This window comes from Tyto alba, unplaced genomic scaffold (genome assembly GCF_018691265.1).
Source record: "Tyto alba isolate M040663 unplaced genomic scaffold, T.alba_DEE_v4.0 Super-Scaffold_17, whole genome shotgun sequence".
Lineage (NCBI taxonomy): Eukaryota > Metazoa > Chordata > Aves > Strigiformes > Tytonidae > Tyto > Tyto alba.
Window position 1 is genome coordinate 1,848,829 of NW_024881279.1, and position 283,683 is coordinate 2,132,511.

Consider the following 283,683-nt stretch of genomic DNA (forward strand, 5'->3'; position numbering starts at 1 on the left):
CTAAAAGCCACAGGTTTATCGTGGAGAGGCTCTTCTTCAACACAGAAAAGCCAGTTCATGTTTTAAAACATTTACACTGCAGGACCACAGAGGGATGCGAAGGAGATGACAGTACAAATACCGTGATTAAATATACGAGCAAGTTCCTTCCTCCTTTCCCCTAATTCCTCAAGACTGCAGTGAAGAAAGGAAAAATTCCCATCCTTGTAAAATTTCTATTCTGCTTTCAGAAAAAAACCCAAACTTATCACAGCACACTAACAATACAGGTAAGAAAAGGGAATGCGAGAAAAAAGGCTTTTAAAAAACTTGGATAACAAACCAACATTCACATTCATGAAAACACCACGGGAAAGAGAAGGGAATAATGGAAACTAGTGAAAAAAGCAAAAACCAAGAATAAAGTTAATAACACAATAAATTAGTTTCACACCAAATTGCAAAGGGGTTAGAATTGGAATGTAAATAATTTCATGTTTTGCACACATTATTTTCAATAACCTAGCAATATGGCAAATCTGTAAAAGAGACCATGGAACCCCCTCACACATCCCCCCCCCCATCCCCCCCCCGTGGTCTATAAAATATTTTTAATTTTCTCTGAAGCTTTGAAACCATCCCCAAAATGTAAAATCGATTTTACTGGAATCCCCCCCACCCCCTCAATTTAGCTGTTTTAGTTAGTACTGTTTCAGAGCACTGATAAACTTGAAGGGTTTTCTCCTATAAAGTAAAACAAACCTGCACACACATTCCATACAAATAAATACCCACTTCACACGTGTACTTCCCCCCCAAATAAGTGATAACGCTCTTTTTGTGATAGTTGTAATTTTTTTTTGAATGGTTCTGCTGTCCAATTTATTTAAGTTAGAATTTTCTTTGTATTTTCTAAATCTTGAACCATTCCATAGTATATCTTTATTGCAAAAGAGTCAACATGCATCTTAGAAATTCAGATTGTAATCAATAAAACAAACATTACATATATGAATTTAAATGTATAAACAATTAGAAATTCAACAATATCTCCTATTATACTATTACACAAGTTCACAATTTGTAAAAACTATGGTACAAGTTTACTATACACCAAGAGGAACTTTATTCCTTTTCACATGATTTTGTTAAAAAAAACATGTTGTTTTTGCAATGAGCAGGCAACTGTTTTCAGATTTAGTCTTTTCAAGACTTGAGTGTGTTTTGTTCTTTTTGCTTAGGTTAATTCAACAATGAAAGGGAGATAATTCTTCCTGACAGTTACTTTCTTTGCTCATCACGTGCTCTTCCAGTGTTTATACCCTAAGTTCAGACTGGAAACATCTAATTACACATTGCCTGTAAATACACTGGCTGGTGTACACAAGTTACCTTGTTAATTACAAATTTTGTCTAAGATACACTCTGAAAGTACAAGTGAATTTCACAAGTGTTGCCATAAAGTAAGCTGTACTGTCATGTTACCTACTACACCAAACAAACAAAAAACCCAAACCAACCCCCCCTCCCCCCCAAGCAGTTTAATAAAGCCTCAAATACCCTAAAATGCAGGGAGACCCCTGAACTCTGGCAAAAGGAAGGTCACTCCCAAGCCGCCGAGTCCCCAACACCACGACAGCGCTCTCGGCACACAGGCTGAGCGCGGAGGCACGGCTCGCCTTTGGAACTCATGTTTGGGATTCACTTGGGGATTTACGTAAGCCTGCCAGCGTGTACTGTAAAGGGGAGGGGGAAAAAAAATAAAAGAGAAATCCTATGATGCTCTCAAACACTCATTAAGGAAAGGTACCGCGCCCACTTCCCTCCCGCTCGCCCAGCGCCAACAGCCAGCGGGTCCGCGCCAGGGCACGCGTCCCCGAACGTGGGTGTCACTTCAGAGCTAAAACCATATGAAAAGGAATCCCATTCTACATGTGGCAAAGGCTACTGCAATTTTTCTTACAGCTTCATTCATTCACTGTAATTTTAATTTTCCAAATACAAAAATACAACAATTCTTATTGAAATCTATACGCTGGTAGTTTTAGTACACAAAAAAAGCAGAATATTTACAAAATTATACAGTTTAAGAAAAAACTCTGTACAAAAAAAATATATAAATCCTTTTGTTCCCTCTATCATTTTTTTTTTTAAACTGTCACGACTCAAATATGTTTGCTGCAATGGATTTTTCAAAATATACACTGACTGAGCCACAGACCTTAAAAAAACCCACTAGAGATGATGGGAGAAAAGCAAGACATCCTTCTAAGTATGTAGGGTTGGTTTCCCCTCGTTTCTTCATGCCTGTAATTTAGCCTCAGTATTAGCAGAGAAGTCCTGATTATATAAAGAGGTTTCAGTGCGAAGTGACAGAACGCTGAAAGACATACTCCCTTCAACGGACAAGGAAGTAGAAAAATCACACTGTAGAAAAATGACTTTAGATGCATCACCACGGCAGAAGGATAAAAGTCGGGGGAGCTGTAAGCCCAGAGGCACGCTCAGCTACAGGCCACTAGCCACGTTCAGAGCCACGGTGTTTAAAGGTTTTGATGTGTTTTCCTCTTCAGTCGGGAACTTGCCGGTAAAACTAATTATTCAAAAGGAGGAGAGCATTTTTGCACCGACATTCTGTTTATTTTGTAGAGAAACGTACATGAAATGTACTGAAAAGTGTACGGTACAAAGGGACAGAGTCAAGGAAAATGCTTCCTAGGTAACGCGTTCATGAACCGCAAGAGCCGTGTAGCGGTTAAGGTACATGGCTCAAGTATGTGAACTTGTCATCCCCATTTCTACCATCATACACACCATTTTGTGGGTGGGGGGGGGTTGTGTGTTTTTTTTTTTTTAAATGGTACAATAAGGCAACGGAGAATGTAATGGTGCTCATCTTAAATGTGTCTGAACAAAACTATACTTGGAGATAAATGAATAACCTTCCAACACCAGCTCTGAACACTCCTCTGGAGGCTTATCACTTAAAGCCCTGGTTTAAGGTCAGTCTTTGAGCAGGACATGGACATTCTGTTGGCTAAAAAGCATTTTGCTCTGAACGCTTCATGGATTTGGTTTGAACATCAACAGCTGATAACAGGGAGAGAAGGAGGAAGAGATTCTGCTGGCTGGTAGGCGGTTGCCAGTTTAGTAGTTTTTCTTTTTGAGGAAGTACGAAACTCATTACACTCATGTTCACAAATACTAAAATGCAATAAACAAAGATTCTAACTTAAAATTGAACCTTATACTGAAACTACAGAAGAAAATCGACAGCGAGTGAAAATTCACTCAAATATGTGTCATTGCTGATGTTTTCTGTGAAGCAGAATTTGAAGAAACAGAGTGAACTGGACAATATTAGAATAATACCCTGTTTCTCCTCTCACATCCATTTCCACACCTTTCCATCTCCTCTCACAAAAAGCAGTAGAACATAGAAACCGCGTGGCTTTCTAACATATTGAACTAAGTGATTTATGAATCTAGCCACAAATAATTCCTGCAATAAGTGATTCCATATGAAATAGAAAGCTACTACTCTTTTTCAATTAGCAAATGAGGCAATTTTTTCTTTCATAACATTTAATGAAAGTTTGCGTCTTTCCCCTAACTCCATAATATTGCTAAATAAAACCTGTAATATCTTTTCAATTATAAACTAAACAAATCAATCACATTATAAAAAACCCAAAACAAAGTAATACAGGTGACACAAAAAGAGGACAAGAAAATACTAATATTTTTTCCCCCTCTCTCTTTTTATCCTTCTTAAATAGAAAAAATCACCAGCCTGGTGAGCTTGATAATTATGTAAAAAGTTACTGGGCCTTTGGCTAGCGTAATATCACAGCTCTATATCCGAAATGTTCTTATAACAAACTTTGCTCACTTTAAATCTTGTGGTTTGAAAAGAAAGTAAAGCTTTTTTTGGCTCATCAACTTTGTTAAATAAATGTTTAAAAGATGTAGCTCGAACTATATTCCTAAAATGATACATTCCCAACATCAAGTTTCATCTTCTCCAAGAACGGGATTCATCCTCATCTTCATCATCATCATCATCATCTTCGTGCAAAAATAAATCTGAGGTTTCAGTCTCCTAGATGAAGAAAAAACGTACTTGTAATGAAAGAAGTTCCATGCTGAATCCTAGGAAACACGTCACGCAACACAGCATCAGTTGGACTCTACATCAGGTTATGTCCCACTGAAATGCACACAATTATTTTCAACAAGTTTTATGGAAAGAACAGTAGCCTCACATCAAGAAAGGAAAAGAAAGCCAAAGTTCAAAGGAAGAAGGAATACACAGCCAACCACACTCTCTGAAACAAGAGTTTTCTGTTAAAGGTTTTTCTGTATAGGTGTTTAAAAGCTTGATGTGTTCATAATTACAGGAAAGAATACACATAGCTTATCCTACAGTGGAGCATTAATACTGTGAAGTAAAAAGATTAGCAGCCTGCGTATAGAGAACGTGAGGTTTATTTTCATAGTTGACAAATCAACATCCCATGCAGAAAGTGTGTTTTTTTCCCTTTTTTAAAATGTGAAAAATGTACCTGACTATTCAAGAACAGTTAAGTTTCTGGTTTGCAAAAGCATCTTTTGTGTAATTTCTTCAGTAAACAGAAAACTGTATCCTAAAAGTGCTTTTAGCTATTAGATTCCTCGAAGAGTGATTAGGTTATTAACATGTTTTCATACCTCTTCCTTAGACTCCTCTTCCTCTATTTCTGTGGACACAGAAGGTACCTTAGGTTTGTACCACGAGATCTGTAGCCTCCGGTCTTTGAACCGTGATCCTTGGTTAGCAGCCTAGGTTGTATTTCAAATGAACATATTTTCAAAAAGAGGATCAAGTAAAGAACTTTCAAGATTGCCAACAACAACCTAGACCCAGCGAGTATCACACAGATGCACATTGGAAGATCTCAGACATGTAAGTCACAATCAGCCACTTCAGTCTTCCAAGAGCAACTTCACTCAAACCTGAATCTGCTAAATAATGCTCATCAGCAATCTGAAAAGATTAACAGAGCTCTGAATTGATCGTGACATGGAACCTTTATCAGCAAAAGACTGATGTTACTATTAATGTAAACAGGAGGTATTCCCCTCTTTAGCGACACTATATGTAGTAGCAAGAAATACCCACGCTATCTAGCTGAAACTAGTGGGATCAAAGCCCACTGAATTTTAAAATATGAAAGCAGACACAAGAAGTTAAAAATTCTTATTTTAGAACAGTGAAAAAAATATATCCGTTATTCTACTTACATTCTCAGCTTCTGAGCGAGATTTAAAAGTTAGAACAACACTTAATGGGGAATCCTCTTCTTGAAGGTCTTCAATATCTCCAAATTTCTGTGAGAGAAAAATCGATTAGGAACAGTAGTAATATTCTTCTCCAAAACCATGATCATCATGTGCTACAATTGCAGCGTACTGAAGTGCCACTGAGACATTATTTTTTGGACAAAAAAAAGTGAGCCAGAGAAGTTTCAGCTGCATCATCCAGCAACATTGCAGCATTTGTACCTGTACTTTTGGGTAAAAGCTCAGATTTATTGTTATTTTAATAAGTGGAGCTTGATTTTGCGGGAGGAAAGGAAATACATGTATTAATTTACAGCTCAGAAGTGAATTCAAAGAATTCACCATTTCCTTTATTCTCTTCTGCCCTTCACTGTTATACTACTTTAGACCTGTTAAGCAAGTGCTTTAGAGATTATTAATTTGCAAAAGATATTTCAGTAGTAGGCATCAAACTCTGCTACAGAGCTCCTGAATACGTTCTGTAAGTATGTTACTGTGAGGAGGAAAAAATATAATCTAGTATGCTTAGATTAACTTCTTGTTTGCCTGATTAGAATTTATATACTGCCTAATGGTAAAAATCGGAATGATCACAGCAATGATAATTAAATAGTAAGAAAAAAACCAAATCAAAACAACTAACCCCAAAATAAACAATAAAAAGGATTTATAGATGGAGTACAAGCAGCACAAAAGAAACTGTAGTCAACTTCAGATTTAATATGAAGAACAGAGGAAAAAGTAGTTTAAAAGCCACTAAGATAACGGCTCGAGTAACAGTACTAGTTGTTTGTAAAAACTTCAACTGGTCTTAGCAGCTAAGGGCAGCAAAAGCTTTCAAAAATATGAAGTCTCTCAGAAACAGAATTAAAGCAAAGATCTTTCTAAAAAAGGCGCTCTGGTGCCCTCATAGGACTTTTCCCAGGGTTCATGGCACTTACCATACCATAAAGCTGGTTGTTTTTTCTGATCAAACCGCACAACACTGCTCCCTAAATTGACCTAATCAAAGCAGTAGTAGTGGCCTTTTGATAAGCAAGGAGGCCAAAGCAGAGAGTAACAGCTCCCCAAGGCGCAAAGCTTACCCCCACTGTACGATGAACTCTAAAGTTCTCTATTCCCACTCAAACCAGAGACAATCAAGCTTTCAGATTACCAGTTCTCTTGAGAACTCTACTGCTTTTCTGTACTGAGGACTAAAGGGTACAATCCTACAAAGTGAGTTCTCCGTATCAGTCACCTGCTTTGCAAAGAGCATCCAGAAATACCAAACTGACTTGATCAAGCTTAGATTTCCTGCTGGGTCTATTTATGAAGTATTACATGATCTCTCTGAGAAGTCTACTAGCTTTGCACATGAAAACACTGAATTCTGGAAAGAGTAACTGAGGGAAATGTACAATCAGTTTTCCTTTACTATGTTAACTTAGTTATGATGCTAACACATCTGGTAACTTAGCTTGTAAACTAGCAAGCTACTTGCCCTACTATGAGTTTGTAAACAAATTTTACTACTTTGAAACTGATGTCCTGTTTAACAAAACAGTGCTTTGCTTCTTGAGCTACAAAGAAACAAAAGTAAATGGTATAGTTTGCTAATCTGAAAAATAATTTGTGAACAGAGAGAGGCTAATTTTTATTTTTCAGCCTTCTAATGTCCGTTTTGAACTATTTTAAAGCAGAATTAATGAGAGTAAGCTATTTAGCTTTGCCCATTAAAAGAATGCATTGGGCAGCTATAAGACATTACATTTACACCCTTGAAAACTCTTGAATCTGCTTATCCATAGCCTGTTCCATGAATTCAGGATGAAGACTTTGATTTGTTTGCACTAACAGAAACAGGAAGACTTGCATCTTCAAGAATTCAGAAAAGAAACAGTTATTCAGAGAGTTCTTAGCATGCCTCTCTCTGCAAGCAAGCACACATCAGGGTATTGGTTACCTACTTAATCTTAGATTTATAGTTCGGCCACAATTCTCCTCTTCAGGTTTTTCTTTTTTTAATGTGACCTCATACTTACAGAGAAGTGCTGTAACAATTCATCTTTTTCCTCTTCAATGAAGCCTCCAACTGTTAGTGCTTTGGGACGATGATCCACCACCATATGATTCAACATGCCCCTTCCTCTCCCACCACGACCCCGTCCTCGCCCTCGTCCCTGGGATGGCACTGTCTTTCCTCGACCAGCAGGCAAAATGCCTAAACGGGCAGCCTGTTTAAAGAAAGCAAATAATGTACAAAGCCATCCTCAGTTTGAAAGGATTTAAAACATTTATTATCATAAATACATTAAAAGCAAACTCACCTCTACTTGTAACTGATTTAGCTTTTTTCGTAATTCAGTTGTGTCTTCTCCAGATGAAAGTCTCTTATGGAAGTCCAGCTCTGCATCTAACAGTTCCTTTTGTGCCTTAGAGAAGAAGTAGCAGAAAGAGAAAATGGTAGGGAGAAGCAGAACTGTAATAAGTGCTTTTAATGTTCTATTCCACTTCTTCAGCAATACGTTTTTGTAAATGATATAGACAGATCAGTATACAATATCCATGCTTTCCTCTAAATTCAGTTTGTTTTAATCACCTCCATGCTGCTCCCCTCACCCCCTTTTTTGGAGGACCCAGAATTCTCTGCTTCAGAATTGGAACAAGCTTGAGTGAGCTACATGCAAAACTAGGTCATCCAAGCTCCTTAAAACCATAGCTTGTTTGTCCATGGTTATCTCTCTCAAATTCAAAATACTGCTTGGAAGCGTTTTGATCTAATGTTACTGCATTTTTAGGACGTAGTATTAGAAACAGTAACAAAAGACAGGTGAGCAAGGGTCTTGCACAATAAATACCTCTGTCTTGGACTTTAATTTTGATGGTGTGGAGGTTGTAGATGAAGTTTTTAATTCATCCTTTAACTGAGATATTTTTCCTGCTAGTTCTTTTAAGGTCTTCATTATTTCTGCTCTCTCTTCTGGTTTCATGGCCTTATTTTTCTCCAGTTTGGATATCAACATCTAGGTATTAATAAAAGAGCAGGAATATAAAATTCCAAGAAAATCAACACTGGACAGGTACCTACAAAATCAGTATGTATTTACTAGAAGATATTCCAGACTTACCTTCTGGCATTCTATTTGTTTTTCTAACATCTCCTGCTTCTTTTTCCTCATGTCCTGTTGGAGTTTCATTGCCTCCTGTACGAGCACAAAATTATTCCATCAGTAAAAAGCAGTCTAGCATTGTATGTATTCATATATACCATATTTTCTTTTTCAAGCTATAGAAGTGAAGGCCAATAATGAAAACTGCTAGTCTGCAAAATGCACAAGTGTATCTGCTCTGGAAAAAAAAACCAATAAGAAGTTGCTAACTTCCTGCTGTGAAGCACGCTACTGAATTACTCCCTTCAGACAGCTCTTAAATGACAATGTAGGATATGTTTCTTCAGTGTCTCATACCTGCAGAGCTTAAAAATCAAAGAAATGCCTCAAGAAAACCCAGAAAAACCACACACGAGCAAGTGTGTCAAGTCAGACACCCCAGAAGGAATATTCCCTTACCCGTGATTAAAGTGAATGTGCATTTGCAAGACAGTCTGATAACGATGACAAAAGCTACGCTAATGTAGAAAGCCACACAGCAATATTTGAAGTTTAAGTTGTCTACCAAACCTTTCTTCATAAACTACTTTGATTGTTATACTGTCAGTCTCCCAATGAATAGTGAAGTACCTGTTTTTTTTTAAGGGCTTCTTGCACATCGTGAGGTTTAGACCCTGCACCAGGCTTCATAGATGTCTTTAAGTTTGAAGAACTGTAAACCATTTTTGAGTGGCTTGTAGAAGTAGGAAATGTCTGAAATAGTAAACATACACACACAAAAATAGGTAATAGCTCAAAATGAATGTGATATACCATCAATGAATTTTAGAGGAATGTATTCTGTGAAACACGAAGATAAACTTCCAGGTTTGTGCAATGAGACAAAAAGACAAAGGCAGTTAAAACACTCGCATAAAGGCATTGGTCCGAGCAATCAACCTCAATGACTGTTAAGTGTTTCTGCAAAAGATACTTTCTTTCCTTTTTCATCCAAAACTCCCTCTGTATCTGGATATCCACTAGAAAGACCACTGAAGCCGATCTGCATTATATTCAGCTTTGCCATCAGTCTAACATCGCACTTTCAGATGAAATAAAGCAGCAAAAGTCACCTGCGTACTTCCTTTCTTAAAAGGATGACTTCTCTGTGGTGAACAACATATGCTGCACTATGGTATCAGTGCGAATTAAACTCTATCAGCCTGAACTCTGTGTAAAAGTATTCTATAAGCTTCTAGCACTAGTATTAAAACACAGCATAAGCTCAAAAATCACTGGGAAAGCAATTAGATTTGCCAACAAAATCCTGACTTCAGATACAGGCTGTCAAATTTGTTTGCTATGAAGCACTGCCAAAAGCATTTTATGCTACTTAAAATACCGTTATTTTGTTTCTGAAGTCATTGTCTCTATTTTACATAAACAGCTAATGAAACTGGGAAGAAGTGACTGACCCTGGCTGCACTGGACATCAGTGAAAAGAAACAGGAACAACTCGCAAGTTCTATTTGCTAGTTCCTTCGTAACCAAGGTTTAAACTGGAAGTATGAAGAGGGTCAGCCGTCACAGACATACCTGAGGATCCTCTACCGCAGCCCCAGGCTGGCTTAAATCAGGCTGGTTTCCACCTGCTGCTCCAAGGCGACGTTTCACTGGGACTTTATTAAAGACATATGTACCAGATGCCAGTGGTTTATTCATCACCTGTGTATCAATAGATATTAAAAAAAGAAAGATTATGTACTCTGCCTTTTTGAAGTAGCAGTCGTTTAGGAAGGCTGATAACCTTCGCCGCTCGATCACCAGTTTATGATAGCACAATACCTTTGACAGATTGCTGTGCATTGTTACAGCTGGAGCTGTGGCCAGGGCTTGCTGCTGAAGGTGAAGTTGGTGATGAAGAGACTGCGTGGGTGTCTGCTGCTGTTGTTGCTGCAGCAGTGGAGGCTGCTGTTCACTTTCTCTGTGCCACAGCACCCTTATAAAGCGATTGTTCAGAACTGCCTCTGTGCTGGAGATCGCCTTCCTAGCCTCGTCGTTAGTTAAGTATTGAATTAGAGCAGCTTCAGGATCATTCTGGAAAGCAACCTACGTTGAAAGTTCATTAGAATGCATTATTTCTCAAGGAAGGAAACATCTCAACCACTATGAAACCAATCTACAAATAATCTGCAATTATGAGTGGGATAGTATCCAGTGATATTAGCAGCTCAAAATACAGGTAAAACATTCAAACCACACCAGTAATTAAAGCCAAGTACCTTTTGGCAAATATTACATGTACTTGCAGCAAAGCCTATGTACAGTAAAATAAAGTAACATCAGAAAAACAAGATTCCTCCACCAAATAGAATCATACACTCGCAACACTGTGAACTGCCACTGGGGTATGACTGAAGAGACCCTAGTGCTGACTCAAAAGCTCTTTATTCTAACCTCCTGAAAGAAGACTGCTGTCCGAGGATGGACAATGCAAAAGTTCACCACATTCCCCAAGCAGCATTATCTAAGTCTTGAAGATGACAATTTTTCCCTAAAAATTAATCACAGGAATAAAAATGTATATTGGACGTTCTAGTATAATGATTGAGATAGCATGTTTTAAATGAATGATTTCATTATTGAAGTGCAGAAAGCACCACAGTATCTTTTGAGCAAAAACATAAAATTATCAACTCAAGAAATACGAAGCCTTCCCAGGTATCTGTCTTTTATTTAGACCTCTGAGGATTTAAGAGGCAACTGATCTATCTAGAAAAATAAATGGAAATTAAATGCTATTTTAACCTGTGTGTTGCTTATACAGTGCTTTTCCCCTTCTTACAGTGCAAGGAACACCACTGAACTGGAGCCAGTTTTAGGGTGGAAAGTGGTAATAAATTGATGCATGTGAACTCTCCTGTAGCATCTTTGTTAAAATCCTGGCTATGAAACAGGACTATCATACAAGACAAAAAATGTTAGAAGATCTCTTTAAAAAATTATACACAAGCTGTTCAAAAACCTGATCTTGTTTAGATACTGTTAAACCTGCAAGCCTTTCAAATTTTGTAAGGCCTCACGAAGGCAGAAGCCAACATACTTCTACAGAATTAACATAATAGTACAGGGTAGACCAAGAGAAGGTTTATTTGAATTTGATTACCTACTCTCCCAGTTAGCCTCCATTAAGATTTCTCAAGGAATGTAGTTCAGCTGCAATATTCAAGAAAGTTTCAGGGAAAATAAAATACCTACATACAGGTATAAATCTGAAAACTGTTTTTTACCTGAATGTTTACAATAGTTCCAAATTTGCTGAAATGCTCATTGAGCTGTGTAATATTGTTCAATTCTGGTGGAATTCTTTGAAGTTCTAATTTTGTATTAGTATACTGACTCTTCTTCAAAAATCCTGGTTTATTCTGGTTGTTATTTGCTTGCCTAGATAAAATGAGAACAAGATAGTAATTTAGATAGGCATACATATACTTAAGTAAGGCAGCAAACGTTAACACACATTTATCTTCAATTTTTCTCATAAAAAGTATACACTCTAGACATTAACAAGTAAGAGCTCCTCCCACCACCAAATACATCATCTCCATATTACATGGTCACAGATTTTTTGACCCAACCAGCTCAAATTACAGGGACTAGTGAAAAGGGACATTCACAGCACCGATAGCAATAAAGTACATTCCAATTAGGCAATTGCAGTTGTTAATTCTTACTTTCCCAGCCACGGTTTCTTTAATGGTGGACATTCCATGGTACTTGGAGATCTCTTCCTGCTGTCTGGTTCAAGAACAACTCTAGTTACATTGCTGCTATTATTTGTAATGGGAATGGGAGGTTCAGTCTGGATGATAATATTGGCAGCTGGAGGAAAAGGAAAAGGCCTGTGTTATTCACCATATATCAACAGAGACATTGGGAAAAGCTTTCACTTAAATAGCAAAACAGGATTGTGTTTAAAAACGTAAAACTTGGGAAGACTTTGTCAAGTTGGTCAGTTTTGTTTGAGGTTACTTCAGCAATCATGTGCTAACCGAACTAAATCTGAGGAAAACATTTAGTCCAGCCAGCAGGGATGAGACTTAAACCTTTAAGATTAGTATTAGCTTGAAGAAACACAGCTAAAACTCCATCTTTCAGGTACTGAAAATTTGGATTCTGCAGAGGGAAAAAGAAAAAAAAAAAAAAAGGGGGGGGAAGAAAAGAAACAAGGCTAGGTTCCCAGACTTCAGCTCAGAGTTCTGCAATGTGGCATGGGCTGAATAAACAACCAACTTTCTTTGTATTAACCCCTGACAGTGAAAAAGCAACCAAGAACCCATTCCTCCCACTGCTAACCCCTTGTCATCCCTCCATCCAGTTTTCAGCAACAAACTGTTAACTAAGCATAAATATGGCATTAAGTTATACTCTTGGAGACATGAATTTAAAGTTTGAAGCAACTTCTACAAATACAACGCTAAAGTGCTAGGTCACAGTTTGCCAAGTATTTATTTTACAACATTTTTAAGATTATGCTATTGCTGTTAGTCTCCTGCATATGCCAAATATTCAACTCCTAAAAAGAAGTCTGAGTTGTAAGTCAACTTTCTACGGCTTTTATATATGCCGGAGCTCTGCTGATTACACTGCTGAGAACAAAGACTGGGCATTTTTGGCCATAGTTTCAGTCTTACTTTGGAGGATGATTTTAGAGCAAACCTTTCACACACGTGACAAAGACAGTAAAACAAGTGGTCTGAAGCACCACTGCTGAACACTCACCCATGCCTTACAACTGAAATGGGTTCTCAGAGAGAATCTGAGGGCCAGCAATAACGCCCCAACCCTGCCTTTATGATGCTCATTAAGATGAAACCAGCAATTTCTGCAGTAATATTTAACTGTATTCTTTATAGGATGAGTCACTGGAATGAAATACTGAAAAAAATATCTTTCTTATCGACTGAATAAGAAACACTGAAGGGTAACAGTAAACAGTGAAATTTAACACCTTTTCTTTTAAGGATCGGGATGGGGAAAACAGGAGGGAAAAAGAAAGTTATGCTAACAGAACAAAAATTTCTTTAAAGAGCCTTAACTTGTTCTCTCGCCTAAAAGATCTATTGTACACATCACCACTAAGAAACTACATCCACATCTATCCCGTTAAGGATTCAGAATTACTTAAATGCAGACTGGGATTTCCACATGCTACGAGAATTAGAACGCTACCTGCAATCTTCATTTTAGAGAGAACATCTATCTGGCTGACAGAGTCAGCCCATCGAGTGCAAAAACATGCCACGGCAGTTCCCCTCTTCACTACCATCACAACCACTGAGGCAAGTATTGTAGTTTGTCACCTCTGTGCCCCAGGTCCTAAACATACCCTTGGTAAACCAAAAGCAGTCTTCAGACTGCACTGCTTAAAGCCATCTTTCTGCACCATTTATCTTTCTAGAAGCACCCAGCACCCAAAAGTGCCTTCACAGGCTAAAGAGGAATGAAAACCCAACCAACCAACCAGCCCCCCAAAATTTTGTAATATTCCCAAGCAAATGGTTATTTTTAATCAAAAAGGCTGCTTTGACTTTAACATGGTCATGTTAGCATTTTAAAAAAGGTAGAGATGTCTGAAAATTGGTCTGAAATACGAGATCAGTGAGAAAAACTATTGCTTTCAGACAGAAAAAAGGGGAAAATAAGTGTTGATGGTCTTGGACAAAAATAGCAACAGCAATGACTAGAAACCCTTCCTACCTCTTGGATTTGTATCCATCTCCCCAGATGTTAGGCCAATTAGATTTGGACGCTGCGTTTGTGCTCTTGTAAAGAACTGTCGATATTGAGATCTACCAGCACTGGTAATACTAGGAGCTTCAGGGTTATAGCCATCTGGCTCATATGTATCTATAAAAAAAAGGAGAGAAATGAAAGAATTTTTCATATGAGTTTAAGACTCAGGGTTAATTTTCCTTTAAGGAAATGCATGGATGTCCAAGAATCAGAAGTTGTTTTGGATGAAGAAAAGAGAGAAAAGAGGTTGTACAGACAATGTGTGTAGCCATTTAAAACCCTCAACTGAACTTTACGGCCAAGGCTATTTGGGCGTATTCTCTTTTGCTTTTCAATCTGACTGCTACACTTTGTCAAAAGCACATAGGTCACAAAAATTGAGTATTGCTGATGAGCTGCCTGAAAAAGGAACAAGGTGCCTACATGACAGCCTTCACAACGCCTGACAGTGTTTCAAGGGGAGCAACCAAAGATTTAGTTTGGGCGTTTATTCTGTAAGGCCTAAAACACAAAGAGATTTTCAGTCTTTGCTGCCCGACAATCTAGTTTACTTCAGAAAAAGATTTTTGGGGAAGAATGTACTGAAATTATTCCAATCAAAGAAAGCTGAGAAATCAGGTAATCTGGCCAATACTTACCTATTAAAGTTTCTTAATTTATCTTCGAGTGAGATCATCTGCCTAGCTCCAGTAAGGTACTAATGATTATTTTAATTACAAGGGGTAACCATGAGAACACAAGATGACAGAATTGACTCATATTGTTCTTCCAGCCCAGAGTCCCCATCAAAGATGATGTGTTTTTCCAACCATAAAAAGGAAAAGCTATACAAGAACCAGAATGAAGAAAGTCTATGAAAAGCCTCCACAGAAACACAATACACCCTGGAACAGAAATGAATGCCTATACAAAGGGACTTGACAGACTTGAAGCGATCTAAATTTCAGGTCCTTATTCCACAGCAACAGTGGAGACTGTCCAGTTTAGAACAGATGCCCCAGAATTTGAATACTGATGTTTCACGGCATAGTTTCAGACTCAGGCAAGAACTTTCATTAACTTTGCACTGGCTGAACCACAAGTTTCTCCTCCACGATTTGCTCCAGGATTGATTGCAAGAGGGCAACCACCAGTTGTTACCGTAACAGTTCAAGAACAGGACATGAAAATCTCCACAGATGTTCTGGAGAACAGAATTATGTAGTGCAATTATGTAGTCAGTGATGCCCTGCGAGCTAGGACAGACATAATAATCCCTTAGAAGAAGTTTTGAAGAGGAAAGAATCAGATGGTAACATCTAAATGCCTGGCAGTGTTTGCAGATAATTGAACAGATTATCTAACAAGATATCTGAGTGACTGAAGTTCTGAAAAGCATGGAAGTCACAAAGGAATGACATCGATCATGAACTAGAGCCCTCCTTTGAATAAAATTCAGAATATTTATGGAAAAAAACTCCAGATGGAAATATAAACCATTGAGATTTAATTATCTTATTTTGCTCATGTAAAACACGGGAATGCTATTACTCCTTTCATTTATCAAAAAAATTGTAAGCTTTGTTGGATTTAAATTCAGCAATTTAGGACTCTCCAGGCATTTTGCTATTTCCCCTCATAAAAACCCACTTTTTAAAAATCTGAGCTCTGTTAAGGAAGATAGACATGTCCATTGAAAGCCATTTTTTTTAAAAAAAAAAAGTTAGAAAGCTAGAGTTAAGTTGATTCTGGGGAAAAAAAAAAAAGACAGAAAGCAAGCACTAATGTATATGAAGACTGTAGAGACTATTGTGATACACAGCTGAAAAATAAAAAAAAAAAACCAAACCAAACCAAAAAAATCTCTCATCTGTAGTAGCCAAAGCCAGATAGGAACGAAGACAAAGTTCAACACTAACTACAGGTTTGCAGAGCCATCTTTTGCCTACTAGCGTTCTACTAAACAGCTTGAAGATGAAGGGACCCATTTCTTATGCAGCAGTCTTATTGCTTTGAGCATATGAAATCCAAACGAAGCTCCCCACAACCGGTATTTCCCCAGACAGTGACAGAACACTACTGCTATTTCACACAGTAACAGCAAACGATGGAGTGACCACAAAGAAAGCCATCAGACTTCTTTTTGGATTTGTACGTACTGAAGGAAGACAGAGGTAATAATTTCTAATCATGCATCAACAGAGGAATATTAGAATTTTTATCTCAAATAGATTTTTAAAGAAAGGTATTTGCTTACGTTCTGATACTGTATACAGTAGGTTCTGGGGTAAAGGAGGAGGTAGTCTTGCTCCTACGGGTGCAAGACTGGGCACTGCACTTGTCCCAGGCTGGTCACGATTATTTATCAAACTTGACTGTGTTAAAGGTGGTCCTACAATGACACCAGAGAATAGATCACTAAGACTTCTCCACAGATAAAATGTGCAAACAATTCAATGCAGTTTGTTTATGCCTTGCTTTGAGCAAGGTCAAGATTGTAAATATTTACCATCCTATTACAGTAAAAGTAAATTGAGAAGCCCTGTACAGGTAAGTTACTCTAATTCTAACATCTTTACTCTTTCTCGGAAAGGACAAATCTTTAAGAAAAAAAGAAAAAAAGTGTCTATTCCTCAGAGGTTTATTACTGTTAGAGCTTGCATTGATGAAAGCAGCTCCTCCCTCAGCTCTGCCATGGAGAATCAAGGCTTGCTCAGAACAAGAGATCATATCAGCAACATTTAGATTACACTTCTAAAACAAGAACTACAGGACAAAAGGCATTCACAGACAAGGAATTTATCTAGCTATTTTTGCTTTGTTTGTACCATATATAATACATACATTCCTACTAAGTATATGCCCAAGAAAGGGCAATGAGTTACACTACACAACCTATCAAGACACGACTACAGAGAGCACTGTCAGTTCACTGAGTAGCCAATTCCATCCACTAAAAGGCTCATGCAAAGTTTAGAGGTAATCCTATATAAAATTATTTCTCATTCCACAGCTGCTGCTATTTGATACACCTGTTACAGCACTTACTTTGTTACTGGAGTGTACTGAAACAGAGTAACCACATATCTGATATTCTATTTCTTCATAGAATTTACATTACAAGATGCAGTAGGGTAACAAAAAAGGCTAAACATCTCAGAGATCACTGTTGAGCTAGAACAGATTTTAGATGTAGCAGTTACTTATTGCTTTTTAGTAGCAGATAATATAGCACACAGAAATTTATTAGAGCTTTTAGGAGATTAAATCTCAACATCTTTGCATTAGGTAAAAGAAAAAGGTAGTAATCCAATTGTCAGTGATCAGTCCAAACAACACCAGGGCTATGAGATAATCTGAAAGATACTCCCCTCCACTTCCCCGCCTAATTCAATTTGGAGTGCTAGGAACATTACATTTTACAAGCAGATTTTTCAGAATTATTTTGGCAATATTTTGAATAGCACATGGCTAGCAAAGAAACTTGAACTCAATACTTTGGATACACATAGACCTTCCAGAAAGAGCCATCATTTTAACTTGGTGACAAACACACACAGAACACTGTTTTGACTTACTTGGTACGGGAAGCACAACAGGGGGTGTTGCCTGTGGATGAGCTTGTGGAACTGGCAGTCTCATGTTACGAGCTGGACCTGGCAAAGGGGGCAGAAGCATACCAGGAGGAGGAGGAAGTCCCGGAGGAGGTGGAGGAAAAGGAATCATACTTGGCAAGGAAACTTCATCTACTACTAAGGGATCATTTCCATGGTCAAACTGGCAAAGATCGCCTAGTACACAAAATCCTCGCTCTGCAAAACAGGAAATGTAATAATCTTTTTAGAGAAAAAAAAAAAAAAAAAAAAAAAATCAGCCATCAGCGATTTGTAGAATCTCAGTTTTTGCTGGAATTTCTTACTAAAGAAAACATGCAATCACTGATCCAACATTACATTATCAGATGAGGTTTCAAAATAATTCATATCAGAATAATCTTCCATAAAAGCATACAAATATACATGCATCCATCGTAAAAGCTGTGGGGAAAAAAGTCAGAAGTACCACCTGATTTATATCAGACACATATGCTGCAATCTTTATCAGAACTGTCAGTGGTTGAAATAGGTGTCAAGCATATACAGAATTGTGAACAAACTCCACACGATCTTATCCAGCAACTGCCAGATTATAAAGTAAACCGATTCCAGTAAGACTAGTTATTGTCCCAGTGAAATACAGGTCATATCTATCTATCTATCTATCACATACAAGGTGCATTCCACAGGCTACTGCATTTTGATTTGCTGCCTACATTTAGTGAAAAGCTAGAAAAAAAGTCACAGAATGACTGAAACAAGGTATGAAACTGAAAACTAAGAAACAGTTTACCATCATAATCTCGACATCTTCTTTTAGGAGGAGGGTTTCTGCCAAATGAACTGGGATTGCTGTGATTGTTATAGTAATTTGACCAGCTCTCTGTTGTGTTTTCAAGATGGTGCGCAGGTGCAATTACAGTAACAGCACTGGGAATAGATTGTGCAGAGGAATACTGTTCAGAAGATTTACTGGGAGACACAGAAACTGGATTATATGAGCCTTCAACATCATTTCTTTCACTCTTGAATTTTGATCTCTCTCGGTGCTCTGTTGAAAAAAAAAGAAAAAAAGTAGTAAGTTAGGTAAAGTCTTCACGCTTTATTTTGCATATCAGAGCCTTGAGAAAAAGATAATACACAGCAGTATAAACGTTTCCTTAAATATTCAGTATTCTGCATGTTAAACTGTTCTTGAAGGAGATTAATCTTACCAATGTTATAAGAACTAAATACAATGTAAACAGAATTTTAACTTCAGAAATAGAAACATTTTCTTTGCAAAATGCACATTCATTCCTCTACTCCTTATTCCATTTTAAATTACAGCTTTCTCCTTTAAAATAGAAAGAGGGGGGAAAGCAGACTGAAACAAGAAACCTATGCCCCGCCCTTAACCAAGGTGGTCTCAACATGCAATGAAATATGTTGTAATCTGTGCTTCTCATTTTTCCAACAGACCTCAATTAGAAAGATCAATGGATCACATAGTAACCACCTCCAATAATAAAGAAACCTTCTCTAAAAAATACACGATAACAAAGTGAAAAAACGGGTAACACTATTTTGCAAAAGAGATCTCTGGAGAGGAAAAAAAAAAAAGAAACAAACTAACAGCCTTGTCAACACACACAGCACAAAAATACCAGCTACTGATAGTCACTGGTATACACCTGTGGATAAATTAAGAAGTTAACAAAGAAGAAACAATCCCTTTAATTGTTCTACTCTGAAGAACAGCATCTTAATGATTTCAGGAACACAAAGCCCTCAAAATTTGCTCCAATGACTCAAAGACATCTACAGCCTGCTGGACCATACAGCGTGTAGGAGTCAGTGCACATCACACACATCTGATGTTCTCCTAATGCAGCGCCTTAGGTACTCACCAACACTTCTGCTTGTATCACGGTCTTTGCTTCTGCCCCTACTGCGGCTACGACTTCGACTTAATCCTCTGCTTTTACTACGACTTTTACTTCTGCCACGTCGCCAGCTAGACTTCTCTCTGTACAAGTCACTCCTGTCGTAGTATCTGTCATAGTCCCTCCATTTTCCATCATCTCTCTTTTTCTCTCTGGTTCTAGAAAAGACACATGTAGACCATGATTATGAAAAGAAACCAAATTAAAAAACAAGCCTGCAACAAGTTAAGATACTGTTCATCCTTCCCATCTAATTTGGACAGCAAAACACTCAAGTCAGAATTTCCCAAATTACACAGGAAAGTACAGAATCTCAAAGCCGAGTCACTAATTTGTAGAGATCAGCAAGGGGAGGACTAGGAAGAACCAGAAAGGTGTAAAAGCTAGATGACCAAAACAGGACACATTTTAAAAGTGATGCTGACAGTGTGTGAACAACCCCGCCCCAAACCCCTAAAGATGCCCCCCAACAATGCTTTTCATTTCTATCACGAGGGAAAGAATGGAATCAATGATGTTTCTAGGTATTCAAATTTGAAAAATACTGTTATTTTTTGGAAGAGATCAACTTCTACTGAAGGGTTATCATGCATGTTATTGGCATGCAGATAATACATTGCAGATAAGAGAGAAGTAGGGAGAAAAATCACCATTTTTATGAAAAATCACTACCTACAAGGTAAAAATCCATAGTTAAAAATTGCCAGCAAATACAGAAGAGTATATTAATATCTTGGTACAAAACTAACCTTTGTTCACTGGAATCTGCACGGCTTCTCTGTGGACTGGAATACTTCTTTTTCCTGCTATCCCGCTCTTCTTCAACTGACTCTTGAAAATTCTGTTTAAGAGACAACTACCAATCAAGAATAAGTATCACTATTTTAAAAATGAAGAAAATGAGACCAAGATTTAGTTCGACTTACAGTTAGCATCTTCTATAAAAACAATATTTAAGCACTACAAGTAATCAATCACTAAAGGTTGTTGGGCTTTTTGTTTCAAATCTTTCAGGTTTTTCTGCATAGGAGATGCCCCAAATTAAAACTACTTTGATATTTTGTTTTTAAACAGGATTCATGAAAGACAAGTTCTCCATCCACTCTCTATCTCATCAGTTAGAGCAAGCAATTCTACAACTGAGGTATTTTCTGAAGCTCGTAACTGGAACACAACTTAGGAAAGTTACTTCTCCAGGTAGATACATCACTAGTTTACACTTTGAAATAAATGCTTTAAATGAAAAAACTGTTCACATGGTTGAACTAGTCACATTTCTTGCTGGCCTCAACAAAATTAGCTTTAGAAGTCTCACAGCTATACTACTACTGTAAATCACTGTGAACCCATTTTGTACTTTTGCTGCTTTGGATAGCATTTTACACTGCTTAGAAGCTACTGTAAATTTTGGTGGCAAAAGTTTATATGCAATAATCTTTAACAGATTTTTTCCAATTAAAACAAAACAAAAAGGCAGGCTTCCTGCATCCTTGTTTAGGATTATCTGGGGAGAATTGGTAGAAATATTCAGGACTTGGCTTGACAGGGCTATGGATAGCCTATCCTAAGGCTCTGCTTTCAAGAACAGTTGTAGCACCTGGTATCTGGGGTCCCTTCCAACCTAGACTTGGTCATGATTCTACACTTGTTTTATTGTGTGTCCTTCATTTGCAGGAATCACGTAATACACTGAACTATATGACAAATCATCAAGGCCTTACTCATGAACCAATTAATGTCCTAATCCTGTAAAGTTGTCCCATAAAGCTGTCCTAGATACCTTCTTTTGCCTTATCCCTGCCCCCACCCCCCCAAATCTCCCCCTTGCCCCCCACCAGAGCACTGGTTAAGTCAACTGAAGGTAGTTCTAAAACACTTTTCATAATTTATGACAGTACTTTGAGTAATGATTGGAAAACTATTAAAGTGAAAATCTTGTATAGCTGCAAATGATCAACCTCCATCACCAAAGCTACTTCCATATGGTCATAATTTGGGGTCTCATGCTCAGATGAAAAAAGGACATCAGAAAAGAGAGAAAAAACCCTAAAGAGCAACTGATGAATCACATTCTGTCAAATAAGGACCTGCACTCCACAATATAATACAGCTTTGTTTTGGTTGGCTGACAGATTTCAATCTGCAATTATTTGCCACCTTCATGACCACCAGCCAGTTTTAACTCTGAAGACAGAACAAATAACTCCAGCAAGGTCTTTCCTTCATCTTATTTTAGGCTCACAGACAAAAGCACAAATCTAAATACCCATTTAGAGTACTTGTCAGAAACAACCACTCCCCATTATTCATTTAGAAAGCGAGCAACAGTTTTTGCTCTTAACACTGCATGACACAAGCATCCCTGGAGCGAGGAAAAAGGACTAGAATTTCATATATACTCTCTGACTTTATTTACATCTCTCCTGTAGTTAAAACACATATTCAGCCTAAAGTATCTTTGCAAACTGTGATCAGAGTGTACAGAAGTAAAGAACATTTACTTCTATAGCAATTTTTTTCCCAACTCTTTCTCAAAGCTGGTACATTAGGATGCTACAAAAAAAGAGAAGAGGTCTCTTCCCTTGAAAATCACCAACTTAGAAGAAAAAACCCATCTCTCGTAGGCAAGTTATAGTAGAGGATTATACAATATACAAAGAGATTTAGATGACTATGAAAATATTACTTTGCTTTTCTCAAAAACTTGTTTTCAATTTTGTCAAGAAAACTTAAAAACAAGATAAAAGAAAGAACTGTTGGCAAATGAACACTACTTCACTTTTAAATGTAATTATCTCTCAATATAAAGGCCAATGTATTTCGTTGATTTTAAGTATCAGAAAACATTTAAAATAATTTATATTCCTCACAGGATATACAAAATTGGAAAAGGAAATGTTTTGGAATGTTTTTGCTTCTTCCCTCTCCCTTAAACCCTTTGAAATCATTATCAGCTTGTATTGCCAGGGATGTCTGAATAGGACATCTGAATGCTATTAATCTAGATCAAAGGTAGATTCTACAAAGGGGTTTTAACATGTTCTTGTCTGAATGGACAGAAAAAGTAATGTTACCTCCTCCTTGACTTCTTCTTTTTCTTGAACTGCAGGCTTTGCTTCTACTTTCGTGGTTTCAAGAGAAGGAAGATAACTCTTTGTGTACAGACTTTCAAAAAGTTTATCTACAAAACCTGAAGTTTCTGAGGATACAGAACACAAGAAATATTGTTACATCTTGACTTAAGGGCACTGTTAGATTACCAGAGAAGTCCCTGACAAAAACAGTCATCCAGGTGGACTGCTCATGGCAGCGGTATCATCTTAGATTAATGAACATTAGTTCCGTTCAAGGAGCTGAAATTACATTTGTGGAACTTGAGGCTGTTTATTTAGACAAAGAAATCCATCAGGTATATCAAAGACAGAAACAGTGACTTTTTCTTCAATCACATTTACACCTTTGAAATGTTCTGAGAGGCAAGCGTGATCGAAACTTATGATCAAGGAATAAGTCCATAGTTACTCCATTAGCTACAGTTAGCAGCCTCTTTACGGCAATTTTTATGAGTGTAAATCATTCACAGAAGACTAATCATCAGTTTAACATCAGAGCACCAAAAATATGTATAATAACTTCCCCAGTGAATGACAGAACTTCAAGTGTTTAAAACCTTGAATTTGAACCAAATTGCTATGAGAAGCTCACCAGAAGCCCAAAAGATTAATATGAACCAGGTTTTCAGAAGTTATCAAACATCTGTCAGAGCAACTTCTGGCAACATGGCTGATATTTTATAATGAAATTGCTAGCTTTTATTTCAGAGGATTTCCTCCCACCCACCATGAGCAAGACCAAGCTACACAACTTCATCTTAAGATTTTAACTTATTTTTTTCTAAAATCACAAGATCTTTATTCCTTCATGCTCTGTAAGAAATATTCAATTCAAGGACATCAAGAAGGATTTTGATGGCAACAGTGGTGCCTCATCCTTCTTCTTCCCTCCTCCTCTCAGTGAAATGGAAACCACAAAACAGATAAAATAGTAGAGAGCACAGTACCTTTCTGCAGAAAGACATCCAGCTGATCAGCACAGAAAGCTTTCAGCTCTTTCTCTGGTTTGTCTTTCTTGACTAATGCCACAACATAGTTGGCTAAGGCTGAGGGGTCTGCGTCACATCTATTGAGAGAAAGAACCATTCTTGATTCTGCTGAAGTATGCCAAACCCCCAGTGCTAGACAATCACTGTCACAGAAGAGCCACCGAAAAAACCTGGCAACACACGTCGGATGCTTTTCTGACATCTGTACCAACACAGCTGCATTGGGATGACTTAGACAGCAAAGTTGTGGTTTTTTTTTTTTTTTTTTATTTCTTTTTTGTTTGTTTGTTTTTCTTTTTTTCTTTTTTTTTTTTTTAATTACAGCACAACATTTTAGTTGCCTTGTGACCACTCCCACCACCCTCACACACCTGACAGCATTCACACTCTTTTGCTCCTTCTTGAGCTTTGCTTAGGAAAAACTGCCTTTGCTCTTTTTTATAGAAAGATCTAATTCTGGGGTAAGTGAGCAGATGCCATTGTTGCTTAACTTTCTCGAAGCACAGCAACCATTGCCAAGTATGACTCTACAAGAAGAGCAGAGCAAGTACCAAGAAAGTCACTGCGAAACTACTGTAAAGTATTAAAGTGGTTTATAAAGTATTAAAACATGATTACCATGAAAAGTAGTTCAGAAATATATTGCAGAAGCACATTTTAAATATGCATGCAGATACATTCTGTACAGTTTAAGTTACTGTGCCTAACATAGTGGGGTTTTCCTTCCCCAAGGACTATTTCCATGCCTACAAATTTTATAATAATCCTTTAACACTGGTACAATGTCTAAAAGGGTGCAATTATCAATACAGATTCACTGTCCGCAGTACCTAAGCCCCTATCTAGTTCACGAAGGCCAAAGATAGCCAACTTTGTACAGCAATACTCTGCCACTAATCTTTAAATTGGTTATTGCTTTAGATTCCATTATTCAGCTACTAAAAAACCACTCAAAGTATGAACTGGATTAACAGTGCGAAACGATCAAGCAATAGCTCCTCATTTTGCCTTTCTCAAAAGACACAGATGCAAGCTATCAGATGGTAGGTAGGTACCTAAGACAGCTTGATGATTTAAAGATTTCTTAAGATTAACATTTAGAGAGAGGATTGTGTATTTTCTAAGAGCATTAACTATGGAAATAGAAATAAATAATATAAAGTATATAGACCTCAAAATAATCTCAAGGGAAAAAAAATAACCCAGAAAACAAACAAGCAAAATGCAAAAAGCCATGCAGATGACAACTGGTTAGAGAAAACAAAATCCTCAATGAGCAGCCAATCAAGCAGCTCTACTCCAAATTAGTTTGCTCACTGTTTCCAACATCTGATGAGAGTCATGTTAAATGTAACAATTAGCAACAAAGAAACCACAGATTTACAGATTTTGCAATTTTTACATACACACACTCACAAAATGAAATAACGTAATGTATTTGGTGCTAGTGTTCACATGCAACTGGATATAAACCTTCAATGTAAAATAAAGGAGACACACATTATAACCATTCCCATTCCTTTCTCCATATATTAGTTTCTCCTGGGCATTATATGACATTACACGTTACAGGAGCACACACGTAAGGAGTGTACACTTCCCCAGGTTGTATTTTCACTCCTGAACCCTCGGCTGTCAGGACCCACTAACAAATTCTACGATTCTCTGCCATGAACCCCTGTCTCTAACTCCTGTCCCCACAGTGCAGCTCAGGTATCAAAGGAATGACAAGCAGCAACACAGAAGGTCGACTGGAATTGGCAGTGAAGCGGTGGGAGCAAGAGTTATGCTACAGTCTAAACGGACTTTCAGGATTTGTCCAAGTATCAGAGAGAACCATTATCTTAAAAAAGAAAAAAGGAAAGTCATGAAGAATTTTCAAAGGCCTGCTACTTGATGACTACAACTGAATAGCTCTAAGGCTTATTTAAAATATAAAAATATGTGTAGAAACATCAGTTAAGTACACACTGCGAATGTACGTCCTGCAACTTTAAAGAGGTCTCAGTTTTACTTTGTGGAAGCCCTAACGCTGGCTTGCCACTGCCAAGTTTGGTTCCTTGAGCAGACCCTTCCTACAGACGGATCTCCCTCAACACACTGCTGTGTCAGACGCGGTCTGTCAGGTGCCAGGTGCTGGTCAAACACTGCACTTCTCGTTCCCAACGCAACCCCCCCTGCAAGCACAATCCTCTCCCACCACGTACAACACCAGACACCAAACCGCCCTCCCCAAAGCTGAGCAAAGCTCTTGCGCGTCCCCAGTCGTCGCTCTCGACCGCCTACTCGCTTGCTCCAGTGACTCTTACTAACTGGCTCCCAGTTCTGTCCTACAAACCGGCGTCACGCAGCTGGAGACCGAGCTCCGGCCCCGGGCCCGGCGGACGGGCTCCGCGGAGCTCCTGCCCGGGAGGCCAAGGCCAGCACGCCGATTTTCGGGGACAAAAGGCCGCGCTCAGCGCACCGGCCCTCAGTAAAGCCCTCCCCCCAGCCCTTCACTCCGCAGCCTCCCGCAAGACGAGCGTGTGCTCGGGAGCGCCGGGCGCGGCTGCGGGCCGGGCCCCGCCACCCCCCGGGGCCCCGCGGCGGGGCGAGGGCGCAGGGCAGCGGGGCCCGAGGGAAGCGTTACCCCCCCCCCCCCCCCGCCTGGACTCACATCGGCTCCAGCAGCTTAGCCAGCCAGGACTTGAGCGCGTCCACGTTGTCTATGATCATGGTGGCTGCACCCGGCCCCGCTCCGCCCTACACCGCCGCCATGGCGCGGCCCGGCCCGCCGCCTTCCCCCCGCCGCGGCCTACCACAGGAACAAGCCGCCAGCGCGCAACGCTACCTGCTGGGCGCTCCCGGGGTGGGGCCAGGCCGCTACGAGCCAATCAGACGGCGGCGCTCGCACGCCGCGAGCCAATAGCAAGCCGCGGAGCGCCCGTCCCGAAGGTCAGGGGGAGAACCAGCAAGTTAGGGCGAGCGAGCACATGAACGCCGGCGCGACATCTTTAGGGGTGCTCTTAAAGGGGCAGCGCGGCCCCGCACCGGGGCAGCCTGCCGCGTGGCGCCCCTAGCTGCCCGGCAGGAGCTCCGCGGCGCGGACCGGATTTATTTTATTTTGGCTTATTTTATTTTTTCCCCTTTTTCGAGGTTTCCGCACGGGGCGGGGGGCGGCCTTCGCGGCCGCAGCCTCCCAGCCGTGGGTCCCGGCCTCTGCTGCGGCGGGGGACCAGCGGCCCCGCCGCTCGCCGGGCTGTGCCGCTGCGATCACCGCTGAGCAGACCCCGCTGCCCTACCAGGAGCCCCACGGGGCCCCGCCGCGCCCCGCCCGCTCACGAACCGCCCACCGCAGAGCGCTCCCGAGGGACCCCCCCCGCGCCCTTCCGCCTTGGTACAACCCAGCCCCGCCCCTCCCTTCTCCGCCGCCTTGGTACGGCCCAGCGCGGCGCGGCAGCATGGCGGTGAGTGCGGGCGCGGCGGGCCCGGTGCGGGGGGTCCCCGCGGGGTGTTTCCCCCCCGGGGGTGCGGGATGTCCGCGCCGGGTGCCGCCGGCGCCGGGATCCCTTCAGTCCCTCCCGACCGCCCCGTTTCGGAGCGCGGTTGGGCGGTACGTGCAGCCGCGGGGGCTCGGCCCGGGGCCGGGCCCGTCCCGGGGCGGCCTATCCTGCGGTCCCGGCGTGTCCCGGGCCGGTTCCGGGACAGCGCGCAGGCTGTGGGAGCTCGGGCTCCGCTCTGCAGCTGGGCTCACGGCTGTGCACCTGACAGCGGTTGCTGAAAGGGCGGAGCCGCGCTGAGGGGAAGGGCTCGGCACCACGGGGGAGTGAGACGCTGGTGATTAAACGTCTTGGCATGATTTAGAACCTTCCATTAAGTTATCGTAGTATCTTTGCTTTCCTTGTAAAGCTATTCAGAGTGTTGCTTTAGTACTTTCGCTGTAAATCAGATTCCTCTTTGCTGATACCACTAAAGGTAGGCAAAACTTCTGCCCCAAATCTCTCAGTAGAGTCTTGGTCTTGGGGAAAAAAGCCCACCAAGCCTGCAGTCTGTGTGTGCCAGGCGTTACGGCTGCAGTGTCTGTAGCGCATGTATCTCTTAACACTTGCCATACGTTGTATGATAAAAGAATAAAGAGAAAGAGTATTTAACACTTAATAATGGTGTTTAAACAGTGGTAGAAATTAAACTACTTTACCTGAAGAACTCTCTTTGTGAACTACAATTAGAGTAGACTTGTCTGCCAGACTCTTCTCCTGCCATAGAAAATACTATTCCTGCTTAATGTATAGCAAGATGAAGAAACACTACACGGGGTTTACAAAGAGTCTGGAACAAACCCAGAATTCTGTGTCTTTTTTTCCACTTACCATTTCTATCCATTCCTATCTCCTTAATTCAGGCACCTCTGAGTTGGTAACTTATCAGTAAGGTGATCAGTTTGTTAGTGCAGTGTGTTGTGTTGGCTACTGCAGAGTCCTTTGCCGTGGAAAAAGGTTGCTAACCCTTTCCTTACAGGTTGTTGATCTTGTTTCAGAAGGCTGAATCTCAAGGATACAGATTTACATGGTTTGATCATGTTAATGATTCTCTGCTGTGAGATTATGCTGCAGTGTTACGGTGTCCGGTGAAATGCTTGCCTGTAATGAAAGGAGTTCAGGAGTGGTCTGTAATATAATACAATTCTGTATTTGTTAACCTATTCAGCCAGACTTTTCTTCCCCTTTCTATTTAACAGGAACGTAAAGGGACAGCAAAGGTCGATTTCCTGAAGAAAATTGAAAAAGAGATCCAGCAAAAGTGGGATGATGAGCGAGTCTTTGAGATTGATGCTTTGGATAGACAGAACCAAAAGAGGTATCATTACATTTTTTTATAGTTTTTTATCTTTAACTGCTTGAAATGTCTTTTCAAGGGAACTTTTTGCCTTTAAAACATAGAGGGGGGAAAAGTGGCCTCTTTTGAATAAATAATGTTCTTGGATCATATGGAGGTGCTTACTTGTGCATTAAGTTGGCATTGTCATACCTGACAACATAAAGCAGTGGTGTACGTGCATTGGCCAAGTTCCAGTAGGATGAAAAAAGCCATCTCCTCATTCATTGGTAGTACTGGTGGCCTCTGAGATTTAAAATTGATTCTCTTTGACTTCTGCTTTTGACATGGAAGAGGCTTCTCAGTGTGATGCCTGAGCCCTTATTAGTGGGCTAGCGTTCCTGATATGTTTTTTTAGTATTATCTAAAGTTTTTTATTAACTATGAAGTTCTCTAACTTCAGTTCCTGTCACTGCATTTGTTGTATTTCTGCTTCTTTGCTTGAAGCTTCCTCTGCTAACGTAATTTCATGGTGCTTCTAGGGGGACTGTGTCTGAACCATCTCTTGTTTTCTGCTGTTTCTGTGTAATAATGCCAGTGGTAGGACTACCTTTGTTCTTTTATTTTGTTAAAATAAAAGAAGGAACACTCTTGTTCCATCATCTCTGTGTGTCAATTTGTACTGAGGTTTATCTGGGTTTTTCCTTTCCTCTTTGCTATTTGGCTCCTCTAATTAATTTGAACTGCTGTGAATTTGACTTTGTTTTTCTTATTTGTTAGTTAAGGAATTTTTTTTTTTTTTGATAGGGCGTTCTGCTTTTAATCTATACTGGTTTTGATCAACATAACGTTTTGCTTTGATAACAGCTTTCTGGTCTTGTGGTAAAATATTCTGGAGCTGCTGTCTGTTGATTGTAGAAGGTGCTTATTTCTTTGCTTAAATTTTCTCGCACCTTCATAATTGTTCTCAGCTTTCAGAAGTGGGTTCTTCGGAAGTAGCTGGCAGGTGCGGCGCTGGTTTGGACTCTGCTTTCTGGGTGGCAGGTACAGCCTGCTGCAGTGCCTGAGCTGCTACCGGGCTTGGGTGTTGGGTTCCCTTCCTCCAACTGGGGCGAGGGGCTCCCCGGCGCAGCCCCGAGGAGCTGTGGGGGGGGCTGCTCTGAAGCTGCCTCGGTCCACCCGCTCAGGACCTTCAGGATGGCAGCTGAGGAGGGGCTGGAGAGGGGCTGGGGGGAACGGAGCGAGGTTCCCAGGCCCCCGAGGAGGGGCTGGAGAGGGGCTGGGGGGAACAGAGCGAGGTTCCCAGGCAGCCAGGGAGGGGCTGGAGAGGGGCTGGGGGGAACAGAGCGAGGTTCCCAGGCCCCCAAGGAGGGGCTGGAGAGGGGCTGGGGGGAACAGAGCGAGGTTCCCAGGCAGCCAGGGAGGGGATAGAGAGGGGCTGGGGGGAACGGAGCGAGGTTCCCAGGCAGCCAAGGAGGGGCTGGAGAGGGGCTGGGGGGAACAGAGCGAGGTTCCCGGGCAGCTGAGGAGCGGATGGAGAGGGGCTGGGGGGAACGGAGCGAGGTTCCTGGGCCTCCGAGGAGGGGATGGAGAGGGTCTGGGGGGAACAGAGCGAGATTCCTGGCCAAAGGGAGAGTCCTGCCACCTTCAGAAAGGGCGTTTAACCCCTGGTTGTATTTCTGCCCCAGAGTAACCCTGAGAAACTTGTTTAAGATGGGACCTCTGGAAATGCTCAGCATGCGTGGGAGCACAATCCCTCTTGGATCAGTGGGATCGATGCTCTTCACAGTGTAGAGAGGGGCTTCCTTGTGCAACAGCTTTAGGCCTTTGGGGAGCTCTCTGACTGAAAAAGCAGTGATCTCTGCAATGGGAGGTTGGTTATTTGTTGTGTGGGAAAGTCTAACTAAACCAAGATAATAACTAAAGTGGTGTAACAGGTGGCAGCTTCTTAAATTGTAGTATTTTGTAAGCAAACACATGACTGCCTTCATTTATATGTGCTTACACATCAGTGGTAGTGTCTGAAGGGAAAAAACAAGGTGCCAAGTAGAGTGCAGAGGTGGAGGTAGAAAATTACAGTGTCTTAAAGATCTAGAAATTTTCTTAGTTGCTTTGAGAGGTCAGGTTGCAACGATACAATACATATTCAGAGGGCTGTGCCACAATATATCACTGTGAAATGAGTAATTATTTAGTGTGCTACTAAAAAAACTGAACTCAATTTAAATAAATGACTTTAAGCCTTTGCATTAATTAATTTATAGAAGCAGAATTAGAATTTATTACCTTTAGGAAGATGTTATATCTATTTCAAAGTTTCTTTGTGAAGTCAGCCCTATGTGGACTTTTTCTTCTTTTGTACATTTGGTTTCTTTTTTTTTTTTTTTTTTCCAAAGACGATAAATCCTGTTAGTATATCAGTTCTTTAAAATCAAAGACTCATATTACTGGCAGGGAAAATATTTTTTAATGTCACAGTGGGCTGATAATAGCTGAACATGTTAGTTAACTCTTTAACTTGTGCATCATCTGATGGTCATTTTAAAAGCTAATTACATGTTTTAATTATTTGAATTTTTTCTCAGCAAAGGAAAGTACTTTGTTACCTTTCCTTATCCCTACATGAATGGCCGCCTTCACCTGGGACACACGTTTTCTTTATCAAAATGTGAGGTAAAAGTTTTCCTTTGTTAATATCTTTAAATATTGCTCTAGAACAAGTGCTAGTTTTGTAGTTAAATTTTGAGTTAGCAGAATGCCTTGTTAATTATTTATAGGTTTTATTGAATAATGACTTATTCAAACTTTCCCTTTTTCTCATATTTTCAGTGGAAATATTGCTGGTTGAAGAGAAATGTCACTCATGACTTTTTAATTCTAGGAGACTAGACTACTGGTGTTTATTCATTTTTTTTCAGATTTGCTGAGATTTTTAGGAGATGCTGCTAAATGGCACAAACTTCACAAGAAATCTTATTGCCTGTTTTGTTCATGGATACTGTGCTCTATTAGTTGTGTGTTAACAGGTGTTGTAGGTACTAGTGGGTAGGATTTCACAAAATTGATCTTTTCTTTGCACCCATTCTTCTCTCGTCAAAAACAGCCCCCTGAAAATTAAGAAATCTTGTAGTTATGCAGCCAGGCAGTGGCAGTCCTGATAACAAAGTCTAGTTTCACCTTCTTTCCCGTTAATTAGCTTTCTAGATGCTGTTGACTCCACTCACCTGTCTCTTAGTAGTTTCCTGTTAAAAAAGGAATTACACTTATTTTTTGAGAAGGGTGCTAATTTAGCCTTACGCCATTCTTGTTTCAATGGTTTCATTTTTCCACTTCATACAGTTTGCAATTGGGTACCAGAGGCTAAAGGGAAAGAACTGCTTGTTTCCATTTGGTCTACATTGCACTGGGATGCCTATAAAGGTAAAACGAGGGCTGTTTCTAATGTTTTTTATACTTAAGACTACTCAGAGCATTGTTTACTGTCCATCCTGAACATCATGTTAATTTATTAAAAAAATTGATCGAGACAGTGTGATTTGGAACCTGAATTTATGGTGAAGATGTATTGTGCTTGAACTAGCTATGTATTCTCACTTTTTAGAAAATAAAGTGCTTTAGAACTAAGTTTACCTATTGTATTTTCTCCGTTGGAAGAAAATCCTCAGTGTAAACCTCTTGTGCCATGGCAGGCATTCTTGAAGTTGAAAGATCTCATAGAAGTTAATACAATGTTCAGGAAAAGTTTGAAGTGCTGTAGTGAAATGTGAAGTGTTATCAATAAAAAGCATTCCTTAGCTATGATTGAAGCAATTGCCTCAGAGAAGTGCTGATAGACTACCAATAACTCTATTTAGGCCTGTGCAGATAAGCTAAAAAGAGAAATGGAGTTATATGGCTGTCCACCTGAATTTCCTGATGAGGAAGAAGAGGAGGAAGAAAATTCTGCTAAAAAAGAGGAAGAAATTATCATCAAAGACAAAGCAAAAGGCAAAAAGGTAAACTTAAAGTCTTTCTGGATTGACAGCTGTGGTCTCAAAGCTTTAAAGTGGGTGTGATGGGTTTTTCTTCCTTTGCACTTGGAGAAACCTGCAATACAAATATTTTGATAGTTTTTTTCCAAGATAGCTGGGTACTTTTAAGGTAGACTTGAAAAAAATGCATCAACTGCCTAGTTCCAGAGATACCATTGTAATGCATGAAATCTTAATGGTGAGCTGGTGCAGTTTTAATTGTCCGAGAAAAATAAGATCATGCAGAGTAATACTCCTTTTTTTTTTTTTTTACAAACAAGTTGTAGAAAATAACCCTGCTTTCTCAGAGGTAGGGAATATATACACCTACTGTTCTGATTATTCTCTTTTAAGTTGGTATCTAGCCTATTCTGGCTAGATATGCTAAGTAAATTCTTCCAAACTATTTTGGCTTACCAGGTATTTAAATGAGATTTATGATTTTGGGGAGTATCACAAAGCAAGGAAAATAATCAAGTCTAGGAAAAATTTGGACATGTTATGTATATTGTTTATGTATGCTAAAGAGATTGTCACGCTGGAAGCATTAGATTTGGGATTCTGGCTGCTCTACATCAACAGAAGATGGGATCTTGCCTACTCCTGCAGGTAATAAGTTGCTGCTGAGATATAAGATACTGGAAGGACCATAGCTGGAAAAACTAATATGAGTGAAGTATCAGCAGAAAAGGGTTTTGATGTGAGGATATAGTGCAGGACTGCTGCACCTTTTCATGGTGGAAACACCCACTTGCTTGACTAGGACCACAGTGAACTGGTCATCTCTCAGCAGTTTGTCACGGCACAACCTTTCTGCAGGTGTGCTGGGTAGATCTAAGCATGTAGCAGTTGAAAAGAGGGGGGTTAATGTATGTACAGTTGAATACGACCTAAGAAATAGTGTAGATCAGAAACGCTAATCATTAATCTTAACTACTAGAGAAAAGATGCTAGAATATTTATATTAACTTCTATATCTGGCAATAGAAACAGTAACACTAATAGAGAAAAATGCTATCATGAGTACAAGAGCATGCGCTTTTTCCTAATCACAGTTGTCCTTTCAGAGTAAGGCTGCTGCCAAGACTGGCTCTTCCAAATACCAGTGGGGAATCATGAAGTCTTTGGGTCTTTCTGATGAAGAAGTAGTCAGTTTTTCTGAAGCTGAGCATTGGCTGGATTATTTCCCTCCCCTTGCTGTCCAGGATCTGAAAAGCATGGGATTGAAGGTAACTGTATGAAATCTAAAACTCAGTTATGCAAGCAGCCATACTTGTATTGTTTTTATGTTTATGAATATGCTGCCGTTTCTTGGAGAAGATTTTCTGCATTATACCACCATTATTCTAGAAATGTTTCTGGTATTTATGGAGCTATTCATTTAACCTTTTAATAGTCTTGGGTGATAATTAAGTGCTTTCTTATTTCATGCTTACACCCTATGCAGTGATCACAACTGGAAACAAGAATCGAATAAAGGAATTATGAATTTCACTTCTTGTTTCCATATGAGATAACTGTTCTGTAGTCAGTACTGACGGTAGTTTTAGGAAGAGTAATGATGTGATATTAAAGATACTTGTCCTATGGACAATAGACTTTTAAAAATAAAGACAGGTAGAGATTATGAAACAAGGTGCTGAAATTCAGCTTGAGTGGTTGGTTAAAACTACTACAAAAGCTCTAAAATTCACAGTCAGCAGATGGGGCCTTGTGTCTTTGACATCTCGTCTCTACAAGACCATGCACATACAGACTGCACCGAATCACAGAACGATTTGGGTTGGAAGGGACCATAAAGATCATCTAGTCCCACTCCCCCTGCCACAAGCAGGGATACCTCCCACCAGACCAGGTTGCCCAAAGCTCTGTCCAACCTGGCCTTGAACCCTTCCAGGGAGAGGGCAGTTGTGTTTTATGCATAGTTATATTTTTAAGTATGCACCCTTCGTGTGATATATACTTGCATTATCTTTTTGGAGAGAAACTTCTTTTTATTTCTAAACTAACAGTTTTGCCATTGTGAGGTTTCTTGAAATTCTCTATTGTATTTACTTACTAAAGACTCTTACACATTTGCAGGTGGACTGGAGGCGTTCTTTTGTTACTACAGATGTTAATCCTTATTATGATTCCTTTGTACGATGGCAATTTCTTACATTAAAGGAAAGAAATAAGATTAAGTTTGGGAAACGGTAAGCCTACCACTCCACTCTGAGTTTATTTTGAATATGGATAAGCTCAGCTTTACCAAAGGCAGAACCCTATGACAGGTCTCTAGAATGTGCTTATAACTCATATTAAACTAGAATCCTTTCATTTCGGTGATCTACTAGACAGGGTATAGTAGTGTATTTATTGTGCTTGCAAAGTGTATGAGACTTGTATTCCTGGTTTAGTTTTTCCATGGATACCAACTCAGTGCAAAATAGGGCCAGTGCTGAAAGCTCTTGTGAAAACTGAACATTGACATCAGTGGAAACAGGTTTATGTAAAATTTGAAAATACCATTAAGAGATCTCTTTTTCATAAAGATACGGGTTTTTCCTCTGGTCTACAAATCGTTGTATTTGCTACTAAATGAAAACATACCTTTTTCTAGATACACAATTTATTCTCCAAAAGATGGTCAGCCTTGCATGGATCATGACAGGCAAACAGGAGAGGTAACATTTTTCGTTGACACTTTTATGTATTGCTTGTGATCTTAAATACTGAATGGAAAAAGAAATTGTATCTTGGAGCAAAATGTGTTTGTACATAGTCATTGGTTCTCAGTTGTCAATACATGTGAAAGTTGAATGAACTCCTCTGTTGAGAATATTTGTCTTGAACTATGGATAGTGTTTTCCATTGTAGCTGTTTTCTGAGATTATTTGGCCGTTTGTGCCAGCAGCATCTCTACATAATATCATTATCTGTTGAAACAAAACAAATAAGCTGTTATTAATTTACATGCTGTTGAGAGAGTGGTTGTGATGAGTAAATTTTTGGACATAGGAATAAAGTATAACCTCTCCAGTCTGCATTTTAGTAAACAGCCATTTGTATCAATGGAAATAGGATTTACTTTGAAGAAAGCATCAGTACCTAAAACAGTATTTGGGTTAGGTTACTACAGAATGGGATTTATTTTCTTTACTGCTTGAGTCAATGTCATGTATTGATTGCTGCATTGTTTATGTGAATTGCAGGGTGTTGGGCCTCAAGAATATACGCTAATAAAAATGAAGGTGTTAGATCCTTATCCCACAAAATTAAGGTAGGTCTTTAATTCGTAATGGCAAATAGATTCTGTTTTATGGCCAGAAGTGACCGTTAAATTAGACAGTCTCTTTTGCCTAATGCAGAATTGTAATTTCACCCTGTTACTTCTGTCACTTCAAAGACTTGGTCTCTGTTTTGAGCTGCTACATTCACTAGGCTGTGTGGAACTCAAATTGGAGTTTTTAAAAAAAAAAAAAAGAAAATGAAAAACCCACAAAGAACTTAATGACCCACTTTAATCCCTTAGGAAATGTTACTTAAAAGTTCATATTAGCTTAAAAGCATGTTGTGTATTACCCTGAATGTTTTTATTTTGGTGACTTATAAAATACTTTTTTCCCCCCAGTGGCCTAAGAGGAAAAAATATCTTCTTGGTAGCTGCTACGCTCAGACCAGAGACCATGTTTGGACAGACTAACTGCTGGGTTCGCCCAGATATGAAGTACATCGGCTTTGAAACTGTGAATGGAGATATTTTTATCTGTACCCAAAGAGCTGCCAGGAATATGTCCTACCAGGGCTTTACAAAAGATAATGGAGTCGTACCTGTTGTCAAGGAGCTGATGGGAGAAGTAAGCATCTTGCAGCTTGTTGGTCAGGCTTATCTGTTCCTGTGAAGCTTACGCTTACAAAGGTGATGGTAGAATTCTACTTATAAAGAAATTGTAGGAACTATTACAAAAATTTTGGAGTGTTTATTGAATAAAAAAGTAATCAGAAGACAGCTTCCTTGGCAGCTGAGCTCCTACTTCTGGGAGATTAACCTGATGCACTTACCTGTGGACAAATGCATTACTATTGCTTTAGCATTACTTGATGAATTAATAGATTTAAGTAACATTTTTCTGCACGCTGGGAAGAGTAATGACTCCTCTGCAGGAAGTGGAAAAGGACAGAAAAAAGTAATAGCTGGAAAGGGTAATGTGAAGAAGGCTTTTTGTTGATGCTGACATTTCCAGTACATCTCTCTGAATGAAGCTTTCTTAGCTTAGTAGTTGAATGTTAGTGGTTTTGATATTTACTATCCTTAACTTATGTGCTTTGAGTAAGTGTAGTTAGTGGCATTTGTTCATCCTAATACAAGGCATCTTCACGCTATTTACATCACTCCATCTCCATTCACTCAAGCTTGTCACCATCTTTCTTGATACTGCTTTGAAGGATGAAGTAGAAAATACAGTTTTTCTTTGCTAGTAGATGAGATGAATTAAAGCAAATTAGAGAGGTAGAAGACAACTGCAACTTTTAGACTACCTCCTGTCAGCGTGGTCTTGATGACATGTTTTTCTTGCCTTGGTTTAATGTGGCTTTTGACACCAGCTTCCTAATTCATTCCTGTCTTGATGCTGATGTGCTTCAGATATTTGGAGGCAAACTGTTCTCCTGCTTATGATCTTTTTCCAGCTCTACACTTGAGTAGGTTTACTTTCTCTGAATTGCTTTGTCTATATTATCTGGCATTTCACTTTTCTACCAGTAAGTAGTCCATATACTGTCTCAAATGACACCGTTTGCTTTTCATATGTACTTCTTCCTTGTCTGACTATTTATATGTATATTTCAATGTATTTGTTTGTGATGTGTAAGGAATGCCAGCAAACCTAAAGAATATCAGCGAGGAGAGCTTACTCAGATAGGCTGAAAAAGTGCTATTTATTGTAATGATATTCCTTTGTCCTGCGTAGGAGATTCTTGGCGCTGCACTTTCGGCACCTCTCACCACCTACAAAGTTATATATGCTCTTCCCATGCTCACAATCAAGGAAGATAAAGGTAACTTTACAGCAGGGTCTTCCCAAGGCCTGTTTGATGTGCACTGTGCATTCAATACATGCTGACTAATCTTTTTATCTGTTGTATGTTCTTCTTTGTCAAGGAACTGGAGTGGTAACAAGTGTTCCTTCTGATTCTCCAGATGACATTGCAGCCTTGAGAGATTTGAAAAAAAAACAGGTTGGTCTGTTAACTGAATTGTTTCTGTTTCCTTTCTATGGTGTGGGGGGGCAAAAGTGGATATCCAGTGGGCAAAGTGAAACCCCCTTTAGTTGGAGCTTTGCCATTTCTAACTTGAAATCAAAGTAGTTAAAAATGAATGAAGTTAAAACCAGCTGGGCTGAGACAGATGTATATTCTCAGACTTCAAGATGAGTTTTGGATGAGAATCATGTAACTTCTCCTATACGTTAAGGTAGAGAAGAGTACTAGTGAAATAAAAATAAATTTCTGTTGTGGAAATGACTTCCAGAGATGAGATTAAGAGCTCTGTATGAATTTCAAATGAGGCTTAAAGTAGCTGTTGCTGTTACAGCTTCAAGTGTATATCAGCATATGAAAAGCTATTCCTAGCTATTGAATTTTTGTCCCACTTTTTTCAGGGTTGAGCAACATGAGTTCTTCCCCTCTTAATAACGTAGATATAATTATGACAAAGAATCACCTGGAAATGAGATGGGGGTTAAACTCTGGTGTGAGAAATGGTCTTAAGGCAGGGAAATGGTTTTGTCTGCTTCATAATAAATTATTATGTACAAAAAAGACCCTATGAATGGATAAAAACCTTTACATTGAGAAGATTTTTCTTTGATCCATATTGTATTTTTTTTTCTTCTAACTTTCCAAGGCTTTGAGGGTGAAGTACGGCATCAAAGATGAAATGGTCCTGCCATTTGAACCGGTAAATACACCCAAATGTGTCCATCTGCAGCACACATGACTTTGTATTCACTGTTGAGAAATGCATCAAGAACTGTGCCTGCCTTTTCCAGAATTTCTCTTTGAAGTCCTCAGCTGAAAGAGCTGAAAAATTTAGAGTAAAGTTTTTATGGTTTACTATAGTTGCAATATTTGGTCTGTTAGGGGTTGCAACCAAGACTTGTTACTCCATGCTATACTTCAGAGGTAAAGGAAAGTATTAGTTTTTGTGGGAACTCCTATTTTGGAGAATGGATTGCATTGTACTGATAACCTTTTAAAATTTACAGCCTTAATGGCCAGATTATTATTGTATCTGCTCTATGCAAAGAGCTCAAGTCCCTCACTGTTAATACAGTCTCACGGCTGAATCACGTTTCATTAGGCAGCACAGGTTACAGGTGAGGCCATCCCAATGTTCTGCATCGCCCTCGCTTCCACACACTAGTGTCAGTACTGGTACAGCTCGGTGCTGCTGCCATCTCTGGAGATAAAACTGGATTAGTGCTTGTGGGAGGGCAGATCAAGATCATGCTGGGGACTGCCAGGAATTTTTTGATTTGATGAGTGGAATTGCACTATTACTTTAAGTCCTGTGTAACTTGATTAGTATTAGATGCTGCAAATTTTCAGAGAGTAGCAGAATACAGAAGTTTGACATAGCCCTATCACCTGCTTCTGCTGCCTTTAGAGTTCCTTGGTTAATATTGCTTTTGGCCAAGGTACCATGCAGCACAAACACTTTCAGGTAACTAGTAATAACTGCCTTTTTTACCCTTCATAATCTCTGGTTCAGACTTCCATGTCAGTTTAGAGATTGCAAACCAAGCAAAATGTACTTGTCTCTGTTTTGTTCAGTGCATCCCTTCTAGTGAGGCTTGTGAAATCCAGGAAACAAGTCTTTGTGTAGATTTTATGACATTGAGATAATTTGAACTGAATATCTGACACTGTTTTGTTAATCCTCAGGTGCCCATCATTGAAATCCCAGGCTATGGCAACCTTTGTGCTCCACTAGTCTGTGATGAGCTCAAAATCCAGAGCCAGAATGACAGAGAGAAGCTTGCTGAGGCCAAGGAGAGAGTGTACCTGAAAGGATTTTATGAGGGAGTAAGTAATAAAAGGTTTCAGTAAGTGTTTTCTTGCCAAGTTTGATTAGGAGAAAAAAAAAGTGGGTAAAGGTAAAGTATTAAAAAAACACCCACAACCAACCAGAACCCAACCCACCAAAAAAAAACCTGCAAGGAAGAGGGAAATTTTTTTCTCCCAGACCACTTTTTGTTTAGGCTTCTCCTGCAGTCAGGTTCTGCAGTTGGAAGAGTTACTACAGAATTGAAGAAAGAGAATGGAGAAATATATGACTACAAACTGAGATTTATAATCTGATTTCCTAGCAAGTGATCACCTTCTGGGGAGTTGATCAATTTTGTTACAAGTATTGATTTGGAAACTGATACGAAAAGAGCAATGTGTTGGTGTGGTGTTGTGTCTTTCGTATTTTTGGTGTTTGCTTGTTTGTGTTTTTTTTGTTGCTGTTGTTTTGTTGTTGTTTGTTTTGTTTGTTTTTTCCCTCCTGTCGCATGTAGTGGCTTACTACAATATATTCCTCATCTGTTTTCTTGTAAGCTGGCAACAATTTTTATTTCTGACTTTCTATGTTCGATTGTCTGTGTGCATGCTGACAAATATACAAACTCATTTTGGGTAAAGATGACCATATTTAATGAAAAAAAACTTCATTCCTATTTTTTGCATGTCAAAGATTGGAATAACTGCTGTGACCCATCTTTTACAGGTAATGTTGGTGGATGGATTCAAAGGACAAAAAGTTCAAGATGTCAAGAAACTTATTCAGAAGACGATGGTGGATAATGTATGTGGTAGTATGCACACAGCTGCTTCTAAATGATCCATTTTGTCCTTTCCACAGTAGCAGAGTAGCTAAAGAAGCCTCTCTTTTGGTTCTGCAGTCCTCTTAGTGGTGCTTTGGATTGCTATGGAGCATGAAATACTGCTAACAAAAGGACCTTGTGTTCTGGGGCTAAGTGGGATGAGAGACCTCTTATTCCTTGCTTCATCCCCTCACCTTGTCTAGGAAATATTTTGGTGGTCTGATTTAATCTATGATATAGCTGGGAAGATACTCAGAGTGAGTGTGAGATCCCAATTGTGAGTTTTTTCCAAGCCTGCCCATAAATATCTGTGATGTACAAACATCACATTTCTGGGGTTCATCAGGCAGAGAAGGAAGAGTAGTGAATGAACAATGACCATGTCACCTCTCTGATAAGATTTTCCTGATGGGGACTGGAAGTGGGAGAGGCTTCAGTTATTTAGTCAATATTCCCTTGTTGCAGCATTGCTATGTTCAGGTTATATTATAACATTTCATTCTGCATCAGAATACGTGGTTTGTGAAGGCAGAATGAAAGCTCACCATTCTATTTTTCTTTACCTTCCTCCCTTCCTCTGTCACCCAGGACTTTCTAGTAGTTGTTAGAATCAGTAGGAGTATAGTTGAGGAGTAATATTCTGTGATTCTGTCCTTCTTTTCGTCATGCACGGAGACATTTTTTACAAAATTATGTGAACTCATACCTCAGATGTACATAGTCAAGTGTTGCCCTCCTATTACTAAAGTAAATACTGAGGCAGAGAGCCTGTGCAGTGATTAAGGCCATGCGATAAATGCTGTAAAAGAGATTAGAATGGAGAGGATGCTTTTTAGTAAGATGTGAGGATTTTCAAGACTTTAAATACTTAAATCTTAAGCTTTTATTGCCCTTTGAACTCTTAGGATGAAGCCATGATTTATATGGAGCCTGAGAGACAAGTTATGTCGAGGTCTGCTGATGAGTGCGTTGTGGCCCTTTGTGATCAGTGGTAAGTGAAGTAAAGCTGTAGTTACAAAGTTACTGACAATTATATCCTCCTTGTGGATTGCATTATTACAATAAACTTTTCCTGACTGTAGGTATTTAGATTATGGTGAAGTGAACTGGAAGAAACAGGCATCAGAGTGCTTGAAACATCTAGAGACGTAAGTTATAAAAGCGGTTGTAGAGGGGAGTGATCGTTTGCTGCTGGTGGTCTAAGAGGGCTGAGAGGAGTAATAGCTTGTTTCTTACAGGTTTTGTGAAGAGACTAGGAGAAATTTTGAAGCTACTTTAGGTTGGCTACAGGAGCATGCATGTTCCAGAACATATGGCTTAGGTAGGCAAAACAGTCCTTTTCTCACTCAGTGCTTCATGAGGATGGTACGCATCGCTTCATTTGGAAGGCTTAAATGCCATCTAGAATGCAGAATGGTATTGGTAAGTGTAGAACAGGTTTATCCAACTTACATCTTGACCCAGCATCCCAGAGAAGGCACGCTTTCTTGAAAATGCATGTGGCCAGGGTAATTTACTTTTGCATTACTACAGTGATCCCATGAAGCATCTCTGTGTTTTTTTGCCTTGGCCATTGTTTTGGAAGGGACCTCAGAAGAAGGAACGAATACCATTTCTTGGGTGTTCTTAAATTCTGACTGGTCTTCATCTTGTGTAGCCTTATGACATGGGACAGCTGTTATAACTGCATTATAATACACAGCAAATTATCATGAGCTGAAAGTTGTTTTGACAGTTGTGTTAAGAAGCTGACTACAAAAATAGCAAGTATTTTCTCTTTAATAAAATTGTCAAATAAATAAGTTGAATTTTTATGAAAAGGTTTTTTAAAAGCATAAGCACGAGTACTTGCATGTATATATGTGTATATATATGTTCCACTGAAAGTCATAAATTGCTTGTATATGCTTGAGTGTCATGCTTTTTAGTAGGGACGACACTGACTGTATCTGACCTGGCTTCCACCTCTTCTAGGTACCCGGTTACCTTGGGATGAGCAGTGGCTGATAGAGTCTCTCTCCGACTCAACCATCTACATGGCCTATTACACAGTGGCTCATCTGTTACAGGGGGGTAACCTGAGGGGCCAAGGAGACTCTCCTCTAGGCATCAGGTAAGGAGGGAGAATTACTTAAATTCAGTGCTCATCTCCTGAATTGTTCTTGACAAAGACTTGCCAAGGAGGCTGATTCTTTGCTTTTGTGTTTAAAAATCATTGTTATTAAAACTTAACCTGCTGTTAGCTAAGTTACAGCAACTCTGCAGAAGGGAATTAAGAGAAGGGAGTAAGGTGACCAGAGAGAGGGAGGAAGAATGTCCCTGGAAACAGAACTATGTGCAGAGTAAATCACTTTTTTTTTTTTTTTTTTTTTTTTTTTTTTTTAATTTGTTTGACTTGCTTTGAAATAGTCCTTGCCAGGTGTTTTTGAGTGATTGGCTTCAGTGGCTGTTGAAGTGAATGCTTATTGAGACTTCTTTGCAACTATTAACAACTGTATGCTTCTGTGTACCAAGTGAACAAGATGAGCACTTAGTTTTTGTCACTGTATTAAAAGTTGGTAACTCTCTTAGAAGCTTAGAACCATCTTTTATCCACAGCTCATATGTGGAAGCCTTCAAAGTGAGAGGGAGAAGGCATTTCTACCAAAATACCTCCTAAGACTGCTCTGTGACCTCTTGGTTGGAGTGGTTGTGAATTTCCAGTGACAGATCAGGGAGATGAGATGGTACAACTAGTCTAGAGTTGAAACTAAACCACTTCCAAACTTGCTTTGATTCTTATGCCCTATTTCTGCATGTTTTATGAACTATATTCTGGAGTAGTTTACACATGGGAACTGGATCTTACTTTGTTTGGTGGTGTAACTAATCTGAAAAACATTTGGATTCTTACAAACAGAAATAGTTCTGAAAGACTTGGCAAGGCTTTCATTTTGGCTCAAACCTCTCTAATTATAGAGAGGCTACTTAACATACTAATCATGTCTGGAAACAAACTTTGAAGTAAACATCCTGAGCACTGAATTACAGATTTGATGTAATTAAGTGTATACAATTAGAGTGTACTCTCACGCAAGTAGATAGCATCTTTCTTATACTGTTAGCAAACACTTTTTACTAAGATTTACTCTGTGGGGTAAAGCAAAAGGGGATTTATGGCACATCATGTGAGTCACCATTTGGTTGCAACGGTCTTTGGCACCAAACATAGAAGCTAAGTTACAGCACACCACAGTAATTTAAAGAATGGAACAATAACTACCAGAACTAAACCAGTAAGCTGCTGCATGTAAGACTTTGTTCTAGACTGGTAGTATTGACTGTCATTTGAACTGATGGTTTAATATGTCCTGAAGGTACTTTGGATCCAGAATGCTTTTCCTCTCCATAATACAGGCCAAGGCACCTTAGTGGATGTTAACAACTAGTGAACTTTGATTTGAAATGGTGTAATTTGAGATGTGTGCAGGTAGTATCTAGTGGACTCCAGAGAAATTGTTAGGATCTAGGAATAAAAATCTTTGTGGAAACAAGAATATTTTTTAATGCAATTGAGTGGCGGTAGAACTGTGGGTCGAAGTTGCATCTCATCAGTGTTTTCACTGAAAATTGTGGATCATACATCTAGTAGTTGGTAAAACGTGTCTTATAATAAATGTTAATTTGGAATGGATTAATTCCATTCAGAGTGGGAAAAGACCACTAATTTTTCCGTGTAGCACATGACCTTGCATTGTAGAGTAATTCTCTTGTACTCCTGCTCTTTTGCTTTCATGGAAGCCAGTAGGAATGGCGATATGACCAGTGCAAGGGAGGGCAGGGAAATTTAGCTACTAGTAATAGGTTTTTAGTATTGTTAAGGTCACAAGTGGTGCTGGGAGGGGGGTAACATTTGGAAAAGAAATGATCAGGTTTCCAGGACATTCGAGATTATGCTTTCATTATTAATTTTTCTTTACATGAGTCTTCATACTTTATTGGGAAATATCAGAGGGCAGTTTAAGCAGGGCATGGGTTGAGCAGTTTTGACTTTTGATTTTGTTTCTGATACTGGACTCACTCATCTGATCTTAGACAAAGTACCTGTACACTCTTTGTCCGTGTTTGCTCTGCTTATTAAATGGAGTATGTTGTGAGAATGCATCAACAGCTTTATGCTGTCTTATACAAAGTGCTGTGGAGCATAAGAGGAACTTTTACTGACATCTCAATATGGGACTAATTCTGTGCAGGGCACATCAAATGAACAAAGAAGTTTGGGATTACATCTTCTTCAAGGCAGCTCCATTTCCTAAAACTGAGATTCCGAAAGAAAAGTTGGACAAGCTAAAGGAGGAATTTGAATTTTGGTATCCTGTGGATCTGAGAGTTTCTGGCAAAGATCTTGTTCCAAATCATCTGTCGTACTACCTGTATAATCATGTGGCCATGTGGTCAGATCAAAGGTAAGTTTGGAGATAATGCAAAACTGGTGTGCAGGAGATAAAGCTGGAGAGTTTGAAGTTCTGGTACATTCGCTGATGGGTTTTTTGGACTGTGCAACATTCAGAATTGGGTAGAAAAATGTATTCTTTCCCATTGCAGCTGTTGGCTATAGTAGAAGTTATTGAAATTGAAGGCTTTTTACCATTATTTCCCCTGTTTTTTTCTAGAATCCTTTAAAGATTTTGAGATGTGAGATCCTTACATACAAATTCTAAAACATTATTTAAAGCAAAACTGAAATCTAACTGCATAATATGACTTCAGTTGACTTGCTGAAATCCTGTCTATTCTAAACACTGGAATTCCAGCATGTAGCATAATTGACTTGGCAATTTGTATTGGCTCTAGAGCAAAGCTAAAGGCTTGTATGTCCTGACTAAACAGTATCTTGGCTTGGTGCTTCTTTAGAGGATGTGTTAAAACATACACCAACGCTGTTTCAGTTTCTTTAGGGTTTTTTCCTCCTTTGGGAGTGGAGATAATACTAAGTAGGAGCATCTAGAACTAAATCCAAATGCAGCTGGTGTTGGAGTTGTGGTGTTTGATGCTATTTTTCATGTTTTAGCTGTCTACAGCAGTGTGAAATACTCAGGTAAACACACAAAAAAGCAAATGTGTAAAAGTGGAGGAAAAAATTGTAACTTCAGCTTTCTTTGGCCTGTTTTATAAAAGACAAATCTGTAAATATCTCCTATGGATTTTCCAGTGTTGAATTGTATTCCTGCACTGCAATTTTAAGTATCTTAATGATAATAAAGTTTTCTTAATTACTTCTCAAGGATGGCTAAAACAGCACATATCTATTCCCATGAACTATTCAGTACAGATTGAGAATCTTTGCTGATCACATGGTGCTTTTAGAAGGATGTAGTTTGGAGCATGCAGATACTATGTTTGCATATCCTTGAACCTCTACTTAAGAGTTGTATAAAACTATACATAGACAAAGCTGTTTTCTGATGTGTAGTAAAGATGATCGTGGGGCGTTCAATATCTGGTTCCTCCATTGGTAGAGACATATGGGACCTGACTCTGTCAAGTGCTGTTGGGCAGTGCCAATCACTAGCCTTTAAATTAAATGTAGCTGATTAGAGGGATGTGGGATGAAGGACGTATAATTGTAGGTGCAGTGCTCCATGTGCTGCATTTCAGCAATGATAATCCCTAGCCCTTATATTGTAGTTCTTTTCGTCTTCAAAGACACTCCTTAATTCATTTAAGATACCCCTTTGTTATTTTTTGAAGATTCGACTTAGGATGTTCATCCCAAACTTGAACATAAAATGTTTGCTCTTTTTTCAAAAGAGAAAATTTATTTACTTTACCAAATGCTTTGTATCTTGTCTTCAGAGAAAAATGGCCAGTCGCTGTGAGAGCAAATGGACATCTCCTTCTCAATTCTGAAAAGGTACAGTGAGATTTCATGTATGAGATGGCTTTTACGGTTGTCAAAATAGGCACTTGTCAGCCAGACTGGAGAAATCCTTCTTGGAATTTAAGAGGAGAAAATAGTGAAAATTCTAATTTCTTCATCGATGCCCTTCAGTTTTTCATTCATCAGAGGCAAAGACCTGCCTTTCTTCCAATTCTATCTAACAATTCAGTTAGCTCTTGTATAGATTCACCAGTTTAGTAAAGATTTCAGTGCATTTCTATTAGGGTAATATAGAATATAGGATGATTTTTTTCTTGTTTTTGACTAAATTTTAGCTTTGTTAAGCATTGGGTTAGGTGAACTGAGAGGAAAAGTTTTGTGCCAATAGCTTGCTAATGTATGCAAGTTCTGAAATTGAATTTAATTAAAAGTGCCTGAACCTAGGAATTAGGCCTTGGAGACTGTCTAATATGAAGCAAAAAAACCCCCACCAGGGTCCTTCTGTAAAAATAAATGCAGGATGAGCTGAAATTGCCAATTTTGAAGTAGCATTTAAGTTTAATTCCAGAAATTACCTAAATTAAGTTTTGGTACCAGTTGTCCCATTTTTCAAAGCCTGACAGAGTCTGGGGTGGAACCCAAATGCTGCAGGAGGCAGCTGCCGCTTCCCTGGGGCTGTGCTGTCCCTGGACCTCAGGAGTGACAGCCTGGGCAAGCCTCGAGACGAGTTCAGCATTCAGGAGTTAGATGAGCACTTGCACAGTTGAATCTGTTTTTGCTGTGAGACCTAATTCAGATTTCTCAAATTGCTTTTGCTTGTGATTCATGAGAAAATACTTTCTCAGTGATTTGCCCAAACCCTTGTTGCCTCTGTCTTGCTTATCCAACAATGAAATGGACGTGTGACAAAACACTCTTCTATTTCTTTCAGATGTCTAAATCTACAGGCAACTTTCTAACCCTAACACAAGCTGTTGACAAGTTTTCTGCAGATGGTAATTATGTTCTGACCTGCATCTGGTTTTTCATTTATGCCAAAATGACTAAAATTAGATTTTTGCTCTCAAAGGAGCAGTGGGTTTATTGGAGTATTGAATTGCAATAAATTTACCACTTACTGCCTGTTGTTGTTCAAAAAGCTGAACCCTATTTAGAAAATAGGGGTGCATGTTAGCACAGTACCTGTTTCAGCCAAGAACTGCTGCTGGTGTTGAGACCTCCTAGAGGGTGCCTGTGTCATTCTTCCACATTCACTTAAGAGATCAAAACATAGGACACATACTGTTGATGCGTGTGGCGTGTATGCAGATTCCGCCTTGCACGCTCTGTTTTTTTGGGCAGTGATTGTGCTAGTCTCCTGGTTCTTGGCGTCTGACTGGTTTCCTTCCTAAGGAGGGCAGTGTACCTCTCCTGGGTAAAGTGCATCCTTTGAGACACCTCTCTCTAGTTGGCCAGGAAGTTCATAAAGTCACTTTTCATTACGAGTTAATAAAATACAAAGTTAGTTGTAACTCTGTTTGAGTCCTGTGCCTCCTGCATCCATATCTACCAGCTAATGGCATGCCAGCTGTGTTAGCTGATCCACTTTGTTTCAGGCATGCGTTTAGCCTTGGCTGATGCTGGAGACACTGTTGAAGATGCCAACTTTGTGGAAGCCATGGCAGATGCTGGTATTCTTCGTCTCTACACATGGGTGGAGTGGGTAAAGGAGATGATTGCAAACAGAGACAGTCTAAGAAGTGGTTCTGCCAACACCTTCAATGACAGAGTCTTTGCCAGGTACTGTACAAAGGCCAATGATACAGTTTGGTCTGTTTTTTTTCTTGCAAGCAGTATCTCTGTTAGGTTTGGGTTTTTGTTTGTTTTTTTTTTTTTTTTTTTTTTAACAAATTAGTGAATTCCATAAAACAAAACACATTACAGAATAGGTTATGGGATTGTGTTGCACTGGTGACTTCAAGTGTTGTTTTACACAGTGTTGCCATTATGTAGGGTAGACTATGCAATATTGATGTTTTCACTTCCCTTCCCTCCCCTCCCTAGTGAAATGAATGCAGGCATAATGAAGACGGACCAAAATTACGAGAAGATGATGTTTAAGGAAGCTCTGAAAACTGGCTTCTTTGAATTTCAGGTAGGAGGTCTATTTTTAAGTGAGAAATACGAAGAAGCTAACACTTGGTATTTGTTGCTTTGTAGATTTCTTTTGATCCTGATGTCTCTGATCCTTAATTATACAGCTGCGTTGGAGTTAGAGTTGTGCCAAGAAACAAGAATACTTTAATGGAATAAGTCTGAAATCATAAAGGTTTGCTTGTGTCATTTTACAAAGGTCCAGAGGAAGACAGCTGTGATGCTGCAAATAGTCCTGATATCTAGTGTGAGCAAAAAGCTGCTTAAAAAAAGACACTATTAAAAAGAGTGTTCCCTTTCTTTAGCTCCTTTGTAATTTCTTAATAAGAAATCCAGTTAATACGTCAGCAAAATTGTTTGGGAGCAGAGTGCTTTTTGTTATACTCCAGAAACCGTGTCTCCAGAGTGTCTGCTGAACCATGCCACTTCACTTAATGAATTACAGAGACTCCTTTATGTGGCTCCTTTACGATATTCAGCAATATGATTAGGTAGGCTGAATTATATGTGTAATGATAGATCACATTCATTGTCTTTTTCTTAGTACTTATTAGTATCTTTATGCAAGGTCTTCGGGACGATAGTACTTCATACACAGTTGTGGATATTTTTGTCTGTTCTGTCTGTGCCAAGAAACACTTTGTAAAAAGTACCATATTAATGCAAAAATCAAATGGCCAGCCGACAGGTTCACTTGGGTGCTTCAGGAATAATACAGTTCTTGTAATAATCCATGAGTGGGTTCTAAGCTGCCTACCTTCTAAAGGCCTAGAATTGTCTGTGTTTTTTTCTAACTGTTTCCCCATGGCATTTGGAGAGTGTTAATGATGGTTGTGTTGGCTCTGTTTCAGGCAGCAAAAGATAAATACCGTGAGCTGGCGATAGAAGGAGTGCACAGAGAGTTGGTGTTTCAGTTTATTGAAGTTCAGACTCTGCTCTTAGCTCCTATCTGTCCCCATTTATGTGAGCACATCTGGTCACTGCTGGGAAAGGTACTTGTGTTTCAGTTTTGCCATTTGATTCGGATCTAAGCTTTTACTGATTTTTAGTAAGGCTTGTATCGGGCTTCTGGATGTCTTTCATATGCAAGTAGAAGAAACGTGTCTTATAACATGAAGAGCCGTAATAGCTTATTGTCCGTAGGACAGTGAACATAAAGAGTTAGCCTGTTACTGTGAGGATATATGCAACTTTAATACAAGTAATTTTGGTTGTATACTCAGAAGCGGGTGATCTAAAGTTAAACCAAGGAATGCAATATTCCTACACTTACTTGAGAAGCTTAGTTTTTTTTTATTTTTAAGTGCCTTGTGCTTGTAGTTGAAACTATGTAGCTATATGGCAGGTATAATTGTGTGTATAGTCCATAACACACAAATAAATGCTTGTTGGCTGTATACTTAGTCCTTTACAACCTAGTTAGAGATGGATGCTCACTGAGGTTCAAACTGTCTAAACTCCAGTTTCCAGTTAAGCTACAATGGGTCGAAAACCCACCAGATACGAATGTGTTTTCGTCTCAGCGTGTGTCATTTCTTCCTTTCTTCAAAGCCTGATTCCATCATGAGAGCCTCGTGGCCGACAGCGGGTCCTGTGGATGAGGTATTAATTCGCTCTTCTCAGTACCTCATGGAAGCAGCTCACGACCTCCGACTCCGTCTCAAGAATTACATGGTACCTGTGAAAGGAAAGGTAAATTGTACTAGGTCATCTTTTTAAGTGTGTGTACTTGATAATTCTCTGATGTCTCAGGACTCCTTCCTAATTTTTTTCTTTGTTTCCTTAGAAAAGTACTAAAGAACCTTCCCAGAAGCCTTCTCACTGTACCATCTACGTGGCAAAGAACTACCCACCTTGGCAGCATACCACCTTATCAGTTCTGCGCAAGCACTATCAGGTGGTTTCTCTGGGGTATTTGTGGGCTCTTTTTTTCTACCTGTGAAAAGCTTATAAGCTGTAATTTGTTGCCAAATTCCTTAAATATAAAGCAAGATAGTCCTAATTTTCTTTATGCTTTTATAACTGTCCAATAAATTTTGGTGCCTAATGAAGATGTCCCAAGGAATGTCATCGATATGACAGTATGATTTTATTGTGTTTTGACAATCTCAGTAAAAAGTGGCCCACGTTCTGTTAATTTGTTTTTATTTTTAGGCTATTAAAATATTACTCTTCCCCAGTATATTTCTGAGGAAACATTATCAACTGACAGATAAATGCTGCCTTACTATACAAGTGGGCTTAGAAGCATTGTTTTAGTCCTTGAATAGGTGTATACCTTTCAGTGATGTTACAAGAAATATGTTGAAATGAAATACATCAGTCATAAGTAGAAGAAATAAGCTTTTCTGAAAGCAGAAGGATCTGTGCTTGTGACATGAGGAATTGATGAGAATGGCTTTTGGCATCTTGGTGAACCATCCTTCTCAGCTTAAACAAATCAGTATTGCAGCTGATAGAGGGTTATGACTATTCTGGCTTGTGGTATTGAGATAAACCAATATTCCCCATGTGAAATTTGTTTTGGGGGCATTAAACTTTGGGCGTTCTATAGACTTTCTGCATCAGTGTTAAAATCTGCAGTTTGGTCCGATACAATAGATAGGATTGTTGCAAGTACCTAAATTTTGAATGTAAACCCCATACAATTTCCGAAACTGGTGCTTAAAATGTGCTTGTGATAAAGCTTAAATCATACAATCACAGAATGGTTTGGGCTGGAAGGGGCCTTGAAGCCCATCCAGCTCCAACCCCCTGCCCTGGGCAGGGCCCCCTTCCCCCAGCCCAGGGGGCTCCCAGCCCCATCCAACCTGGCCTTGAACCCTTCCAGGGAGGGGGCAGCCACAGCTGCTCTGGGCACCCTGGGCCAGCGCCTCACCCCCTGCACAGGGGAGAATTTCTGCCTTAGATATAACCTAAATCTGCCCTCTTTCAGTTTAAAATGGTTGCCTCTAGTCCTATTCCCACCCCCTGATCCAGAGTCCCTCCCCACCTTTCCTGTCCCCCCTTTAAGCCCTGGGAGGTCGCTCGAAGGTCTCCCCGGAGCCTTCTCTTCTCCAGGCTGAACCCCCCCAACTCTCCCAGCCCGGCCTCCCAGGGGAGCTGCTCCAGCCCCCCCAGCATCTTCGTGGCCTCCTCTGGCCCCACTTGAGCAGCTCCGTGTCCTTCTGCTGTTGGGGGCCCCCGAGCTGGCCCCAGCACTGCAGGGGGGTCTCACGATGCACCCCCCAACGCCCCAAATCCCTCTCCTTGGGGCTGCTCTCCAGCCGCTCCTCGCCCAGCCTGGGCCTGTGCTTGGGATTTCATCGACGTTCTAGTTGAAAACTTAAGTATATTAATAATGTAGTTACTGGAAAGAATAAAGAAAATGCAGAATAATACTGAGTTGCCTGAATGTCAGTAGTTATCTGGTTTTTTTTGGTCAAAATTTTAAAATTGTACTTTCAAAATGTTTCAAAGGGGTGAGGAAATTCTTATACGTGGCATCAATTATGATGACAAACCTTGCTGGTATTTATGGGAAAGCACAGAGGTTATGTGATATTAAAGGGCAAGATTTTTTTTTAATGATACCTATACTTTTTAATGGATGTTCTTCAATGTTTAGGTCAGTGGAGGTCACCTGCCAGATAATAAAGTAATTGCCAGTGAGCTTAACACCTTGCCAGAGCTGAAGAAGTATATGAAGAAAGTTATGCCCTTTGTTGCCATGATTAAGGTAAGTGTCAGAGGGATGGTTGTTGTTTAGAAAAAGCTTTTGTGAATGAAACGTGTTGGACAAAGGCAACGATAATCTGTAATTTAGTGCATGGGTATTGTTGTTAACTTTATTTCATTCCTGGATCTCCTGCTACCATTTGACTTCAGTCATTATCCTGCTTCTTGCTTATTTGGCATGTTCGTGGTTTTATTTTTAAACTACTTTGATGTTTCTGGAAGAAAGGTAAAATAAAAATATCTGTACATGAATTAGCCCAAGTGAACTAATGGTCTAGTTGAGGCTTGTGTATTTTACAGGTTATATAATCTGTGCTTTAAATACGCATGGATTCCTCTGCATTTGAAATGCATCATATTTGACTTTTCAGGTTTTTCAAGCTGAAATGAGAATAAGGTGTTGTGCTGGAGACATAAAAATGCTTAACATTCGAAAGTTAAGAACAAGGCTAGAGATAATTGATTGTACTATGTTTGAAGGAGGAAAAAAATGACTGTTGTGAGCCCTGAGTGGAATTAGGAACTTTGTGTATCATTCTTCTATTTTTATCACTAATATTCTGATATTTCATTATTATTTTCCCAGAGTCGTGCAAGCCTATGAAAATCTTGGCTTGCATTTTTTTAAAGAAGCTTTTTTGTGCTTGCTGTTGCAAATAAAAATACAGTACAGCAGCTAGGAAGGTCCAAGACACAAAGAATAAGCAAAATTTTAAATAAAAAAAAAAAGGGGTGGGGGGAAGAGTAGTATTTAAAACCTTTTTGACTTCTGCTCCTGATGTGTAGAAGTCGAGAGGGATGAGTAATAGAAAAATTTTAGTAAGTGTAAAAATATTATTTTTTTTCTCCCTAAGCTTTAGCTAAATCTCTAAAATGCATGTAATAATGTCTTCTATTTGTAAGCTTTGTCATATTTTATAAATGGAGGTGCTCTTTTGCCCTCTTTCCAGGGTTGCTATTCTAATTATTCCTTTTCATGGCAGCTCAGAAGCCTTCAGAGGAACAGAGAGCACAAAGCAGTTATGAAGCTTCCTGTATAAGTTTGTAGAGAGATGTAGTGATGTGTTAGATCAACTGATACAGGTGGGAAAGGTCAGGCAAGCTTTCAATCCTACAGTGCGTTAGGTCTGAAACATGTCCTTAGTGTGGCAGTAGTTAGCGATCCTGGTGCACACAGGGAATGGGTTGGCATGCTGAGGCTTACCTGCTAATCGATCCTTTCATTTTTAAAGAGTAGTAAGCAATTCCATATAAAGACGTAGAAGCGTCTGAGCTCAGACTCCCTAGATCAGTATGGTTTTCTTTGAAAAAAATTATTCAGCAATTCCAGTGCATAAGGAGCATTTCTCTTGTGCTTCCTATTCACGAAAGGAGGGCTGCAATGTAGGAGAAACTTTGTGATTTACAAAGGGAAGCAATTCGGTGTTAATGTAGGGAATCTTTCACATTAAACTGACAAGGAAACAAGGAAACCACAATCGTGCTGAGTCTGACAAAGCAGAGCTTCAAAGGAGACAGCTGGCTCAGCATATGAAAGCAAGAAAGGGACAGATTAAATTCCGAAGAGGAAGTTCTGTTTTAACAAAAAAAAAAAAAAAAAAATCACGTGGTTTTTATATTGCCTTTAATACTTTGTCTCTTGTGACTGTTGCGGTTGGCTTTCTGGACTAATTAAGTTACTTTTATGTTAACATATAAAGTAGTTGTTATTTCCCTGCAGAGAACTTGTTTTACGACTGCTGTGAACATGTCCAGTAGTTGTATGCTTGTCCTTTATTTTAAACTAGGTCATAAGACTGAATTTCCTGCTGTGAAATACCACTGAAATGCTGACTTATTTTGTGAATTCTCAACCAGCACATTAAGTAGGGATTATAAATATCTGTGAATGTCAAACACCTTTTCAATTTTATATTAAAAATGTGTTCTAATTGCTCTTACTCCTCCCATCAGTGTCACTAGCTCCCTGTAGAAGAAACTCTGTTACAAGAAAATTATTGTTCCTGTGTTAGCATGTTGTGCCAGCAGGGAGCTCTCATATTTAAAAGCCTATTCTTTTCATGACTAGTGTAGATAGTTTGCCATTTTGAAGCATCATTTTACCTACAGCGTTTAGAGGGTTTTAATTTTTTTTTTTTATCCTCTGACAGGAAAATCTGGAGAAGAATGGTTCACGTGTTCTTGATCTGGAACTGGAATTTGATGAACGTGCAGTGCTCATGGAGAATATTGTCTATTTGACAAATTCCCTGGAGGTTGATACATACTTGGCATATTGTTACTTGTTTTTTATTGGGATAACTGGAGGACTGGCCTTTCCTGAGGCTCTAAGCCTGTTTACATGAACTTCTGGGTGTATATTGCTCAAGTAATAGTTATTTTTTTATCAACTTTCTGTATTTTGATCTTGCTGTTTAAATTTGTCAAATATAGGTGTATAAATCTGTTAAATAGAGGCATGACACACAGTGGTAGGTGTATAATGCATAAACATGTTCCCACAAAACACAGGTAGTTTTTACTATCACAGATACAACCTGTGCTGCAGTAAAGTCCAGTGATGCTTCTGAAGAGACATTTTTCTCTGAGCCGACCAGTATCTTAGATTTTTATCAGCTGAAGAAATGAGATGGAGATATTTCAAGGCATTACTAGCAAGAACGATCAGAGTCCTTAGCCTTCTGTCCATGGACTCTTACAATGGCATGTTAACTGTAGCAGATGACCTTGCCCTCTTCCAGGAGCAGGTTCTGGGCAGGGCTTTTAAAACTATGGTGTGCAGTAAAATGGATGCCAATCTAGTAGCAGTTATGCTGCTTCATATAATAACCAGAATTTAGTTCAATAGGCAATATGTTAATGAGGGGACAGGCCAGGCAGGTTGTGTTTTAAAAGCAAGCAAAAAAACCAAAACCAAACCCCCCAAAAAACAAAAGCAACTGTTTGAAGAACTAGAAAAAAGACATATTTATTGCAAAACTTCATTTTGTAACCTGTACAGTATGAAACAAATGTGGCTTTATTGGACATAACCCATATCAGAGTGAAGTCAAGAGGAAGCAACAAGTTTTACTTTAAAATACGTATAAATCTGCAGACCCCACTGAACTGAGGGAAGGAGAAATGGATCTGTTAAAGCAGCGGATTCTGCGTGTGGGAGAATCTAGAGGAACTTGAGAACTGGGCTGTCAAATCTCCTGAAGTTTCACAGGAGTTGTCAAGTTCTGTACCAGGGCGGAATTACCCCGTATTTCTCTCTGAGTTGGTGCTGGCTGGCCGGCCATCAGCTCTGCTGGAGAGGACTTTGGGGTTGCTCTGGGGTTGTCAAGATGAATGGAAATTTAATGCAGGTGTGCTGTCGCTGCAAACGAGCTGCCTGCGCGCTGACCTGTGTTGGGAGTTACCTACAGGGGACGTGATCTGGCAAGTCAAGGGGAGTCATCCCTCCCCACGAGGCTCTGCCGAGCCTGAATTCGGCCGGGTCGGTGTTGCGCCCCTCTCTGCACCCCCAATTTAAAGGGCTTTGGGGACCTGGGGCTGTTGGCCAGAGGACCATCAGGATGGCTGGGGGGGAGCCCGGAGTGGGTGACCTGCAGCGGGAGGCTGAAGGCGGTGGGCTTGCTGAGGGGAAGATCTTGGAGAAATCTCCCGCTGCTTAGGGAGTTAAGGGTGATAAAGCCAAGCTCTTTCTTGGTAGTGGCTGAGAAGTCAAACCAGGGATGGTAACGGGGAGCCGCTGCTGGGGTTGCAGGTGGTGGGGCATGAGGAGGGGGCAGCAGAGCAGCCCAGGATCAGGAACCCGGGGGGCTGGGGGATGGCTGTCCTTGGGGGGTGGCTGGAGGGCACCAGTCCTCTTTGAGCAGGGAGTAGGTGACCCTCAGAGGCCCCTTCCAAATGATATTGTGTGATTTTTAGGTGTGCTATTGTTGCCTTGTGTCAATGCACATTTGCTTTCTGCTGTACTACGCAAACAATTGTTCTATAGGACTGATAACTCCTTTTGTTCCTTCCAAAATGATTAAACTCCTGTTTATTCCCTCCTCTACCTTTTTTACAGCTGGATCACATTGAAGTGAAGTTTGCTTCTGAAGCAGAAGATAAAATAAAAGAAGACTGCTGTCCTGGAAAACCATTTTCCATATTCAGAACTGAGGTAAATCAGAAATTCAGATACTGAAAGTCTGAAAACTTAATTTATTAAAACCCAGGCAAAAGCAAATATGACAGTTAAAAACTTTATTCAGACATAAGTGTTGGATTTATTTTGCCTTTGACCCAACACCCCTTCAAAACAAGAAACATTTCCTGAAGCAATTATGATTTTTTTTTTTTCTTCCTCTGTATAGAGCCCTAAAAGTGACTGTGAATGGTGCCTTAGCTTTAAGGTTCTTCCAGTCAACACATTTTAATGATTTGACCTGAGTACTGTTGAAAACAAGTGACCTGAGCTTTTGCATACTCTTCTATTTGTTGCTTTCAGCCATATGCCTCAACTGCTGCTGCTTAGATAAGGTAGTTTGTATTCTGCTTAAAACACAGGCCAAAGAGAGAGAATTGAGGTGGTCTTGTGCAAGTGTGGCTAAATCTCACTTCACCACTGTTACTTAGAAATTATGGTGTTGCTTATTATATGTGTTTTGAAGTATTATAAAATTACATGTGAAAATTTGTATTGCTTGTTTGCTGAATCCCAAAGTGTTTTTTAATACTTTCTGTGTTTATCTGTTAGTTTATAATGGGCTAATAAATTCCGTTCAGTTGCATAAAAATAAAACCTTTCAAGAGTATTCCTACAGCTGTGTTGTAGTGTCTTGGAAGAATTGGTGAGTAATATGTAAGACTAGTGAAACTCTACAGCAGTGGTATCATATATGAGTATTTCTAGCTCTAACACTTTTCAAGAGTAAAAATGTCATTGATTCCCCAAAATATGTCCTAAAAATTTCTACATGCTCTGGCTTATATTTTAAAGAGTTGGGGGAGTGCTTGCATTCTGCCACTGGCAGTCTGTTTCTAAACAAAGTTTATCCATCCAGAGTATTTGTTGACAGAAGACGTTTATTTGTTTTAGTTTCATGTTTCTTCCGAGGCTCTGATCACAAATACAGATTCTCCCTTAATGTTTGTATTAACTTTCTTGCAGCCCAGCGTGTCTGTATTTTTGGTGAACCCTCAACCGTCAAACGGCCACTTCTCTACAAAAATTGAAATCAGGCAAGGAGACAACAGAGAGACAGTGATCAGGCGCTTAATGAAGATGGACAGAGGAATCAAAGGTAAAATACTAGCACAGATGTACAGCTGTCACATGCTGATTGGATGAACATTCCCAGGAGAGGAGTGGAAATGGAAAGCTGCCAAAGTTTGTGCTGCTGTAATAGATGGTTAAAAAGGAGCGAGAAGTTTTGTGTTTGAGTGAACAGGAAGAGATAACATGCAAATGAATAGGTTTTTCTGTGAATTTTCCATATTAGCATTTTGTTCTGCCACTGGTACACTGAAACCTGGTTCCACACAGAGATGAATATGGATGACGTTTCCCCTTGTCCTTTGAATTTCTAAGAAAAAGAGTTAGTCTCATAACTGGTTATAGGCAGCTTCTGCCACTTCAGTTTCAGAGCCTAGGGCTGAAAAAAAAATTTGCTGGACTTATTTTTCTATTTAGCTGGAGGTGAATTAATTTAACAGCTGCTCTGTTGGTTTCTCATAATTTCTGTCCCAGTTCATAGTGGAAAACTGTCCACTTATAATTGGGATTACTGAAGAATTGCTCAGTTGAATATCAATTACCATTGTTTATGCCAAACTCGAACTAGCAACCTCTGTGGGAAATAGTTTAATACTGCTTTTGAATCCCCTGAGCTATTTTCTTCCCTGTCTGCTCTTGTATTCTTTATGCACTAATACTTTATTTCAGCTGTTAAACATTGAACTCTGCGGTCACAGGAGACGCAGTAAGCACTGGAAGGGTTTCTCAGTCGGTGGGCAGCAGCGTGAAGGCGAAGGTGTTTGCCCTCCTCTGCCTTCCTGCCGCTGCAACGCTGCGGCTCGGTCCCGGGGGCACAGGGGAGAGCATTCGGGGTGCCAGAACCCCCAGCTGCCCACCCGGGTGCCCCCGCTCGCCCCCCGGGGCCGCTGCCTCGGCCGTGCTGCAGCGCCGGGAAACCTGCCCGGGCAGAGCCGCCACTGCGGCACCTTCGCCGGAGCACGTCGAGTGCTCCGCGGTGCCTGCTGTGCTGGGGCTTAGGAACCCAGATGCCATCGTAGGAAAAACATCCAACTCTGGTGGTGCCTTTTTTTTTGGTAAAAATCTTGATGGCTGCCAGTAATTACTTTACTTCCTCTTGCTGCTTTACTGTCTAAACAGTTTTCTGTCTAGTAGCCTCGTGCAGGGCTTCTCTGCTGCCACGTAAGTTCTTGAGGTGATGTGCACTGACAAGGCAGGAGAGGAGAGATGCTGTTTCCATCTTTGTCTCACTCTGTGGCACTGAGAAGACCTTGACCTCTTTCCTGGTTTTTGCCTTGTTGCAGTTGGAATAAAAGGTGCCTTTTAGGAGTGCTGCTGTGGTCAGTTTAAATGTTGATGGTATCTTGACAGTCTGAAGGTGGTCTTTGTAAGTAGGAGTATTTCAGGGTGGATGCTTTTCCTTGATTTTTCTTGGAAACAATGTTTTTTTTTTTTTTCTAGCCTTCTTGTTGATAATTTTAGTCTTCCTCACTTATCCACCTGCTTGGAAAGATATTTTAGAACAGAGAATGACATGGTAAAGTTTCAACAATGTCTCACATGAAATAAGCATTAAGTTTCTGGCTGGTGTAATGAATGAAAACAGCTTTCTTAAAGGAACAGCAGCTGTGTTTTTGTTGAAGAATGCAGGAATTAAGAATCAAACAAATCTGAAGCACTGTGAGCTGCGAATGAAAGGAAAACTGGACCTCATCCAAAAGTTTGTGACAGCAGAGTAATTTCTTTCTTTCTGCATCTTTCAACAGCTTGTATTTATATTAATGTTTATCTGTAGAACAAAGACAACTACACACTGACGATGGTGCACACACCATACATGACCGAGTGCGTAGCAAAGTACAGGCAGGGGGAAATGCCCTGTATCCATAGTAGGTGTGTATCATACCTACTAGCCTTCTGCTAGGTGGATGTTTTGAAATGATTGAAACCAGATGAAATTAAACACTTCCTCCCTCTCTGTCTTTTCCAGAAGGTGTCACTGTTCTGTTGGTGCGCCAGGGCTAGAAGGTTGTACTTGGAGGAAGGCTTGGCTGAAAGATCCCAGATTTTTCTTGGTCTGCTTAGCAGTCTTTTACTGGTGTGCATTTTAGTAGGGAACTGTAAGACAACTCTCGCCTTCCCCTTTCTCCCAGTCTCTGAAATTAATTCCTCAGAAGACAATGCTGTAGCTGTTCCATTACTCATAGCTGTCCCAAAGCCAGAGAAGGCAAATTTAGTGCTTAGAGTGTGGTACTGGAAGTTGGTTTTGTGCTGGTACTTGCTGTGTAACCACTGAATGACATCTTTGTAGTGGGTGTAAATCTTAACATGAATGATATTCCCGAGAGAATGCACTTGCTGGGAGCAGATACAGAAGTCCCAAGTATTGCTTTGCTTGAATCTGTTGATACCCCAGCTTGCGTGTGGATCCCGCAGCCTAACCAGCCAGTCTCTTTACTGCAGATCTCTCCAAAGTGAAGCTGATGAGGTTTGAGGATCCTGTGCTTGGGCCCCGCCGTGTCCCCGTCCTTGGCAGGGAGGAAGCAGAGAAAACACCTATTCCGGAGCAAGCAGTCTTCCACATTGACCTGGACGAGAAGCGTGTTCGTGTTACTGAGAATGGCCTGACAAAGGACATTGGTGACACAATTGTTTATCTAGTTCATTAAACTGGCGCGTACCTGGCTTGATCCCTGGCAGTGAGAAAGTTCATAGAGTGACTTTGAAAGCATCTGTAGTGAACAAAGATGAGAATTTGTTCTATTAAAAAAAAAAAAAAAAAAAGCCCACCCAAGGCAACCTAATTTTGCATGCAAGTTCACCCCTACTCTTTTAAATGTGGATATAATAAAATTATTTTCCTCTGGCCCTTTGCCTTTTCTTGAAGAGAAACAGTTAACCTGAATATTAACATGGTGAATCTTGCTTTTCAGCTGCGACCGATGTTTCAGAAGCAAACTAGAGTACCACACTCAGAATTCCTCTCCCTCCTAAATAGGCTGAGATCTCGGTAAAGTTGGTTGTAAATCTCCTGTAATAGAGGGGAAAAAGTTGCTTGCACACTTTTGTATTTTACTTTTCAGTGACCCAGGTGACTGAACACCGTTAGGGCACTTTTACACAGGCTAGCAGTTCAGGAGTCGTTCGATGCTGAAGAGCTCTTACTCAAGAGTTAAATGTGAAAGTCTCCATGCTTCTCAGCTCTTAAAATGGGAGTGCCAGTAGGAAAAGTCAGTCTTTAGAAGTGTTTGCTTTCTTATTCTTTCGTAAAACTATTCATAAATCTATTTTAAGTAGAAAGGTTAAATGTTCTTTTCATAGCTTTTAAATGGATGGGGTTTGGTAATTTCAGGGCTATCACAGGCTGCTTTTTCCCTTTTTTGAGTTGTGAATCATCACCTACAGCTTCAGGGCTTCTGTCTGCCGATTCATGAAGGTGACAGACAGGGGACTTTGTTCTGCACCAGTGCAACTCTTGATGCTCCATAGGGCTTAACACTTGAACTTCCTCTAATGCTACCTTACGGTGTGGGAGGAAAGAGCAGTGCAGGAGCACAGGGCTGCCGTGCGAGTGGGCCGTTTGCTGCCCCTCCCTTTACTCTCCCTTTGAAAAGGCAGGTCTTGTTTGTGGTTACACAGACACCATTCGAGCTTTCCTTTGCTACTGCATCTCTCCTGTCCCGCTAAGCAAATACTCGTGCGGTTCTTCTGACAGGTAAACCTTTTGTCCTGGGTTGAGTGAGTGGTGGAGTGTTTTGGTGGCAGGGGAGGGGGCTATAGGGGCGGCCCCCTGTGAGAAGCTTCTCAAAGCTCCCCCAGCTCCACGTCAGCTTCACTTCTGTTTGGAAAATTGAGCCCATCAGCTGCGCCTCTGCGATAACGTATTTAAGAAGGGACGTGGTGACGGGCAGTGGGACTTGTGAGGAGGAGTTGCTGCATCTGCATGAACACCAAGGTCAGTGGAGGAACGGAGGAAGAAAGGAGAGGGGAGGTGTGCCAGAGCAGAGACCCCCCCCTGTATCCTGTGGTGAGACGGCAGGGCGGCCCCCCCCTGCCACCCATGAAGATCTACGGTGGAGCAGACATTGATTTGTGGCCTGTTGTTCCTGCTCAGATGATCAAGGGTCTGTGCCCGAAGAAGGCCAGGGTCTCGTGGGAAAAGGCAGCCCCGCTGCTGTAATTCAGCGCTGGGAGGATTGCAGCATGTGGGGGAGTCCCACGCCGGAGCAGCTCGGGAAGGGCTGCAGCCTTGGGAGGGAATCCAGTCGGAGGAAGTTAGTGACCCATGACGGAGCAGTGTGGGGAACGCTGCAGCCCATGGGGGGAACTCATGTTGGAGAAAGTTTGTGGAGGACTGTCTGCTGTGAGAGGGGGACCACGATGGAGCAGGGGGAACAAGTTCCGGACACTCCCCTCACCGAACATGAAGGAAGTGGCAGCGCTGACTGCACCCCCCATTCCCTGCCCCTGCGCCACTGGGGGAGGAGGTAGAGATATCGGGAGCAGAGCTGAGCCCGGGAAGAAGGGAGGGGTGGGGGGAAGGTGTTCTCAAGATATGGCAATGCTTCTCACTGTCCTACTCTGTTATGTGTTGTTAGTGTCTGTAATAATTGTATGTTCTTTTTTAATTCCCCTAACGAGTCTGCCTTTTGCTCATGATCATAAAGGGGGATTTTTCCCCATCCCAGTCCTATCTCGAACCCCAAGCCTGGCTCTCTGTCCCTTCTCATTGCTGGAGGGGAAGGGAGAGAGAGCTGCTGCATTGTGGTTGGCTGCCAACCAGGCCTAAACCACGACAGTTGGCTTCCAGGAGATGTCACTGCTATGCTGGTTCTTGTGTGTTTTTTCCCCAATAAAAGCTAGTGACAGGATAAAGAGGCTTTCTTGGTATTAGATTTCCCACATTATTAACAAAATTCTGGCCTTACTTAGTAGTCTTCATGCTCTGATATTGCTTAGAGAAATCTAGAAATGGAACCTTTTTTCTTTTTAACTGAGCCAGTGTTTGAAGCAGATAAATTCACAGACATGAAGAACAGTTATTGCTTTTATTTCCTGGCTCTTCCGATTTCCTGCTGTAGCACCATGGGATATTTCCTTGGCTTTCTGTGTCCTTCGGTTTTCTTCTCTTCAGGAGAACACATGGATACTTTTCTCTAAAATGTTGCGAGGCATAAATAACGTTTCTTACAGAAGGAAGTTCAAGTCATTTGGAAAATTTCCGAGGAACAGCAGGTGCCACCAGCTGCGTCGCCCGATGCCGCGCGGGGCGATGTCAGCAGGGCAGCAGGCGGGCTTGCTGCTCTCTGCAGATGTTTTCTGGAGCGGGGGGAGCGCGTCCCCGCGATGCTGCTCTGCCTCCCGTCGCAGCAGGCGCAAGGGGAGCAGCAACTTTGGGCCGAGTTCCCTCCTCTATGCGTCCAGCCCGAGAGTCCTGCGCCTCGAGGGGGGTCAATGACCGAGGCACCGTGAAACTTCTTCCTTCTCCATGCCACTTCTGCAGGTACTTGATAAATTTGTCTCGTTTTGAACCAGAACCCCGAACCCCAGGTGAGTTACGTCTGCCCCGGCAGCAGCAGCGCGCTGGGCCCCCTCCTCGCCCGCCGGGGTTGGGGCTGTTTCAGCAGGGAAAGCTCTGCGGGAGGAACGTGCGAAGGCTGCGCTTAACTTCTCCTCGGCCGGATTGGGCTCCGTCCTTCAAACCCAGATTCAATTAAATGCTTTAATTTGAGAGCCTCCTGCTGCCTGGGTGGTGGGGAGGAGAGGGGGCGAGGGGTGGTCTGGGCAGTTGGGAGCTGGTATGACATCAGGGCGCGGAGTGTGACGTCATCACCTGCTCCCAGGCATCACTTTCCAGGCCCGCCTGGAAGTCGTTGCTTCGCCGATGGGATGGATGTCTCTGATGTCCAGTCACCATTTATTCTTTCCTGGGTCACGCCTGAGGACGGGACTTCTTGTCTTTCTGGTTTCAAGTAAGGAGTAAAGTTAGAAGCCCGATCCTAAATAATCTGTTATATAAAAAAAATAAATCTATATAGAAACCATATAGCTGTTGAGAAATGAATGCTCACTGTTGCATATTACACTGTAAAATATCTCTGCAGCGAGACTTGGGTAGGGCTCCTCTTACTCAGGAATTCAGTTCAAAGCAGTTTATTAATCCCTCCAGGCTTTGCAGACAGAAGAGAGAATTATTGACTCTGTGGCACCAGCAAAGTATCCAGAATCTATATTTTGTTTAAAGCAGAAACAGTTATTCTTCAGCAGTGCCTTGTTGCATCAGAAGGATTGTGTGACCTTTGGTGAAGTATTTTCCGCTGAAGTGGGGAGCGGCACAAATCCTCACGCGAGAGCTGGAGACACCCATCGGCTGCTGGGCCGGGGAGAGCGGCCCGGGAGCAGCCACTGGGGATGCTGGTTTGGAATGGTCTGTTTCTGATATTTGCACTGTACTTCGGAGGATCGCCGCTCGTATCGATGGGTCCCTGGACTGTCTGGGTGGCCGTGGTGAACCTTCGTGCTGTGGCAGAGCTGTCGGCTCCACCTGGTTAATGTGGAGGGACGGGAGGTGTCCTCAGCCCCATCCTCCCTCCCTGTCCTGCCCCCCCGGGCAGTGCACTGGGCTGGGGCTCGGGACCCCGCTGAGAGTGATGCCACAAGCACCCAACCAAGACCTTCCACCCAGGAAAATCGATATCGGCCCCTGAAGCCCCTTCCAGTGAGGTTGTGACTGGTGTGTTACCCTACCAGGACCGGAGAGCCAGAGGTCAGGTCACAGCACGACTTTTAGCATCCCGGAGGTAATTGGTGGTGACATGGCTCTGGGATGCTGAAGTCCTTATGGATCTTGTCATTTGCTCCGGAGGCAGTCGTGCCTTGCCAGACCCGGGGGGTGGTGGGGATCGGTGGTGGAGCTGAATGTGGAGCTCAGCAGCCAGGAGACGCGGGAGCAAGCAAATCCTTGAACGGGAACTGGTGTAAAGCAAAGCAAAATAGCAGCACTAATCCCATTCATCATTGTTCTTCCTTCACAAGGCCACTCCAAATATGTAGTGCATGCGTGATTAAAAATGGACAGGATCTTTTAATTTTGTATGTTCTCGTGCCTTTCTCCAGTGCACAGCACAGTGCCAGGGGAGCCCGTGACGGCCGTCACCGCCGATGCGGGGCTGGACCACCAGCCTCTTCGCTGTCCGCTGCAGCAAGGCAACTTGCACGAGTTTGCGTGGCTGCTTCTTGCTCCCCAAACACCTCTGTGGTTCCTGCAGCGAGAAACACGGAGGTAATGGCGATCTCGAACCCGCCCGTGGTGCCCAGTGACCGGCCGCTGTGTGGGGTGACCCCGGAGGGGCCGGGCAGGGTCCCCCACAGCCTCCCCACGAGCCTCCAGCGCGGCCCCGGGTGCTTTGGGGGTGTGTGGCTCCCACGGCGGGAGCTCTGGGGCACAGCACCCACGATGTGGGTGCCCCGGCCAGGGACCTGGGCAGGGCTGGGAGCTGCATGGATGTACACCTGTGCCGTGGAGGGGATGCAGTTATTCCTCCTCTGATATTTAAGTGTGGCTCTTAGAGTAATTTCTGATCTATTAAGCAGAGATATGTGTCTAATAGGAAGAATTCTTATTTCTTTTGACGTTTTATTTCTTTAATAGCTGGGTTTCCACACCCCTTTTTCCTCTTTATTTGGGCGGGGGTCACATTACTTTCCTCCAGGTTTCTTCTACATCCTTCATAATGTGTGAGGAGGAGAAAATCATCACCACTAACGTGCATTAAGGACGTGAGTTAGATTCGAAGGCATGGAGCACTTCAGCAGTGCTTTCTGAAAATAGTTCTTCAGGATTTGTTCTGATGCTGCTCTAAAAGCCGGGCTGCTCATTTGGTGGAGGGAGGTTCCTTGTGCTCCTTGGCTGAACTGATGGGATCCGGGTTCTGCGGACGTCTGTCGGACCCAGAACACCCGAGGGGGCGAAGCAGCCGGGGCTGGGGGGGCTCTGGGGGAGCCCAGTGGTGCCGGAGACCTCAGGCCCTGCTCCGGGCAGCAGCTCTGCCACGCACCTTTCCCAGCTCCAGAGAGGGCAAACCCAGGCTTCTCATCCCTTCTTCCAGCTGATGCTTTTTTGGGTTCTGTTTTGGCTGGATCAGTTGGGTCATGAGAACGTGCTGCAAGTGCTAATTCCTTAAACTGGGGGCACAGCAGGGACCTCCAAACCTCCACCCCGTGCAGCCCCGGTGTCCTTGTACAGCTCAAAAACCCTCCTCCGGGGGTTTGGTGCCGCTGCGCCGGCTGCTCTCGTGGGCACAAATCCAGGCTGTCTCCCCGGCACAGGGGTGGGAGGGCTGAGTGCCTTTTAGTTCCCAGATTTTGGCATTTTTAAAGAACTTGCATAAACACTGCCAGGGTTTATAAACAGGGACTTACCCTTGAGTTTAACAGAACAGGAAGCACTGTTATAACAGTACCTTGTTTAAAGTACTGTTACTGTAGTTATAAAACAGATATAAGGAATGTGGTTCCACAGCAAAGGCCTGGGGGTTTGGTTCTGCTGGAGATGGTGTGTTGGGCCGGGTGTATTTGCTCCTGGGCTGCAAATAAAGAGCAACGTGAGTGAATTGCAAGAGGCTGCGATAGCAAAGCACGACTGAATTTACTTCAGCAGGATGCCCGAGCGAGAGGCAGCGCTGCCCTCCTGGGTGCCCTGGGGGTGGTGCAGTTCGTACCCGTTTCTCCTCTGTTTCTGCTGGAACAGTGTTTCCTAGGCTTTGAGGTCTGTCTCTGCTGCTGCCGGGGATACAGCTGACAAAAGGTTTCATTCTTCCAGTGAGCAGCACCAGCTCAGCTGGCGGAGGAGGTGACACCTGGACCCCACGTGTGGTGGGACTTAGTCCAGTGGTGGAGATAATATTTGCCATAAATACAGGGAATTTGTTGGAGTTGAAGTAAGGTTTTGAAGCACGCATAGAGCATTTAGAAAACATCGCTCTTTTCCTCTGATGTAAACCTGTTGGGGATCTGAGAACTTCAGCTGAGCTCTTTCTTGTCTCTCAGCCTTAGGGACTTTGGGTCGGGCAGCTGTGCTGATGTATTGCCCAGCTGTGCTGATGTATTGCCCAGCTGTGCTGATGTATTGCACAGCTGTGCTCACCCCACTGCTGGATCTGGGGGTGCCGGGGTGCAGCGATGCCAGTGCCTCCCCTCTAGGCTGGGGGGCCAAGAGAGAGGTGCCAAGTGTGGGCCAGTTTGGCCAGGCACCCGCTGCTGCCAGGAGCCCCCTTCCCCAGTGCCTGCAGCCAGGACCAACACCCCTGCACATGGCATCGAGTATTCACCTCCTTAAAATCATGCAAACCCAAAAAGTGCATGAAGGGCTCAGGCCTGGAGAAGGTGGATCCTACCCACTGCCCCCCACACGCTGTTTGCACCAGCGTGTGCAGGATCCTGCAGCCAAATTCCTTTTCGATCTGGAAATCTGTTCTGTTACCTTGATGCATTTTTAAAGCAGAACTAATGCATTAAATCTAAGGAATTGCCTTGTCTCCTGTGCGGAGGCATAGGCAGCGTTTGCTTTATAATTGAATGGCAACTTCAAGCAACTACTCATGTTTTTAAAGTACTTTGTAAGAGCAGGACCGTGTGTGTCTGCAGCTGCTGTAGAATTGCACAGCCTGGAGCAGATGCTCTGCAAGACACATCGCCGTGTAATCAGGTGTCAGGGAACGAGGAGCCCTTTCAAGTCAAGGGGGAGACGCAGCCAAGGGCTTGCTCACACTGAGCATCCTCAGGTCCTTCTTTTAGTGAAACTTGTGGGTGTCCAGCACCCCTCAGAATCAGTCTTCCCTGTGTTGAAGGTGTACCGGGCAGAGGAGTCTGGGTCACGGGCTGAAATGAGCAGCCCCAGCACCCAGACAATTCCCTGGATCTGGCCCGTGAGCTCGCTCCTGCTGTGGAGGGATCTCGGCAGGACGTGCAGGATGAGGTGGGGAAGCTGGTCCTTGGTTGTGCCCCTTGTGCAAACCCCACTGGCTCCTTCCAGGGGACCCTGGCTGGAGGCCGGGCTGCAGTGGCCCCAGAGCCAAAGCCGTGGGCAACCACGGGGCCAGCAGGAAGGCTGCTGCCTCGCCGAGGGTGTCCTAGTTAAAAAACCTCCCAGCAAGGGAGCCTGAGTCATGATTCTTTCTATCCATCCAGTCCTTCTCCCTCACCACCCACCATGCAAAATGCCTTGTTTTTAAAAATAAAATGCATGAATGTTTTACAGCAATCTCTATCTCTCCCTCTGCTGCTTCTCGTCCCCTTTGGTAAGTTAAACCTGGGTGTAATGCCCAATAACCCCGGTGAGTTAAACCTGGGTGCAATGCCCAATAACCTGCTCCTTCTGCCAGGTGGTTGTATCACAGCAGTTCCCTGAGCCAGTGGTGGCTTTGTGAGTGTGAACCTAAATTGCTGCCATCGGCTGGGACTTGTGATCTGACATTTAGTGCAGGTTTATTTGCTGCTCTTGGGAGAGCAGCAGTGACCCGTCGTTGTGGAGCTGATGAGTTTCTTGTGAAGGGGTAGTGCCACAGAGCATCGGCAAGGGGCGGGATGGGAAGCAGGACCAGGGCCCTGTCCTTGCCTCCAGGGATTCTCTTCTAACCACGTAAAATGGAGAGAAGCGCTGCTCCCCTCGGGGCCAGAGATTTCAAAGCAATTTAACAAGGAAAAAAAAAAAGTCAAGCAATGCTAAATATTATTATGTTTGCTTGCAGGTTCCTGCTGGGGACAAAGAGCATCAAAAATAGAAAGCAGGAGCTCGAGCTCAGAGGAGCTGGACCCTGGCTGGTGAGCCGCAGAGCAAAGCCCTTGTTCCCACCTCGGCACCAGCCCCCATCCTCTTCCTCGCCCTGTGCCCCCGACTGGTGAAACCGCAACCCAGAATAAGCGAAAATAAACATCCCTGTTTTTTTTCATGCAAAAAGTTTTAATGGTAACACAGCAGCTCCCAGGGGATGGCATGCTGCCCACGCCCAAAGCTTTCCCAAGGCCGGTGTTTGCCCCCACCCCGCCAGCCCCGAACTGGTGCACCGTGCCGCAGCTCCGCTCCGCCGCTCTCGCTGCCGTAATCCACTCGGCTCCGATTAATTTAATTAACCTACAGGCTACAGATCTAAACATTAGTGCTATAAACTTAGATGAATAAACCTCTGAAAACTGAAAATGTTTTTAAACCATTCTTTTTCAGTTACAGAAATACAAAATAAATATCTTAAAGGTTAATACAAAACAGAAAGCTAATATATTTTTGTTTATTGACTTTTCTCTTCTCCCTGATAGTATGTTAAATTGAAAAAACCTTCCTAAAAAATGAACTTCACATCATGGAAAAAATATTGAGCATCACTGAATTTGTACAAGTGTCTCTGAACAACAAGCTAAATGTATGTATTTTATTTATTCCTCCTACCCATCACCAAATAAGAGAAGATTATATATTCTACTGTTTCTAAGCATATACATGTAAAAATAGTCATTTCTGTTTTCTCATTTATAGTAACATGGCTGTAACATTTCATTATAGTGTTTCCTGGGCTCAGTGCAGAAAGACAACAAAATTTGCTGGTCTGTTAACACAGGAGATCAAGGTGAACTACCTTTCCTCGATCCCTACTGCCTTTAAAATTTATTTTGGTTGGAACTTTGGTATAAATAGATCTTTTTTCCCCTTTTAGTACACGTCTAGCCTTCACCAGCCTGACCACGGTCAGGTACCCCGTGTGCCAGCCCCCAGCATGGTTCCTGCTCCCTGCACAGCTGTGAAACGGGCACGGGGTGATCAGCTCGTGCGAGCCCCTGCCGACCTCGCTGGTAAGTCCCCGTCGCTTCACCTGGGTGGTTTTGGGTTCTAAACACCGATTTTATGAATATTATGAAATGCTACTTTTTAAACAGGGGAGATACTGAGACTCAAGGCAAAAAAATCCTGAAAAACTTAAAGTCTACGGCTATTATTACACTTAAAAACATGTAGTTGCACAAATGGTCTGCAATAACTATTGGGCAATGAATAAACCTCCTAAAATAATGATAAATGTACACATGAACTTACACATTCCTGGGCTGCTCTGGTGTTTCCAACTTAAATATTTTGGGCCAGTGTTTGCATTCCTCCTGCCTAGAGTGAGGGATGGGGCGAGGGCCCCCCCCTCCTGCAGCCGAGGCTGGGGGCTCTTAGGTAAAGGCTGCCTATTCTCTCAGGTTTTTCTTCTCAAGCAAATTTCTTGGGTTTTCTGAATCCAGAGGAGATGCTTGGTGTTTCAACAGTTCTTGTTTTGCTTTGGCTTACGAAAAATTAAACAGGATGAAGTCAGGAAATAGAACGTTTGGAAGTAAGTGTTCATTAAAACACCTGGTGACTAAGAATATGACGTGGGTGAGAAGTCTGAATGCACTACAACCTTAACAGTGTTTTTCTAATGTTAGTTTTAGAAAATGGACCTTTGCTGAGGGGAGAGCAGGGCTGCTGGGAGAGCGAAAGAAGCAAATGCCTGGTGTCCTGCACACTGTGGCTTTTCACTAGTGTATTGGGATTAGGATGCTTTTCTTTCTAAAGCCCCAGGCTCTTGGAACCATGAGGTTATGTTAAAAGATAGAAAAAGAAAAAAAAAAAAAAAAAAAAATCCCCTTGACTTCCATGCAAGAAGAGGAGCCCTCGTGGCTGCAGGAAACGCTCCTGGAATGACTGTCGAAGGCTCAGCGACTGGAAGAGGAACGGCAGTCGCAGGCGGGCAGGGTGATGCTCGCGGTGCCTCGGCACCCCTGGCTCCCTGCTCCCTGGGGTGCTGGAGCTGCCCGAGCCCGAGCCCGGCCGTCCCCCGCCACGGGCAACGCGGCTTCCGCGGGCCCCGACGCTGCCCGGCCGCAGCACCCCCTCGTAGGACTCACGTTTTCCAACCAAGGGATCACTGGATCCTCTTTCCCACAGAGCAGGGACTGATCCCGGGGGACTTTCTACGGACCCGGCCTGCCTTCGGTTCCCGGGCTCCTAGCAGAGCAGCCATGCAGCACCAGTGCCAGCTGAAAGAGCTTTGCAGAATTCCCATCACTTCGACCTTCCTCCGTGGCCAGTGGTGGGAGAGCCCCCCCCTGGCCTCGAGGTTCCTCGCCGCTGCTGGTGGGGACAGGGGGGTGTTCTTTGGGAAGGGATGTGGAGAGATTTCACTGGTGGTTTGTGTTCTTACTTCTGCTGCTTCTGCCTGTAATTTCTCAGGAAGCGTGACTGCAGCCCGAGCTAGGGGGTAGGTTACTCACTGAAGCTCTCCAAGGTTTCTGCCAGGGTAGGCAGGCAGTTAAAGCTGAGCTGATGAATGATCCGATTCGGGCTCCAAATCATTAACTGATCATAAGGAATGAGAAGATAGAAAATAAGCCCAATTCAGGAACTTGCAAGAGGTTCGTTAACGGTCCCTCTGTCCCCTGTGCTGCTTTATGCCCTTTTCCAGAGCTCCTCTCAAGCGCGATGCTCCGGGTGCTCCCAGCCTGGATCGCCTGCCTACCCCTCCAGCCGGGCAGGCAGAGAACAGGGTCTTTTCATTATAGAAATACATTATGCTACAGTACGCCTGCAACTGTATTTTGCCTTTCCTAATGTTTTCTTTGCATTCTGTGCTTCATGGGATGGTTTGTGGTCAAGGAGAAGACTGCAGACTTGGTGGTTTGGCCAGTCCTCCTCTGTGCCATTGACCATGCAGAGGGGAGACATCCCTGGGGGGAAATGGGTGGCCTTCCCACGTAGGCCCTCCTGGCCAACTCAGGAATGACAAAACAGTGGCTCAATGCTGATGTCTAACCTCTCTTTACTGGGAAAATGGGCTGAAGAGAGTCTGGAGGGTGGGAAGACAGGAGGGAAGTTCTGTTCTTTTTATATATATACTTAAACCTTTGAAGAACTCGCCTACCTCCATGTAAAGCTACCACCCTCCTGCCAACATGTGATGCCTCCCTTTTCATTGCTACCCAACTTAAAAAAAAAAAAAAAAAAAAATTGGATGACAGTAGCCAGAGAAGGACAGGGGTTTGGAGCGGATCCTCTTGGAAGACGCAGTGCGCTTCAAGTCAGCAGCACAGAGCTGAAACAATAAATGTGAAGTTTGCTCATGCTCCAAGAAGTCGGTGTGGTGATTCTGCTTGTGAAGTAAAAGTGGTTGGACTAATTGTTCTGGAACAGAAGTTTTTAGTCTGGTGCACTTAGAGAATCACTCCCTGACAGACCCAGTCCATGTCTTCCTCAGCATGATCAGCTTCTCCGTGTAGAACAGGGCTACTTGTTGGGCACTGACTTGCTCGGGGCTCGTGACAAAGCTCCAGCTGAGCTCCACGAGGTTCTGCTTTAGCCTGGGCTTTTGGAAGAAAAAGCTCTGAGTTCTAGTCCCTCTTCCTTGGGATGTTCCGTTGTGAAGTAACGTAGTCCAGGTGCTTCCTCCAAGGTGTTGCCAGGGGAGGAGTGGGGAAGGTGAGGAGGATTTAGCAATTTTGCTCGGTGGGCTGCAGTATGAAACCAGTGGGCAGGTATGTCTATGGGAGCAAGATGCTTATTAGGGCTGTTGCTTTAAAATATGTCTTGTTTTCAGTTCTCTCTCCCTACATATTTTGAATATATTTAGGGCACTTATCACCATAGCATCAAAGCACTGAAATATCCTGTGCAAGAATCTGAGACATCTGTCCCAAAATAGCTGCCTGCTCTTTTACCAAAGCACCAATTTTGCTGCCAGTGCTTCCCTTCCCTGTCACTGCCTGTGGCTGCGCGTGTGTGCACGAGTGTCAGAGCTTTCTCTGTCCCTGCCACCCCACTGCTGTCCCTTGCTGTCCTAAAGCAGCGGGCTAAGGGCCAAGGCCAGGAGAGACCTGTGGTGCTTTTTGGTTGTATTTGTCTCAAGACTTCAGCATCGTGTAATGGGCTGAACAGTTTTGCTGGCTTCCCTGGGTGCGTGGATGCTGTGAAAACTTATTGCTGTTTATCTTGATATGGGAGGGTAAGAGGGTGGTTTTGTTCCATGAAAGGCAATATTCTGAACTGAGAATGTGGGCGGTATCCGGCTGCTGTGAGCCCAGATGTGCGGAAAGACTTCACGGCTTGTTAAGTCTCAAGGCATGCTGAGCACCTTTGGCTTTTCCTGATGTTCTTGGTGTCCCCTGAAGCTTAGTGCATCTGATAAATCGGGCCAAAGGAGGTGCTTCCTTTCCTTGTACCTGGGTTTTGGTGGCAGGAGAAGTGGAGCTGCAGTCACATCTGTCTGTTGCTGTCTGAGATTTTCATTTTCCAGCCCCAAATTGAACTTGAAGCTTTTCCTTGCTGCCTGGCCTTGCACGCTTGCCTCTGGGAAAACGTAGGCTACATTCCCAAGGTGACTGGCTTCGGCGTACATCTGTCCAAACCCCGCCCTGACCTCTGCTTTGGTGCTTTCTGTCTGCCCCTCGCCTCCAAATCTCTAGATGTCGTGGGGCTCCCCCGAGCGCCAGCGGTTACCGACGTGGTCCCCGGCCCGGAGGAGCGCTCCCTCCGAGCTCCTGCTGAGACAGGCGCTGGGGTCCCGCAGGGTTAATTGCTGGTAACGAGGGGAGGTCTTTGATGGGAGCTGGCTGGTCATCCCGCGCCGGGCTCACCGCTGCCGGGGACACCGGGGGCTCACAGCTCCTCTCGCAGCTGAGCGTCCAACCTCAGGGCCGGCACCAGCCGCGGTGTGTGCGTGGGGACGGCCCGTCCCCCTCCCCAGCCTGCTCCCACCCGCGTCACCCCACTCCCCAGACAGCTCGGCCACGGCACTCCAGCTAAACCAGGGCTCTGTTGTACTGGCATGAGATGAGGACACTGGTTTCGGGGGCAGTAACCTGCAGAAGTTCCCCCCCCTTCCCTACACACGCCACGGATTCAGCTGGGCTTCGCGTTCCCCACTGCTCCTTCTTTCCCAGCATTTCCACCTGCATGATTAATTCTGGTGTAGCTCCGGCCACCCATGCCACCGTCTCCTGTGAGCCTTGGGGGGAGGTCAGCTGCTGAGTGTGTTAATTAGCTGCTTCGTCAGCAGATTACAGCTTGGCTCTATCTTCTCGTTAGCATGCCACAAGTGGTCGCAGCTGGAGCCAGGCGTGAGCCCGCAGCCCCTCCTTCCCTCCAAACCAGGGCTGTGAAGTACTGCCCAAGCTGGTCCGGGACGTACCTAATGCAATTCTCATTTTTTCTGAACGTGCTTGAGAGAAGCGGATGTGTCCTTGGTTACAGAGCCAGCTTATGAGGTTTTCTGGTTTAGTTTTAAAGGGATGAGAGGAGTCTTCAGCAAAGAACCGGCATGTCTTCTCTGAGGTGTTCGTCTGTCTTTGAGGTGGTGTTGCTGAGAGTCAGGCTTACCCTCTTATTTGCAGCCTGTGCCACCTTTCATACCCGGGCAAACTGCACATTTTCAGTTTGTCAGGATTTTTTCTGCCGGAGCCTAAATAGTGACAGAGAGCACAAGGTGAAGAATTTAGCTGTGCCATTGGTGATTTCTGTGTTACTGAAAATCCCTGCGGGCAGATGCCAGCTTCCCGCTCCACAAACAGAAAGTCTGAAAAAGAACAGGGACTGCAGACTAGTAAATGATTTTATCCGTTCCCTTTTCTTTGTTCCAGAAGAAAACATCCTTCTCTCAGGTGGTGACAGTGCCCTGGAGAGTTTTTGTTGACCAATGGAGTTAATTTTCACAGGTTTTGTACACAGTTAACCAAGGATGTGATTTTACAGCAGTTTTGGATGAAGCACAGCTACCACCGTTGGGAGATCTAGCGGTCGGTGGTTGTGGCTAGGATGGGAATTGCTGGTCTATAAACCGGCAGTAAAACCGAAGTGTGAAAACCCAAAGCTGTTGTGCAGGGGTTTGTGGAGAGCAGTCCCAGCTGACGAGCTGGGCACAGCTCCCTGCCTCTGCCTGCTTCCCCGTGGATTCGCAGGAGGATGCTGGAAATGGGGTCAGCTCAAAACTGGAGCTGGTGTTGCCACGGCAGAGGGGTGAATGCTGAATTCTGCTTTCTGTCACGTAGATAATGTTTCATGCATTTTAATGTAGACTTAAACATCTGAATTCCACTTTGAATATTTACAAAGCCAATATCTGAATGGGTGGGCGGTGGGAAGGAGTTGGATTGAGCTCCTGGATGGCTGGGAGGTAGCTGACAGGGAATCAGAGGAAACCAAGCAATGAGGAGAAGCAAGATTCAGTGCCCCTGTCTGCAGAGTCTGAGTGACTGCGGTAACGGCACGTCCCTTCCCATTGTCTCTTTCCAAATCACCTTTTAAACTGTATTCTGTGTTAAGACTCCTGAACTAAAACCAAGCAGAAAAGCAAGCGAGAAACAACCCTAAAAAAAAAAAAAACGGAGTAAACCCCCCCATCAAAAGGCAACGTGAACTGTCAGCTAGGGACTGACTGATTTTGATTTACGGTTTCTTTATCCTGCAGAAGCAGGAAGGTAACGAACCAGTGTTTTGATCTCCGTGGGCTTTCCTGCAGCAGTGAGGAGATCAAAACAAGCTCAACTGTTTCTGATACCTGCACGCCTTCTTCCCCCTCTGTTCCTCCTCTGGTACCTTACGGGCAGCCTTATGCGACACCAAAGAGCATCAGTTTTGCGGGTGTCCCGTCCCGCTCCCCCAGGAGCTCCCCCAGGAGGCCTGCGCGGCCCGAGGGTGCCAGCGGCGTGGAGGGGGGGACGCGGGGAACACCTGCCCCCCGCCATGGGAGGGGAGCGGTGGAGGCGGCGGGCGGGAGAGCGAGCGAGCGGAGGAGTTTACCCCGTCAGTTTGCGGAAACGCTGCTGTAGTTCTTCTTGGCGGGGAAGGTGAGCTGCCCGGAGAGGTCCAGCGACAGCGCCTTGGGGTGCAGCGCCCGCCGCTGGTGCAGGGGGCTGGAGCTGGTCCTGGGCGAGTAGAGCACGGCCAGCTCGGGGCCCGGCAGGCCGGCTTCGGGCAGCAGAACCTCAGCCGGGGCCAGCGGCTCCGTCCGGCCGCGCGGCAGGCTCGGGGAGGGCTGCAGGCTGTGCCGCTTGGGTGGCGGGGGGCTGTGGTTCTGGAACCTCACCGTCTTCACTTGCTGCAACGAGAAGGGGGGGGGCTGGAGTCAGGGTGGGAAAAGCAGCCACCCGCCCTCCTTGCTGCGATGTACCTTGCAGAGCTGGGGGGGGGATGAGCTGGGGGGGCGGCTGGCCCCTGCCTAGGGGCAGAGGATGCTGGTGGAGAGGCCCAGGGGATGCTGGTGGTGGAATGGCACGGCACGGTGCAGCTGTCGGCTGCTGCAGGGACCTCCTGAGCCGCCCTGGGGAACCCCCTGAGCCGCCCTGGAACCCCCTGAGCTGCCCTTGGACCCATCACCCCAATCAGCGGGACAGGGTGGGGAGGAGAGACCCCCCCCATAGCTGCCCTGGGGACCCCCCTGAGCCACCCTGGACAAGCAGGCTGTGCCGCTTGGGCAGCAGGGGGCTGTGGTTCTGGAACCTCACCGTCTTCACTTGCTGCAACGAGAAGGGGGGGGGCTGGAGTCAGGGTGGGAAAAGCAGCCACCCGCCCTCCTTGCTGCGATGTACCTTGCAGAGCTGGGGGGGGGGATGAGCTGGGGGGGTGGCTGGCCCCTGCCTAGGGGCAGAGGATGCTGGTGGAGAGGCCCAGGGGATGCTGGTGGTGGAATGGCATGGCACGGTGCAGCTGTCGGCTGCTGCAGGGACCCCCTGAGCCGCCCTAGAACCCCCTGAGCTGCCCTTGGACCCATCACCCCAATCAGCGGGACAGGGTGGGGAGGAGAGACCCCCCCTGAGCTGCCTCGGGGACCCCCCTGAGCCGCCCTGGACCCCCCCAAGCTGCCCTTGGACCCATCACCCCAATCAGCGGGACAGGGTGGGGAGGAGAGGAGCAGGGCAGTGCAATACGAGGGGGGTGTCCTGTCCCGTGTCCCCACGGAGAGCCTGTGGTTTCTCTCCAGCTGATGATGATCTTGCTGGGAGTTCTGAGGTCAGTTGGGCTTTCAGGGACTTGTGGGGTGATTTACCCTTTGGGTGCCACGGGAAGGGAAAGCTGTCACTAGGGCAATCTGCAGAACCACTTTATCATTACGAAATTTCCCCCTGGCTGTCAGAGGGGAAAGAAATTTCCATTCCAAAGGGCTCAGCCAGAGTGATGCGAGGGAGATGAGGGAGCTCTGCGGAGATGACCCCGATGTAATATCTAACACCTAGGTCTGTGGAGTTTGCTCATTCGCTCCCAAACTTTCAGGGGTCTCAGTGGGATTCTTGCCTGATTGAAGGCCTCAGAAAAGTCTTAAGATTTGATCATGACTGAACATCGGCTTACATGGAATGAGACCCAGAAGCATCTTGCCTTTCTAAAGGGCTTAATCTGAACAGCAGAGTCAGCAACATGAATATCTGATTTCTTAATGCAGGTACCAATCCCAGTGATTTCTATCAGAAGAAAACTGGTGAGAATGGAGTGAAGCCCTCAAGGGCTTCGTCGCTGGTCAGTATTGGGCTGACATCAAATTCCACCCTGTGAAGAGAACTTTGGGGCCCCTCGGAACCCCTGGCCGTACCTTCTCGGCGCTGTTGCGGGACGTGTCTGGTTTCACCAGGATGGATGGCGGGGCTGACGCCGGCGGCTTTGGCGCTGCCTCACTCTTTGCTGGAGGGTCTTTGGCATCCAGGATCACCGAGCTGCACACAGAGGGAGACCTGCTTTCCCCTCCTCTGACCACAAGCGCCGGTGAAGCATCGTGGGAGAAGCTGAGCCTCGTTCCTGCCTCGGCCATGCCAGCCCCGGGGGGGATGCTGTGCGGCTGGGGGCTGACGTGCTGGTAAAGCTGAAATTGCTGGGGCCGCCCCGCAGCCGTGGGGGGACGCCTGAGGGAGCCAGCAACCTGCACGGGGGTCCCTGCCTGCCCCGGCCTCTGCAGGGATCCATCTGGGGAGCGAGAGTTGGAAGGAGGTAAGTCAGCAGGAAGCCAAACCCGTATAAAGCAAAGAGGCAGAAGTGAGCAGCGGCTGCAGCCCTGCCCTGACAGCCCCAGGGGTGCTGGGGGGTTGCCATGCACTGACCCCCCCCATGCCGGGACCCTGTTTGCTCCACAGCCTCGCTGGGCACTGGCAAGGCTGCCAGAACACAGCCCACCACCCCTGTGTTTGCACAACAGCTCCTGCCAGGGAAATTCTGCTGTTCTGCATAGGACCGGGCTGGTTTTGCAGAGCTCGCCCTGCCTTGTCCGGGACTGCAAATACTCCCTGTGCACACAGTGGGTGCCTCTGCTTGCACACCCCCCAGCTCGGCCCCCCCGCCGGGCACCCCCAAGCTCAGCACCCCGGGATCTCCCTGCCCCGCTACAGGGGGAAGCGTGGGGATGAGTGGGCAGGACCAGACACAGCCCCACGGGGAACTGGGTGCCCGTCTCGCATGGTGTGGGGCATTTGCCACCAGCATGGAGCCCCTGGGGACCCCCTCCTGTGCGGGGTCCCCGCGGGGGGGCCCGAGCTGCCGGCAGATCCCCTGCTCCCAGCCCTCCACGCTCGTTGTTCCCATTTGGCTGCTCTGTCCTGGAGCTGCTTCCCCATCTGCAGCGCGGGAAGTCACACACTTTATTTATTCTGCAGTTTCTTGCTGTGCACAAGATTGAGATTTTTTTTTTTTTTTTTTTTTTTTTTTTTTTAAACAGAGCGACCACAGGGGAATGAGTCCTTTACAGTAAAACAACTCTTCAGATAAATCCAATCTGGAGTCTAAAACCGCTGGCAATGGCCCTTGCAAACATGCCCCCCCCTGCCAGGGCACCGCCTGCCTCCCTTGAGCCTTGGCCAACGCGCCTCTTAGTTGCTCAAATACACCTGGAAATGTATTCCAAAACAGCAGGTATGGGCTGCAGAGAAACCTTGCCAGCCTCGCTGGAAAGAACATAACCAGCTGAGCTCTGCATAAACCTTCGCAAAGAGTTTTTCTGTGCCGAGTCAAAAAAAGCTAGAATCACAGAAATAACCCTGGCAGGGGAGCAGCCCGCGGCCCCTGCCAGGCTGGCGGGGGCTCACCAAGGCTCCCGCCTTGCAGGGGCATTTCCCACAGCCCCAGCCACAGGCAAATGATAAGTTTTGGATCTTTGTGGAGGAGAAGAAAAATAGAGCTGATATAGAGGTTTTTTCCCCTCTAGCTCTCTGCTATATCAAGGCTCTTGACTTCACAGTTTCACTGGGTAACTCCTGCTTGCTTTTTTTTTTTTTTTTGTCTGTTTGTTTGGTTTTGGTGAAGTATCCTTTCTCACCTTCAGGCTATTCATGATTTTATGCATCTTGGATATTTCCAAGCTGAATATTTTTTCTCTTGAAATAGAAGTTGTTCTAGTCTCTTGATCATCCTTCTGCATACTTTCCCTGATGTTATTATAATCTTTTTGAGTTGCCAGAAATATGTGAAGTATTCAGGTTGAGTTTGCCAGAACCCCCCCTATAGCAGAGCTGAGTTTACTCTCTTGTTCTGAGTTGCTTTCTTAATAATTCCTAATAATACTCTAAATTAACCTTTTTTAAAATTGCCTCTGAGCATGGAGTTGGAGCTCTCAAAGAGCTGTCTGTGACAATCCCAAAACGTCTCTCCAGAGTGACAAAAGCTAATTTAGGGCCCAAGGTTATGTGTGTATAATTAGGGCTTATTTCTCCCTGTATCTATGTATTGACGTTTCAACTACCGTTTAGTGCCCTGTTGCTGGGTGTTGTGGATTTCGAAGGTTGGATTTGCTGATTTGCATTTTCCAAGATCACAGCAGAAGTCCCTGTTAGAGTCTGATAATACTTAGTACCGATCACGTTTAACTTGATGGAGTTTGTATTTAATTTTCTTTGTTTGACACTTTTATGTCTAATGGCCTCCTTCATTCTGTTGTTTAAACACTTTTGGCTAACCAGCATGTTTTGAGCTGCGTTCCTGCGCCTGTTGAGGACAGGGCTCCCCCGAAGCGAGCGGTGCCAGGCTCCAGCACGGTGTGGTACCGGTCAGTACGGCCCCTGGCATCACCCCCAGCTTGTCCCTTCTGCCTTTGCAGGGGATTAACCCCCACGGGCATCCCCCCACCCCGTCCCCTGCCAACCTGGAGCGTTAATCCACAGAGGTGGTGGCAGGCTTTGCTGTGCTCAGCCTACTAACTCGCGTGGGCAGCCCCTTGCCCAGCGGTGGGATAAGGCGACCTGCCCTCGGCGCTGCCGCCCGGCTGCAGCGAGACCCCTCGGGGAGACCCTTCCCCAGGGGGACGCAGCGGGGTGACAGCGCGGTCACTCCGTGTCCGCACAGCCGGGGCCGCCCGACCCCCAGCTCGCGGAGGTCCCCGGGGTGCCCCGGGGAGCACCCACCGCTCTGCGCTCGCAGCGTGCTCAGCCTGACGCAGGAGCCCGGCCCTGGCAGGGACCTTTTGGGAGCTGACCTTCTCCCGGCAGCGCTCGCTTCCTTTCTTTATGACTCCAGTGCTAATTACAGATACTATGGTTTTGGGGGGGGGGGGGGGGGGGATGCGCCTGGTTTCTGCCCCCACGGAGACTCCCCCTGGCAGCACTTACTCTTCCTCGTGCTGCCGCGTCCGCGCCGCAGCGATGCCTGTCCCGCGGCCACCGCGCTCCTCCCGGGCGAGGGGACGGGCACGGGCAGCAGCGCCGGGTTCAAGGGTCTGCTCTGTCTCGGGCCGTTTTCTGAGATGCTCCCTTGAGAGGAGAGCGAGGAGGTCGACAGCGTCCATGAGGCGTACAGGGAAGGCATCTTCGAGTCAGAGAGATTAGTTTTCCTGTTTGAAACAAAAGAAAATAAGCCGGGGCTAGGCTTGCGGTTTTGTAAGGGAAGCAGGAGTTTGCCCGAAGGGGAACTCAATGGTTTTAATGTGCCCGCACTGCTCCCAGGTCAGGGCTTTGGTGGGAGGCGCCATGGACAGTGCAGATAGTTCAGGTTTCTGATTCCATTTCATCTTTCTGCACGTGGTTTGTAAGAAACCATTCTATTTAGGGTTAGAATTCCTTACAGTGACCCCGTGGCGTTTCCCCAGGGACCCCTGGACACCAGCCCTCCCTCTGCAATCCCCCCGGAGCTGCTCCCACCCCGTGCCGAGCCGGGCTCGCCCCGCTCCCCGCGCTGGGTAACGTCGGGGCTGCTTGTGCTCCTCCCGCTCCGCTCTCCGCCTGCAGCTCCCGGTGTTGGTGTCGGGGGCTCAGGGGCCACCGCGGTGCTGTTGGGAGCATGTGCTGCTCACGGGGCGAGTGGCTCCTCTCCCCCCTCGTCTCGGGGTGATCCAAGGATCCCGCGTGATGCGACCGGGCTGGGTTTGTTTGGAAGCCAAAGCGAGCCCGCGTAATCTCCAACTTCCCTGCGTGGTGCTGGGTGGCACCTTGAGCCGGAGCCGTGCGAGGCTCTGCTCGGTGCAGGGGCAGGGCAGGACCCTAAGGACCGGGCAGAGGCTGTACGGGTGCTCCTGGCTCTTCCCCTCCGCCCTTTGGGCAGCTCTCGGGTGCACAGCAGCTACTGCAGAACATCCTCCTCCCCTGCCTGCCCTAGAGATGACATCTTCAGCCTTTCACCTGAAGCCACTGAACTGCCAAAAAACCCGTCAGCCGTCCCCACCAGCACACCGGCCAAACATCGCTCCAAACTCCTTGAGAGAGTGGGCCACCAAGTCCCTTTGCTAACTCCTCAGAGGAGTAAAAAAACCCCATTCCTCTGATTCTTCTTTACCTTTTTTTGGGGGGGTGGAGGAATGATTTATGGTTTAATAACTGAGCAGTGATTCATCGAATAACTCAGGCATCAATTTGTTACGAAGAAATTTCCTGAGGAGGATAGAATAGCAGCTCCAAAGGCAGTGCTTATGGTTGAAGCACTTTATGAGGCTATTTAGGGTGACTGGACTGCACTCTTGGTTATTTGTTTGTTCTGTTTATCGGTGAGGTGGGGCCGCAGTGTTATTGGAGGCTACGCGGTGAAGAGATAATCTGGAGAGATGAAGACTAATCACCAGAGCTTCTGTATGCAGGGAGGGGGCAAGGGAGGGCAAAGTTGGGCTTAAAGCATCACTGGGACCTCTGGCCTGAACGGAGCGATCTGGCAGAGTGAAATATAAGCAGGGAAGGAAAAGCAGGGTGGGGAGAAACCAAATGGTGGCGGGAGGAGAAACCAAATATCGTTGGGAGGATCTGGGAGTGTAAGGTGAATTTTTGGTGTGTCGGTAGAAGGCTTTCAGGGAGATAGAGGCTGAGGTGGCCCCGGGTGCAGCCGTTGCTGTCCCGCCGAGCAGAGCTCCCTGCACCCGCCCGGCCCCGCTCCTGCAGACGGGGCTGGACCATTGCGGCGAGTTTCCAGGGCTGGAGACCCGGCTCCAGGTGTCACAGTCCTGGGAGAGGTGTCCTGACTTATCCCCACTTCCTATTTGCAGAAACAGAGCACTACATGTTGAAGCTGTTCTTCGTTTCTTTGCCTGACCTGAGCATATATCAGGGCAACTAAGGGCACAGGCATTTTTTTTTCTTTCCTAAATTGTATTTTTTTAATTATTGCTCTTTCTAATGCATGTTTGTTTAGTTAGATCAATGGCGTCCAGTGCTTAAATGCCTTCTCTAAAGACAGTATTTTGACTCTAAAAGAGCCTTCAGCTTGTGGTTTCCCTTCTGGCATGGAAAAAAACCAAAACAAAACAAAACAAAAAAAATAAACCCAGAGTCATCCAAAAGGGATAGAGGCGAGCCCAAGCACAGACACGCTGCTGTTCACCCTGGCTCCCAGACTAACTCCCCAAAATGTGCTGGTTGTGTCACCTACGGGTCTCTGCCAAAGCTCCTGGGCTGAATTAAACAGGTATGGGAGAAGCTGCTGGTGCCTCTGCTGACACGCCAGGTTTAAAACACGCGGACGGAGGCTGACGTTGCGCTGTTGGCTCGTCCGACCGTGTGCCCCCTCCGAGGGGACGCTGCCGGCCCCCCCGCTCCTGGCTGCTCCCTGCTGCTGGGACGCAGCCGCGTCCGTACGTGAGAAATAAATGAGTGAGAGCTGCCAGGTGCCATCCTGCCCAGGGACGAGAAGACCCCAAAATCCTACGCGCTACCCGCTCCTCTCTCTGCATGCTTTTGTTTCACGTAAGAAAAATCAAACCTGAAGAGGGGAGCGACGTAGTTGCTGGGGAAGATCCCCACTCTCCCCGTGACGAGGGACATGCCCCGCAGCCAGCCGTCGTGGTCTTTCCCAAAGACGCGGACCCCTTCTCCCTTCTGCAGCTCCAGCTCCTCCGGTCCGTGAGCCACGTAGGAATGGAGAGCCACGCACCTGGGGAGAAGGGGGGGTGAGGCAGAACCTGCCCTGCGTGGGCTGGCCGCAGCGCACCCCGGACCTCCTGGCTGTGGCCGTGCTGCAGAACTGATGCTGCCGGCGGTGGGTGAGCCGTGGCTGTTCGCCTGAAGCCTCTTCAGCCAGCACTCCCATCAAATATTTGGGTGCTGCCGTTAGCGTGGCCAGAACTCCCAGGGGAGATGCTGCCTGTGGCTTCAGGACGGAGGGGGTGTGCATAAAAGCAGAGCCAACAGGAATGGGGGCACAAAGCCTATCCCGTCCACGGTTTCTGTCCCAGAAGAGCCAGCCAAGGGCACCGGGAGTCAGGGAGGAGAAAGCTGCTGCTCCCCACCTCACGCAGTGAGGGCTCCCGAAATAACCGAGGAAGGGCTAAGGGGTACCTGTCCTAGGGCAAAGCAGCACGAAAGGGAGCAGGGACGCTGCTCGGTGCGAGCGGTAGCATCAAGAACACATCCCAACTTTGAAGCACGGGTGGGTCGGGGGCCTTGCCCCGAGCATCGCCTGGAGGTGTGCAGGGGGGAGCACTGCTCCTCCAGCAACGCGCCCCAGCCCCCCTTCCCCCCCCCTTCCCTCGCCCTCCGGCACCCTGACCCCCGGAGACATTCAGCCGCTGCCACTGCGCGCATCGAGAATGTCCTGGGCAAAGGAGGAGGTGCACGGCTCTGCCCCGGGCCAGCGAGGAAACCCGACTAGGAGGTAATTTGCAATCCCCTCTAGACCGCTCTGTTGTGATTCTGGGACTACGAGCAGGTGGTGAAGCTTTGTTCTCCAGAGCGAGCCACGGGGGGTGACCACGCAGAAAAGCAGGAGCAAAAGAAAATGGCATATATTTCAAAACTTTCCCCTATTTGTTCTTTAAAGAACTTTCAGTTGTCTCCAGTGTAACACATTTAATTTAATTGTACTGCTGTTTTTTTCCAAGGGGAATGTGGTCTGCTCCCAAATATTAATGAGCTACAGACCAATACAGCAATTATCAGATATTATTTAAAAACCAGAAACAACAGACTGGTTGTCTAGATAGTTAAGGACTATCCCATAATTTTTAGAAAGGTTTCTCTCTCTCTGTTGTTCAGAACAGTCACTTGAAAGTTTGACTTGAAACACCCGTCTTTACAAAGTGACTTCTCCTTCTGTTACTTGCCCAGACCGGGCAGGGCTCAGCGAAAGGCTGTTCTAATTCTGCAGTGGTTAATCACTTTATACGGGCTTCATCTTGGAGAACAGGACATGCGGATACTGGTTTGATATTGCTGGGTTGAAAAAAGGAGCTGTGCAAACCAGGCAGCTGATTAATACAATCATCATTCTGCAAATCATTTTAAGGTTTTAGGGGTTTTTCTCGTGCTCAGGATTAAGTGTGTGCAATAGTCTTGGATGGCCTATGCTAATGCATGGAAGTAGCAAACATCATGAGCGCAGCACAAATTTATAGATAGTGCTCATGTGTCCCAATGTTCCCACAGGGCTGGCTCGGTACTGTGGAGGTGCTAATGACCATGTAGGGAGCTTGTTGCTAGCCTGTTGTTATTAGGTAGCTTACTGCAGTGCCAGGCTGATGAATCTTATCTGGAGGAAAACAAATCATCACAATGTATTATCTGCAAATTTTAACTCTGGGAAAGTTTTAAAAGATTGGATCAGTCAAAACACCAATGACCTTTACTGTTTTAAAATAGAGACAACTAAGGAGTAATTAGTTTCTTTATATTGAAAAAATTTAAAATGTATTGTTGACAAATAGGCAGAACTATATATCTGTAAATACTGAAGTAAGGTAGTAAGGTGCAAGGACAGTTCACCTGCTGGGAATATAATAATTCAACAGTAACACTAAGTCTCTGTGACCTCTTGCTTAGACCAGCCAAGTACATTCCTACGTGGATCTGCACTTGGACCCGAGCACAGGGGAGCTGCACACTGGTCAGCCTTTACCTCCCAGCTCTCCAGAACCTTTGGCTGGATAAGCCTCAGGTGAAGGTACAGAAAATTACACAACAGAAAATTACACAACAACCCCCCCTTTCCCGCAATGCATTTCAGTTTCCATACGTACATATAAGCCGATATGTGGTGCTGCAGATGGGGAAGAGTGACAATGGCTGCTGAGTGCCCCAGCGATCCTGGCACAGGATAGTAAGAGGCACTGACCTACAGGGAGAAAGAAAGCAGAGAACAAAACATTAATCTGGATATAGGCTTATTTTAGCCACTGGAAGAGCAGCTAGAAACATTTGACAGGCTTCACCCACCCTTCAAAAAAACCCCAAATCCAAAGATGTTTCAGGAGAAAGAAGAGTTTGGAGTGTTTGACCAAAAAAAAGACCAGGCAGCAAGAGGAAGACTCGTGGCCCCTTCACTTCAACACTGGGACGCTTCCCAGGGTATGGCTCGGTTGGACTGATGGTGCTTCTCTCCTGTAACTAAGGAACTTGTTGGGACAGCTAACCGGGAGTGCGAGGGGGCTCCCAGAGCAGCGATGAAACGGACTAAACCTCACCTAACAGCCGTGACCTCTGAGAGTTAATTCTGAGCCCCGAACTTGCAATTGTTGCTGATCTCGTGTACGAGATCCACTCGCGCGGGCAGACGCTCCTTCGCCCCGCTCCCTGCTCTCAGTGTTTTCTCACCCCTTTTCAGTTGGCTCCGAACAGGGCGACTACTTTTGTTTTTCTCTGTCTCTGTGCCTGCTTCAGGAAGGAAAAAAAGGAGTTTGGGAAAACAGCATTTCAAGCCCAGACTTTGCTAACCAGGAGGAGACCGTCGCGTCTGCCAGGTGAGGACTCGTGTAATCATTGCTGTTTCACTTGTTATTTATTTAGCTCCAGCTGGGAGTATTGGCATTGTCTAAACCCTAAATAATACAGTCCTTGCCCCACTGATCTTTTAATAACTATTATTAAAGGTGTTTACCGCCTCTGCGGCATCCCGAGGAGCTCCAGAGGCCCGTGCGTACACGCAGCGCAGAGCGGGCGTCAGCCGCAGCTCCTCGCTCGGGTCTGCGTTTGGTTCGGGGTGGCCCGTTCCTCACCGGCACTTGTCATTGACAGAGAGGCACCAGCCACCCTCCCGCCCCCTCCGTCCTCTCGCAGGGGTCTCCTCGTGTTCCAGGGAGGAACCTCAGCCCCGTCGCTGCTGTCAAGGGAGTTGCGCGCCCTGAACGCGCCGTGCCAGACCCGCCGCTGCCGTGGGCGAGCGCCCGTCCCTGCTGCGCCTGCCGAAGGGGAGGAGATGACTCCTGGGACCCCCGCTGTGGGGACACGGGCAGCGTGCTGGGCTGCCCCCCTTCCCCTGTCCCCCCCCGCGTCCCGGCGCCCGCCCGCTCGGGGGGGGTGGTTCTGAGGCGAGGCGTGCGGCGCTGGGTGTCCTCTGCCTGGTGTCCCGCTGAGCATCTGGACGTTGCCCCAGGACCTGCCTGCGGGGTGTTTCAGTTCTTCTTCGGAGTTTGGCTTCAGTTATGTGTCCTCTGTGCTCGCTGGGCTCCAGCGCCGTCCCACCACGGGCAGCCGTGCCCCCCTGCACGGCACTGATCTCTGCAGGGGCTTCACCTCTGTGAGGGGACTGAGAGGAGATGCGGCTCGATGGCCATCCAGTAGAAAGAACAGAAGAAACTTCTACAATTGCCAGCTTCTCAAGTAAGAGCAGTCCTGCTCACATCCCCTGCAGATGGGGGGGTAAATAGGGTGACCTCTCTGAGGCTGATAAACTCTGCACCTCCATCTCCAGTGTACTCTGCAGGTTGGAGGAAGCTTCCAGATGCCAAGAACAAGATGTGGAGATGTTTCACTTGGTTGCTGGTGCAAGGTGGGTTAGCATTTCATAGCTGGCTGATTGAATGAATGGTAAAAAGTCACTGCTAAAGCTCTTAGATATGGGAGGTGTTAATCCTTTTCTGAAAACATCTGAAGAACCTGCAGATAACACCCTCTAAAGTATATTGGTCAACTATACAAAGTGCTTCCTCTAAGAAATGATACTGAAGTGCTTGGCAGAGGTGTAGGTCGAAGTGTCTCCTCTGCTCCTCTCCCTTCTGCTGGGGCCACGTCTCCTGCGCCACGTGTTGGCATCTCTCCCCGGCCAGGAGACCTGCGATGCGGGAGGGTTATCTGAGCAGGAGCCGGGCTGGATGCTGCTGGAATATTGTCCTTGCTGGTTGCAAACTTGTGTAGCAGTCTGAGTGCAAGGTCTTTCAATGAAAACTGAGAATTTTCTAGGCAAGGTAGACCCGGTCCCTTTCACGTGAAAGCCCAGCTATTTTTCAAATAGCAGAATCACAACAATTGAAGCTGAACTTTTTTTTTGCCCGGTCCCAGCTGGCTGCCTTGTTTACGTGGAGCCATGGCTGGAGCACCCTGCGCTTCTGCACCGCCGCGCTTCGGAGGCTCGCCACGGCCTTCGCCAGCGTGAGCAGATTGCCAAGGTCCCTCCGGCCCCGGGGAGGCTGGGGGGGGGGGGTTTGTTATCTCTGCATCACAGCTGGGAGGGCCGGGGTCTATCGCAGGGCTCGGAGGGAGCCGCGCTGCCTGGATGGTGTCCTCGGGGTGTCCCTCTGCCACCTTCTCACCGCTCTGAAAAGGGTGAGGACAAGCGGTGGTGCTGAGCCCGGCTCAGGAAGGCACGAGTTACCGACCCGTGCTCGCTCCTCCTCGCCCGTTTGGTTTCTACCTTTGCTTTTCAGCTTGTTGGCAGCACGGTGGGCCCCGGGGCCGAGGTGCTGAGGGAAGGGGTGTGCTCAGCAGCCCGCCGGCCCGCTCGCACAGGGGTTTGGAGGAAAGGATGGCAGCGTGCAGCCCAGCATCCTCAGGACACGCTCTTCCCCTGAGCTGTCCCTTCGAAAGCACAAAGGGCAAGCAGTCCCTCCCCATCGGAAACTCGGTGCCGGCACGCGGGAAGGCGTTCGCCGTGTTGTGCCGTGGCAGGAGGGCAGCTGCTGGTGGGGGCAAAAACCAAGTTCCCAGCAAGGTGGGGAGGCTGCAGCGTCCCCGGGGAGGGTCAGGCCAGCGGAAAGTGGGGCTGGGCTGTGGCTGGCAGTCGTGCTCCCCAGCAAAGGCCACGGGACCTTTAGTGATGCAAGTTGTCACGGCTTTAAACTCTTATTCCTTTCAAATCTAATTTCTAGTGGTCGTCTCTGTAACGTGGTGCTGGGGCAATGGCTTAGCAAGGACCTAGGGAAAAAAAAAAAAGTGACTCACCAGGTCTGTTGCTCTCTAGTAAATTAAGTTAATTAAAAAACCCCAGCAACTTTAGTTTCTGTCTCTAGACCTGGAGTGGCAGGTCAGCTTCAAACCCTCTGTGCATTCCTCATTTTCTAGTCCAGGTAGGGTCAGACCAGGATCTCATATAAATAAACTTGATTGGAAATTATAGTTCTGTTTTAACAATTTTCATAATCCAAACCTTTGAAATTTGGGGATTTGGAGTTTCTTTTTTCTGCATTGGAGCAAAATGACAATCTTTTGCCGGTTTTCCTGATGGAACTGTGTTGAAATGTCCATTTCTAGATGGAAAGCTTAATGTTTTTCATCTCTCTCTATTCCTGCTCTGCATGGAAGCAGCGATCCTTTCAGAGCCTGCATCAGAGCTGGTTTTGTATTTTCAACAGAGAGGAAAAAAGATTGAATTAACTATTTTCCAGCCACATATAATTGATTTCAGCATTCGTTTTTGCCGATCTTCTGTGAGTACTTTTCAAGCCCTTGTAAGTACAGAGTTTCATTTCCTTCCTCTCCTTAAATCCCTCTCTTGTTCCATCTCCCTCTCGCTCGTTGCCAGCGTGCTGCACAGGGGAGAGGGCTTGGGTGCTGCCTTCGGGGCAGGGGGATTTTCCCCATTCCCTTGCAGGGCAGTCGGTGCTCTTGGTGCTACTGCAAGTTTTGCCCTGCAAGTTCCACATCATTTATTACACAGAAAAGCCAAGTGCCCCAGACGGCAGATGTTGGGTTTATCAACTCGCTTTAACGGGCGGCAAAGCGGGGCAGCAGCTCTCAGGCAGATGTTTCCTGACCCCAGTGCCGCCGGCCCGGGGGAATAAGCCCCGTCGGGGCCGGGGAGGGATCGGTGCAGTGGCCGGTGCTTTGCGCTCCCCTCGCCCCGACCTGCTTGCACAACAGCCACATGCACAGACACGGTGGCACAAGCCCTGCAAACTGGTTCTGGCTCCCGCCTGAGCCCGGCTCGGCCCCACCAAGGCGGGGAGGAAGAGCAGGAGGTGGGCTGGCGGCACTGCATTCCCTTTCGTGGGCCGAAAGGCGGCCGACCCGATCCTTGGCGGTGGCACACGGTGCCCTGGGCAGCCCTGCGAACACCCGCCAGCCTCGTCAGCTCTGCTCCTCGTGCAGCCCGCCCGCACCGCCGCGGGGGGGACGCTGCCGGGGGACGTGTCACACGCGGGGGGCTTCGGAGCGCTTGGTCTCCCTCAAATGCATGTAGTCTCATAGCTTAGGGAAGGCGTCAGGTAACTACAAGGTACTGGAAAACTCCAACTTTTCTTTAACCCCCAGGCCAAAGCAAGCAATGAGCATATCCATTCCAAATGCAGGTTTGTTTTTCTTTTTTTTTTTTGTCTTTTTTTTTTTTTTTTTTTTTTTTTAAATTACCAGATCCAAGTGTTTATTTGATATCTGGAAGCCTGCCCGTGCAGAGGAGAGGGATTTAAAGGCTCTGGTAGTAACAGGGTCACTTGGTTTCCAGTTTGACCACTCAGGCAGCTCTGCTGCCCCATCCCCGAGTGACGGCTAATGCCCCCCTTGCTTTGCAATCTGAAGCCTGGCTGTGTCAAACCTGGTTGTGGTGCAGCTCCTTTCCTGCCAGTTGCTCTCATGGGGCTCTACAGCCTTATCTCAGACAGGGAATGAAACTGGGCCACTGTCTGAAAGGACAAAAGCCCCTCCGAGCCCTCCGTGGAGGGACGGGTGTGCTGCTGGGCCAGTTCCTCTTGCAGAGGGAGGAAGGCTCCAGTGTTGGGGTGCGGACCCAGGGGGCTGGGGCTGCTCTGACCTCTCTGGGCTTTGTGGGGAGGGTAGACGCTGAGGTGTGTGTTCCTTCTGCCTCTGGTTCACCCCCGAGCCCCCCCGCGGCTTCGCCCACCGCTTGCCATCTTGGGCTGGTGCCTGCTCCCTCCTCACCATCCCCTGCTTGGTGGTGGGGGGCACCTCCCACCCTGCCTTGCCCAGCCTGCCCCGTGTTGCCTGCCAGCTGAGCTCATCTGCCCTGGGCTAGGGTCTCCTGGGACACAATTCTCACCTCCGGGGTTAAAGCCTCACCTCCTTCGTCCTCAGGAACTGTTTGGTCTTCCCCCCCAGGTCCCAGCAGTTCCCCCCCGCGAGGCCGCGGTGCCTGGGCTGGCTCCGGGGCGGTTGGAGCAGCCGTGCCATGCCGTGCGTGCTGACTCAGCGCCTCGGCGATCTCCCGCCGGAGCCGGAGCGGCTGAGCCGAGCTGTAGGCTCAGCTCCATCTGCTGCGCCAAATCTGTGACCGCCCACAAAGATCCAGGCTACTCAACCTCTGCAGACTCACTAGGGAGCACGAAAACGCACGGAAGCAATTAAGGATGTGATTCAACCCACTCTTTTCTTTACTATATTGGAATATATATATACTATATACTAATAACAGAAGACCCCAGCTTGATACTTGTACTCCGGCTCTGAGTTTTCAGGCCTCGCAGTAGGCATGCAACTCTTCATTGCTTCCGAACTTCTGTTTTATCTGGAGTAGTTTAAACCCGAGAAACACAGATCTTTTCCTTCCAGGTAATGCTGTGTGTATAAAATTAATTGCCATGGAACAACCACGCTTTTGGAGATGTGCTGCTGTTTTTCCAAAGTCTCAGTGTTTACTGTCGAGGCTGAACTTCCACCAGAAGCTGCTGAGCGACATAGACCAACCCTCAGGATCAGCATCAGCTCTCATCTCTCCCATTACTCCTCAATCCTGCAACTTTGTTCTGATCATGAGGGCTGCCTTATCAACAAATTCTCTCCGGCATCTTTTCCACCTGATTAATACTAGGAAAAAGGACATGCGACCTCAGTGGGATATGGCCAACCTGGGCCAGCCTGGCAGTGCGTATCTGGGCTTGCAAAAGATCTCAACTTTGCAGGTCAGTCATCGCAACCCAAACCCAGAGATGGAAAAAGGAAAAGCTGCAACCTGTGTGGCCCCATGAGCAACACAGATCCTCCTGCAAGCCTCCGGGAGCAAAACTGTTGTTTAGAAGAAAGGAAATTCCAACCCTTCTAAGGCAAAATGTTAACACGCTCACTCTGTTGCTTCTGCTGTTGACAATAGTTCACACTGAGACATTTTTGGTAAAATTATATTGGGTTCGTGAGACATGATACCATTTCAATTGAATTATAGTTCTATTGTAAGGCTTCATTTCCTCTCACATAAAACAGGCTCTAACAGCCAAGGCTCTTTGCAGGCTATTGCTAAGTACAAAATGCCTGCTGGGTTTTATTGCACAGATACTGAACTACCAGGGGCTGGCTTATTGCTTTATAAAACGTTAGAGCAACCTTGAATATGAAAGAAGTAATATAAATCTAAACAAAACCTTTTTTCTCCCATTTCAGATGATCTGTGAAGATTCTGTATTGAGATCCTTAGTCAGAGTGTGAAGAAGGAATGAGACTCTGTTGTCTCCTAAAATAAAGAGCGGGTGTAGTCCAAAAGGTCAGTCTGCATTTATTACCTCAGCCCCAAATTCAGCTTCTCTCAGCATAGTGCCCGGTTTAGACTGCAGCCTGGCAAGGACTGCGGGTAACTGCTGTCCCCTGGCAGAAACCCTTCCTCTGGCCCGTGGATAGATGCCGGCAGAGGACTGATTTACGCCAGGGCAAAGACCCTGGTTGCTATTTCCCAGGGCTCACAGCCCCGGTTAGAAGGAGCAGGAGGCTTCTTCGTTATTTCTGTCGGTGCTATGACAGTGCTGAACTGGCTCTCTGTGGGGGAGCCTGTCCTGTGGGCAGCGTCCCTTCGGAGAAAACTTTGTGGAGTAGGGACGGTAACGGAGCCCCGGGCTTCCGCGACGCCTGCGCCTGCCCCGGCGGGCAGAGCAAAGGTTGTGTTTAGAGATACCCAACCACGTCGTCTCCGGCGCTGAGATTTTGGGCTTAATCACATTTTTTTGATTAAGCCCAATGCTATCACTGGGGCTGTGAACTGGGCATGCTGGGTGCTCCTTGTACGCTTGAGAATTACCAGAAAAAACTGAAACAACAATTAATAGAAAGCGCAGGCTTCTACTTTCCTTTTAGGCATGGGCGTTAGATGAAAGGGCCATTAAAGCAATCACTGGCGGTACAGACCTGCTCACTACAGTGCAGCTTCCTCACTGCGCTTTTATTTGCTCATAATTCAGGGCCTGATTCTGCAGGTCCTACCATGCTGGTGCAACTTAATTCTGTGAGAGGAGCTCAGGAAGGCTCATTGCCACAGGAATGCAGGTGAGAGCGGCCAATGGCTGGTTTCTGGTTTTCGCTTTAATTTTGCAAGTGCTGAGAACTGCCTATCGCCGATCTGCATCGTTACATGGCAAACCAGCTGTTTGCTTGCAGTGTGAATCCAGGCGCACACACACGTGCATGTCTGCGAGTGAGCTGAGGCTCACTCAGCTCCCTTGGGAATTCATGTTCCTTACTCCTTTCTAAAATGAAAAATATTTTATTTTGCAAGTTAAGCTCTCTGTTTTCTGTTCTACACCTGGAGCTTACTGCAGTAGGGCAGAAATCAGGACGGGAATGTGCTCTGTCCACCTTTAGTTGCTCTGATAATTTAATTTCTCTTTTTATGAATTCCCCTGGGTCCCTCAACTCTGAAGACAGGCTTTTCCAATGCAAAAGGAGGGGAAAAAAAATCCCGGGCAGCCTGATGTGGATGATATATATCTTACTGACGCTATTAGCATGGGTGCTTTGTCTTTGCACGTTTGTACCATAGTTGAGATCACAGAGATAGACTTTGTGTTTTGTTTGTGCTTCAGCTTTTCGAACGGCTGCCTGCGCGCCGGGTGTTTCTACCCAGGATTTGCGTTTCGGACTCGCGCCGCTCCTAGAGCGCCCGCGCCGCCGCTGCCTCACCTGGAGAGGGGTGCCGTAGGGGAACTCCGCTTTCTCGCTGCTCTGGGTGGCCACGGTGGGGTTGCTGGAGCTGATGAGCACGGGGGAGCTGATCTCCAGCGCCGGGCGCTCGGCGGGCGCGTGGACCATCCGGTTGAGGGTGTTCAGGGCGGTGGTGATGGAGAACGGCCGCAGGCTCTTCCGCCTGGAGTCGGGCACCTTGGGGAAAGCCGGCGAATCCGCGCCCTTGGCCTTGGGAGACGCTGTCCGTAGGGACGCGCACTTGAACTGGGGGGACCAGTGGCTTTTGCTGGTCTGCAGGAGTTGCCTTGCAGTGGTGTTTGGCTGGAAGAGACAAAGGGAGATGTGATGGCACGTTTCAGAAGTTACGTCTGCACAGCACAGCGACTGCTCAGTTTTCCCTTTTTCCTCTCTTTTCCTCTCTGGCAGCGGAGCTGTGGGCAGATTTCAGATGACGTTACAGGTGATCTTTGAAAACTTGTGGCTCAGTCATTTCCCTGATATGTTTTCAGTGACAAAGCCCAGATGCAAAATCACTGATGCAAAGCTGACAGCAAAATTAACATGGGTTTGAAAAACTTGCTGCTTAGACAACACGTTACTGAGGCTGAGTGCTCCCCCAGTACTTTACAGAAAGCTTTGTTTCCTGTCAAAGCCTTTGGCTGGCAGGGGTGTAAGGAGAGCTGGCTGACTCTAGCAGTGCTATAATAAATTTAACTCTAAATTAGAAGGGACGTTTGGGCACATCTCCCTTTTCCACTTCATTCTGGCACGCTTGGGTGCGTCTCGGTCAAAACCCTGCAGCCAACTTTAAGGCAGGAGTGTGGAGAAGGCCTCACGGATGGTGGCTTTCCCAGCAGAGTTAGATCCACCCAGTTATATCTCTAAGCCTAAACTCTCATGGCTGGGTCCTGCTCCCACCGAAGAAAGCCTGCCTTGTTAACCATTGGGGTTAATGAGGGAAGAGTCAGGCCCCGAGTTTGCATATGGGCAATGTTCAAACAGTATTTCTTGGAAACTGCTGATCACACAGTATTAATAGCAAAGGGCATGTGGTGACAATGTTTTTTACCACGATGACTGCCAGAGGAATTAATCATGATTTACTGCTGACATTAACGAATTGCAAAACTTTGAGATTCTCACCCACTCATGTGAGGCAATGTGCCTGAGTCCCGGGATGAACAAGGATGACTCTAACGCAGGAGGGGTACAGGTGTCTTTCAAGCATTGTCATTTTAAAGCAGGGGTCATTTTCACATTTCCTTACTCCCCACTCCTTAAAGCAAGGTTTAAAAACCATAGTGTGTGCATATGTGCACAGATAAGATGGCAATATTGTAATTTCCATATGTAATTAAAGGTTAGCCTGAACTGGAAACATTTTTCTGCCTTCTCTAAACACCAGGAGATGTGATAAAATGGGGCACAGGCCTGAGTGTCAAAGCAAAGAAAAGCCTTGCATCTCCCACAACAGCCCTACATTTGCCTTCTCCATAATTAATTTCTAATTCCTTGGTGGCTTCATGTGACCCTAACTAACTTTTTTCTGTTAACGTCAGACTTAAATAAGTAATTGCTGAAGCTAAAATGATTTCATTAAATGAAAAGACATTTTACAAAATATATTAGAGTTTCAAATAAGATGTTTTACTGGTGTCCTTTTATAAAATAGCCACAAAGAAGTGCTTGCTGTAATTATGATGATTACAAGTATTAATTTTATTTCTAGGAATTCTTCTTGGTGCCATTTACACCCTGCATCTCAAGCTAAACTGCAGGAATACAATTAGTGTCTAGACCAGTGCTAACAAAATACCGTTGGGGAGCGGGCAGCATAAAGGGCTCGGGAGCGCCGGGAGCACTGGGAGCGCCGCCTGCGACGCGCTGAGCTGGCACTGGGGGGGCTGGGGGCCACCGTGACCAGCCAGCCCCCCCCTGCAGCCCCACACAGTGGCTGGGGGGCTCACGGGGCAGATCCCGCAGCAAACAGCTACACGAGAGCCGATTACAGCAGAACCCGTTCAAAATGCAGTTTTGACATTTGAATTTTGCATTTTTGCCCCCATTTTTTTTTTTTTTTTTTTTTTTTTCCCTCTTGTTGCGGAGGCTTCATTCCAGCATGGGAGGGGGGGAGAGCTGTTTGCTCGCTGTCTGCAGGGGTGAGAGGAGGGCTGTGCCCCCGGGTGCCCGGTGTTGGGGGGGGCAGGGGCTGCACCCCCTCCGCACACGAGCTGGGGAGCTCCCTGCTTTGTCACCGCACGCGCCCCTGCTGCCACCAGCCCGCCGAGGACGCTGGCACTGTCACCCCGAAGGTGCTGAGCCCTCCGGGTCCCCGGGGTGGGGGGTGGCCCCAGTAGCCAGCCGGGCCCCGTCCAGCCCTTGGCATGGCTTCTGCCCTTCCGCAGCACAACGCGCAAACTTGCTTTTAATTGAAAGCTGCGAGCGTGGCTGAGTCGGGACCGTGGACACAAGTCTGAGGGCGAGGACATGAAAAGCCTTTGACTTGCTGGGCGGTTTCCATCGCGTGGAAATGCCTCTGTAATTGCCACGCACACAGCTAATAATGAAAATGGCATTTTTAGCCATGAACCAAGTGAAAAAACCCCTACGTAAGTGTTGAGGTAATTGGTGTCACGCTGCCGAGAAGCTCAGATCGCTGTTTCAGGAGCTGAAATAACCTGACATTGCTGGAGTGCGGGTATTTGAAATACTCCGAAGGAAAACTAGTTTGTATTGACCGATAGCTACATTTCTGAGCAACCCAGCAGAATTAAGCCTTGTTCAACTTTAAGATGTTTAGATTTCATCTTTTTAAGGATATCTGCCACATGTGTGGGGGGACTAAGGAGAATTTTACAGAAACAAATTTATGTGTTTCTTTCTTCTGAACTAATGCAACAAGTTTGGGGCTAAAATTTTAATGACTCCAAGGGTGAAGGAGTCAGAGGAGGCTGTTTCCTGCTGGCCAGAACATTTACTCCTGTGCAGAATATGTGCATAAAGTTTGCATCTGAATGGGTGTAAATTCCCTGTTAATCTTGCAGTCAGTGATTCTTGGCTTTCATCTGTGTGTCTGAACTTTATCTGCTGGTGACTGCCTTGCAGAATAAGAACAGATCACTGTGTGGTATTGCACGTGAATCTCTGCACTGATTTCCAGGTGGGTTTGTTGCCAAATTACTGTCACCTTCTCCCGAGGGAGGGCAAGGGCACAGGGCGGTGGGGCGAAGCCGAAGGGTGGGGGTGCCCCGTCCCGATGCCGAGTTTGAGGAGCTGCTTGCGAAGCCGCTGGCAGCCTTGGGGTGTGTTAGCTGGCTGTTTTGTTGGGTTTAGTTTACAGCCAGCTTGTATTTTGGAAAAAAAAACAAAAAAAAAAAACAAAAAAAAAAAAACACCAAAAAAACTAGATCAAGCTACGTGCAGCAGAACTTTGGTCTAAAGCCAGGCTGTGCTGGACAAATGCAACTCCTGCATCACCCACCCAAGGCTCGGGCACCCCTGTGCTGAGGTTTTCCCCCGCCTGCTCGTGCTCCTGGGGGAATAAACCATCTCTTCACGGTGGCTTGCAGAGATGGCACTCTCCCATTCCCTGCCCTGTGCTATGGAGGGCACGGCGCTGGCACTGCCTCGGGGTTACTGCCGACGGGAGCGACCGATGTGACCGCTCCAGTCTTTGTCATTTCGCACGGTAACCACCGACCGCTGTCCCAAAGCTGGGGGACAGGAGGATGCTCTTGCCCCTTTGCAGAAGGGTCTGTTTGTTTTAGCTGTGTGCCACCCCCCCCAGGTGTGAACTTTGCTGTGGGAGTGGAGATGAGCGCAGCTTCCTAACGCAAATAAACAGAATGAGTAAGCCGTGAAACAAGGCAAATAGAGTGAAAGAGAAAAAACAAATGAACACAGACAGCAGAAAACCAAGGCAGGCGCCTCCTGCTAAGACAAAGGGAGGATTGCTGCCTGGCTTCTCTGCATCTGCACTAGGAAGCTGAGCGCCCACGTTTTATAGAGCTGCCAGTGATATGCAATGCTGCTCTGAACCGATTTTTCTCTTTTAGCTTCTCCCCTTAGTTAGAAACCACCGCTGGCTCTCAGCTGTTTGATTTCTCTTTGCTAGCCACTCCACATCCAGCTCTGACCCCTGGGGACACCTGGCCTGGACCACGGCCTTCCCCTCCTGGCTCCTCTTCCCATCCGTGAGAGCGAGGAGAGCATCGCAGCCGTGCTGCCGGCCGGCCGGAGAAAGAGGTGACTCCTCTGTGAGGACACCGACGCCTCCGGGCAGCGCTTTCTGCTCTGCTCTGCCGTGCCTCTCCTCATTTTGTCACTACAGGGACAGCTGACTTTGCTGGGAGGTGCAGCTACTCAAGAGCGTGTTGTCTAACAGAGTAAACGCAAGGTCTGTAGCCTTTGGGGAATAAAGGAAAATACAGTAAAAGTTCAGGTACCGCTCTGCAAACGCGTGCCTCCAGTAGGCTGGGTGCATTCACGCTGCGTAAATGCTGTCTCCCCAGGCCTGGCAGCAATTTTCTTTACTATGTCAGTGGGTGAGTTTTAGACATCTCCTTGTTTTGGTCCTGAGTGTGGACGACCACCACGAGCCGCTCCTCATGGACAGCAGCGTGGGCGAGAAGCTGAGCCAAGCGACTGCGGCCGCTGCTCGGGGCGGGTGCTTGCACCCCTCCCTGGACACCCCTCATCCTCCACGTACCCCTGTGTGCCCGGGGGGCAGTCAGGGGGTTTAACCGCTGGCAGCAGGGCCTGAGGGGGGCTTGGGAACCTCACTGGTTTCCAAAGGGAGCTCCTGCGGAGCTGGGGAGTAGCAGAACACCGCACAGTCTAAAGAAGAAAAGAGCCCCTGGTTGCTGTGGGGTGGTGTTACCTTGTGAAAGGCCAGGCTGTCCTTGCTGTCGGTCTTGTCCCTGCTCCTCAGGTCGAAGCTGTAGAGCGCTCTGCCGAGCGGCGCTGGCAGGGGCAGGTGCTTGATGACTTGCACGGAGCTGGCGGGGAAAACGCCGCTGATGCCGTTGACCTCCCCCAGGTACCAGTTCTCATCCAGCTGCCGGAGCAGCACGATGATGTCCCCCTTGTTGAACCTCAGCTCCCCGGGGTTGTGCCCGCGGTAGGTGTACAGGGCCTTGGCTCGCGGGACCTGAGGGATGAGAAACAGACCCTTGTAGCTTGTGCGTGACAGCGATGCTTAACATAGGCAGAATTCCCCAAAAGCGTTTGTAATTACTGGGAAAAATGTAGAGGTCTAAGGCTTATGCATGCATTTATTGGGATTAACTACCCACATCCTTTCTTGATGTCTTGTTCTAATGAAGACAAGCTCCAAAATGCTTATGCTAAATGTGTATCAAAATGAAAAGCAGGCTGAACTTGTTTGAGAATATTAAGAAACAATTAATGCCTTAAACTGGCCTTCCCATGGGATCTTGTTGCCTGCTAGAATACAGTGTCTACTTCAATGAACCCAGGTATTTCTACTTCAGAATGAGCGGAGGTCGCAGCCGCCGTCCAGCTGACCTGGTGGCCGTCACCTGCAGTGGCCAACCGTGCACACCTAGGACACACCAACAGCAAGGTGAGTGCAGGTTACTGCTCCCCCGTGGTTCTCTCCCTGCTTTAACACTCTGTGACCGTGATTTTATTTCAGTCTTTAATCTGGGCTACAGGAAGAGAGGCCTCTTAATGTTATTGTTGCTGCAGTATAATATGAGAAAGATGAGATATACCAAAACCAGAAGAGATAAGGGAGCTTTACCATCTTGACTCTCATCAAAGCGAAACTACAAAGTTCACTTAAAGTAACCGCTTCGCTGACCCCTATCTGTACTAGAAAACTCAATTTAATACACGATGCAACAGATCATTTAGATGGCTGCATAAACCCAGAGCTGTCCCTGACCTCGGTGCTATAAACCCACACGGCACAACTTGAGGGCAGCCTGAGGGTTTTTTTTCTTGGGAGGAGTGCAGATACACTGACATTTTCTGTGCTCTGTGTAGCTGTTCTAGATACGCATCTGGGGGGTCCTGTACACTGGAAATCAGCAATACTGAAAGGCTCCATCTTTACATACCTCTGTTAAAGACAAGATGGAGAAACCTTCAGCACATTTGTTGGGCTGGAGTACTGTGTCCCACACAAGTGCATCTTAGAACAAATAAGCAACCCGTGCTTGTTTGTGTTTATTGCCATTTGCCACATCACAGTTGTAGATGGAATGCGAAACACTGAGTGTTAAGCTCTGTCCTTCTGCTGGCCCTTCAGCTGGAAATGAATGCTGCCTCTCTAACTTCTGGTCAGCCCTGAAGTGGTCAGGCAGTTGAACCAGATAATCATTGTAGGTCCCCTCCAACTGAACCATCTCATCCCATCCCATCCCATCCCATCCCATCCCATCCCATCCCATCCCATCCCATCCCATCCCGTGTGTTTGCATGCTCTGAGAAAGTCTGCAACCTTTACAGGACAGGCTACCAGCAGACCCCTCATCCCATCATCTCTGCAGACAAGTTAGAAATAAAAGTTGCAAGAACAAATGTCCTCATGTGGGTGCGTGAAGCCTCGATCACTTAATGATGCTGTTCCAGCCCAGGGTCCTGTCAGTACCCGGCATCTCCACCCCGTCCCGGGTTGAGTGGTCCATCCAATCTCACAGCCAACTGGAAACTGCGACCAGGCTCTGCTGCAATGCCTCTGGGAGAGATCGCTTCTTTGCTCGAGGTGAACAGTGATTGTTTTTGGCACGAAGTAAGACTGTATATGTTCGAAGCTATTATCTGAACTGTTAGAACTGCAGATATTGCTTTTTCCTTGAATCGTACCAGCTTCTCGGCTTCAATAGTATCTTGCATTGCGGTTCATTTTTTAAAATCCCTTTTCATTAACTGTTCTGCTGTTTCTGACTGTGGGAGCTTCACTGCAATTGGTAGGAATCTGGAAATAAGCAACAGATCCATTTTCTGGTTTCTGTCTGCTTTCCAAGACATGGCAGTGTCTCCTTCAAGGGATTCCTTGGACCAAGAGGGGAATCTTTGAATCTGGGATGGGAAAGTTTACTGCCTGCCCCTCCTGTGCTGGCAGAGGAGATAAAAACCCCAGCAAGGGATTGTTGGGCACCGTTGATGGAGGCAGCTGCAGCTCTGCAGGGTGGGAGCCTGGGCTCTGCCTGTCCTCGCCCACAGTGATGTCTTCCGGACACTATGCAGCCCTACATTTTAAAGGGAAAAAAATCCCAAATGCTGAGCTGGCAGCACAGCCGCCTGAGATACACGCTGAGAAAAAGGGGAGCCGGGATTGCCCCCAGCTCCAGAGCCTTGGTCGGTTTTGAGCAGAGGTGCTTCAGCTGCTCTTGTGCCATTCTCTGCAGGTCCAGAGCATCCTTCTCCCCTTCTTAGGGTCTGTGAGGTCACGCGTGGGAACCGCAGGAAAAAAATCCCTGTGGCTGGCAGAGGAGGTCGGCTTCAACCCCAGCGTGTCCTCGGGCCGAGGCGGTGGGCTGCCGCGGGAGCAGGGTCCCGTCCCCCCGCGCTCGGCTGCGACGGGAAGCGCGCCGGCGGGGCAGAGCGACCCGGGGCTGCTGGCTCGGCAGCTCCCGTGGGCAACACGTGCGATTTTGTCTGTCGGCTGCCAAGGGCCGTGGCCTGGTGAGCGGGACCCTGCATCGCAGTTTTTCCAAGCCGCAGTCACCAAACCCCCGCCGGCCTCGTGGGAGACGGCACTTTTGTGCCAGTGACCCATGCAGGCTTTTCCTGCCTTTTTCTGTGTAAGGAGATAAGCCCATTTCCCCCAATCCACCCGTGTCAGTGCGCAGGGCTCAGGCAGGATTTCTGCAGGGTTCACCCGCCATCAGCCACTTTTAGGAGGTCAGGAAGGTGGGAGGGAGAAACTCAATGTTAGTATACTGAAGTGTGAGAGAGATCAGATTTTCCATGGAATTTATTTAGGTTTTGGGAAGAAAACATCTTCCAGCGCTCCCAAACACTGATGCTTGGTAGGGAAAAGGAACCAAGAAGAGAAAATTTTATATATTGCATTTAGTTCAAAGCATTTGAAACAGGAAGCAATTAGTTTAATGTTTAGTTCTAATTAACTCATTTTGCCTGTTAATTTGTGCTAATAGTAAACACACGCACTTGGCTTAGTGACACTGAAAGTACATTGCTGGAAAAAAAAAAAAAGAAGGAAATTATGTAAGTGAGACTCAGGCCAGCTTTGCTCTCCACCAATCTCCCCAAGCTCGTACGGGAAATAGGGACCATGTTAGTGCTGGTACCACAGAAATTCTCACTGCAAATGTGTGCCTGGATGCACTTTCTCAGGCAGAAAAACAGACCCTGGGAATAGAGGCTTATGGGAGGGCCAGTTCTCCTTCAGAAAGCCTCAGAGACAGACTCTCTGGTGTTAAACGAGGACGAGGAGCACAGAAAGAGACATTTGATTGCCTCAGGAGTGACCAGAAACCAAAGAGGACTCATGCAAACTGTGAAAACAGGGCTTGTAAAGGGGGAGCACAGACGTGTGGGGACGATGGGAGAATGGTTGCACAGCAAGATAAAGAAAAAACCTAAAAGGCATCAAGAATGAATTATGGAAATATATTAAAACTAAGAGAAACGCTGAAATGAAATGCATGCCTGTTACTGACTGGGAAAAGTGAACAAGCAGCGGGGTGCTGGGAGTCTGGAATATTCTGTCTTCAGTAAGAAAAAGGAGACAGGAGGGCAGGCCAGAAACAATAACTGAAAACTAGGTAGGATAGGTGTGTTTGGGACACTGGGGCTGGCTGAGACACCCCACGGCCCTTGGCTGGGTGGGCTGTTTCTGCCTCTAACTATAGTCACAACCTTCACTCCTTCACCTCCTCTTTAACCCTTTCCTCCCACTTCTGTGCCCTTTCAAATCTCACAGCCCATTCTGTTTTCAGGTTTCCCTCTAAGCCTGGTCTCCTTTCCCAGGGCTATTTCCTGGAGCTGGCGGTGACCGTTGGCATAATCTCACCCCTCACTTTAGAGCACTTTCAGTCGTTGAAATTTATTGCAAAACTTTTGTGCGCCTAACGGAATAGCAGTTAATATTAATGCTTACATGCTTCTTTAGCATCCAAAAAATGTTCAGAATTTTGGTCTTTTGGGGCTTGCCAGTTATTTTGAACACTCACAAGGTAGCATTCATGGTCGTTTTGTCAAGGAATTATTATAATGTCAGTGGTCCTTTGATCTGTACCACATACTCCCCACTAAAGCTCCCGGTGCTCTGGGGAGGGGCTCTGGGGCTCCCCGTATTCGGGGTGGGGAACGGGGGGAGCCGGGAGCTTCCAGCCCAGGCACAGGCTCAGGTCAGGCACTGGTTGTATAACAAGGGAAAACTGTAATCACACTGCACCGTTTCAGCACGTGATGACTGATGTTTTCAGGTCATATCTTCTTTATAACTGCCTAAATATTTTTTTCTAATATTTGAATACTCTGTTAACAGCAAAAATCAATGTAATTTAAAGACAGAGGAGAAGGATTAGAAAACTCCATAGCAATACAAAGCATTTGGTTTTGGAACCAACTGAAATTAACTTGAAATTAAGTTTTTCAAGCTCTTCATCAAAAAATATCCTTCAACTCAAGTCATTTTTTAAGGCCCAACTCAGTATTTTTTCAAAGTCTGTTTTTGTTCCTTTCTAAAAAACTTTGTTTGCCGGTTCAAATACTGAGCCAAAAATACCCCATTGATTTCCCAACTTTATTTAGGACATAAACCAAGACTTTATCTACCCACACGGAGCAACCAATGTGGTTTTTACTGTACAGGCAGCTTTCCTGCTTCACAGGCCTTTCACAAAATAAATTCTCAAGCTGAAGTTTTTCAGAAAGATGTACATCAGGGTCACTGCTTTTTACCATGTTCGTAAGGCATAGGAAAGACAAAGAAAAGCAACAAAACCACCCTGCAGCAAACACCCCGCTGGGGCTGGGGAAGCCAGCAGAAACCCTCTGCGGGCAGCTGGTCTCGCTGCTTATCCTTCCTCCCGGTGCTAACACACAGGCAGCTGCGGGTGTATCTGAAATCTGATTTCTTTCTCAGGCTTTGGCTGGTTTCTGTCCACTCTTGGATGTGTAAGATTCTCTGCAAGGCATCTGTTTCGCTTTATTTAAAGTAGGTTAATTGCAATGGCAGAAACTGGGGTGCTAATTAAACCCAGAGATAAAGACAAGGTGTGCCTGGAGGTAGCTGGCTCCGGGCTGAGGGCAGAGGGAGAGGCTTTCCCAGGCGAGGACACGGTCCTGGGCGCAGGGTGAGGAGGCACCTGGCTGGTTTTGATGGATTTTTCTCCCGTTAGCACGTCCAGTTGCTTTTTGTTAATCCAAGGCAGCATTTTATTTTAGTGGGGTTGTAGCGGCAGCAAAATGTTCAGCCAAGTATTGCAAATACTGGCACATTCCTTAGCTGCAGGGTTGAGTGTCTGTCTTCAAATTCAGTTGGGAAAGCACTGTGAGAAGCTCTGTGAAAAACTCAATTAAAGGTTGTTGAAAATTTGCGTAGAATATTTGCTGCTCAGTAGCAGAGGCAGCAACTACAAAGAAACATCACTGGTGAACGGAAGAGGTTTTTTTCCTGTGATGCCATGAAATACTGCAGCTGCAGTAGTAATGCTAAATTAGGTAAATAAAAGAGGCAGAGGAGAGTCTTTCATGCTCTCCGATGTGAGAGCCTCTAAAATCAGTGGGATGCAGAGAAGAAGGAGGGAATGCCATAGTACATCAAATTGCCCACTGATACTTTTCGGACTATCAGTCAGAGACCATTGGGGTGATTTGCCAAGACCTTTGGGCCAAGGGTGGTTGGTGCTTGTGACCCCAAACCCACGTGGGTTTTGGTGCTGAGAAAATGCTTTTTTTTCTGCCTGGGGTGCCTTTGCTGCAGAGAGCCTGCCCTCTCTCAGAGAAGACCTTCCCTCTCTCTCCCTTTTCTGAATGGTTGCAACCTTTTTAAAAGTTGCCTCATTTTTTCTGATTTTTTTCCCCTCTGTTTTCTTCTCTGTCGTGCTTGAGTGAGGTATGACCCTGCTATCACCGTGCCCCCGGAGCTATTCCAGGCTCTCCGAGAGGCTGCAGACCCACGGTCCCGCATCGCCCGCAGAGCTGTTGGGAGAACCCAGGTGGGAAAACGCAGCAGGAAAACCCTGGGATGCAGAACCAGAAACTCCCTCTAACAGCAGCACAACACAGTGCACGGTCACTAGGCGAGATGCTTTTGTCTCCTTGGCCATTCCACCAGCAAGGATGGTCGTGACAGATGCACCTCATCACCTTGTCCCCATTCTTAGTGGATTTGAGGCTTTGAGTGGATAAGGGAGACAAGAGTTCTTTTTTTTTTTTTACTGTTTTTGGCATTTGGCATCAGCTGAGCTAGGGCAGCCATCCAATACATCTGAGTCTCCCTCTGTACAAAACAAAGAAGCAAATTAAAAATATGTATGTGTGTGTGAGGAAGCAATTCAAAGCATCTCTTCATAGCTTGGAGAAATGCACACTATAATTATCTTAAATGAGCTAGTTATAACTTCCTCATTATTGGCAGTGGATTAATGTAAGACCACACACTCATAGCACTGGTATTTAAAAAAAAAAAAAAAAAGAGAAGAAAAAGAAGTGTGTGAGGCCAGCTGGGGTGGGGTTCACCAGGGAGAGACGTTAAAATTTGTCAAGAAAGGAGGAAAGCAAAGCCAGGGAGCTCAGCGGAGAGGAGAGATTTCTGATTTCACAGCCCGGTGAACGCCTGTAAACCTTGTCCCAGGCGACTCCATTTAAAGCCACCCCGAGGAGCAGCACGGCCCCGCGGTGACACCGTCTCTGCGCGGGCAGAGCGAGCCGCTGCCTGCGGTGCCCCGGGGTGAGCGTGCCCCTGCACCCGGGATTCATTCAGTCCTGCTGCCGGCATCCCCCCCCCGATCCTGCACCCTGCCCGGCAGCAGCGCTGGACCCGGCCCCCCCAAACCTCAGCGGGCGCCCCGCTGACTCCAGAGCGGAGGCAGACCCGTGGGGCCGAGGAGGCTGCTGGAGGTGGATCAGGATTGGCCTCAGACGGGTTTGGACCTGCACCCGGGTGGTTTCCCAGCTCTGATTTTCCCAATTCCCCGCAGGGGATGCCCCGGAGTGGCTCCTCGCCGCGCCTCGTCCCTCCGAGGCAGGCGGCCGCCCCGAGCATGCGGTCTCCTCCCCCACTGCCAGAATGTCTTTGCAGTAAATACCGAGGGCCTGATCCTGATCTGGGTTTCGTGGGTGTCACCCCACGTGCGGGGAGGGAGTCAGTCCCTAGGGCCTTGCACAGGGGAGCCGGCTCCAGTGTGGGATGTTTGGGGAGCCCCGGACCCCGAGCTGGCGCAGCGGCGGCACTGCTGGGGCTATCTCCCCCCACCCCACCCCATATCCCCAAAGAGGCCAGCCGACCAGAAACAGAGCCAGGACACTGGAAATGAGCTGTGACAAGCCAGGCCAGCCCCAGCTGTGTCACCTGGAGAGTCCGAGGGGATGGAGACGATGCAGAGAGGAGACACGGTCACCCTTGGGGCATGGCCCCGCACTCTGCGAGCTCTGCCCTCCCGCCCCTGGCACGGTGTTATTTGTGCAGAATAGCTCAATAATCTGTGCTGTGCAGAGGCAGCGATATTCCTATAGATACACGATTTCTGCAACACATAGCAGCCTCCTTGAGAGGAACAATTTATTTCTAGGAGAGCACCAGAAAGAAGAGAAATCCAGTCCTGGATGTCTTCCGGTTTGATTTTTCTCTCAGTAGTACTGTGGGTTCAGTTTGCAAGTGTTTTTTGATTACTGTTTATTTTGGAGCCGTTTGCAGCAGGGCTGGCGATGGTCGGAGGGGACTGGCACGTGGCTGTGCTGCGCAGGGCAGCATCGGGGGGCCGGAGCCAGGATTCGCCAGGACTTGCTCTTCAGGGAAATATGTTGAATTGGATCCTGCGAGCCTCTAAACACCCTCACGCCAGCTCTACGCCTGGGAAGCAGGAGTCCAAGCACAGCCTAAATACTAAACTATACCGAGGTGCAGGAAAGGGACTCCCACCCAGAAAGCTGCCACTGCGGAGCCAAGAAGGGTCAATACCAAAGGATGGAGGAAGCTCTTCCTACCAACCCCATCTCCTTTTCTCTAAAGAATTGCACGGTGTGAAGAGGTGGTATGCAGTAGGTGAGGGCACGTTTCACTGCCCAAGAGCTACAGGTGAGCACTGGAGTGTACCAGCGTGGCTGAAGAAATGTCTGAGTGTCTTTGCTCTTGGCTGTGGCCCAGGGTGAGCTGTCCATCTCTGCGCAGAGACGTCTGCATCTTCAGTGCTGGGATGGGCTGTTCCTCAGACCACATGGAACTACTCAGAATATTCGATGTGTCTAGGAAGTGGAAAACTTGTGTCCCGGCCCCGCTGTGCAGGCAGGGAGGGTGGCGAGGGCGAGCCGGCCAGCTCTTGGGGACAGACTGCCCTGCAGAATGGGCGGCCTGATGGGGCTGTGCCGAGAAAGGGTGGGCTGACACTGAAAATACCGTCCCTGCTTTCCCTGCTCGAGAGGACCAGGGGACGGTGAATGACTTGCCGGGAGGGAGATGGTGACTCCAGGAGAGATGTGGGAGCACAGCCCAGGCCGCGCTCCTGATGAGCGGTGATTTACATACCGTGAACAGAGAGCTGGTTATTATCTACATACTGACACCAAAGGACATGCTGGCTTTTCACAGAGATAATCAATAACAACTGCCATCCGTTCTGATTACTAACTTTCTGCAAGCTGCCTTCAGCATCCTGCCACCGACTGCCCGCATTTTGATGGGATGAATGAGCCCCACATCATCTCCTTTGTGTGCTCAGCCAGTGGTTTCAGGGCTCTTTAGGATCCAGTTGGATGAAAAGAGCTATTTGAATGTAAATTAATTGCCATTACAATTCTGTTTTTCTGCTTTTTGGCAGAGGAGATAACTTCAGCTTTGTCACAGAGAACAAAACCATCAAAAGTGAACTTGTCAATTCAATCTCTTCATATAATTATATTCTGAGGATTCAGGAAGTTGGGTGGTTTCTGCATTATTTCTCCCCTGAGGAGGGTTGCTCCCATCTTCCAAGTACCAGCCGACTGTTAGGAGAACAAAGTCATTCTCCTCCTGCTTGCCTTGGCGCTGGAGCTCAGCAGATCTGCCCGTGTCCCTCTTGGGTTTTTGGGGACGCAAAGCCAGCGCTGGTCAGGGCTGAGGCTGGCGGCCGCCCGGCACCGCGAGCCAGCAGCCCTTCACGGGGGGAGCTGGAGACATCAATTGTAGGGATGTAGCTGGGTTTGGAAAACATCGTCTTGAGTTGCAGGTGTAAGTGGGTGTGATTTACAGTCTGAAGAGATGAAAAGCAATGGAAGGAGTCTGCAGAGCAGGTGCTGGAGCCTGTCGTGGAGACTGCTGGGGCTGGCTCCTGTGCTGCTATGTCTGCGCAGCCGCGGCTGCCGGCGGGGTGACGGCAGCGTGATCTGCTAACTGACACCCCCTTGATATGCCTCCACATCGAGGCTTTCGTCGCTTCTGAGCTCCGCCTATTGTAATTCTGTCTTTGCGCTGCAGAGGTGAAATGGAAAATGGTTAAAGAAACTACGGAGCAGCTTTCATCACGGCGAGGCTGAGCGGATGCCGCAGCAGCGACGGCCACAGGCGCCCGGCCCGAGGGGAGTGCCGGCTCCCGGCTCCGGAGGAGGACGGTGCTGGATCAGGCTTTGCTTTGCCCGTGTGAAAGCACAAGAGACATTTAGGTGGGCAGAGCAGCGCCGAGGCAGGAGTTGGAGCTGAGCGTGGCTCCTGGGTGCGGGCAGAGCTTTTGGGCTGGGCCTGGGAGGTCGCCCCGAGAGAGGGAAGACGGGCGGCTGGCGCGGGGCACCGCGGGGTGATGCCGGGGACCGGCGTGTTCCAGCTGCAGAGTCTGCACGAAACCTTTCCACGCCTCTTCCACTCGTCGCTGCTGCTATCAGATGTTTTTGTCTCTGCTGCAGTCAGCAATCCTGGGCAGTGGTTAAGTTGTGTGTCATGGTTTTAAGCCGCACGGAAAACAAACTGTGTCAGCCCACGGCGTGCCCGGTCATGATGCTCTGCCTCAGCACCGCGGTTCTCAGAAGTGGCTGTTTACCGTGCAGGGAGGAAACCTGCGTCCCGCTCCCTTCTCCTGCTGCTCCCGAGCCCTGTCCCTGTGGATTTGGTGCCCTCCCCGTGCCAGGAAAGGGAGGGAGCTGACGCCTCTGTCACCCAGTGCTGCCAGGCCTGGGCAGCGGTGCCATGGGCACGGGGGACGGGCGCTCTGCAAGCCGGGAACGGAGGTGGTGGCAGGGAGAGAGGTGAGGGATGGTGATGGCAGCAGGGAGGAAGGTGAAGGATGACACTGGCCACCCCCGTGGCTGTGAAGAAAGGAGCTGCTCTCCCCTTTCTGTGCTTCCATTTCCTAGGGCACACCGACCAACCCTCTAGCCTAGTTATGCAAGACACAGGCCAACACGGTTTCCCATCAGGTGAGGCTTGCTCTTTCCTCCCTGCAGTGCCAGGGAGAAATTCTGGGCCCATCAATTGTTCATGGCCCAAAAGAAGCCCTCTTAAAGGGGTTGGATTGCTGAAGGACACATGTCTGTCTCTTAAAACCAGCATCCTAAACTGTGTCCCTCATCCTGACATCAAAAAATGGAGACTTCCTCAAATCAAGGTAAGCTCAAATACCCACTTACAAGCTCCTAGGGGAAAGGTTTCCTTAAAAAAAAAGGTCATGGTTCTTTATTCATTTGCCCAGTGCCTTGCACAGTGGGGTCCTGATGCTAAAGGAACTCTGAACACCTGAAAATTTATAACATCAGAACAAAGTGCAGCGTTTAAGTGCAAGCACCGCAGATTTCCTATGGCAAAGTCAAGGAGAGCACGACAAGGTTTAGACAGCAGCAGCGAATGGGTCTTCTCCCTGCCAAGGCCCAGCCTCACCTCTCTCAGGACTCCTTCCAGCTCCAGCCCTGCGCACCGACAGAGCTGCACATGGACGTGCCTCCTCCTCTCCCTTCCCTCCAGAGGGCAAAATTCCAAACTCAGGCCAATGACCAACCTCGTGGACCCGGGGACGGTGGTCAGCCACCAGCGGGGAAACTCTGCGAGAAGAGGAGGACGCTCAGACTTTCAGCCTCCTTGTTGACCACGATACTTAGCAGGTGAACACGCACGCTGAGAAACCCTGTTCTATTCCTGACTTGCCATCTGAGCCTGACTCATTGCCTTGGTAACAAATTAACACACTTTTATGTGTTTGCAGCCCGGTTCCTAATTTTGTAAAACCAGGGAAACTGGCTCCTGATGTTGGCTGTGGAGGTCCTTCGGCTTTCCCCTACCCTGCGGTATTGCCCAGGAGCGGCCCCATGCCCCGTGTTGAGCTGTGGCAGAGCCACCCATGCTCAGCAGCGTGGTTCACAGGGCAGTGGCACCCAACTGCGGGAGTCACTGGTGACAGGAGCCAGTGCTGGTGTGACAGAAACCACTGCTGGTGTGACAGAAGGCATTGCTGGTGTGACAGGACCCAGAGCTGGTGTGATAGGAGCCAGTGCTGGTGTGATAGAAACCACTGCTGGTGTGACAGAAGGCATTGCCAGTGTGACAGGAGCCAGTGCTGGTGTGACAGGAGCCAGTGCTGGTGTGATAGAAACCACTGCTGGTGTGACAGAAGGCATTGCCAGTGTGACAGGAGCCAGTGCTGGTGTGACAGGAGCCAGTCCTGGTGTGACAGAAGGCATTGCTGGTGTGACAGGAGCCAGTGCTGGTGTGACAGAAACCATTGCTGGTGTGACAGGAGCCAGTGCTGGTGTGACAGGAACCAGTGCTGGTGTGACAGGAGCCAGTGCTGGTGTGACAGGAGCCAGTGCTGGTGTGACAGAAACCACTGCTGGTGTGACAGAAAGCATTGCTGGTGTGACAGGAGCCAGTGCTGGTGTGACAGAAACCATTGCTGGTGTGACAGGAGCCAGTGCTGGTGTGACAGGAACCAGTGCTGGTGTGACAGGAGCCAGTGCTGGTGTGACAGGAGCCAGTGCTGGTGTGACAGAAACCACTGCTGGTGTGACAGAAAGCATTGCTGGTGTGACAGGAGCCAGTGCTGGTGTGACAGGAACCAGTGCTGGTGTGACAGGAACCAGTGCTGGTGTGACAGGAGCCAGTGCTGGTGTGACAGAAACCACTGCTGGTGTGACAGAAGGCATTGCTGGTGTGACAGGAGCCAGTGCTGGTGTGACCCGCAGGGACAGAGCTGGGAGCCTCTCTGCAGCAAAAGCACGCTGAGAATCGCTGTGTGTTTTGCAGGCAGCAGTGACAGGGCTGGCCGGGAATCACAGTGCCCGCTGCCATTCGCCTGAGCCAGGAGCCTTGCTCACCCATCGAAAGCGTGGAGGGGAGTTTCCCTGCAACCGAAACGGACCGGACTGTGACGAGCAGGCGGCCACCCCAGCCCTCTGCAAAGCCACCCATCCTCACCTGAGAGCTCCGGTGCTGCCTCGCATCTCCAGTGCAACTGGGCGTTTCACCCTTCATCCCATCAAAATGGTATTTTTGCTTTCAGCTTTCTGTAGGGAACCTGAGATACCGCTCCTGCCCTGACCCACTGGCTGTGGCTCTGCCTTAGGCCCCGCTCCCGCTGACTGCAATGAGCGGCTCGGTCTCCCGGTGTGAGCAGCACCAACTCTTCCTCATGGCCGCAGCAGTGTCTATGGCTCCTGCAAAGCTTCCTACGCCCGTGCTCTTCAATTTGCTGTTGCATATAAATCTTTCAGGGTGTCTATTGTCAGGCAATCTACGTTGGTGTGACTTGACTCTCTCTTTGCGAGAGATGCAAGTGCTAAAACTACACGCAAAGGAGAAATAGACGTTGCAGCAGTATTTCTATACAAGGTGCAAGCCAGCACAGAGGAAAAAATTCTTCAGGTCACACTCAGTGTTTTTTAGAGTGAGACAAATACTGATGGGATGCGGCTGTGGAGGAGCATTGGGGCAAACCCTTTATCCCAGAAGGTCATGAGGCCACACAGAAATTTTAGCCACATAAAGCGGCTCCATTTCCAGCTGACGGACCCTGTGGCACAAGCAGCTGCCACCCACAGCAGCTGCTGGGCTGGGGGATGCTCCCCCTCGCCGGTGGAAAAGGGGCTGCCACCACCTCCGGAGCAGAGACCACCCCCCGGGTCTGGAACATCCCTGTCCAGCCCAATGTGATATGACACGTGCTGCAAGGTCATTGCTGTGGCTGCGCAGGGTCTGTTGGGGGGCTCTGGGGGGGGGTGTGGGGTGGGGAGGGTGGTTTGCGCAGTGAGTGGGTCAGGAAACGTGTTTGCCTCTGCCGGGTCCAAACGTGAAGGTTTCTTTGGATAAGGTTCCAAAAGGATCCAGCAATATGAGTCCTGTCTGTCAAATTCTGCAAGTAGTTGGAGATGTTTCTGGAGGAGAAGAAAATACCAAGACGCAGGCACTATATATAGACGTCCGTGTGAAGGTGGCGACGTTGGAGTGCAGGGTATTTTTATCCCAACAGAGGTGTTATCTGTCTATCTCCCATGAAATGCTGGAGGGGGGTGTTACAGCACTCAGTTCATGCAAAGCGAAAATAGCTGAAGTCACAGTTAAATTTGTGTGGTCTGTGTTTTCCAGAGGCAAGCTGTCACACCGGGAATTTTTCTCCTCTGGCTCACTGCCCTGTATTTGTTGCGTGACAAAGTTCATCATCCAAGTAGCTGTTTAGTGGCCTGGACGGACTTTTGCTGTGTGTAGGGAAGAGTTTAGGTCTGTTACTCATCGGAGAAGTACGGGAGTTTTGTGTATACGTCAGCACACACGATCTTTCTGTTCTCTCACCAGCAGCAAAGCCGTGTTTAGCTTCCATCGGGGCTGAAGCCAGATAAGAAGGATGCTTCAGCACAAGACGTAACCACATCTGGCACATGCCAGGGGCGGTTCCTAAGAGTTCAAAGGCTTCAGCGTGGATTATTTACGCATTCACCTCCTAGCAAATCCTTTTATTCTTAAATTCCAGACAGTTTACTATGTGGAGATCCTGAAAATCCAAAGTCTTGTCCTCTTGGCAGAGATGTCAAAGGTCTGAGAAGCTGGCCAGCCGTGCCGGAGCAGGTACTGGGCCACACTGGTGGGCTCTGCCTGGTCCCTGCACGGCCACCACCGGGGCACAGAGACGTGCCCACCCCACGTTAGCATGCGGGAAGTGGAGCCACAAGTGATTTGAAGGCTAGCAAATAAGGCATAGATTGGGATGGGCTGTAACTAGAATATTCTCTGTTTATTAAGGACTGGCTCTGTGAAATTCCTGACTGAAAAATTAATATTGTGTTACTGCTAATCCAGCAGCTCTGCTGGGGCCTGCTCGCACTCCCCTCTTGGAGCGATACAAGTTCTTGGCTTGCTTGGTGACAAGGGGATTTACTTTACTTTTTTGTCGTCATGGCTGCTCACAAGGGCGAAGAGCAAAAAGCTGGCAAGGAAACATCTCTGCTGAGAAGAGAAACGTTGATCAAACTTGTGATTTTCTCAGCTCTATGGAGTAAAGGAAGTTTATTTATAGAATGGCTTCTTTGGTAAAAACAAACCATGTCCTGTATCCTGCTTTTGACGGCGTGTCTGGCTGCAGTGCAGCATGGTGCACATTAATTTTATTTGCTTTGTAGCACGAAGTGGTGTGTAGAAGTAGTGGTAATTAGCAGACTATGCAGATTGGGGCGGTCTTTCTTTGGAGTGCACACGACCTTCCACGGCAGTTGCAAACAAATACTGCGTTTAAGAGTACCCAGGAAAGCGGCTGTGGTGGGATTAGCTGTGGTGGAGCAGGACTACACGATAGTCGTTCTCGCGGTGATTTTTTGATAAAACACTTCAAATCATCCGGAGGCCTCTGCTCACCCAGATCACTTCAGAATACCCTGAAACTCAAGCCCTCTGTGGTGTAGGGAGATGATAACTCTTCCGTATTTCTGCCTTGCCTCCGTGCACCGTGCAGGCGCTCCTGGACGTGCCCTCGCCAGCTGCAGCGAGGGGGGGGGTGGGTGTCTGCATGCACCCCCATCCCACCGGCGCGGCTGGAGTAACGCCTCGTCCCGTCTGCATGTATTTAAATCCTCCAAAACCAAAATGTGACTAATACGTTGCATTCTTCACCTTGCAGCCGAGGATTCCGAAGCGTTTTATAATTAATTAACTAATTAAGTCTAAGAGCGTTTCAGCGTAACGTGTTTTTATATCCCTTCGTCAAGAGGCATAGGGAGCCAGCGGGCCAGCTCAGCGCCGCGTCCGCAGCCACAGCCCTCCCGCCCAGCGCGCGCCAGCTCTGCCGAATCCCAGGAGTTTGGTCTTAAAACCCTTTCGGGAGCTGCAAACTGATGGAGGTTGCCACTACACAGTATCAACAACAAGTCTCCGCCTGTCCCGAGAACGACTAAAAGCAACGTGAAACGGCCGAGGGAGAAGAAAACCAGACAAATGTATTTGTGCTGTTTTATCCGGGGCCAGGGGAGCCCGGCTGGAGGAACTACAAAACGTCTCATTTCCAGGCGGAATGCCGCCCGTAGCGAAAATTGTCTCTGTCTGATGGTTGGTACCTCGCACGAACGGCACCAGCAGCTCCCCCAGAGCTGGTTCGTGGCGAGGGGTCTCACCGGCCCCCCTGCACCCGCCGGCTGCTGCCGAGGGGGGACCACCCGCTCTGCCCATCGCCCCGCCGAACACCTCTGCTCGGTGCCGTCGGCACCGAGCTGCCTTTCGCCCAAGCTATGGCGAGATTTCTGGCTGCAGAGCCGCACGCGGGAGAAGCGGCCGGGCTCTTCCAGGCCGGCTTTCCCACGGTGTCTGCCTGCCGGGCAAGCTGCCAGCCCGGGGGGCTCCCAGGAAAGGTCCCGGGGCCGCACCACCACTCTTCCCAGCAGGAAAACCCGAGAGAGGAGTTCCTGAGGGACGTCTGGTTTTGATGTGTGGCCCATCCGGGGTGACATATCGACGCCACAGGGACCCCCTGGGGCACGGACACCCGCCCGTTCCCCCAGGACATGGGGGTCTGCCACGGCTCCACAGCAATACCCGCACCAACGTCCCCCGCCAGCACGCGGGCAAGAAAACCTGTCCTACCTCTGTTTATAGCTCTGCAATTCTGAAAAACGCTCTGAGATTTAATAGCTGTTTGAGTCAAGCTTTTGAATGTTATGAAAACGTTTGTAGAGATGTTGTACAGAAGAATAGTTCAGGTGGGGGAAATGGAAATCCAGGAATATAACACAGGAGAGGCGATGCCACAAGTCACTCTCTACCCCACATTCAGTCTGAGCCAAGCTCCTTTAACAAGTCTAATTAATCATGTCCTCGTTATTTAAGAAAAGCTTCTGTACTGCTAAAGAGAATAACAGAAACAACTTGGAATTTTAAAACTAGCCTAGTAAATCATCCCTAGATAAAGTCAGTAAGTTGAGTTTAATATTTTTCATTAGTGAACCTCAAAGTATTTTGCCCGGGACGTAAGCATCATTAGGCGCCCTCCTTCCTTTTCAATGGCTGGGAAAACTGGGGTGCAGTGCCGGGAAATACCTTTCTCCAACTCTAACAGTTACAGCTTTGCAATTACTGATTTAATTGCTATTAGTCAAATATCAGTATATTGCCCAGAAAACTGGGGTGCAGTGCCGGGAAATACCTTTCTCTAACTCTAACAGTTATAGCTTTGCAATTACTGATTTAATTGCTATTAGTCAAATATCAGTATATTGCCTGAAAGTCAAAGTGCCTGAAAATCAAAGTACCGGAAACGCCCCCCAAAAGTCAGGAAGCACCTGAAAACTCCCTGGGAAAACAGCTGCTGTGAATTTTTTGTAAGGAGAAGGGCAAGCTGGTTTTGTCTCAGCCTGAGAGTCAATGCAATTACTGTTGTGGTGAACTCAAAATAGTCAAATATCACAAGGAAACAGCAGCCGGATTTGCAAACAAAATGATCTCTCTTACTTCAAACATTTCTGCAGTACTGCTAACAGGAAAGTTTCCCAGCTCCTTGGCACACAGGAAGAAAGCTTTCTATGCTGACGGACAGAGTAAAGAACGTGGATCCTCCTTACCCCTTCCATGTGGATCCTGGGATTTGTCGCCAGCCGGTGCTGATGAAGTTGCAGCCCCCTGGGGACTCTCCTGATGGAGGCAGGGGAGGACAGGACCCCCGACCTCTGGATCGAGCCAAACCTGGTAACGTTTTGTCCACACCTGACTCCATCCAGGAGGCGAATGAGGAGCAGGTTGGAGGGCAGCTGCTCGATGCCGCAGAGGACGAGGGTCCTGCACTCGGGGCACCTGAGCTCCTTCTGGGATTTCAGGATCCTCTGCAGGCAGGGCTTGCAGAAAGTGTGCTGGCAAGGCAGCACCTTCGCTGTGGCATCGAGCTTCTCAAAGCACACAGGACACTCCAACAGGTCAAGGAGAGCTAAGTCATCCATCTTCAGCGCGGAGCCCCGTCACGAGCAGAGCTGGAGCCATCCACACGCCGCATCCACCGGAGCGGGCTGAGACGTTTTCCTGCGCCCGTGAGAACCGCACCAAAATCCTGGGCTCAGACAGCTATCCTGCACGGAGGGAGAGGGAGGAGGGAAAAAAAAAAGAGCAGAACTTGACTGCTGGAGTATGTAATACATCCCACCTACATTGCAAAGCAGTGCCTCACCAGCCAATTTGCAAATGTATACTTTGCGCTCACATCCAAGTTTGAAGTGAGTCACTTGTGACTCAGTCCGCGCTCGGGGCCGGCGCTCGGGCCGGGGGCAGGAGCAGGCAGACCCCGGAGCTGGGGCTGGGGGGGGGGGGCTGGCTCCCCACCGCCCGCCAGGGCACGACGGGCGCGCTCAGCCTCGCTCACAAAGCTGCCTTTAATGCTCTCCGGTCTGCGGATCCTAACTGACACGACAGTGAAAAATTTACCAGCTCAGGAGATGAGACTCCCTGATAAACATCAGACTGGACCTGTTTATGCTCGGCTCCGGCTGAGAGCAGCCGCTCGCCGCATCCCTTGCACACCTACACACCGCCTCGTTTTTTTTTTTTTTTTTTTTTCAGATCAGTCCCAATTAAGCTCGCTCTCTACCCGTTTTGACAGCAGTCCTGTAAAAAGTCCTTCAAACGCAAACACTCTCTGGAGGTACCTGGCAGAGACGCGAGGTGCTCCGCAGTGCCATCCTCGCCCGGTTTGGCTGCCTCAGCTCTCTGAAGCAACCCAAGACGATTTATTCCTCCCACAGCCTGAAGTCACTCAACCTGTTCAGCTCCCCCCCCCCCCCCCCCCCGGCGCCGCGCACTAGCTGAGACCAAAGCGCACGCCACGGCGGGATTCAAGTCCGGACTTGCGGCCCCACGGCTCAGACGGAGGGGCCGGAGGGGACCCCCCACGCGGGACCCGCCTCGGCCTCCTGCATCGGCCGCCCAAAACGGGGAGCGACCGCTCCGTGGGACAGGAGGGGCAAAACGGTGTTGGTGAGCAGGGCCGGAGGGTGACTCCCCGTGCGACGCTCAGCGCCGTCACCACCGGCTCCAGCAGCTCCCGCTCCCGGGCTGGTGGGGCCGCGGGGTCTGTGCTGGGCTGGGATGGGCACAGCAGGGTGCTGAGCGTGGCCCGAGCCCCACGGCGGCAGCGCGTGGGTGACATGGGCTCCTTCTCACCCCGGTGAGGCAGGGGACGTGGCACTGGGAGGCCAGGCGGCAGCTGGCGGCATCTGTAGTTTCTATTCACTTTATCAGCTGAATTCCTATCTCTGGTCTCAAGGTCTGCCCTGCTCAAGCAGTAGATGTAGCGAAGGTCCGAGATATTTTTCCTTACAAGCCCTGCCATATCTCAGTCGTGTGTCCACAACCTACAAATAGTACAAATAGAGGAGAAGACTGTAAATCTGAAGGGATGACTTCTACTTGGTCCTCTCTCAGATAATGCCATCAGGCCGCACACAGGTCCCTTCCCTTTTCTCAGGAGGACTTGTTCAGAAGTACGGAGTGGAAATGGTTAACCTGTTTTTTCAAAAGTTCTTCCCCCCAGATCATGATTTTGTCAAAACAAAGTTTTTTTTTTTTTTTTGTTTTTTTTTTTTTTTTTTTTGTTTTTTTATTAAATGGTGGCCATTTGGCTAAATTAAAGTGTTGACAAATATCTTCAGGATAATGCAAGAAACCAATGACCTCACTCTGTTTCATCTCAAGTTTCCTTTTACTTTGGTATTTCTTTGTAGTCTGTCATATGTTGATTTGTGCTTGGCTGACAGTGCACACTTTTTAATGAATGATGTTGCAAATAACATCATCTCATCTACTGGCGTTTTTAAATGCAATGCATGACATAAACTATATTGAAAACAAAGGTTTTGAAGGTTGCTTTTCTTTTTTACATATTCTTCCCTATTTGTGCTCTGTGATTAACACTCATGTTGTATTTTCATCTGATTAGGAAGGAAACAAAATTATGAAATATCTTCCAGTGGACAAGTGGTGGAAATGAAGTTGACCGGCTGGTTTTGTGCACGCCGGTTAATGCTAATCTCCAATCAAATCTGTTTTGTGAGTACTTCTTCGATTTTTCCTAAACTTCAAGGCCAGTTCGCTTTAGTTGTACTATCAAAACAACGGGCGGGACCGCACCTCTGTGGGGAGGAACGCATGCGTCCCGCAGCGCACAGCTCCCCGCGGATCCCCGGGAGGGTGCTGAGCACCCATGGGGGACCCGGGGCAGGTCACCCATGGGTGCTCCAGCTCTGGGCAGCCCTTCCCGGCGACTCCGGCCCCTCTCCCGCCTGCGTGGGCACGCACGGCCCGTCGCCGGGGCAGGGGCTTCTTCCAACCAGGAGCTCCTAAATTGCCTGGTACAGCGAGGCTCTGATCTTGATTGCAGGCTCTGGGTGCTGCTGCAATATAAAAGCTGATGATGCTAACGCTTAGCATTTATATAACTCTTTAAATCTTCAAAGCGCTTTCCAAATGCTAATTCATCTGTGGAACGCCCCTCGGGCTAAGCATCGCCCCCACTTTACATGGAGGAAACCAGGAGACGAGGCCACACAGCATATCAATGTCCAATTTGGGATCAGGATGTGAGGCTTTCATGGTTCTCCACTTAACTCTCAGACCATCCCATTGAACTTTATTATCTGCCACGGCCTCTCCCTTGCAATGCGTCTTGTAATTGGGGTTAAAAAATAAAGGCAGAGCTAGAAAGCTGCTAGTCCTTCCCTTTCATTTAAAAAGTCTCTGTTTGATGCTGCTGTTGTAATTAACTCCGGGCTGGATGCAGCGGGGTGCCTGTTCTGGAGGATGCTGCAGAAGGCTCCTGCCTGGGCCCGGTCCGGCGCAGCCCCCACCGGCGTGCCAGGGCAGGGGGGCCCCGACCGCTGGGAGGGAGCTGCTGAAAGAGTCCGCTGCTCAGAGCGTTTGGCCACGGAGCTGGACACTGGGAAACAACATCGAGGGCAGAAGTTGCCATTCTGCTCCGCCGTGCCCACTCACGCAGCGGTGCCCTGTGCCTCCGCACACGTGTCTCCCCGGGGAGCCGCGTTCTTTGCCTTCCCCCTCCTCCAGACTCCACTCGGGAAACAGCTCGAGTGTCTCCCGAGCCCAGCAGCAAATGCGCTTTGGCCCCACTGTCCTGCAGGAGCCGTGCTGTCTGTGCTGCCCCATGGGGGACATGTCCCCGTGCTGCCCCATGGGGACATGTCCCCGTGCTGCCCCATGGGGGACGTGTCCCCGTGCTGCCCCATGGGGACATGTCCCCGTGCTGCCCCATGGGGACGTGTCCCCGTGCTGCCCCATGGGGACGTGTCCCTGTGCTGCCCCATGGGGGACATGTCCCCGTGCTGCCCCATGGGGACGTGTCCCCGTGCTGCCCCATGGGGACGTGTCCCCGTGCTGCTCCGTGAGGACTTGTCCCCGTGCTGCCCCATGGGGACGTGTCCCCGTGCTGCCCCATGGGGATGTGTCCCCGTGCTGCCCCATGGGGGACATGTCCCTGTGCTGCCCCGTGGGGACGTGTCCCTGTGCTGCCCCATGGGGACGTGTCCCCGTGCTGCCCCATGGGGACATGTCCCCGTGCTGCCCCGTGGGGATGTGTCCCTGTGCTGCTTTGTGGGGACATGTCCCCGTGCTGCCCCGTGAGGACATGTCCCCGTGCTGCCCTGTGGGGACGTGTCCCTGTGCTGCTTTGTGGGGGCATGTCCCCGTGCTGCCCCGTGAGGACATGTCCCCGTGCTGCCCTGTGGGGACATGTCCCCGTGCTGCCCTGTGGGGACATGTCCCTGTGCTGCCCCATGGGGGACATGTCCCCGTGCTGCCCAGTGGGGACATGTCCCTGTGCTGCCCCATGGGGGACATGTCCCCGTGCTGCCCAGTGGGGACATGTCCCTGTGCTGCCCCGTGGGGACATGTGCCCGTGCTGCCCCGTGGGGACAGCTCGCTGCCGCCAGCACTCAGCACATGAGCCGAAACGGGTGCAGAGGGTTTATAGTGCCGATTTTTGCTGCCCGCTCCCGAGCCTTGGCGAGCCGTGCCCCAGCGGGAAGCGGGACATTTGTTTTCTCCATCACGGCAAGTGCCCTGCGAGAGCCTCAGCCTCTCCCACCACCACACACCAAACCTTTCTCTGGGAGAAAAATCAGACAGATTTCTGTATTTACCTGAGTGTGGGCAGCTTCTCCTCCCGCTTTGACCACCAGCTCGCGGCTGTGAGTTTCCAGTGCATGAAGACACCGGTAAGAGGAGTATTGCTTTTTACCAGGTTGGAATTTCACATATTTTAACATTGTTGGCTATTGCCAGTTCTGGTCGTTATGAGACACTAACACATAAACAAGTTTTGCATTTAATACCTTTAGATTACAAAGAGCTCCGTGAAGTCAGATATAATTAATCCCATTTAAAGAGGGGGAAAAACAGAGGTGGGGTGACTCTTCAAGGTCATAAAAGCAATCGGTGGCAGAGTGGGGAAGGGAGCCGACATCGAACAACCTCTGCGATCAGCTCTGCCTCACTCGCAGCCTGACACACCGGGATGCAGCCTTACAATGTGAAAACTAATTTTCTTGCTTTTCCAATGGCTCCCTGGGCAGAGTTGCCAGAAAGGTAAGGCATTGCTACAAGAAATGGGAAACACCACTTGCTTCACATGTATCGTAGTTTTTATGTCGGAGGGCAACAAAACATGGGAAAACTGCTTATGAAAACGTTGCTGTCGCAAAACAAACAAAACGGCCAAAGTCATTTTTTAAGCCTCTTCTCTGTCAAAGCAAACAGGTTTCTCCTCTGCCCCACCAGAAGGCTGACTCTCACGGAGCCCTGCGACCCTCAGTCTTCTGGCTGAAACTCCGGAAACGTCGGAGCATCCGCGTCCCGCCCCGGGGAGTTGGGCTGGAGGGAGCTCGGGGACGCCGCGTGCTCCCGGCTGCCCGTGGGTCAGGCCGTGCGAGGGGGCTCCTGGCAGGACCCGCGGCTGGCACCGGGCTCCTGAGAAGTCCCCACCAGCAGCGGTGCTGGGGCCACTCTCGTTTCTGGGTCCCTCGGGGCTCTGTGCACAAAATAACAGCGGGAGCAAGTGAGAGGAGCATCCCCCTGTGACCACTCGCCTCCCGTGCTCCGTGCCGTCCTCCTCACCCCGTCCTCCATCCCACCGTGGGTCCCTCGTCCCACCCTGCAGGTGCTGGGGACCCCGTGCCCCCCCGTGAGCCCCGCAGGGGCACGGGGCTGCGGTGTCACCAACTACAGCTCCAGCACTGCCACGGACCGGCGGGTGCCAGGAGAGGGCACGGGCATGGCAGCGCTTCCCGGGGCTTAGAAAAAGCCTCTGCTAATCTGCATCTCACGAGTGGATGCCACACGCCTCCTCCTCCAGGGAAGAGGGACCTTTCAGGCTGTTTTTAGCTCCGGGAGGGCAGGGAGAGGGGGTGCCTCTTCCAAGCTGCTACAGATTATAGATTTGAAGCTAACAGCTTGTCCTCCTACCCACCCACAAACACAGCACCCGGTGTTGCTGCTGAGGGGGGGGCTGCGAATGGCAGGACCTGCCTGTGGCTCCGCACCCCGAGGGCCGGGGTGGGGGAGCGGTGACCCCCCCCCCCCCCCTTGGCACGGGGTCCCTCGCCGTCCCGCATCCCGGTGACAGCACGGCCACGCGCGGCCGCAGCAGCGCGTTTTGTACACATGGGCTAATGCTAATTTAGGGGAGCCTGCACATCGAGTAAACACGTTGTGTTTGCTTGAAGACATAATTAGGCCAGATTGGCTCTGCGGGGATGTGCGCAGCACGGGGACCTGCAGCCAGCAGAGCAAAAGCCTCCCTAAAATTTTCCATCTCTCAACCCAACGCCTGGTCCCCTCCAACATGTGCCAGTTGGGCAGCCAGCGGCCCCCCCCCCGCACCCCTTGCCTCGGCCTCCGGAGGGGCACCCAGCGGGACAGACCCACAGGCAGCTGGATATTAAGTCTTTCTTTCACTTTTTCCTTTTTGGTGAGGTGTGCATCAGCTGGTGGATAAAAGCCAAACACTGAGAAGCTGTCTACACTTATGTAAGAAGAGTGGTTTAGAGAGCTGTTTATTAATCTTACGGAGAGCTGAATGCTGTATTTTACCCATAACAGCCTTGTGCAGTCTTGCTGTTGGGTAACGCGAAGGCTTCAGCCGATTCTGAAGTAGCTGGAGCAGAGTGGTGCCTATCCAGAAATAGAGAAGTATTTTTAAATGAAATTTATTCACTGATTTTCCTTAAGACAGATTGTTATGTGTTTGTTGAAGTGTCATTAGAAGTAGCTGGTGGTGGAGCTGGGCCGCGCAGCAGCGAGCGGAAGGACACCATCCTCCCTGCCCCCGGGGAGGTCACCCAGAGCTTTTCCTCTCCTCCTCATCCTCCTTTTTTTCCTCCTCCTCCTGCTGCTGCCTGGTCTCTGCACCGAGGGCTGCGGCGGCAGCCCAAGAGCAGAACGGGGGTGGTTAAAGCTGACACGGGGCTTGTGAGATTTTGGGCCAGCCCCCGAACAGGCTTCGGCCCCTCTGAGCCCCCCGCGAGGTCTGAGCTCCGGCGCCGGGTCCCGAGGGGGTCCCGCTCCAAGGGTGCCCCTGCCAAGGACAGACACCCCGACCGCCCTCTGCGCGGCGGGGCTGGAGCTTCCTCCTGGGGAGGGAAGGGCATGGGGCAGCCCCCGCTCAAGTAACCCCAGTTTGGAGCCGACGCTGCCTGCGAGACTGTGGCCCCTCCAGCCCACAGTGCCCCTGCGGCCCCCGCACCAAAGCCGGTCCCGAGGGGCAGCTGCTGCCGCGGCTTTGGCTCTCCCTGCTTGCAGGTACATCCATCTTTTTTTCCCTACAGTACAGCGAAGAACCACAGAGCACCAAGCACTAAATGCTGTTTCACTGGGACTCGCCCGATAAGGGATGAATCTGCAGAGATGCAATTTTAATTTTTTCAGGCAAGAAGAAATAAGGGTTTCCAAGCAGGAATGGACCTGAGCACCACCTAACAGGCCTTTGAAAGCTGCTTTTAGCACTTCTCAGCTGCTCTTCACACAGATCTGACCACAGAAAACACCAGGCTTCAGTTACCTCATTAAGCACAGATGCAAGTAACAACACTGCTTGCAAGGATGCACGGCCCGTGGTGTTCCCGGGTGCTCCTGGCCCGCAGCAGGAGCAGGGCCCACGGCACAGCCACCCAGCTTCTCAATCCTGCTGCTCAGAGGGTCCCGGGCGCGGGGGGACGGTTTGCCCGGGACGGGGGCTCGGTGGGGGTGAGTATTCAACAGAGCGCTGCTAAAGCCCCTCCGCTTCGCTGAGTTAGCGAGCAGCTGGTTCTGCTATTTGCTGCTGCTTTGTTCGAGCCCGTGGCGATGCGGGGTTAGGGGGGGGGGGGGGGCTGGCGGTGTGAGCTCGCTTCTCCGGGGGGCTCCCGCTCGCCGAGCCGTGCTCCTCGGGCGGGCAGGGTGGGAGAGCGGGACCCCGCCAGCCCAGCGAGGAGCGCGGTGGGACGGGACGGCAGGGCTGGATCCCGGCGGGTAGGGCTGCTCCGCGCTGGCACATCAGTTTGTGCAGGCGCCTGGGAGCCGTCTCCCCGCCGTGTCCGGCCTCCGACCCAGGTGCTTCACCCCGGAGCTGCCCCTCGTGCTCCCGCGGCTCCGGGCCACGGCTGCACCCACCGGCCGCGGGTTTTTGGGAGCTCGCGGGGGGGGGGGGTGCAGAGCCGCCCTCGTGCCGGGGCTGCCGCCGCGGTGCTCTGCCCGGCGCACACACGTTCTCCTGAACTCCGGGCCCAGGCTGCGCTGCTGTTCCCGGGGAGCGCCGAGGGAGGTTTGCCTCCGTAGGTAAAACTCACCCCTTGGGAATTTCCCTCTTTGAAGCGCTTTTTTTCCTGGTTTTTGTTCCTTTGTGACTTCAAGATTTTTATGCTTACTTAGGACTCTTACCTGCCCATGTAAGAGTCTCCAGGGCTAAGGTGGGTGCTAACTAAGCTGGCTTTCATCAGGGAGCCTGCCTGCCGCTCCTGGAGGTGCTGGGCGTCCTCCACTCCCACTGACTTCAGCCTCCAGGAATGCACGGCGGGCCCTGCCTTGCGCGTGAGCCGAGGCAGCAGCCAGCAAAAGGAGACCTTCTCAGCTCGGTTTCCTAGAAAAACGGAGTCTTGTGAACTTGCAGTGCATGTGAAGGTGTGTTTGTGTAGCTCCGTCTCTCTGTGCACCCTCGTAACTTGTGAATCCAGTTCAGCAGAGAGTAAAAGTATCCAGAATTTAAAATATCCTGTGACTTTTGTGAAAACAGGAGGCTGAACACAAGAGAAGGAAACCCTGTTAGCCCCTTCACGAAGGCAGATGATGCAGTGTGACTTCACACCTTATTTCGAATCTAATTAGATGCTCACGACTCCCCCAGGAGATGTTAAATGTGCTCCAAACAAGAGCGGATGTTTGCATCTTAACAGACACCAGAGAATCCAACCCTGAGCTACATCCATTTGAGATCAAGCTCTCTTTAGCTGCTATACACGCAGGTCTACTAGTTTTTAGCACACCACGAGTGGCTTCGCTTCTGCTGTGTCCCAGTCCCTTGGCCTGTGCGGGGTGTGCTGAGCAGATTTCAGCCCCCTGTACCAAGATGAGAGAGGCTTAAGCAACCCCATGGCGAGGTGGGGGGGTCACCCAGGGCTGCCGGCGAGTGATGGGCGCGGGGGTGCCCACCGAGGCATGTGCTGGTCAGCCGGTGAGTGGGCACCTCTGAGGAGCAGCCCCAGCCCAGAGGGGTGCAGCCCCCCCTCCGCAGGAGCAGCACAGGTCCCTTGGCTGGGGGGAAACCTCTGCTTCGGCTCCCCGGGGCTTCAGCAGGATCCGTGCTTGCCCCTGTGTTTCACAGCAGGAGCTGTTGCCTGCCCAGCGCCTCAAGGGTTTTCATGTAAATCTCTGGCAGAGGATGAAGACGGGCCGTGGACTCCAGCGATGCTCGGTGCGGGTCAGACTGCTTACGGTCACCAAACGGAGACAAAGCTCGGTGCCTCCTGATCTGAACATTTGAGCTTACGCTTGTGTCCAAGGCTGAGCAAACCCTGCGATGTTTTCCATGATTTTGAAATCGTGTTGTTAGCGTAATTAGTTTCAGTGCTGCTTGCACTGGTACCACCCATTTCAGTTCATGTGTGTTGCTCTTTTGTGCCTATTTTCTGCTAATGATATTAAACAGATTCACTGCTATGCTTATCTGTGGGAACAGAGAATACTGAACAGCCTGCTTTGAGCAGGAGGTTGGATTAGATACCCCTTGAGGTCACGTCCACCCTGGTGATCCTAAATCAAATAATGAACATTATGCAGCTAGTACTGAGCACCACGCGACCCGTGCGTTCAGTCAGATCTGGCTGGGCGATGCATATTTAGAAAATTCTTCAGACTTTTTAAATGGTTCTTTTAAAAAATGACGTGATGTTTAGTGTCAGATAAGTGACTACAAAAGCGATAAGCTGCTTGCAGCGGTAAATGGGAAACAGCTAGAAGCAGACCTTTGTCTGTCTTGTCTCATGCATACTGGTTTGTAAGGCCCCCAGTATAAAACAGTCTCAGCTAAGACTTTCTTGATGCTGCTAAATGGGAAAATACAGAGCAGTAATTTGCAGGATGCTTTTATTTACTAAGGTATGCTTCTAGCTGCAGATGCCAGTATCTCCCGATAGTGTGGGTAAGCAGAGGCATAAGGTTATGGTCTGGCAGGCCCCGTGTCCGTGCCCCACACCTCTGTGTTCTTGTGTCACGGTCACCTCCCAGTGCAGCGGTGGCCGTGCTGGACTGGTACGCTCGGCCTGGGGCCACGAGAGGGTGAACCGATGCAGCCTGGTGCACCGTGCTGCTGTTTGCAGTGATGGTGACTCTTCTGTCGGCTGATCTGCAGCCAAAAAGCTGGATCTAAAGCAGTGCTTTGGGCAACTCCTTCAGGTGCAGACCTTGTCGGACCAAGGTGGCAATCCAGCCCGAGCACTGAAAGTTCAGCACTTGAAATGAAAAGATGGCAATCCCACTGTTCAACAGGCAGTGTATTGCGTTATTTCTATTACATGGGAACATGGGATTTTATTTCTGAAACACGTTTAAGGCATGCCAGAAGGGAGAATTCTTTTCTCCTAAATCTAAAAGGACTGGTCTGGTCCTGTTCTTTTTGCCACCTTTCCTCGGAATTGCTGTACTCTGCTATTACTATGACTTTCTTCAATACAAATACCTGTCATGGTAGTACTTAACGGAAAGAGGTGTGGTGAAATAATGATCCTTTAAATCAATGGCGTGCTCCCATTTACTGGAATGGAAGCCTGGCTGGAGCAGGCTCATGTTTCTCCACTGTTTCAGCTAAAAATACAGAAGGGAGTTGGACAGACACTGGTGAAGCAGGGGGAACCAGCAGGGCTGGCGGCTTGGAAGCTTCGAGAGTGAGCACTGTATGCGCTCATCAAGCATCTGCTGTGGCACTGCATACGGTCCAAGACTCCTGGAACCAGCATGACTTCCTAGGCAGTCCTACGCCGGGGTAGAATATCTCGTCCCTTGTGCAGATCAAGTCGCCTCTCCCCGTGTCTGGTCCCGGTGCTGTCAGCCTGGTCACCCACCCTGTCTCATCGGGCGCCCCACGGGCTGCACCCACCAGCGAGTGGGTGCTGCCAGCGTGCGAACGTCAGTCGCTGCTGGCAGCAAGCTTGTTAAAAGGGAAGTCACTTTTTTTTTTTTTTTCCTTCTTTATTTTATGAGATCAGAAATATGCGGATTTCCCCCTCCCAACCCAGTGCAAAGAGAGGTCAAGATCAGCTCCTGGCAAGTCTGGCTGCATGACAAGGAGCTGTTGAAGCCATTCTGCCTGCTGGGTGGCAAATCCTCGTGGCTGGCAGGTTAAAGTGAGCGAGTCCTCCCGAGCAGATGCCGGCATCAGGGAGCTGTGCTCAGCCTGTCCAACGATATATGGAAACCCCTCATTTTGTAACAAATGAGGAAATTAAGCACAGGCTACCAGGCTGGTTGGAGCGGTGGCCGTGCTGCCTGCAGGAATCCCGGGCCCTGCTCTTTCTGGTCGCCACGTAGCGCGTTGGGAAACGTCCCTGGTTTGCTGGCACCGTGCTGTGACCAGCCCTCCCACCGGCCACGGCACGAGCCTCCCCGTGCCCCCCGTGGCAGCGTGACTGGGACCAGCAGCAGAGCCGGGGTCTCCGATGGAGCCAGGGCGGCGGGAGAGGAGTGGGTCCCCCCCGGGGCAGGGAACAGCATGGACCCCCCAGCGCTGGTGGAGGAGGAGGAGGAGGAGGAGGGCTGACCTGTTCCCAGGGCACAGACGTGATGGCAATTCTGCAACTCAGAGGAAAATGGAGCCTGGCAGAAGGAAGCCTGAAAATTGGAGCAAGGGGAAAAACCATGAATAACTGCCAAAGAGTCAAACTCCAGCTCTGGCTTGGACAGACCCGCCTGTTCTTGTGCTGGGGCTCTGACTGATGCTCCTTACTCTGTTGGCTTTTCCGCTTTCATAGTGCCTTAGCTCAACACCTGAGCCACTAGCTCATGGGCTTGCCAAGTCCAGCCAGCGAAAGGCTGAGAAGGGACATGATTGTGCTCTCCAAATACATCCAGAGGCAAAAACTGTCAACAGAGGAGAGGTATTAAACTAAAGGACAGTACTGGCACAGGCACCAATGAGTACCAATGGTCTGCGAATAAATTCGGGCTGGAAAGTAGAATATTTTTAATCACATAGCAAACTAGCACCTGTAACAGCCGTTCAGGTAGCGCAGCACGGGCCGGAGTGTCCGGATGCTCCCGATCAGCTCATGGTGGGGGATGCAGCATCCCGGCAGTGGCAGCACCAGGAGCGGCTGTGGGGCAGCCCCCCTGTACCTCGGGGGTTCAGTGACTTGCCCCAGGAGAGACGAGCTGGTGCCAGCCCTGCCCGGGCCGGGGGTGCTCCAGCCGCGCTCCTGGCTCGCTCGGGACAGGTTGTCCCCTGCTGCAGGGAAGCCCGGGAGAACAGGGACAGAAGTTTCCTCCTTTTGCAAACAGTCAGCTGTGGCCAGGGTGGCTCGCCCGAGAGCTCCTCACGCACCGCTGCACTCACCGTGGCAATGCCATCATCTTCCCCACCATTAAATCTTGCAACTAGTGAGCGACTCCTTCCCTTCTTTCTCTTCAAGCATCCAAGAGGTGTCTAAACGCCGGTGAGTTTTTCCCATTACATACCCAAAATGTAACCTTTTCCTTAGGTTAGGAGCAAGCAGCTCTGCGATTCCGTGCAGAATCTACTCGCTCCTGCTCTTGCTTGCTGGCCTCTTCAGCACACACAGAGCCTGCTCCAGCTCCTTTAAATTATCAGCCAAAATTTTCTTGACCTGCTGATCTGAACCTTTCTGCTTGCTACTCCCACGTCGAAGCAAGTTTAACACTTGTGTCCTTGCTTGCAAGCTTCTACCTTGTTTCTTCACTTCCCTCATATCTGACCTGTCCTCTTATCCATAACCTCTGGCCCTTCTTTGTGGCCCCTAATGCTGGCTCAGGCTCCTTTTATGTCCCTTCTCCAAGTCAGGTCAGTGGGCGACTGCTGGAGATGCTGTGCGTGCCCAGAGTACTGTGAGCAGAGGGGCAGGACTGAAGTGGCTGGGCACTGCTGCAGCTGAAATTGTAACGCTCTTCCCCATCCCAATTCACTGCCTACCCTGTGCTTTCATGAGAAGGAGGATTGTGGTGCTTGCTCTAAGGAAGCAAAACACAACAAAACATTTTTCTGCAAAACCTGCAGGTGGAAACTTGCCTTCAAAGCCTTACAGTCCAGTTCACTATGGCTTTTCTTTCCATCCCTCTTTGTACATACCCTACTTTGCTGCAATAGATCTAAACCAACATGTGACATTCCTTAGGGCAAGGACTGTCTCTTTGTTCTGCAAAGCCTCCAGCACACTTCCAACAATCACTTCGTATTCCCTGACATGGGGAGGAGGGTGGAGAGAGGCCCCATGACTGAAAGACAGATGCCATTAGAATACAGTGGGACAGAGTCTGAAGTAAAACAGCACAGTGACGATCTAGATCATGAAACGTAATGATTGCACTGTTGAATGCAAAATCATTATTGCTGTATTTTTAGTAAGACTTGTGCTAGTGGGAAAGAACCCCACGCTGACAGGAGAGCAGCGTGAGTGCTGCTGTGCTGGCAGGGCCGTAGCTGGCAGCGTCGGGCTCCCTGCAGCCCCTCCATCCCTCACCCAGCTCCTGGGGCCGTGCCCCCCGCCCCGGCACGCCGCAGTGTTCCTCGGCAGGAGGGGGCGCGGGTACGGCTTTGGAGGCAGCCTCACAAAACACCGCTTGGAAGGTCCCTGCTCGGGGTATTCAAGGTGGAAAGGTTGCCCTGAGTTGTTCAGAACAGCTAAGTAATGCAGAAAGCCTGTTCAGAAATCTTTTCTCTTGCAAGATTTGTATGTAGAGGAACGTAAAGAGCAGGCCATACATATTGGAGTGAGGAATTCCTCTGCAGCAAGCCTGAACAGCAGCCCCTGTGTGCCAACTTAGGGTGCACGCGGGGAACGTGTGGCTGTAGGACGTTGCGCCTCTGCAGAAGGCTGAATTTCACCCGGACGACCGCCATGAGCTGTTGGCATGAAGAGCAAATCCAGCTGATAGTGCCGCAGAGGATGGGATCCTTCCACTGTGAAAATTACAGGGCCGGGGTGGATTCGCCGTGTTTTGGCAGCACCTGTAAGTAACTGTAAGGATGGGAAGCCGCGTTGCTCGTCTCGCAAGCGCAGATCGTGGCAGTGGTGCTGAGTTCTCTCATTGTGGCTTTGAACTCCGTTTCCTGTTTGATTGTTGCCTTAATCAAAAGAAAACGAACTCCAATTAAGGTATCTTACAAAGTATGATTTGTGTCAAATTAAGACCGCTGGTGTACCTATGCAAAAGCAGTAATACCGAGGCCTGATTCACACAGGACTTACAAGAGAAAGGGGTGGATCAAGCTTCTCAAGTAAATGCAGTAAGAGCTGAGTTTGATTCATGCAAATCAAAGTTTTCATATGATGCGAGATCCTCCTGTTTGAGATAGGGTGGGAGACTGACAGGAACATTGTAATAGTGTTTTGGAAAGGAAAAGGGCGTATCCGTGGCTCTATGTTTACCCAGGCGTGTTCATGCATGTTCTCTTGGTGGAATACACATCCTTGATGTGTACTTACAATGAGGCTTCCAGCAGCCCAAGGAACCTGCAAGAGCAACAGCTGTCATGACAGAAACTGTTCTCGGCACATGAAGACTCTTCGGTTGGTTGGAAGGTCTCCATTATTTATTATTAGGATACAGCCTTCTAAACTGTTGTCCTAGTATTTCATGAACAAACTTTTAATAAACATCATAAATTAATCTATTGAGATCATTAAGCTTTAAAAGCGCTGGTTTTCAATTAAAAGAAGATAGCCCTGGCGAGATGTAGGCAGAAAGCTCTGCTGAAGTCCCACTCAATGAAACTGCATTTAATAGTGGAAATTTACTGAAGTCTTGGAAATTGAAGGAGAGATTTTAACTCCTCTTGCGGGTACTTGATACAAGAAGGTATCAGGAGGTGTTTACTACCCAGACTGCAGTTACCTCGTTGATGCATTTTGTACTAAACAATATTCTTCATTTTTTTTCCCTCAGAAGGAAAGCCCAAAGTGCAGAGCTGGGGCTGGGCGCCGGGACCAACCCCCACGAGCAGAGTGCCAGAGCAGACACCAGTCAGGTTCCAGTTTCGGGGTCACCGGCGGGGACCGCTACCGACCCGCTCTCGTGGGGAGGTAACCCGGGCCACTGCTCGCTGCCGGGGGGACGGAGGTTTGTGTGGGCATGGAGGGATGCAGGACCCTCGGCCAGACGCCGAGCGAGGCTGGCTGCAGCCAGCACCTTGCCCAGCTGCCGCTGCGTGAAGCAGAGACCAGCTGAACACTGGCAGCTCCTCTTTTCCAGGGCAACCCGGGGCCTGGGGCCCTGTCCCCCTCTGCTCTGCACCTCTGCAAACCTCTGTTTTGCCTCCCGGAAAAAAAAAAACACACTGAATCGGAGTGGCTGCACTTTCTATGCTTCCCTGAGCCCACGCAAGGGACTGCAAACGAGCACAGGATTGGGCCCCGGTGGCTCTCAGTAGGTGACTGTCTTTTAGAAATTAAAGGCAGACCTAGAACGGTCAAAAGGCCCTGAAAGGCAGCAAGAATTACAAATAGGCATTGAAAGCTAAAGAGAGAGAAAATCTTAATTAGATCTCCACCAACCTGTAGAAGAACACATTTGGATTAAAATGAAATGGAGCTTTGTACTCTCAGGGTTTCAGCACAAGAATGGAAGAGGAATTATTCACATTTGCTATTTGTGAAGCTGGATTGCTTTTTCTGTGAACTTGTCTTTTTAACTTCTCACCTTGTCAGAAAATTGTGAAAAGCTGCTGGGATGCTGTATTTGGGGTAGTTCTTATCACAGCACATAGCAGAAACATTTCCATGGTTTCAGAACATGGGCAGAGTTTTCTATTTAATCCTATCCTCCCCAAGTTAACTCCTTTCCTCTTGCGGTAAGCCAGCCTGTCCACTACTCACTGACCTGCCTCATATTTCACTGATATTTTCTCTTTGTGAATATCTATCAATATTTAATACAGTGGTGTCGGTTTTGCTGTAAGATGAGAGGAACTACTAGAAACCTTGAATTATACATTGTGTGGCTGGGGGAAGCTGGAGAGAGTTTTCTTTTGGACCCAAAGCTACTTGGACTTGATTTCCAGGACCTGCAGCTTGAAATCCTAATAATGGATGAGCACCAGATGAAACTCAATGAGTGGCATGAGGGAAGTCCCCGCAAAGTGAGGTTCAAAATATCGTCATCTTACAGTGGCCGAGTGTTAAAGCAAGTCTACGAAGACGGGCAGGAACTCGAGCCCCCAGTCAAAGAGCACTCTCGGCGTTTTCTCCGCCACAGCTTCGAGCCAGACGACCATTTCTGTGGGGCCATGGAAACGCCAGAAAACGGGTTTTACTTGCCAGCCAAGCTGACTGCCCATCGGATCAGCATATTCAAAGAGGATAAGAAATACAGTCTCACCAGTAACTCGCCTCTCCTCAACGACTACCAGCCAAGCGACAGCCACTGCCGGGTAAGTAATGTCCAGCCGAGGGCTGCCAAACCGCTGGGAAACCAGCTTCAGACTAACCCATTTTCTGCATTAATATGGTAACAGGAGTCCCGGACTGGAACCTTGTTCAGACAAAACTCAGCTTTGATAGTCCAGGATTTTAAAAGGGCGGTTGTAAACCTTCAGCCTTTATCCCACAAATTCTGTATTCTGCTTACTCTACCAATGGCAGGATCCGCGTGTTTTGCAGCAGCGCCGTCGGCAAGCGACCAGCATCTGCTGGCTGTGCTCCACCTCTCCCTGGGTTGTTGCATCTGTCCATTTTGTAGAACAGGAGGTAACATTTCCATATATATCAATATCTACACATAGTCATCCTAATGCATCTAGAGCAGTCAAGTGTAAGGTGGATATTATCTTAACTGGTTATATTTAAAACATGAAAGTTGCATGACTTCAGCTGGCAAAAAGGTTAGTGCCACTGGCAATGTACCAGTGAGCCTCCGAGCGAGGTATCCGCATCCCCTGGCAAGTCAGAATTCCCCTTAGGCTACTCTGAAAATCCCTGCCTAGTTTCACTGGATGTTTTGTTAACGTATAATTCATGCCACAGATATAGAAATGTCTCTTTAGTCCTAATAAAAAGCCAGTACATGTGTAATATATGTTAAATAGATTAATACACATAATTCATTTTCTTACCCTGTCGAATTAGATATATGTATGTGTTACTGCTATTTGGTTTTATCCAATCTAGATGTACCAACTAAACCAATTGGTTTAACAGCGATGGCGTACCGGCACTATTGATAACACAGCCACGTCACACTGACATGCAAGCTCTAAACGCAGTGCGTTCTGCTGATCTAATCAGCAGGCTTGTGAGACTGGAGGTGAGCCTGCTCAAAGAGGGCACAAAGGCAGCTGGTGCGAGGTGAGCTGGCTAGCTGGGTCAGGATCGGGCCCTTCCCCGGGACACGCCATCCCAGTTCAGAGCGACCGGCGAGCTGGCAGCCTGGGGACACGAGCCCGCTGCCCGGCCTTCATCTGAATACGTTAAAAGCCTATTAATTCTTAGTGCTAATCAAAGTGGCGTGTAGGAAAACCAGACGGCTGACATTTGAACTACATTCAGTTGATCCACTGGGCATCTAGTTTAACTGAAAATACCAAACCACAACGAATCTCTCCTGCCTAAAGACAGCACTAATGCGATCTTATCCATACCGTTAATTTGTTCTGCATTCTTGGGTAACGCTCATCTCTACTCCCTCGTTTCCCTAACCATAAATACCTTGAGTAATCACGCTATCCAGTACCAGCTTTGTTTTGTATCAGCATGCATTTGGTGTTTGGAGACACCATGTATGTGTAACAAATACGAGGCTTTCGGAGCCTTCTGCAAACGGTCAGGATTTGTGCTCCCCTGCTTCCCCTTCCACGCTGCCCCCAGTGCCAGGAGAGCCACCAGCCCCCTCGCGCCAGCTGATCCCACTCTGGCAGGGCACTTTCTTAGGAGAACATCTCCTTTTGAATCGCTTCTTGACACAGATACTTAAACAGAGCGAAAGACGAACAGCGTGTAAAACAATAGGCTATGGTAACTGCCATATGATACCTAGTGCAAAGGGAAAAAGGGACCAGGTAGGCAAAATGCTGCTTTCAGAGAAATGTTTGACCATACCGAATTTAGCTTTAAAATCATTAGAAAAGAATACAAATCCAAGTGTGCCCAAAGATGGTTATTTAGACTGGCTCCTCACAGTTAGGAACACAATTTAGCATTAGAAAATGAGGGGTTTTTATCATCGGACCCCTTTGCCAGCATTAATGAATTACAAAGAAAAGCTTTCTTTTAAATCTGAAAAACCTCATCAAAGGTGACCATCATGGGGAATTTCTGCTTCTGGCCAAAAAAATGAAAACCCCGTTCCACCCTGCCCCCCCCTCCGACTACTCAGCCTTCGAAGAAATGTAGGTCAGTCCCCAGCGCAGTTTGCTTTTCCATCTATGCCAACACCACTGCTCTTAGAATTGTGCCTTCTTTTCTTCTTGCATATGGGTCGGAATGAGAGTTTACATCCCAGAAAGCTTCCCCCATCCAGAACATGGCATTAAAGTGAGGCTCCTAAGATTTGAGCCAAAGCCTTGGCCTGATCCCATCCGTCCCTCCGCTGCCGTTCCGCTCCGTGCTCTGGGTGCTGGTGGGGAGCTGGCTCGTGCTGCGGAGCCAGCCGAGGGGATGACCCGGCCGAGGGGACGCTCTCCTGGAAGCCCAGGGGTCACCAGTGTTTGTAGGGTGTATTTATACAGGCGAGACACTGACGAGGTCCTTCTACAGGCTTCCCCAATTCTAGATTTTGGCAAGATTGTCATCTACACTAATAACCTGAAAATCATCCGCGCACCGATGGACCAGAAAGAGCTCATGAGAAGAATCATCCAGACGGAGGGGAAAAGTGACTGGGCCTTTGTATACCGGGAAAGGAAAGAAAGACTTGGTGGTGGACATAAAAAAGATGTGGAGAAAAAGGTCGCGTGCAACCAATATGTGGAGGTAAGAGAAAATGGAAAGTGTTTTCTTCTCCTAAGGCTTTTGGATCTTACAGCCCTGGTCAGACCACTGCGTATTCTGACCCAAGCCCCACCTATGCCTGTATCTGGCACTTAACTAAATTTGGATTAAAAGCATCACTTTGTTCCTCTTTCCACTCGGGAGATAACCGATCAGCGCTGCCCTGCAGCCTGTGCTCTGGGGACAGCTGTTCTGTTTCCAGATGCTCATGTCTCGCACTCGATTCTTCCCCTGGAGATCACTGATGTTTATGTAGCTTGGCTGAGGTCCATCCTTCGTCACCGTTTCCCCGTGGAAGAAGAGCAGGCCGGAGTTTCTCCAGCCTGACAGGGCTAAACACAGCTGCTCTGTGGTTGAGACTGCCAGAGGCTAAAATTTTAATATCAGCTGAAATAAGATTGTGCCTTCCACTTGTTTTCTCATGGTTTAGTCTTTGTTGGTCAGTCCCAATTAGTCTGACCATAATTTGATCCCACAAAACATAATGTTGTCGTGCCAGGCAAATAAGAAGCATCAGTTTTGGAGACCTGAAATGGACCTGTGCTGAGTGCAGGTGACTGTGGTCCTTCTGAAATCACGAGCCTTGCTTATGGCTCACTTGCACAAAAACCCCATGAAAACTGAAATCAGCCCTGAGAAACTAAGTAGGAATGTTGGCCTTGGTGAGTTTTGAAATACACATAATTTTCAGAAAGAGGGCTTTAACATAAAAGCCAAGACTCATCCCATCTACTGGCAGACACCTATCTGGGTCATTAAAAAATCACTTCTGGCCTTTGGGGGAAAGTAAGTCAAAATGAGGCCTCCATAAGGGAATTAACTGCCTTCCTCCAGCCGCCCTCACTCGAGGAGCATGCTTTGGAGAAGGACAACAGCTCCTGCAAAGCATTGTTCCAGAGAAATTTGTTAACCTTGGAAGAACTAAGTATTTCTGTTCTCCTTGATGTTTGGGACAAAAAGTAAAACTTGAAGGTCATAAAACTGTATATTTTTTTTTTTAAGAATAATGTTGGAGTTTCTATATGCTGGTATTATGAACATTTATTTAAAGATGACCAAACCCCAGGAAGGTTATTCTTCTGTGAAGTCAATTAATTTGGACTATCAAATTCATAAGCAGGTACCAATATGAAGCATATCTGGCACCAGCTCCCCATATCTTAGTTAAAACCTCGTTCTACAGTGCCACGTGAAGCAGAACTGCTGCACAGGAATGATGCAGGACTCTGAACCTGGCATCAAAAGAACAAACCCTACACTGTGCTACATTCTTCCTCATGCAGATATTTAATCATTTCTGGGCTCTGTGGAAGCACTGAATTTTAAGATGGGATTTGAAAGAGGCTGGCTGGCACCCTGGGAGAGAGTTGCAGGCACAAGGGACAGCTTGAAAGAAGCTGTGCATGTTGGTGATGAGGGATTCGGGGGGGGAGAGGGTGAGGAGAGATGCTTGAAAAAATGAAGCATGGCTCACAACTGAGGATATGGAGCTGAGAAGATGGATGTGTTAAGAAATGACAGGAACACGGATGGAGCTATGCAGACCCTTCCAGGAGGAGAAAGATGAATTTCAAAGTATTGTGTTACAAGCCCAGTCACGTTAACTTCTCATTTTCTAGAAGTATCCACAAATTGTCTCCAAATATATGGGAGCCTTTTTCTTGAAGATCCTGCTGCAGAGAACTCAGTATTATTGTCAGGGTGGCACGTCAGGAGCAATAATTACTTAAAAGACCAGAAGACAGGATTTCCTTCTTTCAAGTATGTTACCGACTTTGGTGTCTGATATCCAGTAACAGATTTTTTGTCATGATCTGTCTCTTTCAGGAAGGAGGTGCTGAACACGGTTGCTCCCAGTGTAAAGGGTCGGGCTCCGCTCCTTGCTCGCTGTGCCACGGAAGCAAGTTTTCAATGCTGGCAAACAGATTCAGAGAGTCCTACAGGGCTCTGCGATGCCCGGCTTGCAACGAAAGGGGCCTGCAGCCCTGCCAGATCTGCGCTGCCTGAGCAGCACTGCCGCCCCTGCAGCAGGCTACAAGCACCACAGCGACGTTTTGTTGAAAACTTTGTTTAACCTTCAAGCAGCCTCGCTATCATGACAAGTTTCTGAAAGATGGGAAAGGCCCGTTATAGACATCCCACCATAAATGTGAACACCGCACCTCTGGTAACGCCTGTCCCTCTTGTCTGCTATTTCCAACCAGCCCAGACCCCAGGGCCCGCCGGGCCGGCGCACCCCCCGACGCGAGAGGAGATTGCCAGCGTTCGGAAGTTAAGCACCTGCACAAATGCCTCCGACACCCGGAACCCGACCTAAATTTGCTGTCCCTCAGGCAGGCAGTCGGTGCCCGTCCCCGCCGGGCCCCGTCCCACCAGGCGCTGCAGGAGCATCGCGAACAGCAGCAGAAGCAGGCGCAGTTCGGGCACGTCGGTAACGTCCCAGGGTGTGAAGTCTGTTTGTACGGCAACAGCAGAGCGGTGCCTCCTCTAGGTTTCAACTTGCTGAATGTTTTAAAATTACACCGTCTTTTGTAGTTAACAACCGTGTACTTGCCCTGCAGTGTCACGAGCATTTCCCAAAGATTTTGCCGATTCTTACATCTGCTTTAGCAGACACGATGATTCCTTTGGGGTCTGATTTCTGGGAAGAAATTGAAAACCCTTCCCAAACCTGGAGCTATTAAAAATGTACAAGAATATAATATTGTAAATAGAAGTTATTAAGTTTTTAGCCTACTTATGAGGAAGTGCTGAACTAAAATTCCCCTGTACGATGCTCAGCACTTTTCAGGATCAGGCTGGTGGTGAGCAGGACTTCTGTTGCATAATATTAATCCCATGTTGTAATCTGCAGAAGGTAAACTCTAATTAGTTGAGGTGAAGCAATGATGTGGGATACTTTGCAGGCTGCCACTGGCGGCACAGACCACAGGGGCTTCAAGAGGTTGAGGCAAACAAGGGAAATGCTATTTTTTCCCCAAAGCATTAATTTATTACATTTTATATTAATAAGTGATGTTAATGCAGCCTTAACTCTCATATTACGTCTGAGACTCTGATGAGTTAGGAGACTGCTCTCATGTACTTCATGCTGAGGTTGTAAGCCTAGACAGGGTAATTTATGGCCAACTTTCTATTTTCCAATGGTAGGTTATAAGATTTCTCTGCAATACTTAAATGATTAGAAATAATGCCGTTTTAGCTCTTAGACTTCCGTATGTCTCCTACTGAAATTGTTCAGTAATGAGGGTTTATTTTTCAAGAAAAGTGCATAAATCTATATCAGATACTTGATTGCATTCATTTATCATATCAGGATCTGCAATACGAAGAAATGTAGTCCTTGGGGTATTCACTGGAGGCAGATGAGACCTCACAATTCAAACTGTTGTCAGGTGGATTTTGACCTGTTTGATTTCATAGTTTGTTGGGCTTGTTTAAAAGTTTGCCGACCTAAGAAAAAAGCAACCAGGCGAAATTGTTGCTTGATAGTTTAATGTTTACAATAAAATAGATGCAAATATGCAGTTATAAAATCAATATTTATTGTTATCTGGTAATTACGATGTTTCCCAACCACTATTACTCCTCCTGGCTGTGTCAGCTATTCCCGTTCATCCCATCACTGAGGCAATGCTTGCGGTGAGGAGCTGCCTTCTTGCCTCGCTCCATCCTGAGTCCCGCGGGGACTGGGGACTGGGGACTGGGGACTGGGGACCAGGGACTGGGGACCAGGGACTGGGGACTCCGTCCATGCTCAGCGCTGGGGCTGGGCCACAAGTGACAGGGTCGGGGCAGCAGTGGATTTGCTCCCCCCACTTCAAATGCGCTCATTTTCTTTTTGGTAATGCACTGACTTGATTTACCCAATAAACGCTCTCTTATTTCACATGAAAAAGAGGTTTTGGCTTTCCTAAAGCACCAGGATGAGGCTACTGTTGAGGCAACGGGGTTACTTTCAACACGTTGACGTTTTTATTTCTACAGAAGCTCCGTCCCGTCCCCAGCGGGCTCTGCCTGCAGTGCGGGGCAGGCTGTGAAGGTGTGATCCCGGCAGCGGCCCTCGCTGCCCTTGTCCGCTCCGCTCCTGCTGCCAGCTTAAAGGGGAGAAAACCTGCCCAGGGCCATGGCCCGGCACGTGGCGGGGCCCCGGCCTGCCCTGAGGCACCCGTTCCCAGAAAGCGGTAATTAATTCACTCTCTAAGACTCAATTTTGGAGTTTTAGAAAGCAGGCATTCTTTATTACAGCTCCGGACACACAGGGGAGAGCTCCTCCTCACGTGTGTGTCTGAAAACGAAATCAACAAGCATTTATACTACCTTAATCGTACATATTCATTTCATTTTTATAATATTTTTATCATATCTGTAACTTTTGCCGGGAACTCATTAGCATGTGTCAATCTCTTGCACATCTGTTGGAGGCTTCAGGTGGTCGTCGGGGGTCTTTAGATGAAGGCTCGTCACCTTCTTCACTGTGTCTGTCAGTTGACCCTTACTGCTGTGCAAACTCAGTCCTGTGGTCACGTAGATCTTGACCTCCAAGGCTGGCCTGGCATGGTTTTGGTGCTAATTTGCAGCTTCCTTATCTTTACATTTCTTTGCACCTGCTACTACAAGGCCGAACCATCTCAAGTAAGATCATTTATGAGTTCCTTATCCTACAGTTATTCCAACTATTCCTCAAAAGATTAGTATTTGTTCTGCAGCACAATGGTGGAATGGTTAAAACACCTTAAATTGATCTTAATAATTCTATTCCAGAAATATCTATTTTCTAATAATCTTAGTTCATAGGTATCACCCCCGCCACGGGGCTGAGGGCTCTTGAAGTGCTCCCTTCCTCCAGATCTGTGCCGGTGCTGCGCAATGGGGCACCCCGCTGTCCCTGAGCACCCCGTGTTCCCTGGGCACCCCGCTGTCCCTGAGCACCCCGCTGTCCCTGAGCACCCTGTGTTCCCTGGGCACCCCGCTGTCCCTGAGCACCCCACTGTCCCTGAGCACCCCGTGTTCCCTGGGCACCCCATTGTCCCTGAGCACCCCCTGTTCCCTGGGCACCCCGCTGTCCCTGGGCACCCCGCTGTCCCTGAGCACCCCACTGTCCCTGAGCACCCTGTGTTCCCTGGGCACCCCGTTGTCCCTGAGCACCCCATGTTCCCTGGGCACCCCGCTGTCCCTGAGCACCCCACTGTCCCTGAGCACCCTGTGTTCCCTGGGCACCCCGCTGTCCCTGAGCACCCCATGTTCCCTGGGCACCCCGCTGTCCCTGAGCACCCCGCTGTCCCTGAGCACCCCGTGTTCCCTGGGCACCCCGCTGTCCCTGGGCACCCCGCTGTCCCTGAGCACCCCGTGTTCCCTGGGCACCCCGCTGTCCCTGAGCACCCCACTGTCCCTGAGCACTCCGCTGTCCCTGAGCACCCCACTGTCCCTGAGCACCCCGTGTTCCCTGGGCACCCCGTGTTCCCTGGGCACCCCACTGCCCCTGAGCACCCCATATTCCCTGAGCACTCCGCTGTCCCTGAGCACCCCGTGTTCCCTGGGCATCCCACTGTCCCTGAGCACCCCGCTGTCCCTGAGCACCCCGTGTTCCCTGGGCACCCTGCTGTCCCTGAGCACCCCGCTGTCCCTGAGCACCCCACTGTCCCTGAGCAACCCGTGTTCCCTGGGCACCCCACTGCCCCTCAGCACCCCGTGTTCCCTGAGCACTCCGCTGTCCCTGAGCACCCCGTATTCCCTCAGCATCCCGTGTTCCCTGAGCACCCCGCTGTCCCTGAGCACTCCGCTGTCCCTGAGCACCCCGTATTCCCTCAGCATCCCGTGTTCCCTGAGCACCCCGCTGTCCCTGAGCACCCCGTGTTCCCTCAGCATCCCGTGTTCCCTGAGCACCCCGCTGTCCCTGAGCACTCCGCTGTCCCTGAGCACCCCGTATTCCCTCAGCATCCCGTGTTCCCTGAGCACCCCGCTGTCCCTGAGCACCCCGTATTCCCTCAGCATCCCGTGTTCCCTGAGCACCCCGCGGAACCCCCCGCTGCCCGCCCCGCCTCCCCGCAGCAGGCCGGGGCGGGGGCCGGCCGGCCCCACACAAGATGGTGGCGGGGCCGGGCCGCCGCTCGCTATGGGGGTGACGGTGTCGGCGCGTCCCGGTACCGCTCTGGGCGGGGGGTGGCCAGCCACCTCCACACGGTAACCGGGCCGGCCCCCGCCCCGCCCGCCGAGCTCCCGTTCCTGCCGTCACCGCCGCCTCCGCCCCGCGTCTCTCTTGGGCGGCCGGCCTGCGCGCCCGCCCGCGCCGGGGGAACCCGCGGGGCTTCTCCGGGGGAGAGCGAACCGGCGTGGGGAGGGTGGCGGAGCGGGGGCGGCCGGGCACAGGCGGGGCGGCCCGCCGCCGCGGCTCTGCTGCGGGCCCTTCCCGCAGCGGGAAGCTTGGCTTTCCCCTTCATCGGAGATTGTTTTTCATACTTAGAGGAAAACTTGCGTTTCGGTGCCCGAGGTGGTGGTTTAACAAGGCTCCATCGCGCTGCCTGGCACCCCGTGCTGGGTCCGGCAGCTTTACCGTGGGGACTGCCAGGAGGGCCGGTGCCAGGGTCGGTGCGGGGCACAGGGTGGGCACTGCCGTTCTCGGCCAGGAACGGCCCGTGCTGCGGTCCGAGCAGGGCAGAGGGGCTGCGGTGCAGCCAACAGCCACCAAAACCCTGCCCGCTGCCCCAGGCCCCGCTCGCAGGCGCTGTGCCCTGCTCTGCCAGCCGTGATGGGCTCGGTGGGGATGGCACGGCTGCCCCGCGGCACCGGCAATGGCACAGCTGGGATGGCAGCTCCTGCCCTGCCAGGGGCTCCGCTGTGGACGCGGGGGTTCCCAATAAAGCCCGCATCCATAGGAATGAATTCTGTTTTTCTGCCCTTGCAGAATGCGGACCTGTGCGTCGCTGCTTGGTGCAGTGCTGCTTTTGGCCTAGTAGTGCAACAGTCATTAGACTTTCAAGTAGGCTTCAGGCTGAGAATGTTTTGCAGCGGCAGAAGGCTGTGTTAACGGCAGGTAAACAGCTCTTCTGTGTTGCATCTGCTCCTGGCAAAACAGCATCCTGCTAAATTTTCCTTCTGAGCACTGTTGTTTCTCAGACCCAAGCTCCAAGCTGTGCATCAAAACTGTCCTTTTTGTTGGTGTTTCCCTTTGAACAGTAGTGCAGAAATAGGGATGAATTCTGATCTTTGTTACCAGCTGATGCTGGGATTTTGCTGTCTAGCTGTGTTTGGTTTTTGTGAACACCAAGGTGTAGAATATAGTGGGCTCCATTATATTTGTTTTGGCCGCGTGTGTTTAAGCATTAACAATAGAAGTGAGAAGCTGTATAGCATGAGGCATTTCCTTGGCACAAAACCCCATGGGTTTGTGAATGTTTTCAGCAGGACAAGATGTTTAAACAAATGTTGACTTTGGGCTACATTCATCCTTGATGCAACCAACTTAAAACACAAGATTTTTTTTTTGTCTCTGCTCAGTTCTCCATCTCCTGTTAGCGGAGGCCTGGCTTCGGCAAAGGCAGTGCCTTGAGGAGCCGGCAGTGTCCCCGGCTGAGGAGCCCCCCGGCTGGTGCAGAGCTGGGCTGAACGCTGTTGTGGGTGGCTGTGGGTGCCCCGGGCGCTCGCTGGCCGCCGAGCCAGTCCCAGCGATTCCCCTTCCTCCGCCGTGGCAGGGCGGCCGGCGGCATGCAGCCTTGCTCCTGCTGCTGCCCGCCCGGGCAATGAGAGGCAGAGAGTGCCTCTTGCTAAATAACCTTTTATTAAAAATGGTCAGATCCTTAAAAACTGGATTGGTTTTATGGCTTAGGGTAGGAGTGGAAGATGGTATGTTGCGCTTCTACCGAGAAATAACAAGTTTTTCCTGTTTGCTGAAAGCCTGTAAAGACTACGCTGGGCTTGCTGAAGTCACCAGGCTTCTGCATGCAGTCTCGGTGGGGTTAGCTTCTCGTCTCCAGTGTCCATCTCATGAGGAAATGACTGATGAGATACATGAATCTCTAAAAGATGTGGTGGCGCGTCTGTGTTTTAATTGACTGCCTATTTATTTTTCTGGTGCTTGATGGCTCAGTACAAAATGGAATTGGATCCCAGTAGTGGTGTTATCCCCAGTACTGAAAACTAAACTGTTATGTATGTAAAATTATTTTAGAAAGGAAAACCCCAACATTTCCTCATAAACCAAAGTGCCAGAACTTTGAACTGTAAATACAGGCAGAGATGCTTAGTCTGGAGTTTTTCTGTTTCTCTTCAGTTTCTGTTAATAATCTACAGCTGTTCTTTTTTTTTTTTCTTTTTTTTTTTTCTTTTTTTGACTTAGAATAGGACTGTGCAAAGATGCATTTACGGTTTTATTTTTTAGAAGAAAGGGCAATAAAGAAAACATTTTTTTCTCTCGCCCTGCTGCAGAAATCCTGAGCTCTATCTTTGGCAACCTTAGGCAGATTTGCTAACTGTGTAGTTTAGACTGCCACACTATGGCTAACCAATGGATGTGCTCTGAAATATTCCAAAAATCTGAACAAACTTGGAAAAGAGAAGGCAGGGCCACCTTTTGCTGATTTTCTGGAGTGTTTGGCAATTAGAGGTGAGAGGAGAAGCAGAGTTGATGCTTTTCATTGTGTAAGATTTGAACCAGAGTAGAAATGCAAATAGAAATTTTATTCTGTAGTGTACTTCCATATAACTTGAGAAGGGCAGTTGGAGGTGAATAGTGAGGCTAATTATGACAGCCAGAAGCACAGAGCAGAAAGGTTAAAATAACCCTCATTTGTATGTGGCAGCAAAGTGCATCACATGCTTTTAACCAGGAATTTGATATGATTGAAAAAATAATTGCCATAGTTACTCATAAATGCCATAGTTAAAGTTGACTTCAGGGCTCCTGCTCTTGTTATTTCTCTTGTGACTCTGCAAGTTGAACCTCTGAATGTTGTTATGTTGTGAAATAGGGTGGGAAGGTGCAACCAGACGTGCTCTCAGAGGAGACCAAAGCCAAAGCAGTCGGGGTTCTTCAAGGGCATGTTTGTGCTAAGACGTCTTCTGGTTCACGAGGCAATACGCGGGATTTCTGACTGGGTCGTTTTGTGCATCGGCTGCAATTTATGGTCTCTGAGGATGGAGCACAGAAGTCGCTTGGACTGTGGAAAGTGTCAGTGTGGGCTTTTTTTATTTTTTTGACCACCCTCTTGAGCATCTCTTGGGTTAGATATAAAACATTGCTTCACTTTCCAGTAGAATTACACCCAACTTCTCTAGAAATGTGCTTTTACCGCAGACATGCGTCTTTCACTGTCATTACGTAGAATCGGTAAGAAATAGGTGATAATCAGATGGACAACCTGCTACCTCAGCTACTGGGGTGTGTATTCTTGTATGCTGGTTCAGAAATACGCTAGAAAATATTCTGCCTTTGCCATGTGTTTCTAGCGCAAACAGCCCCTCCGCGGTCGGTGTGGGAGCACAGGCGCTGGCTGAGCACGATACTGGAGGGTGCCCAGGGTGGGTCGGGTGGATGGTGCTGTGCAAGGGCCGCTGTCCTTCCGCCGAGCGCCGCTTTCGGACGGCCGCGGTGCAGGCGAGGAGGAATCCTGCTGGAATTGGGGGGTATTGGCTGCTGTCACGCCCGCCGGCGCTGGCGTGGCCGCTGTGCTGCCGAGGCTGGAGGAGAGCCCGGCTTGTCGGGCGTTCGTGGGGTGCGGAGCCGAGGGGAGCCGTGCCCCGTGCCCGCGGCCGAGCCCGCCGAACGGACGGCCGCTTCTGCTGGGGTGGCCTCGAGCTTAGTGCGGGTGTCGTTTTTAACGTGAGCCCACGGGCTGTAAAACAGCTCCAGTATGACAGGGTGATTTGTATTTGAAATAAGTGTATCTGTATGTGAAACGATTTTGTATTTATCAGTTTTTATCACAGCAAGTAAGCTGTGCAATGGGTTTGCTGCACATTTTATTTTTTTTAAGATTTACGTTCACTACCCTTCCAGACCAATAGCAAAGTGGAGGAATCAGGAGAGATTTAGCTGATTTTACAGTGTCACTGATTCATTTCCTTGCAGTTAAAAAAAGAATCAGAATATTTATGAATTTACATATTATTATTTTTTGCAAGTCTTTGAAGCTGTCACTTTGATTTATATGGGCTCCATTTGATCTTGCATGTAAAACCATCCCTTCATTTCTTTGAAATACTTCATTTTTGTGCAAATCTTTATGTGTAACCTGCAGTGATTTCTCTCTGCTGCTAAACACAGTGCCGCTTTTACAGGCCTGCTATTTCCCTCAAATAACTTCTAAGAAACATTGCTGCGGTTAGGAGCTGCTGCTTTTGATAAACGATTGTACACGTTCCAGTTAGGAAAGGTGTGTGTGGGGTCTCGATTCCCTGGATTCAGAATGATGACTAATGCAATCAATTCTGCATGTTTTCTACAAACTACAATCAATACGTTTGCAGGAAGACGGAATGAGAGCACAGGTATTCTTTATCTACTTTTGTTTTTTTTTTTTTTTGTTTTTTTTTTGTTTTTTTTTTGCAAGAGGAGAACGCAGTGCTTCCCTTCTGGTAGACATGCAATGAGGGGTAGCCCCATAACTGCCCGGGTGCCCCCCATGCTGGGGTGCCGAGGGGTTTTTGGGTATGGGAGTCCCAGTGCTTCCCAACTGCTGTTTGCTGGTACCGCGCTTGCTGCTCTGCATCTGTAAAACGGGCTCTGACGTCTTCAGGAAACGCTCATCACCGGCAGCCAGGGTTGGAAAAAGTAATTTCAAAGCGATGGATAGCTTAAAGGCAAAGTCAGCTTCGTGGCTTCTGCTGTCACCGATTTGTTTGGGGTCCTCAGTGCGATGGAGGAGAAATGTCTTTAAAATAAGCAAATCAATCTGGGAAGAAATTTACCACAGGAGCTCACTGGTACTCTTTAATTTTTTAAAGAAAAGTATGTGCCCTTCATCTGGATAACTGTTTCCTTTCCGTACAATTACAGCATTTTGGGTTGGCAGCGTTGCAGTCGCACGTCCCGCGGTGCAGCCTGAGACGCAGCGGGTGGGTGGGCTGCGCGCGGGGAAGGGTTTAAGGGAGGCGAGGCGCGAAGATTGGGGTGAGATTCGCTCCTGGACCAAGGGAGCGGGCGGGCCCGGGGGTCTGCGGTGCCCGCGCAGTTCCAGGGTGACGGGGGGACGCGCTGGGACCCTTCGGGCAGGGGCTGTGGGTGCGCGTCGGGGTCCCTGCTCCGCTCTGCCTCTGCCGGGGGGCGGGCAGAGCCCCCCGGCTGCCGTGTGTCCCCCCCCGGGCTCTGTGCCCCCACCTCAGGGCTCTGTCCCCTCCTGTCTCCCCGGGGCTCCTTCCCCCTCCTCCGAGTCTGTGTGTGCCCCCCCCGCCCCAAGGCTCTGCTCTCCCTCAGGCTCTGTTTCCCCCCACCAACCCGGGGCTCTGTACCCCCCCGGCTCTGCCCCCGTCCCCCCGTCCCCCCCCGACTCCGGGGCTGTGTCCCCCCTCTCCCACTCCGGGGCTCTGTGCCCCCTCCCCGGGTCTCTCCTCCCCCCCGGCTCTGTCTCTCCTCCCGCCTGTGGGGCTCTGTGTCCCCCCCCCACCTCCCCAAGGGTCTGTGTCCCCCCAGCTCTGTCCCCCATCACCACTCCGGGGCTCTGTGTCCCACTCCCCGGGCTCTGTCCCCCCCCGCTCCTGCCCGAGGCGGGGCCCGTCCGTTTGCCCGCTGTGCCACAAGATGGCGTCTCCCCCTCACCGGGTGCCGCCGGCGGGGCGGGCGCGGCCTCGGGCGCCTGTGGCGGGTCGCCGCTGCCCCGGCGGCTGCCGGCTGTGCGGGCTCGCTGCCCGGCCTGATCCGCCACCCCCTCCGCGGGCAGCAGGGCCGCGCTTCGCCGTCCCGCCCGGACTCTGCCCGGCAGCCGCTGCCCATCCCCTGGGCTTGCAGCCTTCTGCTCCTGATCTGCGGGCCGAGGGGATGGGAGCTGTGCCTTGAGGGCAGCCATAGCCTTATGGTGGGCGCAGGCCGGCAGCCCGGCCCTGCCTCAGCACCCTGAGCCCTCTCTCCGGGCGCAGGGTGCCCTTCGCGGCGGGCAGCCGTGCGCTGGGGAAGGCAGCGTGGCGGCAGCCGCGATGTGTGGGCACGGCCACGGGTCGGTGGCGGGGTAGCAGCCACCTCTTGGGCAGTTCCAAACCGTGGCTGTCCGTGCTCTGTCCTGTGGCCCAGCACGAGGAGCTGGGGGCGAGGATGCTGGAGCCAGCATTGTGTGCGAGTGCGGGAAGGGACGGCAGGGCCTGCCCTGCGCCCATGCTGAGTGGGAGAGGGGACGCAGGGCGGTTTGTGTTTGCGCTCCCGGGCAAGGAGACTGCAGGCCAGGGCTGGAGCCCTTGGGCTAGTGGGAGCCCTTCCGATGGGGACAGGACTCCTGGGCCTCCGGTGCTGGGGAGGAGGGTTGGAGGGTTGAGTTACTGCAGGGCTGAAATAACAGCCAGGCTGAGATCTCTTTGTTCTCGGCTGCTGTTAGCTTTGGTGTCCCCGGGGAATGGAAGCCTTGCAGCGAGGCTGTGGCTGGCTGGAGACGCTATTTTTGTGGCTGCGAGTCTCTCCTAGCCATTATGTCTGCTTGTAGACTTGTAATGTTATTTCTTTTACTGTGCCGTGTAGGAAATTGAGTCTATTTCTGTTTAAATACTGGGGTAATAGAGCCTGCTATTTAGTGAAAGATTTATGTAAATGGCTCTTTGTTTCACACGATTGAGCCTTACGGAGTGTAAGTTACATTGATAATGTAATTATGCCACTACTGCCATTTCAAAGCAGCATGTTGTGGAGAAGCCTCCAATTTCTGTATAGAATAGGACTTGAAAACCTTGCACTTTTAAAATCAACTTTTATTCTGCAGTAAGAAAAAGTATAGTAGAGCTGGATTATAGAACAGCTTGTTCTGGAGTTGATGACCTTTTTAGCTTACAACCCAATATTTCTTTTGTATCACAATTCTGGAGCACCTATTACTGCACATAATTGCATTACCTGAACTGAGTTAGCTTTAAAATGCAATTTCCCCACTTTTCCTAAAGCTTCGTATTTTGTTTAATGTCAGTCTGGTGGTCAGTATTTCCTCAGTCTGGCATTTGTATTAGCATGGAAGTTACAGTAACTTTTGAGTGTTATTTGAGCTCAATAAATTACCTTGCGCTTTACAATTTAGAGTTCATTATTCAGGTGAATGTTGATTGCTTTTTGCAATGGAGAGTAAGGGCCTTGTAGCCTTCTATGTCTGGTTTCTAGCCAGAAGAGTTTTGTAAGTTCCAAAGTAGACTATTCATCCTTAGTAGTCCTGTTCTTGTGCATACATTTCTTATATTGGATGTTGCCCTACAGGCAACCTATATGATTTTGGCATAATTCCTTTCCAGTGGGCGTCTTGGAGGGAGAGTCTCCCTCTTCCAGCCTTGGAATTACTTGTCTGTACAGCCTAAGGAAGATGAGGCTGCCCTGAGCAGGAACAGGCAGTGACAATCCCTGACCCTTGCTGCGGGCCAGCCCCTGAGCAGAAGAGCATGCCCTCTTGCCAGGCTGGGCCCACACTGCAATCAGGAGTGACGTCCTGCTGTCACACTCTTCTAGCAGTTTTGGCAGGACAGTGAAATGTTATGTGCCAGTCCCTGCATTCAGGTGATGCTGCACTGTACTTCCCAGCTTTTTGCTTGAGGAAGTAGGTTGTGTGGCTGACGGTGCTTAGCAGCAGTGACAAGGAGTGAGCTTGCTGCAGAGCCTTGGGATGCCATTGCTCTCTGTGGAGTGTGGCACAGGGGGCTTTGGCCCGTGGAGCTGCCACGCTGCTGAAAGCTCTGCTTAACCCTCATTTGAAAAATGGGATGTTGGTCAAGAGCTCGCGTCTGTTTCTGTGGTATGGAGGGTGTGTGGGTGATGTCTCTATGCTGCAGCAAAAGCTAGCATCTCCCCTTCAAGCGATTTTTCTCATAGCAGTGGATTTTCTGTTTGTTTTTTAATCTTACTAAACTAATCTTAATAAATTCTCCCTTTCTGCTAACTTGAATGGAGATTGCAGCTTGTTAATATTAGGCAGCTCATACCTGTTGAGAGAAGCTATGAAACTGCTTCTGACTTGGCAAGGGGCAGCTAGCAATTTTCTTTTACCCATGTGAGAAGTGGTAATCTCTACCCTATGTACTTTTATCCCAGTATCCCTGTCCCATGGAAAAACACGTCATGACTGTAGAAACAGTAGAAGAGAAAACAGGTAAGCTGCCTGAATTTTCTTACAGAATTAATTAAAATTTTTCATAACCTTTAAAATTAATTATGTAATCGTTGTATTTTGGTAGAAGCTGGGCACTGCAGACATGCCTGGGATCCTTGTGTGCTGGACATTGTGTAAGCAAGACCAAGAAAATGTTTCTACCCCTTCCCTCCCCCCAAAGTGTGTGTTTTATCTGCATCAAGTATTTGAATTTTCAGCTTATTCTGAGGCTGGTTTCTCTGTAGCATGTTTTTTTGTTGCATGGTTCCTTGGCATTTCTGTGATGATTTCCATCTGCAGTGCTCTGTGGATCAGATGCAAGGCCCCTGGAAGGAAGCACAGTGAGCTGTGTGGATCGAGCCTCGGGCACTCCACAGGCGTCCCACCACTTGGCTTTCATGATCTCTGCCTTTCGAGGGATCACTTGCTGTTTCACTTCCCCCATGAGTAGGTAGTTCCGGGGATGAAAGACTGGTGTGGTGGACTTGTAGGATGCTTAGCAGTCAGAAAGTGGTCACAGATCCTCAGTCTCTAGCTTCATCAGTCAAGACTTCCTGAAATATCGAAAATCAGATGTTACCATTTCCCAGTCATATTGAAAGGAAAATAAATCTGCTTGGGTTGGAGCACAGTTGTCAGATCAGATCTGCTGATACCACGTGGATATTTGTTTTCCAGTTGCTGAGCTTGCAGGAAATGCTTGCAATTAGGCACTTAAAGTAACGTAGAATCACAGACTGGTTTGGGCTGGAAGGGTCCTTAAAGCCCCCCCAGTGCCACCCCCTGCCCCGGGCAGGGCCCCCTTCCCCCAGCCCAGGGTGCTCCCAGCCCCGTCCAACCTGGCCTTGAACCCTTCCAGGGAGGGGGCAGCCACAGCTGCTCTGGGCACCCTGGGCCAGCGCCTCAGCTCCCGCACAGGGAAGAATTTCTTCCTTATACCTAATTTAAATCTACTCTCCTTCAGTTTAAACCGCTAACCCCATCCTATCCCCACCCCCTGATCCAGAGTCCCTCCCCACCTTTCCTGTCCCCCCTTTAAGCCCTGGGAGGCCGCTCGAAGGACTCCCCAGAGCCTTCTCTTCTCCAGGCTGAACCCCCCCAACTCTCTCAGCCCGGCCTCCCAGGGGAGCTGCTCCAGCCCCCTGAGCATCATCACATGCCTGCGTGGAGGATGTTTAAAGCAGTTATCCCACCACATGGGAAACAAGTATTATAGAACTTTGCATGGAAATAAGCACCTTTCTTCCTAATATGGGAACTGTGATCAAATACTCATTTGGGATGAAATAAGAACTTACAGACTTTAAATTTTCAGTACCAAATGCTTTAATACCTAAAAGCTTTAGTCCATAAATTCTTTATCATACATTTAAAGGTGTCTTCTGTCTTGCAGCTCAGGTTTAATGGTGGCTCTTAATTCCAGGCTTATGCTCTCTTTCTAAGCAAATTGTTAGCAAGGTTGCCCTGCAATTCAAGAGAGCTAAGCATTAGTGCTGCTGTTGCCATTTTCTTCAAATGCAGTAAACCACTCTTTCCGGAGAATGCTTTTCTGCTCTATGTTGCATGGAGATGCTTCATAGTATTAATGTGATGTGTTTGTTAAAGCTCTGGAGACCAAACCCCATGAAGGTTTCATTTCACAGATCCCACCAAATTCACTGTTCGAGAAGGTACTCCTTTTATCCTGGAGAAGTCTTTAACCTGGGCTGCCTGCCAGTTGGCTTCTCATTCAGTAGCGTCCTGTTCTTGATCTGGGTCATTAAATATTAAAAGGCAAAGTGATTCTAAAAGCCAACCGTTTTTTGGAGATACTAAATAACTGTAATTTGTTTCCTAATAGATAGTTTTGTCCTTGTCACTGGGTCCAATTCAATACAAAAATAAATGTGTGATGAGGCAGGACTGTTCTGTAAATCTCGCACACTGTGTTTGCCCAGAGAATGAGCCTGAGAATAGAAATTGAGGTGGGGACAGAAATAAACTAAAGCTTAAGTCTGTATGTTGGTCTGGTAGCTCAGTCACCCAAGCGTTTCTCTCGCCCCAGTCGTTGTCCACCCAGTGCCACTGGGAGCTGGGTTCTCCCGTGGGCCCTGCCAGACCCTGCCCGGGCTGCAGGAGGGAGTCCTGCATGTACCCACGCAGCCTGCCACTGCCACTGCCACTGCCACTGCCACTGCCACTGCCACTGCCTGCAGTGAACTGTCCAGGAACACCAGAATAGATGCCAGTAAAACGTTTGTACCACAGGCTGGCTAAGGGGGGTCTGGCCTGAGTAGTGGATGCAGGTGCCCTCCTCCTGAGGCAGAGTGCCTGTAACAGTCTCATTTACAGCCCTCTGTCTGGCAGAGCAGCAGAAGTACTGGGTTATACTTAACCCCCCCCCACCAAACAAAAACCAACCCCCTCAACGCTCTGTTAATTTGCCAGCATTTCTGCTTGCACATTTGCTGTGCTGTGAAGTCTTCCAAGTACTTTGTTTTTGCTAAAAGAAAATGATAATATTTGCTGCTGTAACTCTTCCCTTCTGATTTTCTTTTATCATCAGATTTGTCTATGGTGATTATTTACTGGAGAATTGCAACGTGTCGCAATGTAATTCCTGAAATTTTAAGAAAGGTAACTACTGAGAGAAATTTAGTTAAGTTGTAAAACCTTAATGCTTCACTGTGGTTAATCTTGTTTAAAAGGATCACATATCCTAATGATTTTTTTTTTTTTTAATTAGTAAAGTTATTTTGAAAGAGAAGGTAAGAGAAAAAAGTTCTTTGGGAACTGATTTTATATTTAACAAAATCGTAGCCTTGAGTACACTAAGATGTAACTGGTGAACTGGTGGTGGTGGTTGTTTTATACACACAGGTGGACTTTTAACTTTTGTACCCGGAAGAAGTAAAGCTGCTTTAAAATGTTACCTGGGCTACAGTGAAAATACAGCCATTCCCTCACCCCAATATAATAATCTTATTGCTGTCAGTGCTTATGATTTTTGTGTGATAGATGGTGTTTTTTTAAAAGCCCAGTCTCGTGGATCTCAGCACTGTCTAAGCCGAGCTCAGGTATTTTGGATGTCTGATCCATGGCTCCTGAACACATTGGGTTGTAATCTCTCACAAAACCATTCTGTAAGTGAATTCAGAGGGAATTAAAATAATACTTAGTGTGCGTATAGCGTGTTGCAAGTTAAATATGGCATCATAGAGTCCCTATAAAGATGAGACTATAGAAAATGTAAGGACCCAGGTTGTGCATTCCCTTAGTGTCTCTCTCCTGTGTCTCTTTTAGTGACAGTCCTTTCTTCACAGGTTGTCATGGGAGGAGAATTAGCCTTAATTTATTATTTTATTTTATTTTATTTTTTTTTTTTGCAGAGCATCTTCCAGCAGATAGGCTGTATCCAGAACAGTACATTTACATTCATGCATGATTAAATAACTGTACTGTTTCACAGCCTGCATGCTTAAAAGTATGCATGTACTCTTTCTGGTGCTGACGACTCTGTTATGTTTTTGCCTCTAAACATGTCTTTATCTCTTCCAAGCCTCGCTTGCCAAGGAGAACATATCATTGCCCTAGACAGGCAGAACCTAAATAAACCCATGGTGAGATTTTCATCCCTTCTTTGGCCCATGCTTGCTAGATCAAAGTCACTCGGGTTGACAAGTGGGCTCTGGGAGGAGGAGAGGAGCTGGTGGAGGAAGTCAGGCGCTGTGCCTGGCAGCAGGAGCCCGCAGAGGTTCAAGCCTTTCTCCTGCCCCTGTGGCTTAGCTGGTGGGTTTGGCTGCTTTGCATCTAACGGTTTGGAAGTGGCTTCTCTTGTACCCCGTTGTCATAAATAAGTTGTCAGCAGCGAGGCGGGAAGCATGAGGTGGTGCAGGTAAGTTGGCCTGCTGTGGTCTTCTAAGTCCGGCTGGACACTGAGCAACTTCCCTAAGTCTTGGAGTGTTTGCATGGCCTTTAGTAGCTGCTGAGGAAGTTGAGTGTTCTTGTTTGGGCTAACCACAGCTGATGTGCACTCCTCCTGAATCCTCAGTCTTATCCTGCGAGGCTGCTCATACTTTCAAAATACTGAGAAGTGATTCTACCTTTTTTTTTTTTTTTTTATTTTGAAAGCTATAATTCTGTTTCCCAGGTCAGTGTCTTAAAAGTGCCTGACATCTACTTGGAAGAGGAATCTTGGCTTAATATGCAGAAGAGAAATAGAGCTGTGAAAACTCATTGTCTTACATGGACACAGTATGTGTCTGAGCAAGGAGTCTGTCTTCAGAGAGAGCCTAGAGAATCCAAACTGGTGAGTGCTGGCCTTGGTGTAGCAGTGCCCCTGTGCCAGCTTAGGGCCGCTACTGCAGGCCTGTGGCCCTAAAAATGGGTTTTCTGTTGCCTTTTGAATCCTTGGAATGAAAGGGGTCTGAATAATAATTTCCTTGGTATGTCTTGAATGCATTTGAAGCAGCAGCTGTAGATGTCCTGTAGCTTTCCTCTGGCTTGCTCAGACATGAGGTTAGGTTCTCTGGCCAGAGCACAAATAATTGCTGGAAATTAATTTCTGTGCGCTGCTCTGCAGTCATGGAAGGCAGCTCTGCTGTTCCTGCACAGCAGGTGTAGCCAGAGTGTTCGTTTTGCTATGGTGTCTACCAACAGATGCTTGGACAGCAGTTTAAAAATTATCAGCTCCCTCCTGCTTGCCAGACATTGGCACGAAGCATACTTCTTCCCAAACAATTTTATTTCTCTGGTGTTCGGCCCGCTGTGCCCGAGATGTAAGCTGCCATGGGACTTTGCCTGGGAGAGTACATACTTGTGTTTGTGCAGAACGGAGCCTAGAAATGTCTTTATGCACATTTATGGCAGGATCAGAGTGGAATTTCTAATTCCTGTAACATTGAAATGAGCAGGTATGTGATACATGTGACTATCTTTAAAAAAAACATTTATTTCCAGCTGATGTCAATCCCATTAATTCTTACTTTGTTCTGGTGTCTCTTGCAATTAGTTGTTACTTTTGCCTCGTGATATTCTCTGGGAAGCATGGCAGGGTTGTCCAGCAAGGTCCACATGACTTTGGAAAGCTCTAAGGATGTTTAGGAAAAAACCCACTGACTTCACGTGAAATTAAATTCCTTATGGCTTAGGTGTTTTTGGAAGCCCCGTGCTGGGACGTTGCTGTTTGAGGATATGTTCCTCTGGCTCTTTAAACTGTTTTGTTTCCAAAGTTTGCTGGGATCCTCTGTTCATGCTCAGAGTTGCATCGCAACTGTAGATGTTGGTCCTGTTGGTGCAGAAACTCTTAACTGCTGCAGCTGGTCACTCACTCACGCTCTGTTTTCAAGGCTCTCCAGTTCCAGTTTAGGAAGGACACTGTGTTTGGCGTGCTGCCTCTGCTCCTGCAGGCTTGTGCAGGGCCGGTGTCATCACCGCTCACTCTGAGCCTAAAGCATACTGCAGCGGGGCTGCCCACCTGTGATTGCAGCCTGGGCAGGTTCGCTCCTGCCCGCTGCCGTGGGCACCGATGTGGCTCAGCGGCCACGGTACGGAGCGGCAGGAGCCCGTGGGCCTCAGCCAAGCTGCCCTGGCTGGCAAGGTCCGAGGGTACCTGGGTGTGCCTGGGCACACCAGTCGCCTCTTCAGGAGTCTCACCTGGGTAATCGTATCTAACAAATGCCAGCTGGCGAAACAGGCGTGAAATTTCAGCTGCGAATGGTGTGCGTATGGCGAGCTTTGCATGTGGGTGGGTGAAGGAGTTATGCAAAGGGCAGAACATCAGCAGCACGCTATTGCACTGGGGAGAAACAAGAAAACACACAATGAGGAGGCTCAGCTGGTCTTGATTAGTGGGAAAACTGTACATTATACCCTTAAAGAGAGAACAACATTATGAGAGTGGTAACCTGAGTACAGACAGAAACTTGTCTTTCTCCCCAAGTAAGCACTGCTGGGCAGATTTCAGTAGCAACCTCCTGAAAATTGGGCTGAAAGTGTGAAGAGAACGAGAAAATTCTGCGCCTCAAGTTGGGCGCCGTGCACATGCTGTAGCAGGTCGGTTGGTTGTTTAGTCAGCTTTAACACGACATCGCTGAGGGTGCACCTCGAGCAGCCGGCCGAGCAGGCTGCCTGCCATCGCCTCCGCTGCAGCTCCCGGGTGCGAGGGGCTCGGCCGGGCACTGCCCGCTCCCACTGCAGCGAGTGGGTGCTGAGGGGGGCACTGACCCCCTCCTTGCCACTGGGGTTAGCGGCAGAGCTGCTGCTTGGGAGAGCTGCAGCCTGGTCCCAGGCACGCGTGGTGAGATGGTGCTGGTGGGAACCCAGAATATTTCTACCCCTGTCAGGTGAAGTTGTAACTGTGACGACTTCAGCCCAGCTACTTTGTAGGCCAATATGCTGTAGAGAATGAAACCACCAGTGCAGTCCCTGCAGGGACCTACCGCTCAGGCGTTTAGCAGAACCTCATCCAAAGGATGTGGATGAGTTTACCCAGCTTGAGATTGGCAGTTACAGCCTTTATTATTGTCAGCAAGAGCGCTGCAAGTCAGGGAAGGGAGACTGCGGCCTTTCTGATGTCCCTAATGGAACTGGGGCAATTGAAGTGATGCTTGCTTAGTCCCAAACAGTCCATTTAACCACAGTGTAGTTCTCCCTCTTAATGTCAGGTGGTTATTTTGTCCTAAATAAGTATGAACACAGTGATGCTAACTGCTGCATATTCTTGCAAAGTGAATTATTGTGGGTGCTTCCAAGCAGAGCATATAAGTGTCTGAAAAGATCTAGTAGCAAACAAACATTACTATAAATAAATGATAAACTACTGAAAAAGGCATGATGAAGCATATCTGTGTATTCAGAGGCCAGAAAGCACCTGTGTTATCCTTGTGACTGAACTCCTTCATGATGATTTTTTTTCGGTTTCCATGATTTAATTGCTGCTATAGACAAGCATCTCATCTTGATGTCTGAAGTCCAAAGCAAGCCAGGTAGTCGCCGTGGGCAAGGCCTGGCCGCAGGCCGAGTGGGTCCAGATCTGAGCGGTGCTGGCCTGCAGAAGGTCTGGGACGGATTGTCTGTGCTGCCTGCCGGGTGTTTGTCCCTGAGTGTTCCCCAGTACTGCCCCCCAGATGTTCCTCGGTGTTTGCCCTGAGGTGTTTGCCCCAGGGTGTTTGCCAGAGCTGCCCCTGGGGTGCAGCTCCAGAGGGCTCACAGCTCTCCCTCCTGGTACATCAAACCAGCCTGAGTGTTGCCAGCTGCTCCCCTCCACTCGCGTGTGTGTTTGGTTAAGGACAATCTCTACAGTAACTCCTGTGCACTTGGCCTACAACAGAGCCTGGTGTGTGCTGGGGTGAGCTTGCTCGCACCCAGCTGAGCTGGGCAGCCACTGTGTTGACGGGCAGGGCGATGGGAAGAGGTCCCTGTCATGGCCTGGATTTCTGTTGATGCTCTGCCCTGGCAAATTTCCGTGTCTCTGGGCAGGTTATACCTGTCTTTCCATGGTGGAGAATCCCTGTGTAGCTTGAATTTTGTCTGTGCTGTCATTTGCCGTCCTGCTCTGGTTTGACTGCTTTCCCCCTCCCCACCAGGAGCATTTCTCTGCTTTTTCATTTTGTATCCCTCAATTGCCCTCAGATTCCCTTTATTACCCAGCACTTTCCCTCATTTCATACAGCCTGAGGGAGTCGCAGTCTCTCGCAGCACGGTGGGCGCAGCATGAGAGGATGTCTCCCTGATGTGACGAGATGCACGTCATGCATGAGCAGTGCTTGTCAGCTGGAGATGGGAATTAAAAAGATCTCCCGTACAAAAGCTCCCTCTTTTGAAGAGCCTTGCATTAGATGTAACTTTTAATTTAGTTTTGAAAGCCATGCAGGCTTTGGAAACTCCTCCTGACACTATCTGAAAAGAATATTGCTAGACTTTTTATACTAAAGACACTTTAATTAAACTCCCATCATGAAAACAATTAGACCAAATTTGCTGTACTTAAGTAGTCAATAATTTAGTAGTTGGATCTCATTAATAGACTTCTCTCTGTGACTGTGTTGTAATGATGCAGCATTGCCAGCCGTGCGCTACAGAAATCAATCAGAGATCAATACTTCCCTTGAGCCTCCCTTTTTTGTCCCCTACGATGGTGAAACTGCAAAATGAATAAAATAAATCCCAACCAGGGCGGTTGGTTTCAAAGGTAGATTTTTACTGCTGACATCCATCCTGCGGTTTGGGTGAACTTCTCGCGTTCTCCAGCTCCTTCACGTGAACGCCACGTGTTTGTCTTCTCACCGAATGGCACTGACAGAAATAATAAGTGGTCGTGGCCTGCCAGGAGCATCGGTGGTCCCGCGCCGGTTGCAGGAGGTGCTGGTTGCAAACCTTTCGTTATCCTGATGTTCCTCTATCTCTGAGGTTGTCATACTGACTATGTGAATGTAAGAGATTAATCCCTCACTCGGGTATCAAACACTAACTTTCTCGTGTAGAGTTTACACTTAATGTTTACTAATTAGACAGAAAAATACAAGGGTGTTATGTTGCTGTTTCTTAGGACAGACTTCACACAAAAAGGCAGAATATCAGTTATGGGGGCAGGTTTGCTCAACTGTGTGTTGGAAGCTTTTGCTCAATCATTTTTAAAACAAGGTATGAAGAAGGTAAGTCATTTATTGCTTGAATTTCTTCCCTGACTTATATTCTATTTTTTTTTTTTTTCAGATCACCAGATCATCTGGGTTCAAAATTAAATTGATGTTTTAAGTCTGGATTCTTTACACCTTTTAATTGTTGAAAAATATTTGACCTCTTCTTTAGTCTACAGAGAATAAGCAGAACAAAAATGCATTTAGTTTTATTATGGTAATAGTTTTATTTCAAATACATTTCAAAACACAGCATATATGACTGTATCAGTTTCTGTAATTCATTCTTATTGCTGATTTCCCCCAGGCATTGAAACAGTTCTTCTTCCTAATGTCTCATTGTACCAGCTAATACTGTAATAATAATTTGCGCTTCTATGGCACCTTTACACTGAAATAGTCAAAAGTAGTCAACATGAATTTATATCATGTCACGCATTTTTCTCCAGTAATGTTAGAATTTTTTTTGGCAGCTTGATGTATTTACAGTAGCCACAGTCAATCTCCCTGTAGCAGTTCTGTGTACTTCAACAGTTCTGTCTTTCAGTAAGAATTATGAAAGAGGATAAAAGCTATCCAGCGCAGCGTCCCAAGGGAGCTGGTGCTCACAGGCCGTTCGTTTCGGGGAGTCGTGTCATATTGATAAACTGGGTTTAACAGCGACGTCTCCTGAAGCGCTCGCTGGGAAATGAAGTTGTGTGGCAGTCTTGTTCTCTGGAACTTTGTGCCTTGAAGAGATTTGGGGGTTTCAGGTCGTGCTGTGCAGACTGTTTAAAATTTACACCTGCTAAAAAAGGGGGTTTTGCCCCATTTTTTTTTTTTTTTTCCCCCTTTCAGTTTGTGTCTTGTTTCAGATGAATGAAACCCTATGGATGTACCTGAAAACATGGCATTTCCCTGGCTGGGCTCATGAATCTAATGTACTGCAAGACTATAACAAACCCATATTTACCCTGATTTATAATTTTTTAGTTATCTAATAGAAGAATTTGTTTTTCAGATGAACTTAGATGTCCACAGTTCAGATCATGACTTATGCCACTCTTTAATTCTTCATGGAGACCAAGTGGTTAATCCTACTGAATTTTTTTTTATTTTTTTTTTTTGTTTGTTTGCTTTGGTTTTGAAGTGGCCTCAGCAGTGTGTAGTGTCTTTTCTCCCCTGGAAGCCGGTGGGTGTTGGAGCGTGGAGCCTGGGCAGCACCCGCAGTCCTGTGGGACACCCTCCTCTCCGCTGCTGCGGGGGCCGACGGCCCCAACCTCTCGCTTGTGCTTCAGAAGCTGATTTTGGAACCTGTGCCCCAAGATAAATGGCCGTGCTGTTTGAAATACGTTTGCTTATGCTTGATAACTGTAAGATCTTTTTGTTGTGGCTTTAAAAGAAACAAAAAGACAGAAGTAGACAGCTGTGCTAGTGTAAGCAATGACTGTGAGCAATGAAATGCGTCTTGCTGGCTTATGACAGCGCAGAGCCGGCGGATAAAACAAACTAGCTCACAGCATCTCTACAATGCTGCGTTAGAAATCCTGTAGCAATTTTGGCTATGTCTGCAGATCTGTGAAAAAGAAAAATACAAGCGCACCAGATCTGGTATAAATGTACAGTCTTGCCTGGTTCTTCCCCCGCCTCCAAAACATCCGTCTCCCCAAGGCAGCAGCTGTATCTACGCATTTAATTTCTCCTAAGCTGTTAGATAGGGTTCCTTTTGTGGCTTCGCAACGAGTAATTTTGAGGCACATTTTACCCAAATGTAATAAGTGGCAATACAAAGAGGATATTTAAAGTTTTAAAATACATGTTGCATGAATGACAATGCTCGGTAAATGTTCTCCAGGCTTCTGTTTACTTCCAGTACCTGAGTTGCACCCTTCCCAATGGCCTGACCAAAAAGGCCATTGCTTTTCTTGCACCTGGAATATGTAAGGATGTTACTTTCAAAGCCAAACGTGGTTCCTGCTTTATCTCCTCGATCCTGACAGCAGTGCACTTCTCCATCCTTGTGACTGGAGAGGCTCAGATGAGATAAGGGAGTGAGGAAACAGTGGGAAGCAGCAGTGTGAGGGGGCAGAGGAAACAGAGTAGAGGATGAGCTACCTGAAAAGCAGGAGAAAATACTGCATGAATATTAAATTTTGTGAATGACTACAATAAAGCTCATGTATTTACACAGTCAATATTGAATTATTTTACAGAAAGAAAGGGAGAATTTACTATTGATGAAACTATTAATGGACACCAAAGGCACAGATCTTTTAAATAGTTATTTTTGGAACAGATATGAGCCTGTTCTTTGGGTAGGAGGTTTTTTTATTGCCTAACAGAATGACAGTGACATTTTATGGCTCCTCATATTTGTCACATTTCTCTTATTTTATTTCAGCTCTGAAAAAAAATACAGGAAGTAAAGTTCTCGTGCCCTGCCTTTGTTTGTAGAAGTCTTAGTGCATTTGGGTGGAAATGACAGCATTTATGATTTTTTTTTTTTTTAAACCTGTTCAGAAAAGGTATTAATGAATGCTGTGCACCCACGTTACTGCCAATAAAACTTTCCTCCTGAATAATTCAAAAGTCTCAGCAGATAGGCCAGTAAATCCCAGCTACCAGCACAGCCTGTTCTGGGTCTATCGTTGGGAGCCTGGCTTCCTTTGGAGAGGGGCAAAGGGCGCTCTGGAGTCTGGAGGCAAAGTCTGGGAGAAGTTTCCAGCCCAGGAGGGGTAGTGGTGGCCCCTAAAGTCAGCCTTTGTCTGTGTGAGGTTTTTAAAATTTGTGTAAAAAGTGGCCTAATTAGTTTGTACGTGTCTAAGTTATGATGATCCCTGACAGTGTGAAGCAGTACAACTGGCAAAGCTATGAGTGATTTTAAGGCCACACAATGAAGGAGCATTTGGAGCAAGAAACTGTTGTTATGTTGGTAGGTGTTTTATCCGTTGCCTCCCAAATGTTGCAACATTTCTGTCATTTTCACTTTTTTGTGTCTTTTTTAGATCCCTTTTGCTTGACTTGAGTGTATAAGGAGATGGAAATTAATGACCGTGATGTAGTGTTTGTTAAATGATGGAGCTGAGCTTAAATAACAAATATTTAACTGAAAAATGTTTTGTCATCGTTACTAAAAGGATGAAAGGTACTGTGCTCTTTTCAGAGAAGCATAAAGTTTTCTGCTAGTCTGTTAAAACGTTACCCTGCTTTTGTACTGGTGATGGAAATGAGGTGTGCACTGCAATATGCATTGCCTTCCTCACATTCAAACAGGCCATTTATACTTTCCCTGTGCATCACCGAACCTTTATTCAAAGCTTCCAGTGCTTGGTGAAGACGTGGGGTGCACTAGAGCCGTGCTGTGCTCCTGTCCCTGCTGGCCAGGAGCCCGGTCTGGCTCGGGCAGATACGCCAGGAGCCGACCTTGGCTGCTGGGCCGCTCGCCGTGCTGCTCGCTCCTCAGGCTGCCGTTTCGCTGCCCCTGGCTGGGGGTGCTGGGGGTGCTGCTGGGTGCTGGGGGTGCTGCTGGGTGCTGCGGGTGCTGTGGGTGCTGCGGGTGCTGCTGGGTGCTGGGTGTGCTGCTGGTTGTTGTGGGTGCTGGGTGTGCTGCTGGGTGCTGTGGGTGCTGGGTGTGCTGCTGGGTGCTGAGGGTGCTGCGGGTGCTGCTGGGTGCTGTGGGTGCTGCTGGGTGCTGCTGGGTGCTGCGGGTGCTGCTGGGTGCTGTGGGTGCTGCGGGTGCTGCAGGTGCTGCTGGGTACTGCAGGTGCTGCGGGTGCTGGGGTTGCTGTGGGTGCTGAAGGTGCTGCTGCGTGCTGCGGGTTCTGTGGGTGCTACAGGTGCTGCAGGTGCTGCTGGGTGCTGTGGGTGCTGTTGGGTGCTGCGGGTACTGCAGGTGCTGCTGGGTACTGCAGGTGCTGCGGGTGCTGGGGTTGCTGTGGGTGCTGTAGGTGCTGCTGCGTGCTACGAGTGCTGTGGGTGCTGCGGGTGCTGCGGGTGCTGCTGGGTGCTGTGGGTGCTACGGGTGCTGTGGGTGCTACGAGTGCTGTGGGTGCTGAGGGTGCTGCTGGGTGCTGTGGGTGCTACAGGTGCTGCTGGGTGCTGTGGGTGCTACGGGTGCTCTGGGTGCTGCGGGTGCTACGGGTGCTGTGGGTGCTGCGGGTGCTCTGGGTGCTGCGGGTGCTACGGGTGCTGTGGATGCTGCGGGTGCTGCAGGGCATTGCACCTAGGAGGGCTGCGTGTGGGCGCTTACACGGGACAGCGTCTCACAGCAGCACAGCCCCTCCACCTTTGAAAAATAAAACTTGCAGGGCTTGTCTGTCGGAGAAGCTTTTAAACTGTAGCTGTAGAGGTGCAGAGTTTAATGGGTAGGCAATGTTTGTTCTGCACTGCAAGTGCATCATTGCACTCTAAGCAGTGTAAATTTAGCTCCTTTAAGCCTGATCTCCTGGGGTTGAGATTTAAGTGTTTGAACTTTAGTTGAAAGGAATATATTGATTAGGCTTTGATTTAGTTGTTCCTTGCTGAAAAGGTACTGGGTAATGACTTGTACCTGCCCTTTCGTATTTTGTTCATTTAATGGAGTCCCCTCTCATTTCCCTTTTCTTCCTCAACACCATTTTGCCTAAAAGTCTGCAGTGCTATAAGGAGAAATAAAAGAAAAAGCAGTTGTCACACTGTGAACATAATTGATTCAATAAGTAACATTTTTAAATTCCCTAGGCAAACCTCTGAGTCTTCACTTATGTCAATTAGTGCTTCATTCTGTAAACAGTGGCATGTCCAATTTAGACTGATAGACTAAGGTAGTCAGCTTGCTGCCTTCTGCATAGAATAGGCTCAGAAGATGAACTGTTTTTCATAGATAAAAATTATCATGTCCATTTTTTTTGTAGAGATGTGAAAAGAAATTCTCTTGACCTATTTATTAAAGTTAATTGTATTTTTTTACCTCCTCTCACAAAGTGACTCAAACTGAGAAATCCTTTTTATTTTATCTTGCCAAACAGAGGGCATAGCAGGGAAGGCCTTAGCCCCACACAGGTTATAGCTAAGCTCCAAGCTTGCTTCAGTCCACAAGATCTGTCCAAACATTAGAGGTAGGGTTGGCAAATTACTACAGTTTCAGTACACAGAGCCAAAAAGTGGGAGAGGGAGGGATGTTGCAGATTTTCTTACCTAAAGTGAGTGGGTTTTGCTTTTCACCAACCCGGAAGCTGCTTCTCTCTCACTTTGCACTGAGCCTTGAACTTAATTTCAAAACAAAGCTCCTGGCTGTGGAGCAGTCTAGCTCTGGTCGAAAGCTTCCCCCCATTTCTGAGCGGTGCCCTGCTGCAAGTAGTTCAGTGCTTTGCCCCCGCGCAGCTGTTGCCGGTTGGTGAGCTCCTGGGGCTCATCTGCAGTGACCCCCCCCTGACAAACAACCCCTGGATTCCACCTATGTTTTGCTTTAATTAGTAGTTCATTGTTTGGTATTTCTTCCTGCCTTCACAGCTCAGTCCTGGAGAAGAAATACTCCACCTTGTGGTCCTCTGGTGGTGACTCTCATGGCATTTTTTGCTTCATTTCAATGTTACTTGCTTTCATGATGGAAGTAATCCGAGGGGCTTTTATGGGGAGCTTTCATCCTCGCACACCCAGTTGCTGGCGAAGAACACGAGCGATGGAATTTCCCTGTTAAAGAGGGCTATACCAAGGTGCAGGGATGAGAAGTGGCTTGGTCCAGGCAAAGCAGTGGCAGAGCTGGAATAAACTGTGTGAGCTGATGGAGTGCCCGGGCTCCGTGCAGCCGTGCCGTGGAAGAGCTCGTGCGCGGCGCGGGGCCCTTTGTCCTCTCTGGGACCCCTGAGCAGCTGGGAGAGCTGTGCCGAGTTACTGCGGGACCATGAAATGCAGTTTGTTTTTTTTTTTTAAGGCCTTACTGGTGTGTTGTGGGGTACCCTTTCTAATGTCTGAAATCCTTAAGTTGTGTGTAAAACTGCCATTTATTTGTGCTTTTTTTCCAGGGTATTAAAATAATGGAGACACTTCTTCAGGAGCAGTGTGGGTGATCGTGCTCTTAAGTTGTAAGGTTGTGCTCAGGGCAGTTGTAAGTGCAACATCTGTCTACAGATAAGCAAAAATTGTTCAGAGTTTGTGATACCTGTGGCACATTGTGCTCTTTGTAGTTCTACGAGTAAATGTTTTTTTTTCGTCCGTTATAAATAGTATGCAACTTTTGAGGAATTTTCAAGAAAAATGAGCTACTGCAGTGTTAGGCTTAGTACTATTCCAGAGTTTCTGAACAGTATGTTGATTAAGATGACTTCTGTGTCCTGTATTTCATCCTCTCCTTTCCGTTAATGTATCACGAGTGTGATGGTCTTAGTGAAATAAGAGATTGGTTCTATCTAGGGGTTCTTACTCAAAAGTAGTATCTTCAGGGGCTATCTCTGGAGAGAAGATTTGGTCAACTCTTAAATTAGCTTCAGAACAAGAGCAAATGGCTATTGATTACCTCCTAATAAATGTTCTTCTAAAACCTATTTTCTTTGCTTTTGCAGGAGAAAATGTATTTGCATAGAGTTTCCTTGGAACCACCTATCTTTATTGACACTGGAATTCCATGGCTGTTGTCTGAACTTTGCCGGTACCGTTTTATTGAGGAAAGACTGTTTAATATGCACAGCTGGAAGAAAAGAAGACTGCAGACAGCAAATCTTTTAGAAAAGATTAAGGAATCATACTACTTAAGGGGATGTTGATCGTGAAAATCACAGAGGAACAAGTGTAAGCTTGGAAACAGCATCTTCCTGTGAATTAGTGCTATAATCTCCAGAGCCTGAGAATTCGGTGAGGGAACGTTGAGCAACAAAACTAAAATAGCCGTTGTTGCCATGAAGACGCCCTTGCCGAGTGCCCCGGTTGCTTTGTGTCCTACCCAGGGGGGTGGGCACGGCCCCGGCGCTGGCTCTTTCGCAGCTTCGGTCTGTGGGGTAGAGGCTTCATTCCGCAGGAGCGGAGCTCAGCTGTAGCAGCTGAGTAGGGTTACTGCTCCCCACCTGCACCACTCCTTACTTCAGTTCTGATTGCTGTGTTGGAAATATTTGGTTATTATACCCCTGCCAGCATGATTATTTTCAGCTGTAAAGACATGCCTCAATACAAGTTTTGCGTATATTTGAATTCTTTTGAGAAAGTATTTCTCTTGTATTGCTTCTGAATAGAAGAAGGAACCTGGAGGGGAATTATCAAGTGCAAGGGAGGTTCCCGATAAAGAGCGTCTCATATTCTTTTCCTCCTTTTGTTCCATGCACTGTATCAGGATAGTTTTATTATAAACTTTTCATTTAAAATTTAGATAAGCACAAACTGTCTTTGATACCCTTTACTGAGTTAGGGTAATACCACACTTTACAAATAGCCCCATTAAAATCAGTGTTTGTTCCTTGTGGAGATCTGAACCAGATATTTGATTGCCCTAAAGCTAAATCATCAGCTTTGCATTTTTCAGGGTGGGGAGTGTTTTATTTTCTCAAATGTGATGTAAGCTCTCAGTGGACTCTTCCTTATGCTACGCCTGAGTGCTGTGGTCCTGCTTATTTCAAAATTTAATGGTCTCAGCTACCCTACTCTGAAGCTAAATGAGTGTACTACTGAACAGCCCAGCCACAGACTGTGGCCACACGCCAGCTCTGGTGGTGTAAATCTACCAGCCTTGGCTTCCGTGGCTGGTGCTAGAGGGTCACAGATGGGAAATTCTAGCCCGCACTTTGTGATGAAAGAGCCATGACATGGGCTTTAGGAAATGACTGGATTTAGTATTGGCACAGCAGGACAAAATTCATCCTTCTTATTTTGGTTCTTAACCGAGTCTTGTGAATTTGGCCTTCTAATAGCAAACAGTAAATATTTATGAAATGCAATGGCCAAGACTAAATACATTCATTAACGTGTTTTTACTGACTTGTTGTTTTATGTGCTCGCAGAAATTAGCAAATTACTTCTAGTTGAACTGCTATGTACAATTTTAGGACTAACATTTTTATTCCTCTATCATTCTGGATTTTAGAATTGGGATAGGAGGCTTTTGCATCCTCCCCAATCCCCGAAGTAGAAGTAGTCTGTGAGTAATGAAAGCCCAATAAAAATCCAGTCTTTTCTTCAAAGCCTGAGTTGCCATCTGCTTAGTGGTAGGTGCTGGAAAGAGGAAAGTGAAGGCTTCTCCCGGGAGCAGGGTGCTTTTTGTGAAGCCAGGGCATATGGTCACGGTGGTGGAATTGCCTGGCCCTGGTGGGAGGTGGGAGGCCCCCCCTGGCTCAGCCCTCGCTGGGGCTCAGCTCCGCTCCCCCAGGGCTGGGCTCTGCCCCCCGGGCTGCTGCAGTCCAGCCCGTGGGGCAGGGCGGGTGGGTTTTGTTCTGCAGATCTTCAGGTGCTGTGTCCGGCGCTGGGCGCTGCCGCCTGCTCGCTGTTAAAGCACGGCAGGAAGTTTGCCTGCCCCAGACCTGGCACTCCTTTCCATCCTGACAAGCTGGCAGCTCTGAGTACACAGATTAATTAAGTTCATGATAGTTTTGCTGCGATCTAACCTTTTTGTTTTAAACTCTTTGTTCCCAGCTTTCAGGCCTATGTTATTTTTTGCTGTGTTTATTTCTTGTTTTGTGAATGCTGTTTCGTGATTGTCTCACTAATGGGACAAACATTTCAGTAAGAGTGGAAAGATTTAGAGCACTTATCTACTTTAATATTAATCAGTTACCTCATTCAGAGCGATAACAGGGCCCTGGGGAACGCTGCATTTCTAGTTACCATTGCAGCTGGAAGCGCTCGCCCTCCGGGGAAGGAGCCCGGTGTAAAACTCGCGGCCTCCCACAGCCGGGACATCCAGCACCGCGCTGGGAGACGGGTGCTGTGTGTGCCAGGGGGCAGAGCCCTGGCTGGGGGTTTGTGTTTCCCTTCCAGCACTGCACGGTCCTGTTCTCAAGGGCAGAGGTGGAGGAGCCCCTGGGCAGCCCCTGCCCTGCTCACGCCGGTGTGCTGCGGCCGCTGCCCGTGGCATGAGGGACGTTTCCCCCGGGTGAACGCCTGGTTGCAGATGAGGATCCGACCCTGCTCTGCAGGTGGACAGAGCCCTGGCCCGCGGGGAGGCCAGCAGCTCGTCAGGGCTCTTTTGGGGAGCGCAGGAGAAGGGGCAGAACTGTGAGAAAAGCGATGAGTGAATTTTGGTGAGGGGAGCGTGGGGCGGGGGCGAGAGCACACTCGGCCGGGGTGGAGGAGCGTGGCTGCAGCGGCAGCATCGGCCGGGGGGGAAGGCAGGAGGGAAGGGGCAGAGGAGCGGGTGCGGTGTGGCACGGGGAGGGGCGGTGAGGTACAGGGTGGGGTGGTGCGGTGCAGTGAGGTGCAGTGCGGGGTGGTACAGTGTGGGAAAGTGTGGTGCAGTGTGGGGGGGTGCGGTGCGGTACAGTGCGATGCGGCACAGTGTGGTATGGTGCAGTGCGGTGCAGTGTGGTGCAGTGCGGTGCGGTATAGTGCAGTGTTGTGCAGTGTAGTGCAGTGCTGTGCGGTGCGGTGCGGTGCAGTGTTGTGTGGTGCGGTGCTGTGCAGTGTAGTGCAGTGCTGTGCGGTGCGGTGCTGTGCGGTGCAGTGTGGTGCAGTGTTGTGTGGTGCGGTGCTGTGCAGTGTAGTGCAGTGCTGTGCGGTGCGGTGCTGTGCAGTGCGGTGCGGTGCTGTACAGTGCAGTGCAGTGTGGTGCTGTGTGATGCTGTGCAGAGCTGTGCGGTGCTCTGCAGTGCAGTGCAGTGCTGTGTGGTGTAGTGCAGTGCAGTGCTGTGTAGTGCAGTGCAGTGCAATGCTGTGTGGTGCAGTGCTGTGCGGTGCTGTGCGGTGCAGTGTGGTGCTGTGAAGTGCGGTGCAGTGCGGTGCGGTGCAGTGTGGTGCAGTGCTGTGTGGTGCAGTTCTGTGCAGTGCTGTGTGGTGCAGTGCAGTGTGGTGCAGTGCTGTGTGGTGCAGTTCTGTGCAGTGTGGTGCAGTGCAGTGCTGTGCGGTGCTGTGCGGTGCAGTGCTGTGCAGTGCTGTGCTGTGCGGTGCAGTGCAGTGCGGTGCTGTGCGGTGCAGTGCTGTGCAGTGCTGTGCAGTGCGGTGCGGTGCTGTGCTGTGCAGTGCTGTGCGGTGCAGTGCAGTGCTGTGCAGTGCAGTGCTGTGCAGTGCAGTGTGCTCTCCCGCGGTGGTGCAGCCCCGCACACGGGGGCGCGGGGCGGTCGGGGTGCCGGGGTGGTCTCAGAGCTGCTGGGTTGGGGTCGGAGCCCGAGCGGGGCCGCAGGCACCCACGAGCACGCTCCCGGGAGGTTTAGAAAAAAACTTCCGTGCTTGCTTGCAGTTTCTCAGTACCCTGCCTCCTGGTTGTTTATGCAGTCAAAATCTTTTTGCTGAATCTGACTGAAGCTTTGTTTCATTTGTTGTTGTTGTTGTTGTTGTTGTTTGGTTTTGTTTTTTTTTTTTTTTTCCCAGTGAATAAACCGCTCACCTTAGCTACCGGCTGGAAACCTGGCTGGTGAGAGCCAGGCACAGACAAGAGGCCAATTAAACGCAGAACACTCAAAATCCATCTGACGCCATTACGCTTTAGTTTGCATTAGCTGAAGAAACAAAGTGCCAAGATAAGGGGGCTTGGCAGGCTGGCACTGATCTTTTGTACTCTTTCGAAATCAAGTTTTAGAAGTGCTGAACACACCTGTAGTGGACAGTATTTTCCTTCTTAAAAAAAAAAGTCCCCTTATATTTTCAAAGGATATAAAGAATGCCCGTGATTGGATCCTTTCACAGAGAAAATAATTTAATTTGCTCCCACGATCAATTAGGAAAGGCTTGTGAAAAGGGACGCTGCCATCGGGAGGTGGGATGAAGTTCAGAGCTGAGCGTTGATAAAAAAACCTGCGACTTCTGCTGCTGCCTTGTAAACAGAAAGTGTTGTGAACGTTTCTGACATTTGAAGGGACATCACTGTAATCTTAGGTCACTCACACTGTCTTTGGAGGAAGAGACAGTACATTTCCACTGATTTTTTTTTTTTTGAACTGCCAGATGCCAGTCACGTGAAATAAAAATTATTCCAAATGTCAGGAAGCGGCTCTGCTTTGTGCAGGAATCAAACGTTTTGTTCTGCAAAGGCACAGGCGTGTTTCCTGCCCCGAGCCCGGGGGCTGTGGGGGGGCAGGGGGAGCCACCTTCCTCGCCGGGGTGTCCCTGTCCCACCCAGGGGCTCCGAGAAAGTGTCCAGGGACCCGAGGGCTACGGCTGGATTGCGAGGAGCAGGGGTGGCTGGTGGAAATCCACCCGGGGGGGGGGGGGGCAGGGGCCTGCAGAGCATCCCTACCTCCTCCTCCTCTTCCTCCTCCTCCCCGGGCAGCTCCTTGGTTGGGAAGCAGCTGCTCGAGAAGCTCCGTAAAGCTGCCGAGGTTTAGTTTTGGGGGTTCTGTCACCAGCCAAGCCCCCGGGACGGGGGTGCGGGGCGCCGGGGCGGCAGGAAGCCCCGCTCCTGCTCTCGGGCTCCCGTCCCCGCTCGGCGCTGCTCCGTGAGCAGCTCCTGCCCAAGCCCCCCGCGCTCCGACCGGTGCCTGCGCTGCCCCGACTCGGCCGCTGAGCACGACCTTTCTATTTTGGTGGTCTCCGATTTCTCTGTAGAACCCCTTCACGCCTGTTTTTCACTTCCTTTTGCTTCGATTCTCCTTTGTTTTAACCATCGGCCAGGCTCCAGCCAGAAGAGCAGGCTGGACTCCCTTTGGCAGTCTTGCTCTTTTGCAGATGGTGCAGAGAGGCCGTTAAAGTGCCAGAGTTTTATGTGCTTTTCCCACCGATACCACTCGGGAAGACCTTGCCATCCAATTGCTCTGCCTTGATTGATTCATTCTCATTATTAGCCCTGAATTATTTGCAGAGGTAAATGACAAGGCTTTATTTCCTCATGGTGCTTTGTCTTTTTACAATATGCATCCAACGAAGTTGCTAATGGAAAAGCTTTTAACCTCCCGAGGCGGAGGGTGATCCTTGTCCGTTCGGGTGAGCGTGTGACGCGTGGAGCTGACTAATGCCGCCGGCTGCAGAAGCCCTGCTGCCGCCTTTGAAGCCCCCCCAGCTTACTGGGAGATTTAATAGACAGCCCAAGGTGACTGGCACAGCGGCAGGGATAAATTGTTTGCCTCAAAAATTAAAGAGAACTGAAAGGACAAATCTATTGCCCTGCTTCGGAGGCAGGGATGCTTAACCTGTGTGTCCTGGCTTCACGGACGGGCTTCCAGGGAGCTCGGGCGGCTGGAGGGATGGTGCTGGTTGAGCTCCGTGAGAGGATGAAGAGCAGAAGGATTCTCAGGGACATGGGAGTAAATGTCGCTGCAGGGTGCGAGCAAAGCGGACGGGTGTGGGTTGGCAGCCCCTGTGCAGTGTGACACCATCTGTCCGTCCGTCCGTCCATCCCGGCCGCTCTGCACCGCGCGGCCCATGGCGGGGGCCGGGGAGGGACAGGGGACCCAGGCAGCGTTGGCTTCGTTAGCAGGAGAAAAACCAAACCCCTGTATTTGAACACCGGTTCAAAGAGCCAGAGCAGCGTGTGCAAAGAAGTGATGATTGCTAGGCCCGTGACATAGGTATTTAAAAATAAGTAAATAAATAAAGAAGCCAAAGATGTCATTTTCCAAATCCTGAAAGATGGATTTCACTTGCCCCCAGCTCGGGGCTTTGCAGGGAGAGTAAAGTGTGTGGGGGCATCGGGTTGGACCCTCCTGGGACTGTAGGCTGAGCACTTCCCTGGGTGAGTTCCTGCTGCAGGGTTGGGCTGGGCTGGAGAATATATTTTAGAAAAAAAAATGTGCGATTTAAAGCACCTGGAGATGAGGAAAGCACCCCGCTCACCCTGCTGCTCCAGTCCCCTCGCTGCTGGAAGTGCTTCCCCTTCCCTTTCAGATCATCTCTGCTCCTGTCAGACCATCGGACGCGGCCCGGAGGGTCCATCGTCGCTGGAGTCGGTCTGTTGGTACTTACAGGTTGTGGCCGAGGCGTTTTTTTCAGATCGTTAGACAGATCGATGGCCTTGAGCACAGCCAGTCTTTTCCAACTCTTTCCCAGCCCTGCCAGCCTGTCCCCGTGACGTGCCGACGCCAGCTCAGGGACACGTCCCCGCGGGTCACGGCCCGTACCGCAGCAGCAGTCCCGTTCTCCTCCCAGCGCCCGAGCAATCCCGCGGCCTGATTTCCTTCGGGGATGGGACTGGACTGGACTGGGGCGGCCGTGGCTGAGCCGTGTCCCACAGCAGGACCCCACGGGGTCAGCCCAGGTCCCCGGGGGCTGCTCCACGGTTAGAGAACCGGTGCCGGTCCCCCCACAGCTCAGCCGACCGACAGCCGCACCCCGCTCCTGGCCATCTCAGCCTGTTGCTGGCTGGTGCATTTAAATAACAAGACGAAGTTTAAATCGTGATAAACTGTACCTATTGCATCTCTTTCTGCCCTTCACTCTCAGGGTGGGAATTTGTCCTGGAGGGATGGAACAGATTGGGGGAATATTAAGAAAATTAGATCAAATGATGGTATAATGCCATGAGATGACTCAGTTCTGTTGTGGCGTAGTCTTACAAAACCAGGGCACTGAACAAAGCGTACTTTTATAGAAAACATTTTTTTTCATGTTGTTATTTCTTTTTAAAGGTTGAACAAACACCCTTCCTGATTTGTATCTTTATGTAACATTGGCTTTTTTTTTTTTTTTTTTTGGGCTCCTTGTGCTCTGTAACGACTGCGATCGGCAGGATGCCCGCGGGTACCGGTGTGCTGGAGCGCGGGTCTCAGGCAGCTGTATCCACCGTCTCCAGGAGCATCCCTTCTGGATGCGGGGAGTAAGGTTAAAAATCCCTTCTGGATACACGGCACACGGTTAAGAGTAACGTTATCCTTATACTGCTTTATGCCAGGCAACCAACTCCCTGCTACCCTTATACATCAAAGGGGGCAAAAAGCCGATTTTGATCATCTGAGCAGACACTAACTCTTTGTTTCTTGCTGTTTGCCACCAGAAAAGTGCCCTGCAGTCGGGGCCAGGCCCCTGGGCGAGCGTCGGATGGGCTGGAGGGGGGGAGCACTGCGTGTTCCTCAGGTCTTGCCCTCACAAATGGCATTTCCAAAAACCCCCCTCCCAGCGTAACCACCAGCACCGTGGCCGCGGGGCGCAGCTGTGAAGCCTTACATTTGCTGTGAGCCCAAACCCTGCCACAAACCAACAGTTTAATGACCCAGCTGCTAATTTCTTCGGACCAAATGGAGCTGTAAGGTGGTTTCTCACGCGAGACGTTTCCTCCCCAGCCTGGCAGAGCACAAGGTGCCTGTAATGAGGCATTGCCAGGTGCCTGTGCTGCGCCAAGAACACTTCGCACGTTGTTACACTTGGTCGTTTTTTATTTTTTTAAGCCTAGAGCACTTTCTTCACGGTTAATATGAAAAAAAAAAAGCAGGCTGTCTGAGCGTTTGGGGAGAAAGATGCAGCTCTAAGAAAGAGGATAAAGAGCTTCTGCAAATATTTATGCACCGAAAATCGATCAAATGATAACGAATTTCATTTACAAAAGAATTATATATGTTTGTGTGTTGCAGCTCCCACAGCTGGTTCGGGAAGGGGCAGTGGTTTAGCATGGGTAGGGTTGGTTTAGGGGTTTCCCCTGGCATTCCTGGCCTGAGGGGAGCAGATTTTGTGCCCCCCCCCCCCGCCCCCCCCGCCTTTGGGGATCACTTGGTGCTGGGGCTGATGGCCATAATGGGAGCACCTGGGGGCACCACCCCGGGGCCCACCCACCACTTCTATTAATTCTCTAAATTGAGCCGCGGGCTGATGGTTGATGGGCTGCAGGTGTTCTGTGCCCCTCTCTGGGGTCTGATCCTGCCCGGGCAGGAGGGTGCTGCTGGGGGATCTGCTCGCTCAGCCTCTCTGGGAGGATGGTCCCAGGTAGGAGCTTCTGTTTTGGGGCTTTTCCTTGTGGAAGGGGCAGGAATGGAGGTTACGTACAGGGGGGAGGACTGGGAGGACCGAGGGGTGTAAGGGTGCTGGCCTGGCTGGGAGCAGGTTGGTGAAACACCCAGGGAAGGTGTTTCCCACCGCCCGGAGAGGGGAGCCTGCTGGCTCTGGCTCGGAAAGCCCTTTATTTAGGGGGGCAACTTCTGGGTGTTACAAACCATGTCGTGACTGACTTCAGCAAAAATCTATGTATGCCCCCAGCATGTACTCGGTAATACATATGATAAAGGGAAGTGGTACTCCAGAGACGAGAGAAAACCGGGATAGCCTAAAGCCTATTTAAAATAAAGTTGACTGAAACCAACTTTCTCTGTGAGGTTTATAAGCAAACTCCTTCCCTCTAATTTTTGCCACCTTAACACTTTTGAAGAGTTTTAAAATATTTAAAACTAGTCAGATAAAAACAGTTGCGTAAAGGCTGTCAAGGCTCTGAATCAGCGAACTGTAAATAAAACAATAGATCTCATTAACAAGTAAACATAACATATTTTAATCTGAAAGCCTCATAAATTCCCCTCTACCTGTCAAGAGTGAGGCTGCAGCTGCTTTTCTCTGCAGGCAATGCAGAGACCTGCAAGTTGCCCTTCACTATGAGGAAATGTGAAGTAAGCCAGGGAAGTAATTAATAACAACCCAGCTTGATTAAAACTCTTCTACCAAGCAGAAAAGTATGTTTAAATACAGGTAAGTTCTTCCTACTACATCAACTGAGTTTGAACCACTGGGAGAGAGTACTGTGATTGTGCTCAAAAGCACAGCAGCAAATTACTAACAACTGCTATTTGGAAAAAAAAAAAAAAGTGGATTTAATTTAAATTTTTCTTTATTCTTGGACCTAATGTAGTATTTTTGTCTTTGTTATGTTACAAAAAAAAACCCAAAACCTGACAGCAGTTTCTCTTATTATATAAAATAAAGGAATCAGGGTCATAAATATAGACAGAGCTCTCTGAGAAGAGGCTGGGGGCTGTTTGGGGGGTTGTTTAGGGCAATACACCCCCTGCATTGCCCCAGGTTCTAGGAACCCCCTTGTTTTCTGAGTGGCTTTGGGGGTTAAAGCCTTTTGGGGTGGGCAGAGCCCGTGCCCCGCCAGCCAGGAAGGGGTGGCCGTGGCTGAGCCTCCCAGGGTGCTCCCACCGGGGCTCCTTGAGCAGCCAGAAGCCAAATTTCATATTTTAAGACAACCCTGAGCCCGTTTTTCACCCACAGTGTAAATTTGTCCCCTCCAGTGTTTAGCTTTCTACTAAAAGTTACAAATATCTGGGAAATTCCATGTTGTACAGCGACCTACTTTGCAGCAGGATTTTTTTTTTTTTTTTTTTTTTTTTTGAAGGTACTGGGAAAACTGCCAAGAAGTTAAGTCTTAATTTTTCTGGGTCTGGCCCGTTAACTTCTGTCTGTCTTTGCAAGCACAGAAGCGGGCGGTGAGTTCGCAGCCGGCGCTTCGCTCCCCCCGGCGAGCTCGGTGCTGCGGGGATGCTCGTGGAGGAGGTTTTGGTTAGGGAGCTGCAATTCTGAAATTCGTCCCTCCTCCCTGAACCGGCCCAGCCTGGGCTCACTGGGAGCTGGAGGCGAGAACATCGGGTCAGCTTTGCTGAGAGGAGATGGATTTACAGGGACCCACTTTTTTATGTAAAGAATCCTGGGTTGGAAATTGGCTAAAAAAACCACCCAGGAGCGAATGTGAAATCCGCTTGTTTTCCCTTGTGAACTGAGCTCAGCGCGATCGTTCCTGGTCGATGTAGCTGTGGATTCTGCTGCTTTGCCATGGATGGGCCTGGCCCGGAGCTTTGGGAAGGTGGCATGGGTACCCCGGCTTCTCTCAACCAAAACGTTGTTGGGAAAAGCTCAAACCTGTTTTACCTGCGAGGGTCTCGGTGGTGGTGGTGGTGGTCAGGAGCCTGAATGGAGATGGACGTCTCTGTGATCTCTATGGCGACTCGAAATATGGGAACTATAACGAAGACGAGGTGTCCCTTACACTCACATTAAAAATGCGTTTCTTTTCCCCCCTCTCTGGGCTCGGCTGTCGCCGTGCGCTTGTAACTTCTCAGACTCACTGGGATGATGAAGTCCTCTGTATCCCCGGTGGCACTGGTCTTCTGGGAAAATTTCAGTTATGAAGACAAAAAAAAAGAGAGCTTGAGTCCCTGTTTTCTGGCTGAATGTCAAGATTTTTGCCAGCAGTGATGCACTTTGAAAAAATTTCAGTTGGCCAAAAAATGAAGATTTCTTCCTGGTACATAAAAAAAACCCAGAAGCAAACTGAGCACAAAGTCTGTTATGATCTACTTCAATATCTTCAGGGAGTCAAGTGTCCTGCAAGTGGCTTTTAGTAGCAAAACAGCAACACTGGCTGGTCTGGCAGTGATTCACAAGCAGGTAACAGATGGCTGGGGGGAAGAAGCTTTGCGTTTTCACTGTTGCCTTTGTTTTGCTGTGGAAAAGCGTATTCCAGCTTCTGCTGGAAGAGTTGGGAGCTTTCCATCACTTTTGGTGGGAAGGGCTTCAGTGTTTCACAACATGGGAACGCTGATACAATTATTATTATTTTTATTTTTCAATTTCTAGTTCTGGTGGAGGCCACTCGTCCCCCGTGGAGCCCGGAAGCCTTGGCTCCACTGAGCCCTACCAGCTTTTCCATTTGTTGGTTTTAAACCAACTTCTGGTAACAAAAGCTGGAACTTTCAACTAATGGCTCCCGTTTGGCACCGTGATGCTGGTGGCCCTCGGGGGTGGCTGCTGGCCCCTTGCTGCCTTTCCCCACTGTTTGCTGAAGTCTCTCTGACCATTTTAAAGTAGAAACAAGTTGGGCTCATCCATCAAATTAATTTTTCCTCAATGTGCTTCATTCTGTGGCTTTAGAAGGAAGCGAAAGGATTAAACAGAACATTGCAATTAATCTGAGTTGTTTTCTGTAGCCATCTTTGAATCCTGCTGGAAACATAAATGAGCAGTAGGCGAGAGGTTGCAGTGCTGTAGTTCCAATTAGAGTGCCTTCTGTTCAAGTTCATAGGCTGCAGGTAATTTATACAAAGTCCTTGCAGTGCTTTGGATGCTTTAGCTTGATGGGGAAGAAAAGGAGGTCAGCCTTCACCTGAAATATGCCTGTTATTAGCTGCACTTCTCGGTGTTTCTGCAAGGCATAATTTAAAAACAATTTTTCTGAATTGCACCATCTGGAGGAAGGAAAAAAAAAATCAATAATGTATTTGCATGAGGTTCAGTAGCTCTGCCCACCTCGATGGCATCGGTGGGTGCAGCTTCTGCTGCTTTGCCATTTTCAGGTTAGGGATCCAGAGGACGTGCTGCCATCCTCCTCCCGGGCCGGGGCGCGGGTGATGCTCGGTGGCGGGTGGGGGACGTGTGGTTCCTGCAGTGGCTTTGCCGGGGGGGCCTCGTGCTCAGGTTGTGGCCAGGATGGCAGCTCCTGAGGCAGTGAAGTCAGTGCCTGGAGCTGGTCTCACCTCGAAGCTCTCTCCATCCCATGCCCGTGGGGGACGCGCTCCTCACGGGTGCGGTGGCTGGCCCCCTCCTTTCTGTTCCAGAGTCAGATCTGGAGTTTGAGCCAGGCTTTTCATCCAACACCTTCCAAGTCCAAGTGGTCAAAGGAGGATTTGGTGTTTTACCTCTGGTTTTACGCCTGGGCTAACCTTTCTTTGCCACGGCGAGCACGCTGATGGTCATACCAGATTCACGCAGCAATAAAACCGCCGGTGTGTGTCACCACGGCAGCTGGAACAACCCCCCCATCCATTCAGCTCATGCTTACGGGGCAGCCTCCACCCCCGGCACTGACACCCCCCAAACCCAGGACCACCCCCCCAGGGCTGCCCCTGCCCACTTCATGCTGCGGAGGCTGTCTTACTGGTGCTTTATTGGGAATTAACCCCCTCCGTTTCCTAGGGGGGGGTGTCCCGCTGCGCTGCCATCTCGGAGCCGCCGGGCGCTTGGCGGGGGACGCGGCCGCGCCTTGCTGGTTGGCGTTTTGGCAAATGCTGTGAAATCTGGGACTGTGTCCCCAGCTAAGATAAGGCTGCAGGAAGGAAGAAGCAAAACCTTAAATCTGACCTGGTAGATCGATGTTGTATATGTGGTATATTGGTCAAGAAAGTATGGGTCTGATACAGTAGAGTACCCACCTGTCAAAGCCTTTAACTCAAGACTGTTGCATCTCCAGTTTCTCATCAGTGTTTCATTCATAATCCAAGGTTCATTAACTCTCTAATTTGAAAAGCATAAACAAAATACCATGTTAATTAAAGCAATAGTATTTCATGTGTTCTGGGTGTCTTTTCTGACCCTGGAGAAAGATATGATTGTATAGCTTGTGCTGGTGTCAATGCAGGAGTGTTATTCTGATGTCTTGAAAGATCAAAGGGGGGTTTATAATTTTTATTGTATTACTGCAGTGAGATTCTCCTCTTGGAGTTTATAACACCACAGACAGGAAAAAAAAAAAAAAACAGAATGTAGTTGCCTGGTAATGAATTTCTGCTTCATTTATAGCGATGGTCAAGGTAGTAGGGTCCCTCCATCTGCCACGGAGCTGTGGCTGTCCGGCTGCAGAAGCAGCGCAAGGTCTCAACAAGCAGAGGGGAGCAGTGCCCAGCTCAAACTGGAAGGATGAATTTGACAGGAAAGATGTAAATCTGCAACATGGGAGCAATGCAGCAGGATACCAAACTGGCGTTCCATACTGACAGATAAGGGTGGGGATATCAAGTAGTGCAGTTGCTATTTTTGATACATAAATTTCAATCAGATGGTGACCCACATTTGTTTTTGTGAAATTTAAGGCGGAGGGAACCGTCTCTGAGTCTGGGCAGGAGGCTCCTGGCCGACCCCTGGGTGCTCACACCTTCCAACCAGGTTCTTGGAGGGGACTCTCTGTGAGTTGTAGCCTTTAAGCTGTTAAAAATAAAGCAGCCCCTTCTGGGTCAAAAGAGACTTTGCAGAAAATCTGGGTGCGATGTCGAGCGCTGAAGAGCTTTAAAGTAAATCTGAGAGTAGTCTGGGAGTGCTGACACGGAGCCGTGGGAGTTCTGTTGGTGATTGTTAATGGGTGAAGACCCAGAGCTCTCGGCAGAGCGAGGGTTGGGGTCTGTTGGCCGGGAGAGCCGGGGTGGCATCAGGAGAACAAATAATCGCTTAGAGCCACGCTCTTTCCTCCCGAGCAAGGGTGCACAACCACTGGATGGACCCCGGGGAGTGGGGTGGCCGTCCCGTGCTGAGGGCTCGGCGGCGGGGGTGTAAGTCTGAAAACCCGAGCAGAAAAAAGGGCTGTGAGTAAACGTGGGCTTGTGGCGGGGCTGGTTGTACCAACCGCTCTGCGCGTTGGTGCCAAGCCAGTCCCTGAGCATCAGTGTCTCGGTTTCTTCCAGTTGTACAATAGATAATTATTTACCCCTTCTCAGCTTGCTGTGAGAATGAGTTAACGTTGTGACAGTGCGTGGAATGCAGCACTTGCTGTTTAGTGCTTTTTTTTTTTTTTCTTCAGACAAATGAGGTTTGAGAACTTCCTCTCCCGATCACATCGACAGGAAGAAAGAGCACTTCTCGTCTAATGAAACGAGGCCAAATGGTGGTGACATTAGTTGCTCGGAGATAGGGCTAAGTCTTGATTTGATGGCAATGGAGAGCACTTGTGCATGATTTTTTTTCACTCGAGAAATCAGGAGCATGGGCAGTGCGGGTCTCTGATGTTATTGATGGCAGCTCCCCAGCTGCGTGGAGGTTATTGCCTTCGTTAGCTGGAGAAGGCTGCAGAATTTGCTGGATGGCTTGAAATGCCTTTTTCAGATGTCACCAAAATATCACTTCTGCTGTGTTGATTGGGATTTCAGTTTTGCTGGAACTGTAGATAAACTAAAGGTGAACAAAGGAAGGATTTGAAAAAGGCCAAACTCTGCTGCCTCCCAGCATGGTATCTAACACACAGCTGGCAAACTGGTAAATATGAAACCTACAGCCACAATTATCTTTCTGGGAGCAAGTCTTTAAGCTGCTAAATTGGTGGTGAATTGCACCTTAACAGCAAGCTGGGACAAAACTGCTTATTCTTATCTCTGCCCCGCCCCCTCAACCTGAAAACAGCAACAAACATCTCCTGCACTGTGAGTAAATTCATTAACTTTTTTTTTTTTTGGATGGTGCTCACATAAACATATTATAAATTGTTGGTGTTTTGTACCGCTAATAAGAAGGAAGAAAATGCAGCTTTTTTTTTTTTTTTTTTTGTTTAACCAAAGAAAGGAATCCACTTGCTAAAAAAAAGAAAAAAATGCAAATTTCTTGATAAGCTATTTTCTGCTACGTTTTCTGATCAGAATAAAATTCCAAACCACACCCAAGGATCCAGGAGCTGTGCCCCTGTGCCGCGTGGTGAGGACCAGCTTGGTCTGTGTTTTGCCACCCAAGCGATGCTCCCGCCTGGCAGCCCCGCTCCTCGGGGGGATTCCTGCACCGGAGGAGATGCTCCACCGACACTTGTGCTCAGAAGCTGTGGATCTTGCCACCTTGCACCCCGCTGTGTGTGTGGGTATCAAAACTGCGGGAGCCTCTGAACTGTGAGAGCCTAAGGTTTTTATCTGGCATGTGTTTTCAGGCCTTATTCTGCAAGAGGAAGAAATGCAGTGTCTGTGAGCCTCACATAACCATCATACTCGGCGAACTGGAGCTAAAGCGAAGCACCTCTGTTCATTTTTCTTCTTGTTTACTGTAATACGAATAATTGGTAGCTTCTGAATCATGTGTCAGCAATAGGGTGGCCAGCAGGACCAGGGAAGGGATCGTCCCCCTGTACTCGGCACTGGTGAGGCTGCGCCTTGAATACTGGGTTCAGTTTTGGGCCCCTTGCTACAAGAAGGACATCAAGGTGCTGGAGCGTGTCCAGAGAAGGACAACGAAGATGGTGAAGGGTCTGGAGCCCAAGTGCTGTGAGGAGCAGCTGAGGGAACTGGGGGGGTTTAGTCCGGAGAAAAGGAGGCTGAGGGGAGACCTTCTCGCTCTCTACGGCTACCTGGAAGGAGGTTGTTGTGAGGTGGGGGTCGGTCTCCTCTCCCAAGTAACAAGTGATAGGCCAAGAGGAAACAGCCTCAAGTTGTGCCAGGGGAGGTTTACATTGGACATTAGGAAAAATTGCTTCACCAAAAGGGCTGTCAAGCATTGGAACAGGCTGCCCAGGGAAGGGGTTGAGTCACTGTCCCTGGAGGTGTTTAACAGATGTGTGATGTGTAGATGTGGCACTTAGGGACATGGTTTAGCAGTGGTCTTGGCAGTGCTGGGTTAACGGTTGGACTTGGTGATCTTAAAGGTTCTCTCCAACCTAAATGATTCTAGGATTGATCGATTGTTCTGCTTTTTAATATCACTGTAACTGAGGGCCCAGAAGATCATGAATTAAGTAGCAATTCTTCTATCTTCAGTTTTCCATTTTCCTTCCATAAAATCCCTTGTTAATGACCAGCTTACCCTGTAAGAACAGGCTTTGCAAAAGCAAGGCTGTGAGCTGGGGTTTATTTCCAGCAGTAGCAGGTGATCGTTCAAAATCCCATTAAGCATGCAATTTCGGAGTGAGCTCAAAGTACGTGAGCAAGAAATGTATATGGGATAAATGCTCCTTTGTTTCATTTGCAGGAAAATGTCCCCAGGAAAGAATGACCTGGTCTGTTCAGTGTTACCTGTGATGATCAGCTGATTGAATTTCATTGACCAGGTTAATATTGAGCTCTTGTGCAATTACCAGGAAAGAACAGAATATGATTTCTTTTTGCCTTGCTTTTGTGATGTGGAAGAAAGGTTTATATTTCAAATGATCTTTTAATTTGTGCAAGCAGTCTCTTGAAAAAGACCCTTTAATTTAGTGCAGGCTGGAAGAGCACAATTGTTGAGGTCATTCTCAAAGTAAGACTTTGATTTTTTTTTTTTTTTTTTTTTTTTTAAATGCCGAGCTATAACTAAAGAAGCCATTAATCTTCATTACAGAATAAGCCTGATTTAAATCTGCATGGGCTCTCTGTGACCAAAGCTGTCTAGCCATTTCGCACAGGGAACAGGATGGGGATAGCTGGTGGCAGTATAGGTTTGGGGTTTTTTTCATTCTTGGTTTTATGGTTCTTCAAAATCTAACATTACAGCTCCAGGTTGGTTTTTAAAATTGGAATAATCCCTGCTCTCAGGTCTCAGCTGCTATAAGGGCCTCTATAGGGAGTCTATAGGCAGATTGGACTCTGCACAAGGCAAGGATTTGCTGTGTGGGGCAGGTTGCAGCAAGGACAGATGGTACCAAGCAGGGAAGGGGGAAAGTGCTATATGAAATCCTGTTTCTGGTTACTTCTAGCTCAGGTACGGTTCCAAAAAGGGTCTCAGGGTCAGAAAACTGGTATTCTGGCATTAAATTTAAATGCAGAAATTAAATGAAATTTTGAAAAATCTAATATCAATCAAAATGTTTTCGGTGCTGAATCTGTGTTGTGTTTAAAATATCAACAAATGTGGAAATTGAAAACTAATACTGAAATGCCTTGTTTTGATGCTTTTGACAGTGTTTAATGAAATATTGTCAATTGGTTATTTAAAAGCAGTTTTAATGCAGTAACACTTTCGGGTGGAAAGCAGGCTTGGTGTGAGCTGGTTTCCCACGGGCGCTGGGGGTGCTGCCGTGGCCCCTCCTGACCGAGGGGCCAACAGCGGTTTCCCACAGGGATGAAGCAAAACACGTCGGTGGCTTCTTTTATTCCCATTAAGTGAACGCAAATTCCTCATTAGAATATAGCTATACAGATGAAATCAGGTTTTTCTTCACTTTTGGCTGGCTGCTGTTGCAGTCCGGTCTGTCCCTTCGCTCCTCCTGCTCTTGCTCCCGACGGGCTTTTGTGTCTCTTGGCAGCATTCCCGCTTTGATCCCATCTCCAAACTGTCTCCTGCCCTTCTAGAGAGGAGTAAACCTCCATCTGTATCTCCTGCCCCGGGGGCAGCAAATACTGGTTTTTGAAATCTTGGGTTTCTGCTCTGCTCCGCATAGCTGTGCCGTACCTGCCGCTGGCCGAAGGCGCTCTCCTGGCCCGGGGGTGGGCTGGGGCCTCGCAGATGAGCCCCGAGTGGGGTTCTGCACGGCCGTGGAGGTTCTCCCTCCTCCCCGCCCCGGGCACCCCGTCCTGCCGTGCGTGGGGGACGTCCCGGGGGCGGCGGGGCAAGGCGAGGGCAGCGTGACGCCGTCGGCACCGCCTTCTGGAGTGGGAAATCTGCGGCTTCAGGAGCTCCTCAGCTGGAACTTCTGAGCTGTCGTCTTGGTTAGCCTTTGATGGCCGTTGTTTCCATCAATTTATCACTTCTGTGCAGTGTTAAAAGGATCTCCATCTGCTAGTTTCACTTCCTACTTGTCACTTCATTTCATGCCTCCTTATTCCGGTATTATGAGAAACAGCAATCAGTGAATTCCCTGTTTACTTCCTCTGACACTCCTGATTTGATGTAGCTGCACCGTGTCTGTCCTTCTGCAGTTCCCCATAAGCTGGGGGATCCGGGGCTTCATTAAGCTCTTGCTGGAGCTCTGCTGCTGCTGTGCTCATGCTTGTCATCCCTGTCTGCATCTCTTCAGATCCCCCTAGAACTTTATTCAGAAACAGCAGCCAAAAAAACCTAAACCACCAAGCCCAGCTGTTAACAGATTTTTTTTTTTTTTTTTTTTTTTTTTTTTTAAACTACTAGCATTCACACAGGAATGCATACAGGAACATGGTGGCTGTGGTGCAGTTTTATTTTCCCCTCTGGTCTACACCTCGCACTTTGGATGTGGGGCAGGGGCTGGTGGTTTTATCCTGTACTATGCTAAATGATAGTAGCATGATTTTGACTTTCTTTTGCACAGTTCAGAGCACGCACGGGCTTTATGAGTTCATAATCTCTCAGTGCACTGCGGTATGTGGTTACTCTGAGCAGGGAGGGACGATGGCTCAGGCAAGCCAGGTGTGTCCGTGTTGGCCAGTTTAACGCAGACTTCATCCCAGTGACCAGTTAGGGGTTCTGGAGCTCTGATCCCCAGTATGCCCGTGGTGGGCAGGGTGCTGGGCAGTGTAGGCAGCAGCAGCAGCTGCCGTGTCTCTAATTGCCCCCCATCTCCTGACGAGGCGTTGGGGCAGGGCTTGGGGAATGCGGGGCACGGAGCCGTGCCGGGTAATGTGCTTTAGAAACAAAACTCTTTGCAGGGTGAGGCTTTTATGGTGCCTCAGAGCCCACAGCCTGGTCTCTCAGCACTGTACTTCCAGGCTTGCATGTGTGTCTTAAGAGCAGCAGCACGTGATAGCGGGTTTAGCTTAACTCGGTCCTGATGAGCGAACGAGGTGCTGGTGAAGAGGCAGGGGAGGCTCTGGGGCACGGGGCTGGCGAGCAGGACCACCGGCTCTGCTCCCACCTTCCTGCACTCTGCTTTATTCTTGCTCCTGTTTTTCAAATGATGGGACCTGGTGTGTAAAAAAAAAAAAAAATACCTGCAGAAATATAATGTGGAAACTTGCCATACCTGTGTGGGTAATATTTTTCTCTTCACTAAGATTGAGAAACCAAAGCTTGCATCTCCCCATATGGCATACAGCACAACCTTTGTGTGTACAGTGCACACCACCGCCACAGACCTTGGAGTACCACAGTTCCCCTTGCAACACAAGCACAAGCTGCATTCCCCAAACAGTTTTCATGTGAGCTTTGCTCTGTTGGTGTCTTTGGTATGTCGCTTACAACAAAGCCTCGTCTCTGAATGCCATCCTCACAGCACAAATTGATATGCCTCTAAGAATATGCCATCAGCTTTGCAGAATATGTGCTTTTGAGGCAAAATGCCAGTTGTTTAGATGGAGAAAATCAGAAGGGCATCCCTTCATTTCAGTTAGGCAGCCTGCACATTAACATTTTCCCAGTAGAAATCAGGCTTGTTTCCTCCTCGGAAGCCAATCCTGGTTCCTTTTGTTCTTGTTTACTCTTTTAGATGCGCATTTCTGCATGTCTTCAGAACCTGGTACAGACAGGGGTTTGCTCATATCTCTTCTCCTGGGCTCCTACGACTGGAAGCCACGGGGACTGCACTCGTTATGTAAGTACCACATTTTGTGTATGAGCCAGTCCACCTTCTCTTGCTAAACGTGACCCAGTGCAGTTATGGTACAAAAGTACTCACAATATTTAAACAGGCAGTGAAAGAATATCTTAGCCTATTACTTATCTGAGTTTATTTAAATTGCTTCTGCTATATACATAATTTTTATTTCCTGATGTATAAAGCTGGTTATGCTTCATGGCTACGGGTTGATTATCCTGTTGTGAACTGAACTCCTGGTTTAAAACTCGAGTCCTGACACTGTGTGCTCGAGCTACTGGTGGCCACTTTCATCAGCTACTCCATTCCAGAAAGGGCCGTTCAGTTGGGTTGAGTGACCAGAGACATTTCTGGGCTGCCTTCCCTGGGCTCTCTGCAAGCTGCTGGCTTGTTTGCAGCAGCTGAAGCTGAGCCATCAGCCAGTTGCATCTGAAACCAGAACTGCATGGATCAAGTAAGGCTTAGACTTGTGGTTTTGCTCAGCTTGGCATTCTTCTGCAAGTCTCTGTGACCCAGGGACAATTTGGGGAGTTTTCTTTCTTGAGTGAAAGAATGTGAAGGACTGAAGAGAACTGATTCTTTCTAAAAATTATTTTTCATGTAGTTGCACTTATCAGATCTCTCTAATTTTTGAGTAGCTGTGGGGTCCATGAGCTCCTATTAGCATTTTTCTTGGAAGCATTTATCTTCCTTGGGAATTTGAAGACTAATATCACTATGGGAGGTCCTGGTATAAGGCTCACCTATTGTCCAGTTGTATGGCTTGAAGGAAATTACACGTCTGAGTAGATATAAAATAATGCTTCCCCATGGATGGCCTTTCTTGCTGGACAGAGAACCCAAATACCTGGTAAGGTACTTGAAGCGTTTCAGGTCTATTTTATGTTCTGAAATGCAATATCCAATTTAGATGATTTTCAAATGAATGTCACAGCATGGAAATTTCAAGCCTATCTTGGAGAGCTTTACTAATTTTCATAGTATTGGGCCTGACAGCTTTAATGTGCAGCAATAATGATGAATATAAAAATCTGTGATGCGCTTTTGCTGCATCTTCTACAGGCAGTGGTGTACTATCACAGCATGATCAGCTGATCAGTGAACTTTCTCTGATGTAGGTGCAATAAAACACACCTTTAATTATTGACACAATTAGTTCTGCTGATGTTCATGGTACATTGTACAGTTCATTGAATGCTTCACGGATATTTATGCCATCATCCACAAACCAGAGGTATAAAACAACTGCCACTGGAGTCTATTTCATTGACCATAAATGTACGCCACTCCTCAGAGTATTCAAAATATTCCCCTTTTGACTTGAAGAGCTGTAGTTTCTGTTCTTTCATTTTGAGTGCATTTCTCTGGGTTTGTGAATATGTCTGGACATTTCTTGAGTAATTTTGAAATCTCGGGATAACACTGCTGTCAAACAAAGCGGTTGAATAAAGTTATGAGCAATCTTTCAGTTTAAGAGCGTGTTTTCTGCTTTTCAGTATGATTGCCCTTTAGTACAAGGTTTTCTCTGGCAGTGTAATGTAGGCTGCTTACTGTTCTGGGGAAGAGAACAGATGCTGCAAAAAGCAGCCCAGAAACTCTGGGAGTAAATTGCATGGCATCAGTGGGAACCAGCTGGGATATTGTGAATGCAGGTCGAAACCCTCACGTGGTAGGATGGGGAGGTGGGTTCCCATCAGCTTTGTCCACAAAGCAGGTCGGAGCTGAGGGAGGTGCCGGGGTTACGGCTGGGATGCGTGCAGCAGAAAGCCATGCAACATCACTAGGGAGGGAAAGAGCCGTTACAGAGACAACGGTGCAAAGGGTGCAAGAGAGAGAGCTGCCCAGAGTTTTGCTGGGGATACTGCAACTTTCCAAGGCAGAACATGCTGTGGCTATGAAGCGATGGGCAATACAGTGACTGCCAGAGAAAAAACCTGTGGTGTGGACCTTGGGGTTTGCAGACTCTGGAATAAGGCTGCTATTCCCTCTTACGCAGTTCCTTACAGCTTTCATTTTCCTGGAAAAGGGCAATGTAGACCTGATCACACAAGTAAGCTACAAGTATGAGATGCACGTGGTGAGATCCAGGTAGTCCACCACCTGATGTACCCCCCAGTACAGGACCTGCTGTACCCTTTCCTCCTGGAGATGCTTGCCATCCTTCCAGTGCTGAACATGCTAAGCACATGTTGGAGCTGGACTATCAGGCTGTGTATGGACAATCTGGAATGTTTTTTCCATTGGACACTAATGGATTTGTAAACTGGAAGCCACTGAAGACTAAGATTTTTGAAGGGAATCAAACTGTGTGCTCAGAAGACCGAAAGCTCCTAAACTCATTCATGAATAGTGCTAGAGACACCAAACCAGACATTTGGAAGTGAAGACAATCAGTCCTAAGGTAATTTTTGAAGGATTCTAGGAACAACACTAATGCAAAGCCAGCAACCCTTATCAGCCAGTAATGTCAGAAAGGGATATGCTCACCCCAGGGGACTGCAATGATGGTATCCTCTTGTCAAGAAACCACACAAAACACAAACATCTCCTGAACCTGCACTGCTTGTGGTGTATTTCCATTCGAGTAATGGAAAGAGTTGTAAAACTTCACACACTTTGTGAGCTGCCAAGACTTTGCAGAGTACTGCAGTGCCCGTACACGCTTCTGCATGCTTGGCAGCAAGGGAACAAACAAATGAATCTGGCTTTTCTGTTGCAGCAACAGGCTCTCCATTTTGTACTTTAGTGTACAATGATCTCTTTATATACAGCCTTCTGAAAGAAGGAAAGCTTGATACAGCTGTTAAAATGGAACCCCTTCCTTGGGACTGCCCATATTTCAACAGAGCCGGGTGCATGAAGTTGGAAAATATATTAGTGTGATGTATGCATCTCTCTCCCAGGTTTAAAAAAGAGAAGAGGAAGCCCGTTCAGCTGCATGGTTGTTTCCCTAATGGTCTGTACAGCTTCCCTAGGGTACAGTTTTTCTTTCTGGTGTAATTAGTTCCTTATCGCTGGCTATTCGCCGTCTGTCTCCATGCAACCTCCCCTGTAAAGTCTGAGATGCTGAATTAACCGAGTTAAACAAGAATCTCGGTGCACTTTGTCATATATAATCACGCTTTGGAGACCTAGCAAAAAGCTATATGAATATCAAATGTTGGTTATTAGAGAGAAGGTAGAGCCCAGACAAACTTGAGACCTTGTAGCAGAAAAGCAGGCTGCTTTGGCCCTGATGTTCATTTTTGGGCACCTGATGTTTAAGTGTGTAAGAGTCTGTGTTGCTCTTCTGGGTGAACGGGCTGGTTGGCAGGTGTTGGCTCAGGAGAGTTACGAGCTTAAGGACAAATTATTGATTAAAGATTGTGTGCGTCTCTTATTTGTACAAATGTAATTCTCCACATGGTGGTTGCTCTCATGGCTGGGTTCGAGATGAGCTGAAGCAGGAGGAATTTCCCCATTGCCGAGCTCCTGCGAGGCCCCTGGCCCCGGGGAGGTGGCACCGATGCTGGAGCAGTGCTGGTTCGAGGGGTGCCCCGTGCCCGGCCCCCCCTGTCCCCCTTGGATGGCACCACCCAGTCACCGTGCCCGGTCATGGCCTCGAGCTCTTGGCCCGTGGACTGCTTTGTGCCTGGAAACGGAGCTGGTTACTCGGGGGGGCTTTTTGTCCTGCCTTGTAAATGCTCTTTCAGGAGTTGAGTCCCAGAGTGTGATGTGTGGGTCACTTAAACCCCCCCCAGGGGTTTCATTTTTAGGACCTGGTGTGGGCGTGCGCAGATACGGGAACTGGATCTGAAGGCGTTTGGATGTGAGTGGATGAGGCTGCACAGCCCAGCCTGCTTGTCCTCATAGAGTGGAAACCTGAAGTGTTTTAACCCCCCCGCCCCAACCAAGCCCCAACCGCACCCAAATGTTTCCAAATGATAAAAAGTAATTTTATTTATTAACAAGCTCTGCCATACAATGGGTTACTAGGTGAAGCAATGTCAGAAAGCCAGCCTCGTTTGCAGCACAATGCTTTGATCAGCGGCTGCTACTCCTCAGCAGCAGCTGCTTTTTTTTTGCCTTCTCTTTCCCCTCCTCGCCCCCCTGATCCACCCCTCGGGACGGGAGGGATGCTGTTTGCCCGCCCGGCCGTGCAGCTTGCCTCCCCCAGCCCCGTCACCGCCGGGGCGTGCGTTTGTCTGCAAACAGGAGCACGAAACGACGTCCTCGCGATGTTCCCCGGGGGTGCAAGATGCTGCGTGGGTATTGCCAGTGGCGAGGGCACGATGTGTGCTGGGAGAGCCGGCGAGGGCCCGTGCCCGGGTGGTGTAACACCCTGTACCCAGGGTGTAAGACCCTGGTTCCTCCTCGTTAGTGATAAGCTCGTTTCAGTGTGCACGCAGTGACTGATGCCTGATGTGCTCATAAATAAAACCAGCTGGCTGCAACAAAAGTTGGTATTCCCAAGGCTTCATAATTATGTATGAGTCAGAGCAGTGAGGCGAGTGCTCCGGAGCAGAGCGGTAGTAAACAGGATCTTACAGCCGCCGAGAAAACTGCTGACTTACAGAACGCAGCGCCTCCACCTCCCCTAAAAAGCATTGCTAATACGTTTATCTTCACGTTGTTGTCTTTATATGGTTATGGATGATAAATCACGGCGTAGTTCAGCCCTTGCAGAATCACATTCAAACAAATGTACTCATCACAATCTAGCAATTTTAATTATCCTGCCTGCCTGAGTTTGGTTCTTGGTGTTTTAACGCTAACTTGTGTTTGTCTGAATGGGGTTTGGGTAGCCCAATAATTGAGTAAGCAGTTTTTTTTTTATAATTCCATCACTGTTAATATCATTGATATTTGTAATTTCAAATATGTACAGTCAACAGTAGACCTTACCTGGGGAGTGCTGCCGCTTCAAATTTGTGTTTACTGGAATACCTTTCCTTTCTTTCTGTGATGCATGTCTTCCTTCTACTTCTGCAATATTTGTTTAATTTTAGCTGTCACTAGTTACATAACATTTCACTTTTGCCTGCAGTTTTCAAGGTCAGATTCAGGTTTTACTTGAACAAACAGTAAGTTCCTGCATGGGGAATAGGAGAGCTACAGACAGAATGTGTGCACAATATAATGTGAATATCTCAAAAAGCTGGTTGCTAAAAGGGGGTTGCAGTAGTTTGTCTGCATGTTTTTGGACGATTACTGCAGAGCTGGGTTTTTTGCTTGTGAAAAATATGTGAAAAAGCTCGTCGTAATTCCAAGATGTAATTTGTTGATTTGTCTCTTTTGGTCCATGTGCTTTCTTACGTGCGTGCATCTTTAATTGCTTTATCTGCTCACCGGTGTCAGGGATGGAACAATCGGTTTCCTTTAAATACAGGGAAATGAATGAAACCTGTATTGTGGGTTATTTGCCTTGGCAGCATTTAATTGTAAAACTGGGGTGGCTTTGAATCTATCGGCACCAAGTCTTCTTCTGTGAGTTCTACCTGACACTTTGCTGAACTTTGGGATGGATCAAATTTGTCCCTGTTTTCTGGGTAATTCCTGCAATATTTGAAAGTTGTTGTGGCACTAAAGGCTTTGGACACCACTGCTCCAACACCATTCCCCACCTGTCTCATTCCTGACTTAGTGGTCCTGTCCTTATGCCTCCTGTGCAGGGTCTTCCCAAAAGTAAGGTCCAAACTAGAGAAGGCTAAGTTACTTGGAGCAATTTTGAGGTGGTTTCCAACCATGGTGGCACAGGATGCTGCACTAAACTTGAGATGAGAAACACAAAATGGGCAGTTATGGTCCTGGATGAGAAATTTGGACAGAGTGGAAAGCTGGCTTGGGCAAGCTGGGCTGGGAAATTGGGCTGAACACAGCCTGAAAATTAAGTGCTGATGTACCCCTAAAAATAATGAATTATTGCAAAATGTGCCTGGAAATACAACTGTAGCAGGAGCTTTGGTTTTCCCGGTCTCCTCCTGCACCAGAGGGGTCTTGGTGGTGAATGTGGAGGGAGATCTCATCCTGCAGATCTCTGAGATGGCAACACGTCGAGGCTTTCCCTGGTGCCGGGGAAGAGGTTTTCATATTGGCCATAATTGGCAGTGGATATTTAAAAGGCTTACGTGAATTCATATATCTCACAACATCACTTTATTTTTCCAGCTGTATGGCTACTTGGCCAGCTCACTGGCAGTTGATCGACTGCCTAGTTTGAGGGAAGACAGCAATGAGTCTGTTTCCCACCCATCAGCCCTAAAGGAAGAGTGTGATAGACGGAACTTGAATTATTTCCAATAGTGAAATCTTGATTTCTCCGGGTGAGAAGCTTGCAAAACATCTTGCCTTAAGTGAGGTCCCTGTCACCGGAGCTGCTCTTTGCCTTCAGGAGAAATGACTCAATGTCAGGGTTGCAATAAGAAGCAGGATCTCCATGTTCACATTTCTTTAAGGGAGAACAAATGCCACATTTTAAATCTATGTGAACTTCTGATAGCTTGGAAACATAACAAAGTATATTGTTGCCATCTCTACTTTCTGGCAGATAATTTTTTTCTGTTATAGCTGACTGGATATCTGCAAATGCTTCCTATAGTATGGATTCATGTTTTGAGTGTACTGCCAGTCTTGGAGGGAGAGGAAGAAGAGCCACAGAAATGGAGCATGAGGTGAAATGCTATATAGTAGTCAAATTGCTGCTGTTTGGCTTCTTTTCAGCTCTCAGATGAAAACTTGTAAACCACTGTTAATTTAAACAACATAGCAAATCAAAGCTCTAGCTTTTTGTATTTAATTTGCTGTTTCTGTAGCTCCTTGCTTTGGCCTTCCTGGAGGCTACCACAACATGCCCAAGGAGGGTGGATCTGTTATCTCCATCTTACGGATGGAAAAGCGATGCATGGAGAGGCAAAATGACTTGCACAGGCTTATGAAAGACTGTGGGAGAGCTAAAACTGGATCACAGCTTTTGCAGATCCTAGGTTGATGTCTTAACATAGTTTCTTTTGGACTTTGTGTTACTTTTTCCCTACATCATGACTACTAATTTCCTAACTGAAATTACTTGGAGGAACACAAATCTGTGCTGCAGCTGTAAATTTAGACAAATTCCGCTTACACGCTTTCAGCTGTAGCAGTTCAGGCTCTCTGATTAGTCCTCAGGAACAAGGCGAGGTTTGTATTGAATGTATATTAAAATGAAGTTAATAAACAATGGGGCATTTTCAGCTACAGGCAAAACTACATACTGAGGTTTGCAATCCTGGCTGTAAGAACAGAGGAAGTTAATGGAAAGCAAAATTCTTTCACTGAAGTTTTAAAGTGTTGGCTCTTAGTTATTAATGAGGTATGGCTCGGAGCGGGCAGGAAATGGAGCTTTAAGGGTAATAAGAGGGGCAGTGAGTGGAGATGGATGATGGCACCTGTCAGGATTTTATAGCCCTCATGTATAACAAATAAGCCAACGTCAGACGACTCAGAGCTCTGGAAATAATCAGGGCGTTCCTTTGATTCCCGAGAGCAAGCGAACACCGAAGAGGCGTCGGCGTGGGGAACGTCCCGGGCGCTGGGGCTGGGTACGCACACGCGGGTCTGTGCGGGGTTTCTGCTGGAGCTGGGGGAAGCTTCCTCTGCCGTGTTTTGTGGCCAAAAAGGTTTGAGGGCTTGACGAGCTCTACAAGCCGAGGCATCGAACGCGTCGTCCTGCGCAGTGATGGCGAGCTGGCGCGGGAGTGTGGAACCAGGAACCTGAGCGTCCTTGGGCGAGGTGATGTGCGGGTGGAATAACGTCACCCAGAGACTACCCTGCATGGTGGGCCTGTCCCAGTCCTCCGATCTCAGCCTGGACCTCTGTCCTCTCTCCCGTTACTACCCTCCGGGATTTATGTGTTTTGAACCCTTTTTCCAAATATGGGGCACTGAACCCTTCCTCTTGCTGGCTTTGTGTCCTAGATAGGAGCTGTGTAGGATGTGAAATAATCTGAAATCACATCAGACTGCTTCTGTGAGAGGTCACCAAGGCAGCTTGACAAATATAGCATCTGTAGGGCCTGAATGCCCTGATCTTTCACAGTTTCTTCTCTGTAGGTTTGTTTTTGAAGAACACCAAGCTGAAGTGAAACCTGGTGAGGTCGGTGCTGTTGGAGGGGTGGGATGGCTCTGCAGGGATGGCTTCGCGTGCCTGCACTCATGTGAGCTCTGACTGTGGAGCCATCTCCTGCATGAATATGAAGGGTAAAAAATGCACAATAAATAATAGCAGCAAAATAATGGGCTCTAGTATATCCTGCCAAGATACTGTACGGTTTTCAGTACTATGCAGCTGACAGTTTTCTGTTTTCAATGACTTAAAAAGTGGAGCCATAGAATTTCAATCACCTTCCATCTTACCAGGAACCTGACTCCTCCAGAATAACTCAGAGGAGTTGACTCAACCATATTTTTCATGTTTCCCAAATGAGCAGTGCAGTGCCATGGAAATCAGAATGGAACAGGAAATAGGCAGCTGCGCCATTTCCATCCTTCTGAGTTGAAGGTCAAAGACACCTTAATTCTTCTCAACATTTTTCCTCCCAACTGGGTTGTAAATATAAGCACAGCCCAGTGCAATTAATTGTGAAGGAGACAAATTCCTGTGGCCTCTTAAAAGGATGGAGAGTGAGTTATTTTGATTACATTAGGCACTGTATTTGGTAGTGTCATCTTCTTCCTGTATTTTGGACCCTGAACTGAGCTACATAAGAGATAACAAAATTAAAAGTTTCTTGTGTGCTTGACCCTAATTGTGTAACCTCCACTTTTTCCCCTCTGTTGTATATTCAGCAACATGCACAACCCCCCAGTGTTTCTTATGTAATCAGACTGGAAGAAACCCTTTGTTCCCATGGTATACAGACCTGTCACTGATTAGTCTATCTTCTGTTCCCAATGCTATATGGCGAAGTTGGAAACCACCTGAACTGTCTGTCACCTTCCTGTTCCCTTCTAGATATAACTAGCTTTTATTCTTTCATGTGTGGTGCAGGTAGACAAACCTTAGATTAAGGAGAACTCAAATTTGAGTATGTACAACTTAAGATCAAGTGAGGGAATCGCTGCATGTGTCAACCAGAGAAAACAGATCCCTGTTTATACTGAGGGCAAGTGCTATAAAGTCTTGACCTTGTCTACATTTCATAAATCACTGATACATTTTTATTTTTTTTTTTCCGAAACCTTCATCTTGTGCTGGTTTCTTATCTGAAACAGTTACCTTTGCTTGTGGGATCACTTTGCTTTCCATAGCCACTAATTAGAGAAATTCTTCTCACGTCCTCACATATAAAAATTTAATCCTTTTTTTTTGTTTGAAATAGCATGAATGGGTTTCCCAGAAAACAAAATTAAAACCTTCCTTCACCCCTCACATAACAACCTTCCAGTTTAGATTACACTAATTAGGATTACACTAAATAGGTTTACACCTATCTCTTGACGTTGAATCCCAAGGCTCAAGTCTGGTCTTCTGCTTGTAGTCAAAGCAATAATTATAATGAAAACCAGATACAAAAGATGTATGCTGGAAGCTATTTTCTAAATAAACCATATTTTGAAGTTTTCATGAGAGTCATCTTGCAGATCTCAGAGAGTTTCCCATTGCAGTTTCAGATGCGTGTAAGTCTTCAAACCTCCCTGCCTTGTGTTTTCTTCATCTGTTTGAAAAAGGAGATCTGGAAACTGTATCCTGAATGTTTTTGAAACATATGTTATCAAACAGCTTTCACTTAATGGTACACTTGTGATTTAGGAAGCCAAATTAGCTCAGAGTGAAATCTAGACACCTACATAAACACCCTATATTGGTATTTTTAATGTGCAATATTCACCCATGTGCCACTGAGGCCATCACAGGAAATGTGCTGCTTGTTGACAGTGAGAGGGTTAAGTCTGAGCTCACTAAAACCTTTTTTTAAGCCTGTGCTTGTAAAGCAAAGGAGGATTTCTAAGTAATATACTACTGAGCTCATTTTAGCCCTGAGCCTTTCTTAAGGCAAAAACCCATCAACTGCATTAGAAAGTATACATACTGGTCATTATTGAAGGATTTTAGACTTCCCCAAGGAGATGTTTAACTAATAAGAAGGCTAACTGTGCATATATACTTGTCAGTCAAGCGAACAGTAGTCTGCCAAATCCTCCCATAAAGGAGAAAAAATAAAGAAAAAAAAATTGATGGAGCATGCAGTTTCCCACATCCATAAGGCACAATTTCTCCTCTCACTGGATCACTCTGTTTCATGTCAAGTATTCCATGACTCCTACGGAGGAAACTGTTGCCATCAGTTTGACCTTAACTGCTTAATGCAGCATGATATCATCTGCATTATTTCTATGCCATAATAATGTAATAATAATTTTGAGTTTAAGCATATTCCTGTCTACATGTAACATATATAACTGGAAGTTACTGATAGGCAGCTGCTCATGGTGTTTTTTAGCCTGTAATCATGCCTGATAGCATTTAATGATTTTCTAAACTAAAGATGTCGCATCTCTTTTAAGGACTGCAGCATACAGAAAATTAAGTCAAATAATTTGTAATGAATTTTATGACAGAAGTTTCTTGAACTTAGTGTGTACTAAAGCTTGAAAACAGTCCAAATAAGGATTTTGAAAGCACACGCTTGTTTAACAGAAAACATTGCAAGTGACTTTACAATGTGACATTAAATCTGTATTGATTTTCTATGTATGGACATTTAATCAGATTCCCAAACTCTTAATATGGGCTGACAGTTGGAGTGTGGAACGTACAACTGACAGGGTGGATTTCCCCAGAGTTACCGACACTGTGCAGGAACTGCTGGCACCGTTCAGCAAGGCTCGCCTTTACTGGGCTGTCTAAAGCACCAGTGGGTGGTTTGTGCTGCAAAACTTTCCTCCATGATGTGCATTTTCTCTTTCTATCTGTGTCTTTGGGAGGGAATGAAAATGTGGAACTGCGGTGCCAGGATAACGTTTTGGGTTCTAAATTTATCTGTGAATAATTTTAGATAAATACTAACCTGTGAAATGCTGAGATTGTAGAAATCCTGCCCATACTCATACTTTCACTACCACTAGTTTTGAGCCATTTTCAATATTGTTTTGAAATCTTCAGGTTTGACGTCTCCCAGCCTGCAGTGATCTTGTCAGGAAGCGGAATGAATGAGTCACAGAAAAAAGCCCTTTAGGCAGATCTCCTCACAGCCCAGTTCTGCTTAATCTTTTAAATTGGAAATTTACTGTTGCAGAAAGCCCAGAGTAAATGACACCAGCTGACGAGGAGAGCTGCTCAAGCTGGTCCCCTGGGACACTTTGCAGGGAACTGGCCTTTTGTGGGTGCAGACCCGGGCACAGAGCCCCCGGGGTCACCGCCCCGAGGGTGGGGGGCTGGCAGTGGGTGCTGTGGGAAAGTGCTGCGTGGGCAGCTCAGACCCTGCCTTGGTCGGTGATAACGTCTTCCCTGTTGCATTGCAACCCCCTTCTGCTTCATCGCTGGCTGCAGCTGGGGCTGGTACTGGGCTTGGTGGCCCTGGCTGAGAAGTGTGTTCAAGTCGTGGGTCCATCCCCAAGTGAAAAATCCTTCTGAACGTGTGGCCCTTCCTCAGCACGCTACACAAGCAGAAAACATTTTGAAGAGAAAGGAAAAATATCCTCCTCACTCTTGGTGGTACAGGGTAACTTTTACTAATGCCAGAGTTGAGATGCTGATGAGGCATTTTTCATGGAGACACAACAACCTTCCTTTACCTTGCTGACTATTTGACATCAAAACAATACCATCCACCCTGCTGGTTACGCTGGGATAACAAAGCCTGTGTGGCTCAGACAAAACATGCCCTGGTCGCTGGAGTGCTCAAAAGGCATTTGCTATCCCAGGTTGTTATCTTGATGTGTTTTTGTCCATGGATATGGCTCAAAAGTGATGGCATTCCTGGGAAACAATTTGTGTGTGTGACAGAAAGCACACAATGGAGATGCAAAGCACTACAGCTGGATCCTCTCTCAAAATAAATGAGAAAATCCCGAGCCCTCTCCTTTCAGCTAGCTGTGTAACTCAACAGACACAAAATGTAGCCTGTAATGGGATGGATGTGTGCAACACCAGTAACATTTAAGGCTTTCTTATGCAAAGCTGTACCAGTAGGGAATAGATACACAACCTCTCAGTTTGATGAAGCCATCAGGTTGGTGGATGTGCTTTTGGTTTCTTATTACTGCATTAGTCTAAAAGTTGTACTGCTCCCTTTTGATCAAAGGGTTTTAAGAAGATGCCTTGAGTGCTGTCATTGGTGCTTGTTGCTGGCGTGGATCCCTGCGCGTCTGCAAAGTGAAGGGGCGATCCCTGCTGAGAAACAGGCCCCGTCCCGGCTGCTTTGATGTATTGTTGATGTAAAATCACCAATTACACAACCCATTTTCGATTCCTGTAACATCATGCTGCCAAACTACTTAATAATGGCATTAGCAAACTGGAATTGAATTTCTCATAAATGGCTTGAGCCAAGTTTGTGACAGCTGATTTACAGCATCTCTGATTCACTGCTATTCCCCATGTCTGAGACCCTTGATAAATCAAACTCTTACACGCATTTAGTTGTTTTTAATTTGCATTTGTATTATAAAAAGTGAGAGGGATTCAGTTCCTCAAGGGATGGCAGCACTTCCCAAGAGATCGTTTTGTCTATTCTGCAGAATTCAGGCTCCCATCCTTAGCACTAACCCTTTCCTTTTTTTCCCCCAGATACTGCTTTGTGAGAAACCCCGGTGCCAGGGAGTTATTACACTGACACCTTTTAAAAAAACATTTTTTCTTGTAACTCCTTAATGGTGCTGATAGTTATTCCTTAAATATTTCCCTCTTCCCAGAGAGGAACCAGGTTCCAGTTCCTTTCGTCTTGGCTTCAGTGCCCCTGTCAAAAGTTTTCAGTGGCACACTTGGTATTGGCTAAATTATATGGGTACTTTTGGAGTAGCTAAAAACCACTAGATTGTCACTGCTGTTATTTCCTTAATTTTTTGCTTTCAAAACCAACAACTCCTAACTTACACGAATCTCATAATTCATTTGTAACATCACATGCTGGTAAAATCTTAGCTGTTTTTTGTGTCATGCTGCAGTTGTTTGGGAGAGTGTCTGTGGAGCCCAGGCGTATAGAAGCTGCTGTTTAAAGGGCCTTCTGAACACATGTTTTTTTTTTTTTTTTGAGGGGGAAATTTGAATGGTTGCATGTTCTGTGATGACATGGGACCAGGGTAGGACACGTTCTTGTGTCCTCTGCATAGCCCTCTTAATTCACATTTTCTTCAGTTAGTGAGCCACATAAGTAGGAATGCCTGTGAAATTATTTGTTTCTTTTGATGCATATTAACGTGTTTTGCCTAATTCATCTTGGCAAAATGAATCTGGAGAAGGAACTGCCCTTCGGGATGCTCCCGCTTCTCTCTCCCTGTGTCACCTTCACACCCTCTCACTGTCACCTTCACGACCGAGGGCTTCTCTTCACCCAGGTCATCGGGCACTGGCTCGTGCGGTGCCCACGGGGGTTCTATCCCTGCGGGACTGCTCGTGGCCAGGGCGTGGGGAGGAACACGGGACTGACCTTTAGTGCTTGGATTACTGCACGCCGCGGCAGTGCGAGGCTGGAGCAGGACACTGCTGCGTGCCCAGAGGTGCTGGTCCCATCCCTCGAGCAGGTTTCTCTTTCACCCTGGTGCCAGCACGGGAGGCTCTGAACGGCTGCTCGGACTGTGTTTGTGCACAGGGAGTGCTGGAATCCTCCAGAAATTAGGGATACTTCCCTTGCATGAGACTTTTCTTGCTTATAGTTACTGAGAGGTGTTTTAAGGTGCTTAAGTGACAGAAGTGTTTAAGGCCAGGTTGGACGGGGCTTTGAGCAGCCTGGGCTAGTGGAAGGCTGTCCCTGCATGTGGCAGGGAGGTTGGAACTGGATGATCTTCAAGGTCCCTTCCAACCCAAACCATCCTGTGATATGATTCCATAAAGAACATTGCATGCATTGATACCTAAACATAGAGGAAAAAGCTACTGCTGGCTGGTAAATGTGTCAGCCTTTGGGAGCATGAAATAGCACGGCTTACTCTTGTGTGTCTTGTAACTTTTGATGTGGCTCTTTCTTCCCTGCTTGTCTACTGTGCTGAGGTTTGCTTTATTGCACAGTAAATCCAAATTCATCAATTTACATTTCTCTTAGCTTGAACAACTCTTTCCACTGCTTATTGCTTTGCAGACACCACGAAGTATTGCTATGCACAGGCAGCTTTCACCAAAGGAGCCTATTGTGTTGGTATTTCCTTGATTACACTATCTCTGAACCCTCTTGCGCTGCCTGTTAAAAGAAAAAAGCCCTACGTGTGTCAAATGCAGCCAGATCGGCCTCTTGTTTTTGATAGGGAAAGTGTACTTAATGCTTGGAAGGAGAAGCTGCAGCAAAAAGGTGATGCTAGAAAGAAAAGAATAACTTTTTGTTTTCACCTAATTCCAGACTAGATTTTCTCCGCTCCCCTGAGCTGGGGCACAGTGAAGGACCCACGGGCAGCCGATGGTGGGTGCATTTTCTGCCCCTTCACACAGTCGGTGGCTGTTTGCTCTCGATGTGCATCGCGAGAAAGGGGGTTTTTGACAAATTGTAGGTCTCTGTTGAAGGGGGCTGTGGCAGCTGTCGGGAGAGGAGGCTGAGCTGGGCCCTTTTCCCAGGCAGGGCTGAGCGTGTGCTCACTGCCACGGCTGGGCTGCCACCAGCAGAAGGGTCTCTCGGGCTCGGGTGTCAGTTGAACGTGGACAGTCTTTTAGGCTTTAGGACGGTTTTGCAATGCTGTTGTGGTCTGAATGGGGAAAGGGCAATGGGGGAGCATAAAATTTAAACTAAATGAGTATGACTATCAAGTGATCTTTGGTAAATGCCAGGTGTGTGGAGGGTAGAGGTTCCATCAGTTTGGGATACAGGAGTGAGGTGACCACATTGATGTTATGGAAAGGTCAAGGCAGGACTAAGACTCCCCGTGGCGGAGCTGCCTCCCAGCAGCACGGGGACCTGTGGGTATCAAATGACGAACTCCTGGCAAGATTGCTCTTGATGCAAACGAGGAAAATGACTGCCTGTCAGCTACATGAACTGCGTTTGATAAAGCAATGGCTGGGTAAGGCCAGGTCCTTCCATACCAGGATTTAACAGGATGGTTAGACATCAGCGATGTACTCCAGAAGCAGCATGAAGGAACCTGCTCTTACAGTGGTTTTTATTCTTCCTTTTGGCTGCTCTCAACATGATGGACACCTCCTTTGATCTTGTTTTATGGTTTAGCAGTGTTTGCCATAACAATATTTCTATAGCTTTTAACTTCAGAGGGCCTAATTGCTTTATTGCATTTCTTTCAGTGGGCACCTGCCTCTTGATTTCTTTTTTCTCTGCTCCCTCTTCTGTGTGATAATGCAGCAGTGTGGGTGTCTGTGCGTAGATTAAAATACCCACTCTCTACTCGAGTGGCCCAGAATAATGTTCAGTGATGTTTTGGCACAACCTGAATTTTGTCTTAGGTTGTGTAAGTGGTACTGAGCCATCTTGAGGAAGAAACGGCCTTTATGAAATGTTTTCTTTATCAAGAGCTTCAAAGATGATTTTTAGTTGAGGTTGCAAGTCAGATCTTCAAATTTATTATTCTGAGAGGTTAAAAAATAGATGAATTGTAATATTCTTTCTTCTCAGGTCATTATGCAGTACTCTCTCTACTTTGTAAGGGGAGAGATGCTTTTTTATCTTTTCTGAGGCTAAAGCCAAAGGCTTTTTTGTAGTAGAATAATAGTCAGAATAGCATTGCAGTGAATTTATTAAAAGCCCATACAAATGTATTTACATATGCTAAATGTCTTCTACCTGCTCCATGTGTTACAGTTTCTGCTGAGCTGCTTTTATTAAAAACGGGAAGAAATTTATAAGGTTTAATATGTTAGATAATTTAAAGTTTGGCAAAAACCAGCTTAAGATCAATTTAAAGGTGGGTTTTTTTTTCAACTGTAGTTGGTGGAAGATGTTTACTGAGTTTTGTGTGGAAGCTTGTAACCTGTGAATTCCAATTTCATAGCTCATTTGTACGTGGGAATTTAATTTGCGATCTGAGCGGTTCTGATCTGATTAGCAGGTCAGGTGCTCTTCCATTTCCAGATGGGGAACCGGAGATCTGCGCGCGGGGTCCCAGCACGCGTGAGCGCTCGGGCAGGCATTTGCCATCGGTGTCTGGAGGAAACCCGTGGCAGGTGTTTTTCTTGCAGGTAGGCATTTCTGGCAAGGCCCTGTTCGACGGGGTGTGCGCGGAGACACATCCTGGAAACGAACGGGGCTGATTTAAATAGAATATTAACAAAGCGTTTTTGTGCCGCTGTAGCAGCGGCGGCTCGTGGCACGGGCCTGCTGCACCGCACAGATTTCAGCTCAGCCCCTGTGAATACCGAGTCAGAACCCCCACTCCTCCAGTCATCCTTCCAGCATTATTCCACTTATTGGTCATGAGAAGGGTCCGAATATTTCTCGCACCCGCTAGACCAGGCGGTGCGGGGTGCCAGGCCCCGCGGGCTGCCGGCTCTCCTCTCGTGTCCAAATCGGGGAAAATCATACCTTTGGTTTTAGTTTTTCTGCCAGGAGCACTCAGTTCGAGTTTCTTTGCACCTAATACAAAATGGAGAACACCTTTTTGTGTTTATTACCCAGACCATTGCCTTAGCACTCCCAAGATTTTATCTAACGTGACTTTTTCTAACCTTGTGGAAATTGCGATGATGGAAGATGCATCAGCAATTTTGAATCTTATTTCTTTTTCAGTGGTGCCTATCAGCTTGCTTAACAGCATAATGAATGAGTTCATAGGTGTTTTTCTTTTACTATCTTTTGGTTATTTGAAAGGAGCTATATTTTGGTCAATGAGACAGTAGAGAGGCAAGGTGAACTAAAGTTTACCTTTTTTTCATTCGTATCTAACAGAATATGATTAAACATTAAAACTATGCAGTTAATTCTGCTGTATTTACCAAAAGAAAATTTTCTGAGGAGTGGTTGTTATGGAAACAGTAGCCCTCTGTCCTTTCAATTGGAAAAGATTTATTTTAAGGGAGCCAAAAACCTTTAAATATTCAGCAAGTATAAAGAGGTGAGATCATAATATTCATCTTACATGTCCTCTACGAAGCTTCAAAAACTTTCACGGTGATGAGAAGATAGTGCAGCGTGGCACGTGAGAAAGGTTTGAGAGCCCGTTTTTAACGTGGAGAATCGAAGGGAGTTGTAAGTAAGGGCACGGGGATGTTCGTCGGGGGAAGTGGGACGGCTCGAGCTGAGACTCGTCGTCCCCTGCAAACCCAGCGTGAGAGCGAGACCCCCACGCTCCCGACCCCCTTCTCCCGCCCTGCTCCCAGCACGGCTCAGCCCCGCGGATCCCGGCGCGACTGGCTGCACTGATGGCCCCGGTGCCCGGGGGTCCTGAGTGCCCGGGGGTCCTGAGTGCCTGGGGGTCCTGAGTGCCCGGGGGTCCTGAGCGCCCGGGGGTCCTGAGTGTCCGGGGGTCCTGAGTGCCTGGGGTCCTGAGTGCCTGGGGTCCTGAGCGCCCAGGGGTCCTGAGTGCCTGGGGGTCCTGAGTGCCTGGGGTCCTGAGCGCCCGGGGGTCCTGAGCACCCGGGGGTCCTGAGCGCCCGGGGGTCCTGAGTGTCCGGGGATCCTGAGCACCCGGGGGTCCTGAGCGCCCGGGGGTCCTGAGTGTCCGGGGGTCCTGAGTGCCCAGGGGTCCTGAGCGCCCGGAGGTCCTGAGCGCCCGGGGGTCCTGAGCGCCCGGGGGTCCTGAGCGCCCGGGGGTCCTGAGTGCCTGGGGTCCTGAGCGCCCGGGGGTCCTGAGCACCCGGGGGTCCTGAGCGCCCGGGGGTCCTGAGTGCCCGGGGGTCCTGAGCGCCCGGGTGTCCTGAGTGTCCGGGGGTCCTGAGCGCCCGGGGGTCCTGAGCGCCCGGGGGTCCTGAGTGCCCGGGGGTCCTGAGCGCCCGGAGGTCCTGAGCGCCCGGAGGTCCTGAGCGCCCGGGGGTCCTGAGCGCCCGGGGGTCCTGAGCGCCCGGAGGTCCTGAGCGCCCGGGGGTCCTGAGCGTCCGGGGGTCCTGAGCGCCTGGGGGTCCTGAGCACCCGGGGGTCCTGAGCGCCCGGGGGTCCTGAGCGCCCGGGGGTCCTGAGCGCCCGGGGGTCCTGAGCGCCTGGGGGTCCTGAGCGCCCGGGGGTCCTGAGCACCCGGGGCTGCTGGTTGCCCATCTGGGGGGTGCTGATGGCATCCTGCGCGCGTGGGACAGGAGCTCCAGAGAGGGTCTCTGTGGTGGATTAAAGGAATTTCAGATTCAGCGTATCAGAAATCCGCATACCAGTAACTTTGGTTGACAACTTAAAATACTGTAATTTGCTGAACAATCACATGCATAAAAAAAAAAAAAAAAAAAAAAAAAAAAAGAGTTCCTGGACTAATAACAAAATAAGACAACGAAAGCTGCAGTAGATAGCAAGAAAATTGTTCCCTGAAGTACTTTCAAATTGAAAATCGAGCTTCAGCTTCGCTATATTCCTGTTTCTTTTGTGCTCACTTTCAAAAAACATTTAGGGCTCAAGTATGGATTAAAGAATTATTATTTTTTTCCCACTGAAACTGAATGATAAATATATCTTGAATTTGAATTTTTGATATTTTTTTAATGTTTCTTTAGCTACAGCACACATTTAGGTATGTTTTGTGTTTCTGATACTTCCCTGACAGGGATTTCTTTCTGTATTAGTTGCTTTCAGGTTACAACCTGGAATCTGAGCATTATAATGGAGTGTAAAGCTGGAATTCTTTTTCATTTGGAATGAATCTGTAATGATTAATTGCACTGATTAAGTGTAAGGGCTTTTGGTGGTGATGTGGAGAGCGGGAGGAGGAAGCAGAGGAGCCTGCAGTGAGGGAGCAGGGCACCTGGTGCGACGTCCTCTCAGATCTGCTGTTGTTGGCCCTTGACAGGAAAGGTAAAAACCGGGGAATCTCAGATGAGAGGAGATGCCTCGTCTTAGGAGGCGGCTGGTTAAATGCAGAACATCACCTTTTTTTCTGGGCTCTATGCACTAGTGGCATTTCCACACTAGTGCAGAAAGCACTGATGGGCGTGTGGGTTGACAAACTTGCGAGCAAGGTAGCCTCTCTTAGTTCCATGGACTCTCCACTAATACTGAAATTATATGCTGACCGTAGTATTTTCCTATGTAAGTATTTTGATTATAATTAAGAAAGACGCTGCTTGCAAACTCTCACCTGTATTTAACTCACAATATTTCACTGTATGCTAGAAATAGTTTATTAAGCTTTCAGATCAAATAGGAGCTAATGTAGGGAATAGCAAATCAATGCTGCTTTAATTAATCTTTTGGTTTTGAGAAGAGGAGAGGAACGTAACTTTCAATGGGAAAATGTGAAATGAACCCTCTTTCAAACTCCTACAAAAGCACAGCTTTTGGGAAAAGTCCAAATATTGCAGGTGCAGTGGAGGAAGAATGAATCGTGCCATGCCAATATTCAGGCTTTCAATGTCACGAACGCGTTTGCTCCCTGCAGGAATAACTATCGGTCGCTACAGTTAGCAGAAAACCATGTGGAGCCATTCTGCCAACCTATGGCGGCGTTCTGTTTGCGATTTCTTTTGTTTGGGTGAAAGCTGGGGGTCTGCAGAAATCATTAACTTTGCTCCGTGCCACTTACCCTCCATTTCGCTGGTCCTTTGCGGAGTGTGAATGTCACCTTCTGTGGATACACTCGCCAGCTGTCTGGGGAAGTGCATGAATTTCACAGTCCTACCTGAGGTGCAGCATGTTCTGTTCCTGGGGAGGTTTTATAACAGTACAATATTTTCCTGTTAGATTTTGCACTAGAGAAAATGGCATTTGTGTAACTTGAAGGATCTTTGCCCTGTCAAATTCATTCTCTGCTTTATCTGTTAAATCAATTTTAAACACAGACTTTTACTTTCCAGGCTGTGCTTTAAGAATTCAGATATAGGAACCGGTGGCAGAGTGCAACCGCCGAGTCCCAGATTCTTCCCACGCTGAGGTGGGGAGCAGCTCCCCGTCCCACAGCGTTTCCAGCCCCACTGATGGTGCTGAGGTTTGACCCTGCCTCAGTTTCCCCTCGAGGGCCAAGGCTGGGGCTCTCTGGCCGGCTGCCGATGAAGGCGAACACCTTGGGGGTGGAGGAAGACACCGGTGCCTTCCCGGGGGGGAAATTCGCTTCCTTTTCCGTGCGTGCGTGAGCAAAAGGCTTGAGGTGAGCAGCGTGGTCCTCTTCGCACCCCCCGTGCCACACGTTCTAGGTGGGTGGGGGCCTTCAGCGGAAACCCAGCCGGGACATTTCTCTTGTCACGGTTTTAGCAGTCCCTCTTTACCCTTGGCCGTGGCGTGCAGATCGTCAGCGCCGCGGCGGTTAATCAAACTGCCCGAGGGCGACTCTTGCTTCTTCCCGAGAGGAGAGGCGAAGTCTCCTGTGGTAACCTCCTTACTGCTTCCCTGCTGACGTGGGTACCCGAGGTGGTCTGTCCTGAGTGCCCGCAGCTCCTGGCCAGTGGCCGCGGGGCGACGGTCATTTGCGACGGCAGCGCTGTGCCCGCAGAGGCTTTTTTTGGAAGGAGAGATGGAGTGAAGTGTGCAGCCTTGCGGTTACCTCGGGTTGTTAGTCTGGACTGGATCCATTCAAGAACGGGGCTGTGTGCTGTATTTGTGTGTTGTAAGAAGTTAAAAAAAAAAAAAAAAAAAAATCATTCTTTGCAGAATTTCTCATGGATTTCACTGAAAATTAGGCAAATAAATTTCCAAGGAGACTGTAATGAAGTTAGGCTTTTTAGAAAAGCATTCCTCTGAAACCCTAATAAACCCGGGGGCAGGGATGACCTCCCAGCATACGCCCGGCTTCTCGGAGTGCCGTGCGGGTCTGCGCCGTGGGCTGAGGCGCGTGGTCTGCGCCGGCAGCCGGGCCAGATGTTAAACATCTGTGTGCACACTGCCGGCACACGACACCCCTGTGTGAAGGGAAGGCTCCGGGCTGGGGCCGAGCAGCCTGACCCCTCTCCGGGGCCGGTGTCGCCAGTGCCGTCCCGCGTGTCGCATTGTCTCTGCCGGGCAGAGGGAGGGGAGACCCGGCCGGTGCCTCCCCGCGCCTCAGCGGGGTTTGCACCCGCTGCCAGAGCCCCTCGGCTTGCGCCCAGCCTCTCCCAAGGGGCCACGAGTCCTGCGGCTCATCCTGGATGGGAAGTCTTGAAAAAAAAACAAAACAAAACAACCTGACAAGGGGCATTTAAGCCCTTTTGCGCTGGTCTGTTTTGTTCCGAGGGAAGGTAAATCGCAATGAAATGGGTCGCTGTAGGGAGCGAATCGCATCCCTTATGCCTCAGACCGTGTTTAGGCTGAGGCTGTGTGACGTCTCCTGAAAGCTGAGTTTTGGGGCTTGGGGGTTTTAATGATCGAACTGGCTTTGGGGGAGGGAATTTGCCATCACGGACAAACTCAGAAGCCCGCCCGTTGCAGGCAAACCCTGAGGCAGCAAAAGGCCCATTTCCACACTTAGTTACTCTCGTTTACCGGTGCCCCAGACACGTGTTCTGCCTCTCTGGATGCCTGCCCTCCTCTCCCTCCCCAGGACTCGCCCCTCTCCGCTGGCCGGGTGCCCCTCCAGCCTGCCTCTGGTTTTGTATTTCGTTAGTGGTTGAGATGTTCTGTAGCGGAGCCGCGACAGAGCCCAGGGGTCAGTTCCCGAACTTTTCCCAGTGCTGGTGAGGAATGCAGAGCCGCTTCGGAGCTCCTGCGAGGGAATGACAATAACATCCAGAGCTTGATCTCTGAACTTCCCCTGCTCTAATGAGCGTTTCTGAGGAATTGTGCCTGTAATGAACTGGCGCTTTCCAAAGGGAAGCGATCCTGAACACGCCGGGGAGGGGGGTGGGTGGGGGTGGGAGCCCTCCAGGAGAGCTGGAGCAAAGCTCCGGAGGTCTCTGCGCTCTTTTTCTTGCTGTATCTGAAGTGCCTGTGCAGATGTCGGAAGCACCTGCACTCGCACTGGTTGCTTTCCGTACAGTCGGACTGCATGCAGAAGTGCCACATTTATAAAATCCTTGCAATGCTTCTTTCTAAAATATTTAAAATACATGAAATCTCCCGAGTCCAGGAAAGAACACTAATGAGATGCAGCGAAGCATTTATGTAAGATGGCTCCTCAGCTGAATGTCTTGGATCAGGCAAAGGAGCTTTATAATGAACTAAGAAGGTGAATTTATTGCCTGGATAGTAGTGCCTGTTTTCTCTTCTTCTGTGGTCTGGTGACAAATTACTTTCTCTAGAAACAAAGATAACTGCTTTTGCTACTGCCGGGCTAATCTTCACAGGTGGTCAGCACTGGAAAACCAAATTCCACCTCTAGATGCTGATTCTGCAGCATACTGTGAAAGTTTTGCAGTCCATTTATTAACGTCCATTTTAGAAACTCTAGAACAAATGTATTATGTTTCTTTGCTTTGATTTATTTTAATGAGAAGTATAAAAAAAAAAAAAATTATTCCACCCCCTCACCCCACCCCGAAATAAAAAAAAAAAAAAAAGCTGGTTAGAGAGAAGCTATTTTAATCAGAAGAAAATTTTTTTAAAACAAAAGTTTAAAACAAAAGATATTTTGTGCTCTTCTTAAGAAGTGGGTACAGCAGAAAACAGAGAAGACTGGCTGGCTATTATAAAGTAAACTGAACTCCTGCAGACCAGTTAAACTAAACTTCTAATTGCTGCTGCCTGCATCCTTTTCACAACTATTTCATGTTAAATTTTCAGGTGTGTGAGGTTGCTATAGCCATCACTGTAGGTGATAGTCAGTAATAAAAATAATTTTATTCCATAACTTTTCAGAGTAATTTTGAGCTGTTTTGTTTCGTTTTTTTTTTTTGTTTTTTTTTTTTTTTTTAATATGTATGGCTACAGGTCATTCCAGTCTGTTTGTTTTTATGTATATTTTAGTATGAAATGAATTCATCAGGAAATGATTCAGCACTTTCAATTAATTTTAATGGGATACTAGTTTCAACCTCATCGAATCAGAGCCTGAGAATTGAAAAGTAGCTGAGCTTTTTAATAAACCCTTACAAATCTTGTTCTAAGTGTTGCGTGTGATTTACAGGCTCAGGCTAAAGAAGAGCTTACTGTATCAATTTATCCTGACAGCATGTGTCTCTGATGTTTAATTTCATTAATAAAGAAACATTTGCACAGAGCATTCAGAATTGTATGGGGCTGCTACTGTGGCAGCGAGTTAATCATCTTGAAATAAATGATTGCTTCAGGGCACCAGGGGGAGCGGCGGGAGGAGGGTGTCTGGATTTTGGGAGCCCATCGCCACGTTATCAACCGGGCGCACCGGGGCCGAGTGCTGCGCTGGGGATGCGCTGAGACATTCAGGTTTTTCTCTGTGTACCAAACCAGAGGAGTGAGGCAAAGTCTCTCAATTCTGTCCAGTTTGGTAGTTGCCTTCTGTCTCTTTCTTTGGGTCTCCCTTCTCCGTTCTGTCTGCCAACGAGATGGATGCTCAGAGAGCGGCTGGATCCCCTGTCCTGGCGCCCGAGGTGCCGGCTCTAGGGGGGCTGGGGGGGCTGGCCAGGCCACCCTTGCGTCCTTTGGCATCGTATTTGTTCTCCAACACGCACAAAAAGCACAGAAGAACAGTGCATCTACTCCTGAAATGTGGTGATTTCTGAATGAGAAAGTGTCTTGGGACAGGAGTGTGGGTAGGAAGGATGAAACCAGCAGGGAACTGGAATTTTGGTAGACAGCAAAAATAAGTATCCCAATGGGAAAAAAAAAAAAAAAAAAAAAAAAGGAGGAAAACCCAATAGCCTTATTATTGTGGGATCTGTGAAAACAACGAGTGGGAAGTATCAGAGGCAGACTCAGCTGAGAATTAGCTGCTACTTTGCCCATTTAGAAGGAAGAATCACAACTATTTACATTATTTTAGCACCGGGGTGTATCGTAAGGAGATTTTTCATCCAAGCATCTGATCCAGCCCTAGTGGGTTTATGAGATCTGACGGAACCCCCCCCATAAAATCTGATGGCTTCAGGCAGATGATTAGTGTAAGCACAGTGTATAATTAGTGAAGATGTTTATTGTGCAAATTAATGGAAATGAAAGCTTTACTCGTGCACATTAAATTTAAGTACTTGTGTGGGTATATATGTGCAATGAATTCCAGCACTGTTCCACGCCTGCCCGCCAGTGCAAACACGCACCCTTCCCGGAGTGATGTGGGTCTGGATCTGGAGGTCGCTGTGGCGAAACGGCGTTCGAATTTCCAGTGTCTGTTTTCTGGTGATATTATTATTATTATTATTATTATTATTATTATTATTATTATTATTATTATTATTATTATTATTATTATTATTATTATTATTATTATTATTATTATTATTATTATTATTACTACAGTCCTGCTCTGCATCCTACAAGGCTCGTTCATGTCTCCCCCTGCTCCTCGCAGCCTCTGCTCCAGCCGGGCTTCACCCCCGGCCCGGGAAAGGCGAAGCGAACGGAGCTGCGGTGATGATGCGCCCGCAGGGCAGCGGGATTCTCCCGATCTGCGCTGCAGCTGCCTAGATTGCAGAGGAGAGCTGTGCTCCTTAGCTCTTCCATTACTAGGTTAAACTTTAAATTATGCTCAAAGCTATTTTTGCATTTTATCTTATTTTGTGTTAAAAAGTGGGTGGGGTGGGAGAAGGGAATTTAGAGAAACTTGATGCATGGTGTGTATTTATAATCCATTCAGGGGGTGACCCTTCTTATCTTGCTTTGCCTTGGGGTGTCTAGAATATTTTATTAGCTCTTAGGGTTTTATACCCTTCCAAATAAAGTCCCTGTACTGGAAAGCTGTTGTCCAAACACCCTGCTTATATCATCTCTGTGAATGATTGCTCCAGAAAAAGAAAGTACTGAAAAAATGACATTCAGAATTAAATATAAGAGAAGCAGAAATATACTCTCCGACCAGAAAATAAGTTATTTTTTAATTCCATCATTCACTGGTAATAAAGTTATACCCAAAATAACTGCTCCAAACAGAATTTTGACCGTGACTCAGAGAACTCCAGGGAATTCTATGAAAAGTTGAAAGGACATAGCTACTTCTGTTGATTTTAGGGGAAATGGACTTGGACAAAAACATAATGGTAGAGTTAGATAAATAACTCCAAGAAAACTTTGGGAAGGGTTAGGTACAGTATTCTAAAATCTTTGGTCTTCTTCCTACTTAACTTTTTTCTTCCTTCCTTCTCCTCCCAAGACACCTCAGTCTTCCTCCATCTGCATCCTTATTTCCTTTTGTTTTATTTCCAGCTTCCTTGGTTTCACAGTAACTGCTGTACGTGGCATCCAGAAATCTCTCATTGATCCAGATTTGTAGATAGGATACCTCTTTAAAAATAATTTTAGTAAGCAGAACAAGGTCCGCTTAGTCTTCATCATCATAGATTGCATTTCCTGAAGTGCGTGTGGAAGGATCACTGTGCAGTTGAGTGAATTAACTCCCACGGTCTTTCTGTGTACCTGAGGCTGGGGAATCTGGACTCATCCCACAGAAAAGTGACTGAAAATCGATCAGCTCAGATAGATGTGAAGAGCTCGCTGGGGAAATGCAGGCAGGCAACTCCATCCTGAACTACTTGCGGTATGACAACAGCAGCCTGCATTTCCTCTAATTCAGCTGTCTCCAGGGCATTCATGGTAAGCAGGTCCAGGAAAGACATTTTTTTAATACTGCAGCTGCACAAATGACTACTGTAGGAGGCATGGCACAGGGTGACTAACTATGTGCTGTAGGCACGTTGATTCACTGGTGTCCATCCATGCATGCTGACTTACAAAAACACTGAGTGAGGCTGTCGATGCCTTGCAGAAACATAGGGCTATTTATCAGTTCCCCAGCCTAGAATGCCTCTCCTTGTATGATTCCTAGGAGAACAAACATTTTCTTAATAAAAAAAATTGGAAGTAGCAGTTCCGGTTGGCTCCATCAGTCATCTGCAGAAGGAGCTAATTTCACCAGTGGATTATGTGGTCACACATGCTCTCTCCCTAGCTCTGTGTTCTCTGAAACTTATAAATACAGTTTCCATGTTGTACATGAGATGTTTTGTTATTATGTCTGCTCTACTACCTCTCAGCTGGCTGCTAACCAAAGCCCTGCTCTCATTCCTGCTTGTGCTGGCTCTACACACCCTTTGTGATTGAAGTGTGCTGTCTGCATCATGCTGCTTATTCTTTGTTTGTTTTTTTTTTTTTTGTTTTTTTTTTTGTTTTTGTTTTTTTTTTTTTGTTTTTTTTTTTTTTTTTCAACAGAAGAGCTTTCTATTAAGAAATGAATAACCTGAGTTTATGAATATTGCGTGGTATATGACAGGGAAGATACTCTGATGCGAAGTCAGAACTGGGATGCAGTCTTGGTCTACTGAGTGCAGCTCTGAGGATGTTTTTTTATTCTTCTGCTTTTTTCCTTTTTTCCATCTCTCTCATAGCCATCTTGCTATGAAGGAGGTGAGAACTGGTATTAAAAAATACTCTGCAACTGGGTTGATTAATCAAGACCTTGGTTTAGGCTTCAGAGAAATTGTGTCCTTCCAGTTTGACCCACGATTTAAACATGTGGGTTAACTATGGAAATGGACAGTGCAGCTGATGAGGGCTGGTGGTTCTGCACAACGTCCTCAGATGTGCTGGGATGTGCTCTTGGGGTAGTCATGAAATATCTCTTTTTTCCTAGCAATTGTAAAATAGGCTTGTTTCTGAACTCTCCAAGGAGCAAAGTTAAAGTTCATTTGGGTTGAGTGATGCTTTGCAGTCCTTCGGTGAAATGCCGTGAGAGTGAAAAACTGCTGTTAGAAGTGGGACATTGGTCTGCAGGGCCAGGGCTTGGGGGGGCTCCGTGGGGCTTCTCTGGGGTGCACTGGAGAGGTGGACGTTTCTGATGACCGATGGGTAAGGGAGGAAAACATGATGGTAGGGTCAGATAAATAACTAACGCTCAGTCCCCTCCATCGTTGTAGGCAGCGTGGTTCCGAGGAGGGCAGCCTGCCTCCCCTCAGCAGCAATGTTACCTCTCGCTGACTTTTCTGCCCAGGACAAAGAAATTGAAATTATTTTTACCCTCCCTTCTCTTTCAGCGTGGGTTGAACTAATTTCTCTCTGGTCTGAAGATTGAAAATAGACCCCTAGTTCCCAGTAACAAGGCTCAATAAAAAAAAGGGTTGAATTTATTTGAAGTTCAGTTAAGTAATATTTCCACACAATATTGTTTAAACTTCTGGTGATCTGGCCATGTCCCACTCCCTCCATCGTCCCTGTGCCACCGCCCCAGTACAAAACCTGGAAAGGAAGGAAGCGGCCGTGGGGCATCATGTGCTGGAGGGGTGTGATGTGTGGCACGAAGGGAAACACAAGAAATGCCCGTGGAGTTGTCCTGAGTCTCCAACAAAACTCATGAAAAGAACCATTTGATGTCGCAAATTTCCTGCTGTTTGGTAAAACAGCCAAGCAACTCCCAGGAAGCGTGTTAACATCGTCCAGCAGCAAATAGCTACTCAAGACCTGGAGTAACTAAATTTCTTCTCACTCTGGTGATGGCTCTTCTTCCGCGTGAGGAGCATTGCTGCCGATGGAGAGGCTGCAGATAGGAGTGAAGGCATCTCCCAGCTGCTGAAAACCACCAAATGCTGCCTGACAAGAAGGGTCATTCTTTGGTGACTTGCCCAATGTCTTATTTTATATTGTTTTCTTGGCATAAAAAACCCCACAATAAACCATAGTGAAATTCAGGGAGTTTTCCCTTTTTAAGTCATTTCCTGGTCACAGTGAAGTGAACAGTATTGCCTTGCAAGAGGGTTTTTGTTTTGATTTGGCTTGGTTTGATTTTATTGCCTTCTAGGTGGAGGTTTACAACAAGGTCTGAAATTGCTCTCTGGAGAACCCGGGTCCCACAGCAAGCCCTTCTTACCCGGGGGACATGCCGGCTGCCATATACCCAGGCAGGCTCACTCACCCCAAGACAGTCCTAAACTGACCCAGATTTCTCTCAAAAGGTTGATCATTTTGGTGACCTGTGATCACCATCCAGATGAGGTGATTCTGTGCTCAAGGGAATCTGCTTCTGATTCTTTCCTTGCTCCCTCCCCAGCTATCCTCAAATTAATTTAAGCAGTGGGAGAACAGTATTAAGGCTTCAGAATGATACTGGCAGCAGAAAGAAAAGTTTTGATTTTTTTTCTTTGTAAATATATGGATGTCTGTCTGTGCTTTCTCCTCACTCCTGGCTGTGCCTTCAGGAGGGTGAAAGGTTTAAGCTGATCCCATTAGTGCAATGTATGTAGAGATAAACCCTTTCCATGCTGAGTGTTGAGAGATAAGGAAGAAAATATTATGGGAGATCACCAGATCTGTAGGTAATATGGGCATGGGTCTTAGTGAGATAACATGGGAAAAACAGTTTTTCACTTTCATCTGCACATAACCGAGGAACATCTTCTGTGTGTCCATTTGTCCTTGATTTTGGTGGGGTCTCTGGGAGGATGAGGCAGTTGCTGGTGATGGGGAGATGTCTGTCCCTGGTAGGAAAACCAAGGGCTCATCTTGTTACCGTTGGTGCATAGCTAATTAGTCAGGCTGAGGTGCTGCAAGAAAAGATATTCAAGCCTGAGTGTTTGGAAGTGAAGCGGTTTTTAGCAAGATACTTTTAAAAGAGTGTGTTCACCAAGAACCCTAGAGAACCACTCAGTGTGAAAGCTTTTTCCTCGAAGTCCTCTTTAAAAGCTGGGAAAGCACTCAAGATGGCTCTTCCATCCTTCAAAAGTTCTTCGTAAAGGCCACTAAAGTTTATAGCTCTGATATTTCATACGTCGATCCTGGCTCCTGGCATCAGAGACAGTCCCAGATAATTTTTGCTCGAAGGACAGTGTTTCAGTTCCTATACAGAGTTTTAAAATGGTTTATACATTTTCTGTTTCCTGATGACTATCATAATTAAGTATTATCACCAAAGTTCATAAATGGCTTGGGTAGACCATAGGCAGTATATGGAAAATAAGTCATCTTGCTAATCCACCTTGAAATATGGAAGAAGGATGCTTTGGGGTGAAAGAGCAAAAAGGTGTCTTGTCACAGACTTCAAACAAACTCTGCCATGAGTAAATCCATATCAAATTCACATAAAATTGGGTTGGCTAGCATGCTTTTGATGTTCTTGAATTACTGCACAAAAAAATGCTCAACAGAGATTATCTATGAAGATTTTCAGTTCAGTCAGGCATTTCTTTAAACAAACAAAAATGTTTCATCTTCAGTGTGCCCTAGCTAATAGCAGTTATCTCTTCCTTCTGATATAAAGTGGATCAATTGGTGCCTTTCTTGCCGATAACATTCAGATCACATTCGGCTTTCTGGTAAACAGTTGTCCTCACATGTTCCCAAATACTGGTAGGGAACATGGCTTTTACCAGGTTCACCACCTCTTGTGGAGCCAAGGACACACACATTTAGCAGATGTTCAGCAAGTCACTGATTTTTCACTATCCATCAGACAGGCATGGAGATGCTGCTGGAGAGGACCTCTTCATGGGGCGAGATGAAGGCACTACGCAAGTATTTCCATTATGGCCGCTTTCACTTATAATTTTATTGAAGTAAAGAGGAATAAGAGAGTGGGCTTGATATTCTTTTTCTGTCCTTTGGAGGCAGAATTGAGACAATTTAGTATTTTGATAATTTTTCTAGTGTGTCATGGGGCCCGTGGGGTTCCTGCTCCACTGGCTATTCCTGGTCCTGCTGTCTTTGTTGCTCATAACACTGGGAAAGTGAAAGCACATGTGAGACTGGGAATCCCTTGATTTTTTGAGTCTTTATGCCCATATTTAATACATCGCGTCTACCTCTGGGCATGGTCTCCTGCATTAAGTGTTGCAAGTCACAGGTGAAGCTGGCAGGAATTTAGGTCCCCGGGCCCTCAGTCTGGTCGGCCAGCCCACTGGCTTGTACCCATAGGAAAATATCAGCTGAATGTGCCCATGCTGGCTGGGGGCCTCCAAAACGTGGGTCCGCAGCTCCAGTGACGGGCTGGCAAACACCTCCCTGTGCAGCAAACTTCAGCCGGGGTGCATGGGGCTGTCCCTGGGGAGCTGGTGCCTGGCCCCCACCGGAGTCCCTGGGCTCTGCGGTGGCTTGTTTTCCACCTGACTGTGCTGCTCTTGCTCTATTACATGGTCCCTTGCCTCGGAGCTGGAGTTATTGCCTACATGCATGGGTAGAGCCTTTGGAAAAAAACTAAGCATGTAATTAAGAGAGTCAGTATATTTTACGGCGATAGTGACTAAAGGAAACAGCTTTTCACTTTAGTAATTGTGAGTGCCTGTCAAAAGATATTTGTGGCAAAGGGAGGTCAGTTGGGAAGAGAGCTGCTGCTGGAGAAATGCTGGCTTCCTTCTCGTATGGCTATAATTGCGTTCATCAGAATCGCGACTTCTTACAGGTGCCAGGCAGATGGATGGGCTTGGCGTTCTCAGGGCATGCCCTGCCTGCACTGCAGTCTGAGACCAAAACCCTCCTAAAACCAAACCCCACCGACCTTTCTGAAGAGAAGCAAAGAGCCAGAAGGCATGCAGAGCCAGAAGTTTTGATACCAGCTCTTCCACTTTGTGTGAGAACGGACCTCCACCGCTTGGAAGTGCGGGCAGGGAAGGCTGTGGGCTGGAGGAAAGTGGGATTTACCGCAGCGCTGAGAGGCTGAGGCACGGCAGCGTGGCCCTCCCAGCTATCCGGCAACGGGAGGAGGAGTAAACGGGAAAGTCAAAGCATCTTCAGTGTGGTCTCAATTCAGTTCAAGGCTGACAATAAACAGCAACACGTGCAGAAAGTCTGATGCCATTCGCTTCTCATTGCCTCATATAAAGGGATCCATCATTAGACAGTCTTGCTTCAGTGCCTGCATTTCTATTTCTGCTGGTATTTTTCACTAAAATGCCCCAAGGTGTATTTAGTAAGGCTGATTTTGATGTAGTTTTTGCGGGGACAGTTGCACTGAGGGTTGGTTGGGGAGCAGAGAGCCTGGTATCTGCTAGCTGCTCTCAGTAGCCTGTTGTGGATTTAGATCTTCTGGAACAACTCCTGGGTCTTAAGCTGGATTTTCAGTGCCCTGCAGTACTTTTCTCTCCTTCCATGTACATTAGCAAGAAGTGCAATATAGTCATAAAGCCTTTGTATTTATCTTTAAACAAACCAAAAAGTCTAGCTAATGTAGCGATGAAAGAAGTGGAAATACTTTTAGATCTTCTTGTGAAAGCCATGAGTAAACAAGAATCAGTCATTAGTTTAAACGAGAAAAGTGTTTATTTTTGAGCTTATTTGCTGACATCTATATGCAGTGGCAATGTAGATACATAGCTAAAGAAAGACAGAGTAAAATAAGGTTTTTACTGTATTATTTGGGTTGCTATGCTCTGCAAATAGTTAAAGAAGTGGCATATTAATGTATCTCACTTGTTTTCCAGTAAGTCATTAGTCGCTTAAGTGAAGTTGCTCATGCCAGTTTTCCCCTTCATTAAATATTCATGTTTACTAATGGAAATTGTCTTGACAAATTGGTCAAACTGAGCAACTTATGAATTTATTCCATAGACTAAAAAAAGTTGTTTTGGAACTCCCAGTGAGCTGAAGTAATGCTTAAAATCATTAACACTTCATTGATTTTATAATTAAAAAATCCCCAGAATAAATAGAGCATCCTTTTAAATGTAGCATAGCTGTTTATCTCAATGCTTAGTATTAATAGTCATAGTTTCCCCCCCAAAATATCCACGAACTTCTAATGATGCTTTTTACTGCCTAAGCCTTAGGATTCAGTCCCTCCTCCAGCAGCTTTAACTGGTGCCAGTTACAGTCTTCATCTTCATGGGGCACTCTGTTTGTTTTGTGTCCCCCACTCAGGCGGTGGTGGCTGCGGGGGGTGACCTCGGGCTGCGGGCAGGGGGTCACCCCACGCTGCCTGGGGGGGATGCTCGGGTCCCTGTGGGGGCCGGCTGGCTCGGGCCTGGCCGGTGTCACGGGAGGGTGAGACGGGGAAAGGGGAGGGTGCAAACGTGTGTGCTGGCATTGCTGTGCCTTGTCACTGCGTGAGGGGACGAGGGGCTGGGAGGGGACACAACCGGCACCGAGCCTGCGCACGATGGGCAACGGGGCTGCAGGAAAATGAAGGATCCTGTCCTGAAAAGGCCCAAACCGGCCATTAATGACTACTGGGTGACAGCAGAAAATCTACCTGGGGACTCGAGTGTCTCTGGGAGCCTCTGGGCATGGATATACGTGTATTCCACGGGGAATAATTACATTGGAAAGCCAACTGGCTCAGCTCAGGCAGAATTGATGCTGCCTGAGGCAACAATAACAAGTATTAATTAATAGATCTCTATCTCCTCTAAGCATGCTTATGTGGCCAAAGGCTTATGATAAAGTCAAATGGGGGTAATTTTTCATGGAGACTAATTTAGCTCATTAACCAATAACTAATAGCCTATAACTACTTTTATGGAGACTAATATTTCAATTCTCTGCCCCAAAGCATGGCTGGTAGTGTCTCAAGGAAAGATAAGATCTTTTTAACATAGACACCACATTTTTTTTTTTTTTTTTTTTTTTTTTTTCTGGTAATAACCATGTTGTTACTTAAAACGAAATAAATGAAATCTTTAAATATTATCGCTGTGGTATGCTTGCGGAAATGTGCATGCAGAGTTTTACAGCTGTGCCCGTGCAGGAGGTGGGGCCGTGCTGGGGTCCCTGGGAGAGCCGGCAGGAGAGCGGGATCGTGCAGGGGCTGAGGAGGGGATGGGAGCTGCCAGCTCAGCTCCGGCAGCAGCAGCTGCTGGTGCTCTTGTTGTATCGAGCCCTGAATGACAAATTATTTATTTTTCAGTCATCTGGCTCATACGTGCCCCACTTGTTAGCCTTGCCCTGTGCCCCTCCACAGCTCACACCCAGGAGCACATTAAAAGTAGTCGGTGAAGCACCAACAGTGGGAGGACGGAATGTGTTTAACTCACCACCTTCATTTTTCTTGGGATAATGAGAGCCTTCTGTTGCCTCAGTATCAATCTATTTTCTCTTCTAATTAGTTTTCATCTGCCTATAAAATACATTCTAGTGGCAAACTGTTAGAGCAGCAGCGACACCCTGCTTGCAGAGGGCTGTATCAAACCATCACGGAAGCGTTTGCCCAGGCTGTTAGCTTTTAGGGCCCGGGACTTGCTGACCAATATTACACACATGAAATCCGACCGCAGCTGCGGCTCTGAGATGGCGTGCAGCTCCAGCCTGCCTGGGAGAAAAGCGCTATTTTTAGCATCCTCAGCGATCACAGAGGGAAGCAGAAGTGTCTGATTTAAAAACTGAACGACATAGCAGAGTGTTGTCCCTCTCAGCGAAGGGAAGAGCCGTCTTTGGTGCCGAGCCCTGCGTGCAGCTTGGCAAAAGGAGGGACCAGGTGCGGGCGGCTCCACCAGCCCGGAGCCCGCGTGTCCGTGTGTCTGTCTGTTTGCACGTCTGCTCGCAGGTGTCGTGTGTGGCTCCACCACTGAAAAATGGGATCTCTGGACAGGGGAGAGCCAAGGACCCCGGCTCTGCGCGGCACTTGGTAGTTTGCTGTGAGTGACCTGCAACTTGCAAATAGCAGTTCAAGAGTTTCACGTCTTGGCAAAAATGACAGGCGCTTTTCTGGAGCACTAACAGCCGGGTACACATCCACGTACCACGGCTGCCCAGATGGCTGCAGGGTTAATATTTCATATGGGCAGGAAATAGTTTTTGAAAAAATTTGCTTTGACTATATATAGGATACGATTAGAAGACAAAGCATTTAGCAGTAGAGATAGATGAATATTATTTAAAACGTATTCACAGTTATTTGATCTAGTTGAAAATATAAATTTGTTTTACTAGCATATGATCTTTTCTACATTTTTTTTTTTTTTTTAAACATGAACTATGTTTTCTTTCAAACGCTTTGAACCACAGCTATCATGCTTTTGTAACATCACTATTCTACTCCTTTTACTTGTAAAAGCTCCACTCCTCCAGTCCTGGAACAGACTTCAAGGTGATACTCTGAGTGGCCACATGCCACAAAAAATTTACAGTTAAGGTGAACTGGCTGTGAACAACTCACCTGAAAAGAAATCTCATGAAGTGTTCACTAAAAAGAATTAGCCACGTGCACCCACAGCAATAAAATTGTATTAGTGGGTAATTAAGAAAGGAAGAGGGGTTAAAATTAGTTGAATAAATGGTTGGCTGAATAATTTGCATAAGATCTAATTGCCTCAGTAATCTGCCTGTCCCCAGGATGGGCCTTCTCTACGACGTCTGCTTGAGGCCTACACGACAGCGGAACACGGCTGCTTCCTACCCTGTCTTGGTGCAATCCATGTGCAGGTTCCCTATAGTATTTAAGTAAAGTGCCCCAAAATGCGTTACTGGGAGTAGTGATTTGTATGTTTTCCTGGGGACCCGTGTGGGGGGCGGGCCGGGGGGGGCCGGGCTGGGCGTCCCGCGGCGCACACAGCCCCCACCCAACACGGTGATCCCCGGCGTTGGGAAGGGCCGGGGGTGCAGGTGTCTGTCTTGCAGATCAGCGCCGCAAAAAGCGGCTCTCTGGGCCGGACAGATGGAAAAAAACGGTGGCTCCTGTTCCCGCAGCCGCCAGCGTTTCCTCTCTTTAAGCTTGAAAAAAGAAATCTCGCGCCCCAAAACCGTTCTGAGCCTGTGCTGAGGGGCAGTTCCATCTGAGCGGTGTCTGGAGAAACAACCAGCAGATGAGCTAGGGAGGGAACATCAGTTTGGTTTACAATCTCTTATATTTTTAGCAGGTAATTTCAGGATGCCATAAGGGATGTTAATTTGCTGGTCTGGTTTGTAGAATGGAATTAATATCCTTAATTAATAGATTTAATTTGAAGCTTTAATGTTCTAGAATAATCAGCTATGTCCTGGTGTAAGTGAGCATTACTACATTTAAATAGTTTTACAATGTTAAGATTTGAAAATGTTTTGGCTGTGATAAAGGATTTTATTTCCATAATCCCTATCACCTTCAGAAAAGTTACATGGGCTCAAATTATTCTGAATAATGGGGAGGGGTAAAAATTGCAAAATACACTATTCAATGAAAAACATGAGTCTTATGGAAAAAAAACTTCTGCAAATATTCACTATTTTGAAATTATTTTTAATTTTTTTTTTTTTTTTTTTTTTTTTTACATCTCTGCTGGGTTTATGTGGTGGAGTTTTTGGACCTCCAGAAACTTGTCAGTGGTGTGGCTCTCTGAGGACAAACACTGTCTGAAAGCCTGTTTTAAAGGGTTTGTGCGTGTGTTTACAGAAACAGAACTTCACATCCGAACACGCGAGCAGCTACGGTGGGGTTGTCCTTCCTGCACCTATCCAGGCTTGCTACTTATTTTATCAATTGCAAATAAGCAATGTAATGTGCCACTCACAATCTACAGTATGGAAAAAATTATTCAGAGGCTTCGTTTTAGTTAAAAAGCATCAAGTAGATAGTGAACAACCAACCTGTTGTGTATTTGCAGAGAGAGAGGAGTTAGTTATGATACTGCAGAGAAGTACTTATAATTCCTGTAAAGATTTTCTTCTTTCATTTCCTCTAATGATTTGAGAGATTTCTCCATCTAGATTTGTTGATGAAGATCTAATGGAGGTTCACAACTTTTCCGAAGCTGTTGACTCTGGCTATGCAATGCATGTGGGAAAATTTCCCAAAAAAATGTGTCAAAATTAAGTACAGCATTAAGCTTACATTTCTGATATCTTAGAGCTGGATTCATCAGGATTTAGTCTTTTTGATCAAGTCAGGAGGCTCAAGATCCCACAAAGCTCAATACGATCTTGCTAACAGAATACTTAGCAGTGTCCTACTCCTACACATCGTGCATAATCCCATGATTTGTCTTTGCTTCTGTCTTTCTTCAGTTTTTATCTATTTTTAGAGAAAGTACTTTGTTAAGCATAGCTTAACTGGAACAAATATTAAATAAAATTAGTTCTGGATAGAAATGTGTCCTAGTTCAAAATCCAATAAGATTTTATCCAGATATTCTTCTCTTGGCTTTTTCCTTTCAAAAGGAGAAAATCTTTCCTGGAAAGAGACTGGATAATCGAAGCAGAAATTCCATGCCTTGGGGGAGTCTGTGGTAGGAAGCTGGTGAGGTTAAAGTAGGTGACTACTTAAAGCTAGGTGATGTGACCAAGTTAGGATGCTAATTGTCTTGGCTCTCCTGTTGGTGTTCTGTAATTTAGGGTGATTTAGATTACTTAAATTAGGCATCTGCTCCCTCTCCACTGACCCTATAGAGACCCTAATGATATCAGCCTCCTACTTTAAGCAATTAAGGGGAAAAACCTGACCCTAATGATGCCGAGTTTTGCCATTTGTACTATTTAAAGCAAGGAGCTGGAGAAGTGCAGGACTGGTGGAGAATAAATTAAGGAGATTCAGGGATGATCACGGTGGGTTTTTTACTTACTGAAAAATCACCTTGCCGAGGGCTATATTAACTCTCTCACAAAGCCCTGCTGGGCTGGGGAGCAGCTGGGGGCCGGGCTCTGCCACCACAGCCTTAAGCCAGCAGTGGGGCTTGCACACACGGGTTTGAATAGTGTCCCAAGAAACATCACTTTTATTGCTTCACCCTAACCCTGAGCTCTTTTATAAGTTCTTTTCCAGTTTTTCCTCATAAACAAAAACTGGTCTGAGCTCAGCGTGGCCGTGGTTGGTGAGTGGGTGCAGCACAATCTGCCCACACGTTTAGCTGCTCCTGCCTGAGTAAACTCCAACCTAGAAGCTATATGGGGACACCATACTGCATCCAATCTTATACTCCGAGTCACAGTAGATTTTTATTCTGTAGGAAATGACAGGAATTGCATTGCGAGCTGATTAATTTGGCATGATTTCTGGACTACAGCAAGCACAAAGAGCTGCTGTTTGGCTCCGTAGCATCGCTGCTCTAGCTGCCCCTCGAGACTCAAACTCCCTTATGTGGATGCTGAAGGGAAGCATTGAAGCAGGGAGGTAGGTAAAAAAAAAAAAAGGCCAGATAGCCTGTGAAAGTCAAAACTGAGCAAGCAACTGTCCAAGCACAGAAAAAACCCTGTGGAGGTTAGGCAGTTCGTCCAAATCCCAGGTCTGCTAGGAGATGCAAGGCGTTTCAGAGATGGACAACAACTTGGTTCCTATTGCTTTTCTAAAATAACTTTCCCTGCCAGCCCCCATCTGCCCCGGGCTCGTCCCTGACTCCATGATAACGAACGTGCCTTCACACAGGGCAGCTGCCGCGCTGCTCACCACCGCCTGCCCTCCTGGAGGTATTTGGCTTCTTCAGTCTGTACCGAAATAGGATTATCAGATGGCTCACATTATGCTTCATTGATTACTTTTCCCTGATGACTAGAAAAGTTAATCTATTTCAGCAGTGACATGATCAATATTTAACTTCAAATCTTAAAAAAGAAAAAAAATAAAGAGAGAGCGTACAGGATAAGGAATGGGAAATTCCGCACTAGATTAAGCCACTAACTGTAAAAGTTATGCAAGAGCTTTATCTGGAGTAAATCAAGATGAAAACAATATGAAATTTCTCAAATGCCATCTGTTTTAAGTTCAGTCAGTGTTCACTGTCATCCAAAGCTAATAATTCTGGGCAGTCCAGGTACTCAAAATATGTTGGTTTGTTATTAAATAGAGCCAGTTATCAGTTTGGAAAGGATGGGCTGGAGTTTACCAAGTCCCGCTTAGCCACTGGGCACCCTCTATGAGTCGGTGCAATACTGCGCAGTTCCAGATCTAGACATTTATGTCACAGTCTTAAGTACAAGTATGGGATATAAATAATCTAGTTAGCCCTAAAATTTTGGAAGTTGTCACTCAAGTCTATCTTCAGTTTATTGTTTTTAAGGTCAAAAGTGGGACAAGATGTTGTATCCAATTTTTGCCGAATCTCCCTTTAATAATGTGCCTGTTTCTGCCCCGGCAGTTTGGCATGTGTGTACTGACCCGCACATCCAAGATTCCTGCAATGCATTTAGATTTTCATCTTCTTGAAACTGCAGAATGCAAATAAATGTAGAAAATAACACCACATCTGAATGTTGCTTTGAGTGTGACTCACAAAAGCGACAGCTTCTTGCTGCAAGTTATCTATTTCAGATTATTGTATGGTCCTTGGGATGGAAATAGTCATCTCTATGGGGAGTTGTGTGTAACTGTTGGCTGATTTCCTGTGATTTAGGGATTTCCTGCAGCTCTGTTATTAGCTTTTAAGAGTCTTAATTTAGCAGTTTACTTGCAGAGCAAGTCCTCAGCGTGCCGGAATGTGTCCTTAAATATGCATATATGCTGAGGAAAGGAGTGTTTTTGCATGTGTTTCGAAACTGTAAGTGATGAGCTAGGGAATAAGGTTACGGTGGTGGCTGAAGAGGGGCTGGGGCTGCTGTACCCTCTTGGGGCTCAGCCCCGTGTCCTCGGGGGCTCGGACAACCCAGCGCGCTGGCGAATCCCTCTCTGGGCTGCAGCTGCACCAGGCTTGGCACTGGCATCACTGGGGAGCCCGATGGGACAGTGAGGCTTGATCCGTGGCTGTAGGATGTGTCACAGTATTCTATGAATGGTGAAAATTAACATTTTACCTTGACTGATAACTATAAAAATTCTGAGAATTTTTCTATGTGAAGAACATTTTTTTTTTCCTTTATTGATTTGTTTGATTTTGACCTGAGCCCAGCTCTGTATTTCACATTTGGTGAAACAGGTATGCAATATATCTATACAAATACAACAGATATTCTGTATTATTCCTGGATATGGGAATAGCACTGTATCCCTTGTGTTAGATACTCCTCCATTTTTATTTTGTATTTCTTTGTTTAATTTAATTTTGTTGTTTTTTTTTTTTTTTTTTTTCTTGTCTTTTAAGATGATAAGACAATCTTTTCTTTTCTAACAGAAGTTATATTTAACAGTAGTTATACTTTGACTAATATAGTTGCCAGAAACCCTTTGGCATTGCTTGAATCTGAACGATATATGTAGAAATGCTCACAACACACTGCTCTTAAAAAGGTCGGTTACAACACGGTACTTGTGTGCTCCAGGAAACAGGATGCTTTTTAAAAAGCAAATGCGCTGGCCAATGTGCATTGCCAAAAGCAACGTGCTTTTCTCGCCCTTGCCAGGAGCAGCCAGAGAGATCACCTGTGTGGAATAACCAGCGCTACATCAGACACCAACTTGCACCAATAAGGGACTAAAATCTTCCCTTTGCTGTCACTGTTGTAGCTGTTTGTGGTGGTGGTGAGGACCCTCAATTCCAACGGGCACCGCTAGCTTCCATGGCCACAGCACCCTCCTCCTCCTCCTCTTCCTCCCCCTCTTCTTCCCCCACGGCCCTGGGGGACACAGATTTGCACTAGTACGGGGGTAACTCAAATAACCATGTGCAACTGGCAGTGTGGTAACTGATGATTTACATACTTACAGCCTTTACAAAATAAGTAGTGCCATTCATCATAAAGCATTATCTAAATTTGTAGCAGAAATGCTCCTCGCCACAGGGAATTTGCTTTATGGTTTGAGAAGACCAGCACGTACTTCAGTGCCTATAGTAACGGCTGTCTCTTTCCTGTGCTTAAAGATCATTGTGCAGTGCTCTTTCATTCAGCATAACTTTTATGTCTAGCAAATTAAATTCCTGGACGAAATAATTACATGTAAATGCTGCTGGGCTATTATTCAAAAAGGCCCAATTTTGTAGCCATTTGTTGGCATTTGAAACGTCAAATTTATTGCACTGTAACGTATACAACATGTAGTTCAAAAATAGAACATGAAAGGCTCCAATCAAGTCTGCAGATGTAAATTTTGAAGATAGCTGGACACCAGAGAGCATAAAAAGAAATATCTAAGTTAAGCCAAATGGGTACTTTATTTCAAATGTACTTTGTGCCCCTCGAGTGTTGCTGGGTTCCCGCGGCCTGTGCTGCAGTCCCAGAGTTTCAGGCCCCACCCTGAGCAAGTGTTTTTCTGAGTGTATTTTTCAGCTGGAAACCTGCCAGTGCTCCCAGTTGCGCGGGTTTGGTGTCCCTTTACCTGCCCCAGCTGGAGGCACCGCAGGAACCTTGTTACTGGTACGCTGATGTCTGACTGGTCATTGCTGCTGATGGGCTAACGAATGATTTCACACACGATTGTGCACCCACCACCTAGCATAAGGAACACCATTTGAAATAATGCTGTTATAACCGTTGTCCAGAAACCCTAGGTTACATCTCTCTTACAGTTTGAAGTTTCATGGGTGCGTACGCTGTTTTCCAGGTAACTGGACCAGTATTTTGAATTTGTGCTTCAGGAAATACAGTCCATATCTTTCAGTCAGGTGAAAACTGTTTAGCCCCAGCTGGTTTTGTTATTGTGCTGTATATGCAGAAAAGGCTAATTGCTGCCTTATTTGGATTTTATTTAAGCTATTCCACCCTGCTCTATGGCAAGCAAAGCTTGAGAGATATACAGGGAGCTGGCAAAAATTACTTGTTGGTGTTACCCCTGTGTAATTTTGTATAGCGGATATTATGGTGGTATTAGTTCACATGTATACAATATACATAGTGTAATATTACATGACGTTAATAGTTTTACCTGTATGAATTGTAGATTTACTGGGTGATTACCAGGTGTGTGACTCGCAGGCCCCTGCAGCAGTGGGACCCTCCAGCAGTGCTTTGCTCCTGGGGACAGCCCCCACCCCCAAGGCTTCTGCTGGGTTTTCTGAGGAAATTCAGCAGTTTCTCTGCTCCTGCATGTCCCGGGTGCGTGGTCCCCTGGGCAGACCCCACATGCCGGGATGCTCGCCGGCTACGGTGGGAACAGTTTCGCCTCTGTCTTTGTCAGCCATCCCTGCAGTCGGGAGCTCTGGCAGTGGCCGATACGTGGGGTGCACGAAGGTCCAGGGCTGTGGCACCCCCTGACCCACCAGAAGATTGGGGGGCCCTGCACCGGGGCCTCTCCCCAGCCTGTGTGCCCTGGGGGGATCGCAGCGGCTGCCCTGCAGCCTGGCTGCTCACCCACTCCTGCCCGGGAGGGAGGATTTGCCTTGTGCAAATTAAGATTAAAGAGCTGTGTGTATTCTTGCACATCAAGCCTCTCACTTGACGCTATCTCCCCATGAAGTTTTTGTTAACACGGACACCCACGCACTCTTGCTTTCTCTCACGGTGCTCCTGGAAAAACAATCAATATAAAACCCTGTCGTCTCCTCGTACAACAGATGACTAATGAGTTGTAATTGCTCCCCAACCCTACAGGAAACTAACTTCATGAGGAGTTAAGGATTATCTAGCTGTATGTCCCCGGGGGGTGATTATTCTGGGAAATTAATTGAATTAGTTTAGACCTATTAGAAATATACAGGGAGAGCTGAAGATTGGCAGGGCAGAGACAGAGCAATATGCTTTGAAAAAAAATTGTAAAGACTATGAGTGAAAGGGGTAATTTTATGTTAACAAAATTGCTTCTTTCTCCTTTGGGGCTTTATTGTTCTGGAAATAAAATTCTGTGTTGAAGTTTTATAAGGCAAACAGCTTTATTCTCCCCTCTTTCTGAACAAGGTGCGTGTACACGGAGATGCAGGCGACTTGTCTGCTGTCCTGCTGACCCTTTCTGGGGTGTGCATTGGCCTCTCCTGGGACCTATCTCCGGCAGCGGCCGGGAGCAGATGTAGAGGAGAAACAAGGCAGATCTCTCTGACATTCCCACAAATACTCACCCACCTCTGTCTGGTTTCAACTCTTGAAACTTGCAGAGCAAGACAGATCTTTTGTATTTAGTGTCTCTTAATGGATTTCCCCTCTGTTGTATTTGTCCAGTCTCCTTTACTTTTTATTAATATAAAATCTAACTCTGCTTTTAGATGGATGTACTGGAATAAAGCAGTTTGTTGCAGTGTTAGATAACGAGCTTAGTGCCTAAATGAGTATGGTTTCTCATCCAGGCAGGAGCAACGTTATTCCCCTGGGGCGTGCTTAGCTAGCAAGTCTTGTTGCTGATAGAGAAATTTTACAAATATTTGTTAAATTTGCTTCAGCCTTGAAGACTGCAGCATTGGTGGGCCTCCAGCACCTTGGGCTGTGTGCAGTCCTGCAAGGCTTCGTGGGGGAGGCTGCTCGTCGTCCGCTGCTGGGAGTGCCCACAGCCTGCCCGAACAGGCAACGGCCGCAGAGATTGCTGGCTTAGCAGACCTTTCCCTAAGGCAGCTGTACCCTGGTTTCTCCATCTGTAAAACAGAATGTCTTTTCTGCTCTTGGATGGAAAAACAATCGCTCAGCAAAACACTTAAGTGTAAATGCTGACACTGAAATGTTTTGCTGACCAGGGCACTATCAATCATATCACAGGCTGGTTTGGGTTGGAAGGGACCTTAAAGTTCATCTAGTTCCAACCCCCTGCCCCGGGCAGGGCCCCCTTCCCCCAGCCCAGGGTGCTCCCAGCCCCGTCCAACCTGGCCTTGAACCCTTCCAGGGAGGGGGCAGCCACAGCTGCTCTGGGCACCCTGGGCCAGCACCTCACCCCCTGCACAGGGGAGAATTTCTGCCTTAGATATAACCTAAATCTGCCCTCTCTCAGTTTAAAACAGTCACCCCTCGTCCTATTCCCACCCCCTGACCCAGAGTCCCCCCCCCACCTCTCCTGTCCCCCCTTTAAGCCCTGGGAGGCTGCTCGAAGGGCTCCCCGGAGCCTTTTCTTCTCCAGGCTGAACCCCCCCAACTCTCTCAGCCCGGCCTCCCAGGGGAGCTGCTCCAGCCCCCCCAGCATCTTCGTGGCCTCCTCTGGCCCCGCTCAAGCAGCTCCGTGTCCTTCTGCTGTTGGGGGCCCCCGAGCTGGCCCCAGCACTGCAGGGGGGTTTCACGATGCACCCCCCAACGCCCCAAATCCCTCTCCTTGGGGCTGCTCTCCAGCCGCTCCTCGCCCAGCCTGGGTCTGTGCTGGGGATTGCCCCAGCCCCTGGGCAGGACCTTGCCCTTGGCCTTGTTGAACTCCATGAGGTTTGCCCGGCCCCACCTCTCCAGCCTGCCCAGGTCCCTCGGGATGGCATCCCTGCCCTCCGGCGTGTCACCCACCACACAGCTCGGTGTTGGCAAACTTGCTGAGGGTGCATCGATCCCATGTCCATGTCCCTGACAAAGATGTTAAATCACATCTAAGCTCATCCGCGAGCCAACGTGCAGGCGCTCTGGTGGCAGCAGCCTGGGCAGAACCTGCTTGGTTACTGCCTGGGGAAACGATGGACGTCGGGGTTTGGGCTTGGGCGAGGGCAGAGTAAGCGCTATTCCACTTTCTGTGGGGTTTGTGCCAGCTCTGCGGGGCTGACGGCAGGCTGTACCACCGCTTGTTGCATGCAGAGGAGGAGGAGGAGGGCAGAGGAAGCTCAGCAGCGGAGCGGCTGTGAAGGCTGGCATGGTCTGTGTGCACCAGGGACCTGCTCCCCAGGAAAACAACACCTTTCTTTGGAAAAAAAATGGCTGATTCTTACTATTTTCTCATTCCATTTTCCTTCTTACAGCGCACAGGGCGGCTGAGCGCCTGGGATATACAGGGTACGACGTGTTTGATAAGTATGAAATATTACAACGTTTGCTGTAAGCATCCCATAAGAAGGCATGCTACATTTTTGTTGGTATAAACCCCAGCACAGTCGTGTCTATTAGAAATGAAACTTCTCCTGTGTGCAGTCAGAGAGGAGATAACCACTGCGCAGCTCAGCGAGCCCTGGAAGCAAACGGCTGAGCTCAGATATTGTTACTGCTGGTGCTTCTCAATCTGTTGCTAATCCCAAAGTGCCTCCCACCCGAGACAGCAATGGGTGAGGAACGTGCCTGTCCAGGGTCATGGAATACGCAATTTGGAGTAGTTTTAGATGCACAGAAGAATGTTTTGCTTTACTAATGAAGGAGTGTGGTGCTTTTGCTCATCCATGAAAAGTGTTGGGAAAATAGTGAAAAATATTATTTGTAATTATTTTTAAAGCATATGTAACTTTGACATAGCGTATGTTCCTGAGGAAGAATGCTCAACAAAATATTAAAAAATGCTGCTGCTGGTGAATTTCCCATCAACATCGATCAGTGAAAAATCTGCTCCCTGATGGAAGTGGTGTTGGTGGGATTCCTCTTTCTGTGGGGAGTTCCCCTGCCCTGAGGAAAAACCCACCCCCCTGAAAAATGATAGAGCTTTGCCAAGATATTTCTACTTGTGACAGTATTTTTCATCTTGGCTGAAATTAAGACCATCATCGCCGCATCATGTTCCCCGGGCTGAGCAGCAAGCGGGGTTCTCTGTTCCGCCCCGTGCCGAGCCCCAGCCCGGCCCTGGCCCCGGGCTCTGCCCTGTGCCCTGGAAAGGATTCACCTTCCAAGGGTGCAAAAGAAGAGGATCCCTTCATGGCATCCCACAGCATCCCGCTGGGAGGGGCTGGTCGATGGAACCAGCTGGGTTTTATCCTTTGTGGAAAGCAACATCCATTTTCATCCTTTTTCAGGTACGAGGAGGGAAACTTGTGCAAATGCAAACTGTGGGTGGCCGGGTGCTCAGGCCCCATGCTCTGAGTGCTAATTGTGCCAAGAAAATAACAAGTTTTGGGGTTGTTTATGTTTCTGGTAGGAGATTTATGCAGCACGCTCAGGCGGGGTTTATCTCAGTGAGGGGGGAGATAGGCCCTGAAATGGATTTTCATGCTCAGAGCTTCCAAACACAAGCACCGTGCAGCTTTCTGTTTGTTTTGCAAATCCTTATCATCCCACAGTTATTGCTTGTGAAGTGGAGCAAAAAATGAAACCCACTGAGGGCTGGGTGGCAGGACTCTAGCTGCTCTCCTGGCTTAGCCCTTTCGTTGTTCTGGAAGGGCACACATGCACATCTGACAAAAGCCTTCAAAACAGGTATCTACATGTAGTAATTAGTTTACATGTTTAGCCTTCTAGGAGTTAAGCATATTGCATTTCTGCTCTGTGTGAGCTGTTTACAGATAGCTTGTTTCTTGGGGTCTTCAAAATTATTTTGTGTCTCAATATTTTACTTGTTTGGTAGCAGAATTATGATTAGCTTTGATTTATTTAAGACAGAAGATTAAAAAGCCAGCAGTCTATAACTTTTTAAATGTCATAACAAAGCTCACCTGTTAATGATGAAGCAGAGGGGAGGGCTGGTGTGTGCTTGAATTTAACTTGCTATGGAACGCACCTTATCTAATTGCTGTCAAAGAGCTCCAGCTGCTGTAGGCAGGTTTTTGAGTTTAAGCATAAAAGGAAGTTCCCAATTTGTGTTGGTGAAGCAGGCAGTGAGCTGGGGGTGCTATAGAAGGGGGTTGGTGCTTTTTACAGACTCCCCCAGTCCAGCTCTGCAGGTTGGTGCTGCTGCAGCTGCTGGGAACCCCTGTCCTGTGGCACCTGGGGACCCCGTGGCCTTCACCCAGAGCTGTTTGGCTTCACTGCTGCTCTTGGGGTTCCTCTCTGTGCCTGGACACCTAAACAAGAGAGGTGCGACCTGTTCCCTTGTCCTTGTTTTTTGCCTGTTTGCAGATGACAGAGGAGAGAGCAGGGAGGAGCGCTGGCAGCACCTCATGGGTATGTTGGTAGAGCGCTCTGGTCCTGGAACTAAACACTGTACAAGGACAGTATAAAAACAGGCACAGGAAACCACACATGTGAAGGGAATATTTGAGCTGGAAGGGTTGTTTGGGTTTGGTTTGCTTGGTGTTTTTTTTGTTTTGTTTTGTTGTTGGTTTTGGGTTTTTTGTGTTTTGTTTGTTTTCTCCAGAATGTATATTTCCCTTGGCTTGCTTCTTAGAAGTGTCAGCTACATTTCTTTTTGCAGGTAGTTGAATCAAAATAACATAATTTTGCAAGCAGCTTAAGTTTCATTGTAGCATTGTTCTCATATGGAAATCTTCTGGAATGTTTTCTTCTGAGCGCTGTTTATTGCATCCTGCCCCATTACACAGGTTTTTGCCTGCTTGGAGTGGCTGTGTCCTTCCTTCAGCCTGCTACTGCCCTTCTCCATGGCCAAGAGGAAACACAGCATTAGCAGGTTAAATTATTCAAATATTGTGTATCAGACTTGCAAAACTAGGATGTTCATATGTGTATGCTTCACGGGTGTTTTGGAAAGGATGCATTTATCAGGGGAGAGCAGAGGGTTGTCTGCTCCTTCAGCTAAGAAGTCTGCACCTTTCATTAGGAAAGGAAAGAAGCTGAAGTTCAGGTGCAATTCCAAAGCTCTGGTATTTAGGACTGAAAAGAAAACACTCAATACTAGCAGAAAAGCTCCTCCAGCTCAGGTGATTTAGAGCTGGAGACTGGTTAGGCATGTGTTTTAGGAGGCTGTGGTGGGAAGGTGGCACAAGAGGGGCCTTTTGGCCGCCACCCCCCATGCCCCTGGCACCGGGCTGGAGAGCACTGCGGTGGCTCTGCTTCCTGCAGCCCTCAAAAAACCTGATTGCTATGGACATAGTGAAGGCAAATTATTAAGATTGTGTGGAAATGCAAGAAAATTTCTTGTAAGTAAACCTTGTGTAATGTTTCTCAATAGAAGGGCTCTTTTGCAGGGCAAGAGGGATTTCTGATTTTGCCAACAAAGGTTACATTTGTCTAACAAAGGTTACATTTGTCTAACAAAGGTAAAAAAAGATATTCTGTTTATGAAGTGACTTAAAGCATCCATGGAGTACATATAAATTGGCTTGAAAGTAGGTCAGCGTGGCTTTTCACGTAGCACAGTTGTGGTGCATTTGTATGTGAATTTAATTACAGAACTGTAAAAGCTTACAGGTTAATCTGTGTGGTAGACAAGTTCTTTGGCGTGATCTCTCTTGCTTTAATCTCTCCAAGCTGGTGAGTCTGGGGAGAGCTTAAATAAAGTCACTGAAAGTCTTTCTGGAGAACGCGAGCCCGTGGAGCACCTGGATCTGCTCCTGGTGTTCTGGCCTGCTAGGCTGTCGCCTCGCCGCACGCTTTCCTGTTTCCCTTGCCTGATTCTCAGGGAGGACAACAGAATTAAAAAAAAGAATTAACTCGTGGGTATCTCTCTGTGCAGATTAAGCTGAGCCCGGGCTCTCTGGGTGGCCGTGGGCTGCCTGTGGACCCGCACCGCGGAGCGCAGCCCGGGTGGGTGCTGGCTGGGGAGCTGGCGAGGGGCTCCGTGCGGGCCCCTCCGTGCTGGGAGCCCTGGCTGGTGCACTGGAGCTGGGCACCCGTGTTGGGGCTGGCTCCCCGAGGCCGGGGGCTGGTAGCCCACCGGCTGGCCAAGGCTCTGCTGTAGCAGCCGGCTGCAGCCAGCCCTCTTCCTTGTTAAAATTCCTTCTCCGGTGCCGAGTCGGTTATTAGTCACTAATTGATTATTGCAGTTATGGGCAGCAAGACTGAAGGAGGAACACCCGCAGCTCTGCAGGTGGTTGCCCCAGCCTTGCTCGCTGGCGCTCAGCCTGCGGGAGTACGGCTGAGCCCTCTCCGGGGGGGCTCTGTGTGTCCCCAAACTTTTGGGTGTCCTGGTTCCCTTGGTGTTTCTGAAGCTGGGCTGCGGAGGGCCCAGAATTCTGAAGGCAGGGAGCCAGGAATGTTGGCGTGGTGGCAAGTGGGAGCTCATGCCCAGAAGGTTTTTTTCTTTCTCTGGGAAATGAATAAAGGTTAGAGGTGCACATTGATAAAAGACTGAGAAGAGACAAGGCTTCTCCAGCAGCAGCGCTGGTCACACAGTGTGCCTTGGACACCAAAGCAGCAGCATTTTTCCTCTCCCCCTTCTTCCCTTCCTGCTGCCAACACCAGCCAGTAAATTATCCTGTGCTTTCCTATTACTGGTTATTGACTTTTTGGATAAGATGGCGTCAAATTATTTGCATGTTCAAAAAGAAAAGATAAAACTAGACTGCATCGTATTTTATGGCTTTTATAAAATTTTTATATATGTTGTTGGAATAGATGGAAAGCCACCACCAGAGCTGGAGGGCAGAGCTCTTCTCTGAGAAGCTTGCTGCTGAATTAATGCAGGCAAATAGTTAGAAAGCAAGACTCTGCAGTTAAAGTTGGAAAAAATAAATGTTTTATTTTTATATTTGGATTGCCAAGTAAGAGGGGCACCTGATTAAAAAATTCTGATTTGGTGCAGCCCTGAGGTTGTATATTTAGCTTTTATAACTCAAATTTGGAGAGTTTCTCATTAGAAACTGGGAGGACAGAGTATCGGGAAAATAGGAAGAGCAGGAAAGAGAAGCAAACCCAACAGTTCAAACTGTATGGGGTTTTGAGTATGCATATGGATTTTAAAGCTTAAGTTTTAAACGTGTTTTTCAAAGTACAAGATTTTTCTATGGGACTGACACCTTCTTAGTCTGGTCAGCTGTCAGATATAATTATTCTATCTGTCCATCTGCTCCACAGGTTTCTTTGTGCACCAGGTTAGGACGGCTGTTCCCATGCAGTAACACATTTGCACTTTCAGCACAGTTACTTATGACTTAAGATTTACTGAAGTGAAGAAACCTGGGCATTGGTAAAACAAACAAATATCCCAATTTCCTTTGTATTAAGCACCCCATATAAACTCCAGGCAAGGATTAAGACTTCTTCTTGCTACCGCTGTACCAGGATCCCTGCTCTTCCATGGCTGCTGACCAAGTCTGTATCTGTGGGGCTTGTCCTCCTGCCAGCTGGAGTTAGTGGAAAACTCCTGGACACTAGCTCCAGTGCTTTGCTGTGGGTAACAGTAACTTATTTACTGAAAGGTTAAATGACATAAAGGTCAGTCATGTCCTTCAAGGTCAGTCCTGCAATTTGCTGTAGTCCATCTGTGCTTTGGTTTGGTCCAAAGGTGATGCACCAAAGGTTTGTCCACAGCTGTGTGTTAAAAGCTTCTCAGCGAGTGAGCCCGATTTCTTTTATGGATTCAGCATTAATCTGTCAGTATTATTTACATATCTGTGTGATGTGACATGGCTTTGAGTCTAGCATGACTCCTTTCATTAAAAGCCTACAATTACCTCAAGATAACCTTCTTTTTTTCTTCTCGTTTTATTCATGACTTTGACATTTCTGGTTGACGTGCTTCAAGCTTCACTTGGGTCTTGGGGAAGCAAATTTTTGTGCCTCTGTACAGTGATTACATCATATTAGTATTCAACATGCAGTGGATTGCAGCTGGATAGTTAAGGTAATGTCACGTAAGAACTGTTTGACACATTGCCAACCTTGCAGGCATTTTGTGCTTCACAGCTGATCTCCTGTCTTTAAAAGCTTTGCTTCAGGAAGGCTTTTTTCAGGGTTATGGTCTCTAATATTTATGTGTGTTTTGACAGGCAGGTGCTGGCCAGATTCTTGGGTCTCGGGGAGCTCACAGTGTCCCAAGTTCTCTGGACCTATAAACTGTTGCCTGAATGGGTCCCTAATTGCTCTTCTAGTGCCTCTTTCTACAGAACATCACAGAGCAAATTTTTTCACACCTAAAAAGGTATTTACGTTTAATGTTCAGTATATCTGAATATAATCATACTTAACCCACTGTAGGCACCATGAAGAATAAAAATCATATTATTTTGCAGTTTTATTGCAAATTATTTGGAACATCATACTCAGAAATAAGTAGGCATTAGTATAAGTAACGTGAGCATATTGCTGTTAGAGATGCACTTAATCATGCACACTCAGTTGCTTGGCTGTACACACAAATCGATTGTATGATTATGTGTGCATACAAACTTGTGACAGCTACAACATGCTTGTTTCAGGAAAGAAGAACTGGAAATCAAACTGCTTGAGAAAGTATGCAAATGCCTGAAAAACAGTAAGAGCTCAAAATGCTTTGCAGTCTGAAAACAGTTGAGGAGCCCATGCGTACTTTCTCTTACACAGGCACATACGCCAGCCACCTAATCAGCTCTGCAAAAATTAAGATAAATATCTCATGGTTGCATTTCCAGTTCTAAACTAACAATCTCACCATTTGCATAATCTAAATTCTCTATCTCTTTAGCAGGAATGTGGCTGCTACCATGTGAGGCTAGTGTGAATTGCTCAGGGTCTGCCACATTTCATTATGCTTTTTTTTTCACCAGTTTTAATGAATAAATTCCTGAGAAGGCTATTATTAATTAAGCTACAGTATGGCATAGTTGGCTAGCAGTGAGGAGATGCTAACTTGATCTGAAGGACCCATCTGTAGAACTTTCAGAACCACAGCCCAGTCATCACCATACGCTGGAGGGAATTCTTAGCAGCATTTCAGTGCGTTACTATGCCAGAAAGGTGCCTTTGGAAGATAGAAATAAATTGGAAGCGTGGGAATTCATTGTGCTATGCCTGCCACAGGTAGGTAGCATGGGAACAGGGAGCAGCTCAATATATTAGAGTCTTGGGTTTGAATAGATGAAAAAAATTCCAAGCATATGGTAAACTATTCTCCACGTGAATAACAGTTTCTAATTTGCTCGACACATCTCTAATAATCCTGGCAGCCTCTCTCTTTGTAATTAACATCTTCATTTTGTTGCTTTCTAAAGGTGTAATGTGTACTGTGGCTCAGAGGAATTCCGCCTCTTGGTTCCAGCGGTGGGAAGCTGAGGTGAGCGCGGGAGCCGGGGGATGCTCGGGGGACCGGGGCAGCGTCCAGCAGCGGGCAGGCTCCGCTCCTGGGGGGTAACCAATAAATGGTGTTTAATGCACGTGAAAAATGAAGCTCTGTTTAGAAAATGTGTAGATTACTAGGGACTGCGCCTTTTATATGTGTGTACTGCCATCTGGGTAGATATTAGTTACTGGTTGATGTAATTTATAACACTGTCCCGTCTCATCACCGCTAACACAAATAGCACTGTTTGGGCTGTTATGGTGAGGTGGGTGAGGAACTTGGTATTGTAGCACCTTTGACAGTGAGCAGACCCTCCTTGAGAGAGACGTTTGTATGTACAGGCAGCCTACACATGGTCGGCTCTGAGATATAGATGTATATGTAGGCATATGAATGCAAACGTATATTGTGTAAGTATCTAGCGATTATCCCTAGAAACTAAAAAACCACACGTTCAGAATTGTTCCTGGGTAATGTATTTTAAATCTCACTTTCAGAAAACAATGTTCCAAGGTGTCTTGCTCATCCCCAGCAGCTTCTCCAGCTGTGAGGTGAAGCCCCGGATCCATGTGCTGGTGGGACTGGCCACATCTGTGGGTGATGAGTGGGGAGGGGGGGTGTGTGTCCCTCCTGGCCGGACCCCCAGCTCTGCCCAGCGCCCTGGGACACTGGCCTGGCTCCAGCATTTCTCAGCAGCGTGCTCTGGTGGCGGGGGACCCTCCCCAGCACTGAGGAGGCGGGGGGGGGGGTCACACACAGTTTCACTCACCTTTCATGGATGATCTAGAGAAAGCCATTTAGCGTACAAATAGTTCAGCGACGAGGAAAGCAGCGTGCCTGAAACGCTCAGTTACCCCGTTCTCCGCTGGGTAGCAGAGCAATACTTAACGTTTAGGCGACGGAGCAAATGTGCCCCAGCATCTGCCGCGTCCCCTGGGCACGCGAGCGGGCGGCGATGCTCTGCTCAGAGCTCCCCGGCAGCGGTTACTTCCCGACGGGCGCAGCCGTGGGCTGGAGGGTGGGCGCAGTGCTGTGGGTATTTCTGGCCGAGCAGTTGTCTTGTCCTCGGTGTGCATCAGCCAGGACCCCGCAGCCCATGCCTGCTGCCGGCACCTCCTGCAGACGCGGCGACCTTTAGCTCACCATCCCCTAGCCCCGTGCTGCCTCGCAGCAGAGGAACTGGCTGCACGAATTATCCCCAGAATACAAAAGCTATTTTCCTCCCACAGCTTCTCCTATCTCCGTGACCTAGTTACTGACTCGGAGCACATGCAGAAAGCCATGGGAGTGAAAAACAGATATCTATTTGAATAAGAAAAGTTGATTACTATTTTAAGCCCCTTATCGTGTAGAAGCATTTCGAGCTCAAACACCCTGCTCATCTATAACAGTGAGATAACTATAAAGGCTTCTCCCTCCCTGTCCTACAGTTTGACAGTACTGGAGTTTCAGGCAATTAAAATCCCTTTGGATGTGTCTAGTGTACCTGTTGTAATTGCTGTATTCTCAGGCCAATGTGATTCAGACTCAAAACAGCAAATTATCTTGTTTGGAGGAGGTTTTATTATAAGGTTGGTTTACCTAGTTGGTGCAAGGTGAATATTTCAGATGGATTAATTTAATTAAATGACACTCGAATTACTGTATCACTTGGGGACAGAGGCAAGGAAAAGCCTCTGTGCCAGTAACTGCTGTGGGTAAAATGTTTGAGTTTTTTTCTGTCCTTTAGAAGAAAGCTGCAGCTTTTCCCCTGAGCACTCCCTGAACAGATGAAGGCTGTGTTGGACATGCCAGCCTTCAGCTTCAGCGGTTCAGGTTGTGCATCTCCTGAATGCTCGGACTCAGGGTGGGTGTGCGGTGCTGCTGTGGCCCCCTCGGTGCTGCCAGGGGACGGGGGGGAATCTGCCACCCCCTCTCCGAGGCTGGGCAAGCAGCTTTCAGGCTGCTCTGAGGAGTGCAGGGAATGAGCTGAGATGGGGGCTGGGGTCCTTTAGGACCGAGGGACTAAACTTTCACAGATCTTGGTTAGGAAGAACTCAACCTGCCCAAATTCTAGCCCTTCTCTGAAAAGCGCTCAGATTGAGGTTGGGCTTCAATTAAAGGCGAGTACAAAGTTCTTCCTCCCCTGGGACTTCCACACCTATGTAAAATGTGAGCAATGCTTCAATTCTTGTCTAAAAGGAGAGATATTTAAAAGCTCTAGGGTAGCGCTGCCTTTACTGAGCTGCATATGTGCTCAGGGCTGAGTAAAACTTCAGACCCAGATGTAAGCCTGAGCTTTGTGGTCACCTGTGTGGTGCAAACCAGTGCCCCCAGCCCTGTCTCCGCTGTTATGTTGGTGTTGTCTCTGAGTGGTGTGTCAGGTCTAGAAGGGAGGAAATTGCACTTGGTTAAAGTAGCCCCCAGCCCCTCGCAGCCCCCCGAGCCAGCAGCAGAGCTGCAGAACCCCGAGCAAGCGACTCGTTCCTCTCAAGAGGCGATGTTCCGTGAGGATGATGGATCCAGCGGCAGCCAGATCACCCAGGGATGCTATCTCAAAAAGACAGACTGCAGCCCGCGAGTGGTAACAGGGGAAACCCAAATGACAGGCATGAGGCAATCTGAAAAAGAGAACTTGTGCAAAGAAAACAGGGGCAAAAAGCCCCTCAGTCCCATAATGCTGCACCGCTTCAGTTGCCTTCCATTTTTCCCAGAGAAGCAAAGTGATTTTCAGTTGTTCTTGCTTTCCCCAGGGTGCTGCTGGGGATATTTATGACTGAATAAACATATTCTCCCCTGCAACCTCTATTTGTGTTTTGTTCTATCCAGCAACTGCACATCTGTTTCTGATTGAGAAATCACTTGAGTGTGAAGCAGAAAGCAGGCGAGTGACTTCACTGTGTCCAGCTAGAAGGAGAGATGGGAAGAGCCAGAGCTGGGAAATACGAGAAGGTAGACTACGTTTTTTGGCATAGTGTCACTGGTAAGGATGGCTTGGGAACTAGAATACAATTTACAAAATATGCCAAGGTATAAAATGTTTTTGTTCATTTTGCAGTGCTCCCCATCCCTTTAATCTGGGTGAAATCTCTCCAGACTTCCCCTCCATAAAACAGTGGAGGGGAAAACCCCCTTAGCCCCGTTGGCACTGCTCTCAGAGCTCCTGTGCAGGAGCAGGGCACGGCGGGGATCTCTGCGGCGGAGCTGAGCGTGGGGCTCTCCCGTCCCAGAAAGCTGGAGGTAAAATCACCAGCTCCCTGTCCTGTGGACATCCTGTGCATGGAGCCACATGGCTAAAGTCTCAAATCCCCCATCTAACACACATGAGCCTGGCATAACATGCTGCTGATGTACAAAGGGGTTTCCATGGGAGAGGGAGAGGTGACTTAACTGGCTCTGAAAAGCCTTTTGTGTGGGGAAAAACACACCTTCTCTCCAAACCTTTGTCTGGGGTTTTGTCCTAATTTTGAGTGGGGTAGAGCTAATTAGTTGTTCTTTTTCCTTCCTTAGTAGCTAGACTAGTGCTGTGATTCGAATTCAGTGTGGGATTTGGTATGAGAAGAATTTGGATGATACACCGATGTTTTTAGTTGCTCAGAAGTCCAGAGGTTTTCACCTCCCCATGTCCTGCCTGTGCACAGGAAGCTGGGCGGGAGCACGGACAGAGAACCAGACTCAAACTGGATAATGGAATATTCCATATCATACAGCATCATGCTCAGCATATAGATAAGGGTTGATCAGAAAGCTCCACTCTGGTTTTCAGTATAGTGGTTTCAGGATTCTCTCTTCTCTGGGATCACTGGCTGGGAACGGGCTGGGCATCGGTCTGTGGGTGGTGAGCAATCGCATTGTGCATTACCCATTTGTATTTTCTATTATTATTATCATTTTAATTTTATTTGAATTATTAAATTGTTTTTATCTCAGCCTACAAGTCTCCTTGCCCCTCCAACTCTCCCTCATTCCCCATGGGACAGGGAGGGTGAGCAAGAGGCTGTGTGGTATTTGGCTGCTGGCTGACTTTAGACCGTGACAGGTTTTTATGTCTCTTCTAGTTATTCTTTTTTTTTGAAGCTAAGATCAAAATGCAAATGTTGGATGATGGCTTTGGGAAGATGCCCCTTCTTTTTTGGTGGGTTTCATCAGTCAAGGCATGCCTGATGTTGTGTGTATCCAGATACCAAGGGTTAAAAAGGACCAGGGTGCTGCTTGTCCTTCTCTGCCTGGAAAAAGAAGGCAGGTGATGTTTGACACATTCATCAGGTGATAGCAGGAACAGTCAAGATGCATTTGGCATTTCTTTATTTGGCTTTGAAAGCTGTGTAAAGATTCAAAACAGCAAAACCAACAGGCCCAGCTGCATAATACTAACTTTGTGTTGCAATTTCATTTAGATAAATTACTCTCGTGAGTTCCTAATAAAAACAGATGTTGACTTGTGTCAAAATTAGTGAACCATTCTGATAACAGGAGCAGCTATTTTTAGTTTTATGTTAACCCAGTTCAGCCTTACATCAAGTTGTATTAAAGTTAGAAGATACAAATAGGATCCATGCTGGTTATTCATTTGCTTCAAAACATGCCAAACTCATCTCTTCTGCTTAGCCTGGTAGGTGGGATAAGGGGAATAGCCGGAAGGCAAGTTATTTGTCAAGTCTCAAGTAGCACTTGTCAGCTGGTGTACTCGGAGCTGGTGTGGAGGCATTAATTAGGGGAGCAAGCTCATGCCAAGTAATGAGTGCAGCAAAGGGCCTCCGAAGTCGTGTGCCAAGGAATCTGCCCTTCAGAAGGTGCTTCCGTGGTTTGGGATGCAGTGCTGGGGGGGGCCGGCAGCCCCCCGGACGGCCCGGCCTCTGGCCCTGCAGGAAGGGGCTCGGTGCCCGTGTTTGTCAGCATCTTCCCCTGCACGGTGCAGGAGAGCCCCCCCGGGGGGTCGGGGCGGGGAGATGAGACCTCGAGAGCCCACCCGGGGGGTCGGGGCGGCGAGATGAGACCTCGAGAGCCCACCCGGGGGGTCGGGGCGGCGAGATGAGACCTCGAGAGCCCACCCGGGGGGTCGGGGCGGGGAGATGAGACCTCGAGAGCCCACCCGGGGGGTCGGGGCGCCCACCCGGGGGGTGGGGGCAGGGAGATGAGACCTCCAGAGCCCACCCGGGGGGTCGGGGCGGGGAGATGAGACTTCGAGAGCCCACCCGGGGGGTCGGGGTGAGATGAGACCTCGAGAGCCCACCCTGGGGGTTGGGGCAGCAAGATGAGACCTTGAGATCCCACCTGGGAGGTGAAGTGACCAGCCCTGTGTTGGGAGTGATGGACAGCCGGAGGCATAGCACCATCCGTCCTTTGCCCTTCCTGGTTGTCTTTGTCCTTCCAACGTATTCAACATATATTTGAATTTCTTCCTGTGCGATCTGAAGCCTTGAAGGGTATGGCTACCCCTTTGAAAGGGGAGCTTTCTTCAGGTGGTGGGCATTGGGCTTGCTCTGTGAAAAGCTCGGCTTATCCGAGGAAGTTTTGAGCTGTTCCAGACTACAACAGTGTTTTGGAGGAAACTTCATTTAATCATCTCAACAGTTACCATTTAGAATTATATTACGTGAAGTTTAATTTTCTCCCAAAGCAACTCAAGTAAGGAGAATTGCAATGTAAACACAGAAAAATCCACCTTTTTTTCCCTCCTTAGTTTAGTTTAGCTTAGTTTAGAGTGTGGAGATTAAGTTTTATAATGATTCTTGATTTTTATAAGTTTTTTGGTTTTGCTGACTCCCTTTTCCAAATTTTAGATTTTATCAACTAATTGTTGCTTTGACATTAAGTGCACTGCTACAAACAATTAGTATGCACAATTAAATCTCTATTTATACCAATTTTTCTTTGTGGGAAAATTTTTATTTCAGCTCCTCATTATTTTAGAGCAATTTGCAGAAATAAGTACTATTAGGAAGATTAGGCTGATGGCATTTGCGGTGAGCTGAACGTGCTGTTAAGCAAACCAGAAATTAGTGTAAATTTCTTTCATTTGACTTCATTTGCTGCAGATCAAGTTTGATACTAATGGTAAAAAACAGGTCAAGCTTTTAAAAATATGGAGGTCTTTCTGTGCGATGAAACTGAACAAAAGTGGCAAGAGAAAAATTTGGATTTTTTTTTTTTTTTTTTCCTGATCTAAATTGGAATAATTTTCATAATTCTATTTACTCTTGAAACCCAGGTGCAGTCGTGTCTCAGAGCACATCACATGTATGTGAGCTGCCTTTCTGTGATCTCTCTGGGTCCCAGCAGAAGGCAGAGGCACCTCGCTGGGCGTACCCCGCTCTGCCCGGCGCCACAAAAATCAGCTTTTAGCCCACGATGGTCACAACTGCCCACTCTGCTGCTTCGGAAAAGTGGACAAACAAGTGGATCAGTTTAGTCTGGCATCACAGGTAATAGCTGGGATTATTTTTCGCTAAAGGTTTGTATTCTGGTGCTTCACACCGAGCTCAGCCGTTCCTGCGCTGCGGGATGCTCAGAGCGTGCTGGGTGACGCCGGTCTGGGCCCTCCGTGGGCACAGGGTTGTGTGCTGCAAAACAGCACGGTGCCTGGCTTGCTGCTTGTAACCTGATCAAGATATACAAGGTAGGAGGGAAAGGAGACGCAATTAAATGCCCTGATTCTACAGTTGCTTATATATCCCTGCCTAATAGCAGTTGGAGTATCCAAATTAGTAAATTAGTACATTTGGCTGAAGTATGGAAATGTAGCTTGTGGATGTTATAACACCAAGAAATATGGAGAAGATGCTGCTGACTAGCAAAACAGAAATAAATAGATGGTGCAGAAGGAGAAGAGAAAAAAAAAAATCAGGAAAACACGAGACCATCAAGAACATTCCTGAAATGTTGCTACTTGGAGGCTCACTTAAAGTGGTTTTTGGCTGCAGCAATATCCTCAGTCAGAACATTTTTGCTTCTGAAACCGGTATAGTATTTACAGGGAAGATGATAATTTTATAGCTTTCCAAAAGCCTGCTCGGTCCTGCTGTGTTAAGCTGTGAGTAAATCCTGAAGAGAGAAGGAGTTGGGCTGTTTGTGTTGCTTCCAGCTCCTCCTCTCCCTCGGAGCCAGCGAGAGCGACGGCAGGTTTCCACACGGGTACCGGGGGGCAGGACCAGGGCTCTTTTCTGTGCTTATCTGGTGAGGTCCTAAATGTCTTGGATGCTACGGGGAAGTACTGGAAAGTTCTGAGGAGCTGCTGAAATGCCCAGTGGTTTCAGCAGGATTGTGAGAGCTCAGGAGATACACGGATTAATAGCGCTTGAACCCCAACTCGCTCCTCTGAGCTTGACCTGAGAGAATGGGATCCCATCCAGGAGGTGAGATAGGAGACGAGATTCAGAAAGGGTTGAGAGTGCAGCAGAAGACAAATTTCATGCTCACCATCTCCTAATCAAAGACAGCCAAATACTGAAAGGTTGCTTCACCTTATTTTCCTTCCCTTCCTTTCATCGGATGTGATTAAACAGAAATTCTTCCATCTCCTCCCTCAGTGTATAACAAAGATGTACTTTGATTGGAGAATGGGATGCAATTTTAACTAGAATAGTAGAAAGCATGTCAATAGTTTAACAGTTTTAAAATTAGAAGGAAAGAAAACCCCTAAGAGATGAGAAAATAGCTGGTATTAAAGTGATAGAATAATCTTACCCTGTAATAGTATTCTGTGCAGCTTAAAGCAGCTCTCTTCAGCCAGTATCTGTCAAATCCTATCAGGAACGTAAGGTGATATTATGAAGTCTCCAGATATATTTTCATGTCATTTAGCTGATTTATGTCATTTGATAAATTGCATGTTTGTAAAATCAAATGTTCTTCACCGTGTGTATTCTTCTGCTTTGCCAGTGTCAAAGTTCTGTGCTAGAGACTACAGCAGCAATTCATAAGAGCTATCGCTTTGCAAGATCCTACCACCTTCTTATTAAAAACCCTTACTCATTTTCCAGCAGACTTGATATAAAAGATTAATGAGATACATGAAGATACATAAGGTGAGTCGTCTTTAATTCTGCTTAATAACATCTTTGTTATTTTTTTAAATGCGAGGTACAAGGGAAAATCAAATCCTGGTGAGGGGTGAGGGTACAGGCTCTTGTTCCCTTGCTCGTGGCAGCTGAGCCCAGGAATTAATTCCTGGTGTGACTGGTAGAGAGCTCAATCCCAGAGCACTTGGGCTGAGCTGGCTACAGGCGAGTGGACCCGGCCCGTGCAGTTCAGCTCGACCCTTCCTTACCCCTCGGCACTTACCTCCTCCATCTCCTCCGAGGCGGAGGACGGGCGGCTGGGTTGAACTCGTGGGTCCGAGGAACTCACCAGCGGTGAGGTGAACCCCTGCTGCCGAGTGCTGGGTGAGATCTGGGCCTGGCTTTACGGGGGTGACTCTGAGTTTGTGCTGGGCGCTGCTGTGAGCGGTAGATGGGGAGTTCAGATGCTGGCAGACGCTTGCAATGATTAATCCTAATAAGCCCCTAAAAATTGTCTGCTGCCCTCAGAGCCCGTGGCCTGCAGCAGGACGTTGAGTGGGAATAATTTTAAAATTTCCTAAAAGGTACTGGTGATTTTTAACAGTGTTGATTACTTAGCTGGAGCCTTTTGATCCTTCCAATTCTGCTGCCATAGGTATTACTCCTCTAGTTTGAGCAACGGGTGGTAGATCTCCCTTCCTCACCTTACAAGGGTCCTGTTGTAGTTTATGGCTATAAGTAAAACCATTCTGAGAAGCACAAAATAAAAAGAAAAGCATCTTAATGAATATTAATATATTGTAACTGTCGACAATGAGGCATTCACAAGTTTAGTAATGGCATAGATTGATGTACATCACTAGGAAATCTGGCTCAGCGTAGTTTTGACCTGATCATTACCTTGTGGAAGTTCTCCACACTCTTCTGAAAGGCCTCAGTCTTGCCAAGTCCCCACAGCAATTCCTTCAGGCATGGCCACTTGCACCCCCAGCTCAGCTCGGTGCCCTTCCTGGCACTGTTATCAATCTGTTGAGTTTTTTGCTTATGCTGTGAAATCGGAAGTGGCTGCTACTGTTGGTACATTTACTTTAGTACGAGTATAAATGTAAGTATCAGTAAGTACCAGACTACATCTAGAAAGTCTTTCTGACTGTGGGCCTTCAAGGGCTTGATTGTGGAAGACTATCCTGCCTAATTTCCTGGTTATGAAAACAAATATTAGTAAATGAATAAAGCATGTTTCTTCTGGTCATGTATTCTTTTTGACAAAAACTATTTCTTAGTTTTTCTTACAGCTTAACAGCTTTTTGTGTTTTCAAGTTTTCTGCCTTAGGTCTTGTAAGGTAAGCTGACTTTGAGAGGAACATTTATCAGTTCTATTTTAGTTTCAGATGCAAAGTTTAGTGGCTTTCCTGATGAGCCCATAATGTCTGACTTGTTCAGTAAAAAAATCCCCACAAAAACAGAGCTTAAAAGCAAACTCCTAAATACTTGTATTAGGTATTTTGTTTGATCGCAGATAACATTGAGCTGCTGTATCAATCATCTATATTAAGTAATAATACTCTGCAGCTACTGGCTTTATGCTGGCTAATTTTCAACACGCCGGTGATTGGTGCAGGGTTTTACTAGTGTCACTTGAGCTCTACTGCACAGTTAAGACCACATCTGATGAAGAATAAATCATCCATTTCAGTAGTCCAAATGAATAGTTTTGGTCCTGTATTGTAATTTAACTCAAGTTTTCAAGTTTGTCTTTGTTATTCCGATGAGGGAGGAGAACAGAATGAATAACTCAGAAATGTGACGTTGCATAATTAAACATATTTATGGCTGTATCCATCCATCTATCTATCTGTCTATTAAAACCTGCAGACTTTCCTTTCACTAGAAGGGTACAGGGCTTGTCAGTGCTTCTGATGGCAATATTTTAAAAACCTTTTAATTTACAAGGTTTTCTAATTGCAAGGTGGTCCCTTGCAATTGAAACATGGTAGGTGTTAGGAAAAGCACAACAAATTTGGTAACGTGACTTTACTGCCAAAGAACTGAAGAAGATGAAGTTTGTCAGCCTGTGTTTGGGGAAAATAACCTGGATGGGTAGTAGGATGAATTAAAATTCATCATCTTGACCTGACTCTTGCAGGGAAGTGTTTGCCATCCCTACAGACAAGCTCTCCGATCAGCTATTTGTCCTGGAAGATGCAAAGAGGGGGGAGAGATGCCTTGCTGCTGTTTCCTGGTGCTGAAAATCGAGGACGTAAATCACATCCATATAATGGAGGAGCATCACATGGGAAACAGACTTCAAAAGAGATTTTAATGGTAGGTTAAATTCTAGTTCTAAGACTGATAGTTAAATGAAAGTACAACATAATTATGGATTACAGGTATTAAGTTGCAGAGCAGAGCAATTGCAGTTGTCTCTCGATGTACATCTCTTGTCAGCCTCTACATTGTGCCAGTTCTGGGGAGATGGAGATGACTCAAAGAGTAGCTAAAATGATTAAAGCTAGGATAGGATTTATGAGGAAAGATTAAAGAATTAAATATGTATAGCCTGGCTAAATGATGACTTAAGGGGAGTATAACTCTTTATGAGTGTTTCAAGGTTACAAATGTCAAGAACTGGAAGAACCATTCAGCATGTCACAGGCAGAATTGCTAAGAGTAATGAGATGATACTAAGAAAAAGTGTGTTTTCAAATTCTGGTGACACCATGTGATCAGATTTAGGTATAAGCGGAAAAAACCAAAATCTACGTGCATGGAGATGATAAAAATGCCTTAGATCTGTGGAGACCTATTCAGTTTTTTGATTCCCAGTCTTTCCATGGAGTCCCTGCACCTCTCTCCAGCTCTCTGTGCAGCAACGCTTCCCACCCACTGGCCAGGAAAGTTCGTGTTAGATCCACTTGCACGGGAGGTCTAACAGGTGGAGACAAGGCTGAATTTTCTGCCTCTCATAGTGCGGGTGTCTCATCAAGAGAACAAAGGGTTGTGGGGTACCATGTTCCCTGTTGGTCTTGAGACATGGTTAAGAATCAATACCGAGGGTGGAAAGTGGGAATTTTCACTGCATGTGAAAGTTTTAGGCACTGGGTGGAAGATGGACAGGATGGAAGAATTCATCTATCCTTGGATCCAAGTTATGGACCATGGCAGGTTTCCAGGCTAGGGAGTAGATGAGCTAGATCAATTTGCCAGATTAACCAGGGTAGAATAAAACTAATTAATGCTAGGAATTAAATACAGGCCCTACTGTAGCAAGGCAGGCTGGAAGGCTCTAGGGAACTTCCAGAGAAGTACCTGCATGACAAAGTGCTTATCGTCACTGTCTTCATATTTGTGTATTTCATATTATAATCACAGGAGTTTTATTGCAGGCACTAAGGAATGTGTAGCCCTACATACTGATTGCAAGTTGGAAAGGCTTTTAGGATACCTGACTGAAAAATATCTAGTCACGAGTAACGATAGAAAACCTCATTGTTTTGCTAATTGAGACCTGTCCACCAAAACCAGCACAAGCACCAAACTTATTTTTCAATTACCTTAGTTCACTTTCTCAAAGTGCATCTTCTTCTAGGTAATTTGTTTTTATACCTCATCCAGAGCTCTGAAAATGCAGGGAGGCTTTTTCATTGCCAACCTTGAGCAATCGCCCTAAGTTAAACAGCATCACTGAATGTCTGCAAGTTGGCTGCAAACATGAAGTTTCTGAAGACTGTTTAGGGTGAGTTACGGTGGGATGCAGCAGAGCTGGGATGCGTGTCCTGACGTGGCTGCTCCAGGCCTTCCTCGCCCCTGGGCACAGCAGTTGGTTTTCCCTGGACTGGTGCTCTCCCCGTGGGGTCTGTCACGCCTTGCAGGACTAACACAATCCTATCCTGCATCTCCAGCTCAAAGCACGAGATGGGACCCGGGGTCTGTCTGTTATTTTCGTGAAGGTTTAAATTGAAACGAGAGCCAGGTTTGCCAAGTCACCATGTTCAGATGAAACATAGAATCACAGAGTGCTTTGGGTTGGAAGGGACCTTCAAAGCTCACCTAGTCCAACCCCTCTGCTGTGGGCAGGGACATCTTCCACTAGACCAGGTTGCTCAGAGTCCTGTATCCTGAGATAGAGAATATTTTGTTGCTCCTTATGGCAATCAGGTTCATATGTTAAAAAAGAAAAACAAGTAGTAGCCTCTAGGAACTTCTCCAATACATCCTGAAATAAAACCTAACAAGAATATATGAAAAGCAAAGGAAATATCCTTATTAAATAGCCAAGTTGAAATAAGGTTATGTGTTGAGAACACATAATGGGATACAGGCATTTCAATGAAAAAAATCAAATTATTTCCTAAAGATAGGCATCATGGATGGAATTGCCTTCATACTTCACACTAATTAAAGTCTATGAAATATGTTGTGACTGTCAGTTGGTATTTACTTTTCAACCATCTGATAGCGGCTGCTGAATTAACTGAATGGACGATCTTTCGATTTCTTTGCACGTCCATGTCACGTGTTATACTGACAGATATCCACTGAGCTCTGAAAGGTTGTAGTGGATTTAGTCTGATTTTTTTTTTTTTTTTTTTTTTTTTATTGAAGCCAGTGGGATTTTTCCATTGAGTTCCAAGGCTCTAGAATTAAACGTGCTCCGAGAGCCTCCCTTAACACAACAGCAGCAGCCGTGATTTTTCCCTTTCTCTTTTCTTAAATCTCTTTTCTGCCCATGGGCCCTTGCCGCAGTTTCCCCACGGACCCCTCTGGTACCCCCGGGCTGTTACTGGTGCCCAGGCCCCGCTTGGGGTGGTCCCGTCCCTCCAGCAGTGGCCAGGGCTGTCCTGGAGGATGCGGGTCGGGGCGCCCGAGCATCACCCTCCCCTCGGCAGCAGCCTGCCCGCACCGGTGAAATAGATGGGCAATAAAAGCAGGCTGCACTTTGAGGAAAGGGGGCTGAGGGGGCAGAAAGATATTTCTGCTGGAAATGGTGGTGTTTCCTCTGCACAGCTGAATTTTGATGTATTTCTGTTGTCTTTAGAAAAAATGAAACTCCAGGTAGTGATCCTGCATCTTAACAGAATTGCCAGCACATGACTTTTGTTCCAGTGTTTTGGTGCCATTTTTCCTGAGCTGCTTTTACCATGAATGGTGAATCTTTACATGCCCAGTGAGAGTTACTGCAATCCAAATCTGTTCTGGAAATAGTCTGTCTGACAGCCTTTTTATTGGCAACGAAGCTATTTAAATGAGAAACCTGTGCAGGAGATGAACTAGCTGCCCCATGTGATGGCAAATGGAAGCTGATGAATTCTGCATGGGCAGTCAGGTGACCCCTTTGCTTTCCACTCTAATTACTATCCTGTCAGATGTTCAATTAGAGTGACAGGGTCCCAAATTCCCAAAGATCTCTGTTTTGTCTTAGAAGATTAAAGGGTGGCAACTATTTTAAATATGATTATCATCATTATCTCTGGGAGATTTTATACTTCAGAAGTCAAAGTCATAATAGCCCAGCTCACTGCAATTATTTGCAAATTGCCTTAATGTATTTTCCAGAAGCTCTTTTTGCCCTTTGTAATTTATTTATTTGCTAAGCCAATTAAAATGCTAAAATGTCTCTGAACCTATGTGAAGCCAGTCTGGTGGTAACTTGCATGGACTTTGCCAGCACCCCCTCTACCCACCAGTAACCCCATCCATCTCTTGTTAAAATATCACTTCTTGGTGTTCTCTCTGGTTACGTAGCTTGAAGGATTCCTCCTTTTTTTGGTTAAAAATGAAGAAAATCTGTTAACATTGCAGTAATTCTCTATGTTGATGGAAATGCTTGTGAAAACATGTAGTTAAACCAATATAAGAAAATATTCAGAGACAAAAAAAATGCTAAATTTCCCCCAAAATGCAGTTTTTCTGGAGGCATGTTTCTGAAGAGGAAGTCTTGACCCATCAAGGGATGGAAATAGCCCTGTGTTTGGGAAGCAGGGGGTGGGTAACTCCCCATCAGGCTCCAATTTCTCTGTTGCAGAACTCAACTGGTCTCAGGAGAGCGACCAGGGTGGTTTTGGGTGCAGTTGGTGAGTGCAGCTATTTGGATCCCGGCCATATCTGTTCCCTTTCCTCTTATTCTTAATGGTGACTAGAGAACAAAGAGGCAGTATGCCGTGTGTATTAAATTGAAACTAACCCAAATAGCTTCTAAAATACGCTCAGCTAATTGTTCAAGAGTAATTTACAGACCAAGAGTTACACTGCAATAATTGTGAATAATGAGTAAACCACGAAAAAAACAGTAAATGGCTTGCAGACATTTGGTGAACAGAAAATGAAGCTAAATTCATTGAATAAATTAATTGCTATGGATTATTCTCTCAGCTTTAATCTGCCGCCTGCTGAAAGAAGTCTGTGCAAATGGAAAAGCTGGTCAACAGCTTTCATTTTGAAATGTGGCTGCTTCCTACTGAATAAAAGAGAAAAAGAGGCCTGAAAGGGTGTTTGCTATGTTATAATAATGTATCATGCTTGTAACACAGCTTTCACCTTCAAAGCTCTACCTGCCCTTTGGGACGGGGCAGTTTTTAAAATCCCATTTTTTTAGCGAGAAGCAGATGGAGAGCCTGCAGGAAGGAGAGGTGATTTTTCCCAAGGCCACACATTGTCTCTGGCAGAATTCAAGCTGGAGCTTGGGATTTTGCAGTCCCTGGCTGATGCTTATGATATTTTTCTGTTTGAAGACTTTCCCTTCCTGCAAAAACATGCATACTGGGAGATGAACAAAACAACCCTAAGCAGATTTGAGGCTTCGCCAATGAAAAAGCGGAGAAAAAGGAGTGAGAAGACACGTCCGCCAACCCATTTTAGAAGATCAGTTCTAGTAAAGAGGAATTATATTTTAAGAACCAGACAGATTGTCTCAGATTTACTATCTTAGAGGACAGCAGTGAAGGCAAAGCATTTTTCTGTAAGGATTATGATTACCTGACAGGGTTTTATCATTACCAGGAGAAATGACCCTGATTTAGAAAAGATCTGTTCATTTATAAGTAGCTGTTGTTTTTTAATAGTGCATTTTTTTTCTTACTGCTATTAATATTAATAAAAATAAAACTAAGGCCCATGTCTTCACTTGGATGAAATTTGTGATTTAAAATGGAATTCAGAGAGCCTTGTAGATCAACCCTTGGATTTTATAAGCTGCTAGTGGCAATTTATGTGGTTATGAGACCACAAAATCCTTCCAGGTTCTGCGCACAAGCTGTCTGTCATGCCTTTGCTTCTGGCAGCCTTTTCTCTCCTGCCTCGAGCTGGCGTGGCCGGGTGCCTGAGCAGGGCGTCCTTGAGCTGGAGGTGGCTGGTGACAGCCCGACAGCTTAGGACAAGCTCTTTGCTATTAATGGGGCTCAGAGTAGTATCACTTGGCTCAGATTTATGCACTGTGCAAGTCATCCCTTTGAGAAGGCTTTAGCATTCCTCTTTGTGCTGGGACTGACATCCCCTCGCCGCCGTTATTTATAGCAGGGCACTTTTACACTCTGCCTGACTCGCTGCATAGCTATAGTAAACAAATCTATAAGTCCTTTCCCATTTAGCTCCCAGTCTAAAGTGAGCTGTATAGTACAGCAGCCAGCGTAGTTGTAAGGGCAAGCTGCTGCCAGGGAGTTTTGTTGAACGGAGTACAATTACCCCATCTGGCTTGATCATATCTGCTCAGTTTATCAAAATAGATTTTTTTTTTTTTCCCCTCCATTTGATAAAGTTTAATAGAGCAGAACAAACCCCCAAATGTTAGCATTAACCATAAGGTGAGACAGAGGGAGGTGCAGTTACATCAGCCAGGGGAAGCTCGCCGGAGGAGCCCAAGCGCCGTTTGCACCCCGGCAGCAGGGGAGGGGGCTCTGCACCAGCCCCCGCTGCCCCTCGCTCCCAGGCCTCACTCTGACAGAGTTTGGCCTCCAGTAGCCCCTACAGAAAAAGCCGCCTTCTCCCTTGTAATTACTACTACTGGAACATAAGAGTTATGAAATGCCGACCTTAATATAATGTTAGATTTTGGTGCTGCCATTGACTCCTTCAGCGTGTACCTTTTGGTGCATCTTTCAGTTGCTGTTTGCTCCAAACACTCTCCCTGTTCTGAGGTTGCCCTTCTAGTGGTTCCTTACCAGAAGTGATCTAACCCCGTAGATACCCCCAGCGCACTCTGAACTTGCCGGGGTGTGAGGAGCACACCCCATGCTCTCTGGACTTGTGCGGGGATTGGGGTTGGTGTTGCTCTGATGCTACAGGAAACTCTTAATTCTCCTTTGCTGCTTCAAACATTAAATGAGAATCAGCCTTTCTGCATTCCCTTGAAATGACACCAACAGAGAGAAATTAAAATAAGTGTCTTTTCCTGGTGTGCCTGAGGCCATAAAATGATTTGTATACAAAATCAAACTAAATAAATCAGTATCTTTTTCTCCATGTTTGAGAAGGTTAAACCTCCAGCAGCAATGGCAGCAACACATTGCACTCAGAGTTTTGCAGACATAATGTCACTCTTATTTTATTACACAATGCAGTTCACCCTAAATTACATTTTCTTCTTTTAATTTATTTGCATGAAAAAGATGGCACGGCATAAATCATCTTGTGTAGGTTGCTGGGTTATTTGCATTTCAGAGGTTGTTTTTAACTTTGTATTAGAAAGGAATTTGCAATTGAGAAGCTTTGCAAGACGTTACCTTTTAGTGATTGGTGGTTCTCAAAAGGTGATGAATGATGTCCATTTGGCTTAGAACAAACATCCCAAAGTTTGTGTCTTTCTAAAAAACTTGTCTGAGGCAAAGACTGAAAGCCAGTGAGCGATGCTTTCATCTCAGGAAGTAATTCCTCTTGGAAAAGCAGGATAGATGGGATCAGTTTGGTCTCTGGAGCCAGCTGCTCAGCATCTGCCCTGTGGAGGTCAAGTCACTCGCTCTGCCTCGCCGGAAAGAAGATGGTCAGAAAAGTCCATTGTGTGGAGCAAGGCTTGAAGAACTGCCTCTGCTCCGGAGAAAGGAGGATCATTGCACGGGTCTCGCCAGCGTTGCCTGCCTGTGCTTGTTGCCGCTCTTCGTTACAGTGCTTCTTTAATGGCATCTGACACAGGGCAACTGGAAGTCTCAAAGGCTTTAATGAATCTTCAGATGACTATTTCCTGCTAAAAAAAAAATGTGATGAGAAGCTGTATCTTAAATTCAATACAGCATGTAGCACACAGGGAACAAAACAGCAGAGTAAAATGTATTTTATTAGCGATGAACTGAGGCTGCACATGAAAGAACCCTTTAAATATCTGACATGTTAAATGCATTATATTCCCCTTCAGGAAAGAAGCAGTCAGAGGGACAGGGCTGATGAACTGCGCTTATTAACTTGACTTGGCGGTGATGAGAATGGTATTGACAAAAAGGCTGTGGCAGACTTCAAACGCATTTACTGCCATCATGAAGTTAGAGCACTGATCTGGCAAAAAGTTGGAATTGCTTTACACGTCGATGCAAGGTCTCCAGTGAGAGACTCGTCATCTGAAGGTGAGCACACTGGAGGAGTTGAGCACAGAGCAGTGAAACACATCCACTGCCTGGAGTGGGTGGGAGCTGGAGAGCACAGAAGCCAGCCCCACTGCAAGGCACGGGTGAATCAGGGGATGAAAGGGACCTGCTGGAGGAGCCAGTCCATCTTCTTGCTAACAGGGTGGCGTTCACAGCTCTAAAAACACAGGGAAATCAATTACCGCTTCATTATGCTCCTTGTTGATTCATCTTACCACCAACTTTTGAATGGGTTGCTTGCTGCTCCATCCAGTTTACTCTCTAATAGGATGAATCTACAGTCAAGTGCTCCTTACTGATATACAAACACCCTAATAATTTTTGTAAATTGAATTCTGGAGTTGACTGAGACTGTCTCTAAGCATCCAGTATGGAGAAGCATTTCTAGAATACCAGGTGCCACCAAAACAGCTTTAACGTGCTGAAATGCATATTTAAATAACTATTACTTTCCCTTCTTACAGAAGACTGCTCCTCTATAGTTTTCTTCTCAGAAGAGATCCCTCAGCATGAGCAACTATGCATTTCAGATTTCCCTAAGTAAGACTTTTATACCTTTTTCTGTATTCTTGAGCTAGCTACATTCACATCCTGTTTGAAGGTCTCTCTCTGCATACCAGCTGTACGTTACTACTGCAAGAGCTTGTCTTCAGCAAAGAAGCCATTTCATCACATTTCCTTATTGCCAATTCACCACAGACAGAATTGCAGAGGAAATTGGCAGATCTAATTGATCTTTGTTTTGTCAAATGGATACTTAAATGTGTGAAGATTTGTTCACTCTCTGCCTATTATTAAGTTCCCTTAAGTTAAAAGGGATTTTTTTTTTTTTTTCTTGTAACTAAGTAAAACATCATTTACATTCAGAAGCAGCTGGAGCTGGGGAAGCATGCTAACCAGGTTAGCAGCCTTAGCAGGAATTATAATACAAAGTGGATTTAAGAGCCAGTAGACAAACTGGGGTCCTCTAAGCTATCAGTTTGGTAAATTGTGCTAATGTCAATACTGTCCAGTAAAAGCTCCAAATTCTGGTCTTTTACAGTAGGATAGCCCTTTTTGTGTCTGTTTACTAACCTGGGACATTGTGTTTCCTAAGTGGGAGCCCAACAAATGCTGCTCTTTGGCCAAGTTTTCGGTGCAGTGGGATAACAGGAAGATTCAGGACCCAGTTATCAACTCACTGTTATCATGGAGTATCTCATCCCATATAGTACTTTAAATGGTGTGAAGTAATTAGTGTTGTTTGTAACAACTCTCCTAATAAGCGAGGGATTCACGATGGAGCCGGGTGAAGGTTTGTCTCCTGGCTCCCAGGCTGCCCCACGTCACCCTGGGGGCCGCTGTGGGTCCAGGCTCGTCCCCCTGCGTCACGCAGGGAGGGAGAGAGGGTGCCCAGGAGTACACCTCGTGCCCTGGGCTGTGGAGCAAAGCTGAGCCCGGGAAGGAGGGAGGGGTGGGGGGAAGGTGTTTTAAGTTCTGGTTTTATTTCTCATTACCTTTCTCTGATTTGATTGGTAATGAATTAAACTAATTTTCCCCAAATTGAGCCTGTTTTGCCCGTGATGGTAATGGGCGAGTGATCTCCCTGTCCTTATCTTGTCCCATGAGCCTTTCATTATATTTTCTCTCCCCCGTGCAGCTGCGGAGGTGAGTGGTACAGTGGCTTTGGGGGCACCCGGTGCCCAGCCAGGGAACGAACCAGCACATATTTGAAAATATGGGCTCTCTTCTGCAGTGGGAAGCAGCTCGGTCGTGATGCCTTCCTGCTGTTCCTTGGTTACTCCAGTTATCCTTCTGCATTATTATCAAGGCATTCTGTCAAAAGAGTTTGTTATATTTATTGCTTAACATTACGATTGCTATTGTGTAAAGAAAAGGTGCAAATGTTTAAATCAGTGCTTTCACATTCAAAGAGCCTTTTGAAGCATGAGAATTAGAGGGAGTGTTGTTGCCCAGCCTGAGCAGGAGCAGATACGTTACTCTGAGAGCTACAGGAACGTACCCAGCAGGATCTGAATGCACTAACCATTTTTTAGACAGAAGTTTAATATTCTACGTATAATGGTTGCCAGTAGGACTGGGTCTTATACTGAGTTTCTGGGCAACATCCGCTTGCCCTCAGTGAAGTCTCCAAAAGCTATTCATGAAAATAACACAAAGAAAAGGATTTGGACGTTTCTGGGAGACGAACCTGTATATGTAGCTGTGGAAAACACAGGCATCAAGAACTAATGTCAAAAATATCTGTCTATATGCTCAGGGAATCAGAGAACAATATAGCACACCCTACAAATTAACGTCCATGTCTATTTTGGCATAGCTGTGTAATTTATGGATTACCTTAGAATATTCGCAGAGATAGCCAGGTGTTATTTTCCTATTTTTCCAAATAAGTTTTTGGTAGAATTAGTATTCACTGAATTGATGTATATACATTTTTGTACTTTTTGTTGCCTAGGGCTGTTGCACTTCAGCCTTTGATCTTATCAGATCTTGCAAACTAAGCTGGTTGGAGGTTGGCCAGTACTTGGATGAGAGATTTCATAGGAATTTTGTGATGCTGTGAGGAATTGTTTGTGACTGAAGATGACACTTTCTGCTATGAGTCAGTGCTGAACAAATACCCCAGCATGGAGCCAGGGTGCTGGAACGCCACGGGCTCCATCTGCAGAGGACGTGCGGAATGCAGCTGTACAGTCTGATTTCCTACGAAGTACAGAATGGATGTCCTGGCCAAAATCAGATGTACGAATTAATCCTGCATTTAGAACTTTCAGAGAATGTATTATGACTTTGCACTGTTTCCTATCCTGTCACTGAGGTTTCGCTGCAGCGTTTCAGAGCAGGATGGAGGAGATCGTGTCGGTGGGCAGAGGCGGTCCTGAGATGCCAGCAGTTACTCTTGTGTGTGTCCTGTGCGTGTGCGTGGTGCAGCGTGCAGGTACAAACCAGATTACTTTTCAATGTCTGCCCGTTTAGAAGCCTGTTAACTCCCACTGTCGAAGAGACGTGGGCTGTTTTGTACACACCGTGCCCCCTAGACTCCTTCTACCCCGAAAGGGGAACGTGACGCACCTCAACACGGAGGTGCTGGGGCTGGATCTGGGGGGACACGGGGGGAGCACGGCCAGGGGCTCGTGGTGCTGCCAGGGTAGCAGGCTCTGGCACTTGGACGGGCCCCAGCACTGCTGTGGGGAAGGGCCACGGGAAGCTGGCCCTTAGTTTTAAAACACTGTGGGGTGTTTATAGTGGTGTCACATTTGCCATCAGCGAGCGACCCCTTAATCACACCGACAAGTAATCACTCACGTGAGTAATCCTGTTGACAGCAGCATCATTATAATTTCATAAATAACTATTCAGTTGTTTAGAGAGTAAATGCTTCTAACTTATGTAGAAATGGAAGGCATTTCTACCTCATTCATTATAGAAAACACGATGTGAATTATAACTTACTTAACATATGCAGAAAAAGGCATATTTTAAGCAGCATAACACAATAAAAAGAAGGCATCTTTTCCCACCAGTGCCAATATAAGATTCCCAGTTAATGTTTCCCCTGTTTTTCTCTTACCTAACTGGTAAACTCTGGCTGAATCTAATGCTGGCTTCTTTCCCAATAAGATATCATCAGTCAGGAATACCCTTTTTTTAGGATTTGGTTAATTCTTTAGTTAGTGGTGGATGACTCTGGTGTGGTCATGCAGAGCTGCATGGCTTTATGGAGCTAATATCAGGAAAGAACAACAAAAAAAGATTCTGCTAAAGATTTTCTGGTACAGCTCTGGGGGCATACACAGAATGTGGACTGGCGGAAAAAAAAAACCCAACATTGTATTTTGTGCTAACTGGGATACAGCTCTGCTTCTTCTGAAGCCATTAAGGTCCATAGTCCTGCCAAATTCCCGTTTAGGTATTGGATCCCTCCTCCTCAAATTTCCCTGCAGTTCCACCCCGATCAAACATGGTCTTTAGCATGTTTTTCCAGGCAGGGATGCAGCATTCGGCTGCTGCCATGCTGTGTCTCAGGGGACAGGGACAATTACCTGTTTTCTTTGGGTCCTTCTGGCTGAGCACTGAAATAGCCAGCAGCATCACCATGCGAGCTCGCAGTCTTTGCGTAAGCACACTGATTTTCCCTGTTTTCAGCATAATGAAATACTGGGGATTTAAAATTTCTATTAGGCTTGAAAGTGGTGCAGGTTGCCTGAAGAAAACTTGAGGGGTCGTTTATGGCTTTTAAAAATCTTACACTGTTTTCTGCTGATTTGGCTGTGTCGAATTTCAGCTGGTGTAGAGCACAGTAAGGTGAGAGTGAAGCTGTTTCCCTCGGTGTCCCTGGGATCGCACGTGTGTGGGGAGAGCTGAGCCCCGCGGTCGGGGACGGTGGCCGGGGTGAGACTCTCCTTGGGTGGCTGTTGGCCTTGAGCTGGGGTGAGACAGGGCTCGGGGCTCCTCGCTGCCCCTGCTGCGATGGATCGCCCAGCCTGCGAAGACCAATACCTGGTGCTGCTACCAGCTGAATTGCAAAGTGTTGCGTGGGTTAGGGAAACAACAAATGTCCTCTAAGGTAAAGAGGACAGAAAGCGATGAAGCACTCCAACAACAAAAGCCAGACCGAAGTGTTTATAAATACATATGGCACAGCTTTTCTCAAGCCACACTTTTATTTATTTTGATAGCAGTGCTGGAATGCTATTTTGGTCTGTTTTCCCCCTTTATTCATACTGATAAGTGCATAGTAAGAGCTTTCCTAACTAGGGAAATTGAAGTTTCAAAGAGAAGACTGTTTCCTTGTCAAGGCATTCTCCCACACTTGGGAGATGGATGCCTTTTTGGTAAATCCCCAGTGTTTTAGGAAAAATTGTGTTCCAGATGCAATTCATGCATAATCTTCTGAGTAGCAAGGGTAGATAGTTTAAAAAGAAATCTCTGTAGTAACACAGGGAGAAAAACAAACTGATAACTCTTGACAGACTGATGTCTTCTTCCGTCATCTAAATCTTTATAGATTAGCACGTCTATTTTCTTCTCAGGGATATGTTTGTTAGCACTGTATCATCTAAACTAATCTGTATGAGAAGTATATTTATCCTAGAGCTGTGGGGCATTTATACTGTTCACTTGTCACCAAGAATAATGGAGAGGACAGGTAAGATAATTTCAACCGTATTAAGGGTTGAGAGATGACTGTACGTATTTTGATAATGGGACACTCAGAGTGAATGGTCTGAAATGTTTTTGTTACAAATTTGCTAAAAATACAGCCTTTTAATGTTCTCTTTTCCTGTTTTGTCTCCGTTTCTCTGTTAAACAAGGGCACCTGGGGTTGCTCTAGGACAAGGAGACATCAGTAGCCACTTTGGGCTCAGCCAGGGGGGACAGACGTGGGGGTGCATGAGAGCCTGCAGTTCACAGGGTGTGCTTTGGTTCAAGCAACTCCAGATTGCTGCTCCCCAGCTTCCCCCTCTCTTGTAAACAGCGAACAGCGTTGAGCCAGGGGGGAGATGTCTTTGGGCACAGTCAGCACCGGGGACTGAGGCATCGTGCCCAGTCGCAAAGGTCCTTCATCCGGGTGACAGCCAACCAGGGATTTGTTTCCAGACCTCTTGAAGCAGCAGGTCTCCAAAAGCCCTCTCCCAGTCCTTACCCTGTGGCCAGCCCGTCTGAGGCAAGACTACATTAATTAACTAGGATTTTTTATTCAGGTGTCAAAGGAGCCTTTCCTGCCATCCTGCTGCTTTGCCAGACGCTCTCTGTTTTCTCTCTGTGCAGTTGATTCATCCTTTCTAAGCATAACTCTTTGCAGCCACCTTCACTACATTTCATCTTACTGATTTTCACCATCGTCAAGAGAATTTTGAATTCTGGTCCTGTCCCCCGGAGCGCTCACAAGCACTCCCTGCTTGCTGTCATCCACAAATGGTGTTGGTGTCTTGCCTGAGCCGGAGTACACCGTGGGTCTCCACGTCGTCTGTCCTCTCGCCTTCACAGGGGCACTACTAACCCCTCTTCGGCTGGTGATTTTCAACACACTTCATATTTGCATTAGGTTAATTTTATTTAGACTATGCATTTTGAGTTTTATGTGTGAGGCTGTTTGTGGAGTCGTGTATAAAGCCTTGCTCTCCGAGACACGCGGTACCTCATACTCCCTCGGTGATGAGGTCGTTTGCCCCTCCTGTGCCTTCCCTCCCCGTAATGCCCTCCTCTTCTCTTCCCCTACTGAATCCTCCTTACATTTGATTTTATTTTTATTATTTATTCTTCAGAAATTTATAAACGTATATTGGCCAGGACTCTTGGGCCACCATCTAATCTTCTAGGTGATGACAACTTGATTGATGAATAATAGATTCCAGTATCTTTCCAGCTGCCAAAGGGAGCTATAATTTCTAAATGCATCCCTTAAGATAGAAGCAGTGTTTGTCCTTCTGCAGGAGTCAGTCTTTAATCAGCCCTGTTGTCTTTAGATTATTGAAAACTTACTTCATTGTAATATACAAAAGAAATATTTGGAAATAAGCCATATACATTGCATCAGTGCATAGATTAGGGGCTCAATGTTTTGGGTGCTGCAGAAATCCTATAAGTTATATTCCCTGCTCTGGAAAACTTTAATATTAAGTTGGCAAAGTAGACAACTGAAAGGACTGAAAACAAACACACAGGAAAATGAATTGAATTGCTGATGTATAGATCAGTGGCACAATGGAGATTAAAAGTCAGTCTCTCTGAAATCCAGAACAAAACTTTGCCATTGCTCTGAGGGCATTTTTTTATGATGGACTGTGGAAAATACAGAAAAATGAAACTCGTCCCTTGAAAACATTCCAAATTGAACAGTAACATGAAATGTGATTTTATAATTTCAAAGTTGGGGATTTAAAGAATGCACTAAAATCCCAATAAGAACTCCTAAACCAGTTGGTTTGTTTTTTTTTTGTGTTTTTTTTTTTTTTTTTTTGTTGTTCTGTATTTATACTTTCAATGTAGAAAGCAGCTATCCATATACTTGCCTCATAATGTCATCAAAAAAAATACTTGGAGAAAGCTGAATTTCATCTTCTTCCATTACTGTGGATACAAACAAAATGTGGTTATGAATCACTTTTCATTGATAGAAGGAATTTATTTGTCCATTTATTTTACTGGAGTGTCTGCTGAAATTGAAGTTCTTGATTAATGATCTACAGTAGGTATCGCCGAAGAAATCTGCTTTTGCAACCGCAAGGAAACTCTGAAAGGACGTTGTGGGTTGTATATAATGGCAACCCTATCTAGGACTGGGAATATAAACCACATGAACACACCTGGGCAGGACATTGTGTGGAGACAAGGGTCACTCACTGCTGAGCAAAAACATTGCTCCTGCCACAGGCTGATAGGGGAATGTGTTGGGTAAAGTTGTTCAACATCAGGGTTCTCAGAAATAATTATTAAAATAATTCTACTAGAAATATAAACAGATCCAGTTTATGTGTAGGTCATTACTACCATTATTCCCCAGAAACCTCTCTCTAACAAAATGATGGGGCTAGTACAGTGCAAAATTTTAAATAAAGATAATGTAGAGACAAGGAGGATCTGGTGGCCAACATTAACAGTGGCTTTCAGGGCAGGCTCGCCCGGGGCTGCTGCTGTCCTTCCTCAGCCAGACTCTTGCACTTGTCTGCTACCTTTTCATTTTACTTTCTTCCTAGTTATTTTTTTTTTTTCCCTCACACATCTTATCCTTTACCATACAGGGTATAATTTCTCCTTTCTGCTATTTTCTAGCCCGCACCACTCTTATTAGCCCCTTACACTTGCAGTTACAAGATGCAAAAATGCCAGACAGCCACTTTACTCCTATCCAAGAGCTTTTCTGCCTATGGAGCCATTGTATTCCTTAAACAGCATAGTTTTTCCTGCTTGAGTGGGTTTTCTGAAATTAAAAGCCTTTTCAAGGGTGCCAATACACTTAGTAAATCATACATCATATGGACTGTTTATTGTGCACAGATTTTAACAAACCCATTTTTCAGTGTGCTGGTGGCTTTTCCCACAGCCCACACACGGCCGAGGGGCCGGGAGGGGATTTGTTCTCAATTGCTGCCTCACTCTTTCTCTTTCTCCTTCTTATCGGTTTCAGGGTTCCCAGTGTTATGAGGTGGTAACAAATCAAGTCTAATCTGTGTGGAAGATCTCACCGAAATTGGTGAATGTATTTTTGTGCAGACAAGAAAAAGGTATGCAAATAAATGAAATGTACGTGCTCCTCCTGCAGAAGCACAGCATCTAATGAACAGCATCCTTATAAATACGTGGATTTCTCTGAAAACGGATTGCTCCTTGCACAGCTGCTTGTCAAATGTGCCCCGATCAAGCCCATCGTGACCTACCTGCGAGAAGATGAAGCTCACCTCAGCGCTGACGTGGTCCGCAGCCCTCTGCTCCGGCCCGCGGCCGTTCGCTGCAGCCGGAGGTGAGGGGCTGGCCCGGAGAGCGGAGGCGCAGCTATGGAAAATCTGCCTATTGTGCAAAAAGATTGCATGGTAAAATGTCTCCTGGGCAGCCGGGGCTGGTGACTCGATCGGCGGCTGGGCCGGGGGACGTCCCCTCCTGCGTTCCCCGAGGACACGGGCTGGGCACCCCGGGCAAGGTCCCAACCGAATGGCGTCCGGGGGGTTTCCACCACAGCGGCCCGAGTATTTCGCCCCGCGGGCTGCCATCCTACGACAAAGAGAAAGCTGTTTTCTGCAAAAACTCCTTTCTGTGGAAAAATGGTGTTCACTTGAAAAATCCAATTTGCCGTTGAAAAAAAAAAAAATCTTGACTTTAAAAGGTTCATTAGTCCTGTTAAGAAGCTTGCTAGAAATTGTTCACTAGGTCCTGGGCCAGCTAAGTCCTTTGGGGTCCTTCATTTGACTTGAGCTGGAGTTCAAGCAAATCTTCTGTCACTGAAATAACTGGAATCAATAGTTAGACTTCATCCTAGAGAACGGTAAGTGTGACAATGTGTTAACTGCAATTTTGGCTTCTGATATACTTTTTACATCAACAGAACTGATGAAGCATTTTATGGGAGAAAAGAGAATAAACAACAAATCAGGGAGTATTCCCCTGGGCTAACGAATACATGTGGTGTGATAAAATACTATTATTAATCTCATCTGGGGGCAAATAATGGATTCAGAGTAGAAAAAAATTCCATGCAAACAAACCCCAACCACTTGGAAAAATGTGTTGAACATAAAAGCAGAAAGGAGCTGTTACATGACGCTTTGTGCCTAATGGTCCAAAATACTGCCTAGCATTGAACAAAGTTTTGTATGCAATTACTTCTCTATATTAAAAATAGCATGCCAAAGCATTAAAATGAAGGTGTTTGCAGTATTTAACAAATTGTTAATTTACACGTGTACTCACTGACTGGCTGTGGTCGTTTCTGGAGAGCAGGCAGCTGCAGGAAGACTGTCCAGGAGAGGTGCTTATGGGATGCTGCAGTAGTTTTTGGCTGAGCATGCATAATTAATTTAATCTTAAACCAATTTACAATATCAATAATGAAGCACCTCTTAATGGACTTTTGGCTGGTCAAGTGTCAAGGCAGATTGTGCAGCGTGGAGAGAAAGGAGAGAAATAACTTCCCTCCTCGCGTAAGCTCGTTGCAGAGCATGAATAAATCATTCTCTCTTGCTGGCAACTGTTTCATACTGCTCTAACGTTTCTGAAGCTAACTTCCTTCTAATTTAACATATGCCTGAAGTTTAAAAGCAGCCTCATCCTCTTAAGGAAAAGCACCTAATTTATGCGCTGCTTTTAACTTTCAATAAAAGAGCATGCTTATGAACTCTGAAAAAGAGAAATAGCTGAGAATGGAAGTTCTACTTTCTGCCAAGTCTGAGGTGAGCAGCTACCCGGAGAAGGTGTCAGGAGTCAACTGCATCTCCAAAAAGCTGAGAGCCCTGCAGTGCTGCTTTGAGATTTTTATTTAACTGTATGAACTCTTTTCTGTTATAAAGGTGCTGGGTAAGGTCTTTCTTCACTACCATTCAAATATTACCTCATATTTTTGATCTGAATTTCACACACTGTCTTCTGGGAATTTCCATACGTTTCTGCTCTGGAATGAAGCTATTAATAATGCCGCCGTGTGCTCTTACTGCTGTTTCCCTGCGCTGAATGCTGCGTTTCCTAATTTCTGAGACAACTTGGAGGGGTTTAGCACAATTGCATCCATGAAAATCAACCACAGCTATATTAGTAAAGCTCTTGATAATACTTCAAATCTGTAATTTTCTTATGAGTCTGGATAGCAAGTTTTCTGTGGCTCTAAAATATGGATGAAACCAAGATAATCTGTTTAGCAAATTAGTTTATATCCTTAATTAATCTTCTGTGGTGCATGCATCACCATGCTCCACCTTTGAAAGGTGCTAAGGACTTCACTCTGAGAAAAAGCTGATAAATTTAGAGACAGCTGAGGATTTCAAAGCTAAATGTTCATTTGCCCCATTCCCACTGGGAAATTCTGCACTGTGCTTGGCCTTTGGCCGTGTTGAAGGTTACAGTTACCTTTGCCATTTAAAGATTTTCTTAAATCTAATAAGAAAAAGATTGGTTTTGATTCTTCCTCAGAAAACAACTGCTTGTGTTATTAAAAAAGAAGAAAAAAAAGTGCCCCTTCCCCTTCCCTCTCCAATTCCCATGTTATTCCACAACAGGAAATAATGTGTTCTGAATTGTCAGAATCCCAATTCAGTGTATTTTTAAGCAAATAAAGTAGTTCTCTCATGTGCAAATCTACAAGCCTGATCAAGGCTGCCTGGAGAGTGAGTACCACTGTGTGCTGACAGCTCAGTCAGTGCTGCTCTGCTACTGACTACTTTTTTTTTTTTGTTTCTTTCTCTTCTTGTTTTTCTTAAATGTAGGCAACTTTCCTTGTAATGAATGTCTCTGTACCCAGTCATCCCTTCATTGCAGCATCAGGAAAAAAACAGATAGATGTTACCATTTGCCTAGGTAAGATAAATAATGATTAGGTGGTGGGTTTCTCATCTGAAGATGGATTAGGCAATAGAAGCCATTCTCTCTGAAATTTCTCTTTTCAGGTGGCTGAGAAGCAATTTCAAGCAACAGGGAAGTTCTGGCATGGTAGCGTTCATCACTTGGTTTCTAGTAGAGAAATTAGTCATGATGTAAGTAAATAATGGAGAGAGTGTAAAAGGCAGAGTGATGCAGCATTTTTCTTCATCTTTTGATTGCTGCATTGCAAAAGCCATTGCCATGGAGAAGTGCAATCTGCAGCACGGCAGCTTTCTCTGCAAAAAGATGGCAGTGTGATTAGGCAGGAGATCACCTTCTGTGAATGCCTGCCTGGTTTTATAACCCGAATACCCTCCTGATTTTATAAACAAATCTTTTAGCAGCTTCTAAAAGGTTTTTCCCTCCAATCACCCATGCTCCCACACCCCTGCTGAAAGAGGTTTTCTTTTCCACTCCCTTCTGGCTTCGTACAGACTGGAAAGTCCAGAAGTGCAAAACAACTGTGAAATTGGTAGCACACACCACATCTCCAGGACTGAATGGCTGGGAAGGCGTAACTGTATTTCCAATCCAATTTTGCAGGTTAAAGTGATGGAAGTGCACCGTGTAAGTGTTCAAGGTTCAGGGACCTCTCTGAATCAAGCTCATTGTAAACTCAAAATTATGAAACCAGTGCACTGATCTTATTGAGGGGGTGTCCCTTGCCCCATTCCACCCCCCCAGCAGTATATCAGAAATTTCCTGTGCTCTTTTGAGGTACCAATAAATTACTCTTATATATTGAGTTGTTCTTCCATATGTGCCATTTATATTAACAGATAGCAAGTTCTTTGCTTACCATAACTGCAACCAGCACAGATGTCATAGGAGGAGAGAGAAAAACAACACAAAAACCTTGGGGATTTCAGCTTGAGGAAACTGAATTTTATATATATATGTTTTGTTTTGTTTTGGTTTGTTTTTTTTTTTTTTTGTCTAGAATATAGCTGTCACTTCATAAAATATATATTAAAACCTCCTTCTTTTGGTCTGTGAACAGACCTGGATGGAGGTTTGTGGTGGTGTCTGAGATCTGTATCATGCACCTTTCACTTTGGCTTCCGTTGTGTTTGAAGGCCATGGGAAAATGACTTCTGGTCCTTCCATTTCATATTCATTCATCATTTTCATATGGTAACTACGCAGAGTTGTGTCATGTGTTATTCAGCTCAGCCACACAGAAAGCTGCCAAAGTTAAAAATAATTTTTTTTTCTCAGAACCAGAAACTCGGAGCTGTTTCTTGTCACGCTTCAAGAAAGTGAAAAGTAGCACTGGCTCAAAACCTGTGGGTTGTAGTTTTCCCATTCCTCATGTGTCCTTGAGATTTCAGAAAGTTTTCTTGCTCATATTGGACTGAAAGCATGAGCTTTTGAAGATTTTATTGGAAAAACAAACCAAAACTGGTGTTTGATGTAGAGCCAATGACAGTCAACGTGAGGTCATGAAAACATATTTCTGTAAATTGATTCTTTTTTGGTTTAGCAGTAGCCAGCCTGGGTATAAGGAGTTGTGTGACACTGGGGACCATATGGTGAAAGTCTGGCCTGGATTTGGCATTTTCATTTTCCTGTCGTGTCCTGGAGTCAGGCAGAATTGACTGGTAGGGGTCAGGTCAGGTAACGCGTGGGATGCTTTGGCTCACTGCGCTCTGTGGCCGGTGGCCGCATGGCTGATGCCAAAGGGCTCTCTCTCCTAGTCAATAAAGACCCAGGAATTTATTGATTTCTCTCTGCTGTCCTCACAGATAAGCAGGTCTCTTTTTGAGTCATGTGTGCTCCTCCTGCTTAGACAGAAAGTGACTGTGATTGAAGCACTTGTGACCCCTAAACATGATGGTTTGGGACATTTTTTTTCAGTTAATGAGTTTGATTTTTTTTTCCCCAGATAACTGGCTGTCTGCCAGCTAAGCCCGATGCCGGATCCCTCTCTGCACTCTTGCACGGGCTGCAGGACAATGCTTCCTCCAGAGCGGTGAAACAAGGAGCAGGAACTTGGAGCGGAGTTTGGGTACGTGTCGAGCACATCGTCACCGCCCGTATGTGGCCTTTCCAGCTCCCCATCACACTGGTTTGGGGGTGCATGTGTTGTACTCTTCTTGTTTCTGGCATATTTGGAGGAGCAAGTCTCCATCCAGCTTTCTGCTTAAGTAGGAAAGTTTATCTAAACAGGTCTCTGAGGTGCTTTGTCAGGGTGGTGCTTTGAGACTTGCAATAATTTAAGCTGGATCTTTTCAGAGCTGACACTAAATCTATGGGAATAAATCACTTCAGAAAGCCCATTATTTCTTAATTGCAGGAGATGCGAGCGCCCGGGTTCAGACAGTCCCCAGTGGGTGACGGGATCGTGCAGCTGGAGGGAGTTTTCTTTTGACCTGCAGCAGCAACAGAGCAATGGCCAAAGAGGAGCCAGGGCAACCGCCCAGCTCCGGCCACCAGCCCGTGCTGGGGCAGCGGCCACCGCTCGGGTGGTGCTGGTGTCACCAGTGTCCCCGCTGCCTCGGTGCTGGGCACCTTTCCAGGAAGGGGCCTGCTCCAAAAATGGGTTGGGGATAAACCCAAGGGTGGCTGCAGAGGGGACAAGATGGGGTGGTGGTGGAATTTCCCATCCCGATAAAGCTTGTAGGCTGCCCGGGATGTCTACGGGAAAGGCATTTTTCTTCAGAAGAGGCAAAGGGAGTGAAGGTAGGGGGAAGTGACGACAAAAAGTGGGTGGTTAGTGTTTTTCATGAGTTTCCAACAAGCCCAGCTTCTCCCTGCACCGCCCCGCTCTGGGATTCCAGTTCTGTCTTTAGAGCCAGAGTTGCTGCTGAGGAGGAGGAGGAGGAGGGGGACTGTCCTTCTCCCAGCCCGCGGGCTGGCAGCACCCTGGCACTTGCTGTCCAAAAGAGGAGATTTCTTACTCTGCCATGTGGGAATTCAGTTCTTCTGGAGTGCTCGCTCTGATGTCTGTTCCTTTCCCAAATTATCTGGTGGTTTCTGAGGCTGGCACCCCACGTGAAGCAGGCTGGATTATACTTACAGATTAGTGCAGCCGTGATACCACAGCACGGAGACAAGATGCTCTGCAAAATACAGAGAAGCAAAGACAGAAGATGTAGGGGAAAAAAGAGACATTTACATTTTTTACTTGGAGGAGTAATATAAACATGGGACCATTTCCCAGGAGAAGAGCTTGTTATGGTATATATGTAAAACTGCAGAGGGTTCCATGTGTGGTATTTGCAGAAACATGCCACTCTCAGCCACGAGCTGCCTTTCTCTGCAAGCTGCCAGAAGCACACCAGGCTAGTTTGTCTCAAATTGACAAAGTACTTAACCTTTTTCTAACGTCTTATGGTCAAGAAAGATCAAAACAGGGGGAAACAGTTTTCAGTTGCTTCTTTTTTTTTTTTTTTCTGATATTTCAACCACAGATATAACATCTTTGAGTTTACTGAAAAAGCCATTTATGATGTTTCTACTGAAAAATTTAAGCCAGCTTTACTGCGCAGGAGTGGTTAACGGATTCTTTAAGGTGTCTGCGTTGCCAAGGCAACACAACGTGGACGGGGTGAAGATCTGGTCCATACGTTCCTGGGTAACTCCTGCGCTCTGGGACTCTGCACTCAGACATGCCATTCTGTATTCTTCATTTTATTCTGTTTCAGCTGCAGTGCTCAAGTACAGTCATTTAATAGAGGTAATTATGAGAATAATATATTGGGAAAGGTTAAATTTGATGAACCGTGGGATGTTTGCTACTTTTGGTATCGAATTGATGAACGTATTGCAGATATTTATTGGTAAGAAACTTGAAGACTCAGTGCATTTTAGGACAAAGTACATTTCTATCTCTTCACAGCAATTATTCGATTAGCATTGTTTATCTTGGATTCAGAACTTGGAGTGCAAATAATCATTCAAACACTGAGTTCAGACAGCTGATGTGGATGAGTAAGGTCTAAGAGCAGAGACAAGGAGGGAGAAGGAGGGGAACAAGTACGGGGGTTCAGCGCCTGGCGTGGGGGGAATTCAAGGCTGGACCGTGTTCACTTTTTGCCACCTCGTGTCCCAGGTAATGAATAAGGTTCCATAAAGTGAAGATCTTTATGCATATGGCCAACAAGAAAGACAATAAAGCTATTAGTAGGAACTTAACACGTTACTGCTGCCTCCTTACTGGGGCCTGAACTGTGAGGCATTGCCACATGGAAAATTAATCTAGCAGCAGTATTTTAGTTTTACTGACTTTGGTTGGATACCCAGCAAAGGTCTGTAAGCCTTCTGTTACTGATTTGACTGGATGCCCAGGTTCTACTAAAGGTATTTAAAACAAGTATTTGTAAATTCAAAACAGGAAAAAATCCCCACTTGTTTCTAGAATCATCTCAGCATTTATACTGATAAATGCCCATTTCTAAACTGGTGATTACATACTGTTTTTTACACTCTGCTCACACACACTAGATTTTCTTCACATAAAAATATGGCTTATGTTGTTCTGATTACACTTCCATAAACATCTCCTTGGAGCTGATTATTGAGCAACTGGGCTTTCCTTTTTACATATGGTTAAAAAATGAGGCCATAAATTTGGGAGAAAAATTCATGTTAGTGAGGGGATTTAAACCCCTTTGAAAGTTTCTGAAATGCTCTGGAGGTGGGTGCTGGTGTACGTGGGGTGGTCGTGACTCCGCGTCTGATCCGAGGTGTCCCCTGCCCCGCACGGCCCTCCCAGTCCCTTTGGGAGATCAGAGCTGCTGGGGTGCCGGCGGCTGGCGAAGGCGCGGATATATTTGCTCCCTTCTTCGAGGTGCAAACACAGTGAAGTTGTTGGGTTTGACATCATTTGGCACCTACTTGCACGATGTTATGAAAACTGCTGGGTCCAGCTCTCGGGAAATGCGGCTGTTGGCTGGGAAGAGCAGTGACTGTCCCAGTGAGGGGACCTGCTGTCGAAACCATTAAAGTGTGCTGATCGCTGGGAGGTGAGAGAAACGCGCCAACCCTGTTATGGCCTGATTACCCCCAAAAGCTGTAAAATATGTTGTTAACATGGCAAAAGGGTAATGCTCCCTTGTACGCATTCCTGATCTGTTTAATCAGGCAGACGTGAGAACGGCAAGAGTTATTGGGAACTGGTTCCTTAGGCACATGATGCCATCGTAGAAATTTTCTCGGCATCACATATTCATCATAGTCACACTTTTTAACTCTGTGAAGTGGAGCTGTGCAACAGAGGAAAGACAATTTTCTGCTAAGAAGAAATGTCGTTGGTCCCTAGTCTTTTCTTGACCATGCCTAGACTGACTGTGGAATTTGGATTAGTTCTTTAAATTCTTATTTTAAAATGTGAGATAGTAATTCTGGCTTTAGGGGGATGTTGTAAATTGTAATTAATTTTATTTCCAAAGCAGTTTTGTATCTTCAGAAGGCTTTTCCTTAAAATTGTGTATCCGCACTCATTTTTATTGCATAAGCAACGCAGAGAATAATACCAAGTGTTATTTATGAATGCTTTTTCGTATTAAAAAAAATGTAAATTCACTTTCAATTTGCAATATTTTTTGTTTCCCTCAAACCTTCAGACAGATGTTTTTGTTTATAAAAGCTAAAGGCCTATATTCTTCTGGCATCACTAGCATTCTTAATTTTATCTGTTCCTGAATGCCAGATAAGCGCTGTGACAGAGGTAGGAATTCAGAAGGCAAGTCTCCAGCACTTTCTGAAAATCCGCTCGACACAGATGCTCCGGGTGAGGGGTCCCAGGGCCGGCAGCGTGCAGGGAGGTCCCCGGTGCATCCCCCGGCACGGCCGCGTTCCCGCGGGATGGAGCACCGGGGCCGGGCAGGCAGCGCCCCCCACCCGCTCACGGCCCTTCCCGGCAGGCGACGGACCCGGCTCCGGTGCTCTCTGGCGGTCGAGCAGGCAGTGGAGTGCTTTGGTAGGCATTAGGCAGGCAGTAAAGTAAAATTTGGCATCCAGCTCTGGATAATTAAAGAACAAAAAGATCAAGGGTACATAACGTCTTTACTTCAGATGACTCTCTCCTGTCCATTGGAAGATGCCGCCTCTTCAAGCTGTACCCCAAACTGCTTAGAAATAAAGAAGAGCGAGGTGAAAGAAAGTCAAGAAGTTTTAACAGCTGTGTTTAACACTTCAGAGAGGCAAAAAACTGATGAAAAAGGGAGAACTGCGGATGGTGGGAGAAAATACATCAAAGTGTCTCTCTTTTCTTTTTCTTTTTATTTTATTTTTTTTTTTATCCTGGTTTGGTTTACTTTTATACCTTGAAACAAAAATGTTTTGTCAGTCTTGCCATTTTGGTGCTGTTTCATGGCACCATTAGCTAAGCTTGAAAGAAATCTTTGAACTAGTATTGTAGTGAAAATTCAGCAAAGTTAAAGCTTACAGCTGTCCTGGGTTCATATTCTCCAACTTGTACTTTATCTTTGCTTGTTGTCTGAAGTGGCTACAGGCTTGTAAACAACACACGCAACAGCATGTGTAAGGACTTCTTATCAAGATGGCTGTTAGTTAATCCTCATGACAATTGCTTGTTGGAAAAAAACAAAACATCATTTTAAATAATTACAGGAGAAGAGAAAAATTTCAATTAACTGTAAAGTACTCGCTTTTTGGAATGCAGTCTTAAACACTGTAAAATAAAAGCATAGTAAATATTGAGAGCTCCAGTGTGTAAAGCTTAGAAAAGGTGAATGTTAAAATTAATCTTGGTGAAAAAAGATTATGCCAGTTATCTTCATCCTGTTGCCCCTTCAAACAGGCATAAATTATTGATGGTGCTCTTTTCTGTATTTTTTCTTTTATTTAACAAAAAAAATCATTGAAGTCTAACGGAGACAAAGCAGAATCACTCAGCTAAACGACTCTCTTACAGACTAGCTTTTTACTTGAGGTCTGAATGAGAACTGGCCTCTGCCAGGAGGAAATGTTTTTTGTGTGAAGATACAGGCAAAAAATATTGTCATTTATATAATTCCACAGGGAGCTAGTTGGGCGTATTTGCAGTACATTATCTTTTTTTAAAAAAATATATATTTATATGCAGTCATATTAACAGCAACTGAATGAAAAAAAAAAGAGTTCAATATAAGCAAACGGTATGTCTTCTACCTGGTAATATTTTTCTTTCTTAAAAACTTAATATGGTGTGCACTAAGGTTTCCTTAGCTGGCTGCTCATACAAGAAAGACATACAAATAAAAATGAACATCATCTAAAATCACTGGAGAAACAGTTTCCTTCTCCTTGGTGTGTAAAGGCCTGAATCTCCAGTGATTTCAGTCCCGTGGGTATTTATGGGAGTGGGGTAAAAGGAACAGAAATTAGTCATTTAAAAATACCTTTGGCCTCCTTGTGACTCAGGTCCCATTTCAGGTTATTTTGATTCACAGCTCTTAGGGCAGCAGCAGTGATGGCCCAAGGACAAGTGCGGGTCTTCCGAGGAGCAATTTCTCTGTGCAGGTCGGGCTTCGAGATCATTTGAAAAGGCCATAGTAACACCAATGCAGTGTCTACCTCGAACGTACCTTTGAGTAAGTAATTGGCTTTTGATCAATGTATTTAACTAGTTTAGTAGAAGAGCTGAGTACTGTACTGGACATGGAGTACCTGGAGTACAGTGGTGCCTTTCTGAGTCTCCTCGGTGAGATTGGATCTGTTGTTCTGTTCTAAATACGACTGACAGAGTCAATAAAACCAAGCGTGCTTTGACAGGGAACATTGTCTCATCTCATATATTAAGCACCTCCTGGAAGATGACAGAACACAGCATTCTCTAAGCACCACAATCAATAAGAGTTCGGGTGGCACAGTGTTTTTGGTACCCAGCGAGAACAGGATACCTTCATCAAGCTGGCTTTCTGAAAGACATAAATGGAGATGTAAGACAGTACAGGCCTTTCAGGAGATATGCCTATCAATTAATCTCCAGAGAAGTCAAATGTATTAAACACAGAATGTGATCCAGGAGAGACAAAAGACTCAACCCTGCTTTCTTCACATATCTTCTTACTCTGACTGAGTGCCAGCAGTGCAATATCAGCAGCAAGGGTATGCAACATCATTATGCTCACCTTGAAGAACAGAGGTGATCCCATCCCTAGATGAAAGAAACTATTATCTTGAAAAGTGGCATTTGTGTGACATTTTCAAGACAGGAGAAGAATAGTAATTAAGAGATTTTTATGGAGTAGCGCTCCTTATCTGCACATCTCCCTGTGCCTTACAGAAGCGTAGAAGATGTGTCATCGCTTTCTGATAGAGAAATGGATCAGCAGAGCTGGGAAGGGCTCTGGATGCCTTCGGCTGTGCTTTATCTGCCCGTGGGAAACAGCCGTGCAGCAGCCGAGCAGCAAACTGCGGGGAATTGTCTCCTGCCCAGATTTTTGCTGCCTGTTTTCTCCCGAGCACTGAGGAGGGCCATGCCCGAGAGGAGCAACGCGGATGCTGGTTGGAGGCAGGGTCATGGTCATACACACAGTATAAGCAGGACAGTGGTGACGAGACACACAAGGTGTTGGAGTACGCTCTTTCTCGGTTTATCACTGATAGAGGGTCAGTGGATAGTTTGTTTTCCTTTTTTGTTTGTTTTTCACTCCACCCCCCTCCCTTCCCAGTCATGAGAACTGGTAATAATTAAAGTGGTGAAGTCTGAGGGATCTTCATCTTTCTACATATCCTTTGTGATGAGAAAACTGGATAAAGAAAACTCTGCAAAGAGTAAGAGGACACAGTCTTCATCACCTTTCTCCTTTTTGGAGGCTCCTGTGCTGTAGGTGGTGTGATATCCTGCTTTATTTATTTATGAAAAGAAGAAAAGGTTGATGGCCTGATTTGCAGATGATCTAACAGAAAATATTTCCTCCTCTAGTGATGCTGGTTTGTAACCCCTGTTAGACTCCCTTATCACTACTCGTGGCATGGGAATGTGGCAGGACACTAACTCCTGTCCAACTTTGCTTTATATCTAGCAATTCCACAGCCTGCTGCCTTTACACCCGTGTTTTGGCTTTGCTGTGATTTCTGTTGCTTCTCATTAGGCAGCAAAGCTCAAATTTCACATTGGAAGAAGTCAGAAGTGGCTCCAGGAGCCCTTTCCTTCGCCGTCAGCCTACACCCCTGGGCTCTCGGGGCTTCTGCCTGAAGAGCAGCAGAAGGGCTGGACTCTCGCAGTGTGCTGACATGGAGAGGGGTTGTTAGGGAACATCGGGGGGAGAGGATGAGAGTAAAGTGGTTCCTGCTCAACTTCCACATCTTCTGTCTGCACCTTTGCATTAGGCATCCATTGGCACTCTTTCTGCCAGGAGTTTGCCTACTTGTTTTCTGAACAAATTCATACTTTGTGTTTTTTTCAAAGCATTCTATAGCAATGAGTTCCAAAATATAATTACATGTGCTTCCTTTTGTTTGTTTTAGAACTGCTGCTAGATAATTTAATTTAATCCTTATTCTTGTGTTATGTGAATGATTATTTTTTTCCTATTCACCCTTAATCTGCCATTCATAATTCATAAACTTCATTGTAACTTCTCCCACTGTACATAAAAAAATATTATATAAATCTCACATTTCTTTAGCATTTGATAAGCCATCAAATGTTAAAATAAGGAAAACATCTCCACAAGATATTGCATCAAAAAAATCAACAGTTGAAAAATGGCTGGAGATTTGCACTGACTCCATCTATTTTGGCCAAATAGAGATCAGCCCCTGGGCAGATTTACACCTGCAATTACAGGAATAGATCTCCCTATGTGAAGGCTGTTTGGAAAAATAAAAAGTAATTCTTGATCTTCCTCAGCAGTCAACCTGCTATCCTTGCTAAGGTACAAGAGCTAGTAATACTTGTATTTTATTTCCTTTGACACAGACACAGGGCTGTGGAAAGATGCTATAGTAAAAAATGAGCAGCACAAACCATGACTAATATTAAATAACTAATTGGACCAAATCTCTGGAGGGAGAAGTAAGGATTAGAGATAAGAGAAGCACAAATCTTTCTGTTTGTTCTTTTTAAATGAAAGACTACTATTGTTTAAATTTCTTCTTATTGGTATGCGAGGTAGAGTGCAGTGAGGTTTTTCTTCCTGCATTTTGTTCGCAAACATTTAAAAGGTGACCTTTCAAGTTGCTTAATGGATATGCCAAATACCTAAATATCAATTGTTTCTTTTAATAAAACATTGGTTCTGGTCTGTCTTGCCCTATGGAAAGAAGATTTTTCACCCTACTTGCTAGGCAGCTACTGGAGGCAATCAGCTGCTTCTAAGACCGTGTCCGTGAATGGCACAGGCGGGCGGTTGCACTGCTGCAGCATTCAGGAGCTGCTACGTTACTAGAAAAAACGGATCGACATGAAAAGCTTTTCTGCAAAAATTAGGGTTATGGAAACCTGAGTGTGCGTTTTCCTGTTCAGATTATAACTCGGATAAGTAGGAATCTGCTTAGCCACCTGCAGAAGACTTTTAGCTTTAGGTTTTTTTTTTTTTTTCCCTGCTCTACAGTGCAAAACCAAAGACTTTACAAGAATTTGAAAAGAAGGGAGGAGGAGAGGCAACCTCAGAAAGGGTTTGTTGCCTGGTAGGGAGGATGTTCCTGTCCGTGGCAGGACGCCTGTGCTCTTGTCCCTTGTGCAAGCTGAGCACAGCAGACCCTAGTGCTTACTCTTCTCTGGAAATCTCCCTCGTTTTGATCAATACTTTCATCTAGCGGCTGAGAAAAAATTTCCAGTTGAAAATGTAGTTAAAACAGCTTTGTTCTCATATGTGTTTCCACTATAATAAATCAGCCTTTTGAGAAAGGAATAAATTATGTTGCAATTCCTTTGCTGGTGCCATTGTAAGTTCCTCAGAGCAGGGACTTGTTTGTGTCCACCCAGCACAGACACAGCCGGGCTCTGGTCCTTCAGCCACCGCTGAGGTCTCTGCCTGTCACCTGCTGCAGGGCAAATAACAAACAACCTGTAGTTACTTAAATGGGATGTATCTGTATTTTTCATTTTTTTTTTTTTTTTTTTTTATAATTACAGTGATATTGTAAGCTCCACCCAGCTGCATAAAGTACAGGTGATGAATAGCATTCCCATTGGGAGTTAGTGTTTTTTAAGCGTAACGGAAATAAGAAAAAAAATACACTCAAGATGTTCAGGTTCAGAGCATTTTGGCCTGTCCCCCAAGCAAGGGGAGCTGGTTGCTCCTTAGTTACAGATCAGGAGAGAAACAGATTTTTCAGCCCTCTGGAAATTTGAGAGTCCCCGTGTTCGAAGGGAGAAGCAGTTTCAGACAAGTGTGGTTCAGCAGGTCCTGGCTCTCGACGGCTGCCAGGGCAGGTGAGCTGCAGTAACACAATTGTGTTTCCTTGCAGGGATCTAGAACCGCCGGTAAAACTGGAAATGTAGTCAATGTGTGAAATAAGAAAACCCAAGCAAAAAAGATATCAGTTATTACTGTTCTTTTCCAGTGATCACCTCAAGTCTTTGTAACCTCTGGGCCAGAAGAGCTGAGAAGCATCCTGCTGCTCGAGGGCTGCCGGCTCCCTGCTCCGGGAGGTTTCCTGCCGCCGCAGCCACTGATGTCCTGCTCACCATCCTTGGAACAGTATTTCTGCTTACCGACCACAGTATTTTAACGAAGTGAAAATTTGCCCTGGAAAATCGGGGATCTCCAATCAGGGCCGCTTTTGTTCCCCTGCAGCTCTGGGTGCAGCAGAAAGACAAGTGGAGTGTGTTGAAGCTTCGCTTGTTTATGGTAGGGCTTTACGTAATGTGTAGGTCCGTATGGAAGCTGCAGCTCTGAGTTACACAGCAGCCTGTGCATGCACACCACACATTGTAACAGCCTGTTAGAGAGGCCACACATGGTATTAATAAAATATATTAGACTTTGGATGCAGTACTTTGATCAACCCTTTTTCCCACACACAGATCTGGTTTTAGGATTATCATGTTACGGGTATGTTAAATGCACATAAACACACCATCAAGCACACTATAAATGCAGACAGTTTTCTATATCCTGGAGTAAATACAGTCTGACAGAAAAAGAGAGATTTGTTGTAGGGTCTAGACAATTTTACCCCTGAATTACAGCTTTGTATAAAATGTGAAATGCGTAAATGCACTAATTCACATCGGCAGTCCTGGTTGCCCTCTGAGCTACTGCTGTTAAGAATATTAACAGATTGCTGAAGTACTTCAACTTCAGAAGATAAAATGGTTGAACCTCCCTGATCACACAGAGCATATCTCTAGTTACCAATCTGAGAAACATACTTCAAACAAAAATGTGTGTTTCTTCTGAAGGGGAAAAAGCCTGGGTGGTAGAAGAGTGAAAGCTATTCTTTACTTTTTTTCTGAAAAATAAAATAGCTTATTTGTACATTGATTTATCAAGCTTATCCCAACCATCTTCCAGCCAGGATTCACAAGCCTCTCTTTTTGTTTCTCTACATGCTACAGCACACAGATGTGGCTTTCATAGTGGAAATCAATACATCTGCAGGATGCCTCCGGTGCTAGTACTGTCCAGGGCTTCTTTGATTAAACTCTACTAAAGCATAATTATCTGGAATGCCTTGCTATTTCCTTGGCAATGCTCACGCAGCTTTCCAACCAGGAAGCATTTTGTCAGGGCATTAGAGCCCCACACAGCACATGCTGGAGGGAGAAAATTGCCATCCTCTGGATGAGAAAACATTTGTAGAACAACCAGCTTTAGTAGCCGACAGGAAAGTAACCACATACTTGTTTCTGCACCCAGCTCCGAGGGCAGACCTCAGCTCCGCTTGGGTTTGGGTGTTCCTACCAGAGACCACAGTGATGGGTTTTGCCAGTGGTTCTGCGCAGCCCCGTGGGGGTGATAGCAAGGGGGGGACTTGACCTGCTACAAAATCCCAGTTTCTTCTACGGAAGGAAGGTGCGGGCGAGGCGCAGGGGCGGGCTGTGCCCGGTCTGGGTTGGCGATGCCGCGGTCCTGGCCCGGGCGCTGAGCATCCCCCGCCGACCCGGAGCAGGCGGGGGGGCAGCCCGGGTCCCCCAGCACCTGCACGGCCTCGCCGCTCCGATTCGTGTAATATGGTCATGGGCACAAAGCAATTTGCAACGTGACATTATCCCCTGGCAATCCATGGCTCAGGCTTTCTCCAAACAGGGAACAGAAGGAGAACTGTCATGTTAACATTTCAGCTGACTCCAACCTCCTCCTTTTTTCTTTTTTTCCACGGTTGTGTGTAAAATCCGCCTCTTCTTCTCTACACTGCCAGATGAAACTGCTGTACCACACTTCTCGTAGTATGTGAAAACCCCTGCTTTTCACAGGGAGGGTTTGAGTCACCAAATGTCAGTGTAAAACCCAAGACAACGGGTGAGTCAGGATGATTGTTGTGGGCTTCAAAAGAGGTGGTTCAATCCTATGATGCTGTGCCAAATCAGAATTGTTATTTTGAAAGATTTATATCTCTGCAAAGTGGGCCTATGCTGGCCAGATGCCAGCAGCCATATTTCAAGCCCTTCTCTCCTTTTTTGATAAGTACAATTGGTGCTCGAGAAGTGACTTTTTCTATGATGAAGGGATAAAGCTTTGACAGTGGATCCAGGACGAAAAATTTCCATACAGACAGATTTCTGCAGTTACAGAGAGCAGCGAGCAGGATTTTCTGTTACACTATTTCAGACCACTTTTATCCATAAGGTGCAATGCCCGTGTCTTCTGCTGTTAAAGGTGCCGAGGAAGGAGCTTTCTGAGACCCAGCCCATGGGTCCCCTCCCCGGCCCCTTGCCTGCTCGCGGAGCCCCACGCTCAGCTGAACGGCTGGGTGGTCACGCAGAGCCTGGCCAGGGGCTTCTCTGGTGGTGGCACCAGCTCCCGTGTCCATATTGTCCATTCCAACAAGCGATTCTACAGAGATCAGATTTTTTTCCTCTACCACAAAGCTATTTCGTTGTTTCATTTTTTTCTTGCATGAACTTCCCAGCCGTCGATGGCCATCTGATGAATGAATGCCTGAATTGTGTGGTGTCTCTAATGTCTTGGGGTCACTTGGGACAAAGAGAAGATAGTTGCCAGCACCTCTCCAGAGGCTAGTAATGCCTCACTGAGAGCTAAGATGGGAGGATATGATAGACAAGCTCAAAACCACTCTGTTTCCAAGCAATGAAGATATTCTTAGGCTCACTCGTATTGCCAATTAAAGAAAGGAAAATAAAAGAGCTGTCCTTTGGACTAGCAATCAACCAGCACAATCCTGGTAAAAATAATTCGAAGCAGCTTGCAGCAGAGGATGAGGCTCCACGCCCAGCTGGAGGAAGGCGGGAGCCTGTGGTTTCCCAGCCGGAGCCCCGGGGAGATGCTCCAACCCAGCGCTGAGGCTCCCAGCCGGCCCCGCGTGCGCTGAGCGGCTCTCGAGGGATTCGGGGGGGACGTGGCTCTGCGCCCCAACGTCTTCCGCAGGGCAGAACTTCAGAAAGGAGAGGCAGCCAAGGCATCCGGGGGTTGGGTGGTCTCTTGGATGTCCGTGCTTCCCTCACCTGCCCCCGGCCCCTGGCCCTGCGACCGGCAGCTCTTCTCCATCGTTTCCCCAGCGCCGGAGGAATCGCCGCTTCGCTCCGACGCAGATGGCAGGCACCGATGGAATACGTGGCTTCATTCTTCAACTTCTGCTGTGTGCCTGCAGTGTTTCTTCAGAGTTTTGGGAAAAGATACCGCTTAGGTTTTATTCTGTGAAGCTTTAAAGCAATTCAGCGCTATAGTTCAGTACCCGCACTGCAGCTTCTGGAGTCTGGGCCCCCCCATCCCCCCCCCGATATAATTAATGCGAAATCTTAATGATGAGCCATTCCAGCATGCTTGGTTTTTAAACTTTACTGAAAAAAAAGTACATAAACAATTCTGTAACCAGCAAAATGAAATAATGGCATTTTGCAGCTGTGTCTTACTGTACAAGCTGTGCAGGGATTTCTTCCCTGCTGAGCTTCACTCATTTGTTGTGGCCACTTGCTAAGTTAGGCTTTCCAAAATCTTAGTGTCCTGGCGGGAGAGACACCTACAGCCAAGAACCAAACCTCCTTGTCTCACTTAAGGATACTGGAAAAAAATCTGTAGTGCTGATTTTGCACTTGTGGGTTTTTTTCAGATGTCCAACAATGATGGAAATAATAAATAATAAATTTATAATGAAATATTGGCTTGCTAAGGATTTGGCTTTTGCAATCTGCAGTGTACCGATGATTAAAGTGCTAATAATAGTTCATGAAGTTTGAGGTTTACTTGTGTTATGCCCCTTTCTTTTTATTCACACAAGCGATTGCACATGGACAATTTAGCCACCATGGATTTATTGTCTAACAAGGCCACAGCCTACCCCGCGGCCGTGAGTAGCCTCCTGTGAGGGATTAAACACTCCAGTTTTTTGCTCCCAGTCTGATCAGCGGGTTGCACTTTCCTCGGCTCCTTACAGCCGAAGGAAGCAGAACCAGCAAAGCACTGCAAAAAAAGCACAAAGTACTTTGCATCCCAACTGCTTGCCAATGCAGTCATGTTTGTCTCCTTTGCTAGTTGTGTTTGCAAACATTTCCCAGGGCTCTTTTTTTCTTTTTTTTTTTTTAAGTTGTTTTTCACACAAGTGTTTTGGGAGTAGTTTTCTTTGTACCAGGAGCTGTATTTGTATATGAATGCTCAAATTTGTACACAAATAAGTCTGTCTCTAATCCATCTGTTATGAAACATGCCATAACACCAGCAAGCAGGGAATACTGTACAATTTATACTGTGGCCACACATCCTCCCTGGCTACAGCTGTGCTGGGGGTGAGCTTTCTGCCCGCTCCCAGCTGCTGATCAGCAGCTCAATCTGCCAGCAGAGCTGCCTCTGATCACCCTCTAATCTCTTTCATCCAGAATGAACCTATTAAGCAAAGAGCTACCCTTAAGTGGGTTGAAGCAACCAAGGCTCTTTTGTTTGCTCCCCAGTCAGTGCCCAGCACCTGAGCAGCTCTGTGGGTAGAGCTGGGCAAGCAACTGAGAAGATAAGCAGGTAGGATTGCACTGAGGCTGGTTGTCTCCTCAGCTGGTGTGACTGCAACTGTAAAAGTTTGTCTGTGTGCTAGGTGTTGCTTGCACATCCGAAACTGTTAAGCAGAAGGGCCAGAGATCTAATGACAAGCTCTTCAGAACCTGTAATGAAAGTACATACAGCCAGCCCGGGTGAATCTGTAAGAACTACTTATGAGAAGTTAATAATTATGAGGAGTTAATACACCGCATGGTGGTGGAAGGTATAACCGGTGCAGCTCAATAACCAATAAATCTTGTTCTGGAGGATATTTGGATGTTGTGGGAGGCGGCTGAGCAAGCTCTGAATAGGGACCGTAGTTAATTAACCAAGATAAAGTCAGCCCTTGCAGCGTTCCTGTGATGTTTGCAGGGCGTGGGTGACCTGCGGTGCTCGGGCGGGGTAAGCTCAGTGTGGTGACACGAGTGGCAACGTGCTGGCCGTGGGTGACGGCACCGCTGGCCGCCAGCTGCCCGAGCAGACCCGGCGGTGCTCCGCCGCTTTCCCTCGCTCGGCCGGGGCTCTGAGCAGCACCGTGCCCCCCGGGGGGGGTGGCCAGGAGAGCTCCTGTGGTCTTAGGGAGAGGTGCTGCCGCAGACGTTCTCCTTTTCTTTCGTACCCACAGGCTTTGATAATACTTGCATTGTTACTCTGGGTTAGGAAAGCATGCGCTGCTGACGGCACGTGCGTGCGAGGTTTTGGTTAGGTCAGTCCTATCGCGCGGTGCCAAGGCTGTACGTTGGCTTACGCAGAGTTTAGTAGCGGCACCGGTGCTGCTGTCTGCACCAATTTGTGGAGGCAGAATCGCCGGAGGCAGCATGGCCCGGGGGGGGGGGGTTAAATCGTGACGTTTCCTGCGTGCAGGTGCCCCCGTGTTAGAACATCTCCTGCAGCACTTCTGGGGTGCTCCGAGGCTGCAGCGCTGCTTTGGGCTCCCAAGCAGAGCAGCAGCCGTGGGCCTCCTCCCTGCACCAGCACAGGCTGGAGGATCCCCAACAGGGCACCCGTCTCCCACACCGTAGCACCAGGTAGTAAGTAAATCAACCTCCTTCTCCTACGATTGGTTCTCTTGGAATTCAGGTTTATTTTTTTTTTCCCCCCTTAAACAAGTTATTTGTCACTGATGGACATGTGGACGGCGTAGCCAGCAGCCTGGTGATGTTGTCCCCCTCAGCATCCTGCTCTCCAAACCCAACCCCAGCACATTGTAACTGGGTCTCTGCCTTTCTTCAGATTGTGTGTTTCAGAAGCTGGTCCTATGCTCTTTCCTTGACCTCAGTGCTCAGCTTAACATTGTTTTAGGGAACATCAGGTTGTATTTGGAGTATTCAGTTCTTGAGTAGTTTCCTCCTTCACCTTTTCTCAACCTTTTTCTCCAGGGTAAGTGTTACAAAGGGAGAAATTGCCGCTCCTCTTTTCTCAATTTCTCAATCTATAAACACAGTAAATGGCAACATGCTCTCAGTTATTCTCTTTGTAAGCCCTCAAGCACTGAAGCAAGCCCACGGATAACAGACTGAAAAGGCAACAATTAGGAGAGAAGAGAAAGAGAAACAAAAGGAATGTCAAGAAGTTGCTCATGTGACAGCAAAAGCACCAAGTAAATGCATGAGGCAGATATGCACTGTAAGCACTATTGCAGTAGAGGCTGGAGAATTTTGAATGGTTTTGGAATATAAGCTTAATAAACATCAGAAGTCATCTATAGCTACAAAGCCATAAGCCAGGTTTCTCCACTGTAAATGTTAGGTTTTTTGGCATTGGAGCTTGACCCAGATCCTTCATTCAAAGCAAGACAAACTCTCCTAATCCTTGCGTATAGCTTGGGAAAGAGCGTACTTTGTAGTATTCATATTTGTGAGGGATTACTTGTTTTGGTCTATATGCTTTCAAATCGTGTTCTTTGCTCATTATAGATGGCCAGAGACTATTACAGCAATGAGACTGTTCACAGCAGCTAATTCCAATGTCCTTCCAGTTATCACTGATTAACTTTCATATGGCCAAGTAGAAATCTTTGAAGTAGAAGAGAGTAGTGTTTTACAGCTCCACACAGTGGAAAAAGCTCTAGGTAGCTGAAGCTACAAAGGAAAATTTAAGCAGAAATGTTAATTTTCTTAGGGCAGTGCCCTTAACAGCACCTGCTGACACCTGCACATGTTCCTTGGGACTGTGAATGCCTGTGACATAAAGTTTAGTTTCTAGTATCCCATTGTCTTGGGCATTATGCTTGCCCTGTTTCAAATACTGCATGTAGTTCAGCTTGCTTATCTAGGTAATATCCATATACCATAAACAAATTTTGGAAAAACATGGTACTTGTGAACAAGTGGTGGGAGGGAGTGTGAGGACCCAGGACCACGTGTCTCATCTGCTCTTCCCTTTGTGTTTGTAAAGCTCTGCTTGTGCTATTGGAGTTCAGCATACAGATATTGCAAAATTAGTGTGTGGGTTTGGAAAAAAAGGGAGACCGTTTCTGTTCTTAGAACCTCCTTTTTACTGTCAAAGTGTTAAGAGTTCATGAACTCGGACCACTAGACCAGAACAGACTTGGAGAAGGAAGGGACAGAGCCTGGTTTATTATGGCAGAAATATGCTTTCAGAGGTAAAATACTATACCACCGAAAATCTTGAAGTCTGCGTTTGCCACTTGTATTGGAAGAGGCTTTGGGCATTTTAAAGGCGTATGTGGGCAGCTTTCCAGAGGGTGGAAACACGGCAGCACTGCAAAATGTCACACAGGTCTGGATACAGGCTTTGTAAACCCAGCATTTAGTTCAGAAGGCTTTGAGATACTAATTGGAAATGTTGCCCTAAACGGGGAAGCAAAAAATTAGTTCCTCAAGAGTTTCCTTCCTTAATTTTACAGAAGCGCTAATGTTCAGGTGCCAGCCTCTGGCAGGAGGGGTGTGGAGCCTCCGACCCCTGAGCATGACCCGCTGCGTGGGTGGGAATGAACCGCGGGGATCAGGCGGCCGTGGCCAGCGGCGTGAAGTTATACACGAGCAGGGTGCCGAGGATACGTGGTGAGGGGTGAACTGCTGGTGGCATGGAGGCTGCAAACTTCTGAGCCGAGCTGAAGTGAAATTTCTCTTGAGGGAAACTCAGGCAGGATGTGTGAATCCTGCACTGCAAAAGAGCTGCTCTCTTGGCCATTTAAGTTGAACACTAAAAATTAATTAAATTGTAATCTGTTCTGTCTTCCCTCCCTGCCATCGTGCTCACCCTGCTTTGTGCTTTCTGTTCTGCAATCAGCAGAGATTGTAAGATATGCTGGGAGCCCATACTTACCAATATCTTGATTGACTTGATTGATGAGGCAGAGCTTGCCCTCAGCGAGGTTGCAGATAACACTGGGGGACCAGCTGACAGATGGGGTGGCTGTGCTACACATCCCCCCACGGGGGATGTGAACGGGATGGAGAAATGGACAAACAGGGACTTTGTGAAGTTTGGCAGAGTGAAATGCTGAGTTCTGCATCTAGAGAACAGCCCTGTGCACCAGTACGTGCTGGGGGCCAACCAGCTGGAAAGCAGCTTTGCGGAAAGACCTGGGCATCTTGGTGGACACCCAGTTGAACGTGAGCCAGCAGCGTGATCTCGCTGCAAAAAAGGTCAACAGCATCCCAGGCTGCACGAGGAACAGTGCTGCCAGCTGGCCAAGGGAGATGGTTATTCTCTCTGAATGGAAAAGTCCTATTTTTCCTGTGAGGGTGGTTGACCGCTTGAATGAGTTGCCCGGAGAGGGGTTGGACTAGCTGATCTCCAGAGCTCCTTGCCAACCTTGGCCATTCTCTGGCTCCTTTGGGCTGCTGATGCTGTTGGTGACCGACACAGGAACACGTGGCTTGAATTCCTGCACATTGAGCTCAGTGATCCGGGGGTGCCTTTAGACGTGGGCGATGACGATCCATGTGCTGACTCCACATGTGGAGAGAACTGGATGCGACAAAGCATGACTGAGAGTGGATCTGGAGAAGGGAAAGGAAATAACTAGTCTTATCCCTGGTTAACCAATTTGTGTCATCCAGCTGAAAGCACAGATAGACCCAAGAGTCCAGTGGAAATGCTTTTATGCAAGGACTGTGCTTTTGTATTTATTTTGTAAAGCACCAGTCAATATGTGACTAATGGGTGTGTGATTATTCTTAAAAGAGCCAGGCAGTTCTGCTGGGAAGACTAGGATTTGTAACAGCCTTGAGATATTTTTCTCATTTTGTTCACAATATAAATGATACTTGAATTAATATTCATGCTGAAATAAAATCTGAGGGGGCCTTGGTAGTAAATCAGTAAACAGTACAAGGAAAAAATGCAAAATGAAAGGGAGATTGGGAGCTTGTTTTCTTTTGTCACATCTTCCAAAAAAACAGAACTGGTATTATGGATTTGTTTTATTTTGTCTTTGTCCAGGGACATTAATTATCCTCAAACAGCACAACCGGGTGACAGAGCAGTGAGTTACCATGTGGAACGCAGGACAGTTAAGGCATAATGAAACCTATTAAAGTGAAAGCCATTTATAAAGTGATCAAAGGACTGGTTAGGCTGTGTAAATGCCTTACCAGGTACCAGAGCATAGTCACCCATTTACCATATGGGACTAATGGAGCACAGGCTGTGTAATGTTGGATTGTGTTCAGATAATCCATTTACTGAAATAGGGAATATGCACTGTACTGTCTGGGGATGGTTTATGCTGCGGAATAATGACATGGCCTTTGTTTTCACATGTTTGATGACTTCCTCTCTCTGTTTGCCTCCTGAATTAGCAATATCACACCAGGAAGCAAAGCTTTCTTGTGCAGTAAGCGTTGCTGTTCTATTTGAGCAACCTTGAGAATTACTGGGAAGTTACACCAACTGGCAAGCACTCCATACTTCTGAACTATGTTGATGAGCACCATCCCTCCCATTCCTTTGTCTGGGTGAAAATAAGGGATGCACACAGACTAATGATGACTGATCTCTGTACAGAGCAAACACAGCTCTGAGTAGCTTTGCATATGTCGCTGAAGCAATAATGGTGAAGGAATGCATTTTACAGCAAGTAATACAAACTGAACAAGGACTATTCTTCCAACGGGTCAATAACTATCACAAAATGCTGCGTGGAAGGTCATTATCACTATTAGGAACCTGGATTTTGCAGATAAACATTTGTTTACTGTGTCATCTTTA

General features: G+C 46.8%; 5 protein-coding genes and 2 long non-coding RNA genes across 12 annotated transcripts; 5 read left to right on the forward strand and 2 right to left on the reverse strand.

Moving 5' to 3' along the window:
* Positions 1-829: 829 nt before the first annotated feature.
* RBM27 (RNA binding motif protein 27) lies at positions 830-26,579 on the reverse strand. Of its 3 annotated transcripts, none has more exons than XM_042790199.1 (21): positions 26,427-26,579; positions 23,729-23,847; positions 22,743-22,867; positions 20,418-20,509; positions 19,633-19,826; positions 18,537-18,794; positions 17,726-17,959; positions 16,405-16,539; positions 14,133-14,282; positions 12,107-12,254; positions 11,663-11,816; positions 10,218-10,481; positions 9,969-10,097; positions 9,024-9,146; positions 8,412-8,486; positions 8,142-8,306; positions 7,611-7,715; positions 7,326-7,517; positions 5,263-5,349; positions 4,690-4,800; positions 830-4,081 (listed from the first exon to the last, which is right to left on the reverse strand). In XM_042790199.1, exons 1-21 carry the CDS (start codon positions 26,483-26,485, stop codon positions 3,995-3,997), a joined length of 3,006 nt encoding a protein of 1,001 aa, XP_042646133.1. In that variant the 5' UTR covers positions 26,486-26,579; the 3' UTR covers positions 830-3,994. The 3 variants fall into 3 exon arrangements, with proteins under 3 accessions (XP_042646133.1, XP_042646132.1, XP_042646134.1); XM_042790198.1 differs by having other exon boundaries at positions 20,418-20,524; XM_042790200.1 differs by lacking the exon at positions 14,133-14,282 and having other exon boundaries at positions 20,418-20,524; positions 26,427-26,578.
* A 146-nt stretch (positions 26,580-26,725) lies between these two features.
* LARS1 (leucyl-tRNA synthetase 1) lies at positions 26,726-60,227 on the forward strand. 2 transcript variants are annotated; one of them, XM_042790178.1, is made up of 32 exons: positions 26,726-27,216; positions 28,488-28,606; positions 31,150-31,237; positions 31,904-31,984; positions 32,419-32,559; positions 33,642-33,803; positions 34,657-34,769; positions 35,177-35,240; positions 35,769-35,836; positions 36,188-36,413; positions 37,527-37,614; positions 37,718-37,794; positions 38,462-38,515; positions 39,502-39,642; positions 40,328-40,405; positions 41,330-41,415; positions 41,507-41,572; positions 41,663-41,745; positions 42,399-42,537; positions 44,657-44,869; positions 46,260-46,317; positions 47,216-47,279; positions 47,880-48,063; positions 48,328-48,418; positions 49,269-49,409; positions 49,969-50,109; positions 50,204-50,314; positions 52,025-52,135; positions 54,285-54,389; positions 56,192-56,287; positions 57,278-57,410; positions 59,825-60,227. In XM_042790178.1, the coding sequence occupies exons 1-32, from the start codon at positions 27,211-27,213 to the stop codon at positions 60,028-60,030; spliced, it is 3,534 nt and encodes a 1,177-aa protein (XP_042646112.1). In that variant the 5' UTR covers positions 26,726-27,210; the 3' UTR covers positions 60,031-60,227. The 2 variants fall into 2 exon arrangements, with proteins under 2 accessions (XP_042646112.1, XP_042646114.1); XM_042790180.1 differs by lacking the exon at positions 31,904-31,984.
* Positions 60,228-68,300: 8,073 nt separating this feature from the next.
* Positions 68,301-116,140, reverse strand: SH3RF2 (SH3 domain containing ring finger 2). 3 transcript variants are annotated; one of them, XM_042790413.1, is made up of 9 exons: positions 115,797-116,140; positions 114,947-115,444; positions 97,674-97,943; positions 92,792-93,115; positions 84,766-84,860; positions 82,515-82,685; positions 79,946-80,166; positions 76,951-77,318; positions 68,301-75,462 (listed from the first exon to the last, which is right to left on the reverse strand). In XM_042790413.1, the coding sequence occupies exons 2-9, from the start codon at positions 115,316-115,318 to the stop codon at positions 75,169-75,171; spliced, it is 2,115 nt and encodes a 704-aa protein (XP_042646347.1). In that variant the 5' UTR covers positions 115,319-115,444; positions 115,797-116,140; the 3' UTR covers positions 68,301-75,168. The 3 variants fall into 3 exon arrangements, with proteins under 3 accessions (XP_042646347.1, XP_042646346.1, XP_042646348.1); XM_042790412.1 differs by having other exon boundaries at positions 116,018-116,135; XM_042790414.1 differs by lacking the exon at positions 115,797-116,140 and adding an exon at positions 115,576-115,788.
* Positions 116,141-117,320: 1,180 nt separating this feature from the next.
* LOC116964948 lies at positions 117,321-118,070 on the forward strand. Its single transcript, XR_004409043.2, has 2 exons — positions 117,321-117,416; positions 117,824-118,070. It is a non-coding gene; the product is annotated as an uncharacterized LOC116964948 (long non-coding RNA).
* A 12,925-nt stretch (positions 118,071-130,995) lies between these two features.
* On the forward strand, positions 130,996-137,582 carry GRXCR2 (glutaredoxin and cysteine rich domain containing 2). The gene is made up of 3 exons (XM_009962829.3): positions 130,996-131,505; positions 133,826-134,041; positions 135,887-137,582. The coding sequence occupies exons 1-3, from the start codon at positions 131,035-131,037 to the stop codon at positions 136,064-136,066; spliced, it is 867 nt and encodes a 288-aa protein (XP_009961131.2). The 5' UTR covers positions 130,996-131,034; the 3' UTR covers positions 136,067-137,582.
* Positions 137,583-148,250: 10,668 nt separating this feature from the next.
* Positions 148,251-157,339, forward strand: PRELID2 (PRELI domain containing 2). The gene is made up of 6 exons (XM_042790203.1): positions 148,251-148,320; positions 148,406-148,454; positions 148,621-148,767; positions 150,866-150,936; positions 152,450-152,608; positions 157,015-157,339. Exons 2-6 carry the CDS (start codon positions 148,424-148,426, stop codon positions 157,054-157,056), a joined length of 450 nt encoding a protein of 149 aa, XP_042646137.1. The 5' UTR covers positions 148,251-148,320; positions 148,406-148,423; the 3' UTR covers positions 157,057-157,339.
* A 2,548-nt stretch (positions 157,340-159,887) lies between these two features.
* On the forward strand, positions 159,888-164,078 carry LOC122153233. The gene is made up of 3 exons (XR_006165096.1): positions 159,888-160,062; positions 162,920-163,002; positions 163,457-164,078. It is a non-coding gene; the product is annotated as an uncharacterized LOC122153233 (long non-coding RNA).
* Positions 164,079-283,683: the final 119,605 nt, after the last annotated feature.

Coding starts and splice junctions, on each gene's coding strand:
- GRXCR2 (XM_009962829.3), top strand. CDS start 131,035: ATGAGAGGAACTACTAGAAACCTTGAATTATACATTGTGTGGCTGGGG. Junction 131,506..133,825: donor CAAGCGACAGCCACTGCCGG/GTAAGTAATGTC, acceptor GTCCTTCTACAG/GCTTCCCCAATTCTAGATTT. Junction 134,042..135,886: donor CGTGCAACCAATATGTGGAG/GTAAGAGAAAAT, acceptor TGTCTCTTTCAG/GAAGGAGGTGCTGAACACGG.
- LARS1 (XM_042790178.1), top strand. Junction 31,985..32,418: donor GCACTGGGATGCCTATAAAG/GTAAAACGAGGG, acceptor AACTCTATTTAG/GCCTGTGCAGATAAGCTAAA. Junction 32,560..33,641: donor ACAAAGCAAAAGGCAAAAAG/GTAAACTTAAAG, acceptor TTGTCCTTTCAG/AGTAAGGCTGCTGCCAAGAC.
- PRELID2 (XM_042790203.1), top strand. CDS start 148,424: ATGCCTGGGATCCTTGTGTGCTGGACATTGT. Junction 150,937..152,449: donor TTCCTGAAATTTTAAGAAAG/GTAACTACTGAG, acceptor TCTGTTTCCCAG/GTCAGTGTCTTAAAAGTGCC. Junction 152,609..157,014: donor AGCCTAGAGAATCCAAACTG/GTGAGTGCTGGC, acceptor TTTTTTTTTCAG/ATCACCAGATCATCTGGGTT.
- RBM27 (XM_042790198.1), bottom strand. CDS start 26,485: ATGATCATAGACAACGTGGACGCGCTCAAGTCCTGGCTGGCTAAGCTG. Junction 18,795..19,632: donor TGATACAAGCAGAAGTGTTG/GTGAGTACCTAA, acceptor TTTTTTCAACAG/AGCACCGAGAGAGATCAAAA. Junction 4,801..5,262: donor CTCGCTCAGAAGCTGAGAAT/GTAAGTAGAATA, acceptor AATACAACCTAG/GCTGCTAACCAAGGATCACG.
- SH3RF2 (XM_042790413.1), bottom strand. CDS start 115,318: ATGGATGACTTAGCTCTCCTTGACCTGTTGGAGTGTCCTGTGTGCTTT. Junction 93,116..97,673: donor ACAGCCTGGCCTTTCACAAG/GTAACACCACCC, acceptor TGTCTCTTCCAG/CCAAACACCACTGCAAGGCA. Junction 84,861..92,791: donor CCTACGGCACCCCTCTCCAG/GTGAGGCAGCGG, acceptor TTCTCCCTGTAG/GTCAGTGCCTCTTACTATCC.